The sequence below is a fragment of the Rhinolophus sinicus genome, chromosome 9 (genome assembly GCF_057876585.1).
Source record: "Rhinolophus sinicus isolate RSI-liver-muscle chromosome 9, RSI-T2T, whole genome shotgun sequence".
Classification (NCBI taxonomy): domain Eukaryota; kingdom Metazoa; phylum Chordata; class Mammalia; order Chiroptera; family Rhinolophidae; genus Rhinolophus; species Rhinolophus sinicus.
In genome coordinates, this window is record NC_142509.1 from 34204798 (window position 1) to 34493155 (window position 288358).

The following is a 288358-nucleotide window of genomic DNA, read 5'->3' on the forward strand; positions in this document are numbered from 1 at the left end:
AAGGTGGGCCCAGTGTGGCGGGATCTTATGGTTTTCCAGAGAGGCCGGTAATCGTGATTTTTATGTGCTGTGCCTCCATATTTTCATGGTGGCACACTGATTAAAATCCAGTTTCTAAAAATACCATTTTGTAAGACACCACTGAGGGTCAGATCTGACCCCAAGCTTGCACCCCAACTCCAGAACAAAGCAAGCAGGACACCCAGACATTATTATACAATTCTGTATTGAGCGACGCATTTACAGAACGTGTTCCTTTTTTCTTTTTAATTTTAAACAAAGTTCATCAATCTCTCATAGAAATGGTTTTTGTGGGTTTCTGTTTTGTTTTTACCGTTATAGGACGTGACCCTGATAGTTGTTCATGGGTCCGCTAGCTTTAAGTACAACAGGATTTCTGTTTTCAAAAGACTATACTAAGTGCTTAACCAAATCCCGTCACACAAAAGCCAGAGTTAGTTCTGTAAGGATCGTGTACGCCTGGATTTCAGTGGTGTGTAGGTTTCAACAGTAAAAAGTGGTGTGTTCCCCCACAGTTGTCTTAATTGCGACAGGGCGGTGGTGGCTATAAGCAGATGTTTCGTTTGTTCCAGATTTGATGACTCTGAAAATTGGTCACTGTTTCCTATTGTCAAAATATAAAAATACCTTCATCTGGATAAAAATGTATACAGTGGAAAACTCTTCAATGCATAGCCTGGGTGTATGGAAAAGTAAGTTTTCCTGCAGGGTTTGTGTTGTTCTTCATTGATTGGTGTGGAGGCGGCAGCCTGGGCTGGGTGCATGAGAGTTGAGATTTCTGGAACGGCCCTCAATTGTTCCCTTCTGGTCACTGGGTTTCAGTAGCCTGGTTTCAAAATGCTTGCTGCATCCTTGAAACCTCTATCAGCCATCTCTCCCCCTGGCATTGGATCGGCTCCGATGATGGCCACCTTTTCATTGTCATTCTGGATGCAGCTGGGGAGTCACCCAATTCAGCCTTCCCACAGAGAGTTTAAAAAACGAAAAGAACTAAAACCAGGAGAGATTCAACAACCAATATGGTGGCTGTTTCATCCAAATTGGGAATTCTCCCCCTAGAAACCATGATGACAAAGATGCTGGAGGAAGGCCTTCTCTGAATTGGGGGGTTGAGTCTTTGCTCCCTAAAAGGTCAGATGTTTGTAGGCAGGAGCATGGATTTGGAGACCGGGGTACAGTGGTCAAACTGCAGTGAATTCAACCTTCTCGCTTGTTCTGCATGGAATTAAGAGTTGCAGACACCTTCCAGAAGCAGCACCAGTGTCCACTTGAGAGAGAAGAGGGTGAGTAGAGGAGTTGGGTTCTCTAGTGTGATGAATCTAGTTTTTGGCTCTGGGTGCTTGTGGGATGACCAATGCTGTTATTTTCTTCAAACATAAGGAGAGGAAGATGGTGGCCACACTCTTGCTCTGGAAAACCAGAGGGGAAACTTTCTGCACTGTGGCCATGATTCAGGTTGGGGAATGGGCTCATTCGGGCTCAATGCCACTCTCCAATCCCCTGCCCCCATGCCTGGCTTTCCAAAGGATCTGGAAACACATCTTGCCTACAGATGGCCGAGATGGACGCCCAACTTGTGTGGCCCACAGGTTTCTGACTTGAGGGAGTGTAGGCAGTTTGTTTTGTACCATGTTACATCTCAGATAGGACCGCTGGCCACAACCCACATCTCTACAACATTTACAATGGCACAGGACATTCTGTGTTATCAAGGTTGCAAAACAGACCACCAGAATGAAACACATCCTCAACGGCATCGAGCTTTTTTTCATTTAGAGTCTTTTGGACTTTCTCTTTTCAGCACGGTTTCTGGAGGGGCAGTAGCAATGCGCTGTGTCTCATAGACAGACATGGAAAAACAAAACAAAACCGTGGTTCAAAGGTTATCTAAATTTTGGTCATGTCTTAGAGTGTTTTGTGATGGCTTTGAACAATTGTCTTCTTTTAATCTCATCTAGTGGCAAAAAACGACACAACTTCAGTGTACACTTCGCGACAGTTGTGACAGCATCCTGATTTTATAACTCTCTGTAATATCAAAACAGCATCGGCTGGGAATAAATTCCAAAGGATCCTTTATTAAAATATCTAAAAGAGGTCTATAAATATTTATTTATTTTTCTAAAAGAGTTTGGAGTTTCCACTTTGCTTATGCCCCTTCTAGACAGGCCAGGGTGGAGCAGAGGGTGCTCCCTGGAGCAGAGGGTGCCAAAAAGAGGAGGCAGTGGCATCTGCCCCACCTGCTCACTCACAACTTACAGAGCTAGGATTACAACAAAAAACGTAAACGGCATAACATCGCTGTCCACATTTTGATGGTTGAGTTCCTCCCTTCTGTACGACGCCCTGTCTGGGACAGTGAGTGAGAGGGAGGGTGGCCAATCAGGGATGCCCCTCGCCCGTGTCCTGCCTTCAGAACTCCCACTCCAGGGCCTCCTCCCGATTGGCAGCCCTCTCTAGCCGGTAGATGATGCTGTTCAGGTTGGCCATCTTCTCATGCCGCCGCTGCAAGTTGGGGTTCACCTTGGTGCTGGGGTGCAAGGCCCCAGCCGTGTCGGCAGTGGGGCTGGCACTCGGCACTTTGGCAGGGGGGGCACCAGGTGGGGATGGGGAGATGGGCGCTGAGGACGAGGGCACAGGTGACACAGACATCATGAGGCCTGGTGAGGAGGCGGCCGAGGGCGAGTTCAGTGACACCTCCAGGCTGCAGCGTGACGACTCCGAGGCCGACTTAAAACTCAGGGGGTCCGGGTGTAGCCGCTCTCCACCCCTGCTCTCCTGGGCGGGCTGCAGTGCAGGGCAGTCTGGGGTGGTCCTGCCTGGAAGAAGGGGCCCGGGGGCCGCTTTTGGGAGTCCATCGTTACGTGGAGGGCTGGGATGCATCTCCTCGGGGGAACCGTGGCCGTTTTCCAGCTCCCCTGAGTCCTGGAGCTGGCTGTCCGCCTTTTCCTCAGCATCCTCTTCAGTCTCTTCCTGCTTAATCCTCACCTGCGCTGCGTCCTGGGCAGTCAGGGACGTGACGCTCTCTGCTTGGCCCTCCCGAAGCTCCAGTTCCTTCACAGTAGGCTTCTGGTCTTCAGCCTCAGAGTCCGGGCTCTGCGGGGTGGGGTCTGGCTGGGAATGGCCTGGCGGGAGGACACCAGGACCCCCACTGGGGTCAAGGTCTGGTTCGTCTTGGGTCCCCTCCACCAACATCTCCCGGCGCATCCGGGACCTGGGGCAGAAATGGCGGTGAGCGAGGGGCTGGACAGGGATCCTGGCTAATCCTGGGCTCAATCCACGAGTGACCTTTTGACCCCACCCACTCCCCAGGGGCCTCACTCGGCATTGAGCTTCCTCACATGCAGTGTCTTAGCGAGTCCTCTTGACAACCCTTCCAGGTGGGTGCTATCATTACCCCCACTTCCTACAGGCGGGAACAAGTCTCCGAGGTGCTGAGTGTCTTGTCCCAGGTCACAGAGCCAGTGAAGTGGCAGAGCCAGGACTTAAACTCAGGACTGCTGGATTCCAAAGCTCATGATCTAGACCTGCACTGTCCAGTTCAGGAGCCACTGGCCACATATGGCTCTTGAGCATTTGAAATGTGGCTAGTTCGAATTGAGATGTGATGGAAGGGCAAAGTCCACACCAAATTTTGAAGGCTTAATACAGAAAATATGTAAAAGATCTCATCAATAAAGTTTTTATATTGATTACATGTTGAAATTGTTATGTTTGTATATACTGGACTACATAAAATATACGACTACAATTAATTTCATCTGTTTCTTTTATTATTATTTTTTAATGTGGCTACTAGGAAATTCTAAATCACATATGTGATTGCATTATATTTCTGTTGGACAGCGCCGTTCTAGAGCATTTCTCAAAGCCAAACTCAGATCTAGTTTGAGGCAACAACTCCCTGCTTCTTTCCTGGAGGGACTCGTACACATCAGCCCAGAGGGGAAACTGAGGCACAGAGCGTGACCTGTCCAGGTCATCCACCACAGCACACAGAGGCAAAGCTGGGACCAGAGCCGGATACCCCAAATTCTAGTCCAGAACCCATTCTCTCTTCACTTCAACAGCCTCCCCTCTTTGGGAGGGAAACTTAGTCCCATACACTATGTTTTAGAGCAGGAAGAGCCAGGAATGGGTCTCAGTCCATTAATTATCTTCCTGATAGCAAACAAGGTCCAGAGAGGTCAGATGACCCATCCAAAGTCAGAGTGACAGGGCTTCCTCAGCACCTCCAATGCTGTAGCCCTCTGCCCATTTATATTAATAATAAAGCATAATAAAGCACATGTTATTGATACATAATACTGACAATTGTAATTATAAACATTATAATGGATGCTTATCGTGTACCAGGCCAACAGCCAGTCATTCACACCATAGTACAAATTAGTCCTTGCAATGCCTGATTCCCAAACCTATAGCAAGGCAAACCTGGTAATTTTCCCCCCAAAACCTCCTGTTGTTTGCAGTTCCCAGAGCTCACTGCAGTTTGTAATGATACATTCATATGAGCACTTGTTTGATAGAGGCCTTCCCTGCTAGTCTGTGAGGGATGCTAAGGGCAAGAACTTTGCCGTGTTCTCTTCGGTGCCTGGCACAGAGTATGTGCTCAATAAACAATCACCAAATGACATAATGTATTCTTCTATAACTACGACTCTTTGAGAGTGATTTCTTTTGGGAGTGCAATTCTCTTTGCTCCTTGGTGCAAACTCCTATTCATCCTTCCAAACCCAGCTCAAATGCCACCTCTTCTGTTAGGTCTTCCCCAGGCAGAATTCCCTTTTCCCTCAGCCCCTATTCCTTCCTGCTTTACAGCATTTATTAGGTTGTAGGGAAATTATCTGGTTTGTAATTTTAAGCTCCCTAAGGACAGGGATGTCCTTTGAACTTTTGTATCCCAGACCCTGGCTCACTGTACACATGGCAAATATTTGTTGAATGAATATGCTGGATAATAATGGAATGCTCAGTTCCTGTGAGAAACAAGAGGGGAGAGGATGTCCTTATATCCCCCAGGGAGGGAAGGAGGACGTGAGGCTTTAAGGACCTATGTCATTTAACATTTGGCAGGCTCTGGGCCTGAGCCAGACAATAAACAATATTTAACACTGTGTTTCTGCTTCAAGTTTTTCATTTGATCCTCGAGTCAGCATTGTTGGCTAAGTATTAGGTTCCTTATCTGTAAAATAGGGATGAGACTCAGAGAGGTACAGTGACTCGCCCAAGAACACACAGCCAAGATGAACTCAGGTCTTTGTGATGCCCATGCCTGGCTGTGGAGACAGGAGATTTCACCCTTCTAGTCTCCTCTTGCTCTCTTCCCTTGGATCAAGAGACCTTTTCTTTGCCCCTGGAACACATGCATGGACTCTTGTCTCTGGCACCACGTGGACACCAGACATTTCTTGCTCAGGAATCTTGACAGGGGATGCCTCAGAGACAGCCCCTGAAATCCTACCAGTCTGCTCCCCAGGGTCTCGCTGGCCTCAGGAAGCCCCTCTGCAGTCTTCTGGGGTCCTGCCAGACCCAGTCAACAACAAACTCCCAGGAAGCCTAACCCACTGCAGGTCAGTGACTGAGACTGGTGCCTGGTGAGTGGGCGGAATCAGCCACTCCCCATAGGGCTGCCGGAGGGCTTTCCTCTGGCCTCGGGAATGGGGGAGGCCAAGAGACCGGAATCGGGGCTCCAACATGAGGCTCAGTGGGAAGTTAGGGTTCCTCAGGCCTGTGCCGCAAACACCATCACCTGTCCCTTACAGAGGCAGGCGCAGAGCAAGCTGGGGAAGTTGTAATAAAGATAGGGACAATAGAAACGTCAGCACCCGCCACATACTCTGTGCCAGGTATTTTACGTAAATATGTAAGCTCCTCGAATCTGCAGGACAACTCTGTGACGTAGATTTCATGGTTCCCACTTTATAGGTTAGAAGACTGAGGCTCAGGGAGGTGAAGTGACTTGCCCCGGGTCTCACAGCTGGAAATGGTGGAGCTGGGATTTACAGCACGGTTTGTCTGTGTTCTAAATCCAAACACCCATGCAATACGGTCTCCCCATCTCCCAGAGGCCATGCTGGGCTCCCTGCAGGCCCTGAGATGGGGAAGGGGGTCCAGCCGAGACCTTGCCCACCTCCCAGGGGCCCGCCCGCCCCAGTAGGCCCACCTGTAGTTGTGGAACCAGTTGACGACGGTGTTGGTCTTGAGGTTGAGCTGAAAGGAGAGGAGCTCAATGGTCTGCTGGGAGGGGTAGGGCTCCAGCTGGTAGGCCTTCCTCAGCGCCTCCTTCTCCTCGGGGGCCAGTACCACGCGAGGCTTCTTGATCTGCAGGAGGCTCAGGTCCTGGGGCTGCAGGCAGGGGCTGGGGCACTCGGAGCGAGTAGCTGGAGACTCACTGTCGGAGCCAGTGCTGATGAGTCCGTACCTGCGCTTCAGGTAGGCTGGGGCGGGCAGGGGAGGCGGGGCTGAGAGGGGCCGGCCCGGCCCACTGCTACGTGCACCCCACCCCCCAGCGGCAGCGGGAACCGCTGAAGGGGCTGAACCTCAGAGAACCTCTGTGCCCTAAAAGTGGGGGTCTGCTCCCTGTCTCATCCTTTTCTCTCTCCTGGCTCTCCTTCCACATCCTGCCAACGCCTCCGCTGAGACGCTTGCCTGCCCACACCTGCCTGAGAGTGAGGGTGCGTGCTTCCCCCTTAAGGCCGGTCGCTGGCTAGCACCCAAAGTGTTAACATGCCGATGCTTAGCGGGGTGCCTCACAGATAGCAGATTCTCAAAACAGGGTGCTATGAGGCATCTCTGCGTGGACAGAAGCGCCACTGAAATTCACCACAGTCGTGTAGGGAGCAGGGGCAGGACATTAATTTAAACAGTAATTGTATGATGTATCTCAACCTCAGTTTGTCAAAATGTGAAAAAAAAAAAATGCTTTTTCAGAATGGAGGAGGTCAGGTATTAGGGTCTCATTTAACCCTCACAGCAATGCTCTGAGGTAGATGCCACCACCTCTTAATTTCAGATGAAGAGAATGAGGCACAGAAAGGGGAAGAAACTTGCTAAAGGCCACACAGCCAGGAAGGGGCAGGCCGAGTTCTCGACTGCAAAGTCTCTGATGCCGACAGCCGAGCCTGGCCTTGGCTTTGGCCCACGTGCCCCTCACAGGCTGGCTCGATGCTGGGCTCTCCTCATGAGCTGCCTGGCTGCTCCGGATGACAACTTTTCAACTCCTCGTATCTCATCCCCCAACTGGACCCTGAGCTTTTTGAGGTCAAGGATTCCCTTATGCACAGCATGGGATTGGGAGGGCGCACAGTGGGGTGCTCAGCGCCAGCTCATTTCTTCAGGGATAAGAGATACTATTGGACGAGGTAGGAACCTGCAGTCTTCTTGTCCAACTCCCCCAGGACTCTTGCTTGCCGGGTCAATTCTGTGCTTTGCTGTGCAGGATCTGGGTAATGGGCAAAGGAGGATCTATCTATGTATTATCTACCTACCCATCTATGGATCATCTATTTATCTATCTATCTATCTATCTATCTATCTATCTATCTATCTATCTATCATCTATCATCTGCCTATCTACCATCTACCTACCTACCTACCTACCTACCTACCTACCTACCTACCTACCTACCTACCTATTTTATATAGTAGGGGCTTGATGCAGAGAATGGAGGGACCAGAGAGGGAGCGTTTTGGGGAACGTGCAGTGGGGTTGGTAAAGACTTTAATAAAGTAGTTATGGGTGTGAGGAGGGATGCTGAGAGAGATGAGGGATGGGCATTTTCATGGGAGAAACAGTAAATATTTGAATGGTTTCAATTCTATTCTGTGGGATTACTATTCCTTACACCCCACACCAGGCTGAGACGGGACCCCTGGGGCCCTGGGTTTATTGGGGTTACAACTAGATCTGGTTCCAATGGGAAAACCCGAGGGCAGACCCGGAGCACCCACGGCTCACCTTTCTTCTCCAGCTTCTTCATGTCCCGCAGCCTCTCCACATTATGGGGGTCACTGAGCCACAGCTGCATGCGCACAAAGGGCTCCCGCCCCTTTAGGCTCAGCTTGTGCCAGGGTTTTGGCCGGGACAGCAGGTCAGACACGGAGCCCTGAGTCAGGCCCAGGATACTCTCCCCGAACAGCCGCTGCCCTGGGGACAGGGGAGGAGTGCCACCGGTCACCCCGGGCAGGGCCGAGGTATTCTCAGGGGAGACGGGAAATGGGAGAGTCAGGGGAGAAGCCGGGATGTCTCCACGAACAGACATGGGGGAACCCACACCCACTGTGGATCTCGAGGGGACCTTTCTGCAAAATAGGAGACTGTGGGGGAGACCAGAAGCTGCCCACAACGCTTTTGTCATTTAGACGTTCGTCACTCCTAGGAGACCTCTGTAATTGTCTGCAAGCCGACCCCTGATCACCTTGTTAGGGAGTAATTTGACAGATTCTATCAAAATGTCAATGCTCCTATCCTCTGGTTCAGCAATTCCACTGGGATTTATCCTCCAGTTGTACTTGCCCAAGGGCACGAGGACGCATCCGGACGTAGTTTCAGAGGTGGCAAAAAACTGGAAATAACTGAAATGCCCATCAGTTGGGTGAAAAATGTAGGGCACCCACGGCCTGAAACACTTTGCAACAGTGAAAAAGAATGTAGGCGGTCAAATCATTCTAATGTGGAAGGGTGTCCACAAAACAGTGTTAATTTTTCAAAAGCAAGTTGTAGGACAGTGTGTGTATGTGTGTCATTTCATCCATATAGAAAAGAGAAAAGAAGAAACTAGTGTATTCTTGCATGTGTTCAGAAAGTGTCAAAGATACATAAAAACTGGACTGGAGGCTGGGGGTTAGTTTATTTACTTTGTAACTTATTATAACTCTCTAGAAACCCCGGTCAGAGTTAGATGCCTCCTAGAGGGTCCCAGGAGCCCCAGGGATGACTGACACCTTCAGGCTGGACCCTAGCGCCTCGGGGTCTCACTGTGGGCACTTTCCTAGGTGAGCAGGAGCCAGCCAGGGTGGAGGCAGTCCCCCCAGCTCCCACCACCCCGTACCTAGGTTATTGTCGGTGAGGACCTCTTTGACCCTCTTGGTGATGGAGTACGTGTCCAGCTCAGGGGACATGGCCACAATCTCCTGGATGCCGCCCGCGGCCTGGCTGCCTGAGTACATCTTCCCACTCAACGAGGAGCCGGAGCGGCCTTCCGGCTGCTGATTCTCCTTGCTGCTCTCCAACGCCAGGCTCAAGGGCTCCTGGGAGCTCTTCTCGGGCTCCGTGGGGCTAGGGGGTGGGGATGGCGAGGACCTTGGTTCGGTGGGACTGGCTGTGGGCCACAGAGAGACACAGAAGGCAGTTACTGCAACCTGGCATAGACACACACGGTTTGGACAGGCTTGTTTTGTTACATAGAGCCAAGAGTTGGCAACAACCCATTTTGCAACCACCATAGTAATATCTCAGGCAGGGACAGCCAGTCCTGCATGGGAAAACTAGCAGATGAAAGTTTACATAGTCGCAAAGTACATCCCCACAAGATACTTATTAGTTACAAAGGAAAAAATAGTAACTTTACAGTAGAGATAACTGGCAGCCACCACCTTAAGCAAGTGATCAAAGTTAATGTCACCAATCACGGGGCAAGTCAACAATTGGTGCCTCCTGATACGAGGTTCCCAGGACGCAGCATCACTTCTGTGATATGACTGCCAAAAGTGCATGGCCTGAATGATACCATGAGGAAGCATCAAAGCCGACCCGAGACCGTGTATAAAATAACTGGCTTCACTGTAATTTCTTGCTTGTGCCAGATCTCTCCCTTAGCAGATGATAATGATGACAATATTTAATAAAACTTACTTTGATTGAGCACTTACTACATGCCCAGGGTAGTGTTACATATTTTATGCCCATGATCTCAAGTCACTAAAAAAAACACATCTACGAGGAAGGTACTATTGTCATCCCATTTTATAGATGAGGAAACTGAGGCTCAGAAAGGTTCAAAAATGTGTGCCTAGGGTCACACAGTGACCCATGGCAAAATCAGGACAAGAGCTCAGGTCTGCTTACACCCCACCCTGTCCTTTCGTCCACCGATTACGAGCCCCAGGAAGGCACAGACCGCATGGGTGTCTTTGGAGCTTGGGGGGTTGGGGGAGGAGCAGGAGGCACTGGGCTGATATCTCTTGAGTGAAAATTTCAGCCAGGACCCGATTACCCTGAAAGTTGCAGAGTGAAGCCTCAAACTTCTGAGTCGTACATCAGAGCCCCGTGTGGCTGACAGCCCATATCTGGGGTCTCGAGGATCCTAAGGTCCCACCTGACCCCACATTGGCTGATCTTGGATATCTAGGTGGCATCCGTGTGATGCTGGAGCTAACATGGACACATCTCCGGTCACTGTCACCAGTAGAGACGCAAAGCTGGTGGGGAAGGGCCAGCCTGGGAAAACAAGTGGCTGTTTCAAGTGACCACAGGTTGCCGGCAGGCTCAGCTGGAGGAGAATGGGCAGGTCTCTGGAGACATCGGCCCTCGGAAAACCACCTCTCCACATCTCCACTGAAAGGGCCAGATTTCCAGCCAGAGAAGCAATGGGATGAGAGATGGAGATGTACCCAGATGTGGACCACCCCCACTCCTCCACCCCCACAGAAGGCGGGCCTCTTCTGACTCCTCTTCCAGGACTGCTTCTGACAAAATTACTGAAGGATTCAGAAACCAACTCTACCAGGAGGAACACGCTAACCACAAAGGGCCGGGAGGTCGAACATGAACAGTCAGGTGGGGGTTGGAGTGAGGGCTGCTGGACAGGGGTGTGGGCAGGAAGCAGAGGAGAGAGCAGGGTGAGCAACTGATGTCGGTTTGCCTGGGGCTTTCCTGGTTTCAGCACAGAAAGTCCCATGCCCTGGACAAACGGGTCAGTAGGTCATGATACAGACAGGAAAGGAGAGATGGAAGGAGAGATGGAGAGACAGAGCAAGCAGAGGTAGAAGACGATGGGAGGGAGGTGCAGAGTGAGAGAGACAGAGAGGGATGGAAAAGGGAAGCCAGAGAGAGAGAGAAATGGGACAAAGAAACACTAAGAAAGCCAAGGGCGGAGGAGACCCTGATGGGGGCAGAGACGGGTAGGAGACAGCAACTGTGTGGGGGGAGCGGGGCTTCCTCAACTGCTGGAGAATTCTGAGAAGTGCCTGGAATACTGATCAACCACTGTGGGCGTCACTGACAAGGCTGGTTAATTAACTGGGCTCCATGGCCGGCAGCTGGTGCGGATGGGAGGGCATGCTTTTAACCCTCCCCCAGCATCCAGCTCACCCCCAACGCCCTGGAGGTCAGGGGCTCCAGCGCTAGTGCCTGCCCGGTGGCCAGTGTGGAGGGGCCATGGACCAAAGGGGGGCTGGGACAGGTCCAGACTCACCCCAAAAGCCAGACAACATGGGATCTTGTGGGCAGTGGATCATTCTCCTGCCTTATGTTGTGGACGAGCAGTGGCTTTGGTTGAATCAGCCACCACCTGCCCCATGTGGGTAGCAGCTACCACTCACATCTCTGCTTCCATAAACCTGGGGCCCTGGCTTCCCGGCCTGCAGGTGAGCGGGGGACAAGGTGTTCACTCTCACCGGCATTCATCTTCCTTCCCAAACCGTACGATCCTGCCTCCCAACCTTGGTTGGTACTGTTTTTTCTACCATGAACATTCTTGACCTTTGCCTAACCCTATCCTAACTCAAATTCTCCCACAACAAAAAAATTAAACAAACACCCCCTTCCCCCAAACAATTAGACATCAGGGAAGTCACATCAGAACTACAGTGAGATACCATTTCATACCCACTAGGATGGCAGTCAGAAACAGAGACTAGCAAGTGTTGCCAAGGATATGGAGAAACAGGAACCCCCCATACATTGCTACTGGGAATGTAAAATGCTGCAATTGCTGAGCAAAACAGTTTGGAAGTTCCTCAATAAGTTAAATACAGAATTACTAAATGACCCAGCAATTCCACTGCACATGTAGATCCAAAGGAATCGAGAATAGGTGTTCAAAGACATGCACACGAACGTTCATAGAAGCATTTGTGACAATAGCCAAAAGGTAGTTTGTCTATACAATGGAATATTACTCAGCCATGAAAAAAATGGAATTCTCATACACGCTACAACACGGAAGAATCTTGAAAACATGATGCTGAGTGAAAGAAGTCAGACACAAAGGCCACCTAGTATGATTCCATTGACACGAAATGCCCAGAACAGGTAAATCCACAGAGACAGAAAGCAGACTGGTGGTTGCCAGGGGCTGGGAGGAGAGGGGAAAGTGGCAGTGACCGTTTAATGGGTATGCGGTTTCCCTTTGGGGAGATAAAAATGTGCTGGCACTGGACAGAGGTGCTGGCTGTATAACACTGTGACTGTGCTAAATGCCACTGACACCTTAAAATATGGCTAACGTGGTCAATTTTATGGTATGTGAATTGTACCACAGGAAAAAAAAGTCAACTAATTAAAATACAACGCAACAACAAAAAGGGTGGGCACCCTGGGAAAGCAGGGCAGCCCCATGGTTAAGTGCCCCTGCTTTCTGATCCTGGCTCGGCCACTAACTGGCCAGTGATGCCGGGCCAGTCACCACGCTGTTTATACCCCTGGCTTCTTCTCTGTACAACAGGGAACACATGGCGTGAGGATTGAGAAAGAAAGTGCTGCAAGCGCTCAGCAAGTGGGACAAATGGTCGCCGCCATTATCATGGGTGTATTTGTCCCCACAACAGCCTAATGGAGCTGAGCATTTCCATTAAAAATTTTAAATTATAAAATATTTCAAAGCTATAAAAATATACGGAAAATGTAAGTCCTCCCTCCCTTCCCCTGGCCCATTACCTTAATAGATGTTAACACTCTCTTATTTGCTTCAAATCTCATTCGTTTAAAAGAAAAAAAGAAACAGGGCGCCGGAGCCTCCCCTCCCCCCCCAGCGCTCCCTGGCCCCTCCCGCCCAGAGCAGCCCCTTTTCCCAGGCAGGCGAGCAGTGGCGCCTTTTTCTCATTTTAATGCATAAGCTTGTAGCCCTAATACCATAACAATGTGTATTGCTGTGTGTGGGTGTTAACTTCTAAAATAAATACCATCACTGGGACATGTGCTTTTGTTGTGTGTTTCAGGCCGCATTCCTGTTGACACCTGTCGATCTGGTTTATTTCTGTGACCCTGAGATGCGGTTTTGTCCTGTGGACCAATCCCCACTTTACAGATGGGCCAACTGACTGCGCTAAGGTTCTAGGATTCAGGGTCCGGCCTCAGTGTGTCTGCCTTTCTCTGGTCTCAGTGGGCAGGTCAGATGTCCTGTCCTCGCAGCCATGCCCACCTACAGCCCCAGTGGGCACTTCAGCAGGTCCCCAACAGGCCTGCCCACTGGTTGTCCCGGAGGAGGGACCCTGGGCTCCACTCTCCCGCTCTGTGGCTTTGGGCAACTCTCTGAACCTCAGTTTCCTGCCCCAGGCAAAGTCCAAACTCCATCCTGCCTGTGCATCACTAACGGATGGGTCCTGGCTGCCCAAGGCCCTGCGCTAGGATGCGTTCTGGCTGCGTGCTGGATTCTTGGGAAAAAGAGATCAAGCAGAGATTCCTGACGGGGATGAGGGTGGGGCTCCGCATGCAAATTATTTCCTCTACTTGCTCTGGCGCTACCTAGAGGTTTAACACCAGCGGCAGATGCATCTGCCTGGTTGAAGGAAGGATGAGAGGGAAGTAGGGACACCCCCTCGGAGCCCACTGCAGTCTTCCAGGGGAGCAATAATGGTGGCCGGGGCAATGGGGCCGGAGGGAGGGGCAGACATGGGCAGGAAAGCAGACGCACGTGCCATTGCACGGACCGGAATAGTGAGGGCTCACCACAGTTCTGGGGGGCTGGCAGCACCCCTCGAAAGAGCCCTGTGGATACTCACCCTGCGCGGCGCTGGGCTGCTGGCTGACCGCCTGGCCAAGCTGGTCCGAGAGCCACAGCTGCATGCGTATGAAGGGCTCCCGCCCCTTCTGTGTCAGCTTGCTCCACGGCTTTGGCCTGGACAGCATGTCACTCACACTGCCTTGTGACAGACCCAGCACCTGGGGACGGGTGGGGCAGGAAAGGTGGCTTAGCAGGACCCTGGGACACAGGCTGTCCCCTCCCCTCTCCTCCCAAGACCACTGTTCTGTCCCGACAGGACATTTGTTCTTCATTTCCCAGGTGCCTACTATGTGACTGCAATGTACCCCCACCTTCAGTGCCCTTCTGTATGTCCCTACATGTAACAATCCTACCTAGACTTTCAGACCCCTCAAGTGCTCCCTCCTCCAGGAAGTTTTCCTATGTCTCCCACTTAGGTCACTTCTCCCTCGTCTGGGTTTGTCTGATCCTTTGCCAGCTACTCTGCTATGGGCAGAGGTGATATTAAAAGCTGCTTAACCACTGGTACTGGGGGGGCACCAGCCAACCAGGAGACCCCTGGATGGACTGAGCCTGAACCCTTCAGTGGCTGGACCATGGGAGGGATGGACAGTCCTGAAGGAGGAGAGGCAAACGGTTATTCCTAACCAGGTGAAAATGTTTTACCGCTTCAACAACCATAGAACTGAACGCCAGCCTTGCCCATGGCCCCCCTGCCCACAGGGCCCAGGGACAGCCGGATAAAGGAAAAATGGCTCTGGGGGTCACGGGGACCTGGGTTCGAATCCTGTGTGCACCCTGTTCTTGCTCACACATGCTTCTTTCTGGACCACGGGCACTGGTGGCTGGGTCCTCAGGTGGCCCACCCTCCCCAGGGGCCCCATGGCCTCGAGCCTCCCGAAGCGGCTCCCCTACTGTCTTCACCTTCTCCCCAAAGATCCTCTGGCAGATTCCATTCTTGGCTAGCTTCTCCTTGACCTGGCGAGTCAGCTCCAGTGTGTCCACCTCACGGTACATGTAGAGCTCGTACTGCTCGGGGGTCAGGGGTGGCACGGTGGGCTTCAGCGTGCGTGGCACATACGCTGGGTAGTAGGCCAGCCGCCCGCCACTGCCCGCCTCGGGGACGCCCCCCTCAGCCTTGAGCTCGCCCACCCTGGGGGGCTCGTCCTCACCCCCGGCCGCTTCATCCTCGGGGGCCGAGGGCGCCTCGTCCCCACGGGGCCAGGCCCGTCCGTTGGGCTGGCCAGAGTAGCTGGAGGAGGACGAGGAGAGTGAGGGCGAGACGGAGGCATAGGGGCGGCTGAGCAGCCCGCGGTCCGAGGCCCAGTGCTGGTCGAAGTAGCCGGCGTCCCCGATCTCTGACTTGACCTTCCGGATGATGCTCTGCACGAAGGCGGCGGGGGACAGGACGGTGAGGGACGTCTGTGTGGCACTGCTGCTGATCCCCCCGCTGCCAGCGCCACTGCAGACACCGCTGTCCTCCTGCTTGACGTAGGTCGGGGCCCCGTTCTGGCTCACGGCTGCCAGGGAGGGCCGCTCTGGGGGCGAGGGGGGCACCGAGCGGCCCCGGGGGCCTGCCTCCATTTCCAGCAGGGCCTGCTGCTGTGCTTGCATCTCCCGGCGCGCCTGTTCCAGAATGTTCTTGATGGCATCTTCTGAGGTACTGGCAGAGGCTGTGCCATTGGTGATGCTCAAAGGAGCCGTTGAGTTCTTGGGCTCACCTGTGGGGAGGACGACAGGGTGGCCAGAGGCCCATCATCAGGGCACGGCCTGAGGGGCAGAGATGGTTACAGCTTCAGTATTTACAGCAGCAACTTGTAGGAGGCAATCTGTGTCCACAAATTAGGGACTGGTTAAGTAAACTATGGTCCATCTGTATGGGAGAATGTCAGGTAGCCTTTACAAATCAGGGGGACAGTGAGATTTAGCACGTATGGAGAAAGTGCTCAGGGGATAAGGTAATGTAATAAAAGACTTGTCTTTTACATACGCTATGACCCATCTATGCAAATGTTCAAAGACAAGGAAAATACTATAGCCCATAAAAGAGGCTGCTTCATTTACTCTAACAGCAAAATAGTGGCATGAACCCAAATGCCCACGGAGAAGAGAGTAGTAACATAATCTTGAGTGAAAACCGCAAGTCCCAGATGATACACAGCATAACCTTTCTATAGAGCTCCAAAACAAGCAAAAATAGCACAAAAAGTTAAGATGAAAATAAAAATCCCCTCCAATTTCTCTCCCAGAGGCAACTACAGGAAATATTCTCATGTATTTCCTTCCGGTCTGTTTTCAATTCCATGCGTGGTATGATCATACTCAATATGGGAGCATAGCCTGATTTGCCCCCATTTCATATCAACATGAGTAGTTTTTCCTATCATTAAAAGTTCTTCTATCTTTAATGGCTGCATATGCCACTGAGGGGGTAGTCTCTATTTACCCAATCCCCCACTGATGGACACTTAGGTTGTTTCCAGTTTGTCACTGTTGTGAATAATGATAAAGGAATAGCTTGTATATAAATCTCTGTCCCCATTTTCTTCGATTCCCTGAAGTAGAACTCCTGAGTTGGCAGTCAGCCACACTCATTTCCTCCCCGAGAACTGCTAGATGCTCTCTGCTTAGCATTCACTGTTGTCAGGGGCATGGGGTGATAACCTTGGCCTATTTCCTCTTGCTGAACTCTTCACAGACCCTGAATGGCCCACTTGTGCAAAAGTTTCCCTCTGCTGTGATGTTGTTGCCTTTTTAATTTTCCTGCTGCCTTGTTTCTGACCCCCCAGTTGGGAGAGCACTGCATAGGGAGTCAGAAGACCTGGGTTCTCCTTTGGTCTCTGTGTAACTGGGAGCACATATCCCCCCCTCTGACCTCAGTTGTCCTGTCTTTTTAGTGGGAGAGTTAGAATAGATTGCTTCTCACGGTTATTTTCACCCCAGTATCGTGTTTTATCCACATCTGTAACTGGTGTCTAGCACATAGTAAATGTTTACTGAATGATTGCCTCTCTCTTGCTACAGAAGTTGACCAAGAAGGAAGAAATTAGTGTATACACCATAGGGGCTCGGCAGATTATAGGGGTGGGGCAGTGTAGGTTCCTAGCAGGGTAAGCCTGCCTCCAGCCCTACCAGGAACCAGGCGGGAGGGAGGGCCCTTGGGAAACTAGGCTCCCAGCAGCAAGTCAAGGCTTGGGAATGGGACACTTGCTGAGTTGCCACGAGGGGGCAGCACACACCGCAAAACGGAGTGGGAGCTCTGCAACCTGTTCTAAAGTCAGCAACTGTCTACAACTGTTGAGTTACACTGTGCCGGGTGCAGGCAAGCAAATTGGTCCCTGGCCACCAGAAGCCCCCAGACCTGTGGGAGGGACAGCCACACCAGCAGAGTCATTTGCAACATGAACAAATGCAACAAGAGCGACACTATAATGACAACGTAAATTGTAACAATGGCTAACCTTTCAGGGGCACCTGCTACATGCCAGGCCCCAGGCTGAGTGCTTGCCAGTCCTGGTCTCATTTGAGCCTCCCACCGCCTTCAGAAAGGAGCATTAACACTGTCCTCATTTTAAAGATGAAAATGGAGGCACAGAGAGGCTAAGTAACTTAACATGTTGTGTACGGATCACGAGAATCTTCACGAGGGATTTAAACCCCGCCATACGCAATGTGTTAAACTCGCCCAAGGTCACACAGCTAATAAACAGCAGGGCCAGAATTTGCATCCAGGCCAGTCTGGCTCCATTGCACCAAACATATAGGTAATTTTGGATGATCCAAGGATGGGCATCATCCAAAACAGGGGTGGGGGGCTTCCTGGAGGAGGTGACTTTTGAGTTGAGTCACAAAGTATGAGCAGGAGTCGGCCAGGTGAAACGTGTCTGGGATGAGGATGGCATTAAGGGTGAGCATGACCATGGTCATCAGCAGGTCATGTGAGAGGCATGGAGGGGGTGGGAAGGGTCGGAAGATTGTAGGCCTGTGAAGAGCTGGGATTTTATCCCGAGGACAATGGGGAGCCACGGGAGGCTTCTGAATAGTGACGGACCACGTGTGTGTTCTAGAAAGATCCCTCTGGACTCTGCAGAGACAATGGGATAGAGTGGGGCCTACAATGTCATTGGCAAGATCAGTGAAGAGGCTGCCACAACGGTCCCAGCAAGTGATGACGGTGACTCACTAGGCCGGTGACAATTGGGGTGGGGGATGGACAAGCTTTAAAAAAACACTTAGAGGGTGAGTGGCCCCTGGGTGGGCTGGCTGCCAGGCTGCCAGGGCTAAGGGGTTTCTAGCACCACCCGTGACAGGTTCCCAGCCCTGAGTCGGGGGTTTGGGGAGGGAGTGAGGGGTAGAGGAAGACGATGAGCTCTGTCTCAGACAGGTTGAGTTTGAGATGCCAGTGGGGACCAATTGGGGTCTGGCCTAGAGACCAATTTGGGCGCTGTTGGTTGTTGAAATTTCCAGGAGTGGATGAACTCATCTACGAAGAGTAGGAAAGTCAGAGGGTCTGGGGTGGAGCCCCGGGGAAATCCCCAATTTGCAGGGCTGATGGAGAAAATACACTGTGGTGGACTAAATAATGCCCCCCCCCAAAAAAAAATAAATAAATATCCACATCCCCACAATGTCTGGGACTGGCGAGTATGTCACCTTACATGGCAAAGGGGACTTTGCAGATGTGATTAAGGCTACAGATCATGAAATGGGGAGATTGTCCTGGCTTATCTGGGTGGGCCCTGCGTAATCCCAAGGCTGCTTATAAGACGGGAGGCAGGGTGATCAGAGAGAGAAACTGAAGAGGCCATGATGCTGGACTGGACGATGGACGAAGGGGCCACAGGCAAAGAGTGCAGGCGGCCTCTAGGGGATTGAGACGGCGAGGAAACAGATTCTCCCCTGAGCCTCCAGAAGGACCTGGCCCTGCCAACTCCCTGACTAGCCCAGGGAGGCTGGTTTTGGACTTCAGACCTCCAGCATCATAAAACAAATCTGCATTGCTTTCAGCCCCAGTCTGTGGCTAACACCGGCGCCCCACGGGAAGGTGTGACCGCCAGGTCTGAGGCAGGAGGAGCCAGGACAAGTGTCTCCTTGGGAACCAGAAGGGTGAGACGAATGGTCAGAGGTGAGGCTCAGGCCTGCGTGTGTTTCACAAGCTCCTGTGTGATGATGATCACTGAGCCTCTTGAACCTGAGGACATCGTACAACCCAGACCAGTGCTGCCAACAGAACTGAGCGATGCGGGAGGTGTCCTGAGATGTGCTGTCCCGTACGGCCACCCGCTGTCGCCTGTGCCATGTGGCTCGTGCAGCTGAAGAACTGAAGTTGCACACGTTTAAAATCAGGTTGAATGGATACACTCACGGGCAGCGAGTGGCTCCATACCGGACAGCACAGGTCTGGCTGCAGACTGTGCGAGAGGCGAAGACGTTCTGACCTGCTTGCCATCCCCTCTGGAGTGGACGGAGGGGGGAGAGGGGCTTAGAGCAGGCCCTGAGGCTCTGGCCTCGCCGGCCACACTCACCGCCCTTCTGCGACTCAATCTCCTTCTTGGCCTGCTCCAGGATGCTCTTGATAGCGTCATCAGAGCCCGTCTCTGGTGTGCGGATCCTCGGGGTGATGCTGCCTAGGGCGGCAAGGAGGCATCTGTCGTGTGGGGGCCTGCGTGCTGGGGGCGGTCCCTGGAGCTGGGCCGGGTGAAGGCTGGTCTCCTCCTCCCGGGACCAGGGTCAGACCCTGAGTGTGTGTGGCAGGACAACCGCTGAGCTAGTCTGTGTGACAAACTGTGGACGTGCCAGTGGTTCTGGCTTGAAATAATAGCAAAACAGTGATGGCAGCTACCATAACAGCTAACAGTTCTAACGCAGTTACTACGTGCTTTATACTCATTTAAGGCCCCTGCCTTGGAGGCTGATGGATGGGGCAACAGAGGCACAGAGGGCTCATGAGCGGCCTGAGCTCTCGCTGTGGGTGAAGGGCAGAGCTGGTACTTAAACTCAGGTGCTTGTGAGGGCAGAGCTTGGGCCCTTCACATGGATTACCCTAAAACCCAGGTCTGACGAGGCTGGCGGTGACCCAGGCCACTTTATGGTTGGGTAAACTGAGGTGTGGAGGTGAGGAGGGGGGATCTGCCAGGACAGCCCCTGGGGCCCAGCCTTTTCCCACCTTTATCAGCCTGAGTGGCCCCATGAGGGCCAGGTGGCAAGGAAAGGGCAGCCCCAGACCCCAGGAAGAAGGGAGTTAGGACGTATTTCCTTATTTCAGAGGGGAAACTAAAGCTCAGAGAGGTGAAGTCACTTGCTGCAGGTCACACAGCTGGAGGCAGCAGAGCCCCGTGCGCTCAGCCCCAAGCCAGCCGTATCCCCAGGCTTGGCTGTGGGACAGGCCCGCGGCGAGCACTCACCTCGCTGCCGCACCTGGATGGTCCTCAGGGCCAGCACGTTCTGCTCGTCCGACAGGAACTGCTTCATCTTGAGGAAGGGCTCCTTACCCTTCACTGTGAGCTTGCGCCAGGGCTTGGGCCGGGCCAGGATCTCGCTGACCGAGCCTTGTGACAGCCCCAGCACGTAGTGGCCGAACACTCGCTGTCCAATGTTGTGCTTGAGCAGCTGCTCCTTCACCTGGAATGCGATCTCCGCCGTGTCCAGCTGCTCCTCCTCTGTCCCGGCCCCCACCCCGGCCAGGCCACTCCCGCCACCATCCGCTGGCTCGGGGCCCCCAGGCGGCTCAGGACCAGGAGCCGGGGTGGCAGGGGTTGTGGGGGGCTTGGCGCTGTAGAAGGCTGGGGGGAACACGAGCAGGCCACCTGCCTCTCCCTTAAACGCAGCCGGGGGCATCATGTGCTTGGACAGCAGCGTGTCCCCTGCCAGTCTTTCCCCTGAAGCCAGGCTAGGGAAGGGGGACAGTGAGAAAGTCCGTGGGCCGTCGGGGCCCAGGCCAGGGCCCAGCAGGGGCTGCCCGGGGCCTGGGGACAGGGGGTCTTCCGGCCCTGGTGGTGGTGGGAGCTGCGAAGGGGACGGGTAGGACGGCTCCGTGACCAGCGAGTCCTTGATGGAATCGTCCTCTGAAGGGTCCTCCTCTAGAGAGAGAGAGACAGACAGACGGAGGGAGAGAAGAGAGATGCGGAGAGAAAGACAGAGAAGCAGACAGTGATGGGGAGAGAGACAAGGAGAGAAATAACAAGAGAGATACACACAGAAAAAGACACAAGAGGGACAGAGATAGGGAAAGAAAGGAAGACAGAAATAAAGGGAGAGAGAAACCATGATGCATGAAATACAGCGACTCAGACAGAGGGAGACAGGCAGAGTGAGGGAGAGAGATAGAGGGATAGAAAGAGTGAGACAGAGAGACAGTGAAAGACAGAGAGAGACATACATAGAGACAGAAATTCAGAGAGAGCGGGAGAGAGGAGGGGGGAGAAGCGGGGTGGGGAGAGAAGTGCTATAGGCGTCCAGCAGTGCGAAGTGCGGACACTGCCTATAACTGACAGCCACCCCCTCCCAACACCAAGACCAGGAGCTGAGCACAGGGAGGCCCAGCACCGCGCCCCAAAGGGGGATTTTGGGTAAATCCCACCCAGCAGGAGGACCCGCTTCCTGGGTGCCCCCGCCCCCCGCCCTGGACCCGCCTTGTCCTACGCATCTGCATTTCCCACAAAGTAGGCCCCATCACTGTCCCCATTTTACAGATGAGGAAACGGAGGCAGCAGAGTCTTGGCTGGGGCCACACGGCCGAAAGGTCGTGGAGCCACTGTGTGGGTAGGGGCCAGCGGCCGAGAAGGCAATTTGAGAGGGCAATGTCTGGAGGCCACTCCAGCGGTCTGCTGTGGGGTGCCATGTGAATGCCCTCCTTGTCCCGTGACCTCATCCTACTGCTCATGAAGGCTCGGGGGTGAGTGGAGCTTTGGGGGCCTCAGGAGGGCCTGAGCAAGCTGTGTGTCCTTGAGTGTGGGTGTGGACGTGTGTGGACACCCTGTGGGACAGCTGCCAGCTGGCTTCGCCGTGGATGGTGCCAGCTCAGTGCCAAGCATACAGCAGGTGCTTAATCAACGTGCACCCTTTTCTCCACCTCTCTCCTGCCAGTGTGAAAGGCAGTGGTCCATGGGCCCATATGGAGACCCACAGCAGCCCGCACCCGGCCCCTGAGCCCCCAGGACACCCCCTCCCCTACCAGGGCTGGGCAAGAGACCAGGCTTTTCCAGCAGGAATTTCTGTGCGGGGAAGAAGGCCTCCTTTGCCATGAGCAGCGGGTCCTCGGGCTTGGCCACACTCTGAGGAGACAAGAAGCCGGGCTGAGAGGGCATGGCTGGCAGAAGGCTCTCAGGGGCAGCCTGCGCTGTGGGGAGCGTGGAGGGGACGCTCACCTGGGGGAGGCCGCAGGTGCTGGAGGCCAGCTTCATGGCTTTCAGGATGCTGCCGGAGAAAGCGGAGAGTGTGAGGCCAGCCACGGTTGGTTTGTGTAGACGCCTTGGGGAGGCACTTGCACGGGCTCATCTTCCCTGATCAAGAGCTGCCCTCACCCACTGAACACTGCACAGTGTTGGACTTGCTGTCATCACAGCTTTAAGGAGCAGGCTTAGGAACTGGTTCCCACGTTACCTGGAGGGGCGCCCGCCGTGCTAACTGACTCCCACGCATCTGATCAATGCATTGCTCCCCTCCCCCACTGCCCCAGTGCAGCTCAGACAACAAAGCTGCCTCGCATGTTTTCCTACAGGCAGCTCTTGATGGCAAAGGACTGAGCATGACACCCAAGGTGCCCGTGGAAGGGAGACGAGGGCACCCAAAAGTGGGGGCTGGTGGGCGGGAGGAAGATGATGAACTTTGGCAAGGGCGCTTGCTGTCCCAGCCAGGGGAGAGGGCTGGGGGTCAGTGGCGCCCCACTCTGCACAGTACCTCAGCTCTGTTTTAATTTCTTCATAGTCAGACTGCGCCTGGAGCTTCTCTTCCAGCTTCTAGAAGAGCAAACAAAGACGGTGAGGCTGGAGCTGTCCTTCTGCCCGGCACGCCCTGCCCCCCCATCTCCTGCTGCCCCCTGCCTCCCCCAGGGCCTACCTCGATGGCCTCAGACTTGGCCGTGAGCTGCCGCTCCAGGTCAGCAATCTGGTTGGCGGAAGTCTCCTCCAGCTCCTGCAGAGAGTTCTGGAGATGCTGCATGTCCTTCAGCAGCCGCAGGATCTCCCTGTCCTTGGAGGCCAGGGCAGCCTCAAGCCGTGGGCCCGAGCACAGTGCGAAGTTCACCTTATCCTGAGGACAAAGTGGGGCTTTGAGGGGCCGAGAGCCATGGGGCAGGGGGCTGCAGGGCTGGCCGCCCCCAGCCCTGAGTCCTAAAAGAAACAGGAGAGCCATTCGTGGTATGGCCCTGGTGCTGTACTCCCCAGAGTGCCTCAGCCCCTTCCGACAGGCCATGGCTTTCCTCTTCCCACCTCCGAGCCTTTGCTCAGGCTGGTCCGACCAACGCAGATGCCTTTCCCTGTATTTCAGAAAGTAGATCAGGAGGGAGGGGGAGTGAGCAGGGAAGGCTTGTTTGAGATGTGTCTAACCCATGATGAAGTTCAAGAACGTGTCCATGGTGTGGCAAATTGCTTGCCAGAGTCCTCTACAGGTAAGCATTTGTTTCCACGCATTGGTATATATGCAGGAGATACGCAGACCCCGTGCACCAAGACACATGGGCACCAAGATGAACGTTCCAGCAGCCCTATCTGTAATAGCCACAGGCTGGAAACCCTCCAGATGTTTACCAATAAGAGAATGTGGACAGACTGTGGTACATTCGCTCAATGGAATACTATACAACAATGAAAATGAATCATCTACAGCTACTCCAACACGGCACGGAACAAAAGAAGCTGGACACCAAAGTGTGTGTGTGTGTGTGTGTGTGTGTTATTCAATTAAGATCAGATACAATCACAGGCAAAACTCCTCTGTGCTGTGAGGGGTCAGGGGAGTGGCTCTCGTTGGGGAGTAGTACCCGGATGGGGGCACAAGGAGGCCTCTCGGGGGCTGGGAATATTCTACTTGATCGAGACACTGGTTATGGGATGTGTTCATTCTGGAAAATTCCATGTGCTGTACACTTACGATATGCACACTTTCCCTTCTGTTTAGTACTCTATACTTTGGCAGGAATGGCATAGACAACGGGTTGGGTTTCTAAAACAGGTGCACGTCCTACCCCAGCAGACTGTGCCCATTCCAGGCAACAAGAGGTACACAGGGTGAGACCCCAGACCTTGCAGTCACATTAGGGGTGGTTTCTTCCTCTTCCTCATTTGCTACCAGACTCAAGCCCCACAGCTTCTCTAGGTTTTAGGAAATGGTCCCTTTGTCCTGGGTGAAGATGAAGAGGTTGGTGATTGAGGGAACCTGAAGTCAGGCTGGCCTTGAACTCAGTTACAAACAAACCTAAGAAGCATTACAAGAAAACAAAACAAAAATCCCACTACCACCAACCCTGGCTATTCTTCCAAGGAGATAAATGCCAATTAAAACAGGAAGTGGATGCCATTAACACATTAAATTAATTAGCATTGAGTGCCACTGTTGTGAGCAGAAAAGCTCACCCCCCAAACCAGCCAAGTTCCCTGTGGCTGATTAGCACAGGCATTTGCTGGGTTCCACGGGAGTTAATTAAGAACCATCGGCAAATTCTCTCCGAGGCGTCCTCAGGAGCTCGCTCGTTCTCAGCCTCTTGTGTTCACTCTGCGTCATGCAGACATCCAGGCACATGGGCACATACACACTGCCTCCTGGGGCACACAGATGGACACACCTACAGAGACAGCACATACTGACACGCGTACCTGCCTGCATTGCATACTCATGCTGACACGCACACAGAGAGACAGACTCAGGCATCAAGGAGACACACTCACATGGACACATCGCCAGCCACGCAGACATGTATGTGCTCAGAAAGGCCATACGCTCTTGTGGGCCAAACCCCAGACACACCAAAACCACTCTAATGATAATAATAGTAGTAGCACTGAATATTTACTGAGGATAGACTGAGCCAAGAACCATTTTAGGTACTTCACACGTAACCCTCTCAATCACCCTATAATGTAGACCTCACTCAGGTAAGGAAACTGAGGCAGATTAAAGATGTAGTCATTCCCCAACGGTCACAAATAGATACACACATACACAGTAACATGTTCACTGAGACGCATTCCAATATTCAAACAGAAAGACAGACATAGACACGCGGGCTTGTGTATCGGGGTGTCAGGTGAGGTGAAAATTATGCCGGCCACTTCAGGTTCATGGGTGGAGACAGCAAATCACTCTAGAGCAGACCTGTTATTATGTAAGGAGTCGTGAATCTAATGCCTTGTATGCAGAGATCTGGAGGGCAGGTGGACCAATTTACATAAGGAACCCAAGGATTCTTGGCAGGAAATGACCCCCAGACCCCAAAGGGACACCAACCAGGAGGAAAGAAAAAGATGCACTGAGTAACCAGGCTTAACGGGAACCTCAGGGTTGATGACTGAAGCCTGGCTCTTTGCAGCACGCGGCTGGTTGGGAAACCGCATGGGAACCAATGGCTCAATATGAGTGTTACTCTCATCTTGGTATGTGGCCCCCATTTTGGTCTGGGTCTGGTAGGGAATTGAGAACCAGTAGGTGTCCCCATAGAGTTCCCTGCATTCACCGAGCAGTGCAAGACCAGCAGTCAACAGTGACACCTGGTGGCAGCCACCGAAACTGCACTGCTCTCTACTGATCAAACCTACCCTCCCACCACGTCTGGTGTGTGTGTGTGTTGGGGGGGGGGGGCGGAATCTGGCAATAGGAAGATCCCTTCGGCCTGAGCAGGTTACTAGCATTCTTGGACAATTGCGGGTAAAGGATCTTCCTTCTCCAAAGGAAGATCCTGGATTTCCAGTTAACCAGGATATATGGAAGCTGGAACTTGAAACGGTAAAGAGCTGTAGCTGTATTTTTACCCTTAGCTGGGGTAGTATGGGATGTGATAAAAAAATACGGTGAATGTTTAAATTAAAAAAAATTATTACAGTAAAAGACACATTGCCATTAATCCCCCTCAAAATACTCCCCCTCACTTCGAACACACTTAGCCCATCGTTTTTGCCACTTTCTGAAACAGTTCTGGAAATCCTCGTTCATGAGTGTCTTTAGTTGCACTGCCTCGATGTCCTGAATTGATTCAAAATATTTACATTTCATGGTCATTTTGACTTTGGGGAAGAGCAAAAAGTCACATGGTGCCAGATTCGGTGAATAAGGTGGATGAGGACACACCGTAATGCTTTTATTTGACAGAAATTCCGTACTAGAAGTGACATGTGACATGGAGCGTTGTCATGACGGAGGATGAAATCGTTTGACCTTTTCATGTTAATGCTTTGTTCGTGATCCATGATTCATGGCACACTTTAAGACACACCTTTTCTCAACCGTAGCTCACACCGGACTGCCTGCCCTGAACAAGTTGAAACCTGTCACACACTGTTACTAAGGTTCGATGCGCCGCTTCCTATATTGAAGATCCCTGCCTTTCCGTGGGATGGCACTTGGCAGCAGCATTCACTGTATTTTTTGATCACAGCTCGTAAGTTGTAGTAATTATGTTTAACTACACAATGACCTTGGCAGTTAAGATGCTATGCCCACTGAAGGCACACAGAGACCCACACATCCATGTGAACACTTTCACATACATGCACGTGATCAACCCACATATTCATAGCCACAAACATGGCCTTTCCCAACCTTTCCATCTGGCTCCCCCACCATCCTTACCCCACTAGGTCCCTGGGGGGAGCAGCAGGCCAGACGGATGGAGCTGTTGACAGAGGCCAGTTGTTCCCGAAGACTTTCCACCTCCCGCTGGGCAGCCTCGGCTCGCTGGGGAGGAGAACAGGGCGAGTGTGATTAAGAGGTGCTCTCACCCAGGCCCTGCACCATCTCCTGCACAGTCTCAGGCAAGGGCTGGGCTCTGAGAGCCTGGGGTCCTGCTTTTCGGGTCCCGGACCCTTGACTTGGCTCTGGGTTCCCCTGTCGTTCCCAATCCACTAGGGCAAGAAGGGAGATGCTGTCTTGTTGGGACTGGCACGTTTTCACACAGTCAGGCCACTTCTGTCTACCAAGTACACTTTAGGCCTGTCTGGTCAGAGGGCGAGTTTGTCCCCAGCTCCCATGCCACCTGATGTGGAGTGTATCCTGGATGGGGTCTCTGCTGAGGTGGCTTCCCAACCCACAGGCTGTTGCAAGCCCCTGGGCTAGTCACTTCCCCTCCCTGGGTCTCAGTTTTCCTTGTGTGAAATGGGGGAAATGAAACACATCAACTGCAGAGGTGGGTTGAAATACTTCTAAATCAGAATGAAGCAGTTTATTGAATTGGGTCTACAGGGGAATCTTAACTCTTTAAACGTTTCTGAGAAAAAAGCCTGGGAGGAAGCATCTAAATGTTAACAATGCAGCCTTGTGGGTTTGGAGAGAAATTGTAACTTCCTGGGTATGTGACCTTGGTTGGGTGAGAGATTTCATCTCCCCAGCTTCAGTTTCCCCATCTGTAAGATGGGGATTATAGAAGCAACTATCTCATAGTTTTTCAAGTAAGTGATTTGGTAAAGCACAACTCATTAGGTATCTTAGCTTGGTACCTGACACACAGAAATGTGCCAATAACATCAACAGGATATATAGGACCTTGAGATACTACTTAGAAAAGTAAAAGAGCTGCGGCTTTATTTTTACCCTCAACCAGTGACACGGGTCATAGAGATTATGTTTAACTTACACAATGACCTTGGCAATCAAGATGCTATGCCCCCTGTATACACAGAGACCTACACACCCACGGGCACATTTAGTGAATTTATTTTTAAATGGATGCTTATTTATTGGTATCCTGCCTTGTTCCAGAAATGGCTCAAGTCAGTTTGTTTTGGGAAAGGTTTGGGGTATGTGGGCTTGTAGAGAAAATATTTTTATGTTTCTGCAGTTAGGGCTTTCTGAGCAAATCTGACTACTGAAACTTGGGATTTGAGCTAAGAGACAAGCTTTGGAAGTCAATTTACGACGGATGAGCTGGTGAGAATTCCAGAGAGATCTACCTTCCTTGAAGTATGTGCTTACACGTCAAAGGTGGGGGTGGTGGTGCTGGTGGTGAGACCCAGACCATGGAGACAGATATCCCCTGGGTTGTAAAGCTGGGTTTACAGATACTAGTCTTATCTTCCCTGGAAAGAAGCACGTACATTTCAAACGCTAAAAACCCAGGATCCTTGCCCTTCTGTTCACCATGACTCTAGGTAGATAAATTTCTCTCCCTCTCTCACAAGGTCCTTCTCCTATAAAACTGCCTGGATTCCTATTTGGGGGGCTCCTCGCCTACAGTGCAAAGTCTAGTGCATATTGCATGACATGTGGTTCTCACCTCATCGCCCCAGGGTAAGAATTAGGGTAACCTGGTGTGGGTATTACTACGGAAGTAATACTATTGATCTGCTCTGCTCCAGGACATGCAGGGTACTAAAAACCTAACATGAGGACATTTATCTTCTTCTCCATACTTTCTATAATGAGCAGGTTTTTGTTTTATACTCAGAAAAACATAAACGTTTAAAAAATGCTTCCTATTTAAACTGAGATCTCTTTCCTTAAGCCTGTTTGACTGGCAGAGAGCCAAAAGTCTGACGCTATCCGGTACTGGCGAGGTTACAGGGAAACCTGTCCGTTCTGCCTTGCTGGAGGAAGTGTAAATTGGTACAAACCCATAGAGGGCAGCTTGGCCACATATGCCAAATTATAAACACACAGATTCTTTGCCCAGTAGTCCCACTTCTGGGAATTTATCGGATACAGTGGCTCAGGTATGTATGATATGATATCTGTATATGGTTTTCACTGTGGTATTGATGATGATGGTACGATAGGAAATACCATAAATGTTCATCAATAGGAGACTGGTTAGACTAGGGTGGGGGAGGGAAGGGGGGGTCGGCAAACTACAACCCCCTGCCTGTTTTTGTAAGTGAAGTTTTGCTGCACACAGCCATGCTCACGCATCTCCATATGGCCTACGCTTTCCCTGTACAGTAGCAAAACTCAACAGTTGTGACAGAGACCTGCAGAGCTAAAATTATCTACTCTCTGATCCTGTACAGAAAGTGTGCCATCCCCTGGGCTAGATGGTGCTTCCGTCATATGGTGCAAAACGACACAGCTGCAGAACAGAAGGAACTGCTCTGTATGTGAACACGGCATGAGCTCTTAAAATGCGGAGAAGGTAAGGTTCAGGAGGGTGTGTATAATATACTATTATCTTTGCTTTAAAAAGGGGTGAAATAGATATATTCACGGGTTTGTGAATGGAGCTCCGGAAGGAGACCCGGGGAGCTGGTAACTGTGAGGCTGAGGTGGGGGAGGGGTGGGGTGGGACGAAGAAGTTTCCCTGGGATGCCAGTATGTACTTTGAGTTTTGAACTAGTATGTAAGTGGATGACATATTCAAAATTTAACCTAAAAATGCTATTCTTTTCCAAGTTTCCTCTGCAGGAGGGACACCCTCCCGTTATGCCTGCGCAGCTACGCCCCTGGGCGTCTGCCTCTGCTGTGCTAGCTGCCTGGAATGCCGTCCTAAGAGAACAGCGCCTTCAGAACACAGCTGCAGTGCCTTCCTCCAGGAGGCCGTCCCCCACTACACCTCGGGAAATGACTACTTGCCCTGCCACATGCTGGCCCCTCCTGGCCTTGTCCCCGATTGCTGGCACTGCTGTGAGCCAGGACAGACGTCGTGGGCCCACGGGATCCCAGACTGACCTGCGCGGCTACACCTTACTTCGTTTCCAATTCCTGCCCAGCTCTGCTTTGCCCCCCAGATGGCAACACATGTGAAGTCGGAGGAAGGCAAGATAAAGGACCCCATTTATAAACGTGAAAACTGAGACTCAGAATGACTAAAGGGCTTGCAGGGACCCGGGCTGGAACTAGAAGATGGGGGCCCCAGGGAAGGTTGGGTCCACTCAGTGCTCGGCTGGTGTGGCTGGGATCAGACCCCAGGTGGGAGAGAAACAGCCCCGGGCTCTCCCTCATCACCACCCCTGGCTCCTCACTCAGTCTGGGTGGGAGCGACCCATGACCCAGCTTGGCCTGGGGACGGGTACTCCAGGGCTGGGATCACTGGGCACTGCTCTGCTTCCCTCCTCCCCCCAGCAGGCCTTCTGCCTGCTGTGCACACTGCCCTGTGGCCTTTGCCCAGGTCGCTCCCGTCCTGGAATGCCATCCCGCTACAGTCCTGATTTACTTGTCAGGTTTCAGCCCCACAGCCCTCCCTTCAGGAGGTCTTCCCTGACCCCTGATTGTGGGGCAGGTGCCCCTTCCCTGACCACTGCTGCTGGGTTGTCCTATTTCTCAGTGTTCCGTCTATACCCTCACACCCCTCCTCTGGGAGCTCACAGACAGGGTCCCACATATCCCCTGGTCCCAGCATTCTGCACGGCATGTAGTTCAATAAACACCGATTAAACTTAGCCCTGTCATCCTGGCCCAGCCCGAGACCCCCAACCCGGACAGAATGAGCCCCCAGCACACGTCTCCTCACCTGATTAGCTTTCTCCAGGTTGGTCATGATCAGGCCGACTTCATCTGCCCTGAGACAGAAAGACGAGGCCCTGAGGCAGGGTTTTGGCCACTCCCAGGGCCCTTGCCTGTCCTGACACCCCAGCTCCTGCCTGATCCCAGGGGTCTCCCCGTGGAGGGCTGAGGAGGCTGCCTTCCACCCTTCCTTCTAGAGATAAACCAGGCTGGGGTGAAAAGAACGCAGGCTGCGAGGAAATGGGAACATGGCCTGAGCACTGCAGCCTGGCCTCTCCTCTCTCCCAGGGGTCCGCTCTCTGAAGCTGCCCGCAGAGCTGAACCGCCCAGCCTTTGCCTCTGCTCTGCCTTCTGCCTGGAACGCCTTCCTCAAGAGAACAGGTCCCTGAGCTTTAAAACCCAGCTCCAAAGTGTCCTCCTAGGAGGCCTCTCGCAACTTCCCCCATGGTAGTCATTCGTTTATTTTGCTGCCCCTCTCCCTCCAGCACCTAGGGGGTCAGAACAGGCCTCCTCCAGCTCGGCTGCCCTCTGCCTGGTGTGCGGTGGGGACCACAGGAGGCCTGAGAATGAGCATTTGGTGACTAAAAGGCACACATATGCTTCAAGCATGTTCTGGGTCCTGTTTTGCACAAGCTCTTCCAACTGCCCAGAGCACCTTCATGTGGTCACCTCCTCAGGGAAGCCCTCCCTGACTACCTTGGATAAGAGGCCCCACCCCTCCCTGTTATTCTCTCTTGCTGCTCCCTGTTCTTCCCTTCAGAGCATTTACCATGTGCCCAGAAAAGTCCTGGGCTCAATAGTGTCTGTGAATGAATGAACTTATCACTGTACATCGCCAGTATCTGTAAGGACCATGTTCTAACATTTCCTCCAGGGACCCAGCACAACACAGTAAAATAGTAGGTGCTAAATAAATAAGTGTCTGTGGAGTAAGTGATGTCTTACATCCTGAGGAAACATTGAGCCCAGAGTAATTTAAGTGAATGACACTTGTCTCCGAGGGCTGCACTGGAGTTGGGAGGTAGGGACAGCTCTAGGAGGCTGGGGTGAGGCAGAGGTCCTTGCCCAGTAGACCCTGCTCAGCCTGCAACCAAGAATATCATTCATTGTCTATAGTACACGAATGGCATAGCAACTGACCAGTGAACCGCTGTGTGCCTCTGGGGGTGGTGAGCAGAGGGTGCTTAACGAAATGGGTGCTTTAAGCAGAGGGGTCAGAAAATGCAGGCATATCTGAGAAGGTCAGTTGGAGGAGGCATGTCTGAAGGGTCAGAGGGAGGAGGCATGTCTGGGAGGGTCAGAGGGAGGAGGCATGTCTGGGAGGGTCAGAGGGAGGAGGCATGTCTGGGAGGGTCAGAGGGAGGAGGCATGTCTGGAGGGTCAGAGGGAGGAGGCATGTCTGGGAGGGTCAGAGGGAGGAGGCATGTCTGGAGGGTCAGAGGGAGGAGGCATGTCTGGAGGGTCAGAGGGAGGAGGCATGTCTGGGAGGGTCAGAGGGAGGAGGCATGTCTGGGAGGGTCAGAGGGAGGAGGCATGTCTGGAGGGTCAGATGGAGGAGGCATGTCTGGGAGGGTCAGAGGGAGGAGGCATGTCTGGGAGGGTCAGAGGGAGGAGGCATGTCTGGAGGGTCAGAGGGAGGAGGCATGTCTGGGAGGGTCAGAGGGAGGAGACAGGCCTCAGCAAGGCATTCACTTACTTGGATGCTGCCTCCTGGTCGTATTTCCGACGCAGCTCCAGCAGCTCTGTCTGTGTGGCCTTTAACGCTGGGAAAGAGTAAAGAGCCAGGTGAGGACCCCCCACCCCATGGAGGTGGAACCCACTCCTGCAGGGCCTGGAAGGCAGGAGGAAGCCTAGGGTAGTGAGGGAAGAACTTTCTCTTCGTTAGAACTGGCAGCAGGTAGTGAGATTCTTGCCTCTAGAGGGCTTCAAGCTGGAGGGAGGCATGTGGAGAGGCTGGGGAGGGGAGGGCACATGAGAAGGCCCTCTATGAGTTTGAATCTCAGGGGACTCAGGCAAGTGGGGGGGGGCCTGTCTGTCCCATGATCTGGGGTATGAGGCTCCCAACATCCTTAGGTTACTCCAGGACCTGGGTGGGGCCATCTCTCCATGCGCTCACCCGCTCTGAGGTCTGGACCTAACAACGTTAAGATACATGCATGTTATAATAAATGAAGGATTTCTCATAAATTGCAGATTTCTGATTTCTCTAGGAAAAGCGAAGGGATTGGCCACACTGGGCAGTGCCTAGCTGGGGCTGAGCAGTGGCTCCCTATTTAGACAAGGGCCGGGTTCTCCATTTTGCTCTAGACCCCACCCCTCTCTACTGCCTTGCCTAAGCTGCCCGGCTTGGTTGTGTGCCCGGCCGTTGAAGTCCCTGCATTTGACACCCCCCCATTTAATTCTATCTCAGACCCTCTCTCCACAATAGTATGGTCTCCAGGGACTGGGGCTCAGACCCCTGCTGGGTAACATAGGCCTTTCCTCCCTCTTTTCAAACTGCCTTCTTGCTTTCCTGAGCCTGTGCTCATTGTGTCACTGACCAGAGTGGCCTTTCCCACTCCTCGTCTGACAGGGCCGGGGCCACGTGCCACATACATACCTGAATGGAGGACCTTGATCTTCTCCTCTGCCTCCCCCAGTCTGGCTGCCAATGTGATCTGGACTTCTTGAAGGCCCCTGAGGAGAGACGGGCCTGCTCATGCCAGCTCTGCTCATGTCTGCGTGGACGGGCCTTACCTGGGACCCATCCTGGTTTCCTAGCCTCTTGCCCACTCCCTCTAATCTGAACCTCTGTCTTACCCACAACACATGTCCTTAAACACGGACATTCAGGCATTTGGCTGCTTTGCTGACGTGTGACCCCCATTATGTCTGGCTCAGTTCAGTTTCTGGCAGCATTTTCAGGGGAGGCTTACAGCAGCCAGCGACCTTGCCTCTCTGGGCCTCAGTTTTCTCATCTGTAAAATGGGGTTTCTGATGGGGTCTGCCTCAGTGGTGTTGTGAAGCATGCCCAGGGTGTTACACAGCACCTAGTGCTCCTTCAGTATTGTTAGTTACTATTACTGTCCCCAGGAGGCATTTTTTCCCCTCCTGGGGGAAAGAGTTTGGGATGCCCAGCCAGCCCACTGGGGCCTAGATCAGGTGTAAAGCAAGCATCTCAGCAGAGAAAGAGCCCTAGCTGGACTGAGGGAGGGTTTAAGCGAAGCTTGGGCCTGACATTTTCTGGCTCAGAGACTCTAGGAAAGGAGCCCCACTTTACCTCTGAACCCACATCCTGCCCCCCCCTCACTCACTCCATTCTAGCCACACTCGCCTCCTTGCTGTTCCAGTACACCAGGCATGGTCCTACCTCAGGGCCTTTGCACCAGCCGTTCCCTCTACCTGTAACGCTCTTCCCCTATATACCTGCAAAGCTCACTCCCTCACTTCTCTAGGGCTTTGCTCACCTTCTCAGGGAGGCCTCTCCCTACATTCTATTTAAAACTTTAGCGCTTCACCTCATTCTGCCCCTCCCCTGCTACAGTTTTCCTCACAACCCTCACCTTCATCTAACATACCATCTATGTTATTTATCTCATTCATTCGTGTCTTCCTTAAACTCTGAAGTAAACTCTAGGAGGGCAGAGAGTTTTGTCCATTTGATTCACTGCTCTGTCCCTATAATCGTGCCTGGCATAGCAGGTGGCTCCATAATTATGTGGAATGAATAATAAATTAGTAAATGAAAGGATAAATCTAATAACCACCATAAAACTGTCCTAGAAATGCTCCAAGAATCCAGATACTATCATCACTGCACCAACTATAAGGGCAACCATTTACTGACCCACACTGCTCTGTGTGAGCGCTGAGCTCAGCACATATAGGTGCCATCTCGTTTCATTCTTATGGAAGAGTAGGAGTTCACACCACTTGTGATGGTCAGTGTTATGTCTACTTGGATAGGCTATAGTGCCCAGTTACCATCACACACTAATTTAGGTGTTGCTGTGAAGCATCCTATAGATGTGGCAACACCTACCATCAGCCGATGTTAAGGAGGATATTCTCAACCATGTGGGTGGGCCTCATCCAATCAGTTGAAGATCTTAAGAACAAAACTGAGGAAGAAGAAATTCTGCCTCGAGATTGCAGCATTGACTCCTCCTGACAGTTTCCAGCTTGCTGGCTGGATCTACCAATTCAGACCTGCAAGCTCCAATTGTGTAATTTAAATCCTTGAAATATGTCTCTTAATTAATTTTAGAAAATCCTACTGGTTCAATGTCTCTAGAGAAGCCTCACTAATAAACTGCACTAGCCCCATTTTCCAGATGGGGAAACAGGTCCAGAGAGATGACATAACCTTCCCAGCGCTGGCCCCTGAGCTGCTGAGGTGGGGCTTGAACCCAGGCCTGTGTCTTCATCGTCAACCTACATTTGGATTCCCCAGTTGTCCAGAGCAGGGGTGACTTTCCTGGTCTCACCGCCCAGCCAGGTGGGGCAGCAGGAGCGCCCCAACCCTTCCCCACTCACTTCTGTTTCTCTGCCTCATTTCTTTGCAGCAAAGTTTCTGTCAGGAGGGCTTTGCTGGGAATGCCTGGGAGGCGGCTCCCCTCGGTCAGCGTGAGCCCTGCTGGAGACGTCCCCTCTCTCTGCTCTGGAGGAAGAAAAAGAGGGAAAAACACCCATTGCTGAGAGCGGTGTGACAGCCAGAGCTGCTTTCTGCAACCCAGATCGATGGAAAGTGCTGTGAGAAGAATCATGCTGTGAGAAGAATCAATGGCCCAAACGCAGGGTTGGAGAGAGCACAGCTGTCAGGACCTACTGTCACCGAGGTCAGCTGGGCTGCAGCCATGGCGAGTGTGCGTGTGCGCAAGTCAAGTTCCCATTGCACCAGCCTCACACAGCACGCCCACGGGCTTCCTTTGCCCTCAGACGTGTTCCTGCCTCCTTATCTTTCTTTTTTAAAAGTTGTGGCAAACTATACATAACATAAAATTCACCATTTTAAAGTGTACAATTCAGTGACACAGTATAGTGCAACCATTATCACTAATTCCAGAACACTGTCACCACCCCAAAAGGAAACCTGTCCCCATTAAGCAGTCACTCCCATTCTCCCCTTCCCCAGCCCCTGGCAACCACCAGTCTGCATCCTGTCTCTGTGGATTTGCGTATTCTGGACATTTCACATAAATGCAATTGTAATACATGTCCTCGTGTGACTGGCTTCTCTCACTTATCATAATGTTTTCAAGGTCCATCCCGGATGCAGCACGTCGCAGACCTTCATTCTTTTTTACGGCTGAGTAATATTCCATTTTATGGCGAGGGCACATTGTGCTTTTCCATGCATCTGTTGACGGACATTTGGATTGTGCCCACCAGCTGGCCACTGTGACTAGTGCTGCTAATAAACTCTGGTGCACACGTTTTTGTCTGAGCACCTGTTTTCAGTTCTTTGGGGTATACACCTAGGAGCCGACGTGCTGGGTTACTTAACTTACTGAGGAACCACCCACAGTTGATGGCACACACTCAGAGGTTCAGTTGCCGATCGCCTCACTGCAGGTGCCCTGGCGCAAGGCCCACGTCAGGTCCACTTTTGCAGGCCTCATAGTAGCTCACCCCTAGGGATCTGTGTGTGTTTTTGGCACTAAATTTGTCATGGGGGGAGAGGGTGCTCAGGGGCCAGCCGTCAAGGATGGGTGGTTCAAGAATTCCAAAGTCCGGGCTCCTGACCTGAGGCCCTGGTGACTCAGTTGTTTTTCCCTGGTTGTTAAGCTCCTACTGTGAGCCTGGCATAGGAGGGGGGGTTGCAGAGTAAGCCCCTCGAGGGGCTGATAGAGTGGTCAGGGCCTGGCTCATTCACACACACATACACACACACACACACACACACACACACACACACGGAATTTTCTAGGTGCTGAGGCCATGGCAGTGAACAAAAAGACAAGGTTTGACCACCATGATGTAGAGTGACAAGTGTCCTCAAGGAGAGATGCAGCCTAGGGCTGAGGTCAAGAGCCCTTGGTCTGAATCTCCACTTGGCTACCTGCTGCCTCAGTTTCCCCATCTGTAAAATGGGGTCAATAACACCACAGGTTGATCCAGGAGACAGTGGGATGCTGTGTGAAAGGCACATGACCCAGAGCAAATGCTCTCAAGAGGCAGTTTCCACAACTGCTATTATTCTTACAGCGGGAAGTTCAAACTCCAGAGGAACCTCAAAGGAATGAATGACATTTGCTGGGGAACCTCAGAGGTGCTGACATACGCATATGAGCTAGGGCTGAAAGAACTGCCCAGTGCTGGCTTGTCAGGGAGGATGGCTGGAAGGGCATTCTGGGAACAGGAAGAGTTGGCAAAGTATTTTAATCACCATAAGTCTTCCCCAGAAGACCCTGCCCATGGTCAGGGACACAATAGGTATTCACTAGGAAAATGGAGGAACGTGCAGGGAAGCTGTGAAATGGGGACGGTGTGAGGGTGGACATTTCCTGAGAAGCAACTTTGTGTCAAGCTTTCATTTGACAGTCCTCAGCCCATTTTATCTTCCTGACAGGCCCAATCTGGCCCTCACCTGTTTTGTAAATAAAGTTTTATTGGAATACAGCCACACACATTCACATACATATTTTCTATAGCTGCTTTCACAGAGTTGAGTAGTTGCGACAGAAATTGCGTGGCCTGCAAATCCTGAAATATTTATTCTCTGGCCCTTTATAGGAAAACGGTAATCTTGCAGATCTCTGAGGTAAACCCTACTCATTCACCCCTTAGACAAGTGTCCCTATACCTGACTCTTCCCTTCTTCACAGCTTAATTTCTTCCCAAAGCCTTTCTCACCACCTGAAATCCTATATATTTTTACTAATTTATTGGTTGAAAACCAACCTCTCCCTCTAGAAGGTCAATGCCACGAGGGCAGGGATTTTTGTACCATTCCTGGCTGTGTCCCCAGTGCCTACGACAGTGCCTGAGTCACAGCTCAATGAATACAGAGGAATTAGATGGTCACCAATGGCTTTCGTGTGTATATTTTCTTCCCTGCTATGGCAACCTCCAACTTCACCTACCAGAGGTAACCACCATGCTGAATTTTGTTCATCATTCTCTTGCTTTTTAGCATTTTTAATCACAATATACGTATACCTAAACATTTTTAGCTCTGCTTGTTTCTTGACTTGTCTTTTTCTTTTTTTTTAACGTTTATTGGGGAATACTGGGGAACAGTGTGTTTCTCCAGGACCCATCAGCTCCAAGTCGTTGTCCTTCAATCTAGTTGTGGAGGGTGCAGCTCAATGGCCCATGTAGGAATCGAACCTGTGACCTTGGTGTTATGAGCACTGTGCTCTAACCAACTGAGCCAACCAACTGCCCCTTGACTTGTCTTACCTGGGGCTGAGACAGTGCTGTGTTCTCCATATCCTGCTTCCCCCTTCTCCTGGGCACACAATCAGACTACATTTCCCAGCTTCCTTTGCAGCATGGTGTGGCCACACGACTGAGTTTTGGACAATGGGATGTGGCTGGAAGTGACGTGTATGTCACTTCCAGGCCTCGACTGCATAAACTGTGGTGTCACCCTCCACATACTCGTACTTTCTCTGCCTAGTGGCAGGTTGTCAACATTCACTCTCATTCTGGATGTCATGTGTTGAAAATGGCAGGACCACCACAGCCTGGGTCCCTGAGTGACTGCGTGGAGCATCCCCTGCAATTCCCCTCCCTTCAAATATATTAAGCCTCTGGGATTTGGGATTGGTCTGTTTCAGCAGAAGTTACCTTAACTCATCCTACATCTAAAATGATAAAGTCAAGCTCCCCGTGTCCCAGCCCCCCACCTCCATCACCACCCAGGGTTTGGCTGCCAAAGAACCACAGATCACTGTTTATTATGTTCGTCCCACGAAGGCCTTATCAGTACCTTTGGGACCGAGGAGCTCGGGGTGCCTCTTCCACGAAGTGTGGAGGTCTCGCCGTGGCTGCCCGCTGGGGTCGAAGCTGGGGGGCTGCAGTCTGTCGTCTAGGCTGCGCGCCGCCTCAAACACAGGCACGGGGTCTGTACAGAGAGGAGGACAGGGGTGGGGGGCTATGAGGGCTGGGGGCACCCCGACTGAGGCCATGGGGCCTGCTGGCTCCCTCCACAGGGAGTAAGGGTGGGGGGACCATTCACAAGAGCTGCCTGGAGTTGCTATGATGGCTTAGGGGTACAGCATGGGCTGTTTCATGCAGGAGCAGCCTTCTCCAGGCACCTGCCCAAGGGAGTGTGTGCCCTTCCCATGGGCGTGGGTGTTCTGCCCAGCTGGGAATAGTAATAACAATAACTGTCACAATAATTGCATTTTCCAGATTCTATGATGCCATCTGTGGCGGCCATGAGATTGTGTCTTGCATGCCTTCAACTACAGGAAACGTCCCCGAGCAAGGCTCCTGCTCTGAAATCCATCAGTCTGAGGCCAGCCTTCTCACAGGCCTTTGCAGACAAGGCCAGCAGTCAACGAAGATGGAGACAGACTTGCTCCTGGGTACATGGGACCGCTCCGAGGGTGGAGGACTCCCCCACAGCCTTGCCCAGTGCTTCCTTGGGCTGTATGTGTTCTGGGTGCTTCCACCCAGTCCACTGTCTCTCCCAGCTCCCTCCTCATTTTCCTTTGCCTGCGTTTTCCCAATAGCATCCTTGCACATATAATCCTTGGGGTGTCTCTTAGTGGACCTGGATCAACATACTGTTATTTGTGACACATGGGGCTGATTAAATATTGGCTTTTATGGAAATGCTCGCCTGGAAATGCTCGCCTGGAAATGCTCGCCTCCCTATTTCCCAATAGCTAAAAAGTGAGGCACGTATAGGCCATTCAGCCTGGAATTCTGTTCCCTCTTCACCGTCATCTAGCGAACACTTCCTCTTTCTTTAGATCTAGAATCCAGCACCTCTTCTTGCAGGTGGCTTTGCCCAACTTCCTACATGGGCAGGTAATAAGAACACCTGGATAATGCCAGAGGTTGGTGTGGCATCTTTCAGGTTACAAAGCCCATCTATGGGAATGGGTTCCCAGGATGATCCCAGCATCCCCTGGAGGTTGGCTTGGGCCCAACTCATTTTCACAGAGGAAAGAAACTGAGGCTCAGAGAAGCCAGGTGACCTGCTGAAGAGTGGAGGTGAGATTTGAGTCTGGGTCTCTTTCTTTGATGCCACAAAGGCTTCCTGTCTCAGTGATGTGGACATTTCAACCTCAGTGGCCACGGGCCGGTGTTCATGGGGGCCCAGAAAAGCTCGGGCCTCCTCACTCCAGACCAAGGGGCCTTCCTGGGTCTGGTCCACAGTCCTTTTAAATGCACTGGAGCCCTGCCTCTTCCTGGTTCCTCCACCAGGGTCTGCCAGCATCCGTTTGGCCACTGCTGTCTGCTGGGGGGCAGAAAGATTAAGACCGGGGACACTGGAGTCCGATCCCTGGGTCTTGGCCTAATCTTTACTTGCTTCTCGGGATTGCTGTGTGACCTCGGCAAAAGACTCTCACTCTCTGTGCCTCACCATAAAAGTACCGGCCTCGTGGGGCTGTGATGAGGATTCAGGCAAAGTGCTCAACATGGCGCCTGGCAGTCGGAACAACTGGAAGCCCTTGTTATTCCTGCCTTTCTGAGCTCCAAGTCACACTGGTCTCCTCCTCTAAGTCCCTCAGATGCACATTCCCACCCCAGAGCCTTTGTGCAGGCAGGGGCCTCTGCCAGAACACCCTGCCCTCCCCTTCCACTTCCGGCTAGTTAGCGCTTACTCTAGTCTTTCAACTCAAATGCCACTTCTTCCCGGAAGCCTTCCCTGACCAGTCAGTCCTCCGATATGAGCTCTCCCAGCTGCCTGCACCAATCCTTCACAGCACTCACTGTATTCACAATTTTCACTGATTTGCAGGCCCATCTAATTAACACACACTGGACTGCAACTCCGCTGCACAGGGCTGGGACTGCCTATGTTTTGGCTCCCTCACTGGACCCCTTACGGATGAATGAAACTTGACACACAGTCCAACCCAATAAATATCTGCTGATGCTAGAAATGGGGTAGTGCCTGTACACGGCCTTCAGGTCTGGCTGGAACAAGGTTGCCTCTGCATTTTATCCCTCTCCTCCCGCCTGTTTTTTAGATGGGGGAGGCTCGGACAATGGGCGTTTGTGCTGAGGTAAGCAGGTGTGTGGGAAGGCCACCGTCTTTCCTCCATCAGCACTCCCCCCACGCCCCGTCATTAGGCAGGGCCTGCTCAGTGGGGCATGCCATTATGTCTCCCCGGGCTGATGTAATTATACATTGGCATAATTAACCCAGCAAGCGTATTAGGCAGGCCAGCTAAAAATTCATCTATAATTATTTGTTGTGTGCATGCTAATGAGTCCATCTGCACTGCCTTTGTACAACACGAACAAATTAATTTACAAGTCTGGATTTTTTAATAAGTTCAAGAAAACGCTTCCTATTGTGTCCTGGTTGTTGAGAAAGGGAGAAAGGGTGACGTGCATTGTCTGGGGTCAGGGAAGTTAGATAAACACGGGGGGTGGGGGAGCGCAGCTCCGAGCAGGCCACGCAGGGCCACACAGGGCTTCCTCTGGCTCCAGGGAGGTGGAGAAGGCCCAGCTGGCTGGCCGTCAGCCTGTCCAAGCCAAAAGATTACACTCGGGTGATAAAGGATGTCATTGACCCCATTCCTGGGCTCAGGGATTGACGTTTCGTTTTGCTCCAAGGCCCTGCGGGTCACTCCACGCTGCCTTCAAGGTGACCTCAGGTGGCCCCTGCAGAGGCTCGAGGAGCGGGGTTGGATAGGTACTCAGTACAGGTTCAGCGGGTTCCAAGGCTCTGTCTTTTCACCTTCATTTGCTGGTAGAGGTAGAATACGGTGGTTACATTCACAGAATCTGAAGTCCAGCTCTGGACTTCAAACACCTTGGGGACTTGAGCCTCAGTTTCCCCACTTAAAGTGAGAAAAACATAACAGTTCCTACTTCCCAGAAACTATTACTGGAAGATTAAAAAAGATCCTGAGTTAAAGAGACTATTTAAAAAAAAAAAAAAGATCCTGAGGGAGGCAGTATGATTTAAGGGCCTTTGGACAGTTGATTAACCTCTTGGAACCTCCATTTTCTCATCCATAAAATGGGCCACGTGTGTAGAGCGTAGTTGGGAGGACTGGGTAAGAGAATGTGCATAGAAATGTGCACAGTACTAGGTACACAGTAAGGCTTGCTGAGTGCTGACTGGTGAGACAAGGCAGGATTCCTGGTCTGTAGCATTCTGGGTACTGGCTGTCTGCACGGTGACATCCGTGGAGTCTCGGGACAGGTACGGCCTCATACATTCTCATCGGTCCCCAGGAGATGCAGCATCCAATAATTCTGCTTTGAGCGCCACTCTGGGACCCAAAGACTCCAGCTTATAAGGTCACACCGGGGAGGGTCCTATAAGGTTAATTTGTGCAACAGCCCCCACCCTAGTGCACAGATTGGGAAAAGTGGGGTCTGGTGACTTCCCTAAAGTCTGCCAGCGAGTTGGTGGCAGGGCTGAGATGGCCCTTGGGCCTCTTCTTCCCACACTCTACTACCTCCTGGCTCCCCAATTTGAGGGAGAAAGTGGAGGGGGGATTCAGGTGACTCAGCCAAAGTCAGGCTATGACGAATCCCCACTGCCGAGGTACTTTACAATGTTTTAGAATTCATTCAGTCTTCACCACGACACCACTGTGAGGCAGTGCTGTTGTGTCCCCAATTTAAAGATGGGGAAACTGAGTCACTTTCCCAAGGTGAGGCCCTGCAAGGTAGATGCTGCCATCTCCATTTTCCAGACAAGGAAATGAAGGCCCAGAGGACATGCCATGAGCCCAAGGTCACCTAGCTCAGAAGTGGCAGAGGTGGGAGTTGAAGCCAGGTGACTTCGCCATGCGCCATGCTGCCTTGAGGAAGGGCATGGGGGATTTCTTCCTATTAGGCCAGGAGCACGAGACTGAGGGCTCTGTTCGTGACCTTGCTGCCAGTTGCTGTGTAACCTTGGACAAAGCAATGGACCTCTCTGGGCTCCCCGTTTAAATTCCTATAACAAGCATATCCCAGTCACACAATCAACATTAGGCATCATCAGATAAGGATGGGGTCCTACTGACGCGAGTACTTTTGGCCCTGGGTCTATCCCTTAGAGCCAAGATGCTCAGGAGGTGTGATTATTAAACACCTTCACTGCAGAACTTGGCACAAGAGATGCAAACGTTGTGAATCCTCCAAATTCCCAAAGCCACCCTCAGATAAAGGGGGTGGAGCACTGGCTATGACATTTTCAGGGAAAGTCACTTAGGCTACCCGAGCCTCAGTTTCCCCATCAGTAAAATGGGCATAACAAGAGGCCTAGTGCACACAGTTGTGTAGGGGTTCCAGGAGCACGCTGAGTCCCCGGTGTACGGACTGAATTGTGTCCCTGCAAATCCGTATGTTTGACTCCCTTACCCCTGATGTGATTGCATTTGGAGATGAAACCTTAAGGAGGTAATTAGGGTTAAATGAGGTCCTAAGGATGGGGTCCTAATCTGATAGGACGGGTGTCCTTAGAAGAGCAAGACACACCAGAGCTCTCTCTGTCCTCGCACTGAGGAAAGGCTATGTGAGGACACAGCAAGAAGGCAGCCGCCTGCAAGCCAGGAAGAGAGCTCCCACCAGAAACAACCCTGCTGATACCTTGATCTTGGACGCCCAGTCTTCAGAACTGGGAGAAACACTCTGTTGTTTAAGCAGCCCCTCCTGCGTCTGCAGCTGGAACAGACCACTACACCCTGCTTTTTTCTCAGGGCTGCACTGCTGTCTGAGGCTCCTCCCACCAGCCCGCCCTCCCTCCCCCTCTCCCTTCCCAAGTGTGAGACCAGCATCGCCACCGGAAGGCTCTCCCTGCCTCCCGTCTCCCTCTCCTTTATCCTCCACAGGCACCCCTCCCTCCCAATAAATCTCTTGCACATCTCATGCTATCTTGGCGTCTATCTGCTTCCAGAGAACCCACATCAACACGTGACTACTCTTTCACCTCTCGGAGCATCAGATTGGAGCAGATTCTCCATCAGCACCTCCAGAAGGAACCAGCTCTGCCAACACCTTGATTTTGGGTTTCTGGCCTCTAGAACTGACAACATGAATTTCTGTTGTTTTAAACCCCCCCGTGTGCGGTAATTTGGTACGGCAGCTGCAGAAAACGAATGCACTATGCTCTGGAAGCTAGACGTCCAAAGTCAAGGTGTTGGCGGAGCCACGTTCTCTCCATCTGTTCCAGCCTCTCTCCTATCTTCTGGTGTTGCTGGCAATCCTTGGCAGTCATTGGCAATCTTTGGCAACCCTTGGCATTCCTTGGCTTGTAGTGGCATCACCTCAATCTGCCTGTCATCACATGGCCTTCTCTCTGTGTCTCTCTCCTCTTCGTACAAGGACACCCGTCATACTGGGCTGGATTAAGGCTGGTCTGGGTGCAGCTGCCAAAGGTGGTGGTTAGGTTCAGAGCAGGCCCTGGCGCTCCAAACACTAGTTTCTGGCTTTCATCCCCCAAACTCCAGCACCCATCCAACCTGGAGCAGAGGGGGCACCCACACCCACAAGCCTTGGGGCATGGGGCAGATGAGGGCTGAGGGCCTCCCACCCCATATCTTGAACCAAAAGCTCCAGGAACTTGATATTTCTTCACACCCACACCCCCCCGTCACATATGCCAGGTACTTTGCACATATTTATATCTCATTTAACCATCAAAACAATCACGTGAGAGATGGTTATCATCCAACCCCATCTTCCAGAGGCCCAGCAAAGGGAAGCCACTTGACTCAGGTCACCAAGCTAGAAAAGGGAAGAGCTGGACTGAAACCCAGTATGGTCCAAACGCGACACTGGTGTACTCGCATCACAACTTGTGCTGCATCCACCTGTCCCCAAAAGATCACCAATTTGACACTTGTTCTTATGTGGCTCAACGTCTTTTAACTTCATTATATTTAAAGGAGTATTTTGTTTCACTATTGTAAATAGATAATTGAGATCCCCTATCATAAACAGAAGGTGTTTTAACCATAAAAATAAACACAAAGAAAAATTCAAACAAGAAAACTGATGTTATTATCATTTAGTTAGACCCCACTGCCTGCCCAAGACCTGGAGCCTGAGGCCAGCTCTCCCTTGGTTAAAAGGCGCAATTCATAGGCGTTTACGACGCTCTCGAACCCGACTGAGACATCATCTAGAAGGAAGCAGAAAGGTGATACCTGGCACACAAGCTGTTCAAAGTTTCAGTGTTGTGCCAGGTACACCGAGGCTGCTCCCTGTGTCAGGTGACCCCACTTGGGGAAGTGCTGGGTCCCACTGAGTCCCCAGTCTCCAAAGCGACCCGTGTGCCCCTCTGGTGTCTGGCAAGCCTCATATCCCGGTGTCAGGACAAGTGACAGGACATGCCTACAACTCCACGTCTGGAGCCAGGGAGTCCAGGTTTCTGCCAGGCTCAGCACTTCCACCGGAAACCTTTTAGCTGAGACCCCCACTTCACTTCTGCAACATACAGACAGTTGATACACAGACGAGGGCAGTGGCAGCGGGAATCAAATGACCAGAGAGCCTGCCTGAACAAAAGCACCACAAACAGGGGACCCCAACTCAGAAGTGTTTGACTACAACACGTTCCTTGGATTAACTGAACACGCTGGCAGACATGGGAGACCAAATATGAATCACCGGAGGCGGCCCTGACAGGCGTGCAGGGAGGGCGAAGCCTGTGCCTTACCGGCATCGGCCTGCTCTTTATGCATTACCTGCTTAATAAAATGACGAATTCATTTCGGTTCCATTGGATCTAAGCCCTAGAGACTGCGGCCATTGGATTTATAACGTTTTCATACCACACCGGGCTTTCCCAGGGCACTGCCGGATGAGATCACCTATTCCATCTTCCACCACTAGCTGATGCTGTTGGTGTTTTTTCAAAAAGTGTCTAAGGGGGTTAGTGGGGGAGACTGGGAATCTAGGAGAAGCTGTCTCATTCCTCCCACTGTGTCCATCTGAAAGAAAGTGGCATTCAGAGCTTTTTTAGGAAAGCTGGAGCCACAAAGGCTGTCCGAGAGGCTGCTTAGAAACACATATATGCAGAAGTATGCATGCACCCCTCCAAAATACTTTGAGACAGAAGCCTTCTCCCATCTGGGCCCTGGCTCCGGGCGCCTGCGTGGGTGGGAGGCTCAGGCTACCCATGGCAGCAGTGAGAATTGCTTTGATCCTTTAATCTTAATTTTTCGACAGCAGATGGGGTGCAGGGTCTTTACACACAGCTGTGAGCGATATGTCCGTCCGCTCTTACTTCCCTCCATTGCCAGGGCCAGCTGCTTAGCAGGGGGCGGGGTTTTCCCGGCTTAAGCATGGACAGAAGGGCTGGAGAGGGTCCTCCTTCTTGGCACTGGGTGGTGACGGGAATAATTACACCAACAATAACAATGGCAGCCACTGTTTACTGAGCATTTACTATGTGCCAGACACTCAGCTAAGGACTTTACACTCTTCACCTCGTTTTATCCTCCCAGAGGTACCAGGAGGTAAGTGTGCTTTTCTGGAAGAGGAAGCAGAGGCTCACAGAGGGAGAGACAGTTACTCAAGGTCACTCAGCCAGGGAGAAGCAGAGCTAGGACTTGAACCCATGTTCACTCTAATAAAAATAAAGTTCCCATATACTGAGCTGCACAGAAAGTTCCGGGTGGGCAGGAACAGCATCTGTTTTACTCAGTATTATGCCGCTGGTGTTGAGTAGAGTGCCTGGTAAACAGTACCTCTCTGCTGTGTGACCTTGGGTAAGTGGCTTGACCTCTCTGAGCCTGCGTTTCCTTAGCTGTACAGTGGGGCAGGACAGCAGGACCTACCTCCTAGGGCGCTCTGCGTATCAGTGAACTTGTTTCTGGAAGGGATTGACCATGCTGCCCACCATAGGAAACAACGCAAAACAGTCCCACAAGGATGGCAGCTCACGCTTTAAAATCCAATTCAAAGGCTCCCCTTTCTGAGCCTCCTCCTCCAGCCATGCCTCCTTGGAGCCCTTTTTCTGCTGTGTGTTCTGGTTGTCCACAGGGCTCACAGCACATAGTAGGTGCTTTGAGATTGAGCTGACAAAAGCCATAGCTGAAATGCCTGTCCTCTCTTCTGAAAGGGAATGGCAGCTTAATGAGCGCCTACTGGATACCAGCATGCTGGATGCTTTGATTTAATCCTCCTCCAACCCTTATCTACCAGGAGCAGTACAATTCAGACAGGTAGACATGGGGAAAGGACATTCGTGGCAGAGGAAATGGCACGGGCAAGGGTGTGGCAGGAAATGGGGGGGACAATGCCTTCTAAAGTTCTCTACCATCTTTGGGAAAATCTGCCATCACTAAGTTTTTTCTTTTTTATGAGCTTTTTATTTCTTTTTTTTCTCTTTTATGTTACCCTTCGGTGTTCCCCGGACCCCTACAGGGCCAACTGAGCAGAGGCATATGAGGAGAGAAAGAAAGGGAGGTGAGGACAGGCAGAGACAACGATTTCTCATTATATTTATTACACTGACATCCTTATTTCCTGTCTGTGAAGGTGGCGTGTCCACTAGGTGGCGGTACAACTAGTCATTTGGGATCAACACAAAGCTCAATTCTTAACTTCGTCTCACTACTCTCACTAACGTGTATTTCAGATGGTTCACAGATTCCAATTTTTAAAAATTAAGATCACAAAAGTACTACAAACACTATAACCTTGAGGTGAGAAGAGGCTTGTGAAATATGACATGAAATCCAGAAGTCATAAAGCAAAGGTTTAATAAAATTCCCTACTTCCCGCAAACATATTTGAATGTCTGCTATATACCACATAGAAGACATTGTGAACAAAGTTAAGAAACAAAAGGCAAACCAGGGGGAAAGGTACGAAATGGTTTACCAGGACGAAGGTTAATCTCCCTAGTAGACAACACCTCCAAATCAGTAAGAAAGAGATCTCTCTGGTAGAAAAACGGCTAAGCGTACACAACTGGGTGATTCACAAAGGAATAAATGAGTGGTTCATAACATACAAAAAGACATTCGTTGTAAGTAATAAATGAAGGCGTGCAAAATAAATCAAAGAAAAATAAAATTTGCATTCTTTCTGACCCCTGATCCAAAGTTTATGGTCCATACATGGCTACAACACTTTTCTTTCTCTTCCTGAGAACTGCAGCACAAGACCAGTATGTTGTACATTTCTGAGCACCCTCAATGCCCCGTGTTGGAAACGGCGTTACAACACAGCCCCGCAAGAGTGTTACACACCACGAGCCAAAGTTACTCAGGATTTTAAATCACATGGGGAATTACAGATGCTCGCGTTGGGGTAAAGGAGGAAGGATGCAAAATGGTACACGTAGAATGAACGACTGTTTTGAAAAAGTACGTGGGGAAAAGATCAGAAAGAAAAAACCCCAAAATGGTCCCACTGCTTTTCTTGTAGGTAGTTTTCCCTCGTTCTTTCTATTTTTCTGAATTTGACAGTGTGCATACGCAACTTTTATAATTTGGGGAGACAAATTTTAAAACCCGAACTATCATAAAGCCCTCTCCTATTCCACAGACTGACTCAGGGACCCTGTTGCCTAAACTGCTCCCCTCACCCCCTAAACAACTGACAGAACCTTGTGAAACCCAACGCTTGCAGTGGGCTACTGACCATTAAACCCTCCAAAGCTTTCATGCGTAGTGTATTGAATTCTCATGTCAACGTATGAGTAGGTTCTATTATTATCCCTGAAGACACAGAAACCAGAGCTCAGAGAGGTTTGGGCCCCTTCCCAAGGTCACACAGCTCAAAAACACCAAGCTGACCGTTCCACCAGCTGGGGTCGGACAGTGTAGCTCAAGCACCTAAGCTGACCGGCCTTTTGCTTCCTGAAAGGAGCAGGGAGAGAAATGCCAGCAGGAATTGCCATCTCCTGCATCAGATTTTTAAAAACCAAAGTAAAGTGGAAAAAAACATTTTGGGGCACTCACCTCTCTCTTGTCTTTTCAGCAATGTTCCTTGGCCTGTCCTCTTACTCGCTCTTCTCTCATTTTGATTTTTTCTTAATTTTCTTTTTTTTAACTAATTACTCAGTTAAGAAGTTAGCTTGGGTCGGTACCTAGTGACTCTATGAGCACGATAAAGAAATCAGCCGCCACCGACACAGAAGTCAAAAAGGTTTAAATCAAATCATCCTCCACAACAATGACATTAATTATGCTTTTAACACGTTTTACTGCTTTTTTTTCTCACTTCACGCCACATCTGTGTGAACAATATCCAAAAGATTTACGGTTTTCTTCCGTAATTACAGACATACAGGCTGCACACTTATCAAAATACTTGCTGAGCAATCATGCTACACCACATTCGCTGCCAAAGATTTGTGTTGGCAGCAGTCATTCAAAACAAAAATGTTGAATCAGGACTTGTGTGGCTTTGGGTGGGGGGAGAAGTATTTCGACAAATAATTTGCCTGTCAAGAAATATAAAAACAGGAGAGTGTGCATTCTGGCAAATTTTCCAGGAGTGTCATTTTTCTGCAGGGGGTTGGGGCCGTGTGTGTTGAGGGGGGAGACAGTGAGTCGGGGAGCTCCGAGCACCGAAAACACATCTGACATTTAGTTCTTGTGTCTGAGAATAAAATTTAATGAGAACAAAAATATGTCTTCCTAATTCCCCTAAGAAATCATTAAAACATTTTGTTATTCTTAAATGTCTTGAAAATGAATTAGAGCCCCGAAAGGGGCTGTTCGTATGCTACGTCTCCATCAGTTAAGGCTCATTCTGTAACTCGGTGACAGCCGGGGCTGATGTTTCCCTGCCCCTCCATTTCTGGGGAGTGAAGTTGGGAAATCAGATGCGTGGAGTCAGCACCAGGCTTGGAACGACCCTTTGGGGAGAAGGGCAAGAGGGCATGAGGACCTTCTGGAAAGTTCCTGCCTATCTTGGAAGCTCTCGTGGACCCTGGTTGGCACTGGGGTCCTGGCCCTGTGATTGTGTTAATAGCCCTATCTCTGGAAAGATGAGGGTCTGACAGTGAACCCCAGTAATGATGCCTCTTTTCCCTCCTCACCCCCAAGTACTAGAATTGTTGGTGCTCCGCTGGGTTTGCGACGACACGTTGGTTATTCGAGCAATGATCCGGTCACCAGAATGCAAGCTCCCTGAGGGCTGAGCCCTTACCTGTATCAGTGTGCTCATGTTCCCAACGTCTAGTGAGGGCTGGACACACAGCAGGCGCTCAATAAATGCTATCTGAGTAAATAAACACGTGACAAGCAGAGGGCTCTAGCTCAAAAAGCACCTGTTCATTCAAATAACTCTTCATCCCCTTTCTACATCTGGATCTTACTTCTAATTCATCCAGTGAACACTTATTAGGTGCCTACTGTGTACTGGGTTCTAGGTATACAACTGTAGTAGGACTCAGTCCCAGGCTTGGAGAATTTCACTTCTAGGAAAGCCAGACGCATGCGTGTATGATGAGCAAGTGCGACTAAGCGTCACGCACACAAGCCTCCCACCACTGTATGAGGCAGGCTCTGATATTATCCCCAACTGATAGAAGGAGAGACTGGAGCTCAGGGAGGTGAATTAATTCATCCACAGTCATCCAGTGAGTAAGTGGTATGGGCGGGATTCCAACCCTGGTCTGGCCCTGAGCCTGGAAACACACGCTCATCTCAGTGCTGCCCCCTGGTGCTACAGGTGAGGTACTGCGGGGCCCGGTGGAGGAGCCTGGCTTGGGGACTCCTTCCTGGGAGTCTGTACTGGGTCACCCTCCGATGTCATTTGTTGCTGAGACTGTGGGCTGTGGGTCCTGAAGGACTGAAATGGGTGGGAAATGAGAAGGAATATTTTTCGGAGTAACTCTGACGAGGATGGAAACATAACAAAAAGGCTCAGCCTCTTAGCCACATGCCTGCTGTGGACTCAGGAAGATAATGACCCAGGCCCACGACACATGGGCATCTCAGTCTCACGCTGTGGGGCCACATCCTCCTGGAGGGGGGTTGTGCTGTCTAGCCCCAGCCACTGCCACTGCCAAGGCCTTCTTATCGGGAAAGTCCACATGGCGATACTGCCTTCCCTAGAGTGCAGACTTGGGGTGGAAGGCGGGACCAGGGCACAGGGCGTCGAGGCTGCAGGCCTCTGCGGTGGGCTGAATGGTGGTCCCCAAACATTCGTCCAGGTCTGAATCCCTGGAACCTGTGATATGACCTTACTTGGAAAAAGGACCTTTGTAGATGTCATTTAGTCAAAGATCTCGAGATGAGCTCATCCTGGACTACCTGGGTGGGCCCTAAATCCAATGACCGGTGTCTTGATAAGAAAAAGGAGAGGGGCATTTGGGACGGAGAGACACAGAGAGAAGGCCCTGAGAAGACTGCAGTGATGTGGCCACAAACCCACCCCCAATCCAGGATGAGCTCATCTGGAGATCCTTCACTTACTACATCTGCAAAGAACCTGTTTCCAAATAAGGTGACATTCTGAGAGGTAGGGAGGACGCGAACTTCGGGGGACACTCTTCAACCCTCTACAGCTGCCCCAGACGGAGGGAACAAGCGACTTTCCCATCCTACGTACCAACATCCCACAAATGACCTTTATTTCCGATATAAATGACTGCCTCCTCCATGGCTTGGCTTAGAGAGGGATTTCACGTTCCTCTTCATAAACCCCCAGCCCCAAGCACCCCCCCATGGCACTGATCCCTGCATGGAAGGGCACTGGGAAGGATTAGGTGCTGTCTGGGTAGAGGGAGTTAGCACAGGGGGGTCTCCTCCCAGCTCCACCATGTTAAACAAATCACTACGCTTTCCCGGGCTCCCTTTCCTCAGTCAATAAATGAAAAGGTGGCCAAGGATGGGCCATTTTAGAAAAAGGAAACTTGTTAAGGAAGTATATCTACATACTTTAGGTACAGTCGAACGTTCTCAGACTGGTCACACCTCTGTAATCCACACCCAGATTATGAAACGGCAAGTCCAGCCCCCAGAGGCCCTCCCAGGAGCTACCGCCACTCTCTTGAATTCTCACAGCACAAGTTCATGTTTTTGCACTTGAGGTGAAATTCCTAGAACATAAAACTTACCATTTGAAAGTGTACAATTCAGTGGCATTTAGTACATTTACAATGTTATGCAACCGCCACTTGTATCTAGTCCCAGAACATTTTTATCCCCCTAAAAGGAAACCTCCTACCCATGAAACACTCGCTCCCCATTGCCTCCTCCCCCAGCCCCCGGTAACCACCAACCTGAGTTCGGTCTCTATAGATGTGCCTATTTTGGACACTCCATATAAATGGAATCCTACACTGTGTGGCCTTTTGTGTCCGGCTTCTTTCATTTGGCAAATGTTTCTGAGGTTCATCCACATTGTCGCGTGTGTCAGTGCTTCATTTCTTTTCATGGCCGAATCATATTCCATTGTATGGATAGGCTACATTTTATTTATCTGTTCATCCACTGATGAACATTTGGCTGGTTTCCAACTTTTGGCCATTGTGAATAGTGCTGACAGGTTCATTTTTGCCAGTCTTCATATTTTATGTGAATAGAATCACGCACTATGTGTTCTTTTGGCTTTGGCTTCCGCTCAACATGAAGTTTTTGAGGTTGGTTGCACCACGTTGGAGGAAACTTTGGAGGCCGTTCCTCCAGCGCCCTCTGCTGGCAGGAAGCACTGGCTGCCACCTGTACTTTGTGGTAATGGGATGGGGGTTTTGGCGGGCAAGACAGACTTCTTGGCTCCCCAGAAAGGTCCAGGTGGGAGATCTCACCAGGAGCTCCCCCAAAGCTCTCTGGCTGCCATCAGAATGCGGTGGGGGAAGATGGAGGAACCATGTGGTATGTCACTTCACACTGGTATAGAACCCCTCACCCCCTCACAATCCCCACTGATGGAGGGTCTGGCCTCGCCCAGGAGTCTTGGCCTGTCCCCAGATCCCACTGTCAGGAGGCCCCCGTGCAACGGTCCTAACAGCTGTTTCTTGTCATTAATTGTTCAATTGTGGAGCCCAAGCATTTCTTACCTGGTGCTTCAATTAATTGCTTGTAAACACTCAAGAAAGCAGCCTCAGCCTCCTGACTTCTCTTACTAAGGGCCACCACCTTTGGAAACAAGAGAAAAAGTCACATGTAACCATGGTATCTGAGTCTACAAGCAAATTTGTTGTGCAAACCTGGGATGGGGAGGGGAAGGGGAAAAGAAGGTAAAAGTATGGAGTTAGAAAGTCCAGGTTCACACCCCAGCTCTACTGCATTCTGGCTGTGTGACCTTGAGCAAGTCACTGCCCCTCTCCGATGCTTAGTTTTCTCATCTGTAAAAGGGGACTAAATAATAGAACCTACCTTGCAGGTCTGTTGTGAGGATGAAATGAAGCCACATATAGCACTTAGCACAGAGCCTAGCACACAGTAGGGTGTTAACAGGTACTATTATTATTCTTGTTATTAAAGGGCAACGCTGGATGTTCAAACGTGGCACATGTTTTGGAGAAAAGAGGGACACATCTGGGGAATATTTCTTGCCACTGAACATTAAAAAGAAATTGTTAAATCTCTAGTAAGATATCAAACAACTTCAACAATTGTCAAGGATGACAGTATGGTAAACAGTTCCTGGCATACCAAAGGTGCTCAATAAATGCTTCTTGACTGATGAATACATAGGTGACTGAATAATCCAGTGGTGAAGAGCTATATTTACACGCTCGTTCTCTTGCTCACGGACATTTTTTGTTCTGCCACGGAGACGCCACAAGATGCATTCCGGCAAGACATTTCTGGGCTCAGACCATCACACCCTGGATGCTCACTCTTGGTGGCCTGTCCCCGTGGTTGGTCCTGAGCCTTCTGGCACATGGCTGGAGTGAGCTCCTGGCACCCATGGGCCGCCACCCCTACCTCCTCGAGGACGCGCCGGGCTGGGTGGAGTGGCTTTATTCTCTCTGGCACTGACATACCTCTGCCTCTGCTGCCAACTTCCTAAACAATGAATTTATCGGATCATCTACTTGTCAATCAGCCTCTTTCAGAATTGGGCTTTTCTTAGGAATACCAATGATGCCAACTGAGGGGGTGTCTCTTACGAATTCCTCTACTCAAAGTAAGTTCTGGGAGTGCACTGTCTGGTGCACAGAAGGTGCTCAACATAAATTGTTGAACGAACAAATCCAAGTGGGTTGCACCAACTCTAGGCCCTGTCTAACACCATCCTAGAGAAATAGCAGGGGCCAATTCTGACACAGTCTGCTCACAGAGGCGGCCAACCGAGGTACAGGCCCCGGAGACAGGCTGCCTCAGCTCCAATCCCGGCTCCATCACTTACTATCTGTGTGCCCTTGGGGCAGGTAGGTCACTTTAATCCCTGTGCCTCTACTTCCCCAGCTATAGAATGGGGACAATAATATGACAACTTCCCTCAAAGGGTTCTGAGAGGATCAAATGATTTAACACATGTAAAGTCCTGTGCAAAACTCCTGGCGTGTGTTAAGCCCCACAGATAGGTCATCTCTTGGTATGACCAACCCCTTCTTTCTTGCGTGTTACAGTGACAGGCTCTGCCCAGTGCTTGGAGATAAACCTCAGCTGTGCTCATCTCTGGTCTCCTAAAGAGACACCTGAGAAAGGCCATGCCTCCACATGCAGCAGAGCACTCTGGGAAGAAGAATTAGGAAACCATACTGGTTCCTCTAAGACTGCCAACATGGCAGCCATGAGCCTCATGTGGCTACTAAGCACTTGAAATGTGACAAGTCCAAACCAAGATGTGCTATGAATACAAAACACACACTGGATTTTAAAACTTAGTATGAAAAAAAGAATGTATATTTTTTAATATTGATTACATGTTGAAGTGATAACATTTTGGATATCGTGGGTTAAATAAAATCTATTATTATTATTCATTCCACCTGCTTTCTTCTACTTCAATGTAGGTGATATAAAATGTAAAAATGTATCCATGAATAACATTGCATTTCTATTGGACAGCACAGCTGGAAGGCTTTACAAGATCCAGACTGAGTTCATTATTTAAAAGGGATAGAGAGAAATGTATGGTGGGTGTTGAACAAGTGATTTTAGAAAGGTCAGTTACAGAAGCTCCTTAAGCTTTCTTGTTATTCTGAGAACAGCCTCTCTGATCTTTTACCTTCTCGCATGAATCAGTCTCTCATTCATTCAACAAACATTTCCTGAGCACCTGCTATGTGCCAAGCACGATGGGCTGAGAACTCAGCAATGAATAACAGCTTCAAGTCCTACCCTTACGGGACTCCTGCTGGGGAGACCGACATTAAAGTCCACCCCCCAGATAATTCATTAATCACAAGTGCTAAATGCTTCAAAGGGGCCTTGAGAGTGTGTCGGGGGGGAGGCTGACCCACTTTGGTAGGTGGAACACCAGGAACTGTCTCCCTAAGAAGGGGAAGATGGTGGCAGACAGAAAGAATGTTCTAGAATGTAGGCAAAATCACTAAGTGTGGGCAGATTTTTATGCTTGCTGAGATGGACAAGACACAGTTCTTGCTTTGGGGACTCACAGCTGAGTGGGAGATACAGCTACGCCCAAGAGGAACCATAATATGGGAGGAGGTGATGAAAACACTGGGGCCTCCAGAGTAATGCAAGGAGGAGGCAAGTAATTCAGAGTCTGGGGGGCCACCCCTGATGGGCTAATAATAATAACAAAAAATGTAATATTCAGAGTTTACCATGTGCCAGATGCTCTCACTATTCAAGATCATCTTTGCCCATAGACACACCCATCCCTGAAGGTAGCCGCTGTCATTATCCCCATTGTACAGATGAGGAAACTGAGGCTCAGTGAGGTTAAGTAAGTTGCCTGAGGTCACCCAGTTAGTACATGGTAGAGCAGGACTCACACCAGGTCTGGGGGTGAATTATTGTTCTGAATCCAGTTGCTGGCCCCTTTCTCTGAGATAGAAAAGCCTTCCCAGCCAGTGGGGAGTCACTCGAACCCCATGTGGATGCTGCTGTCTTGAGATGTCATCTACGGCTGTACCAGGTCAGGGGCTGCTGTGCTGCCCACCTGGAGCCCAAGAAAAGTCATGAGAAATGAAAGCAATTCATCTCCCTATCCCTGGATGGAGAATTATCAAAGATCAGCCAGCAGAAAGTCTGAAGGCTTCGTTTTACAGTCATTCTGGGCTCGTGTGGTGACCGGGGTTGGGAAAAGTCTTTAGCGTATTCCATGGACGTCTAAAAGGAACTCTTGGCAGAGGTGGGGGCAAATGCCAGAAGACTCCTTTCAGGTTTCCCTGTTCCTGCCTATAGCACCCTCTACTTTCCATGAATGGTGCTTATCAGTTTATAATGGTGTATTGTTTACGTCTGACTGTCTCCTTATAATATGGTTTCCCCACGAGAGCTGCCGTATCCAATATGGTAGCCACTGGCACATGTGGCCACTGAGCACAGCATATGTGACTAATTTAAATTCAGATGGGCTATTAGTACAAAATGTGGGACTTCAAAGTCTTAGGACAAAAAAAGGATTGCAAAATATCTCAATAATTTTTATATTGATTTTATGTTGAAATGATAATATTGTGGACATATTGGGTTAAATTAAGATATTATTACAATTAAATTCATCTGTTTCTCTTTACTTTTTAAAAATGTAGTCATTAGAAAAATTTTAATTACATATGTGGCTTGCATTATATTTCAACTGGACAGTGCTGGTCCAGGTTGAGGGTTGGCAAACTATGGCCCTTGGGCCAAATCTGGCCCTTCATCTGTTTGTATAAATAAAGTTTTATTGGAACACAGCTATGGCCATTCTTTTATGTTTTGTCTATGGCTGCTTTCATGTTACAATGGCTGAATTCAACAGTTGTGACAGAGCCCCTGGCTGCAAAGTCAAAAATTTTGACTGCCTGGCCCTGCTGATCCTTGCATGAGAGGATATCTAAATGGCTGGACACTATTTTCAAAAGCAAAGATCAAAAAACATCCTGGACTGATATTCAGTTTGAACTGGTTCAAGTTTGGGGCTTCCCATAGCAAATGCGACTCTTGAAGACAGTCGCCATTTGGATGTCCTGCCTCATTCAGCCTTGTTTTAGAGCAATGGCCCTGTCTGTTCCTAGAAGGCCAGCTCTGATGGCTCAGAGCCCAGTCCAGTGCTGGGCCTAAATATCATGAAGCATCTCTTGGCCTCAGTTTGTTATCCATCAAGTGGGAAGAAAAATTTCCATCTGCCTAAGAAGCTATTGGAGAGGAATGAGCTACCATGTGGCAAAGAGTCCCATGGAAGTTGGCAAAAAGCTTTCTAATAAATCAGATCATTCTTCTTCCAACTTTATAGGATGTCTTTTCCAAGGTCTGCAGCTCTAATGCATTTCATTCATGTGCCCAGAACAGGTGAGCTCGGCATAAAAGGCCACGTGTTTCTGCCTCATGGCTGGGTCCTACCACGCAGAAGGGCAGGAGACAAGTGTCCAGAATGACAGATTTGGCTTGTGACAGGCAGATCTTTGAAGGCCATCTGAGGGAGGAGCAGGAGGAGGAAGTGGGGGAGGAGTTGGAGGTGGCGGCCAGCTACAGACACCCAGAAGGTTACCATCAGAAATAGCTCAGCGTCTGACAGAGCGTGCGGCATTTACAGCACCTGCTATGATATAAAGGGGTGAAAATGTGTCTGGTCCCCCGAGTGTGAAAATAACAGGCGCAGAAGTGGTTAAGCCAGAGGAGAGGCAAAAGCCTGTTCTACTGCTTACCCCTCGTCTGTCAGGTGGTTAAACCCAGCAAATTTGGGGACCCCCCACCCCGAGGCTGAGCTTCCACGAGCTGTCTGATACAGTGACAACATCTACTGGCTATTGAGGACTGATCCAGGCTGAGCAATTTACAAGGACTGGTCAGAGCTTCTGAAACGGAATCCTTATTCTGTGTTCAGGGCTTTATCTTTGGAATCTCCCAATGACTCTAAGACATGAGCATGGTTAATGCCCCCATTCTACAGAGGAAGAAACTGAGGTTCAGGGAAGCCAAGTCACTTGGCCAAGATAAAAGAACCAGTTAGTGGCACAGGTGGTACCTGAGCCCAGAATCCTCTCATTCCAGGCCCCAGACTTGCAACTAGAAACCAGTGCTTCTCAAAGTGTGTTGCACCGACCCCCAGGTGTGAAGAGGGGGACCTGTGATCAAATCTGCACACGCTTTCTGAGTGGACATGTACAAAATATATCAACACACTGGATGCTCAGACAAGAGCTGCAGGAAAACATCTCCTTCACCTCGGCTCAGCCCAGTGTTTTCCCAAATGCATTTGGCCACAGAACTTTCTTCTTCAGAAAATAAACCTGGAACCTTGGGTCTCCTGGAACACACTTTGAGAACAGCTTTCCTTTACCACTGGGTCCGGGGGCAGGTGGTTCTGTGAGATGGGGAGATCTGATGCGGCAAGATTCTGGAAGAAACTGAAGACTGATGGTCAATCGAGAAGAGGCAGGTGCTCAGAGGGTCTCAGAATAAGCACCTCCGAGGAGGAGGCAGAAGGAATGAAATTTGGGGGACAGGAATTGGCCCAGGATGGTAGGGGATGGGGGAACCCTTTAACAAACCCACTGAGGCCTGGTTCTCCCTCTGGGGTGTACAGATATGGAGGGGCACATGGGGAGCAAAAAAGAGCAAGAAGAATGAGGGGAGACACAGAGAGGACGGAGCATGGGAAATGAGGGTTATGAGTGACAGCGCATGGAGAGCAAGCGTTGTTGAGAGCTGGGGTTCACAGACACTGCGGGGAGCATGGAGAAGAAGGGGGTTGTGGGGAATAAGGGAGGCATAGACATGGAGGGAAGCAGACTCGCGGGCACACACCCTCAGAGCAGTCTACAATAAGCTGAAGATCTTTCTGGCTATTGTGTTGACAGGAATAGATGTACGCTAGGCTGTAAATATTCCAGAGGTGGGGTGGACTAGGGATGGGGGTGTGTAGACATTTCAAAGAGGCTCAGTCTTAGAAAGTTCTAAGTTCTTAAAATAGACTACCTTATGCAGTACTGAGCTCCCCATCAGGAGAGGCATTCAAGGACATAACCACCCATGTGTGAGGCTGTAAAAGGATTCAGGAAGACCGGCACATGGGTGAGGGATTGGCTTGGCTATCCAGAAGGCTCACATCTTACTCTAAGAGTCTATGTGATAGCTCCCTTTTCCTTATAGTGATATTCTGATTTCCTCCCACATGGAAAATGAGATAACATTTACTTTGTTTGGCTGATATGAGATTTATTGTTATTAGGTTGGTGCAAAAGTAACTGCGGTTTTTGCAATTTTTAACCTTTTAAACCGCAATTACTTTTGCACCAACCTAACAGTAAGAGCCCTGCCTTCGTGTCAGGCACTGCGCTACGTGCTGGACACGTATTAACTCATTTAATGCTCACACCTCTCAGCGGGGTGGGGGTTGGGGGGTACTACCTATTTAACAGATGAAGACACGAGGCACAGAGGGCAAGGGTCATACCATGTGGGAGCCACGACTCACCCCCAGCTTCGCACCCCCACTGGGGATTGACTCTGGTGGGGGTTTGTGGAAGAAGCGGGAATATCTGAAATAGCTGGAGGAGCCAGGCGGGCCGGGACCAGGAGGCTAGGACGAGCCAAGCACCAGGGTCTTCAGCAGGAACCCCCCCACTCCGGCCTGCCTCACACAATGAGTTGGCTGAAGGTCCCATTCCCACATGAGTGTCACCGCTCTCTCTGCTTTAAATCACTGAGGTATCTGAGTAAATGCAAATTGCAATTTAAAGTCAGGGCTTAAATAAGAAGAGTTTGACTCTTGTTTTGGTAGCTGTTGTTGATTTGGGCTCTCTCGTCTCCTGCCTGGTGGCAGGAGAGGGGCTGAGGCTGTCTCTGGAAGAGGAGGAAACACCTGGAAGGGATGCAGGAGCAGAGGGACACAGTGAGAAAGTGGGCGTCGACAAGCCAAGGAGAGAGCTCTCACCGGAAACCAACTTGCCCGCACCTTCATCTTGGACTGCCTGCTTCCCGAACAGTGAGAAAATACAATTCTGTTGCTCATGCTACCCAATGTGGCTGCCTCCTGTTATGGCAGCCCATAAGACAGGTGGGATCTGTGGGTATTCCCATTTTATGGATGAGGAAACTGAGGCAGCAACTAAAGAGCAAACACCCAGTGAGGCACAGGGTTTGGGCAATTTGCCTTCTTGGGGACTAAAATATTGCTTTAATAGGATGCAGGCCGGGGACCCTTTTACTAAGAGGATTGACAAATGATTGCATGAATGGGGACCTTGTGACAGATGCCAAAGAGGGAAAGCAGCTATCTGATAGCAGAGGTTAGAGATTTTAGAAACCAGCTCCCTTCAGCAGGTTACGCTTTTACCCTCACAATTTCCACTGAATGCACTGGTGGGGTGAGCCATGCAGGCACCCCTTCCCGAGGCTTGTCCACCTTCTCATTCCAGGGTTCGTCAGCTCTGAGGTCTGAGACCCCCAGGGGAGAGTGCACCTGCCTCTCACACAGCAGGTGCTCAATAAGCGTCTGCTGAAGCATGGCATCACTGTCTGTGTCACCCTTGGGGGTGATTCTAAGGCTGGAGAGGAACTGGTGGAAGTGGGGGTCACTCCTTAGAGAGATCTGGAAGAGCATCAGGTGCTGAGTGGGTGCTGGGTTCTGTTTCAGGGAGAGTCTGTGCTCCACCCACACAGGGCCTCCTGACCCCGAGCCCCGGGCACTCGCCCACAAGTCAGCATCCGATCACAGCACCTGCGCTGAGGCTGACTTTCCATCTCCCCAACGAGACTGAGAGCATCCAGAGGGTGGGGACTGGCATTTAAAACAGTGAAATAAATACTGCATGTGAAATGTTGACAGAGCGCCTGAAACCTCACAATGTCCAACACATTCGTTTTATTGGCAGTTACCCACCAGCATCTCCTAAAGACGGGGGCTGCTCCAGGCACCTAGCAAGACTGACCCAAACCTGTACCCTCATGGAGCTGACACTCCAAAGGCGGAGGCAGGCAATAAAGTACATCATGGCTGAGAAGGTAAGAAAGCGACTAAGTGCGAGCGAGGAAAATAAAGCAGAGAGGGGGACAGGAGTCCGGGCCGGGAATATGCTGCCTCGAGAGGCCGGAGAAGGCCTTGGGCGGGCAGAGTGGAGCAGACGTGGGGAAGGAAGTCAGTCATGCGGAGATCTGGGGAAGAGCATTCCAGGCAGAGAGAACAGCCGGTGCCAAGGCCCTGAGGCAGAAGCGTGTTTGGCCTGTGTGAGTAACAGCCCAGGGCAGTGAAGTGGGAGGGTGGGAGAAGGCGAGTGAAGAAGAGGAGAGAGCGTCGGGGAGGAGAAGGGCAGGGGTGGAACCTTCCAGGCCCCTGTGAAGATGTGGACTCTTTTTCTCAGGGGAAGAGGAGCTACGGGAGGGTTCTGAGCAGGAGAGACATGATCTGACATTAGTTTTACCAGGAGCCCTCTGGTTGTTGTGGGGACAATGTAGTGAGGGGCTGGGGTGGAAGCAGGAACCCCAGAAAGGTGGCTTCTGCAGTGTCAGGTGAGCACGGACGGCAGCTCCGAGCAGGTGTTCAGGTCTGGACGGGTTCTGAAATCGAGCCACACGATGTGTTCCTCGGGAACACGGAGTGGGTGGACGTGGGGCGGCGAGAGGAAGAGGGAGGAGCGGCGTCAAGGAGACACCAAGGTTTGGGGCATGAAGGACAACTGGGTGATCCTGAACGGCCATTTCTATGGCTTCTCCGTCCGTCAGAGTCCAGGACAGGGCAGGTCAGAAACAGGTACTAAAGCAGCACTGACTGAATGAACAAAGGAATGAATGAGGCCAGGAAGGAATTTCAGAGGTCGTATGAGCTAAGCCTTCCAAACACAAACTTAACTAAAATCCCACGACAAGATGGATGACAGAGAGCGACACCCTCCAAGGAACCCAAGCTAAGCCGCAGGCTTGCAGGCTCCATGCAGCTCTCTAGCAAGCTCGCTGATAGAGTAACTGCGTAACCCCAGTGGGGAGGGGACGAAACCCCAGGATTCACCTGGAGGTTCCCAGCACTGGGGGGCCACCAATAGCAGGGTTGTAGGAAACAGGAAAAGCTGGACCTGGGCTCTGGTTTCAGCGGGGGCCTTGCATCCCTGTTTACCTTCGGGTAAGTTACCGCCCCCTTCTGAGCCTCAGTTTCCCCATCTATAAAGTGAAGGTGCTGGGCTTGAGTTCCTTTCCAATTTAGTTGTGCAATGGGTCTAATTTCCCCAAGCAGATACAGACAGACAGACAGACAGACACTCTTTTCCCCACACATCAATCACTATCCCACTGGCATTTTAAACAAAGACAGTGCAAGGAAACCTATCCAGGCTTGGACCGAGGGTGGGTCTGCTGGGAGAGCATGAGGCAGGAGAGAAAAACACTGTGTAATTTTATTCTAATATTTATAATTATTCCCAGGCCAAAAATAAGGCATGGAGCAAAGTGTTTTCAAATGTCGGCACTAATGAACACATTTTATCCAACGTAATACAGGCCCCCAAATGCATTTATGTCAGGCTCCCTGAGATCTTGTGAGCGGCGCCCCACACTGGGCTGGCTTTCACAGCTTGAAGTGGCGCAAAAATGAAATGTCCCACAAGCACGGGCGGGCAGGCCTGCTATTAGCAAGCGTATAATCATCAATTACATCCAATCACAAACTACAGATTTTATAATTACCAAATGAAGTTCTAACTTCTCACCTCCACTCAGTGGCAACTAATATCACCTCTCAGTTAGAAAAAGAAGCTTTCCCCCTTTTTTTCTTTATTTTCCTTTTCCTCTGGCTTGCTCTCTCTCTCTCTCTCTTCTGGGAAAAAGAATTTCCAGGCCTCCATGTAAGACTGCATTTAAATTGCTTGTCACTCAAAACACAGGCGAACCCCTCATTTGTAATTCACCAGCCACCTGAACAGACTGCCTGTTTTCCTTTAAGCATCCATGCACTGAAGCACAAAGATCATTTTTCTATTGTTAAAATTGTATAAGCCAGGGCTTTTTTTTTAGCAGCAAATACACAATTTCACTTCCCTTCTGAGGGCTCCCGGCATAAAAGGGACAGGAGGCTTTCTTTTTAGTGCCTTACAAATAAATTTTGCTTTGGGGTATTAAAAAAACACCACACACACTATATATGCTCATATAATGAGCTGAAAAAGCTATCAAGGCTGTATACAGATGAAGGCAGGAGAGAAGTTGTGTTTCCTGTCCTGCCCAGGGTGTGGCCAGTGTATGAAGCCGGATGATTGAGATTCACTCTCATGGGCGCTGGAAGCACCCGTGTCCAATTTCCTCTTTTTGGGGGCTGCTGATACCACACCAGTGGCTCTGCTCTGATTGGCATTTGGCCAGCAGGCTCTAGAGCAGAAACCACCCAGGAATGGGTGCTCCAGCTTGGACCTTGCCCTGCCAGGCAAAGGTGGGCTCCAGCTGTATGTCTGACTTCCTGGCTACCTCACCCCAGACGGACAAACCATGGATAACCGCCGAGCCTGCATGCAACCGACTTCCGTTGGCTCAGCCTCCAAAGGCCAGGCCCACTTTGACAACAGCTCAGTTTTTCTGCATAACTGATTATAATCATAATAGCTTCCCATTTTAATCTAGAGCTTATTATAATTTACAAAGACCTTTCACAGGGATTAGTGCATCTGAGCCTCCAGACACGCCTGGGGGAGGGGAGGAAGTGGCCCTGGGCAGGGAGGATGGCTGGCTGTTTGAGAGGCCCAGAGACATTGATACAGCACCTCCAAGTCACACAGGAGGGGCTGAGGTGGGGTGCCAATACGGTCTTTGGTCTCAGAGGCAGCTGTGTGGCAGGGAATTTGGGGCTGGAATTTGTGTGACTCCCCATTTTGGGTAAATATGAACAGACTCAGGCTCATCCTTAAAATGTCCCTTTCTCTTGCCTGAATATGCTGTGTTTTCCTGAGTGGGAGAGCAAGGAATGGGGCTCCCTCCAGCTCACCAGAAATTATGCATAAGCCACCGCTGGTCTTTTCTCTGTTGTAGCCGTGAGGACTCACAAAGATTCCTGATTTAAAACAACAGTGCGACTATTCTGCGTGATGCTGTGATGGTGGACACATGTTATACACACATTTGTCAAAACCCACAGAATGTGTAACACAACCAGTTACCCCTAATATAAACGATGCATCAGTACCGGTTCAGCAATTATAACAGATGTGCAACACTAACGCAAGATCTTAATAACAGGAAACTGGTCATGGGGGGAGAGAAGAGGGAATATATGGGGGCTCTATACTTTCTGCTCAAATTCTCTCTAAACCTAAAACCGTTCTAAAACATACTCTATTCATTAAAAAAACAAAAAATGAAAACAAAAAAGACAGTAGTGAACATGTACAAAGTAATTACTATGTGCATTTATCACATTAACTCATTTAATCCATACGACAGCCCTGCGAGGTCAGTTATCATTATCTTCTCCACTTTAGTATTTGGGAAAACAAGACATCAGAGAGGTGAAGTAATTTGCCCAGAGTCACACAGCAAGTGGCTGAGCTAGGATTCAACCCCTGGGCTCCAGAGCCTGTGCCCTTAGTGGTGAGAGTAATGGGATTATCACCAGGTTATCACCAAAAGCCTGTCCCCTTCGCCAGGGGTTACTGTCATGTGAGCACCCCACCTTACTCATGAGTGGAACACACAGCATTAGACTAGGGGTCATGAACGATGGGCCCAGGGCCAGCTGTACCCCATGGACGTATTTTCTGGGACTCTCCAGTGTTTTAAAAATATTTGAGCCATCAAAATTCATCAAGTTACATGCTTAAGATTTGTGCATTTTGCCGTATGTAAATTATACCTCCATAAAGCACTGTGAACATGAAAATATGTGCATATATATTGAGCCAATATTTAAAAACCAGAAGAGATCCAAATTGCTGGCTTCTTTTGGAAAATCAGAGGATCTGCCCACCCTGGGCCCATGTTTCCAGACGCCTGCCTGGAGCCCAGTAGCAGCCGGCTGTTGAGACAGGCCCGGGGTGGCAGTTCACCTCCCGCCTGCCGTGCGCCTGCAGGACAGGTGTGGGCCTGGCCAGGCCCCACCATAAGCATTAGTGTTTCTCTCCAGCCTAGACCGACACCTTGTCCCCTTGCTTTGCTTTCCTACACTCTTCTTGAGCACCATCAGCCCCCTACCATCTTCCTTCACACAGCAGGCCAGATGAGAAACAAGAGTGAAGAGAGGGTGTCCCTTCCTGCTCCTACTTCTGGCTTCCAGGTGTCCCAGAGTGGCTGGCTCACTGCCTTTCCAAATGGCAATAAGATCTCCGAGGGAGCCTCCAACCCAAACACAGAACCGTCAGGCTAGCCCAATTCAAGTCCACCAGGCTTGGAGAAAAGGGGGCCTTTAGAGTATCTGGATGAGTCTGTGCCTTCCCTGGGGACGAGAAACTTACAGGCCAAGTGGGGAGAGACCCAGCAGGGCTTGGCACTCTGTGTGCTCTGATGGGAGTGGTGAGCAAGGTGGGCCCTGGAAGGAAGTGGGAAGTGGGGAGGGCGAGAAGAGACCACAGGCACACATGCAGCTGGGGATTCAAGGGAGGGCTTCAGAGTCAGGTCTGAGTGACTGGGTCTGAAACCTGCATCCCTGGCTGTGACTTCGGGCAAATTGCTGAGACTTCAGGGCCTCAGCTTTCTCATCTGTAAAACAGGTTCAGTGATGGAACAGCTGCCAAGAGGATCAAATCAGGGAGACGAAGCAGCTGGTGCAGAGCCCACCCGGCTAGCACTTCATGGACGTGTGTGGGGCAGATGAAGGAACATCCTTCCTTGACTTCTCTGTGCCTCAGTTTCTCCACCTAGAGAATAGGGACACCAAGACCTCGCTTGGGTGTGAAACACTAGCACTTTTTTTCTGTTTTGTTTGTTCGTTTACTCTGTTCTTTAGATGCCACATGTAAGTGAGATCATATGGTATTTGTCTTTCTCAGTCTGACTATTCACTTAGCATGATACCCTCTAGGTCCATCCATGGTGTCACATGAGACACTAACATTTAAAATATACGGTTTGTTCACTGTTAAATATGGGGTGAGGTTGGGCATGCCATAAAAAGTTCTTGGGATTTCTGGGCAAGGGTTCTGGGGTGTCAGAAGTCAACGTTCTCCGAGGGGGATGGGAGACGAAGAAGCCACTTGACCACGAGGGCTGGAGTCAAATCACCAGAATCTGGAGTGTGGCCGAGTCAGTGAGGCTGAGTCACCCCATCCGGCCCCAGCAGCAAACGTCCTCTGAGATGCAGGGGAGTCCAGGGGTCTGTGTGCCAGGCCCAAATGACACCTGCTGTCCTTGAGCTGGCTCGGTGACCCTGACCTGGCCTCTGAGCTCTTGCTGCTCCATGTCCTATCGACCACGTGATGTGTCACGATGTCCTTGCCCCTGGAGGGAGGGCTACAGGGGTCCCAGGTGGCTGCAGCCTCCCCTCTTGAGGTGATTCCCTAAGTTCTCCAAAACGCTAGCCCAGAAGAGAGGAGTTAAAAAAGTACGCATGCCTTTTATGGAGAGGTGGTCACCAAATGCCATGCAAGCACTACGCTGCCCGGGCTTTTAAATAGAGCAACATTGTTTCCAGACGTCTCTGTGGGGTGTGGTTTGAGATAGCCCTGTGAGCCCCTCAGCTGGACACGTGGGGCACCCCTGGGCCTCCAACCTCCCAGCTGTGATTCTGGGCTGTGGGCTCAGCTTCCTGACGGGGGCTCCAGGGCTGAGGGGCCTGGGTTCCATTCCCCGGCCTCCCCACCTCCCCGTTCTTTGTGGCCTTGGGCAGCCACTGGCCTTCTCTGAACCTCTGTTTCCACATCTGAGGATTATGATGAAGATTAAGGGTGATACGCACAAAACTGCTGAGCTCACAGCCTGGCAAACAGACAACACTTAATAGATGTTGATTTTCCTATTATGAGTTATGCTCTTCAGTGTGCAAAGCACAATGTTCAGATGACTAAACCACGGCCCAGCTCACAAGTTCCAGGGTAAGGAGGAAACCAAGGAAAAGGGCAGAAGGCAAGCAGTGTTTTGGGGAGGAGAGCGAAGGGGGGCACAGGCTGGAGGAGAACTTGGGGAGGAGGCGGCATTGGCTGGACAAGGACAAGCAGGTTGTGGTCAGCAGAGGAGGTAGAGAGGGCGGCGTGTGCCACGGCGGAGGTGAGAAAAGGCCTGGTGTGATCAGACATCCATCATTGTCCCTCCAAGCCAAAGGGTGCAAACGTGGGCCTCTGGTCCAAGTCCTCACAAGCACTTGGTTTTTTTTCAGGTTTAAAAAAATGTTCATTTTGAGTCAACATTTAAAAACCAGATTTTATATAAAAATGGAGATTTCCAGCCCGTTCAGAAAAACTGGAACGTGTGGCCACAGTGGGCTCATATTCCTACATAACAGCATCAACAACAAGAACAGTGACAATAGAAATACTGAGTGCTTCAAGTATGCTGGGCTTTGTTCTAAAGCGCTTTACATGCGCTTGGTCTCCAAATCCTCATACAAGCTCTAGGAGGTGCGTGCAGTGATGTGCTGGTAAAGGTTTAACAACTGGTTATCTGGTGAAGAAAAGGCCCTGGTCTGTAGCGCTTGCCGATTTCCGTGGTGTAAATACTCCCACCGTGGTGGATTTTAAGCTACCAATTGCCACTGAGTGTGGAGTTCATTGTATGAGCCTCTTCACATCACAGTAGGTACAGTCATCATCTGTACTTCCCAGATGAGGATATGGAGGCACAGAGAGGTCAAGAGACTTGCCCAAGGTCACACAGCAGGAGAGTGGGCAGTGAAGGGATTTGGAGACAGGCAGCCTGACTTTGAAGTCGGTGCTCTCAGCCCCCATAATGTGCTGCGCGACCAGGCTGCTATCGTCTGCCCTCGCTGCACACAGGCCACTCCGTGGGTGGCACGCTGAGTCCCAGCTTGTCTCAGTCCCCACTCCTCCTTGTCACCCCACGTGTGCCTGTGCTGCTCATTCAGCTTACCTGCAGGGCCCCTGTGGGCAATGGGCTTGCATCCCTGCTTCGGAGTACAAAATGTCACCGTCCCCAACTTTCCCCTCTGCTTTTGGGAACCCTAGCAGGACCAGGACACAAACAGAAGGCACCCAGGGTGGCAGAGAACCAGCTTCTTTTCTTCCATCCTGAACCCATCCCTTAGCATCTGACACAAAATGTCAGAGCAAACCTTTTAGTTCAAATGCGCCCCACTTTTTTTCCTCATTCTGTCTTTGCCAGGAGCACTAAAAGCATCGATTTAATGAAAACAATTTTTCTGCTCCCCTCTTCCCTTCCTGCCACCCCATACAGCAAAACTTGGAAACATGATTTATAGGGGAGAAAAGATCAAAGCCAGTTTACCCTAAGTTGGAAATGGAAATGTTGCTACATCTCTTATGCTCTGTTCGGAGAATGTACTTCCGTTTATCAGGGGAGGGGTCTCGGGTGAGGAGCCCTATTTTCTTTGTTGTGTCTCAGAGACAGGCAGCTCTCGCGAAGCCGCCACAATCCTCATCCTGCCAGCTGAGAGCCCAGGATGGCAGCAAACGAGGGAGAGGCATATGTTTGGTGAGAAACGTGGAAATAATCAAGTGTGAGTAGATTCATGTAAGTAATTTAATTACCTCACACAGCTATGAAATCTCTTGGTTTCCGCTTCCATTATTAATGATGAATGTTAACTATCAGAGGACATTGGCTGAGGTTTCCTGACATGCTGGGGGAAGGGGCTTTAGGTGTCCCCAGAAGGCAAGACCCGCTTCTCACTGATCAGGCTGGTCCCTGCTTCCAGCTGACCCCCACTCCATCTTGGAACTGACTGAGACGTATGTTATGTCCCTCGTGATGGATGCACCCAGCACCACTTATGAGGAGACGTGCCAAAAACACTGAACCTGAATGCGATCAAGACTCTAGATCCAACTGCACAGCCAATACAAGCGACAGAGAAACAAGTTAAACCATGCCACAGGGATGCAATCTGCAAAATCTCAGCTAGAGGCGCAGTGACTTGCCCAAGGTCTCACAGCCAGTGATGCAGCTGGGAATTGAACCCAAGCTCACGAGCTCAGCACTCTCCTGAGGCCGCATGAGAGGTCTAAAAAAGTACAGCTGGGCTTCCCAGAGGGAGGGACAAGGAAGCAGAACAGCCCAGAAGCAAGGAGGGTGCTTCCGCCACAAGGGGAGAAGTCTCTCGTCCTGCCCTCTCTCTACTAGGCTGGCTTTCTCAGCATGTCCTCAACCAGTCCTAAATTCCAATTCCTGGGATAATGAATGTCATTGGCTTAGCCCCTGGTGCAACCAGCTGAGATCAGGGGAAAGTCTTCAGAAAAAATGGTCCAGCCATTTCCACATCACACAAACAAAGAAACAAACAGGTTTCGCCCCGGGCTTTAGCCCGCAGTTTTGCACCTTGGGACAGTCTCCATCCCAGGTACCCCTCAGCCCAAGGCCAAACCTGAACAGTTGGCTGCCATACTTCAGGGCATATCAACCAATCCCAATGTGTGGACCTTGTGTCCACAAATTGAACCAAAAAACGATTAAAAAAACTGAGGAGTCAATGAGGGACACTGAAGCATTGCCAGGATATTTGATGATATTAAGAAACCACTCTTACAAAAATAAAATGTAACTGTGTGGTGTGGAGGTTAACTAGACTTACTGTGGTGATCATTTTCGCAACATATACACAAATACTGAATCATTGTGTTTTACACCTGAAACTAATATAATGTTACATGTCAATTATATCTCAATTAGGAAAAGAAACTACTGTTAACATTTTTTTAGGTAAGATGACATTGTGGTTATGTTTAAAATGAGATTTCTTAGTTTTTAGAGCTATGAACTAAAATATTTACAGGGGAAAAGACACAGTGAGTTAGATTTGCTTCAAAAGAACCCAGGGGCGCGAGAGGGACGTGGCTACGAGTGAATAGTTGCTGAAACTGGGTCCATGTGGCTTATTATTTTCTTTTCTTTACTTTTGTGAGTTTGAGTTTTTCCATAATAAGGAGTAAAAAAAAGAAAGGAAGGGAAGAAAGGAAGGCAGGCTGGAAGGAAGGAAGGCAGGGAGAGAGAGAGAAAGGGAGGGAGGGGGGAAAGAAAGGAAGAAAAGATTGCAGAAAGATATATATTCTCTGAGTCAAATTTCACCACTCATAATTTATAAGTTTGATCTAAAAATGGGTCAGCAAACTTTTCTGTAAAGGGCCAGGGAGTAAATATTTTTTACTATGAGGGCCATATGGTCCCTGTCACCACTACTCAACTCTGCCCTCCTAATGTGAAAGCCGCCATATATGTAAATGAATGGGCGTGGCTGTGTGCCAATAAATCTTTATTTACAAAAACAGGCTTGTGAGCTGGGTTTGGCCCATGGGCTGTAATTTGCCAATCCCTGGTCTACAAGGACACCAACGGGATTCAGCTCTACCACTTACTTGCTGTTGTGACCTTAGAAAAGTCACCTAACCATTCCCAGTCAGTTTTCTCCTTTGTGAAATGGGGATAATAATAGTAACTACGTCAAACATTAAATGAGATAATGAATGAATGGAGCTGGGTCCATGTGAAGGTGAGCAGGTCCAACAAATATAAGTCTGTTACTGACGCGTCTACCTGCTGGAATGCTGGGTCTGGCATGCAGAAGCCCAACAAATATACATTGAAATGATGAATGATTATGTCTGCCCCCATCAAGCGAAGAAAGAATGGTCTTAACCACTTTTCAAAATGGCAGGGTCCCCTCGCCTTCTACCTTGAAAAAGGAACATTTAGAACGAAGACATCTAAGACCTACTTTATACGATAAGGAGTCAGCTCCTGAGAAGAAATTCCTAAGAGGTTGTGCAGCAGAGTTTGCTGAAACATGAGAAACTTTCGGGGTGATTGCTTAACTCTAAGGAGTGAGTGGTCCCGGGAAGTGGACTGTGCCAAACTCTAGAGACCAAAGTCACAGAAGCAGCTGACTGCTCCACTGCCCCCTCAAGGGCCTGGCCAAAGACGGGGTTGGAGGTGCCATGGAGGAGTCTCCATCCAATCTTGGCTGCCATCTTGTTTAGATTGGAAATAAACTGCCAAGCACTGGAGCAAGGCTCATTGGTTTTGAGTCTCCTTCCACAGAGAAAGTGGGGGGTATGGAAGGTCTTGGTGTACGTGAATCATGCGGAAGAACGAAACAAGATGGCGTCAGAGCCCGGCTCGAATGGGCAAGAACTGGAAGGAATCTATGTTCAGCAGCACGAACTTCTTTTTCTGGATTCCAGGCAAAATCCAGACGAGTGGGTTGGCTGAGGTCTGCGTGTCTTTAGGGCTTTTTAGACGCTGAGGCAGAGGGCTAGCTACCACCTCCGTTTGCTGAGAATCTCTCCCACTCCTCGAGGAGCAAAACCCCACTGTCTGCAGGAGCCCAGCAGTACTCCAGTATGTGACGTGGCCAACTGAGGGGCGAGATGAGAGGGAGAGGCGGACTGTGGGGAGAATGAATGGACAAAATGGTAAGAAACGGGGCGAGGCTGACGGCTGGTTTGCTCGCCTGTGATCTCCGTGACTGGCCATGGCAGCTGATGTCTACACTGAGCATCTTCCTGTCCGTGGCGGATGGCACTGTGAGCGAGGCCAGTGTTGTCGTTATTCCACGAGTCTGAATTTGAGACTGGCTGACTTTGATCTGCCCACGTTACCAGCTTCAGTGACTGTGGGGTGAACCTGGGGGCTGAGATGGCCGTGATGGGGGGACACCTTCCATCTACTATGTGTGAGAAAGCTGGTCTACAGAGCGGGCAGGATGAAGGACTTCTCCCTTTTGCAGCGGAAGTGACCTACTTGCTTCTGGGCTGTTCTGGTGCCTTGTCCCACCCTCGGGGAAGATCAGCTGCACTTTCTCTGGCCTCTTAGATAGTCTCAGGACAGTGCTGTGCTCATGAACGTGGGTTCAAATCCCAGCTCCGCCACTAGCTGTAGGATCTTGGGCAAGTCACCTCACCTTGACAGGCATCAGTTTCTTCATCCACAAAATGGGGAAAACACCAATACTGCCCTCCCAGGACTGCTATGAGGATTAAATGACACAATTGTGCATCTGGCACACAGAAAATGCCCCACAAATATCACCTTAGCTAATATTATAACAAATTCTCGTGTAGGCTAGCTTGGGTGGATTTTTGTTTCTTGCACCCAAGGTTTTCTCTTAAGATGGACCTCCAGCGGCATTTGGGACTGCTACCTCCCACTTGGAGGCTCAGAGTGGGGTGGGGGGGGTCTCCTCTCTTCCCCTAGAAGGCCGGAGACAGAACCTAGATGGAGAGAGAACACAGCCGGAGGTGCTGCACTGCCCCTGACAGCCCGGGCGGCCCCTGCAGTTGCCGTTCCACCACCCACTCACTGAAAAAAGCAACAGGCGAGGCAAACAGATGGCAGAGAGATGGATTTTTCCCTTTTCCCCTAAATAACAAATGGGGGGAAAAAAGGAAAGGAGATGAATAGATTTCTACCAGTTAGGAGATCAAAGAGAAATGGCCATTTTCGCTGGTAAACTTTGCTTAAATGCTGTCCTTGCTCCCGGGCACGTGCTCATTCTGGGGCGGGACCAGGAAGGGTCCGCCTTGCTATTGCCTATTGATGTAGCATTAATTTCTTTTTGTTTCCCACTACGGCGTACACCCGACTCAAGGTGAGAGAATGCAACTGGGCTGCGACTTCTCAGATTGATAGATTGTGCTCCTGTGCTGGGTCCGTTTCATGCTTGGTGACTTTGCAGCAAAGCAATTATCACTGTGGAATGCATAATGGCCTAATTAATAACTAATGTCAGGCTGGCCTCTGAGCCATGATTATACCTTAGCAAGCCAACTTTTTTTTTTCTTTTAAACATTCCGAGAGAAAAATATTATTATAATTGACTGGTTAAATTGTCAAAGTGTCCCTACCCCATGGACACAGGGTGTAGTAAGAAGCATGAAAGCCTGGAATGAAAAGAGGTGTTCCATTGCCAAGCGGCTGTGTGACCTGGCTCAGCGTCTGAGCATCTCTGCACTTGAGTGTCTGCACCTGTAAACAGAGCCACCTTCCTGGAACTGAGTGGGATTCCTGTCATGAAACCTAAGGCCCGTAATAAATAATGGTTAAGGGCAAGGACTCTGGAGCCAGACTGCCTGGGTTTAAATCTGGCCTCTGCCACTTACTAGCTCTGTGACCTTGGGCAAGTTACCTAACGTCTCTGTGCCCTTGCTCGTCTCATTTGTAGAATGTTGATAACAACAGTATCTAGCCCACAGGGTGGTCATGGGAAATGCTGCTGCCTGGAATACAGCGAGAGTCATAGCGACGTCCGCCAAGATGACTACGTCAACATTCATTTAATAAATACTTGTTCGGCACCTATTGTGTGTCAGGCACCACGTACGACCCGGGAACGTGTCTGCAAAGGGCTCCCGCTCTTGGCTGTTCCTCTGCCCCTGCCTTAAGCTAGGACACCATTAATGCTGCAAATCTCAAGTACTCCAAAGTCTGACTCCTGAGTCAACCCCTTTCCACCCCACATACCTCCAAGGGCATTTTCTAGAATAGCAAAAGAGTATGGTACCTCCTCTGCCCACAAGACAAAGTGCAGACTTAACTTGGTGTTCAGGACCCCTCTATCCTGCCCAAATGTATTTCCTGGCCTTGTCTTCTCCCCAACCCCCACATAGGTTTAGTGGCACCAATCACAAAATAACCACTGAAGAACAATTCTTCATTTTAAGCTTTCTGTGTGCTATGCATTGTGCTTAGCACTTCACACACATCACCACCTTATTTAATCCTCATGACAAACCTGTACACTGGGTACCATTCTACCGATGAGGAAACCGAGGCTCAGAAAGAGGGGAAGTGACTTACCCCAAATCACCCAGCCATTGATCAAACTGGGGCTTGAACCCAGGTCTGTCTAACACCAAAGACTATGCTCTTACCATCACACTTCATTCTCCATGTTCCATCCTGCCCAAGTCTTCCTAACCGGAGCTGGGACTTCACCTCCACCAGGAAGTCTTCCCCGATTGCCTGTCTACAAAGTAATCACTTTCTTCTTGGCACACCTGGGACATTTTGCTCCCACTTCACATTTGCTTTTTTTCTTAGTGTACAGTGGGTATGGATTCCCCAGGGGTGGCTTGGTCTCCTTGTTGGAAAGAGCTAATTTCTTCTCTTAGCCAGTCCAGCACGGAGCAGGGCACCCAGTAGGAGCTTTACAACACTGGCCAAATTGTTAAAAATCCTTTCTTGCTGTTGCTTTGCCACTCCCTGGACTTGGCAGGCCCCTTGAATTCCATCTCCTGTTCACCTGTCCAAAATGTACCAATCCTACTGTGTAAAAGGCTGTGTTCCAGCTCCGTCCTGTTCCCTAATAGCTAATGAGGTAGGTGCCTCATCCATCAGGTAGACCACAGTGCAGCTGACAGGGCTGTGTGCTCACATAACCCTGGTTATTACTCCCCTCTTGGGCACACAATGTTAGGCTATATTCCCAGCCTCCCTTGAAATTGGACATGGCCTTGTAACTGAGTTCTGGCCAAGGGAATATGGGCAGAAATTACGTGGCCATTTCCAGGTCTGGCTCTTGAGAACCTCCCCTGAGAGCCACCATGTTTGCCTTTTACCTCACGTACCCACTAAATGAAGGGGACTCTGGGACAAAGTGAACAGCAGAGCCAGAAGACAGGATGCCTGGATCCCTGAATGACTGCTTGGAGCACAGTCCCCCTTTCTCCATCAGCCAGAACTAGACTGTTGATGAGAGTGAGAAATAAACTCCACTTGTGTTCGGTGTTGTTACTACAAGAAACAGTTGCTATGACTAATGCACACACACACAGGTTCGAATCCCAGCTCTTCTACTTCTTAGCTATGTGACCTTGACATCTGAACTTGAGTCTCAGTTTCCTCCTTATAAAGGAAACACAATCATCCCTATCTTAAAATTCTCTAGAATATTCCACAATATCCCAGATGTCAGATAACCAGCCCTGAGTATGGCTCCCAGTAGGGGCTCAAGATATGGAAACCCACTCCTGTCCCCACCACCTGTTTCAGTCCCTGGATCTCAGGGCAGGGCCTCTGCTTGGTTCTGGGACATAGGATTTGGCTGACCTTAATCTTTACTGGTCCCCACTAACCTCTGGTTTTATGTCTGTTAATTGTTATTATTTTGTGCTTGTGCTGGGAATAATTTTATTATAGGGCTGGAGTTTATAAATCTCAGGAGGGAAATAAATAAGAGAACTTTGTTTGTTGCAGACCAGTGCCAGGAGGGAGGAAGGTGGAAGGAATTTAGGAGGTGGTCTTTAAGGGTGGGGAGGAAATGGGGGAGTTTGCCAGGGTGATCTTGGCTCAAGGCTACGCTGTGCTTCATAGGGTGGATCTGGGGGGTGGGGGTCTAGAGGCTGGGGCACGGATGAGGGCCTGGGGATTCCAGCTACCTCTCCTTGGTTTTTAGCCCCTGCAGTTCCCACCTTCCCTCCTGCCTCAGGAAACTTGCATATGCTGTTCCTTTTACCTGGCATGTCATTCTGCTCTTCCTGTGGCTAGAATGTTCCTACTTTTGCTTCAGTTCACATGTCACGTCCTCCTGGAAGCCCTCCCTGATATCCCAGGTTACTCTCATAGCCCCATGGCACAGCTCATGCTATAGATGGTAATTATACTAGTATATTTACTTGTGTGAGTGTCTGAATTACATCTGTCTTCCCACAGAAGGTCAGCTCAGGGGGGAAATGGACTTTGTCTTATTTGCTCCTGTGCCTAGAACAGTGCCTGGCACCCAGAAGGTGCTCTGTAAATATTTGTTGAGAAAATGAATGAATGAATAAATGAATGACTAAATCGACTCAATCTCTACTACTCCCTGTACGCCTAAAAGCAGGAGTCAGCAAACTTTTCCTGAAAAGGGCCAGATAATAAATATTTTTGGCTTCGCAGGCCGTACAGGTTGTGATGGGAAAGCAGCCATCAGCAACACATAAATGAATGGGCATGGCTGTGTTTCAATAGAACTTTATTTATAAAAACAGTCTTTGGCCCAAGGGTCATCGTTTGCTGACTGCTGTCCTAAAGCCTGCCATTTGTACCCTTGGTCTCACTTGGTACAAGGATTACTTCAGGTGGTATGCTTGGGGCTGGCCTGTAGCAGCTTGTAAAAGCTCATTGTTAGATTTTCAGAAATTCTGCAAGCTGGTTTTCAAACACAGCTGTTATTAAAAGTTAAGTCATATAAATAAATTATATTAAAAATAATGGTACTACAACATGGAAGAATCTTGAGGACATTATGGTGAGTGAAATTAGCCAGTCATAAAGACAACTACTGTCTGATTTCACTTTTATGAAGTACTTAGAGTAGTGAAAATCATAGAGACGGAAAGTAGAATGGTGGTTGCCAGGGGTGGGGAGTTAGTGTTTAATGGGCACAGAGTTTGAGTTTGGGAAGATGGACAAAGTTCTGAAGACAGATGGTGGTGATGATGGCACAGCAATGTGGATGTACTTAATGTCACTAATCTGTACACTTAAAAATGGTTAAGATGGTGACTTTTAGGTTATGCATCTTTTACCACAAAAAAACAACACCCTGAAATAAAAGGAAATACATACTCAATACTCACCACTTTCTAATCATGGGATTACATTTTACTAGTCTCTGTGGTTTGAGGATATCTACATCTATTGTATCTGTATGATGAAAATACTATATATGAGATGCTAATACTGCACATTTCCTCTTAACTCCATATTGGTAGCTTGAATTGGCCACGGTGGGAGTTTTTACACCACAGAAATTGGCAGATGCTACAAATCAGGGCGCCCGCAGCCAGCTGTTCAACATTTACCAGCACACCACTGGTTATTTCTATGTGTCTGTCTCCTCCACTAGATGGTGAGCTTCTAGGGCAGAGTCTCAAATGTTAGAATCACCAGTAGAAGCTTTCAAAATCCTGATGCCCAAGCCTCACACGGGACCAAAAAATGCCAGCCACTCTGGGGTGGGACCAGGTCTGTGGGTTTTTTGTTTTTATTTTAAAGCCGTCAGGAGATTCCACTGGGCAGCCAGGATTGTCTTAGGCAGAGTGTCTAAAACCTTAATGTGCACACAGTTGCCGGGGGAGCTTGTTAAACTACAGACTCTGATTCAGGAGATCTGGGGGGTGGGGGGCGGGCAAAACAGGACGTCTACTGAACTGTGGTGTAGATGCTCCTGGCCCCTGGACCACACTCTGGAACTCACCTTTAAGTCCTCCTTTAGTTTGCAAATTCCTTTCAGTCAGTGATCCTGTGGGCTCTCTACACCCACGCCCCTGGGATAAACAGGAGACTGAGGCTGGAGATGAAGTGACTTGCCTAAGGTCACACAACTAGGTTGCAGTGGTGGGGCTTGAACTAGGACCTGGTCTTCCAAGACTCCAAATCCGGCTCCTTTGTGCCATTCTGGGTCTAGGGAGTATATAGACCTGAAACAGCATCCAGACCTTCCTTTTCCTGGCTGTGTGACCCTAGGTGGGTTTCTCACCCTCTCTGGGCCTCGTTCCTGCCACTCAGGGCATGGGAGGGTTAGACTGTAATATTGGATGACCGAGGGCCTCTTGCAGGGGCTACCTCACAGAGGATACCCCCATCTGCGAAGGTTCCTTTTCTAGTACCTAAACTTGGGGATGGCACTTCAGGGCCCCCACCGTGACCTAAGGGGTCACGCAGTCCAGCCCTCTGTCTCTGAGTGAGGGCAAAGGGAAGGCAAGTGTGGGCTCTTTCTGGGTGCAATTGCGTTTCGCCTTGGCAGCATTCAGCACATCCATGATTAGTTAATATACGGTGGGATGACTTCATAATCATAATCATCGTAATAATCAGGGTAATCCTAGCCTCTGCCACTGATCTAAGTTTCCTTTTCATCAGACATTGCTTTAAGCCTTTACCTCTATTACCTCACTTCATCCTCACGTTCACTTTATAAGGTAGGGGCTATTAGGAGTCCAATTTTACAAATGAAGAAATCAAGGCACAGAGAGAAAAATCACTCTCCTTAGTAGCAGAGTCAGGATCTGAACTCAGGCAGTCTGGCTCCTGAACTGCTTCTAACCACCGCACTCACTACACTGCCTTTCAAATAGTTTATATACACAAAGCACATGTGCATGTCCCACACTGTATGCTGAGCTCCCCAGGGGCGGGGCACGTCTGATGTGTTCCCTGCTGTATCCCCAGGGCCCTGCACAGGGTCTATACATAGTAGGGGCTCAGTAAATAGTTTCTGAGTGAAGAAACGTGGGCTTGTTTAATCGCTCCCATCCACATCCTGGCCACATGAAACTCAGTCATAACCGTGACTGTTACTGTCACTGAGGGAGGGTGTCCACTAGGCTGGGAGTGCCAGGAGGACGGGAACAGTACCTGGGGTTGCTCACTGCCACGTCACCTTGCCATAAGCAGGTGCCAAATAAATGTCTGCTGCAGAGTGAAGTGGGGGTGTGCATGTGTGTTCCAGGGGGGCTGGTGGGCGGGCAAGGGGCAACCACGCTAAATAATCACGATCCTGCGGCCCCGTCTCTGGGAGGCTTATGCTGCATCCAGCGCTTTACCTGTCGGAATCCTCCCAGCCCCCTAGATGGTAGGAACTGTTACCATCCCCATTTTATAGCCAGGGAGACTGAGGTTCACTGAAAACCCTGGCAAAGGACAGAGCTGGGATGTGAACCATAGTCTGTGTGACTCAAGGCTTATGTCATTTCTACTCCACTGCAGGCGCCAGATGAATAACTGTGTTCACCTTCTGGACCTTCAACACTTAGCACAGTTCCTGGCACACAGTAGGTGCTCAGCTATTTCTCAAACATGTGAATCAATAATAGTATTCAGCACCCTAGCACCAGCACCTAGCGCCATGCCCAGCACACAGTAGGTGCTCAATAAATATCTATGCATGGACGCATGAGAGACTGTGTGAATGGCCACACATCCCACGACACCGGCACTGCTGCTGCACTAGCTTTTGCTTTGCTCCCCCCACCCCCAGGCAGACACGAGTGCTGAGATGCTCGGCCGACAGTGCCACGAGATGGATGTGCTCCCTGCGGCCTCATCTCCCCACTGACTGGCCCCACATGGCCTTCCATAATGCAGTCCATTAAAAGGCTTGTAAATTTTCATACACGAAAGCCGACCATGGCGTCAGCATAGACTAATTGTTGTTAAATGTGCGGGAATGTTCCTGCCACGCCGCTGGAGTGATCACTCTTTCCAGTTCGGCCCAGACGCCGGCCCATTCCTCTGCAGGCGGAAAGCTTACAACATCGCACAAGGCCAAAAAGCAATTCGTGTCAAAAAGATCAATAATATAAAAATAAAGCATGAGAATTCTAGTTAAAGGGAATGTCATATAAATATGTGGTGCACGTCCATGATTCCAAGATTAAAAAAAATCAATCAATATCGTTCTTTAGATGATGTTATTTCTAATGAGAAATACCCGGAACAACTGCAAATAACTGCTTAACTGGGGGAAAAAAGCATTAATAATTTACTTTATAAGGCATATGATACCGAATGAGAGAGGATTGCTGCTGGTTCCTAATTTGGTTGTAATACGGCGTGACAGGTTCAATGACGCTTTGGTGGGTTCTTAATATAAAATTCAGAAGGATGTTTAGCTCATTAGAAGTTTTACCCCAAGCTGGGCAAGGTAAAGCCAGAGGGGCAAGGCTCGGTTATGGGAGCCAAGGAGACTTGCTTCATCAACGTTATTAAGTCATCAAAGAGAAAGGCGCAGACAGTGTGTGTGCTCGCGTGCAAGCCGGAGGCAGCACGGTGGGCCCGAGTCCTCACTGCATCTGACTTAAGCTGCAAGCGACACCCTGGTCATTGAGGACTTCCTATGTGCCGAGTCCTGGGCTGGGGACGCAGACCTGAGTTTGAATCCTAGCTCCTGGATGGGTTGGGCTTCCCCGGCAGGTTCTGCTTGAAAAAGCTCCTCAAAGACACATCTGAAAGGCATGGGTCTGGTGAGCAACGAGGCCCTCCCCAGCCCTAACTATGTACAAGTGTCCAATGCAGGCCTTCAATCGAGAATGTACGTCCTCAGCTCCTCCTGTACCCCCAGGGCCCCTGCATGGGCTCTGTTCAGCCCTCCAAGCTGAGGTTTGCATCTCCCATCATCTCTGCTGGTGAAGAGCTGTGTGAGCTTGGGCAAGAGACTTGACCTCTCAGGGCCTGGTTTCTCACCTGTCACAGATGATACCGGCGGCACCTCCCTTGCCGTGTTTCTGGAAAGGAACACAAGAGGCACGAGAGGCATTGCTAAGTGCTCCGTAAAGGTTGCTGGCTGACGCCCCAGCCCGAGTCACCACTCCACCAGGTGTTGGGTGCTCAGCCGCATTTATCTCATCTGAGAAATGGGGGCGAGCAGACACCTCCTCGTGGGGCTCTTGGGAGGCGCGACGTGATGGGGCGCGTCTCAGCTCATCTGCTAGGAACGCCACTGAAAGGGCAAGGAGTGCTCACTACGTGCTGGGCTTTGTTCTTGGGCCTGTTCAAGTATCGACCCATTTCACTCTCACATGGATCCTAGCAGGTGGGTCCTATTAGCATCTCCATTTAGAAGCCAAGGAGGATGTTAACTAGACTTTCTGTGGTGATCACTTTGCAATATATACAAATATGAAATCACTACATGTACACCTGATACTAATATAATGCTGTATGTCAATGAAAGCTGAATTTAAAGAAAAGGAAACCGAGGCCTAGAGAGGTTAGATGGCTTGCCCAGGGTCACATAGCTGCAAACTGGATGAGCTAGGATGCAAGCCCGTGCCAATCGGTCCAGAGTCCCCTTGCCCCCACTGCTCATCTTGCCTGGTGGGTCCCGCTGGTCAGTGAGGCCACTTCTCCCCAGCCTTGCCAGCTGGTCAGGCCTTTACATGTCTAACGTCTATTGTGGCTCTGAGGGGGCCCCACTTACAAAGAAATGGCCATGCCAGTGTTGGGAGCGACAGAGAAAGGGTAATTTAGAAAGTGAGAGAATTATGACATCAAAGAGCAAATAATGTTAAAAGGCAAAAAGAAAAAAAAAAGCCCTGTAATTAAATTGCAGCTCAAAGGGCAGGGCAGGCGTCCTGCAGACAGAACAGGAAGGGAACACAGGGACCAATCAGGAAGTGGCATGCAGGGCTGGGTGGGGCCTCGGGGCCCAGGCACGAGGGACGTGCCCCCTCAGGTGATCTGGGCTTGAGGAACCCTCCGTGCCCTGCTCAGGCATCTCAGCTACAGGAACACAAATCGATTCCTTGGGGATCTTGTCCAGGGTGAGGACCCCCTTTCCCCCCCACACTGCCTGGGAGAGAAAAGCAGGGAGTCCTTAGTGTCTGGGTCTGGGCCAGATGTTGGCGGGCAGACAATGATGACCTCAGGCTCTGGGTACTGAATGTGGGCAGTGAGCAGGGGCTCGGGTGGGGTGTGGGGGGCTCAAGGAGGTACAAGCGGTACAGTCTCCTCCTCTGTCATCTTAGAAAAGGCCATGTCCCCCTGTCCCCACCATGCCATCTGATTAGCAGCCCGAGGGATCCTGTTAGAACCTGAGGCCGAGCTGGTCCCTCCTCTGCTCTAAAGTCTCTCATGGCTCCCACGTCATTCAGAGTCACAGCCAAAGTCCTTGAAATGGTCCCAAGGCCCTGAGAGGTCTGGTGCAAAACTATGACGAATGCTAACTAAGTGCCACACTAGAGAAGTGTAGGAGCCATGCTGAGCGAGACGAGGGGGCGCGCCAAGCCTAACCCAGGGGCTTGGTGGGTCAGGGAGGGCTTCCTCACACCCTGAGCATCCGATCTTTGAAAAGAGTTAATCAGGCAAAGAGATGGTGCTGGGAGAGCATTCCAGGCAGAGAGAACAGCAAGTGCAAACATGCTGAGGTGTGAATGAGCTGGGCTGTCCTGGCCAAGGGCAGAGGCAGAGGCAGGCAGGGCCCAGATGGCAGAGGGACCCACTGGCTTTGGATTTCTGCCCTAAGGGCTTTCTCCAACCCACACCACACTCCTGGGCCTGAATTCTCATGTGTCCTCAGTTCTCTCCTTGCCTCAGGTATAGACTTGGACAATGGGTAGATGTTAGACATCGTCTCTCTGAGCCTCAGTTTCCTCATCTGTAAAAAAGGGGATAATCATAGGACTTCTCTCTGATAGAAATATCGTGAGGAACATGAAATAATCATTAGAAAGTGCACAGATACAGAGAACATTTTGATGGGTGCCAGATGGGCCGGGGGTTGGGGGGTTGGGTGAAGGTATTAAGAGGTACAAATTGGGTAGTTACAATATAGGCAGGGGGATGCAAAGCACAGCCGAGGGAATGCAGCAATAAAGTATAACTATGTACGGTGTCAGGTGGGTACTAGATTTATAGGGGTGATCACTTCTACCACTTTCTATTGGTCAAAGTAGACACGAGCCCAGATTCAAAGGATGGAGACACAGGCTCTGTCTCTTGATGGGGGCGTGCCAGGACACAGTGCACACGTGCATGGGACAAGAGGCGTTGTGCAGCCACCATGGAGATGCGTACAGACGTAAAGTTCCGTGAACAGGTAGAACCTCTGGGAGAAAACCAACAGGCCTCCCACAGCTCTTGACATGATTACTGGAAATTATTTCAATCACAGGGACTAAACTCTAGGGACAGTCCTTGAGGGCAGGGATGGTGTCTCACTACCTTTGGACCTTCCACAGCCCTCACCGGGAGCCTGGCACACAGTAGGTACTCCACAAGTATTTGAATGGACCTGCAAGGTGCCCAGTAGAGGGTGGCCCTTGTGGATACGGCACAAATGCTTCCCCTCCCCCACACAAAGGAGGGTCAAGTTGACAACAGGTTGACCTTCCGTGGGCCCAGCACCTGGAACACCAGCCGTTACGCAGTAGGGTCTCCATGAATGTTTGTTGAGTGCATAAATGATTGCATGCACTCAACTGGCGAGGATTATATTTCTTGGGAAGTGGCGTCTCGGCCTCCTCTTTGAGCTTCTAGAAAGTGGTCATGCCACAGGAGCCCCCTGTGACCCCGAGAAGGCATGGAGAGAAGACGTCAGCTCCACGCAACCAAATACACCCGCCATGATAAGAACACACGACTTGCAGGCCACTCAAAAGAAAACTGAACCTCATGCAATCCCGCGAGCCGTCATCATTTCCAGATGAGGATACAGTGGCTCAGAGACATGAAGTCACTCGCGAAAGCCACACCAGCAGTGTTAGGATGGGACTCAGACCCTGCTGTCCCACTGCCACCACCTCCTGCCTCCCCTGGGGGTCAGAGCGCATGTCAGTCCCACTGGGTTCCCAAAGTGCTGTGTTTCGATCCGGCCCAGATAAATGTGTCTGTTCCACAGTTATTGGTTCGCCATCACGCAGTCCACACCCCTTTCATGATGGAAGACGAAGGAAACAGCAGGAGGGGAGGGAATCTAGCAGTGGCCCTGCCTTCTTCCTGCCTGGGCCAGTGCACACCCTCCGTAGAAAAGTTTCACCTCTGCTTTAGCATAACAAAACTTTTAATTTAGATGTTTTCATCTCTCTCTCCAAGTAAAAATAAGTTTAAAATAATGACTGTAATAAATGAAGGTAATTAATTGTAGTTTGTTCCTTTACTGTCTAGTCAGCTTAATTTTACCTTTTCAACTAATAATGAGAAAATAATTTTTGTGCTCGGAGGGTTAATGATATGTAACTGCGAGAACTGCTAATTGCATGTTGCAATCCATCCATCAACAACCCCATCTGTGCGACTTGATTATGTTTGCTAAATTATTGCTTTGAATTATCTTTCATAAAGCAACTTTTGTAATTAGCGGGGCTTTCGTCTTGCTCTTTTCTCTGCAAGCAAGGATATTCAAACTTTGGCCATTTCAAGCTGTCTCCATTAAGCCACCTTCTCTGGCTGTCTTTGTTTCCCTGAGCAGGGGGAATCAAGCCTGTCCTTTAAGCAATCAAGGCGGAGAGGGAAAGCTTCCTTGATTCACAGCAGGGCAAATTCACTTCCTCTCCCCTCCCGCCAGCACAAAAAAAAAAAAGAAAGAAAGAAAGAAAGAAAAGACCCACACTCATGTATGTAGTATGAAAATACAAAAAGGATGCCTAGATTCTGCATACACATGGCTGGTGGAGTAAAATTAAGGGATGAACTTGAACATGTTATATTTCAACAGGAGGCCCGTACTGGGGAAGAAGGCATGACGGTATGATTTTCAGCCCTGGCGTTTTATGGGCTAGTTTATAGGACTCAGGAAGGTGTTAGCCTCGGGAATATTCCTGGGAGGTGATTAATGCCCCCTTGGGAATCCTCAGCTCTGAGCCCAGAGCCTGGTGGATCGTGAGAGGGAAGCGGCATAAAGGATGAACCTTCATTAAAAAAATTAAAATGAAAATCAAATTTGGATTATGAACGGCCTATATGTGTGCAGTTTGTTCTGGATGAAGAAGATGCTTTTTATTAACACCCTTCTTTGGCGGCGTGTCTCCCCTGGGGCGTGGGGAGGGACATGGCTGCCGCAATGGATTAGTCAATAGATCATGAGGAAAGCAGGGGTTTCGGGAATAAAACTCCAGACAAATGCAGTCTTTTTGGTACATTAAAGGGACAATGGAAAGCCCTCTTAAGAAAATTAACGAAGTTCTTTGAAGATCTCCAGCTATTAAAACAGTGTCTATTCAACATGCCGCATGGGTTTGGAAATGAGAATTTGGCTTTGTCTCCCCTTTTGGTCCCACTCAGACCTTCTTTCCCCCAACACTCATTGAGCACCAACTGTGTGGCAGACATCCTGGCAACTGCCTCCACCCTGCTTGTTCTTTAAATCCTTACTATTAGTCACATTTGGCAGGGGAGGACAGCTGTAGCTCTGAGAGGTAGTGTAAGCAGCAGAGCTGGGACTCAAGCCCACGTCTGAGCCCCACTAGCCGTGCTTCCCCTGCACTTAGATCTTCTCTGGATCATCACCCAGACCGAATGTTTAACTCTTTCTCCCACTGAAATGATGATATAAGCCATGTCTGTTTCCTACATGGACAGAAAGGCTCCTTCTTTTGGATAAAAAGTCTTAAACACCTAAGAAGGAGGCGGATTGCGGCCCTGGCATGGTGACGGCCAAATAAATCTATATTGGAGGCCACTGATAATAGGAATAAAAAAATAACCAAGACTTCTAATACGCAAGGCAATGTTCTAAGAACTCTATGGTTATTAACTTTGTTCTTCCTCCATCACAACCCTAGGACGTAGGTGTAATTATTATCCAATTTTACAGATTTTGAAACAGGCACAGAGAGGTCAAGTAAGTTGCCTAAGGTCAAACAGCTAATAACTGGCAGAGGGAGAATTCAAACCCAGGTTGACTCCGGTGTCTGTGCTTTTCACTCCCTAGCAGCTTTCTGTGTGCCAGGCATTACATTAAACCCTTTCCCTGCATTTTATCTCAGTCCATCCTCAAAACAACACGGAAAGATCTGTAGTGTCTTTATTCCCGTTTAACAGATAGGGAAAATGAGGCTCTAAGTGACTAAGAGAAGCTCCTCCACACCAACCTGAGCAATGGAACACCCGAGAAAGTGACACTGTACCAACTCCTCGATGCCGGTCTTCGGGCTGGGCAGAGGAGTCAGCTGCCTGAGGGCTTGTATGCTGAGTGCCCCTCCCAGGACCAGGAGCTGGCAGATGGGGACCCTCTTTTTTAAAAATCACAAAGCCATGACAACATATTCCCAACATTATTGGTCTTTTTTTTTCCCTTCTCCCTTCCAGCTCAGGCAACTCACAAGCCAATGAATCAATACTGAATGGCCCTATAAATAAATAAGCACATCAGTCAACTCAGTAATAAAATGAAAGGATGAAAAATATGGAAATCAGCGACATTTGTGTAAGCCCAGTTATTGTTTACTTTAATATTGCCTTCTGTGCTTACGCGGTTCCAAAGAGACAGATTTAAAGTAATGTGGCGCGTGGCGGATGACAGACCGAAAACGCATCTCTGCCAGTGGGCTCCGAGAAAGGGCCAATCCTTCCAGGGTCCCACCTGAATCCAGGGGGAGACCGAGAAGAACCCCCTGAAGACAGAACATTTCAGAAATGGCCTCCCCTTCTGCTCTCCTGCCTCGGTGTAGTTCCACTCTTTTCCTAGCCGACCTCCTGCACCAGCTGGACAAGTGGACGGTTCAGAATCCTCATCACAAAGCAAGCCGAGAGGAAACATGGGGGAGGTCCTGCCCCATCCCAGGGCTCCAGGAAGGCAGGACAGCTCAGCTGCTGCCAAAGAGGGCCCCATGGGTGGGCAGGAAAGAATTCAAACAATGTGGATTTTACACTCAGAGTGGGGGCTGCTAGTGAGGATTTCAGGAGAGGCTGGTACCTGTTTGGACTTATCTGCAAGGCCGCCTTAGATAGTCACAGCAGAGCGGAATGCCAGGGAGAGAAAGGTTACTGAGCACAAACCTCCAACAATGAGAAACTGGCCTGGAAGGTGAGCTGGTTTGTTCAAGGTCACAGATATTATATGTAGAAGAGCCTGTGTAAGGCTGGGTGACATCTGGGGCGAGGGAAATTTCTTGGGATCAGACACTGGAACCCCATGAAACACAACACAGAAGCCAAGCTTCTCATGACACCATTGCCTGATCTGGAGGAAATGGGGCCCAGCAGTGTTTCCCAAACCTCCAGAGGCTGCTGGGCTCCTCGGGCCACTCCAGGTGGGACAGGAGAGGGAGCTGGGTTTGGGATATGCCACGGGCCTTGGGTCTTACCTCAGCTTGGAAGCTTTTTAATACAGGAGCCACCATCTCTCTGATTTCCTGAAAAAGAGATCAGCGAAGAGTTCACTACAATGCCAGCTGGGACACCCCATGGCCCCTGCTTGCAGCTCACTGCGGTCCCCCCAAGTAAGCCTTTCCCAAATGTTTCCCGTGTGACCTGTGCTCAATGGAATTTGTAAGGGTTCCTCATATCTACACCAACACACACACACACACACACACACACACACACACACACACACACGGGGACACAGCAAGTCCACAGTCTTTGGAGCCTTTAATATAATGCACAATGGGAATTTCTCAAAGAGGGACAGAGGAAGCAGCATTCCCCAAGTGGATGTGATTATGGAATGCTCTTTGATGCAAAGACCTGTGGGACTGGTGGTCCATCATGGGATGCTCTTCGGAGCAGGGCCTGGCGAGGTGACCCCAGTTCTCCACACTCAGGGTCCTGTCACCGAAGTCCCTTCGTGAAAACCTACTGACTCTTAGGCAGTGCACAGGGCCGTCTCCCTCAGACGGCCAGCTCTGCTTCCCCACCCAGAGTTTTAGCAACGTCACTCTGTACTCGTCTTTCCTTCCTCACGAGAACGTGCCGTTTCTGGGGACTTGGCTGGGTCACCCCTTGGGGTGCCCAGCTCAGAGGGGGCTCTATACATGTCTGATGAACTCGATGGCACGGGGCTGTCTTCAGAGGGAGCCTCCTATTTCTGGACCCTAATTTCCTGCCTTTCACAAGTGGCCTTGAGGTCACAGCACCAGAGCTCCCCTGGTGGACCAGGTGAGTTCTCCCCAGCACGCAAGAGAGGCTATTAGAACCAAGTATCCCGAGACCCCAACTCTAAATGCTCTAGCTTCCTCTGAGACCCACTGGTGACGCCCCCAACCACTGTCAGCCACGGCTCAATGGAAATCCCCGTGGGAGGAAGAGCTGTGGGGGGCTCAAGAGTGTGGCAGGGAGGGAGCAGCAGAGAGAAGCGGACAGGAAGATGGGGCAGAAGCATACATATGTTCAGGTAAAGAACAAGGTGGTGTTGCTTCTGCCATGAAAAGATCCCTCTTCTGGATCCTGGGGTCCTTTCCTCACTGACTGTGCCTCAGGGCTTCTCAGAGCCACTGATATATGATGCATGTTGGGGATCTTCAGGAGGGACAATGGGGAACCCAGTGGATCTGGTCCCAAGGAACCACAGACACATGCACGCAGCACTGGGAAAGGCAACACGAAAACCTAGGTTGTAGGTTGTGAACTCAAATATGGGCAGAGGCCAGGCAAAGTGGACATGAGGGTGGCAGGCTGGGAGGTCCTGTGGCAAATCTCTGGGGAAACACGAGTCTAATGGGGTGGCAGCTGCTCAGCTCTGTCTGGTGACTGTCACGTGGGCATGGAGCCTCTGTGTGGCCAGATTTAGCAAACAGACTCAAAGACACCGGACATCCAGATTTTTGGATGAAATCTTCTAAGATGATAAACATTGGCAACTTGCTGTAAAATTTACAAGACTTTACACACCAAATAAAACATTCGGGCCGGAAAGCTTTGGTTCAGGTTCAGGAAATGTCAGTGCCAGCCCCCTGAATACACAGGGACAGAGGCTGAGGCTCCGAGCAGGGCAGGCTTGCTTGAGGTCCTGCAGGATTGAGTGGCACAGCTGGCACTTGAGGCAGGTCACAGACTCCCCAAACCGACTCATCTCATAACCCCTCATTCAAGTGAGTTTAGGGGGTTCAAACTGAGGCTCCATGGGAGGGGGCAGCAGGATTTCGGGCCAATGCCCCTCTGCTTACCCCTTGGGGGAAGATGAGCAAAGGCACAGGCAGGAAGTGAGCTGGGCACCAGCCAGACGATGTTCTTAAATAAAGCCTTGGCATGGCTCTCCCCCCATCAGGAGAGACGAGTTCCAAAAATGAGAATTTTCAGAGGCACGACTATAATAGGAATGGAAACTTATTCCTCCTAATTACATAATTGCATAATTATGCAGTATTAGAATTATGTAAGCCCAACTCGAGGCTTAAAACCTGGCCTGGATTTCCCTCCTCACCTGGGGGTTCCCATGTGGCCTGGGGGAAGGACAAGATGAGGGGCTGTGAAGATCAGGGGCCCTTTCAGCTCTGCTTCCAAGACTGGAGAGTCAGAGGAAACGCTTCAGAGGTACTCATTCTGGGCAGAAAAATCAGTTTAAAGACCAAGCTGTTCTCTGTTCTGGGAGGGAAGGCAAGGTTACTTAGTGTCCCCATTCTTAGCTCCCGGAGTCAAACCAAGGACTTTCTGAAGCCACAACATATGCAACACGCTCAGATCTGAGATTCCTACCCCTCTCTGAGCACCACCGGCCCCGGCTCTCTAACCTAAGATCTCTCCCAGACTCACTCCATGGACAAGTTCTAGCTAGATCCTGCTTGTCTCGCTGGCCTTGAAGAACCAAAGATGTTTATGACTTGTGTGAGGAGGATTTCACATCTAGGAGACTGACCCCTCTGCTCATGTGGCCCAATTTTGGGGTAGGCCTGCCTCTTCTCCATCTTTTCATGGACCCCTCCTCCATCACCGAGATGGCATCAGGACCCCTGGATGATTCCAACAGGCAGAGTGGAATCAACATCTCCAGGCTGGATACCTCCAGAATGAGGGATCCCGCCCAGCCTCCTCCAAGATCCAGGCCACCTGGGCAGGTTTGGACAGAGAGCTTAACTAAACTCTGCTGACCACACAAGCACAGTTGGCTTTCGGGGTGGTCGGGGTCTGTGTCCCATAATAGCTCTGATATGCCACATCCCTGCCAATATTATAGGAAATCAGACGGCTTTATTTTTCCTATTTGTGTTTACTTTATCATTAAAAAATATTGAGAGGCAAAACAGCCAGCCTCTCAACAGATAGAGGAGGGAAAGGAATTCACACATTCGCCCCTGTAAAGAACAGAAACAAGTCCTTTCAAGTCTGTTCCCCTGGGGGGGCCCTTACACTGCTTAGGGCTGGTCATTATCTGGACCACCCTCATGGCAGCTGGGAAAAACAAAGCTGGTGGCTGGAGTTGTCCGGAAGGAGGTGGAGGGGGAGAACGAGGCACGTATATGGGGGTGGGTAGGAGGCAGTTTCAGAGAAGGAGGGAAGGACGGACAGGAGGGGGTGTCAGGAGGGGGTGGCGGGAGCTGTCATCTCCCAGACGCCAATGGAAAAGCAAAATAACATCAACAACTCTAGACAGATTACTTTTGCCATGAAGGCCAAGCATTTGACTTAGGTATGAATGTGGGGAGACAAGGGATGTTTTACAGAACCCTCAAAAACAATGCCTTCAGTGGCGAAGCGTCCTGCCCTCACTTCAGACAGCATGTCTGAGCACCACGGTACCAAGAGACCCCGAAAGGCTGGGGGCTGTAATTTTTCTTTGGGGCTAATTAGCTTCTTTCTTGTTAGTCACTTATGTCTACAGTTTTCAAAATATAGTTTGAACAGAGAAAAATCTGCATTCGTACTGAGTTAATTCTATCACAGCAAATATACTGTACCTCAGGTACATTTTTCTTAAATTCCCGACGGAGTTCAATTAAATGTTTATGAGAATGTTCACTCTCCTCCTGCCGCGCAGACAGCTCGGAAGCGACGGAATTAAGCTCCTTCTGGAACAATAAAAAAAAAAGAGAGAGAGAGAGAGAGAGAAGATTTTTCCCCCCTCCTTTTCCTTTTTAATCATCGCACAAAACAGCATTCCGAACAAGTTTTCTTAACTTACAAAGCTGAGAAAAGACAGGATATTGACTCCTAGCACGAATGAATAATTTACGAAACTGGGGATGCAACCCAAAAAAATCCAGGACAGCTCTTTTCTTGCTGGTCGGAAGTCAGGCCAGATCAATAGTCTCCCATAAAGTTGGGTGGAGTTGTTTTTTTCCTCTCTTCCCCACCTCCTGCCCCACCTCTTAAATTTCCAAAGGAGTGATGGCATAAGCTTGTCAGTAACTGTAGAAAACATCTCCAAACCGTGTCAAAATAGTAAAGTGTGGCATATTGTATGGGCATATTATAGTATAAGAAAGTGCTGTCGACAGCTTTCATATATCAGAGGTGGGAACTGTTCCAACTATGACTTACTTACATTTAAGGGTTCATAAATACGCCTTTTAAGATATAGATGGCTTTTTAATTTCACTAGATTTTGGAAAAATGAAGGTGCCAATAAGAAGCAAGCTGACCTTTTGTGTATCCTGCAGTAAATCATTTAAGGTTCACTTCAAGTATAAGAAATATTTCATTGAAGACTCCTGGATTCAGAAGAAATGGATTAGATGGTGCCTGGCCTGCGTATGTGCCACGAAGGCCTCAGAGCAGATTTGCACAGGACATACCATGGAGGGGAAAAAAAGAGAGTGAGGGATGGCGGGGGGCAATCCAACTCACACACGCCACAGACAATGTCTGCTGGTTGTACATGTATATTTGATCACCCCTCTTGTAGCTTTCTTCACTTTGACGGTGATAGTTTTACAAGAGGAGTACAATTCACCATGAATTGTCATGGATTTAATTTGCATAATTCAAGAAATGCTCTGTTTATGTGGTCTGCTGCTTTCTTGCACCATCCCGAGATGGGCTTTTTTTCTGGACCATAGCTCGAGGAGCATTTCTGTATTTATCACCCGATTATATCTGCAGCAATCAAGCCCTATAATTTCCTAAATCCGGTGATGCAATAAATTTCTGCAATCAGATTTATTAAAAACACACACGCAGATGCGAGAGTGTATTTCTAGGGTGAACTCTTTAATCTAACATATGTATGATGAGGCTCGGCCCCGTGTTGAAAGACCCCATTTGTCATCGCTAATACGCATTCATCTTGCACACACAATGAAACACTTTTACCGTTAGATAATGAAATAAAAGTACTATTAACCCGCTGCAAATCCTTTTCCCTCCAAGAGACGAAATGCATGGTAATTGTCTTATATCATGTCTGAGAGTCGGTAAATCTGCTCAATAGCAGTTCACCACAGCACCATAAACCTCATACCCATCGAAGGCTGGAGAGCCTACCCCAAACCCAGGGTAAGTGTGTCTGCCTATGGAGCCTTTGGGAGAAACTGGGGAGGGTATTTCTATTTTTGGAGCAATGTCTAACCTCTTTGCAGGATCATAAGACTAGAAGGGAGAAGGGAGAGGTATAAAGACAGTGATTAAAATCGAGGGGCATGGGATTCAGAGTGCATTGCTCTCCAAGGTGCTGAAATCAATTCCAGGCCACAGCAGCGGGTACGCGAACTTGAGGGCTTGGGGGCCTAGGGTCCAAATGCCCCATGGAATTTTGAGCCAGGGAGGAACCAGGTGTTGTGAGTGAGAGAGAGGGGGAGAGAGAGAGAGAGAGAGAGAGAGAGAGAGAGAGAGAGAGAGAGAGAGAGAGAGAGAGAGAGAGAGACAGAAACAGTTTCTAACAGTCTATCAAGATAACAGAAGAAAACAGGGTGACTTCTGGTTTTTCACCATTTAAAAATGTCATAGTTTCCAATAGAGAAACCACAACCAAAACCCCGCGTGACTGGGAGGAGATCTGTATTTGCAGCAATAGGACTAATCCAAGGTAGACGAACACCAAACAGGTGGTGCAGCCAGGTGGACAGAACCTCACCAGGCAGGAGAGAAGTAACTCTCCAGGGAGTGTCATGGTCAATTTAAGTTGTGGCTGAGAGCTCACAGTTGGTCTTAGTTTTTCTTGTCTATCTTGAAGACAAAAACGTGATTTTCACATTGCTGCAGGACAATCAGAACGGGACTTGAGATGACATAACTTGGTTTTGGATTGTCATGTATCTGACACTATGTTCTTATCTCTGGGACACTGCCCCTCCTTGCACCACAGCAACCAGTATACCTGGTGAGGGCTGGACGTGGACTCCTCATTGAAAACAGCCAACCCAGACTCTGAAATCTCAGAGCAGGATAAGTTCAACTGCCTGATGTGTTGTACCAGACAATTATGCCACACGACTACACTAGCTCCCTCCACCCAAACCTCCCAGGCTGCAGGCGGGAGCAAATCTGTCTTCCGCGTCCACACTGCAGACAGAACAGAGACAAGATCAGGCCGGGGAATCAGCAGGGCCCCAGCCCTGGCCCCACACAAGCCCAGCTCTCGGCGTCCTTCCTGTTCAGCCCTAGAGAAGCAGATGATGTGAATGGTGTCCATGTCCTTCTCGGCTTTGCCTAAATAAGCTCATCCTTCAACCTTCAATTCTCGCCACATTTCTGTGGTAAGCTTGCCAACAACAATAACGAGTCTAACTACCATTTATTGGGGACTCACATGGACCAGGCGAGCTAAGCTCCTCGCATACATCATCTCATATAACAAACATTAACACGTCTGTTAGGTGAGTCAAGCAGGGACTAGGAAAGAAATTAGTCAATTCTAATAATTCAGGTGTGGCTTATCTCCTTTTCGGATTATATAGGCAAAACTGTCATGCTTTTCATAGGGCTTCTGCTCTACTTCCCCACTAGCTGGGGACGTACAGGGAGCTTATTTTAAATGCTATAAATGTGAGAAGCATCAAGGACAGTACCAAGTGTTCAATAAATGGTGGCCGATATTAATCTTATATATTTAGACAAACAGAGCTCAGAAAACACCCCACTAGATCAGTGATTCTAAGAGTTTTAGATTTCACAGGTCAGTAAAATATCTCAAACAAATAAATAAATAAAAATAAAAATAGGAGGACTGACAGGTATTGCCAAGTTTCACTCCATCAAGCAAAGGCATTAAAAACCATTCTCTCCCACCTCAAAGATAGGATATTTGAACATCAACGAAGGCAAGTGGGCCAATGACAGAATCGACAAGCCTTTAAAAATAAACACATTTAAAATTAAAAAAGCTCATGGCACTATATTTATTTTGAAGGAATGGAAAAAACTCTCCTGGACATAAACCAGACTGATCTGGACTTTTAGAAATGAGTGTCTGAACCGGAGCACAGACACAGCTGGCAGGGCCTCTCCTTTGATGATCAAGCAGAACTCAGGATCCTCTCGCACCCCGGCCCCCAGCCCCCAGCCCGAGGGGGCCATGATCAACACGGCCCCAGACTTTGGGCCAGGCCTGTCGGGGTGGAGACTCATCTGATTAACTGGCCATCAGCAGCAGACAGACAGCCCGGAGCCCGGCGCAGACCATTCAAATAATGATCATCATAAACAGCCCATTTGCAACTAAAAAGAAATAATTTTAATGAGCTTGAAGCAGATGATAGATGCAGCTGAGGCTCGGGCCAGTGCTCAGAGAGAAAGGAAGCCGGGGTTGAGCTGCACCCAGGGCCGGGAGCAGCAGGAAGAAGCTGAGGCGGCGAGGAAGGGCCCTTCTGATGGGACAGACAGCTGTCTGCTCAGCCCTCAGAAGTGCCCACTGCCCAGACAATGCTCCCAGCTCTCTAGGGTCTGCCCTCATCAGCACGCTGGGCACCCTGGGAATCAAGATCTCCAAGCTCTCAGTCTCAGAACGTATGAGCTAGAAGGAACCTTTGGGTTGGCCAGTCCATCACCGACCAAACTTCAACTGCACACACAGCCCTCCGTGTACATGGTGCCATATGGATATTGCACATGAATTTCCAGTTACTTAACCTTTATCTTCAAATGGACTCCTAGTTCTTTCTTTTTGATTGAGACCTGCAGAGCTTTAAGTTCAAAATTCTGTTTTAAGATAGACTTTTTACACCGTTATAACCACTGCCTGGATTGAAATACGGAATGTTCATGTACCTGGCCCCCCGCTGGCTCCCTCGTGCCCCTTCTAGTGAGTAGCACCCAAAAGTAACCATTATTCTGACCCTATGCATCAAAGATAAATTTTGCCTGTTCTTGACCTTTATATAATGATCCCCTCTTTTTAAAACCTACATAAGTGCATTTGAAAAGGAAACCTTTTTATGACTAGAGAATCCTAAGCCATAAACAGCTGGTAGCTGTTAAAATAAAAGTACAATGAACACAAAGCATTGCTGTCTGTCTTTGTTATAAAAGGGGTTGGTTAGCAGGTGCTAGAGAGTTGTCGAAGGTGGTATAGTACCAAACAGACGTTCCTCTTGTTAGAAGAAGGAATGGGGGAGCACTAAGAAGGGTTACCCGCTCCTTCAGACATGAGTCAGTCCGTTCTGGAGCCAGGCCTACTTACTGCTAAAAGTCATCTCACGTCCCTTCAGTGGGTGCTGTATGCCTCACGCTTTAGCAAACACTCATTGAATCTGATTCTCCCATGTTAAAGATGAGGAAACAGGCACAGACAGTGTAGGCTACCTGTCCAAGCCACACAGCTGGTTAAGAGGTTGGATTTCCTCAGAGGGGAGGGTGGGCCTTGGCTGGGGAAGGAAAACTGTTGGTTATTTACGGGGAGGCAAATTAAACATTCTCATGGATCTCTAACCAGGAGGGATTGGGACTCTTACAAGAATACTTAGTTTTGCATGAAATTTAATACCTGATCCCCAAGTGTCAACTATGTGCCAAGCTTTGAGGCAGATGCTGTGTCCTTATAGGGGAGACACACATAAGACACAATCTGAATTGTGTCTCTGCAGGTCAGTTCCCTCAACATATGCTCACGCTCGTCTCAGCTCTGAAGGCACCTCCACACTCACACATGTCCCGCTAATACCAATTCTGAGAAGGGACATTCTAACAAGGGTGCAGCAACTGCTGGGGATGAGGGCTGTGGAAGCAAGGACCTCATGTTTCTTTGAAGGGATTTCATGAAGGAAAACAAACTTCCTCAGCACATCCTTCCCCCACTCAAAACCCACCTATTGCTTTTCACTACCCTACAACAACCTCCACATTTCTAACCTAAGTGTCACTGGTCCCTGCCGGCCTCTCCCATCCTCCCCTTTCCTTGTTTCCTCCCCAACCAAACAGAATTCCTTGTAGGAATCCAAATGGACTGGCATCTCCCAACTCCCTGGCTCCACAGACTTCATCCCTCAGCCCAGAGGATCTCATTCTGTATTTGCAGCTGATCTCAGTCATCCTATTGCCTTGGCTTAAATGTCCCCTCCTCCAGGGAGGCTTCCTGGACCCTCCCCTCCAAGTCTGGGCATCTCCTTTGTGTTCCTGTGAACCAGTTTTGATATTTGCCCTCAGACTTTATTTTTTAAATCCCTAGAAACTTTTCGTCAAATGAAATCTTACACAGAAGTTTCTTATAGAAAACAAGAGCTCACAGCTAACATTTTGAGTGCCTATTAGTATATATATGTATATGTTAATGTTTATAGAGTATACTAAGCACTTTATGAACATTATTTCCTGTAAGGCTATGTGGGCGAAGTGACAGCTGAAATTCCAGGCCAGGTCTGGAAAAGCAGGACAAACAGTGATTATGACCCCTAATGGTCACCAGCTCCCCCACACACAGAGAGCACTCTGCTTTCCCTTTACTGCGACCAGAGATGGTGGACCCTCACCCACCCACTCGTCCGTCCGTCCGTCCATCCATCCATCCATCCATCCACCCACGATCTCTGGTGTGCTAGACATTAAAGGGGATGGCCATTATAAATCTGATACAGCTGTATGCTCCAAAAGCTCAGAAACCAAAACACACAAGTTAGGGCATAAATAATTCTGGTAAAAGGGGACCACGGCCATCATGTTGAGACATCATCTCCAGTGCCTGGAGGGGTGTGAAACCCTAATATATCTCCTATATTGCCTTTAAGTGGGTATGAAAACTGATGGGGCAAGGGAGAGGGACAGAGGTTTACCTCCCTCTTCTAATTAAATCATTGTGTGGTTCCCAACTTGGGCAGAGCCTGCCAGTACCCAGTAAGGAGTTACCCAGGCTGGAAGTCCTTTATCCAACATCTACCCAATCACTTAATCAGCTATCCATTTATCTACTCATTCAATCATCCATCCACCCGTCCAACGAGCCACCCATTTACCTAACTGACCATTCATCTTCCAGCTAATCATCCATTCATCCACTGATCATCCGACAGCCACCTATCCAATCACTCATCCATCCATCCATCCATCCATCCATCCATCCATCCATCCCACTCAACCATCATCCATCCATCCACCCCCATCCACCCCCATCCAATCACCCATCCAACAAATTCCTGAGTCCCAATTCTGTGCCAGGACAGTGAGAGGTACTGGTTTATAGAAACCAACCAACACAGTCCCTGAACTTGAGGGATTCACGGTGCAGGGGAAAAGACAGACAGGTCCATTCTAACACTGTGTGCCTAAGCACAATATGAAAAATATAAATAAAATATGAAAGGAACACAGACAGCAAGGTGATTAGGGGAAAGGGCCACCAAGGTGGGAACATCTGATCTGCATCCCACAGGATGAGTGTGTCAGATAAAGAAGCCAGGCATTCCAAGCAGAGGGAATGGGATCACTGCCTCTAACTGGTCTTCCTGTTCGCATCTTTCCTTTCCTTCTCCTTAACATGTCTCTCAATCACACACACCATGTATTTCCCTTACTTATTTTATATACTAGAATGAGAACTCCATGACAGCAAGGCAGACATTTTGGTCTTTTCCTCCTTACTATATACTCAGTGCCGAGAACAGTTCCTGATACGTAGTAGGCCTGTAGAAATGTTTGTTGGTCGAATGAATGAATGAATGAATAAATGAATGCTATGTGTCAGAACCCTGAGAGAGCCTGGTGTGTCTGGGGAATAATGACATGGTTCAGGGACCTCAGACCTTGGTCTAAATTCTGGCTTCGATACCTCACTAGGAGCGTGACCTTGGACAAACAACTCAGCCTCAGTTTCTGTGTCTGTAACTGGGGATAAAAACTTGTGCCCATTGGGTAATGAAGTGGATTCCGTGAGAGCCAGATTGGAAAGCAGCTCAAGTACTTGGCACCGATCTAGGATCCTCAGTGTTCACTCTCCAATGGCATGTCAGTCCGTTGGGGCGGGGACTGTGCTTGCCCTGTTCACAGCTACAGCTGTTCTAACTCAATGCCAGGTACCTAGGAGGCACGCAATAAACATTTATGAATGACTGTTAATGGATATAAGCGTAAGTCCTTTGTGTCAGGAGCAAGCTGGGGCTCCCTTTGTAGGCGCCAAATCTCCCATTCTACACAACATCTCGGGTCCATGGAGCCACTCAGGGCTTTGTCATCAGCATCCCAGACAAACATGGAGGAGGAGGGTTTCAGGGGATGCTGTGGGGCATGGTGAGTGTTGCCGTCAGAGGCCAGCTCTGGGAGGGGGTCGGGGGTGACCTGGGATGGAGGGTACATGCTGGTCTGCCACGAGCAAGGAGACAACACAAGATGGATGGTTCCGCAGCTCACTGAGATGGATAACTGAGCCGCGCTGAGAGACAGCCTGGGTTACCAGAGCCATCCATCACTCCCTGCACCGTATGTAAATTTCAGATGCCAAGATGTACTGGGCCAATTATCAGAGGCTCAGGCAAGGGGCGGTGCCTATGAGAAACAGTCCCAGCCAAGCTGGTTTTACCGCATTCCATCAGCGGGGCCAGGGTGACAGACAGTTCACACTTGGGTCAAAGAGCTCAACCTTGAGGCCTGGCTGTGTGGGTAAGGCTGCCAATAACTTCTCACAAACTTTGTATAATAACTGTCCCGTCAAGGGCTTATCATATATACTTGGTTCATGCTAACTGGCACACGAAAGTTCATTTCATTCTCCCAACAACGCTTGGACTGCAGTGGATACTCTAGAAACACCCTAGGATGCAGGTCAGGTGCCATTTCACACTGGTGCCTATAGAGACAAAGCCACTCGCCAAGGTCACAGAGGAGAAGTGCCATCATGGGGGCTTGAACCTACATCGTTCTGGGTTCCTTCCTCCAGATATGGATGGGGCAGCCTTTCCCTGAACTGTCTGTCCTCAACAAGGGCGCATGCAGCCTGAAGACCAGGAGCATGGCTGGGCCTGGTTAGTCCATCTGTCTGTCTACCCATCCACCCACCCGCTTCCTCATTCACTCAGCTATTATCTCAGCGCCGACAACACCGCCAGCAGAAACCCGATTCAGGCCCTGCCCACACGGAGCAGCTAGTCGCACACTAAAGCTGCAGCCCATCAAGCCCTCCTTGCAGCGCCCACATCTCTGGCTTCCTGAAAACCCAGGCGGCAATGTGCTTTCAGTTGGCGGCAGGCCACAAGCCAGCACTGGGCAGGCAGAGCGGGTTGGAGTCTTGGTGCCCACGTTTCTTGGTTCTGTGAGCTTGGGCAGACCCTTGGCCTCTGCACTGAGCATTCACCGTTGTTAAATGGCATCATGGCGTCCCCTCCCTCTTGGCAGTGCCAGCAGTATGACAGACCTGTGGGGACAGGGGTCCAGGCTGCAGGAAGTGCCTGGCAGAGCTGGGAGCTCTGGGTCCAAGGCTGGCACTGGGGCTGCGGCTACTGCCAGCCCTGAGGTCCAGGGCTGCACTGGGTGCTGACAGGAGCCATCAGCACATCCTGTCAGCTCGATCCAACCATTTCTCATCCTGTCTACTGCTGCTGCCCTGGGCTGGACCACTGCCACCGCTAGCCTGAGTGACCACAGGAACTCCTCACTGGCTTCCCTGATGCCACCCTCACCTTCCTACAGTCCCTTCCCCACCCAACAGCCACAGGGATCTTGTTAAATCTAAGTCACAGCTTGTCCTTCTCTGCTCAAAACCCTTCAATGGTTCCCACGTGACTCAGTGTCAAGGCCAAGGGCTCCCATGGCATCAAGGCCCCATGTGATTGATCTCTGGCCTCACTTCCTTCTACTCCCCCCTCACTCACTCTCCTCCAGCCGCACAGGGTCCTTGCTGGCTCCTGAGCACAGCAAGCACTTCCATGCCGCAGGGCCTTTGCACCGGCCACTCCCTCTGCCCGAAATGCTGGGTTTTCCAGAATGCCATGTGGGTTTGCCCCTTGCTTCCTCTGGGTCTTGTCTCTTATATTACCTTCTCCCTGAGGCCTGTCCCACCATCCTGTGTAAAACAGCAAGCACCTCCTCCCCACTACACGTGACCCTCTCGCCGCTTACTTCTCTCCACGGTACTTGTCATCAACATGTTTACGTATAATAGTTACTCCTCTATTTGTTTATTGTATGTTCCGCTGCCCACCTCGCTCCCATGTCAGCTCCAGAAGGACACGGAGTTTGTCTCTGGGTCAAAGTCCCATCTCCGATGACCAGCACATATTTGCTGAATGAATGAACGTGTGAACAAATGAACAAATGAAAGATGGGCTGGACAACCTTGTGCCCCAAACCCCAACCCTGCAATTGCCCCCCACTGAGTGCCTTGCCCCACCTCCAGGGCCCTCCTCCACCCCCAAGCATCAGGCAGGACAACAGTCCTACTCCTGCTGCAGAGGGACCTGGAGGCGGCTGTCCTTGGGAGAGGACTCCAATCAAACACCTAATTATCTTGCCGTAACTGGGAGCAACATCCGATCACTTCCTCTTGCCCTTGATTAGTGCTTTATATTCCGGAGTTCTCAGAATTTAAAACCTCATGGCACCAAGAAAATAAAGTAGCCCCCACTATGGCAGGTGTCGGGTGAGGGGTAGGGGACCCTTCATGCCCCCACTTAGGGTGAACACATTTGGTCCAGCTGGGTGAGTGGGTGGCAACTACTCTCTGTGCTCCTCACTTCCTGGTAAAGTGGGAGGGAAAGGGAGGCATATCAAATACCCTTCCTTCCTTCCCCCTACCCCCTTCCCCTCTCCCTCTCCCTCTCCCTCCTCCTCCTCTCTCCCCCCCCAGTGTTTACTGAGCACCTCCTTTGTGCCAGGCAATTGCTAGGGGCCACAGCATGATGACTCATCACATCACAGCATCCGAGTCGCTTCATGCTTCGGCCCATCTCATTTCCTAACTTCTTCTGCATGTGGGCAAAGCGAGTCTCAGAGAGATGAAGTCACCCATCCAAGAGTACAGGCGGCAAAAGCAGAGCTAGGTCCATTCTTCTCCAAACCACTGTACCATCTCCAATTTGCCATTTTCAACATCTTTTCTTAAATTCATTTCTCTGAGCAACCTCTTTTTTGAGGTGGCGGGTATTGGGAGTGGGAAGAAGGTCTGGGGGAACCTCAGAAAGCTCTGGAAAAATTCACTGGGGTACAGAGCTCAGAGGGTGACCAATGCACAATCCAGACGGGGAAGGAAGCATTCATTGAGCACCTGCTATGTGCTAGGTGGGTTTCTAGGAGCCTCGAGCAGCTCAGCGGTGGGAGACGTGCAGGTGTTGCTCTGAGGGAAGCACGCTGGGAGCGAGCTGCAGCTCACAGGACGTGGGCGCAGGCTTCTGGGGAAGGCGTGGAGGGTGGGATCCCGGGCGGTGCTGGGCACCAGCTGACCACCTGGATGCATACCGGGGACTCCATGGGGACTGGGGTCCGAAAGCCGTGAGACCAAGCGACTGGGAGCCCAGCACGTCAGTAAACAGTCTCCTGGGCTGTCCAGGTGCAGATCATTTCCCACTAGGCCGCGCAGGATCCTAACATACCATCTTCCACTTCCAGAGAATAAAGAACAGGGCGGGGGGATGGGAGAGGAAGAGCAAAACCAACTTTTTGAACATCATTCTTTTTATCTACCCATCTTTCATTAAAATGCTTATCATCAACATTAAAGTGAAATTCCCACGGAGCTGGCTTTACTGAAACCGCACCTGGGGCTGCCTTCTCGGCGAGTAAATAAAGCGATGGACGCGGATGTTTGCACGGACCAGGCACTGACCCCACCCGGGCAGTTCAGCGACGAGACTTAGACCCTCGCTGTGCAGGGGTGACCTCTCCTTTCCCCAAACCACAGAAAAGCCCTTTCCACGACGACACAGACAAGACCTTTCTCTCCGAATGCCCTCTCCCCAGACCTGAGGAGACATTAATCTGCATTTTTGAGGCGTGACCGACTTTCCGCCCACCTACAGACACACAGACAGTCTGTACAGAACTGGGCTTTTCCTGTATTTATTGACTAAGAGAAAACTCAAGAACGCCAGAGGGACAGGGGACCCCTCGCCCTCCTCCTTTCTTTCTGCGGAGCCTAAAGGGGCCCAGGACAGAGGACGCTCATTTTCCCAGCCGCGGACCTCGGCGAAGGCTTGAGTAGGGGCTGGGTTTGAATCCTGCCTCTGCCACTCTCCAGCCAGGAGACCAATGCTAACATCCGGGCTTCCATGCCCTGATCAGCAAAACGCGGGTCATGCTTGGTGAGCAGCCTTTCAGCCGGAGCGATGGCGGCTGGACATCAAGCTGAGCTACCTGGAAACAGCACCGAGCAGCAGGACAGAAGGGCTGGGACTCCAGCCGCCATACAGCACTGGGTTTGACTCTGACCAGGCGAGTCACTGCCTAGTGTCACCTCTCTGAGCCTGGTGTCCCCACCTGTATGTAGCATGAGGATAATACTACTAAGTGAATCCCAGCCACATCTCACTCTTAACTATCTCTGACTGTCCAGAAATAATAACCGCCCCTGTCAGCGCCTTGTCCAAGCGACCGGCGTCCCTCGCCTGGGCTATTTCCAGAGCCGCCTCCTTGCTTTCCGGGCTCCCACCCTTACCTGCTATAGTTACATTTTCACACGGCAGCTGGAGTGAGCTGTTTAAAATGTGAATTAGCGCTCGTCTCTGCCTGGCCTGCAACTTTCCATAATGTATTTGCCATGGTCCTAGATTAAAGTCCAGACTACTCACTGTGGCCTACAGGGTCAGCACGGCTCGTCTTCAGTTTTTTGGGGGTGGGGGAATCTTTCCCCAACTCTGTGCACAAGGCTTCTAGTCTTTCAACGCACCAGACTCTTTCACATTTCGGGGTGAGAATCCCTTCTCTTCCCTGCAACTCTGGCACCTTCTTAGTGGGGTCCCCCTGCTCCCACTCCCCCTAAACTCTAAAGTAGATCCACCCCCTCCGTGCTCTGTTTTCGCAGAGCAGTCATCTGTCATTTGCAAAGCTAAACTTATTTGCATATGTACGTCAGCCTCCTCTCAGAGACTAAAAGCTCCAGGATGGCAGGACTCGGGTGTTTTGTTTTCTGCATTCCCAGCACCTAGGCCTGTGCGTGGTGTGGAGTCAAACCTTAGCAGACATGTTTTTTGAGTGAGTATCCACCTCACAGAGTTTCTTTGCATATCATATGAACATAATGAACATGAGAAGATTTTGATGACTATGAAATGCTTCCCACAAATAAAAATAATTCCCTAAGAATGGAAATAGCTTCCTTTGGGGCCGAGAGGTGGTGAAGAAAGAGTGAGAAGAACAAGGAAGAAAAGGGAGAGGAAAGCAAGGGGGGCAGAAAACCCGAAAACTCGGCGTTAATGATACGGAAGTAGTGTGTCCCCCAAACAAACAGGCCTGGTGGGCACGTCGCTGCCTAGCGCTTCCCGATGTCCTAAGGCCAGGAGGATCGCTTGGCTGTGAAGCCAGTCACATTTTCGGGCCATAGTTTTCACTGTGGAAACCTGCAGGGCCCCTCAGGAGGGTGTGGTTGGGGCTGGTGGTGGGAGGTGGGTCTGGCACGGCCGCCCAGCCAAAGCTCATCCATTCCTCACCACCTCGGGGACCTGCACTGCAGCCACGTTCACTCTGAGATGAGGCACTTGTTCAAGGAGCGGGAAGCCATCTCTGCTCTCGCACAAAGCAGGCCACTGCTGGCTCCGAACCTGGTGCTGCTTTCAAACCACACACACTTTCTGATTATTCTTTCAAAGAACCCGCATGCTGTTTACATCCTGCTAATCGACAAGCCAATGGCATCCATCCATCCATCCATCCATCCATCCATCCATCCATCCAACAAGCATCTGAGAGCCTACTCTGTGCCAGGTGTTATCCCAGGATGGATATCCGTCCGTCCGTCCGTCTGTCCGTCCGTCCATCCATATCCATCCAACAAGCATCTGAGAGTCTAGTCCGTGCCAGGTGTTATCCCAGGAGCTGGGCATCCAGCAGTGGAGCACAGACAAGGTTACTGCCTGTGAAGTGTTGACAGTCTAGCGCCTGAGCTTTCACAGACGAGGAGGTGGAGTCAAAGGTTACATGGCGTTTACACAGCCCTGGGGATTGGGCAGAATAGCAACAACAGTAAAGATAACAACAGAAGCTGATACTTTTCTGCATGCACTAAGTGACAGACACTGTGCTGCTACAGGATTTATAGTCATTTTTCTCTGAGCCTTACAACAGTCCGTTGAGAGTGATGTTATGACTCCATTTTTCAGATGAGGAAACTGAGGCTCAGAGAGGACAGGTCACCTGTTCCAGGTCACAGACTTGGTAATTGACAGGGCTGGGATTTCAACCTGGGTTTCCTGGCTCCAGAGCCCAGCCATGCTCTTTTCCTGGCCTTGCAGCCTACCTCGACCTAAATCCCCAGTGCAACTTCTGGCACTTTCCTCGCCATCCTGAGGCACTGTGTACTATCTAGACGTGATATTCCAGGGCACGTGCAGACTTGTAACCCCCAAGCCGCACGCTTACCCTAGCTATCGCTGATCAAAAGAGCTGAACTCTGATCAATCCTCAGAAAGGTTCACCAAGTACATACTGAGCATGTACCATCCAATATGGTAACCATTTGTCTCGTGAGGTATTTAAATTTAGTACATCTCAATTCATTTAAATGAAATACAATTACAAATCCAGTTCCTCAGTCTCACAAGCCATATTTCAAGTGCTTAATAAACTCAGGTGCTAGTGGCTACTGGATCGGACCGTTCATATATACATCATTTACATTACCACAGAAAGTTCTATCGGACAGCGCTGTTTTAGACCATCTAAGACGTGTGGCTTTGTCCCATGAGTCCCATGCCCCCCCACCTGCCATTCATCTCTTCAAGCTACAACAGCTCCCAGAATTTCCAGACCAATCCTTGACTGAAACCAGGGGACAAAAATGCATGCTGAAATCTCGAGAAGACACGATTAAGTGCTGGCGAGGCTGTGGAGAAACTAGAGCGCCCACATGCACACTGCTCATGGGGATGCAAAATGGCGCAGCCACTGCGGAAGACAGTGTGGCAGTTTCTTAAAAAGTTACATAAATTTGCCTTCCGACCCAGCAATTCCACTCCCCTACCCAAGAAAATGGAATATATAGGTTCACACAAAGATCTGTACGTGCAAGTTCATAGCAGCACTATTCACAACTGCCAAAAAAAGCGGAAACACTCCAAATGTCCATTAACTGATGAATGAACAAAATGTGATCTCTCTATATAACGTAATATTATTTAGCAATAAAAAAGAACCAAAATACTCAGACCTGTTACAACATGGATAAACTTTGGAAGCATAATACCAAATGAAAGACGCAGACACAAAAGACCACATACTGCATGATCCTATTTATATGAAATAACCAGAAAAGGCAAATCTGTAAACATAGAAAGTAGATTTGTGGTGTCTTGGGACTAGGAGTGGAATCAGGAAGTAACTGTAAATGGGCATAAAAGATCTTTTTGGGGGTGATCAAAATGTTCTAAAGCTGGATTGTGCTGACGGCTGTATTCATACAGCGCCGTAAATACTAAAAAACAGAGAACTGTACATGTACAGCAGGTGCATTTTCTCGTATGTAAATCATACCTCAATAAAGGTATTTTAAAAATCTCAAAAGAAATCAGGAGGCAGGGAAAGCTATGCTCAGCTGCCACTTGTACTCCATAAAGCTCGTGCTAGCTTTCACGTGCGTCCCCATTGTCTTTGTACTGGACCATCACGACACTAACAAGGGTTTATGGACAAATCACTGGGTGGCAGGCTCCATGGTCAGCTTTGTACCTGAAATGGTCACTAGTATCCCCATGTCACAGATGGCAAAACTGAGGGCTCAGAGAAGGTACTTCCCTGGCTTAAGGACACAGTGTGGTAGAACCAAGGTTCAAGCCCACGTCTCTCTGCCCCGCCGCTCACACAGCATGGGATTCTGCATCCAGCTCTTCCAGAGATGCTAGTGAACGCGTGGCAGAACAAATTTCATTCTGTGCCCTTGAAACCCTGAGCTGGTGGCTGTGCCCATCCCTTGTGTCACCTGACACCCTGCTGACCGGGACCCATGGGGTCAGTTTCAGATGATTTCTATTCTAAAGCAGTATTTTGTGTGCTTCTTTTCTCTCTTTCTTTTTTTTCCCCCTAGGGGTTTATAAACTCTGTCTTTTCTGTATCAGGTTGAAACTTAGAATACAGGTTGTCAGCCAACATGCCAGGCATTTTTCTAAAAATAACCCAAATTGGTTAAGCCATTTTTAAGCGATAGAACAGTCAAGGGAGAGAAAAAAGTTGTTGGGTGGGAGGAGGGAGGAATTTTAAAGGTGGTTTCAGACAGTTTTTTTTGAACGGCTTAAAACTAAATATAAAAATGGTCTTGTCTGGATGTGATGGAGAAAGACCAGTGGCTGCAGGTACTGGCCCTGGGGCGGTATGTGGCTTTCTCTGGTAAGCTGGGCCTCCGACTGGCTACTCTGGGCGGGCATTTCAACACCCGTGTGTGGGTCTCCAGACCATCTCATGGAGGGGTGGGCAGGAGAGGACAGAGTGGGAGAAGAGTAGGGGAGCAGGCAGAGAATGAGACTTTCTTTAGGAGTTGGGGGGACAGGGAAAGGGAGGACACAAACGGTAGACATAACCAAGTTTGGATTTGCTGCTCTCTCTCGGGGCAGAGGATGATCTGCCCCATTGAAGCCAAACTCTCATTTGAAGGTACATTCATTCAAATGTGCTTTAAGCATCTACCTCGGAGAACTACGCTGACCTGTTCCCAGCAGACCTCACGGGCTTATAGATAAGGGCCGGGGCCTGGCAGGTGACATCCAAGGGTGGGGCACGGAGAATGGAGACAAGTGTCCCCTTGAAAGGGGGCAGCAAACTCAATTCTGGCTGATCAGTGCCACAGAGGATGACGGGCCCAGGGGGTCGGAGGGTCTGATTCTACAGAAAAGTCCAAACCCAGATTTTTAATTTGAAAATCTCCCAATTTTTAATTGCTGGCAACAAATTCAGAAAAAATGTAATGATGCAGTCTGTGCCAAACAAAACAGATTTACTGGGGGATGTGGACCCTGGGCTGCCAGTTTGCAAACTCTAGTCTAGCCTGTTAATTATATTGGGATGGAGGGAACAGTAATTGTGGCTTTCATTTACAGTGCGCTCATGATGTACCTGGCCCTGGGCTAACACAACCCTCTGAGGTGGGCACTGTTATAATTCCCTTTTCATAGAGGAGGAGGACATCGAGGCACAGAGAGGGTAAGTCACTGGCCCAAGGTCACACAGCTGACAAGGCAGGGCTGGATTCAAGCCAGCAGTCTGGCTCCAGGGCCTTGCTTTAACCACGAGGTGATTGCAAGCAAGGTGGCCACTGGTGCCACATGTCTATGCTGTTCTGTGGGATCAGAGACCCCAGGAGATACGGGGCTCCCTAACATCCAGATTCACGACCCCCCCTTTTATAAACCTGGTACCCGGAGAGGTTGGAGAGGAGTCCAGGACGGAGAACAACATCCAGACGCCGGCTTGTCTCACTGTCCGCTCCATCCTGGCACTGCCCCAGGCCCAGCTGCCCAGAGGTTCTTCAGGAGGCTCTGTGCTGCTTCCCAGGTGGGCACCCCCCCCCCCGAATTGTGCTTGCTGCCCGCTGGAGCCAGCTTCCCCTATTGCCCCACCCGAAGACGGGGGCAGAGCTGACTGCCCTCCACCCAGATGAGGTCGCCAGGCGGCTGGCGTGCCACCCCCCACACCAGTTCCTTCCTCCCAGGATCCCAAACCAAGAGTCTGTCACAGCACAACGCTCATTACCATCCCTCCTTTTGCCAGCAGATGTGCGGCCAGTACAATAGCAGGGGAGAAAATAGAAAGAAATTTCAGAATTTATTCTCCAAAGATATTCAAATGAGTTAATCAAGGGGCTTATTATTGCTTCTCTATTCCCCCCAACAGCTATCCATGAGGATAATTGATCAGCTGCTAATAACTGATTACACTTCACAAGTGTTTTCTTATGCCCATTACCAGCATGTTTAAAGACATTTTGTAAAGTTCTAATTATTTCAGATTATTCTGCTGTAAAAAAAACAACACCTTGGAACAGTTAGTCTGTGGCTGTGTCGGGGGCTCCTGGCCTGGTCAAAGCTTATTGGGAGGCAAAAATCCCATACCCCCCCCAACTTTCGGCCCTCCTCCCTCTCTAACCCATTCTCCACACGGCCATCAAGACGCTGCCTCCCAACTGCCATCCCTTACAGACAGGCCAGATCCACACTCCTTAGCACACACTTCATTCATTCATTCACTCACTCACTCCCTCATTGACTCCTTCTTTCCTTCACTCACTCATTCACTTTTTCCATTTAACACAGCACAAACTTTTGCTGTCTCAGGACCCTTCGATATACTTCCAAATGTTTGAGGACCCCAAAGAGCTTTGTCTACATAGATTGTATCGATCGATAGTTACCATGTTCAGTATTAAAACTGAGAAAAACTTAAAGCACAAGAATACGCGACAGACGGAAGAGCTGGCTCTCTCTCCCCCAACTCCCCCACTCCCCACCCCCCAGAACAACCATTCAGAGAAGCACACAGTTCGTAAGGGTACGGCCTGCCGAATCGCCGCAGCAGAACACACCCATGAATCAGCACTGAGATCAAGAAACACACCATTCCCAGCCATCCAGAAGCAGCCCTTGTACCCCGTCCAGTGCCCCCCAAGATATAACCACTCTCCTGACTTCTAACTGCACAGGTGCGTTTCCTGTTCTCGTCCCTCATAGAAACAAAATTATCGAGTGTGTACTCTTTTGCATCTGGCTTCTTTTGCTCGACATCCCATTTGTAAGATTTATCAATACAGTTGTTGTAGTCCATTCATGCTCGTGGCTGTGCTGTAATATTCCACTGGGTGAATATATAGCACATTTATTTATCTCTTCTCCTGTTAATGGGCATTTGGGTTGTTTCCAGGTTGGGGCTATTATGAATAGTGCTCCAACGAGCATTCCAGACCAGTGTGTCTCAAAGTTTAATGTACTCATGAATCACTTGGAGATCTTGTTACGATACGGACCCCAATAGGGTAGGTCTGAGGTGGGTCCTGAGTTCTTGCATTTCTCACAGGGTCTCAGATGAAGCTGATGCTGCCAGCCCTTGACTATACTTTGAACAGCGAGGCTCTATTTTGGTGCACATGGTTCTCTGGAGTATGTACCCAGCAGTGGCTTTGCTGGGGTCATAGGGCCGTATGTGTGTTGCCTTCGGAGATACTGCCAAGTAGTTTCCCCTGATATCAGTTGATACCCCCACGGGTGGTGTGTGAGAGTGCCAGTTGCTCTGCATCCTCGCCAACACTTGGTATTATCTGTCTTTCATGTTAGCCATTCTGGTGGGTATGGGGTGGGGGAAGTCCCATTTTACCTGTCATAACCAACTCAGAGGCTGTCACTGGAAAGATCATCCTTCAGCTTCTTGCTCACTACACTCTCACACTCTTGTCACTGACCTTCCAAAGAGGGGCGTCTCCCCACATCCATGGTGGACATTCATCCACCTCCCCACCCCCTTCCCCACGATCCAAGCTACTCAAACTAGGGCATCCCCTTAAGCATGATATTCCTGACATCTTTCCACCTCCAGTGGTTTTTGACCGCTAGATTAGTTCATCTTTCCTGGACATCCAGAGTCTGTCTAATAATGCCTGGCAGTATTCACAGGTCCACAGATCCCTGTACCTCCCAAAGCCTCACGCTGAAGATAGTGGATGCCAGGCCTGCAGCCTGGAGGAATGAAGGCTAAAAAGAGGCAATTGGGCTGCTGTGCCCGTGTGCAACTGATTTAATTCTCCGTCTGCTTAAGAACCTTCACCCTTGCACTAACTGCGTCCCCATAGCCCAATGCTCCGGCTTTTAATCTGGTGTGTTGTGAGAGAATGTGAGCTGGAACTTTCCAGAAGCTACATGACGTGGGATAATGTCATTACTCTGACTACTAATGGAGTGTGTGCTTGTCCACAGTTCTCGGGACTCTGTCCACACCTTGCCACCGGCATTGCCACCAAGCCCCCACTGTCAGGCGCTGGGACTGGTGCAGTAACCAGTCATGCATCTTGCTGCTGCTCCTACCTCCCAACAATGAGTTCTGCCACAGCACCTAAGGGGCTTTCACTACATGAACCAGACACCGTCATGCCCAGGCCAGAACCTCTTCAGTGACTTCCCACTGCTCTTGAAGCTGTCGTCTCCGATTCTGCCCAGGGCTGCGAGCTGGGCGTGCCCTGGCCTTGCCTCCTCTCTGCTGGCGATCACGCTTCCTGCTGTCTGTGCTCCCACCACTCTGATTTTCATTGGTCAAGCATTTGACTACCTCAGGGCCTTTCCATCTGCTGTTGCCCTTGCCTGGGTCTCTCTTCCCCTAGATTTTCCTGTAATTGCTCCTTTAGCCCTTCTCTGACCCTCAGGCCTAAATGGGAGCCTGTGTGACTTCCTTCAGAGCGTCCCAACACCCCGCTGTTTGCTTGCTTATTGCTATCTCCCGTGCTCTAAGCTGACGGCAGGACCTGTGTCCGTCTTGTTCACTTTGTCGCTGGTCTGCAACAGCACCTGGCACACACAATGCCTGCCTCCTTGGGCAGAAAGAAGGGAAAGAGCCGGCCCTTCTTCCCACTGCTTTTCCTCCAATATGCCGTCATCCTCTTCCTCGTCTGCCATTCCTCACCTATTCTTTATTTCTGAGGTGGATACTTCGTGTTAGTAATGTATTTACTGAGGTAGAACATCCATTCAGAGAAGTACACACAGTAGGTGCTCTGCTCAATAAATACTTACTGAAGGAACAAGGCACGAGGTGGGCTAAAGCGCCCAGAGACATATTCGCAAAGCATTCCCAGGCCCTTTCTGGTGCTCAGTTGTCATTGATTTTAGTGGCTGTGCCACAGTCTGGCCAGGCCACTTAAGTTTTAGACAAATATGCCCTTGAGGGACGTAAGAAAATGAGACAGAAAGGCCAAGTTTAAAAACAGAGTGACTCAGTGAAAATATCTGATTGATGACTTTTAGGTTGTGGGGTGCCTGGCAGCCATGCCTGCCCAGTATTCGGTGGGACCTGAGCCAGGGGGCAGCTCAGCTGTGGGAGATGGGGGTGATGTGGCCAAGGGGGGGTTCGGTTAAGTGCCTGGGGTTCACCTGGGCCTCCCGAGAAGGACTGGAAATGGCTTTCAGAGGCCCAGCCTCCCCGGGGGGCTCAGCCCTGGAAGTGGTAGGCCGTCTTAGAGGGTGGGACAAAAACTTCTATACGTAATTTGTTATCTTTCTCTGGCTAGCGTTTTCTCTATGAAACGGTTCATTAGGAAGTGTGACATGGGTGAAATCTTTGAATATGTCCTTTGAGAAACTGTCCCAACTCTGGAGACCCCTTGACACTTTCCACCGAAAAGGGAAGGAACATGTGTTTGTTGAGCTCTCTACAAACTCGGCACTGTTCCCACAGGTCAGCTTACTTATTAACCGCTATTTGTGTGCCAAGTCCTGTGCTAAAGGCTTTACATATATTATGCATTTATCATTATTAACCGCAGGCTGTCACTGTTATTAACCCCATTTTACAAATGCATAAACTGAGGCATAGAGAGGCCTGGTATAGTGCCAGAAATGGGCAGAATTGGATAATGAATCTGGGCCTGCGTATACCTGACCCCACCTTGTCAATATCTATCTGTCCTGTCCACCTGCCTCAAGGAAACTGTGAAAATGGACTGATTCCCTCATGGCAGGTGAGGAAACTGTTAAGAGTCTGGGGGCTAATTTGAAGGGGCTCCCACGGGCAAGAGGTGGGATGGTTTGAGTATCAAAAAGGAAAAGGAATGGTAATGGATTAAAATCCATTAAAGAGGTTTAAATCCACGAGTTCATAATGATACCAAAAAAATTCCCAAACCCTTTCATTTGTCACTTGGGAGGACGCTGGGGAACCACCTCATTGCTTTGAAATCTGGTTTTTAAAAAAAAGGAAAGAATCAATCTGGGCACCCCATGTAGGGCTCTGGGCCCAGCAATGCCATAAACAGAACCTCCTCTCGGCCTCACAGCTGGTAACAATAACCATTAATAACCATGGGTAGCACACGGAACAGATTATTGGTTTACGTGCACAATTTCACTGACACCTGTCACCACCCCATAATGTCATCATTTTATAGACAAGAAAACTGAGGCATAGTTTTCTATGCTTAAGGTCAGTAGCCAGTAAGTAACAGAGCCAGTATTTGCTTCTAAATCTGATCCTGAGAATCCAGGCTCTTCCATTTATACCAGTTTTTTTTAAATAGCAGAATTTTTACACTGCTAAAGTAATATATGCATATGATAAAAACTGCAACAGCACAGAAAGCTTTAACATTAAAATGTCTTCTTTCTCCGGAGTTGCCCAATAATGTTTGAAAGGACATTATTCTGTGTCCTTTCAAAGATATTCCACTCATATTCAGGCAAATAAGTAAGCATAATCCTTCTCTCTTTGGTTTGTTTTTCTCAGATACAGCACGATCCATCCCATGTCCTGCAACGTGCCATTTTCACTGAATTTATCTTGTCTGCTCCTTTTATCAGTACATAAAGAGCATCTGTCTTCTTTTTATAGCTGCAGAGTATTCTTCTATGTGGAGGTACCTTATTTTATTTTATGTATCTGATCCCTTGCTCATGGACACTTAGGTTATTTCCAATCCCTAACTAATAGACACTTAGGCTATTCCCAGTCTTGGTATTACTATCAATGCTGCACATTCATTTTGGTGCCCCTGTATAAATGTATCTAAAAGATAAGTTCTTAGATGAAGAAAGGCCGAGTCCCAAGGCAGGCACATTAGTAAATGTGACAGATGCTGCTTGCTTGCCCTCCAAAGGGACTGCATTGATTGCCACTCCCACCAGCCACACGAGGGATTGCCTCTCCCCACATCCATGCCTCAACTACCAACCACACTTTCATGAGCGGGTCAAGAAAGCAGGGATGTGAAAGGGGAAAAGGAGGAAGGACACACACAACTGAAGTGTGTCCAGAAGAAGGTGACGGCGGTGACAAGGAAGATGTCAAAAGTGCCGGGGATCACGCTGTCAAACAGCACGCGCCAGGCACTGTGTACAGGCTGACGCGTATCACCTCACTTCATCCTCAGTCACCTCGAGACGGAGGTACTGTTATCAGCCCAATCTGCAGATGGGAGAAGTGAGGCCCAGAGAGGTTCAGTAGCTTGTCCAAGGTCACACAGAGCTAAGAATGGGATGACCCCGGGATTCGAACCACGGTCTGTCTGACTTCAGGGTTCTATCTCTTAACCACATGCTATCCCGGCCCAAGGCTGTCTGGCTCCCGGTGAGGTGACCATGAGCTCACCCTGTCTCCTGAGACCCCTAATTGTTCTCTATTGCCAGACCTCTCAACCCTGAGATTTCCTTGCATGGAAGATTCCTGGGGACCTCAAAGTGGTTCCTCTGACTGTGGGAACTGGCACGTGGGCGCACCTCTGTGCCCACGAGGATGAAGCAGGAGCTGCCTCAGCCGTCCTGGAGGCCCCAACACCAGGCCTGCCCCTGGGCGTCACGGCAATTTTTACATTTCTGGTTTCTTCTTTCTCCCCTGCAGGATGGCCTGGCCCTGTCATCCCTGGCTATCCAGGAGCCCAGCTGAGTCCTTAATGAAGGCACATGCACCATTCATTCATTCATTCATTCATTCACATTCATTCATTCATTTAGCAGATATTTATTAAGCGTTCTCCATTGAGGTTAAGAGTCCAGGCTCCAGGAACCAACCTGAACTTGACTTCTAGCCTCACCAGTTCTTGGCTGTGTGACTTGGGGTAAGCCACTCAATGCCTGTGAGCCATGGTATCTGCATCTATCAAACAGGTCTAATTACTACCAACTCCCCAGGTGAACGAGCAGCTTGAGGGAGCAAGGTGCATCTGGAAGTACCCGGCACAGGATCTGAGGCGCCAGATGGTGAGTAAGTGGCAAGTGTTATTCTGATTATTACTGAACAAGACTGACCCATTCCCTGCCCTCAGGGAGCTTGGAGTCACTCTCACCAGCTCCCCTGGGGCGTCCTTGTAGGGGCGTTTGACCGTCTCCTCCTGTGCAGAATCAGGGGCACATCCCTTGCCCACTCTTGCTGTGCAGACCCATGCCTGCCTTCGGATTCCCAAAGGGTCCCCTTGGCTGACCCCAAAGTTAAAGCTGCCACCTCCTCCTTCTCCACCCTCCACTATGAATGTTGTAAAGTGAGTTGGCCGTTACTGACTTCACGTGGAGCGGGCTTCTGCGAACCAGGAGGCCTGGGATCTGCTACCTGAGTCTCTGTCTCTGTTCCATCAAGTAACGAATGGTCGGTCTTGGCCACCCCACTAATAGTAGCAAGTTCACAGCTGTTCCCCCATCAAGGATGCGAGGGCTAGTGGCTCTGAGACGAGAGATGAACTGGAGGACGCCAGGATGATGGATGCATGTGCCCAGCGCCAGGACGCGGGCTGCCAGGCCATGTGGAAAAGGGAATGCCTCATTTGTTCAGAGCCACAATGACCTGGCACCTGCGCTGCAGGTGTGATCGAGTGCGGAAGGGGTCCCAAGTACGGTCTCTGTTTGGAGGAATTATTTCAAGTGTTGCCAACCTATAAGTTCCGCTGCTTGGATAACCTCCGTCGCCCATCGACGGGGGCACACCTCTGCTTAAGTCCTGTCCGATATGGCAGGAAACAAGGAGACTGAAAGCAGGCATTCCGGAGGGCTTTGGAGATTGGTTTTCACCCCCCCACCATGCCCTGAAACATTTTTGCATTAAGCTTTCACCCTGCACTCTTTTAAACAGACGCCCCCCCACCCCATTCAACTGCTCTCCCCACAAGATTCTACGTGCCCCATCAGAGATAATCCAGCGAGCCAGTGGGCCAGGGCACCCCCACTGAATTACAAGGATTTCTCCTGCCAACCAAATATTTCATCCAGCTGTAGATATCATGAGGAAACGGCAAACAAAGAGAGAGATTTAATAACTGGACTAAGGATACAGATAGTTTAATTTTTTTTTGTATTGCATCTAATTGCAATCAACAGTAGACATCTGACACAGTGACAGCCTCAGCAAAATTGCTGCTGAGAGAACAGAATCTTTGTCTAAAAATAATCAGACATTCTGTGCACCACTGTTTGTTATAACGGTAATCGATGCTGGAGGCTTTGAATTCCATCAATTTATAGATCTGCGCCGGCCTGCCTGGCGATGGGGCGCGGTGCACCGGGGCCCTGGCTGGCGCGGGCGGTGCTGGGGCCCGGTGTGTGATTAAGATAAGCCCCGATTCCTTTCATACATTCCTTATCAGGGTCTAATTCTCCAGCAGGTAGAGATGTTCACAACAGTTAAAGATTAGTGCAGCTTCTCAGACGCCAAATTTGAGGGTATCGATCAATAAATCAAATCAGGCCAATCAATCGCCCAATCAGGAGAGTCTAGCCAGTGCATTATTACCGGCGCCTCCAAGCCAAGGCTTTTCATGGGTTTCATCAAAACAGCCTCACCTTGGCTTCCCGCCAGCTGCTGGCTTGCCTAATAGACTCCACAGCCGAGAGGGGCTCCTGCCCAGCGGAAGAGCAATAAATTTCTCATCAAACAGCCGATGGAGAAACAAGATGAACATCTGTTTTGCTGCAATGAAACTCCTGTGTTCTTCAGAATGCGCAAACCGCCTCTGACAGACCACCCCAAAGGCGGCTTCCCTAGCACACGGCGGCCCCGTGGAATATTCCGCCGGTTATTTCAATCAGGTAATTTAAGGAGACTTTTGCATTCTTCTCTCTGCAGCTGCCGGAGCTCTGCAAAGACTATTCCGGCGCAGTCGATAATAAATGCCATCCTGGGACCCTGTAGTATGAAGGCAATTTTATGATACCCATTATGTGGCAATGTAACTTCATTAAAAGCTGTTTATTCCCTCTAAGCATTTTAAGCACTTTCCCTCACCCATAAAGGAGGAGCCAGGGAGGCTATTTTTACAGAAAGGGTTCTAGGCTGTATTTCTTCTCACAATAACATGCATGAGCCTCACCCACTGGCCTTCTCACTTCAAGGAGAGTGGGCAGCCCCGGGGTCCCGGCTGAGGACTCAGTTTCCCCTGGGACCCAGACATGGGGCCACCTCAGCTGTAGGGCTGAGAGGTCCAGGGGAGGAAAGGATCAAGTGGCCTCAATCCCTAACCCTCACAGGCCCTTTGTTCCAGAGCCTGTAAGATAGAGATGAAGAAAGTTCCAGAATATGCCAGTTGGGAACATGCCAGCAAAAGGCAGCATTTTCCAAACTGGGGGTGCCTTGGATCTTTCTTTTTGCATTTCTGGGTTGACACCAATCCAAAGAAATTATTCCTTGGCCTGTTGTGTGAAGACCCAAATTCTCTTTTGCAGGGATAGCTGGCGGCGGAAAGATCATTTCACAGCCCAGGATTTGAATGTCATATGTCAAGGCTTCTTTGGTGGAGGTCTGCGACTTGGGGCTGAGAGAAGCAATTCTCAAGGGTTCCCGACATTTGTTTTTCTCCCTTTAAAAGGGTCTGTTCACGGAGTAAGCTGGAATAGTAGTGGGGACAATGGAAGATGACATTTTGGCCTCCGTGAGAGCGGCGGAGGGGAAAGCAGCTGAGTGGCTGCTTCTGCAGTGAGGAGTTCCCTGCACATACCAGAAAGATCAAGGACACTGCCAGCCCCCTCTGTGCCTCAGTGTCCCCATCTGCCCAGTGGGGCTGATGCTTCCTTCTGGGGTCTGCTGTGAGAGGAGAGATGACGCCAGGCAGAAATGCCGATGATGAGGGCTCCCGAGGACCCTCCTCACTGGGATGAGCTCACTGCCCAAGGGAAGGAAAGGCCTGAACCAGAGGGTCATGGCACAGCTGGGCAAGCCACTGGCAGGCGCATCCCAGGGCCGGGAATGCCGTGGGGCCGCGAGAGGGTCTGGAAGGCAAGCAGGCACCAGGGGAGGGCGATGGTCAGTGAGGATCAACCACATCTAACATGGGGGGATTCAGACCAGGAGAAAAACCATGGGCTCCCTGACAACCACGCGATACGTGGAACCACAGGAAAAAGAGCAGTAACAACAGGAAACAACAACGACAGTAACAGTAGTAACAGCTAATGCCTATGGGCCCAAGTGCTGTGCCAGCCACTGCTCTAACCTGCTTAATTTGGTAGTATAATTATTATCATGATTTTGCAGATTAGGAAACTGAGGCCCACAGAAGTTAGTCTTTCCAGGCCACACAGCTGGTAAGCAGAATCAGTGATGAACATTTCTCGGGTGCCTACTGAGTGCCAGAAACTGTTCCCCGATCTGTGCACCTGACATGCATTCTCTTTATTTATTTTTCTAACACCCCTCCTAGGTAGGTATTGTTATTACCTTCATTTTCCAGGTGAGGAAACTGAGGCTCACAGAGAAGCGATATGAGCAGGTTCACAGCGGGGAGCTGGGACTAGACCTCGCTGCAAAGTCCTTGATCCTGCTGAGGGCTGTTTGCTGCCTCCTGGGGGCCTTGCTGGGCGCCCTGTGCAGCTGGATGAGGAGGGGAGTCCACGGCCCCCTGAGAGGCTCGTTGTCCTGCCCAGTCTGTCCTCTGCTTGGGGTTCGCTCAGTGCCCGCACTGACTACGGACCTCCCTGCCGTGCTTTCCTGCCTCAGAGACGAGGCTCTTCGCTGAGCCTTGTAAATGCTCACCACCCTCCAGGGAGCTCGAGGATGTCACTTCTTCAGGAACACCCTCTGGGTTCCCAAAGGCCCGCCAGCGCCCTCAGCACGGGCAAAAGTAGTCTGGCTTCATTTCAAGTGACCACCTCATAAATGTCCACCTCTCCCACTGAACCCTGATTCTATTCACCTCTGCATGCCGGGCCACATGGTAGGTGCTGAAGAAATATTTGTTAAACAATCCAAGTGGGGACCCCTGCCCTCCTGGTGTCCCCCAAAGCAACACAGTCCACGTGTGGCAGAACCAGAGGGCACCACAACTCCCTACGGAAAGAATCCAGGTACATGCTGAGTTTCCAGGGGCCTTTCCCCACTCCCCACTAGCTGTGGCCCCATGAACCGTCGGAGTTCTAAGCCGTGTTCCTGTTTCCAGTGTGGGGAGGGAGAAGCTATGGTTTTGTGAGGGAGAGAAAAAGAAAAGGTAAAGATTAAGGAGGGGGCCGAGGCATCTGTCCACCCTCGAGCCAAGCAAGTTGTGGAACAAAGGAGAGCCAGTCAGAGGACCGCACTTGTCAAACTGAGAGCAAATTATAATCCTGCCAGACCACGGGCCTGTCCACCAAGAATACAGATCTGTGCACAGGTCTCATACAGAGAGGCCACAGTATATTAGATTTATCATACACTCCAGCCAAGATGTGCTGCCGAGATCTCAGGGCAAGATTTATTACACTGGCTGGTTTTTAAAATGAAAGTGAAAAGAGGATATTCTGGCAAAACCACGGGCTGTTAATGGGGTGAGAATCACGTAAAATGGATCATCTTCGAATCTCTCCCTCTGTATGTACAGGAAGATCTTTGCAAAAGCCTGGGATTTCCGGAAAATAAGATGCTCAACGCAATGTTTTCACATGGACCTGCTGGCTGACCTTGGGTGATTTACTGCGTGTTCCTTATTTGCAAATAACAACAACAGTAACACAAAACAGCTGTCATTTATTGGTGGATTACTACATGCTGGACATTTCGCATGAGTCGATTCTTTGAATCGTGGCAACAAGCCTTTGAGACAGTTGCTATTTTTATCCCCAATATATAGATGAGAAAACTGAGGCTCAGAGAAGTAGAGGCACTTGGCCAGTCTGTGGCAAAGCCAGAATGCTAACCCACACCTGGAATCAGAAACCTTCACTGACTTACTGCTCTGAGAAGTTAGCTCTACCTGTTCAGACAAAAGCTATGGATAAACTTAGCTCATCACTCTTGTTTTCAAAATGGAGATTCCAACCAAGTAGCCTCTACCACCTCCCAGTCCTGCTGGCGCCTGCCTTTTGTGGAGACAGCTGCAGAAAGGAAAAAGGGCACTTTTACTCTGGTTTCTCATGATGATTGCTTTTGGGTTCTCAGGACCTTGGCAGGCTCAGCTTGTGCCAGGTAAACATGGGCCCGGCTCGCAGCAGGCATCAAAAACATTTTGGGGGCATAAGCCACAGAGGTGCTGGCATGCCAGAGGGGACAGAAACTAAAGGGTGTGAAGCCTCTCAAGTAAGGCATCCCTTGTGGCCGAAGGAGCCCAGGATGGTGAGGACCCCAAACTCCAGAACAGTGGTTCTCCACTGGGGGCGATTTTGCCCCCTGGGGGACATTTTGGCAATGTCTAGAGGTACTTTTAAATTGTCACAACTAGGGGCGTGCTACTGGCATCTAGTGAGTACAGGCCAAAAATGTGATGTTGCTCAACATCTTACAATGCAGCCCCTACAACAAAGAATTATCCAATCCATAATGTCACTTGGTGGCACAGCTGAGAAACCCAGATTTGCAAAGAGCTGGGGACATTTAGCCTGGAGTACAGAAGACCCAGGAGGGGGAACTCTTGACATACTTGAAGAAATTGGAGAGGAGCTCAGATCTGCGTGGGCAAAGGAAGTGACACATAAACAGGTTTCAGGTCAACAGGGAAGATAGGCTTGAGGGTCAGAGGTGAGTTCCCACTCCCCAAAGGTGTCCCGACATAAACTGGTAACTGATGGGTTCTATGGAAGGGAAATAGAGCCTGGAGCAAGTGGCTGGCTGCACTGACCTTTCTTTTCCAGTCCAAACCTGCTGCTGGATAAAGTCCCCAGGAGAAAAGCAATGAAGGTGGAGGTACCACAGAAGCTTCCATGGATTACCCATTTAACCCTGCCTGAGGCTCAGAGAGGTAAAATCACTTGTCTGAGGTCACAAAGCCGGTAAGGGGGGAAGTGAGGATTCGAACCGGAGTCTGTCTGATCACAAAGCTCATTAGGAAAATACCCCTCAGACTCAAAATTTCTCCTTAAGATGAAGCATGGCCCCCACCTCCATCCATCACTGCTTTGCTCTAGAATCGGTTAGGAAATCTGGACCCAACCAGTATTTGAGACCTAACTTCAACAGTTCAGTGCGCTCTCATGTTAAGGACACAAAAACATGTTCCATAAGTCGCCCAGTCCCCCACTTATTTTTTTAAACAAAATGCTGCAGCCGGCAGTGAAAAGACATTGTCCCCAGTGCACACTTTAATTGATGTCCCCGACCATTCAGGAATGTAGATGAAAGAAAACTTGCTTTATTAATAGGCCCTCATGCTAATTAGCACAACTTATTGTCGAAGAGGCCACCCCTGCCTTCTGCAAATGTTACAAGTGCGGACAAAAAACTTTTGTTGTGAACCCAACCCGATATCGCCATGTGACCAAGACAGCCAAGCCTGCCACAAAGAGATGGGAAAAGTAGTATGCGGGTTAGCGAGGCGGCTTGGAGGCACTGGATTTCGCTCTATAAATGTCTGACGAAACTCGACCACTTCCGAGTGATAAGCAAGACCTGAATTTAAATGTCGGCCGATTTCTGCACGAAAACACGAATTTCTTGCCACTTTGAGGAAGTCTCCCTAATGACTGCAAAACTCGGTGGAAAAGTGGGAAAAGGTGTGGGCGAGGGTGTGTGTGGGGGGAGCTGGGAAAAAAACCTTAAATGTTTAATATTCAATAAATGTGTCAATTTTACATACAGAGGCAAATGGGTCTTTATTGAGGAATTGGTAAATTTCCTCCGAGAAAAGTAAGTGCATTTTAGCCTTCAAGGAGTCCCAGCTGAATAGAAATGGAATGTGATTTGTGATAAAACTCAGCTGCTCTATAAAAGACGTTAAATAAATGTTGCTGTTTCACCAGGGGTATACAAAATTGATTGCATTATAGACTGATTCTAAGATGCCGCATCCCTGTACGGCCCCCTCATCAGCTTCCGTGTGTGTGGGAAGCTGCTTTCAGAGACAATTTAGACTACGTTGCAACTCCTCTTTCTCATGCGGCGGCAGAATTTTCTAGAAATTCAACATTTCCCCCCCCCCATACTTTGTTTTAGGTTGAACCATACAGAACTGCTGATATTTGACCATTTTTTGACTTCCAGAAAAAAAAAAAAAAGACCATTGCTTCTATATCTACTTAATATTTCTGGCAGATTGGCCCTGCCATCTTGGGGAAGGCCACTGATACCACCCAAAGGAAAATTTGTTTGCTGTCTAAGGTTCCAGGTGGAGGCATCACAGATTCTTTTGTCTGCTCACTAGAGGGTACTCTGGGCCTGGGTCAGAATCTTGCCTTTCCTTCAGCCCTGCTGGATGAGTTTGGGATTACCTCCTGCCCTTTATGAACCTCAGTTTTTCCCATCTGTAAAACGGGTACAAGATATGACCCTAGTTCATAAACTATCGACTATTCAGGACCAGGTGATATTATAAGGTATTCGTAGTGCATCCAACTGGAGTGCTGCAGGTGGGCTTTGGGAGGCGGGTAGGACACACATAACCCTGCCCTCAAGGAACTGATAGTGTCACTAACAACATATGACTTCTGCAGGTAAGAAATTGGGTTTCAGGGATTGAAGGGTGGACCCAAACTGATTAGGCAGGCTTTCCAGAAAGCGGGCGCCTGGACTCAAACACTCCCTCAGACATGTCCATGGCTCTCCATGCCCACTGCTACCAGCCCAGTCGAGTCGCCAATGACTCCTGCCAGGATGTCAGCAATAGCCTCCACATGAGGTCCCCTGGCTCCGTGCCTACCACTCCTCCATCCCACTTCCCCCGGTGCAGCCAGAGAGAATGTTTCAAGATACAAACTGGATGCTGACACTTTCCTGCTTCAAACCTCCCCAGACTCCCCATCCAATTTCAGATAAAATCTGAACTTTCCAGCTCAGCCTGCAAAGCCTGTGTGGTCAGGACCCTGCCTTCTACTCCAATAAATCTCCCCCCCCCCACCAGTCTCCTTTACTTTGCTCCTGCCATTCTGCCCCTTTATTCTGTGACGGGAAACTGCCAAGCTCATACTAGCCCCAGGGCCTTTGCACATGCACCCAGACGCCCTCTCCTTCCAGTCCTTTGCCCAGTTCGGTGGTTCCCAAAAAGGGGGCCTTGGACCAACAGCATCTGTGTCACCCGGGAACTTGCTAGAAATGTAAATTCTTGGACATGTTCCAGACTGCTGAATTAGAAACTCTGGGGTGGCACCCAGCAATATTTTTAATGAGTCTTTCAGGTAATTTTAAAGCACGCTCAAGTCTGAGAACCCTTGGCATAGCTCAGTCCCACCCCTCTGTCAAGTTTCAGCTTAGAAATTGCTTCTGCAAGACCAGTACCCCAAGACAAGGTCAGGTTTTTACCATCATGGGCCTCTACCTCCCCCTTCTCCTTTCTACGGAGCACTATTGAAATTGTGAGGTAATAATCAATTGTTTCACGTCTATGTCTGTTCTTGGCTAGACCGCAGCTCCAAGAGGGCAGGTACCAATATGCCTCCAACACCTAATCATGCCTGGCAGAGAGTAGGTGCCTCATAACTGTGTGTTGGATGAACAAAGGAATGAATGCAGGAAGGAAAAAAAAATGAACGAGTCTTGGGAGAATGGCAGATTTTCACAAAGAAAGTGCCCCTAGGAATCCTATTTTCCACTCACCAATTCATAGAGCATCCATGTCCCCACCCCGATCTCATTTTCTAAGTATCACTCCAGTTGAGTCAGGAGCCAATCACAGCAGTGCATGGACATGACCGTCCAATTAGAAAGAAAGAAAAAGGCAAACTAGCAGAGAGGTGATTTCCATCCATCCAGTGGATGAACGGCTCAGGGGCTACGCCTGAACATCCCCCAAGAAGAAAAGCAAACCTCTCTCCCTCCTTCCCCAAGAGTGACCGGCTGTGTAGAAAGCTTGCAAAGAAAGACCTGCGGCCCACCGTGCAGGTGGAAGATCTGTCGGTCAGCTCAGAAGCTCCTGGCCCCACCGTCGGCCAAATCTTCCAGCTGAGAGACAAAGTCTGTACTAAGCCCGACTTTATCGGAAGCTTCTTGATGTTCCATGGCAGTTTGCTCTGCTCTTAGAGCTAAAGCTGGAAGGAAATCATTTCCTTTCCTATAACTCAGAGCAATTATATTCTCTTAACGCGGACATCTGGCTCGCTGCTGCTCTCCTTACTTACGTTTTCCAAACAATATCAGTTCTGGGAAGATCAATTATTACTGAAAAGTCGAGAAACGCTCACCGGTTATTTGCATTGATTTGGTTGACAAGACACAGGTTCCTTATGAACAATGGACGTCCGTGGAGGGGACGGGGAGGAGAAAAATGCGAAACTCCAGGAAAGCTCAAGCCTCGACCAACTGCAGGGAGCAGAACAGGTGGAATGCTTTGCCCAGGATGGGGACACTGAGCTGTCCTCCGAGTCCCCCAAACAAAGCCATTTCCATAAAGACAAATGGGTAGCTGGTGTTGGCCAGCACCGCGAGCAGCCACGACGATATAATTGGCCTGTTACCGCATCATCTTTAATCAATAGGATCCGGAGTTTCCACCGTTTGTACGGCCCAAATCTCCCCGGCAGCCAAGAAACAGCGGGTTGTTAAAAGGCCCGATAGTTCTGCCTCGCTAATGGGTGGCTTGTTCTCTCAACCCTGCTGATTTTTTAAATAAACCTAAATTCAATAATTGTTTAATGTTTATTTTTATTTAGTTCTGGTTCAGATGCTCTGCGTCTCTCTGACAGAAATTGATATCTGGCTCATGGTGAGCTTTATTAAAACACAGACACACACACACACACCCTCACCCATATGCCGCACGCCCATTGGGGAGCGGTTTATTTATCTGGCCTGGCTGAGGTGTGGACCCATCTAGCCAGAGTGAGAGACAGACAGAAGGGCAAATATGCCAAGTCCTGCTTTCCCCACCGCTCTGTGCCAGGGCTGTGGAGTGGGACCTGCCAATCCTTCGCCAAGGAGCCCTGTTCCGCACTCGGGCCATAGACAAAGGTGACGTCTGGCCTCTAATTGCAGCCTGCGTCTCGGCAAACAGCTCTCGATTCTTCAGTGTCACGGTGGCCAGATGCTGGAACGACTCACCAGAGAGGGCACTCCAGGCCTTTCCTATACGTGTTCAAATAAGCAGGTGCCGGTGCTCTGGACACCCACAAAACCACTGGGCCACCTGTGCACCGCAGCAACAAGGGCCGAGGCTTCGCTGCACACCACGGAAAGCTGCTTGCACTGGGCGGGAGATAGACCCACCCCACCCCCATACAGGAAGCCCCGCTCGTCTTTCCTCCTGTTCTGTCTCAGAGAAGCCGAGGAGAGGCTGAGTATAAAGGTGACGTTTTTCTGGTGCTTGTCCTGTTTTAAGCTCACCAGTATTGCACACTTACCATGCGTCATTCATCATACTAAGAGGTTCATGCGTTTGTTTGCAAAATCACCGCAAACCAATGACCTGAAAATAGAGCTTACCAAGGTCAAGGCGCGTGCAAGGTTGAACTGGAGACTTTCTTCCCACACCCTGCACTGTGTCCGTCAACTGGGGGCTGCTCCCCCCACCCCCAAGCTGAATCAGCCATTGACACCGGTGAGGTTGATGTGGGGTATTGCCAGCATGCATTCCGTCCTGATGCCACAGCCGCCCGCTGGCTCAGACCCCGCTGGCCTCTCCCTGCCTCTGGCCCCTCCACTCTGATCCCCACTCCTCCACTGGAGTGGCCGGTCCCAGGCACAGGCCTGCTTTCATCACTCCTTGATCCTGCCCAGGCTCCCCCTGCTTCCTGGGAGATGCCCACACTACTCCCCTGGCATTTCCACGCCTTCCCACTCGTGTCCCCTCCACCTTGGCCTTCCTAGCACATGGGGCTGCAGGTCAAGGACTCAGACATGGATCCTGCTTTTCCATGTTTCCGACACACTAAATAAACACAAGAGGACATGAGGTTCAAGTGCATCTTTCTGTTGGAGAAAAACTGGAATCATCGAGCCGTTTCTGTAGTGGGTCCAGACCATTGACAAGCACGCAGGTCTCGTCATCAGAGAGCTGGGTTTGTGTCCGGCTTTGGCCACCTGCTAGCTGTATCCTGGGCAAGTCACCCCAGCCCTGTGGTCCTGCTGGTGGCTGCCACGTTCCTAATGAATCATCTCACTCTGGGGTGATGGTCAGGTGCAACCCCTTACCACTGTGGGGCTGGTATCCCCATTCTTGGAAGTGGTCCCCTCAATATCCTTCCCCTGGGGCATTCAAATGGCAGACCATTTCTAGCAGAACTCCTGCTTTCCTCCCAGGGCACATGGGTCATTTTATGCCCTATGCCTCCGGACCACGCTGTCCTGCCACCAGCCACACCAGTGGAATGGTGTTTCTGTGTGGAACTCACACTCTCATAATTGTCCCAATACATACGGCATGTACTCAGGGTCTATTATCAGCTAATGAGTAAATAATACTCTGTTCTAAATCCAAAAGCACCATTAGATGCCAGAGGGGGACTAATGGGTGTTTTAAGACCCCTTTAATCACATATTAACATGCTGCAAAGCAGGCTGCGGAGCCCATATGCCAACTGCCCCATGACTGACGGAGCTTCTCCTTTTTAACGGGCGGTAGGGAGAGAGCGAGTCTGCGTCCTCGGGTCGGGTCAGGCGGCCGGGCCGGCCCTGAGGCTGGAGGAATCCCCAAAGCTGATCTGCTGGGTTAGAGTCCTGGGGCTGGTGTAACAAAGTCCCACCAACTGGGGGGCTTAAAATAACAGAAATTCATTACCCAGTTCTGGAGGATGGAAATCCGAAATCAAGGTGTCGCAAGGGGCAGGGCTGTACTCCCTCCGCAGGCTCCAGGGGAGGCGGCCTCCGTGCCTCTGGCGGTGGCCGGCAATCCTTGTCTTGCTTGGACTAGTTTGTAGCTTGTAGCTACATCACTTCAATCTCTGCCTCCATGGTCCCAGGACATTCTTCCTACATATCTGTGTCTTCACACAGCCCTCTTAGAAGGACACGAGCCATTAGATTCAGGGCCCACGCTAATCCAGTATGACCTCATCTGAACTAATTACAACTGCAAAGACTCTGTTTCTAAATAAGGTCATATTTTGAGGTTCTGGGTGGATGTGAACTTTTGGGGGACATGATTCAACACAGATGTGGAGCTCTGAGGGACGGTAGCACGCCGCTCCTGCCACCTTGCCATCCCCCTCAACCACCCACCACCGAACATTCCAGAAAAGTTCAGGCACCCAACCCAAATTCCTCCCACCAATCCATCACGTCATATTAGCAACTTAGTTTCTTATTAGCCACTTCCCATCGAATCATATTAATATTTGTTTTCCCTAATACAATGCAAGAGTCTTCTCAGATTAGCAACTTTCTCATCACATTAGTGAAAACAACTGTTACTACATTACCGTTCAAATATGACACAGTCTGATGGAGAATCGCTAACACAATCCGACTCCCCTCTACCTCAGTACAGGAGAGCTGGTCTGTTGTTGAGTAAAGTGGGGACGCAGTGAGACAAGAGCCGCGTGAGCTGCTCTGGACAGACTGGATGAGGTCTGGGTATGGAAGGAGGTCCTTGCTGCAAGGAACCAACTTAGGCGTCTCCCCGTCTCCAAAGAGCCCCTGCTCTCATGGGGAACATTCCAACTCTTCTAAATATCTGAGCAACCTGGAATCTGAACCCAGTTCTCGGAAGCCCTAACTTTATTGGTGTGACGAGGCAAGACCGGCATTGCCAAGGTGAATTCATCAAGGATGTGCGGACACAGCAGAGCTCGGGTGAGCTGGAGAGCCAACAAAGTGGGTCGTTGTGCTGACAAGGCAGGGTGGGGGTGGGAGAGACGACACCGAGCTGGTGACAGGCTCTGACAAAGCGGTTTCAGGAAAACCCACCTCAAGCCAGCCTGGGCTTTGGACTGGCTTGGGTTCAAATCCATCACTGCCATGTCCTAGCGGGGTGATTGTGGACATGTAATTTAATGTCTCTGTGCCTCAGTTTCCTCCTCTGTTAAATGGGGGAAATAGGGCCTACCTACCTATGGAGTTGTTATGAGGGTTAATGAGCTAGGAATAGAAAAACTTGAGAAACTTGCACAGCACGTGGCATGTGGTAAATCAGCCTTAAGACACATTAACGGTGATGACTTCAAATCCAAAAGTGAGTCAAGTTCACCTACATGTTCTGAGTGAGCATGACGTTAGGCGTTGTAGAAAAACACCAAGTGGAGTATGATACAGGCCCTCCTGGGGAGACGTGATGCAGAGCCAGGAGGCAGGGGCCGTATCACTAGAGGTCTTCAAGCCACACTAAGAAGTTTGAACTTTATCTCAAGGGAAACTGGGAGCTATGAGAGCAAAAGCCCTCGAGTTTCAGCAGAGTTGACGGAATGGAGGCCACGAGGACAGGCGACGTCGCTTCTCTCACTGCCAAACCACCTGTCATCTTCCTGGCTCCTTAAGTCCTGGCAAAAAGAGAGGCTTGAGGGACAGCACGAGACGGATAGACAGAAGCAGGGAGAACAGTGAGGAAGCTGAGCACGGGCTTCTCAGTGACAGCGCTAGCTCTCCTGCTCTCGCTGCCAGCCTGTCTGAGAGACTGGCAGAGCCCCCGGCCCATATGAAGCCATCCTAGGCAAGGTTGCCGAATAATTCCCACTGCCTCCAAACGGCGCTCCACGTGGCGCCAAGAGACTGCTGCCAAGAGGCAAGGGGCCAACATTTCCTTCCAAGAGAGCCATCCCCTTGCCAATCAGAACGCGACCAGTGCAGGACCAGGAAAATTGGACTGTTTGCCATCTGCCGAGCAGATGACACCGTCAGGACACTGCCCACTGTCCACCCCCCTCCCCAAAGCCTTCCAGCAAGGAGGAGGGTCCACATCACAAGGCTCCAAATACCTGCCCCCTTCATGTTTAACTTGCACGGATCCACCTGACGAGAGCACAGCCTCTGGAGTCAGACGCACACGTTCCAAGCCCTGCCCCCTCCACTGAGCAGCTGCACAACCGGGGACAGGTCACTTAACCTGTCTCAGCCTCACCTGCATCCACACCTGCATCCACACAATGGGCTTCATAACAGCTTCTACCTCAGAGGCGTGAGGGGGATTAAATGAGATCACATATAAAAAGTACTTTCCCAGCACCTAGCATTTAGTCCATGCTCAATAAATGTTTGTTTCAGGATCTATAAGATGCTTCATCTATCCAGAATTCAACCAACTGACACCACCAGCTATCCAGAAAGGGGCTGGGGACCACAGGATTAACACAAAAAGGCCTACAAGCAGTTAAAATAAATGTCAGTCAACACACGGGAAGTCTAATCATGAAAACCATCCTCTAATTAATCTAATAGTAATGCAGGAATTCGTAACCGCCATCACCAAGCACTGGGCATGACAATTCAAATTCGGCTTGTCATTTAACCAGTGGCGTGCTGGTAACTGCTGAACAAACAGCTCTCTGGAGAAATGGGACGAGTTCTCGTGTGTACTAGTTTCATGGTGAAACTCCTCCCACCATGTCCATTTCAAGCTCCCACCAGGACGTCACTACACCTGGAGCTGAGAAGCGAGGCTGCCAGCTCTGGTCACTTCATCAATCTTCCCCACGTCCCTGTGACGTCAGTGCTATTTTAGCCCCATTTCTGAGACAAGGATGGAGAGGCTCAGAGGCACGGTTTCCTCGCCCAAGGTTATCAGGGAGCAAGCCGCAGCAGTCCCGTGAGGGGAATCCAGGTCTGCGGATTGCAGGGCTCACACTCTCTGCACTTGGACCAAACTCTCCCATCAGCACAGCGACACAGGCTTTCGTGTACAGATGGGTGCCGGTGAGCGTGTCCCCTCCCCGAACCTCTGCATCGCCTGTGCCCCCCTCTGTTCCATTACTGTCTGGGGGCCACTTTCCTGCCAAGGTCACCACGGTCTGGCTTTGCAGAGCCTCCTGCTGTCCCATCTGCTGTGACCTCTCTCTCCTCTTGGCCTCGGCGGTAAGAGACACACCTCCACCCCACCTCTGACAGCAGGACCACGTCTTCTTATAAAACAGCCAAGAGGCCCACACCCCCATGTCCTCTCCTCCACAAACACCCATCCCGACACGAGCCCGGTCGGCAGCGTCTACACATCCCCCTACTTCGCAAACTCTAACGTGTACAAGAATCAGCTGGGGTCTGGTCGCAGCTCAGGTTCCGCCTCCGGAGGCTCAGTGTGGGGCACATCCTGCATCCCAGTGGGCATTCAGGTGACAATGATGCCGGTGGTCCGAGCTTACCATGCTTTAAGTGGCGACGGTGTAAGTCCCAAGCTCTCAAATCCCCACCCTGAACGCTCTGTATCCCCAGGGCCTATACATCCCCGAAGCAATGACAGCCCAACTCCTAACCACAAACCCCTGGCATTTGCCCCGGGCCGGGTGGCTCCCCCCCCCACCGTTCCTTTCTGTGATTGTCGTTGGCTTATTCTAGCTCGTATATAACAAACACCAGTGTCCACTCAATACCAGGCGTGGGCTGGCGCTGGGAATAAGGAAAGACTCGGTCCCTCCTCAGGGAGCTGATGGGCTCCTTCAGCTGGCAGGAAAATGCCCGGGGAGTCTGTGAGCTTGACTTCCGGGGAGTCCTAACAGCAAGACACTTAGGTAGTACTTCCTATGTGCCAGGGATTTTCTAAGTGTGTTAGAAATAATAACTCTTTTCATCTGCCCTAGGCAGTAGGTCCGATGATGAACTCTACTTTATAGAAAAGAGGACTAAGGTGAAGTCACCTTTCTGCTCAACCTTGAACAGGAAAGAGAAACGATTTAAACTCCCACAGGGAAAGACGCTGTGGCGTGTGCTTATGTGCTGGGGACTAAGGGACGCTCTTGGGTGGTAACATGAACTTGACCCTTGGCAGGCAGGAGTGGGTGTGCATCAGCAGATGTAAGTGGGCAAGCGCTATGCCCGGCTGGAGCAGAGCGACACGAACAGGGAGAAGGATGATGTGTTATTTAGCTCTCTTGGTTGTAAGCAGCAGAATCCCACACCCAAGAGGCTTAAGCACGAAAGGAGAACCGTGGCTCATGTATCCTAACAACGCAGGGCAGCTTCAGACGTGGCTGGACCCAGCAGCGCAAACAATACTGGCAGAGCTTGATTTCTCTCTTGGCTCTTCTACCCTCTGAGCTGTCCTCTCCCTCTCACCACGGCCGGCTCCCCCAGTAATCGGGAAAACGGCTGCTGGCAGCTCCAGGGTCACACTCTCCCAGGGGACAAAGGACTAGTCTCCTCCCGTGTTCACATATAAGACATAGGGAAGTTTTATTGGAATACAACCACACGCATTCCTGTGCATGGTGGCTTTCCTGTTAAAACAGCAGGGGTTGAGCAGCTGCAACAGAGACTGGGTGGCCCATCAGGCATAAAATGTTTACTACCTGCCCATTTTCAGAAAAACCTACTTTAGACAGCAGTAAGAACAGTAATACTTAGCTAACACACTGAGTACATGCTGTATGCCAGATCTGGTTCTAGGTACGCGTTTGTGTCTTACCACAAGGCTATGAGGTGGGGAAACTGAGGAGTGAAGATGTTAAGAGCAGTCAAGCTCAAGATCAGGCAGCCAGCAGCAGACACGAGACTCAACTTCAGCAGCCTGACCCCACATTCCAGTCATCACAGCTCTGCCAAGCAAACAAGGGTCCTCAGGGACTTCAGCAGGTGGGTTTCTAACTCAGGGTCTGGCCAAGACACACACACACACACACACACACACACACACACGTGTGCACACACATGCACACACATGCACACACGTTTGCCGAAGCAAGTAGTGAATCCCACACAGCCTCCTTTGCTCTTGAGCTGTGCAGTGCTGTCCGTCAATGCTCTGACAGACAGCTGTCCCAACAGCCATCAGGCTCTCCCAGTGGACGGGGTGGCCCGAACCCCCACGAGCTAACCACGGCTGAACATCCCGGAAGTGGAGGCTTTAACACCACGTGAGTCCCACATGAACACCAGCCCCTGCCCACCGGGGGCTCCAGGCCCAGGCTCCAGGGATAAACCCACCTCTCTCAGAACAGATTCTCACTAGGTCTGGCCACAGAGCTGCACGAAGCCCACAAATTAATGATGTGTCTCATTAATTTGTAAAGCTTTGCCTAGGAAGTTGCTGGGACAGCCAAGAACGGAGTCCCATCTCTTGCCCTCAGCGAGTCACTGGGGAAACAGAGACTTTTACTGCCAGTAGAAGGAGGCAGGGGCCAGGAGCACACCCCATGTCAGAGAGAAAGTTCAGGGCTTCCCACATGCCTGGGTTCAAATCCTGGTGCTGCAACTTACCAGCTGTGTGACCCTGAGCAAGGCATTTCATCTCTGTGAGCCTTAATTTCCCTGTCTGTAAAACGGGTAATGGTAACACCCCTGTTGAAGGGTAGATGGACTTTAAGAGACAACATACAAGGTTTGACAAGTAAGCGAACTTGTTGCAACAATGTTGCTAACCTTTTTTGATATCAGAGGGATTATTCATTAAGAATTTGTATCAACTGGACAAACAACCGTTTACTATTTGGAAGTGCTGAAAAGGCTGCGTGAAAAAGTTAGAGGACCTGAACTTTTCACCAACAATTCATGGCTCTTGCATCACGACAATGCACCAGCTCACACGGCACTGTCTGTGAGGGAGTTTTTAGCCAGTGAACAAATAATTGTATCGGAACACACTCCCTACTCACCTGATCTGGCCCCTAATGACTTCTTCCTTTACCCGAAGATAAAGGAAATATTGAAAGGAAGACATTTTGATGACTTTCAGGACATCAAGGGTAATACGACAACAGCTCTGATGGCCATTCCAGAAAAAGAGCTCCAAAATCACTTTGATGGGACTAGGCGCTGGCGTCGGTGCATAGCTTCCCAAGAGGAGTACTCCGAAGGTGACCGTAGTGACATTCAGCAATGAGGTATGTAGCACTTTTTCTAGGACAAGTTCGCAAACTTAATTGTCTGACGTCGTATAGCATGTGTTTGGCATAGAATGTAAAAGCTAAGAGGATGGGCTTTACGGTCAGACTGGCCTGGCTTCTAATCCTGTCTACACTATAATACTGTGTAACTGCTACTTGACTGAGCCTCAATTTTCTCATCTGCACAATGGGAATCATTATAAAGCTTGCCTCTTCGGATTGTGGGGATTAACTGAGCCTATGGGTGGTCAGGGCCAACACAGTAAAATGCTTAACAATTTTAACTTTTCATATTAACATCAACCAAGGCATGCAAGAGAAGATTATCCCAGCAATGCAATGTACCCTTATTTTCTGAGCTAAAGGTGACATGAGCTGGCCTCTGGGAAACCTGTCCCAGCCCCTGGTGAAGTGACCCAATGTTCCTCGGTCCTGATGCTGAGAGAGCCAGCCCCGCAAATACCCCAACTCCATGCAGTTCCCTGCTGCTGTGGTTTGGGGCTGAGTCCCCTGTCCTCTCCTAGACTGTCCGTGCTGGGAGGTCCGGGACATTTTTCTTTTGTTCATCGCTGTACTCTCAGCACCCAGCATATAGTAGATGCTCAGTAAGTAGTGAAGGACGGGAGGAAGGAATAACTCCTAATCCCTTTTCTATTTTAAAAAGGGGGCTAAAAAGAAAAGCGGGGGGTGGTCGGTTAGCTCAGTTGGTTAGAGCATTGTGCTAGTAACACCAACGTTGTTGGTTCGATCCCTACATGGGCCACTGTGAGCTGCACCCTCCTTAAAAAAGAAAAGAAAAGGGGGAGCTGCACTTTGCATGCTTGTCGATGAGTTAAAATGTACTGCAAAAACAAAGAAATGGGGAGCAGCCAGAGGGGCCTGGAAGTTCAGGAGACTTACTGTTCAGCTACACTCAGCTTTACTGTTGCAGTGTTTTAAAACCACGTGTACATTGCTTATAGAATAACGCATCTTTGAAAATTAGTATCTTAAAACGGGCTACTATCCCCGCAGTTCCCCAAGCTGGCCCAGCAACCTGGCAGGAGAGACCATGTCGGGCTTCCAGGTGGGTGCCGCCAACACCTGGGTGTGGGGTGGAGGGTAAGGGTCCGAACGCGAGCTGGGTTGAGAGGTGGGGGTCTGTCCGGCCCTTGCCAAGCGTGAGGGGAAAGGGCCTCATTTCCTGTGCCCGCCAGCCTGTCAGTCAGTGAAGGAAATTACGTTTGTCCCCGCGGGGCTGGATGACCCCAACGCCACACAGCTGGCTGTGAGAACCACGGGTATCAGGGCGGAGCCTGCAGTTCAGAGTTTAACAGCTTTTTCTAGACTCTTCACAGGAATAGAAGCGGAACAGACTGGCCTGCAATCACAAAATCTGTCCTCATACCTTTTTTCTTTTTTAACAGAAAGTTACACATTACACATAGAGGTCTGTTCAATATCACACTCTCATAAAAATTCCCTATTTAAAACATCATTAGAACAAGATTCATGGGCCCCCAGTCTGCAGTCTTGCCACATCCTGTTGTAGGGACTCCAGGCCTTCAAAATGGCTCTTCCCTCCCGAAGTCCAGGCTGCCTTTCCACCCTGGCCAATCGCACGCCGATGTACTTTCCCTAAGTGTGTGAATGCAGGCAATCTTCTCAGAGAAGACAGGGGTTTACAGAAAAGCAAAACAAAACAAAAACCCCACAGGCGCATCCAGTTGGCCATTTATTATTAAACACCATCTTTCGCCCCCAACCTTGCCGGTCCTGCCTAGAAGTAGAGTGGGGAGAAGAGGGGATTTTCTCTGATCCTCTGTTTTACTTGACATAATGGAAAACTGGTTTCTATTAACCTGTTCCATCGATGGCTGCCTGCTTTGCCTCTTTTCTCTGAACCTTCCTGATTGTGTCTCCATGAAATCATGTTGGTCCTCTGCACGTCTCTATTGGGATTTGGTCTAATTTCTAAGTCGTCTGATGGTCCCACTGGCCTTACAGATCCCTAGACAATGTCACGTGGAGACAATGTGGCATCTTACACTACCCTCCCCATCACGTCTCCATGAACAGCCAGTGAATATTCCCCTTCAAACGCACTTCCTGGAATATCTGTAGCTGTTGCTAAAGCCACAAATTACTATCCCTGAACAACGCTTCATCGTCCCCGACTCCCTCCGTCAGCCTAAAAATGACTTACAGGGCAGAGATGGTAAATATATAGCAGGCATGTGGCCACTGCCACCTTCCACATCTGTGGCAGCCATTACTAGTGGATTACCCACTCCGACCCCACACTCCAACCCGATGACAAATTCAGTCAGTTAGAACTCTACAGTAGAGCTCAAAGCAAATCAATTCTTATTCTTCCTCCATCCTCCACCATTCTTTGCTCAGACACCTGCAATAACCTTGAACCGGATCTTCTAGCTTCTCCTCCTGTCTCCTTTCCCAGAGTGATTTCTTTTTTAAAGCTTCGATCTGTTAAACATAAACCAGATCCTAGCACTTTCCAATGGAAAATCCTCCAGGGGCTTTGTATTGCACTTAGAATAGGATGCCAACTCCATCCTGTGCCCGAGCCCTGCAGCAGCCGGCCTATGGGTATCCACTGTCTGCCTCTCCCGACCCGAGGGGAGGGATTCTGGCTGCCCCGTTCGAGTCAGCGGCCCGGAGCCTACAGCAGTGCCTGGCATGTCGGATGCTTATACACTGAATGTGACTCTTTGCGGATCCCAAGTGTGGCCTAAGAATCCTTCTCAGTGTGGGACTCCAGGAGGCGACCACGGAATTCTCAGGGGCGCATGCAAGATGCAACCTGCTTTCAAAGCCTCTCTGGGTGGGTCTACCCACCTAGTTATTTGGGAATGCGACAGTGTACAAATAAGTCATTTTAGCCCTCCTGACCAGCTGACGTTCTTTAACTACATGCAGAAAACGTTTTAGTCCTTTACTCCTTGGAGTGGAAAGTGGTTGGTGGGGCAGAGCTAAAAGCCCAGCTGGTGGCAGGGCCCTTGGGGAATCTGTGAGAAACTTCACCCGTGTTTGGACCAATGCATCAGTGAGCCTGCACTGCAGAGAAAGAGGCTCAGGAAAGTCAGGCCATGAGCTGCTGCTGCCTCAGGCCATCCTTCTTCACAACTGGCTGAGTCACCAAGATGGCTGGAAGCAGGTTCTAGAAACTCTAAATCTCTGGAAAGCCCAGAGAGTCCCAGAGCTGGAGGAACCATTGGGTGATAGAGGGAAAATGTTTCCAAACAGGGAGCCCAGAGCGGGGTGGGCTTTGGGCTCGCTGACTGGTTTCCCAGTCCAGGGACATCTTGAAGCAAAAGGTGAACGAACATTCCTGGTGCTTCTGCAAGGTTTCTTAGGGAACAGGGATGACGGTAGGAGGAAAAGGAGATGGAGGGAGAGAAGAGTAATTAGTGCTATTAATTACATCTCAACCACAGCCTACATTCCTGCCCCGGGATTAAAGAAACATTCATTTGGAACGACTATTAAGGTCTTAAATTCAATGCTTCACAAATCAGGTCGGTGGAATGAAAAGTCTTTCCCTGTAGGGACCAGGAGGCAAGAACGAAGAATTTTCTATCCAGGTTGCTGCAGCCCAGCTGGAAAAGGCAGGGCTTGTGAGCCAGGGTGGAAGACGGTTCACTTATTATTGTTACTGGCTGTTTTTTTTTTATTTTTTAAAGCTGCTTCAGGCGGGCATGTGTTCCAAATGTATAATCTAATGTGCTATAAAAGTCACTAATGTGATTATACTTTTATATCATATTAGAGAAAATGAATACTAATTCAATACCAAACACTAATTCGGCAGAACCCCAAATTGCTGAGAGGCTGCAAAACACTTCCTGTGCTGAACTTTCCGGCTGGTGCCTGAGAGTGCGGTGGTGTTTTCAGGGGGTGGAGCATCTGGTTTGGTGCATTGGGTGCTCAGGGATATCGGAGTCTGCCATTTCCCCTGTGGCAGACAGATACTAACCATGGTGGCCAGGGGACATACATCCTGTCCCCTTAGGAGGGACTTCTCAATGCTAAGAATTTTTCAAATCACAAGGAATGCAAATCCATCCAGATTTTTAAATTACGTGTGTTGTTTGACAGGACAGTGTTGGCAGGTGGGGCACAGGCTCCCTGTAAATCTGAGTCACGGCTGGGAACAGCTTCTCAGCAGGAAGGCTGCTAAGGACTATCCCAGGAAGTTCATATTAATGACCCACATTTACTGAGCATTTACTACAAGACAGGGACTGGTAAATGCTTTCCTTCCTTCCATTCATAAGTTTAACCTCAAGAGGACCCTATGAAGTAGGAACGTTCTTTATGCCCATATGACGGATGAGGAAAATGGAGGCTCAGAGACGTGAAGTGACTCATTCAAGGTCACACAGCCAGTGGGGAACAGAGCCAGGCCAAACTATCTGGATCCAGAGCTGCGTTCTTATCACTCACCTTCACTGCCACCTAGGTAAGGAGTTGAGCCTGTTGACCAGACAACTACACTTTACCTGCGTTATCTCATGTTAGTCTCAAGGCAGGTCTTGGGTAGATTTGTTATAATTCCCATTGTCCAGATGAATAAATTGAGGTTCAAAAAAGTGACTTAACTTGCTCAATGTCACATACTACATAGGAAGGAACAGAGTCAGAACTCAAATTCAAGGCTGGCCAGCTCCAAAGCCAGGGCTCATAACCACTGTATTATACAACCTTCCATATTCCCCAAACCAAGGCCGCAATCCTCAAAGAAAGATCCACGTACCTTTCTCTTCCCCAACCCGCTGTTCATACCAGCTTCTCTGTATTTTCCTGGAGACTTTTCTCCTACATGGACCAGGGAGTCCATGAAAGGCAGTGTGGGTCAGCTTCTGCAACAATTCTCATTCCCCAGAATCTCTCCTGTGGGACCCCTGACTCCCTGCTCCCCAATCCCTCCATCTCCCAGGTACAATGTCCCATTTTATCATCAAACATCACCTGCATCTCCCCATCCCACACAGCCGCATCCAGAAATGCAGGGCCAGAATTATGATGCGTCGGCTTGCCTTCATAAATAATATTTTGCAATTTCCTCATCTGGGGCCACGATAAATTATTCTTCTGCGTCAAGGTTACGATGATCAAAAAGGTGGCCCGGCTGGCCTTCCTCGAGAGTGGGGATAAAAAGGAGTGTCTGATTACATCGAGGCGCCAGGCAGAGGGGGGAGCCCCGGGTCTCGGGCTTCTGCTTTGTGGCTGCACGACAATCAGATATTGAAAATGCATGAACTCTGATTTTAAGGTCCTGCTGGAGAAGGGCTTGACGTGACAAGCAGGTCTGACTTTCACATCAGTTGTGGCGGTGACAGAACGAGCCCTCTGATTAGAGTACATTTAACACTGTTTTCTTGTTCCCTGCACTGAGAGCAGCGACCCACCCGCCACAATCACATGCCCATGCAGGCGCACACACGTTCTCTCTACACAGGCTGTTACGGGCTGAATTGTGTCCCCCAAATTCATATGCTGGACTTCTCACCCCCAGGACCTCAGAATGGGACCTGATTTGGAGAAAAGGTCTTTGCAGAGGTCATTAGTTAAAATGAGGTCATTACATGGGGCCCTACTCCAGTATGACTGGTGTCCTTATAGAAAGGAGAAATCTGGACACAGATACGCATAGAAGGAAAATGCCTGTGAACATCAAGACGGCCTTCTCCTGGCAAGGAGAGAAGTCTCAGAAGAAACCAATCCTGCTGACGCCTTGCTCTTGGACTTGCAGCCTCCAGAACTGGGAGAGAATAAACTTCTGCTGGTTAAGCTCTCAGTCCGCGGTACTTTGTTATGGCAGCATGAGCAAATGCACACACCGAGACACACTTCTTAAAAAGCCAGAAACAAGCTATCAAGTGGATCCTACCGGAATGAGGCAATCTGGTATCTGAAGCCAAATTTGTGTTCTTAACTATATCTGCGGTGGTGTGTCTGCCCCCGCTAGAATAGAAGCTCCCAGAGGGCAGGCATATCTGTCTACCACTATGTCCTCAGGACCTAGAACACTGCCTGACTCATACTACATTTGCTGAATGAGTAAGTAAGTGAATCAATGAATGAATGCCAGAAAGAATGAGTTTTGCATTCACACACTGCAATTTGGAAGGATGCATCCTTCTACCTGGAAGGATGGGAGCCGGAGCTGCCTTTAAAAACAGAATCCAAAGGCCCACCCCAGCAAGAATACCCCTGACCCTTGGGTTGCTTCATGAGACGCAGAGGAAAAAAAGCAAAAGAGGAACAGTTGCCCCTTTCACCACCATTTTCTTAGGTGCTCAAAAAATATCCATTGAGTGATCAAACAAATGGCAACAGAAAGCCCAATTCTCAGTAACCACTTGGAAACTGCCAATGAGATGGCCAGAACCAATCCATGAGCATTTGACGGCAGGAGCGGGCCTGGCCAGGCTTCTGCAACTTCCCGGCCAGCAAAGCGATCTCCCTGCCCTCCTAGGGAGACTCATCCAGCATTAGACCCTTCTCTGGCCGGCCGGCAGCATTCAGAGCTGAGGACAGAGTCCACTCCTCCCCACACGTGCTCATGACACCCCCCGATGCCCAGTCTCAGCAAAATGGCACCGAGCTGCTGCTTTACCCCGGCCACCTGCCCTCCGTGCATCCGGTAGGTGCCCAAATCTGGACGAAATGGAGAATTCTCCCTGTCAGTGCTGTATATCACTTTGAGATATATACCATATTAGCAGAAAGAACTGAATTATATTGCATTCATGATGCAATTAAACACTTCACTAGGAATCAATGTAAAACTGATGAGGCCTGAAAGTAGTGCATATGGCTTAGAACATTATAAAACATTACCTTCACTCAAATCCTTTTCAGTAGCAATTTAAATCTTCTTACAGTTACTGCTGCCAATGGTAAACCATCTACTGATTCATAACAGTGCATGGTAACGAATGAATTTTTTTAAAAATTTATTCAACTACTAAATTACCCATGAAACCGGAATAGCTGACAGGAGTAATCTGAATTATTATTAGCTCTGCAAGTATTCTGCATTAGCCAATTTAAAACCACGGTTCTCAGGCAGGAACCAGTTAGTACAGCCAGAGTGTTAAATGACTGCAATAGTTCTTCATTTTACTGCTGCTTACATTTAAAGGTCAAGAGATAAAAATTACATATGACTCCAAACATAGGAAGGGTGTTTATCTTTTTCTGTGAATCGGGTCAGTTGTAAACTTTAAAAAACATTTGAGATGCAACTGTACAAACTCAAAGGCCTTTGGAATATTGAGAAATCAGAAGGCTGGTGTGGGGGTGTTTCTTTTCCCTCCTCCATTGCTTATTCTTGTGCTTCTGAAACTTGCTACCCCCCCCCCCAATAATCTGGTCTATATTTTTGCTCTCTGATCTTCACATGCCCCCAATCTTTCCCCAGAGCTCAGGGGAAACACAGTAGGAGGAAGTCACAAGAGTGGGGGCTCCCTCCCTGCCAAGAGGTCATTTAGTCCAGCCTTCTGCCTCCTGTCTGGGCCAGCAGCAAGACGGAATCTTCTAGGCCCCTTCTCCCTTCCCTATCCTTTTCACTCCCACCGTCTGTTCGTGTTTTTTCCCTCCAAAAGCCCAAGGGAAAAACCAAAGCGAGAGAAATAAAGAAGCAGCTTTCTTTAAGGGTCCAATGTTATCAATGCATGACTGAGCAAGGGCCAGAAAACACCAGCCTCGTTTCTTTGCACGGCTCTGACAATATAGGAACACAGGTTCTGAGCTCTGTAGAAGGAAGAGCGAGGCAAGTTCAAGGCATAATTCTTTTTTTTTTAATTTCCTTTCTTTAGGGGAAGTGTTTTTCTTTAACCACAAAGTTAATATATGCTCATTTAGAAAAAATTCAACTGATGGAGAGGCACACAAAGAAAAAAGTTTGACAGCCATATCTTCCCACTTTGCGTTCAGCTATCAATAAATAATGATTAAGCACCTACTGTGTGCCAGGATACCAGGGCTACAGCTGTGAACAAAATCATTGGAACACTCTGGGGTCTGGGCTTTTCTCTATGGGTCAACTACCATGTACGTTCATAGGCAGATTTTTCTCAAAAATGGGATCCCATCCTACCACTTGCTTTATTCACCCAACAGAGTGTCCTGGACATCTTAACTGAAAAGCTACACGTCTACCTGAGTGTGGACCATGCGTCTACCAAGACCTACACGAACACTTTTCTGCTAATATCAATCAACCATCTTACAAAAGACCATTATCCAACCTACAGGTAAGGGTGTGCCCAGCCTTATGCCACAATGGAGGCTCAACCCGTCTGGGCATTTTGAGGGGGAGGGGTGTGTGTGGGGCGTGGGGGTACTCCTGTGAAAACTCCTCTCAACAGGCAAAGAAAGCACCTGCGCCCCCGACCCTTCCCTCAAAGGATCTGCTGCACACAAGCTGGTCTCCACGATGTGGCTGTAAACCGTGAGAACTCACAAGCTCATCTGCAGGCTGGTGAGTCCACCTTGGGGACAAGGACAGCAATAGCCTGATCTCCTCTGTGCTGCCAGGAGGCCCCCGGTTACACAGTGGGTCTAACCAGGGTGACTGTGCATCCTGGGGGACATCTGGTCACGTCTGGAGACATTTCTGCTCATCCTACTTTGGAGGGAGGGTGTGTACTACTGGCCTCTAATGGAGACCAGGGACGCTGCAAAGCGCTCTGTAACACAGGACGGACCCCCACAAGAAAGGACTATCCAGCCACAGTGGCAAGTCCAACATGCTTTAACCAAAGTCTAAGGCACTTTAGGGTTGTATGGCTGAGAGACGGGGTTTTGGACAGACGTATGTCCAACGCCCCGGTCAGTCACTTGCTGGCTTTGTGACCTTGGACAAATGATTTCATCTCTCTGGACCTTAGGACTGTTAGTGTCCTTACCTACTTAGCAATGGTACCAACTTCGGGATCGCAGGAGATACTCTGCACCAAGTACGCCACTTAGTATTACTAGATTACTATTAGTACCATCCAGACTTGTTCATTGCGTAAAACTGAAACTCTAGATGCACTGAACCCTAACTCCCCGGCCCCTGGGAACGGCGAGTCTACCTTCTGTCTATGAATTTAACTCCTCTACGTGTCAATCATACAGTGTGATAGTGGAATCATACAACATTTGGCCTTTTGTCTGGCTTCTTTCACTTAGTGCAGTGTCCTCAAGGTTCATCCATACTGCAGCAGGTGACAGGATTTCCTTCCTTTTGAAAGCTGAACAGTATTCCAGGGTAGGGACAGGAATTTTGGGGGGACATAATTCAGCCCATAACACCATCTTCTACCAGAGCCCAGAAAGCTACAGGGTCTAATTTCCCAGCCTCCCTTGCAGCTACAAGTGGCCAGTGAGAGTTGTGGATAATGAGATGAAGATTAGATATCCCTGAGGATGGCTTTGCTTTATGAATTAAAAGATAAAATCCTCACTGGAAGTAAACCTTTTGCCCTCTTCCCCTTTGACCTTCTCTTCTGATTCCTTCCTGGCCTGCACACATGAGAACTGGAGGAAGAACAGCCATCTTGCAGCTATGACGATGACAGCCAAGATGGCAGAATGGGAAGACAGAAGAGTCATCTACCTGTGAACTTTGTCATGTGAGAAAGACAAACCCCCAAGCTGCCCTTCAGTAAATGAGTGTTTAAATAAACTCTGGTACCTCCAGACAATGGAATATTATTCAGCACTAAAAAGAAATGAGATATCAAGCCATGAAAAGACATGGAGGAATCTTAAATGCACATGACTAAATGAAAGAAGCCAATCTGAAAAGGCTATATATTGTGACATTCTGGAAAAGGCAAAACTCTGGAGACAGTAAAAAGATCAGTGGTCGCCACGGATTGAGGGGAGGGAGGCATGAACAGACAGATCACAGAGGATTTTTAGGGCAGTGAAAGTACTCTGTGTGATACCATAATGGATACACATCATTGCACAATTGTCCAAACCCACAGAATGAACAATACCAAGCATGAACCTGAATGGAAACGATGGACGTTGGGTGATGACGTGTCAGTGTAACAAACGTCCCATGTGGTGGGGATGCTGATATGGGAGAGCACACATATGTGAGGTCAGAGCACGTGTAGGAACTCTGCACTTTCTGCTCAATTTTGCTGTGAATCTGAAAATGCTCTACAAATAGTCTATTTTTAAGAAATAGGTAAACTTGCTGAGTGTATGACTCCGTTTTCAGTTACTTGCAGCTGAATGCATGCCTTACAGGAACAGAAACTCAGAGGGCACTGGGGCCACTGGCTGGGCCCTACAATGGTAGAGGGGGCTTAGACGGACTAAAGGGAAGCCACGTGTGAAGACAGGAAAGCCAGCAACGCCTGGCCAAACCCTATGAGATCGCAGATCCTGTGGGCGTCCTTCTCTCCTCAGGCCCTGAAAACCTTGGGGACGGTGATTGGGGTGGTCAGAGAGATGAATGTTTATGGCTCAGAAGATCTCTTGGGAGAGCTGGAACTCAAACTTGGGGTCAGGAGGCACCATTAAAGAAGATGGAGGCAAAGCTCCCCCCAGAGCCTTCCCCCAACATCATCCTTCCCAAGATTCCAACAGAAGACTCTGACTCGCTTACCCCAGGAGCACAGAAACCTTCCACAGTGAAAAGGTGTGAGCAGACCGCCCAGGACTCAGCTTTTTCACTGCCTGACTCAGCGAAAGAGCTGTTTCCGTGGCCCACATTTCCCCCACACTCAGGGGGTCACGTAAAGATCCTTGAACAGGCCCAAGAATTTCACCCCCAACTGATGCCTTCAATAGCCCCCACCCCACACAAGGGGATTCAAGCACAGCTCAACCCAGGAGGGTGGGGTGGTAAGTTAGGGCATTCATTCATTTATTCATTCACTCATTCATCTTTAAGCATTTGGAGATTTTCAGCTGGATGCTGCACAGGATGGGGAGGTCGCCTGGAGGTGCTGACAGAGCAGCACAGGAGAGGGAGGTGCACGTGGTCTCCCCACTATGTGTGCTGTGCTTCTGCAGGGCCTTCCCCACGACGGGCTCAAGAAGAGGTGGGGTGAATGTCTGGGGTCCTGGAGTGCTGAGAGGGGTGAAAGAGGCTGCTGAGTTAAACCCCTCATGCCCAGTGGGGAGCTAGTAAGTCAGTCCTTCACTGAGTACTCACCACGCACCTGCTGTGTCCCAAATACCGGTCCAGGCATGAACAGGGGTGGGAGTGGGGAGACATTCAAGGCCAAGGCCTGGCCTTCGAGGACCTCATGATCTAACAGGGCAGCACAGGCACCAGGCCGTGGTGGATTCACTCTGAGTCACACAAGCCTAAGACATGAGCGTTCGGAGAATGCAGGGTTGGTCAGGGAAGCCTTCTCAGAGGTGGCGGCCGTGCTACAGCAGAGACTTGAATTCCAGCTCAATTCAGAGAAACAACTGCAAGTCAGTTCCAAGGAAATGCAAAGACATTTAGACTAATCGTTCCCAGTCCAACTGGATGAAACCCTCAAGAGGAATCATGGGAGATGCTGATGGAGAGGGAAACTGAGTCCCAAGAGCACCCGAGAACATGTCTGCACACACATCCCACGCCAGCCATGCTGGGAAGGCAGGCGCCGGACCGCTGCTTAGCCCTCACCTGCACATCGATGGAGGGGGCGCCAAGGCCTCAGGAAGAAGTGGCCTCCAACTTGGAAAGGAGGCATTGTCTCTTTAAGTGAGCATAACACTGTATCATCCTTTCTCTTCCTATTTTGGGTTTTATTAGCAAAGCAGTACAATGTTTATACTAGTGGGTATTACATTTGCCAGAACAATTACAGTATGACAAATGGTACATCAATGTAATCCATCAACCTCGCCAAGACAGGAATCCTTTACTCGGGACTACCATTAATTCTGCACTCCGTCTCTGGGGTCCTGGACCCACGTAGCCATGACAACACAGACGACGCCTGGTGAGAACACTAGGGCTCTGTGAAGGATGGGCCCCTCCTCAGTGTGCTGGAATTTAACCTCCGACACCCGCATATTAGTCTACTCGGAGCAGGAAATTAGATTTTGGAGCTGGAGAAACGTCTGGCACTTGGGAGGGGCGCTCTTTCTCCGTCAGGCACAGCGCCTCAGAAGTGGGAGGGATAGACACCTAAGGGTCATGTGGCCCGCCTGCCGCAGGTTGCTGGGGACCAGCTCCAAAGATAGGAGCAAATTCAGACAGGGATATATCAGGTCTCAGCAGCAATGGCAGCTTTTACGGAAACGGGGCAGGGACTCTGGGCGCAAGGTACAAAGGCATTGAGCATTTGGAGAGAGGGAAGGGGACAAGTCATTTTTTGATCTATACAGAAAGCTTCAGAGACGGCAACAAAGCAAACACCTACCTAGGCACCCGGAGGAAAGACGGTTTGATGCACAAGGGGCCCAGATCCCTTCAGATTGGTCAACTCCAGCCCCAAAGGATTGAAATATAATTTCGTGACCCTCCTTCCACCTCCCCCAGCTGCAGCTTCTCAGAGCACCTAAATCCCGGTGGTTAGACATGACCTCAAACAAGACTGCAGTCATTGGCTGCAAATTCACCAGGAGTTTCAGGGTTCCTTGATTCATCCCAACCGGCAAATTACCAGCCGGGAGCAGCTTTATAAAATATGAAACGGCTGCCGTCAGTTTTTCCATCAGTTCTACATATTTTGCTGTTAACAAAGGGAACCAATAACCACTTCTCATAAGGAAAAACAAGAATAAAATCAAAGGCCCCTAATGCAGACAATCTCCAAAGTGCAACAACACAAGCCCATTTCTTTCTCTTCTTTTTTTTTCCTTCCCTGACAAATCAATCTGGCCATGGTCCAAGGATACAGGCAGACAGACGGAGCTACCTCACCTGTTTTATTAAGCCATTACCAGAATCATTTTATTCCCATTTATAATGTTCAATACATGGTCTGAAGACTTTTCTAATATAGTAATTAGATGGAACACTAGATAGATGGATTAAATTGGGACGATATTTTATGCTATTGTACACTGCTTTACAATATTCTGCCTGGCTTCTGAGATACCAAAGTGTGAGCATATATATCCAGCTTTTATTTTGGATGGGAAGGCTGTACTTGGGGGTTCAAGAGCACAGGCTTTGAAATTGCTCAGAGTTTGGTTTAAGTCCCAGCTCTGCTACTTACTTGCTGTGTCCCCTTACCTCTCTGAGCCTCAGTTTTCCCCACCTGTAACATGGGGATAATATTGGTATCCATCTCACGGGGTTCTTCTTACTTAGATGACGCTTAGGGTGGGACTGGACAGAGAGTAAGTACTCAATAAATGCCAGTCATTTTTATTATTCCGTTTAGCCCAAGGAGATGGCATCATACCTAGTTTCCAGATGGGGAAACTGAGTCTCGGAGAAGGGAAACACTTTCCCCAGATTATTGAACAAGTGGCAGGCACAGGTATCAGTGTCCAGAGCCTGCTCATTGAACAACCACAAAAGACTGTCTCTTTTGAAAAGAGAAGGAGGGACACCTCTACCAAGAAGAGTGTGTCTGTGTGTGTGACAGGGATGTAGAGCTAAGAGCCTGAGCCCCAAGTTTGTACCTAAAATATAGATTTTAATTATAGTCTTAATGCTAAGGGTCTAAGAAATCAAGACTCAGTGGTCAACAAAGAACACCTCCCTCCATGTACCATCTCCTCTCACCCCTGGAGATGACACTTGAGAAACGAGTCCCATGGGTGTCACATGAGGCTCCCCACTCGCTTCTCAGGCAGTGTTCCCAGGTAGGAAAACTGAGCCATAAACAAGTCAAACCTGAAACATCAGAAAGAAATATGATGCTACTTTATAGAGGCAACTATGGAAGCTCAGAGAGGTGGTATAACCTGCTAAGGTCACACAGCTTTTGAGGTCACATCAGGGAATTCTGCAGCCCCGACCCAGCGGGGTGTGACAGGGCTGCAGACCCTGCCAATGCAAAAAGAACCCAGTCCTGGGGCAGCCGGTTAGCTCAGTGGGTTACAGCGCGATGCTCTTAACAAGGTTGCCGGTTCAATCCCTACACAGGCCACTGTGAGCTGCGCCCTCCACAACTAGATTGAAACAACTACTTGACTTGGAGCTGATGGGTCCTGGAAGAACACACTTAACATAAATTAAAAAAGAAAAAAAGAACCCAGTCCCACCCTCCCTGTTCCCCTAACTTCAGACCACCTCAGCCTTCCTGGGCAAGGGCTATATTTAGCTGCAGCAGTTTTTTTTCTTCTTCCCGGTTTTGTGTATAAATGGAGACCATCAACTGGATGAAACCTATTAATATAAAAGAGGGGGACACACCCAGCCACAAAGCTGACTGCTTTTGAAGACCTGCCTTCGCCATAGTCAGGAAAATAAAATTACCCTCCGTACACACTTTTTTCTATACCAAGAGGGGTTTTTGATTTGACAGGTAGTACTCTAACTCATAAACCAGAAACCTCAATAAAACTCTAAAATCTCTTTGCTGCTAGCTCAGTCTCCGGTACTGTTGGAGAAGTGAGACGGGAGACTTGCCTCACCAGCAGACTCCTGGACCTGCTGTTCTCACTCCCCTGCCCAGGAACTCAGGCCCCTGTAATAACCTACATGGGTGCTTGGGAAGCTGTGAAATGGGTTTCCAGCTCACACCAACAATTCTGACGTCTTTGCAAGCACAGTTGACATGGAAGGTCTCAACACTGGAAACATTTCTGTAAGGAGCAAGGTGAGGGATGCGGAGCTGAACCTGAACAGGGATGGAAAGGAACAGAGAAGTTACTGGAAATGCCAAATACTGACATTGCCTCTGGGCCAGGCTTCATGACCACCTCACTGCTTCTTCCAACACTGTTTAGATCCCCATTTTACATACAAGAAAATGGAGGCTCAGAGAGGTTAAGTGACTTACCCAAGGTCACACAGCTAGTTCAGGGCAGAGTCAGCATTTGAACCAGGTCTGTCTGATTTTAACATCTAGAACGTGTAGGTATGAACAACCCTTCAGTAGAGTGAAGGGGGGCTCACACGTTTGACACAATAGGCAGTTTCTTGGGGGAAAATGCTCTTTTGAAATCTTATCTTATTCTAAACGACCTTGGGAAGCTCAGCCCCGTGGAAGGAATGGAAGAGCCTGTGCAATGTATATAACCATCCCTTTGTTCATCCCTTTGTATAATAGATTTTTTTATATCAGGGTGTTTTTTTTTTTGCCGCAATACAAAAAGCCTCTCAAGGAAGTGGAAGCAATTGGCTGGGTCTAAGATGAGGTGGGGAAATGGATCAGATAGAGCCGGGAGCTTCCAGTGCCTTCAAAAAGCACCCTCTGAGGATCCAGGAAGCTTCACCCCAACGCAGAGTTAGAATAACCAATCTCAGTAAGCACGACCTCAAACACCAGTGCTTCTGAACATAAAAGCCCATTTCTTGAACCAGCTGTTCATGGGCTTCTTTCCTGGGTCACTAGGTCTCCCAGGGAGGGAAATTTCACAACTGCCCAGAGACCCACTACACAGACTGTTCCTTCTAGAGTCTGACTTTGGTGTTCCTTGCTGCAGCCGGACCTCAATTCCTGAGAGAAATATCTGTGGTAATGACAATACTACTTAAGCTAGCCCACCCTTTGACTGTCTGGCAGGAGGGACCCTTGTGATTTTTGAGATGAGCAAACCAAGGACCAGATATGGGGAGTAAGTGCCCAGAGTCACACAGCAAGTGAGGGTTAAACTTTTTCCCAACATGAGCGCTCACCTTTTCACCTGGAGGCCTCCCCGGGGTGGGAGGAGATTCTCCACCCCCCACCTAGACCCTCCTCCCTAGGAGTCGGCCTCGACCTCCCTCTCTCCTCCACATAATGTATCGTAAGTCCCCAATGTTGTTTCCTACACGTCTCTGGAATCCTGCCCTTCTGCCCATTAGCCCCACAGCCGTGCACAGTGTGGCTTGGATCCCAGCCCCAGCTTCTGCTTGAGCCCCTCCTTCCATGCCAGGCCCCTCTAAACTCTTCTCCAGGCAGCAGCTCAACAAATGTTGGTCATTTGTATTATCATCTCATTTGCCCCAAAAAGATGGCTTCACGTCCATCTTATAGATGTGGAAACTGAGGCTTGGAGAAGGGAAATACTTTACCTGGGTTATCGAACAAGCAAGTGTCCATGTCCAGAGCCTGCTCACTTAATCACGTCTCCAAGAGTGGAAGGAGGGATGCCTCTACGGAGAAGGTGTCTAAATCTAAATCTAAACTCTAAAATTCACTGCAGTTTCGCTTTCCATAGTTTCAGTTACCCACAGTCAACCGTGCTCTGAAAATATTAAATGGAAAATTCCAGAAATAAACAATTCCCAAGTTTTAAATTGCGCGCCGTTCTGAAGAGCGTAATGAAATACCGCGTTGTTTCACTCCGTCCTGCCAGGACCGTGAAATCGTACCCAGGCTTGTCCACACTCCCCGCCATTAGTCACTTAGCCTCTCAGTTGTCAGATCCACTGCTGCGGTATCGCGGTGCTTGCGTCCACGTCACCCTCATTTTACTTAATCATGTCTCATTCACCTCACTTCATCTCATCATGTAGACTATTTATTATCCCACATCATCACAGGAAAAAGGGTGAGTATAGTACAATAAGATATTTTGAGAGTGAGACCTCACTACTCCCATATGATTCTATTTTATTATTAATTATTGTTGTTAATCTCTTACTGTGCCTAATTTATAAATTAAACTTTATCCTAGGTATGTATGTATAGAAAAAAACAGTATATAGAGAGTCTGGTACTACCTGTGGTTTCAGGCATCCACGGCGGTCTCGGATCATATCCCCCACGGATAAGGGGGGACCGCTGTAGCTTTCTAAAATCTAAACTACAGTACTCCCTGCTCAAATCCCATCTGCGGCCCTGCTGCACTCGACATAAAGTCAGGCCGCTGCCCACTCCCTCTCCCACAGGCCCCCTATCCTGACTCAATGCTCCAGCCCCACAAATCTTTGGCTGTTGTACCCCCAGGCTGTGCCATGCAGTTCTCTTGGCCACAGATGCCACTGGCTATTCTTCCCTCACGGGCCCTGGATGTCCACTCTCTGCAGCCTATCCCAGGCTGGGGAAGCAGAAAAGGTCCCTAGCACACACCCCTCTCCTTTCTGCCCCCCAAACCCTCTCCATTCCCCCCCCCCAGCACACTTGTACCACGCAGCTCAGCAGGACCCCCTGGTCTCTGAGGAGGGCTTCCAAGAAGAAGCACCACACCCTCTACCTTCCCTGACCTTTGCGAACAACCCAGAAGAGTGGGGCCTAACTTCTCCCCACGTGCCCCCTAAGGACCTTGCGGTTCAGGGAGGGTGACAACCTGCTGGACGTCACACAGCATTGAGGATGGGACTTGAGTCCAGACTGGGCTGGGTGATCAATAAGCAGAACCTGAGATGGGGGTTCTCGTGCAGGTGACTCATGGAGGGAAGGAGGGCAGGAGGCGGGCGGGGGCAGGAGCTGGGCAGAGAGGTGGGCTCAGCAGGCGTCTGGTCTCTGCCTGATCCCAGGGGCAGCTCTGGAGGTGAATGACACCACAGGTGGTCCTGCACTAAGGGAAAGGGGTTAGGCTACTGGGTCCCTAAATTGGTCAGTCAATGGCTGGGGGTTACCCCGAGAGTGGGGTGCAATGGAGTATCTCTGGGCAGGTAGCTCCTGAAGACTGAAAATTCCCTGGACAGGGGGACAGTGGGGAGCTACTATCAGCCAACTCACAGCATCTGGCAGTGCTGGCAGGTAAGGGGAGCTGGGGGCCACCACCACCATCTCCCACAGATCTGGGCCCTCCCTCTTTCTAGAATTCAGCTGAGAAGGGTGGCAGGGTTGGGGACTCCTTGCCTAACCCAAAGTCAAACAGTAGCAGTCCATCTCCTCGGAGGGAGACCCTGGGGGCTGCTGTGGGGAAACTGAGGTTCAGAAAGGTTACGCAGTCTGACCGAGGCCACGCAGCACTTCCTCCCACTTACCACTGAGCCATGACCCTCCGTATTAATGAAGGGCTGACAGGCAGCCTCTCTGCTCTTCCCACCCGTGCCCTCTCCCCACCCCACGGAGCTGCACCTCCCCTGGCTGGCTCTCCAGTGCCCGGGTGCTGGATGGGAACAGTGACACCTTGTCAAACAGGCTTTTGATAAATGCAAATCTCTCTTAATTTGAATTTAATTATCAATGAAGTGAGCGACTCCCAGATCACTTCTCCCCGTCAGAAACTGGCAGATACATCTGTGCGCAGAGCGCCACTGGCATCTGCTGGTCCTCATGCCAAACCCCTCCCGCCAGCCTGCCTGGCAGTGGCTGCTGCTCTGGGGGAAGGGTGGAAGGAGGGGTGCAGGAGTCCTGACAGCTGGAGTCCCAACCTCTGCAGATTTGTACAGCGCAGACTAGAGCCTTTCACACGGCACACAGAGAGGGTGAGACGCTTGTCCCAAGCCCCACCGCAGGGCACATGACCTGACTATACTGTGGCCAGAGCTTGTTCCGCTGGCCGGTGGCCACTGCCAGGGGCAAGGGGGTGATGGCCTCATCACTGCCCTGGCCGCATACTCAACCCTAAGCAAATTCTGGAGAGAGGACGCCAATGAACAACTAGGGACACTGACTAGACGTCTGCCAAGCCTGTGCTGCACTGTAGCTTTATTCACGGCACTCCATTCCACTCGTGCAAAACAGCCCTGTGGGGTGGGTGCCATGACAGACGTGTACCCCGAGAAGCCAGGTGCCGGCCCAGGGTCTCCAAGCCCGCAGCGCAGGGCCGGGGTTTTCATCGTGAACTGTGTATGGATCTGCCACACAGTGTGGGGTGGGCCCAGAGGGCGGGGAACGGCAGGTCTGAGCAGAGCAGCTGAAACTGTGGGCAAGAGCCTGGAAGCAGAATCTACACCTTAAAAACAGTAACACAAACAGCAGCTCCTGCACGGTGGCAGCCTGACATCAGCATGTTGCAGATAGGTGGTCGCTGACTCCTGCTCGCAGCCCCACTTGATGGATCAGAAAACAGAGGTGCCCAGAGCTTGGGTACCTTGAAAGTGCAACAATTTTTAAAGTCAGGCAAAAATTACAAATCTCTGTACATAAACTAGGAAATCTAGATGAGTCAAATAATGATCACTCAAAATCCCACCACCACTGGCGCGTGCACCAGCCTCTCTGAGGTTTTCACATCTCACATCTCACGTGCAATCCATCAGCAAGTCCCACTGGCTCGACCTTTACATTACAGGCAGAATCACGTCCCTTCCTGGTCCGTCCGCGGCCTTCTCGGTCCCCACACTGCATGGCTGGACGGCTGCAGTAGCCTCCCCCTGGGTATCCTGGCTCCTGCCTCCAAACCCTTGAGTCTGTTCCCAATATGGCAGCCAGAGTGGCCCCCAACTCCCTGACCTCACTCCTCTGCTCCAAACCTTCTATGGCTCCCAACTTACTCAGAGTAAAGGCCCACGTCTTCACCTGGGCCCTTTACCCAGCAGCCTCCTCACTCCTCCTTCAATCCATAGGTACTAATTATACGCATAACATAAAAGTTAACATTTTAATCATTTTAAAGCATTTGATTCAGTGTTATTTAGTACTTCCATAGTGCTGTACAACCATCACCTCTATCCAGTTCCAGACCACTTGCATCACGCCCATTCCCTCTGCCCCAGCCCCTGGCAACCAGCAGTCTGTATTCCGAAAGGGGCCTCCTCGCCCCCAATGGGCATGGCTTCTCCACCCGGTCTACGGGGATGACCCTACATTGTCTGAGGAGACTGTAATGGTCTCCCCTGAGGCAGCTGCCACTCCAGGGAAAACTGATTTTCCTCAGGACCCACTTCACCACCCCTTTTCGCTTCTAGACCTACAACTAGACTCAAGTGGCAGCAGGCCCCGAAAGATGAGGCACCAAGTATGACCCATGATGTGTGCTGCACTCCAAGGGAACTACTCGATTTTTCTGACTGATGCAGACAGAAGCCTTGGGAATATATGTGGGAATGGATATTCAGGATGTGGGATAATGGTGGCAAGAACATAAATTGGATCAGGCCGCACTGTGGATACGGGCTCACTAAGCCGATTCTGCAGTTAACGTGGGAGCCTGGCGAGTGAGAAAGGACTCGAATGGTTCAGCGGGTTGGTTGGCTGAAACAGGGACCAAAACGCGGCCCTCAGTGAGCGAGCTGGCAATGTGGATTTGCCTTAGTTTAATGCAGAAGAAGGGATTCAAAGGTAGGGAGATCGGAATGTTGCATTTGTCATTTAAGACCTACACACCCACCTGGGAGGGCCCAGAAGACACACCTTTCACCACAACTATGAGAAACAAATCTGCCAGGGGAGCCCTGGCAGTGTTGATGTAGCTCTGTCATCACTGCTCTGTAGGCCAGACTCACAGTGGGAACTGCAGTCACTGCACTGGGAATCCTAAAAGCAAGGGCAGCAACTGGATCCCGGGTGACAAAGGCCAAGTGGTGGCGGCACCCAACTGCCCAAGGCAAGGTGGGCTTGGTTACCATGATGGACAGCAGTCAAAGTAGCGAACAAAATAGCCTGACTCACCCAAACCTGAAGTGTTGGCACGTTGATCGCGGTATTTCTACAAGTGAAACAGATGGAGAGCCTCCTGATTTCTTACTTGGCCTAGATAAACAGAAAGTTCTAGGTCAAGTGAACAAAAGTCTAACCTGAATCATAAAAATGGATGGATGGCCCCTCAATCAATTCCCAGACTTGAGCCAGTTTACAGACCTGGAACCCCTTGAATGAAGGGGAGGCCGGGTCCCCCTGAGGAAGGACTCTGGTCCACCACTGCAACCTTACACTGTGACATCCTTCTCTCCCAGCAGTCCCCAAAGGGACCTGTGGCCTTTCACCAGGGTGGCCAGGAAATAACCAGCCTTTTTGGGGACTGCTGGACATGCCTCTGAATCGATACTAATTCCAGGAGACCCAAATGTCACTATGGTCCACCAGTCAGAGCAGGGGCTTATGGAGGTCTGGTGACCGATGGAGTTTTAGCTTAGGCCTATCTCACAGTGACCCCAGTGGGTGCTGGGACCCATCTTGTGGTTCTTTCCCCAGTTCCAGAATACACAATTGGAAGACACAGACTCAGCAACTGGCAGAATCCCCACATTGGTTCCCTGAGCTGTGGAGTGAGGGCCATTATTGTGGCAGAGGCAAAGTGGAGGCCACTAGAATGGCTTCCACCTAGGACAACCGTAAACCACAAGCAATACTGCTTCTGGAGGGATGGCAGAGATTAGTGTCATTGTCAGGACTGAAAGCTGTGGGGGACGAGTCCCACCACATTCCACTCAGTGTGCCTAACTGGCCTGGGCAGAATGCACACAGGCCTTGGAGAACTGCAATGGATGACGGTGAGCTTAACCTTTTCACTGCGTTAATTGATTTCAAGTTTTTTTTCCAAAATGTCAAAAATCCACACACACAAAAAGTTGATAGTTTGACTATTTTATGCATATATACTTGAACTCTGCAGGAGAGGGAAAAGTTATTTTGAGCTCATGGGGTAAACTTGAATGCCGCAGTCAGTGGATATAAATATTCATTCGGATGTATCCCAATGTTACAGCAAAGGAGTTAATCAGGCGGTGACTCCAATTGTAGCTGCTGTACCAGATGTGGCTTCACTATTTGAGCAAATTAACACCCCCCCTGGTACCTGGCATGCAGCCACTATCTGGCAAATGCTTTTTTTCTCCGTACCCATCAGTAAGGTCCAGCAGAAGCAGTTTGCTTTCAGCTGGAAAGGGCAGCAATACACCTTCACTGTCCTACCTCAGAGGTTTATCAACCCTCCAGACCCGCGTCATCATAATTTAGTTCGCAGGGCTCTTGAGCTCCTTTCCTTCCCACAAGATAGCACACTGGTCCATTACAGTGATGACGTTACGCTGACGGGACCTAGTGAGCAAAAAGTGGCCACTGCTCTGTACTTATTGGTCAGACTTGTGTGTCAGACGGTGGGGAATGGATCTGACAAAAATTTCAGGGCTTTCTTCCTCAGTGACATTTCAGGCGTCCAGTGGTGTGGGCATGTCGAGATATCCCTTCCAAGGTGAAGTTGTTGCTTTTAGCATCTCCTACAACCGAAATATAAAACAGGCACAATGCCTAGTGGACCTCTTTAGATTTTGTAGGCAACACATTCCTTGTGTGGGCATGTTACTCGGCCCATTTACAAGTCACCCTGAAAAACTGCTGGTTTTGAGTGGGACCCAGAAGAACAGAAGAGCAAACATCGTTCAAAGACTTGCCGTCCTCTTGGGGAAGGAGTTAGTGTGTTTTGGGTTGTTTGCTGGATGGTTGTATGGTGTCAGGTGGACTTATAACCTTGTTATTGTCTTTACTGGGAAATTAAGTATGGTTTAAGGAGATGCATATGGGTACCAAGTTGACATGGGCTGGACGTGTAATGGTTAATGTTATGTGTCAACTTGACGGGGCCACAGGGTGCCCAGATATGTGGTCAAACGTTGTTCTGGGTGTGTCTGTGTGGGTGTTTTTGGGTGATTAACACTTGAATTGGGGGACTGAGTGAAGCAGACTGCCCTCTCCATGGTGGGTGGGCCTCATCCAAGCAGTTGAAGGCTTGGACAGAGCAAGAGGCTGACTTTCCCACTAGTGGGAAAGAACTCCTCCTGCCTGACTGTGAGCTGGGACACTGGTCTTTTTCCTGCCTTTGGGTTTAAACGGAAACACTGGCTGTCCTTGGGTCTTGAGCCTGCCAGCTTTCACACTGGCACTTAAACCACTGGCTTTCCTGGCTGTCATGCCTTTAGAGTTGGACTGGACTCACACCAATAGCTTTCCCAGGCCTCCTGCTTCTCTGGAGAACACTGACTAATACAATTCATTACCTGGTGGCTCATTTGCCCTTTGGGGGTGTTTTGTTTAGTTTCTGCTGTAGCTTAAGTATCAGAGATTGTATACAAATCTCCAAGATTCCAGCTTCTTTTTTAAAACAGGAATACTACACCGTGCTTGCACTCCTGCCTGGCAATCACCATTCAGAGCCGTCAGCCTGGGCATCCACTCTCGCTTAGCCGCAGTTCCCACCACTCCCTATAGCCTGGCACCTGTTCTGCCTCCCTCATTCATCCCACCCCCGGGGAACCTGTAGGAATTCGAGTTTGCAGTTCCTGCTTCACATGTCCCCTTCTCGCTAACTGGGAGGCCTAAATGCAGGGACCAGGAGTATGTTCACCAATGACCCCAACATCTGGTACAGAGTGTGCCACGAACCTAGTGCACAAAATATGTTTGTTTGGGCCGGCCCAGTTGCTCAGGCGGTTGGAGCTCCGTGTTCCTAACTCCGAAGGCTGCCAGTTTGATTCCCACATGGGCTAGTGGGCTCTCAAACACAAGGTTGCCAGTTCGATTCCTCGAGTCCCGCAAGGGATGGTGGGCTCTGCCTCCTGCAACTAAGATTGAACACGGCACCTTGAGCTGAGCTGCCGCTGAGCTCCCAGATGGCTCAGTTGGTTGGAGCGCGTCCTCTCAACCACAAGGTTGCCGGTTCGACTCCCTCAAGGGATGGTGGGCTGTGCCCCCTGCAACTAGAAAACGGCAACTGGACCTGGAGCTAAGCTGCACTCTCCACAACTAAGACTGAAAGGACAACAACTTGAAGCTGAACGGCACCCTCCACAACTAAGACTGAAAGGACAACAACTTGACTTGGGAAAAAAGTCCTGGAAGTACACACTGTTCCCCAATAAAGTCCTGTTGCTCTTCCCCAATAAAATCTTAAAATATATATATATATATGTTTGTTTGTTTGCTGGATGGATGGACGGATGTTCCCTGCATCCAGGACTAAAAGCTGTAAGTGCCCCAAGACACAGCAACAATATCTCCATTTCAAAACACTCAGCACTACTTGAGGGACGTCGGGGAATCCAGCTGTGCTGGAGTGTGCGGTTAACAGCGTCAGCTCTGGCCAGTCGGGTGGTTCGTGAGAACGTCAACCATGGAATTCCCATACGGCGCAGCAATTCCCCTCCTAGGTACAGACTGCGAAGAACTGAAAACAGACCAATACATGCGCGTGGAGGTGGACAGCAGCACTATTCACAATAGCCACGAGGAGAGGACACAACTTACGTACCCATCGGCAGGTGAACGGATAAACAGAATGTGGTACGTCCTTATACGGAATACAACTCATCCATAAAAAGGAATGAAGCACTGACACATGTACAGGTAACAATACAGCCGAACCTTGAAAGCATGACGCCAAATGAGAGGCCAGACACAGAAGGCCACACAGGACATGATTCGATGTCTAGGAAATGTCCAGAATAAGCAAATCCAGAGACAGAAGGTAGATGAGTGGTTGCCAGGGGCTCGGCGAAGGGGGAACGGCAAGTGACTGCTAATGAGTGTGGGGTTTCCTTTTGGGGTGATAAAAATGTTTTGGAACCAGATAGAGATGAACCAGATAGCACAACACTGTGAAAGTACTAAATGCCACCAAATTGTTCATTTTAAAATGGTTAATTTTATGTTATGTGAATTTCACCTTGATTTTAAAAAAGTGTCAATTGGAGCCAGACCGCCCAGGTTCAAATTTCAGTTCTGACATTTGCTAGCTGTGTAAGCCTCACCTCCCAGAGCCTCAGTTTCCTTATCTGTACGACAGGACTCAAAATAGCACTCCCTCTGTGGGTTTTATGAGGATTAAGTGAGCTAATGCATAGAGAGTACACGAGTTTGGCACATTCTAACTGGTAAACATTCACTATTCCTGTTATCACTCTGGGGTTGCTGAGTTTCCTCAGTTCCTTCGGGAATGGGTCAGCCAGAGGCCCAGAAGGCTCCCGGGCGCCCAGCAGGGCTGGCCAGGACTCCCAGACCCCGTGGCTACGTCTGACATCCAAGGAAGAGATCAAACATTTCCTGCCCATTAAATTAAAGCAGAGGCCGTTTGTCTAGGAAGAAATAAAAACGGTAAATATCAAAGCTGATGCATAACCTTCCTGGGCTTCTGTTGCAACTTCCTTTCTTTAATAATTATTGTTTAAAGACGTCTGGGACAGCGGGGTGGGTGGGGGCAGGTAGATGGGTCTCCCACTCCATTTAAAGTTCACTGCACGCACTGACTTGTGTCCCCATATCAAATAACCGCAGCCCCGAGGAACTAGCCAGTGGCTGTTTGCTCCACGTTATTTATCGCTGGTGTAAATTGGCAGGATCTCCCCCGGTGCATAACTTTTTCCCTGACTTGTTTCTTTCCAGAAGATCCCAGACTGGGGGGCCAGTCTCACAGACGCCAACAGAACAATCTTCTTTCAACAGCATTAATTATCTGTATGGCTTTCCACAACAACAAAAGAAAAAATCTTGACCCCACTGCCTGCCAATATTTAAGGCACTCAGAGAGGGAAATCCTTTTATCTTTGCATCTCCCATAGCAGCTCAGTTTGATGAAACATCCTTCCCAGCCCCTCCCCCCTCCCTTTTTATATTCCGAACTTTCTGGCCTGATTAATTCTCCCCTTCTCTGTAAAGGGCTATGTATACTCTTGAGTGTTGACTTGATTTTCTGCTATAAAAACATCCTCACAAGAAATTAAAACAGCTTAGCCCATACTTGCTCCAGAAGCCAACTTGTAAAGAGTCTTATTCCTCAATAATAGACAGGAGGGGGGGAAATTAAAAGATTTGTAGGGAAAGACAAGGGTGGGGGGAAAGAATGTGGAAAATGGAATATGAGTTGAGAAGATTTCTTTACTTTAAATTAAAGTTAAGGATTAAAGGCATCAAGCTTTCAAGAGTTATCGTGAAAGGCTTTTTAGCAGTCCCAAGTGGACGGGCCGTAATCTTCTTTCAAATGGCTATATTTAGACCACAGAGCACTCAGGCAGCCGAACCAGAAACTTCCAACAGGGGACTGCATGCAGCATGGAGGATGGTGTTTTGATATTAGCTGCAGAAAACGGATTTAACCACCTAGGCACGACTTGTTTTTCAAGAATGCAGCACCACAAAACAGCACATACTCGTATATTTTAATTATCAGTGGAAGGGGTTCACGGCCAGAGACATGCCAAGAGTAAACCGAAGAATTTGGGACGGCAAGACCTCACCCCAAATGGCCCTCCACTCAAGGGGTGTCAGAATCACACCTGTAATGACACCTCTGATGCAAGCATCCGTGGGGTATGACTTATACAGATGTTTTTCAACTGGAAACATTATCTTAACACCCTGCCTCTCTTAACAGATCAATTAGTGGATAAAGTAAAGCAAGAAGGAATTATTTATAGGAAATACATTTATTTCACTCTCTGCCTCCCAGTTGAAGCACCATGATCGTGTTCACTGAATCTGAACTAGACTGAGTTCCCTGCTACCCTGGCTCAGGACCCCTGGGTGATTTATAAAGGTTATTTGAGCACGGGCTACATTACGTGTTAAATCAATGTGGTAAAGAGTGCTTCACCCCACAATATAAGACAGCAAGGTGGTGTTTGTTTTAAACAACCATAACAAGATTATTAATTTATTTATTTACTTTTATGTCTGCATTAAGACACCAGTGTTGATGCAGCCTGAGAGCAAAACTCTTTAAAAGTCTGGCGGGTGACAGGCGGGAATCCAGACAGAGGAGGTCGGTGGAACAAGAACTCAATGTTTCTGAGACAGCAGGACCTCCTGGGCTGGTTTCTGTGCGGTTGGGTTGCTGTTCATTACTGGAAGCAAGAGTAAATGTTCTAAAATCAAAAGTGACAAAGACCCAACTTGCAAAGCAACATAATCTTCTCCTAGGAAGCAAAAACACGTTTCCCACATTCATCTCAAATTGCAAATCAAAACAGACCCTGACATATTTTCTCTAAGCTAATCTCCAGCAGCCTGGTTACTTTAAAGGGGTTTAAATTAGACCAGATTTCTTTTGTGTGGTCACTTCCCTTCCTTCGCAGGATGCTGGAGAGACGGTGTCAAAGGATTTTAGGACACGGGGTGTCCTTTATAACCCCAGGCAGTGCTGGGATGGCTGGGAGCTAGATTTTCCTTCACCGGCAAGATTCTACCAGGCTTCCTCACACACCAGTCTTTCCAACAGCCCAAGTCCTAGAAGTGAGGCGTGGGAACCAACAGGGGTAAAAAAGGTCTCCAGGGGTTTTGATGTCCCCTGCCAAACCATAGCTATTTGTGCTCTTAAGTGGAAGGAGTCATAATGTAACCCACAATATTGCCACGTCTAGGTAATAGCTGGTGTTCATCCTGCTAGAAGTTTTATAAAGCACATGTAGATGCAAGAGCTTGTCATTCATTCACTCAACATGTTCACTGAGCACCTACTATGTTCTAAGTGCCTGACTGTTCGCAGCACCAGAGCAAACGCAACATACAGCTTAACAGTCCTTGCGGAACTGAGAGAAGCACAACCAAGCAACTTCAACACAGTGCTGGTGCTGGGGGATGGCTACGTGGGGCTTCTCTGCGCTCGTCTCTCTTTTGGTGGCATTTGAAATCCTCCATAGTGCAGTTTTTAGTGTTGTTGTTTTTTTAAACTAGTAAGTGCTATTTATCAATTTCTTTTTTATTTTATTTTATTTATTTATTTATTTATTTATTTATTTTTAAAATTTATTTTATTTTATTAAATTTATTGGGGTGACTTCTTCATCCAACAAATATTTGTTAAATGAGGCCCAAGACTCAGGCACTGTGATGAGAGCTCCTCACCTTCCAAGAACTCTGGCAACGGTAGATTTTTTGCCAAACAGATGAGTGAGCAGAGTTCAAAACTGTTCAAAGAATTTGGGCAGATTGGAGGGGCACTCAACAGACCCAAATAACCTGTGAGCTCAGGGAATGTTTAAGGCGCTTGTATGTACAGATTTTAAGAATGATCTCTGGACAGGCGTGGCCACCATTCAAAGGAACACCATAGAGGGGGCTTGGCAAACTATGGCCCACGGGCCAAATCTGGCTCACCTCGTTTTGTAAATAAAATTTTATTGGAGCACAGGCATGCTCACTCTGTAACGTCTTGTCTGCACCTGCTTCCACGCTCCCACAGAGAGCTGAGTACTGGGACACAGGCCGTAAGGTCTCCGAAGTGAAAAAGATTTACTATCGGGCCCTCTAAAGACCAAGTTTGCCATCCCCTGCCCTACAGTGTTCTTTATAGATTGTTACTGAGAACACTGAGAACGTTTGCTGTGAATGAACTCACCAATCCCCAATCTGCCTTCTTTGGTGGCCCGTTTTTCACACACCGAGTTTGCTTAGAGCTGTCGCTCTCTACTTTGGCTACAGCTGGAAAGCTTTTAAAAATCCTCATGCCCAGGCCACACACCAGACCAATTAAGTCAGACCCTCTGGTGGTGGATCCTACAAAAAAAAAAAAAGAAATCTGTAGTTTTTAAAGCTCTCAGGTGACTGCAATGGGCAGCCAATGCTGAGAACTAGTGGCTCAAAGGGAGGCTATCAGCCTGGTGTTATTAAGGATGAATGCAGCGTGGGTCCAACGCAGCAGCCTCATGAAAGCTGGCCCATCCCTAGAACCAGCCGGGGCCATGGGGAGGGCCAGTTGGTCCTGGATGGATACTGAAGGTGCTGTCCAGTGGGGAAAGCAGGTGGGCTGCAGCCAATGATGCGTGGGTAAATGCTTAACAACTGGCCCTCCAGGGACAAACGCCCTGATTGGTGATGCTTGCACATTTCTGTGGTGTAAATACTCCCACCACAGCCAACTGCAATCTACCAACAGGACATCACCGAGTGCAGAACTAGGAAGACATGTACAGTACGTAGCACATCATTACATAGTATTTCCATCAGACTCATATGATAGAGGCAAATAAAACCACAAGAGCATCTAATAGGAAAATATAGTAAAGCAATTAGAAAGTGATGAGCTTTGAATATTTATCACCTTGGTTTGAAATAAATGTCATTTATTTGACTGTAGGAAGCTTATATCATTTAATTTTTAACTTCTCATGAAAGTCCTGGAAATGTAACACTCGGTTCACATGAGCTGGTACAAGTTGCTTGAGCACAGTCATCACCTCAGGGCTCAAAGGCCAAGAGTTTGGAGTTGCCGACCCAGGAAAACAGAGCGGGGAGCAATGGGTGATAGTTACTAACAGAATTTACTCGGAAAATGTAATCAGGTGTGGGAACTGGGGCTTGATGTTTTCTGGCAGAAGGAGCTTAGGCAGGTTGGTTCACTCCCTGAGCCTCATATTTGTTATGTATTAAATGAGGTTATTACACTATGGGCTCGGCAGCCAAGATGGCCTGGATTCAAATACTGGCTCAACGACTTCCTAGCCTTGCTCAAAGTCACCTTGAGCAAGTGACTTTACCTCTCTGAACTTCAATCTCCTCATCTGCAAAATGGAGATAATTCTACTATCTCCCTGATGGGGCGGTGAAACGTGCTCTTCCAAGTAAGCAGCACATGGCTTGAAGTAATAATCAATAAACATCAGCTCTCATTATTATTCTACAGGCTTGTTGTAGGATTCTATGAACTAGTTGTTGTTTATTGGGTGCCAATGGCAATCATAAATTCTGTTTGCCAAATATTTCTGACTCTCCCTTCCACGTACAAGGTAGGACTGTATTGCTTGGCTACTAGTGGTTGGGTGAGGGCACATGACTAGATTTGGCCAATAAGCTGAACGCAGAAGTGCTGTGTCACTCCCAGGATGAAGCGTTTTATTATTGGCATGAGACCCTCTGTAGCAGTCCATCCTTCCAGCATAGCGAATAGCAACATGAGAGCTGGCAGCTGCTCCATTTGCCTGGGCTCCTGAATAACTGTGATGAGCAGAGCCCACCCACAATGGACATGTAACGAACGGACGTGTCATGGGAGCAAGAAATAAGACTTTGTTGGGTTAAGCCATTGAAATTTGGGGGGTCTTTTGTTACTGCGATATAACAATAGCCTATACTGACTGATACATCCCTAAACAAATGGCATTTACTACTACGGTTAAGAATATCTCCATAGTCTTTAAAACCACAAATGTCACACTTTCACCCTATCTTTAACCTAAACCATATGTCTCCAACAGGAAAACATGAACTAGTACTGACTCACTGGCAAGGTATAGGGAACAAAGACGGACATTTGAATCTGCCACTTGCTAACTCTGCAATCTCAGGCTCCTTCTCTGAAAGTTCTTTCTAAAGTCTTCCTTAGAAGTGCTTACCTTGGGGAGTTAATTAACAGTGGGCCCTATATATTGACTTATGATCAAAATGCAGAATGAAATCTATATATCCAAGTAATGTCCACAAACCAATTAGTTAACAACATAATGTCCCTCAACAACCAACTTCTTAAACCTTAAAAAAAAAAAAGGCCCTTAATTTCATCACTTTGTCCTCACTACTTCTCGATGTTTTTCAGGCCTTGGCATTTCCTAATTATGAGCATAGACTAATTCAACCAAGATCCTGCCACTGGTTTTTTCCAAATGCTCCAAGTGATGCCACGAAAGCAAATCTCCCCCCCAAATAAATTAAACCTCTGCATTATAAGCATTACCTAAAATGCTCTGCAGATGTATTTCATTTTTAAAAAAATCATAATTACACACAACTACCTGTCAAGGAACGGGAATTCTCAACATATACTTCATGTTAGTAGGAACTAAAAGTTAGGCAGAATGCCAAGAACGGGGTGGGAGCCTGAGGCCTTGGTTTCTCCCTTAGCAAGCAGAGATCAAGGTGTGCATCAAATTGTAAATCCCAAAAGCCAGTGACCTACAGATCTATGCCAAAAGTACAGGAGGGCATTCATTCATTTATAAATCTTTATTGAAAACGTACTGTGTGCCAGTCTGTGAATAAGGCAGACCTGAGCCCTGCCCTATGAACCTCACAGTCCAGTGGGGGAGAAGACATAACACAGACAATTAAACAAATAATTATTACCAGTGTGATAAGTGTCAAGAAGGAAGAGAATGGGCACCAGAGGCTATCATAGGAGCTATGTAATCTAATCAGGAGGCAACAAAGACCTCTTTGAGCAGATGGCACTTACGTTGGCACCTGAAGGAGGAATAAGAGTGAGCTAGAGAAAGAGGAGGGGCAAGACAATGGAGAGATACCATGTTCATGGACTGGAGGACTCAATAACGTTAAGAAATTTGATTCTCTCCAAACTGATCCATAGATTCAGTGCAGTCCCAACAAAAATCCCAGGAGGTTATTGTTTTTGTAGAAATTGACAAGCCAATTCTAAAATTCATATAGAAATTCAAAGGATACAGAATATCCGAAGAAATCTTAAAACAGAAAAACATGGTTGAAGGATAATCTATTTGATTTCAAAACTCACTGTGAAGAAATCAATAAAGTGTGGTATTGATGTAAGGATAGACATATTGATCAATGAAATACAATACAGAGCCCAGAAACAGACCCACCCTAGACACTCATTCAATTTTTGAAAAAAGACACCAAAATAATCTAAAGGGAAAAGGGAAATCTCTTTAACAAACGGTGCTGGAACAACGATCTCCATATGGGGGGGAAATGACCCTCAAAACCCTACCTCACACCACACAAAAAAATTAATTTGAGACAGATGAGAGACCTAAACATAAATGCTAAAAGGGCAAAACTTCCAAAAGAAAACGTGAAAATAGATTCATGATTTGATGTGGGGATAGATAAAGACTTTTCAGATAGGACACAGGGGAAGAGTGTTCCAGAATAGGGAATGGCATGTGCAAAGATCCTGGAGAAGGAAAGAGTTTGATTTTTTTTTTTTTTTGGAACTCCAGCATGGAAGGAGTGTGTCAAGTGAGCAAAAGAGTGGCTAAAGATTAGAAACACCAACTTTGTGGTGACCTTTATAAAAAACCTGCACTTTAATAAGATGAAAAGACAAGACGCAGACTGGGAGAAAACATTGCAAATCACTTATCTGACAAATGACTTATCTCCAGAAAATATAAAGAATTTGCAAAACTCAACAATAAGAAACCAAACAACCCAATTTAAAAAATGGGCAAACTATTTGAACAGATACACGACCAAAGCAGATATGCAGTTAGCAAGTAAGCATGTGAAAACACACTCAACATTATTAGTCATTAGGGAAATGCAAATTAAAACCACAATGAGATACCACTACACATTTATTAGAATGGTGTGTGGTGGCTAATACTGCAAAAGAAAAAAAAGATAATATGAAGTGTTGGCAAATATATGAATCAACTGCACTCACATATTACTTACCGGTAGAAACATGAAATGGTTTGCAAGTTTAGGAAAAAGTTGGCAGTTTCTTAAACAGTTAAACATACACTTATCAAAATGACCCAGCAACCCCACTCCGAGGTATTTACCCTAGAGAGGTAAAGGTTACGGTCACACAAAAACCTATATGCAAATGTTCATAGCAGCTTTATTCATAACTGCCAGAAACCGCAAACAGTTCAAACATTTTTCAACAGGTGAACGAATAAGCAAATTGTGATAACCACACGATGGAATACTACTCAGCAAAGAAAAGGAACAAGGTACTGATGCACACCGCAGCATGGGGCAATCTCAAATGCACTGTGGTATGTGAAAGAACTGAGATTTTAAAAGCTATATATAAATACACAGACTGCATCATTCTATTTATATGACATTCTGGAAAAGATAAAGCTATAGAGACAGAGAGCAGAACACTGATTGCCAAGTGTAAGGGGTGGGGGAAAGGTTTGAATGCAAGGGAGCCCCATAAGAAAATTTTAGGGGGTGACAGAATTGTTTCCTATTCTGACTGTGGTCAAAGCTCACAGAACTATGCACTAAACCAACCAACCAACCAACCAAACAAACAAACAAACAAACAAACAAAACAGTATGTAAATTAAAAATAAATTTCACCAGGTTCCCCACCACCTACCAGAGAGAATCAAAAGTTCTCAGCCACAGGTCCGGGGCCTCCGAACGCCTTCCCAGCCTCGTCTCCAGCCAGTACTCTCTACCCATCCACACTCCCCGCTCCCTCCGCACTCCAGTTAGCAGAAGTGTCAGGGCTCCAGGCCTGGACCGGAGGCTTGGTTAATGCTGCTCCCTCTGCTCTTTCTTCTCTCCCTTCCTGGCAAGCTTCTATGTATTCCTCCGAACACGGTTCAAATGTTACGTCCTTGGTAGTCCGTCCAAAGCACGTGGCCCTGAGGCGTGGTCTGCAGAAATGCTAAACCCAGCCAGGGCAGGTGGGCTGACGCTGTCCAGTGCCCCGGTACTTAAGGAGACCGTGGCCCAGCTACATCTTGGGTCAAGGTGTCTACATTCCAAAAGGGTTATCACGTGGGAAAAGCAAGAGGCAACGGACATCTGTCCGGCTGAAAAACACAGACTTTATTAATAAGGCTTCTTTTAACCTGAAGAAGCACAAAGCAAACTCTTAGGGGATGGACGTCCAGATGGTGTCCAGCTACTCAGGCAGGATGGGTCCGAGTTCTGCTATGGGCCTCCCAGGACCTGCCCCTCTGCGGCCACCAAAGTACACAGCTTCTCCTAAGGTTCCCCCTGTCCCCATGTTCCCTTGTGTCACAAGTCCCTGGTGAGGAAGCAGTTCCTTCCCCACACCCAGATGTGTGAAGGCGACAGTGAAGCCCCACAATGCAGCTTCAGAGAGATTTCTTAGGCCGAGGCTCTGCGAGTCAGAAATAAAAAGTGGGGTTTCAGCATCATGCAATTAATGCAGCAAACATTGATTTCTGCACTGTAAGAGGCTGGTTCATTAATTCCAGATGCTCCCACCAGTCAAACCCAGGCTCGGCTTCTTTGCAAGATGAGGCAAATGAGAATACTGACTTTTAAAATTCCTTTCTGCGGCAACCTTTATTAACAAACAGAGCATAGAACCCACCCACCCAGACCGCTTAATTCTTCCTCAATAATTAGCAGCACCTGCTCCCCTCCCCATTTACATGGGTAAAACTCACGTGCCTCTCAGGCCCAAGTGGACGCTCCTTCTTATGAGAGGAGAGAGCAACTGGCATTGACTTCGGCCACCCCCACGCAGCCCTGAACAAACGCATTTGCTCAGTGCGATATTCCGCCACACCGCCCGCACCAGGACCTCTTTACCGAATTAGGTTTTTCTCCGAATCACCTTTGGAAGGTAAAGACCCAACAGGGACTTCCTGAGAAAGATGTCTGGGGGTTTTTCCGAGGAGAAAAAGAGAAAGGGAGGCCCCTTGGGAGAGCATTTTCCTTTGGAGGCGGCTTGTGCAAGCTGAAACCTTTCTTTTTTTCTTTTCTTTTCTTTTTTTAAAGGTAAATTTCCCTTTAGGGCAGTTGTTGGGGTTCGCAAGGCTCAAACTCTGTAATTCAAGTCCAGGGAGGCGCAGGAAGTGACCGACTGTCCTGCGGGGTTCCCCATCCTTTGACAGCGCGTTACCACTGAGTGGTCCACTAAGGGAGCTGCACATCACCTGGCGTCAGTCAGAAATGCGGAATCTTGGCCCCCACCTGAGAGCTAGTGAGTCAGCATCTGCACTTAAACACGATCCCGAGGGGATCCACGCTCGAGCGGCCTGTGTCAGAGGCGTGACAGTGAGGAGGGCTGTTGACCCATCTGTCGGGAGGACAAGCAGCCTTGTGCTTGCCTGGCCCAAGCTACGATGCCCAGCCCACCTTCCCAAGCACCACCATGGCTCTCAGACTAAACCTTCCAACGGGGCTGCCAGCCAAGATCGTCAGGCCACTGACCCGTGACGCCGTCCGCCCCAAACCACGAAGCCCTCAGTGCTGCAACTCAAAGGGTGGTCTGTGGACCAAGCGCATCGGCAGCACCTGAGAACTTGCTAGAAATGCACAATTTTAGGACATCCCAGGCCTACCAAGTCCCCAGGAATCGGGACGCTCTCCGACAGTCTTCTGCTTGCTTACGTGTAAAGACCACAGACTGATCTCTTGCCAAAAGGATTCCAGAGCAGTGAAATCTGAAGCTCATGCTGACATCTGACGGCCGGCTGACATCTTGATGGGGGAGACCCACCCTTGTTCTCTAAATGAAGAAGTTGGGCGAAAGGAGTGAAACTGAATAAATGGTTCCCACTGGATCAATAACCTGGGACCGAATTGGGAAATTGATGAGGCGCCTGGGATCCAAGTTCAAAGTCACTGCCTGGAACTAACGAAGAGTTTCTTCGGAGAGAATCATCAACTGGCCTGACCCCTCCCCTCACCTGTACCCCATCCGCTGCCCCTCTCTCCCAATTCACATCAACCGTTTCTTTACCCACGAGGAACTCAGGGGTGAAACACTCGGTCTTTGGAATGCGTGGTTCCCCTCTCTGTGCTCCCCGCCTCCCCCTCCCCAGCCTTCTCATCCTGGTGAACACAACGAAGATTTCATGCACCAAATACCATCCGGCTCCAATTGTCATCTCAGGATTCACACCGTTTTAATGAATGCCAAAACTGTTTTTTCACTTGATAGAGCTTGACAAGACCAACAATCACAGATTAGAGAGAAACTTCTTGCTTTTCAACAAAGGTTAATAAATAGTGACAGCATTAAGTCTATTCTGATTAACTATGCTGAAAGATATTATTGCTGTTTGTAACATGAAATCATTATTGGATTAAGCACAGCATATAAAAATGAAATGTGAGTTTTAATCTCAAACACAGACATTGCAGGCTGCTCGGATAAAGGGGGGGTAATACTAGAAGGCCCGTATTAATTTTTAAGTTGCTCTGGTGAAGGGATATTATTATCTGTTGTTTGTCTGGTCTGGATTTGACGGTCCCACAGTGAACTTTCCGATTGTCCCCCCCCATCCCAAAGACGCTAAGAGGCAAACAGCAGTGACAACCCCCTCTGCTAAGTCACATCACATTGAGTCGCCAAACAAAGCATGGCAGGGCCCAAACGGGGATCGATGGACCACAAGTGGTCTCCCTCTTCCAGGGGTTCTCTGACTTCCAAGACCTTTCCCAAGAAAATGTCAAACCCAAGTAAAGAAATGGGGCTGGAGATGGGGGAGTTGCACCCTTGTTTTCTAAATGAAGAAGTTGGGGGAAAGGAGCACAAGTGAATAAGCGGCTCCTAGTGAAGTAGCTCCTAGTGAACGGGGATAGGGCGGCAAGAGATGAGATACAAGCTCAAAGCTCCAGCCCTGCCCTCTCCCCACCATCCCCTCCACTGTGGACACTGAAAAGGCCCCCAGCACGGCCATGCCGTTCAGGATGTTTTGTACATTCATTCATTCAGCACCCACGCTGTGGTCTCTGGATACCATTTCCCAGTGAGAGGATCCAAGGTTCCCCGGGGCAACAGTTGAATCCAAAGCCAGGGCGGGAAATGTGCGCAGTGAGCCTGGAACATCTTGCCTCCCTGGAAAGCAAAGAAGCTTGTCCAAGACCATTGGAGGCGTACAAAGGATTCAGAAGCTGCCTTGCAGAAGCCCTCCCCCAATCAGAGACGGGACAATCTAAGCATGAATAAGGATAATGACTGAAATGGATGAAGATACTTCCATTACACTATATCCATGGGTTTCTAATGATATTTAAAAAACTATCACTGGCCACTTTTAGAGGATGCCAGGGAACCAACTCTTTATTTTGAAAACTGGCAAATAAAGGGAAAGAATTAAGTATTTATCCTCCCTTCCCTGGACACAGTTTCCTTCAGGGTAAGCAAATAATTGATGTGGGGTGGTTTCTCTGTAAAGAAATCTAGCTAAGAAAGAGAGAAGGAAGGACAGAATCAATGTATCAACATTTTGCAACCTCTGATGAATTAATGGACCCAGGCAATGATTGTCAGTGGGCATGAAACCCAGCAGATGACGAGCTGATGGGGAACTTGACAATGGATGGATCAGGCTGACAGCTCCTGCCCACCAATCAATCTCAGTGTCACAGAAAGGGAGAGAGCCAGACCGTGTGCATCTCCTAACAGAAGGGCACGCCGCCACCTACGATGTGATGTTGCCAAAAATATCAAGCCGGCACCTGATCAAACCTCTGGGGCTACCACCAGCTCATAGGAGACTCGGGATGGTGGAGACTATTAAATGACACCATGGGGACACTCCATGGGACAAATAGCCTGGCTTCTTCAGCAAGAAAAAAAGATGGTAAGAAAAAAAGAGAGGAAGAGAAAGAAGGTGAAGCAGAAAGAGGGGAGGGGGTGGGGAAGGGAGGGCGGGAGGGAGAGAGAGCGAGAGAGACTGGGGGGAAAGAGAGGATACAGAATAAAATATGAACCCGTGAGTCCATATTAACATAAATAAATAATTGAATAGGTAAATAAACGGGGAGAAGGACAAGCTCTTCAACTAATAACTGCAGAAGGAAGATGCAAAGAGAAAATCACCGTTTGGCAAACACCGTGGCAGTGACTGTTTCAGGCAAAAAGCATCAATAGATGCTAAAGTCAGTGGTCAAAAGAATGGCGAATAACCGTGTGCTGGCATTACCTCAAAGTGTTTCCCCACAAGATACTTATCAATGACAAAGGGGAAAGATAATAATTTCACAATGGAGAATATCAGCAGACATCCCCGGAAGTGACCAAGTTCACACCAACAATGGGACAGACGGACATCGTGTGCTTCCTGACATGAGGCACTGAGAAGGACACAGCATCACGCCAGCAGCATTTCTGCCCAAGACGCATAACCTCACGCTGAACATCCTACGTTCCCAAACCAAGGGGCATTCTGCAAAATAATCGGCCAGTTCTCATCGCAAGTGTCAAAGTCATGCAACCACAAGCCCATCACAGTAGACAGGGGCTCCTGATTCTCCCTCACTGAGAAGGAGTCTCCATCCCTGAAAAGTATATCTGAGATTCATTCACATGTCAAACAATTGTTCTCCTTCACTTGGTCCCAGAGGGGTCTCCCTACATCCTGGCATTGAGCACAGGAATATTCATTGAATGAATAATTCAATAAATAATAACCAGCTTAAACCAAAAAAAGGGATTTCTAGTGACTCCTGTGACAGCAAAGTTCCAGATCACCTGGCTTCAGACATGGCGGTATCCAGCCACTCAGATGATGCTCCTTCAGCCTGATGACCTCTGAGCTCAGCTTTCTCTGTGTTGGCTTTGCTCTCAGCCAGGGCTCTCCCCTGGCAGCTCTCGATCACCAGCGTGGCAACTCCCAGGAAAAGAAAGCACCTCTTTCCCAACAGCTCTTGCAAAAGTCCCAGGATTCATTCTGCTTGGACCAACTTGGGTCCATGCACTTTAATCTGTTCTTGAATAAAGGAGACTAAAGGGACATGACAACTGCACGCAATGCATCCTCCACGATTGGACGTGGACCAGAAAAGGACATTAGTGGGCAAGTGGCAAAATTTGAGTAGGATCGGTACACTAGATTACAGTGTTGTACCAACGGTAACTTCCTAGTTGTTCTGTGGTGATGGTGGATGTTAACATTAAGGGAATCTGGGTGACGGGAATATGAGAAATTCTTTATACCATTTTTGCAAGTTTTTGTAAATCTTTTTAAAACTATTGCAAAACAAAAAGTTACTAAAAATTTTAAATAAATTAAATGTGAAACCTTCCCTACTTGCCCTACCTCCAGACGTTCCTTCCAGACAACACTTTATATTTCTGGTTTCACAGCGCTCAGAATTATAAGTTCACTTGGGGCTTCTTTGCTGACTGCAGTCTCTGGCCTGTGACACCTGCGCACGGGGCACTTTCCTATCCATGAGAACTGCTGTTCTCTCCTCACCTGCCTTTCTTGTCCGATGCAGCTTTTATAGCTCTTCGTAATCACGCATTCGTCTGCATTTGGCTCACTCATCCACCTTTCCAGTCAATAAATATCTGAGGGCACAGGTGCCCCAGGTAAATGTTAGACGTTGAGAACTCAGCAGTGATCCAAACACACAGTTTCTACCCTCACACAGCTTTACTGTCTCCACCACTGGACCCAAATCTCCAGGGGGCAGAGCCCACACTTGCTTTGTTTCCTGCTGGGTCTCCAGTGCCTGTGACATAGGTGGCATTCCAAAAGTGCTCAATGAATGAGAAAATGGATGAATGGCAAACACCGCCCCACTTCCTCCTCCAGCACCTACGGCAGACGTTGCTAACTGATCACAGAACCTCTCTCATTGAGCTTGGCCAAACAGGTACGCAATGCCTGTGCCTAAATGTATGGAAGAAGCCTTGGTCAGCTGTTTGAGAAATGCAGAAATGAGGGGCAAAGGCAGGAGGTCGTTGGCCTAAGAGCATGGAGCACCCGGTCCTCTGCCATCCAGGCCTGTGCAGGCCCCACTGCCCCCCTGGGAGGAGGCATTTTCCCAACAGCTGCTGGGCCTCATTAAACCTCACTCTGACCTCCTTCCTGGACCCTGCAGAACACGCCCTCTCCTGGTTCACTCCAACACAGGGGGGCACGCGTAGAAACATCCCCCTAAAACAGAGTGACTGTGTCCGTGTTTTGAAGAGCAAAGAAACTTGCCTGAAAGTGGCCTCGTAAGCTGAGGAATCCTGCATGAAGCTGAAATCTGCATCTGATGCCCAGGCACCTCTTGAAACACAGAGCAGGAGAGCTCGCCCACCGGCTATGCCATGGTGTCTGGCACTTACTTATACTTTATCTTCCATTTTCCTCTATTTGTTTCATGGGTTTACAGTCAACTTAAGCCTCTTCCCCACCAAGCCAATACTTACAAGTATGGGGAAGTTCCACTTCTGAAAGACAAGGAAATCCCGACCCCTCTCTGGGCCTCAGTTTCCCCATTTGTAAATGAAGGAGGATGATTTGAATTTAGAGAGCCCTGGGTTCAGATCCCAGCTTAGCCACTTCTTCAGAGACCATGGGCAAGTACCTAACCACTCCCTGCCTCAGTTTCCCCATATGTGAGACGGGTCAATGCTGTGTGGCTCACTAGGGAGTGTGGCTGGAAAGCATCCGGCTCACAAAGCAAATGTCTGATAGTGGATGCTACTCGCGCCTATATTCCCCCTCATTTCTCACCTTCTGGGACCTTCAAGAATCACCGGCTTCTCCATTACCCTGCACGCACCTGGAGGAGGCTTGACGATTCCTGGAGTTGAATTTAGCTTTGAGGTGGGCGGACTCTGTGCAGGCTGCCGGCCCAGGTGAGCCCCCACAGGGCAGGCATCCCTGCATTGTCCCTGCCTTGGAAGTGCCTCGCCCAAAGGGATTTTGTATATAATAGGATTTATTTGCTTTTTGTCCTTATGTGTTTTTAATTTCAGGCATGTGTTTTCTAGTGGCAGCTTACAGGTCGTCCCCCCCAGCACTCTCTGGGGGCACCCTCTGGCCCCCGCCCAGAGAATGGGCATTCTGCCTGTCTGGGAAGGCGCCCCAATCCTCCAGACTCCCCCGAGCTAGGGAGGAAGCAGGAAACTGGGTGCCAGGTGAAACACCAGGCCCTGCCCAGGTGAAGCCTGCGGCTCCAAGGAGCCCCCTGAGGCAACAGAAGAACTTAGCTGGGAACATGGAAAAAGAATTGGAAGTGACGTCTCCCCGACACCTTCACCTGGTGGATTAGGCAACGAAGCTTGAGGACGGATGCATGAGCCCCAGTCAAGTATCAAAAAGTTTCCACAGCAGAGAAACTTCAGTGGCCCAAGGGCCCGTCCAACTCGCTTCATGTGGGTGGGCTGTGGCAGGGGTCCGTGGGCTTGGCCGCAGAGCAGGAAGATAGCTGGTCTCACCAGGCCTTGATTTAGGGATGGGCAACTGCCACAGGAAACTAGACATCGGGGTGCACCAACGTATGTTACAAAGAGCCTCAGTTTCCTCACTTGTAAAATGGGGGTAAGATGCAGAGCCAATGAGATGGGTTAAGTCAACACTAAGCCCATGGCTGACACGTAACTAGTGCTCAACCAACGGTCATGCTGCTGTGCTGCCATTACATCTGCATTTCAGACGGAACAAATGGCCCTGACGCACAGAGCTTGTCCATCACCCATGCATTTCACCTGAGTTGCCAGAACAACCCCTCTCCCGGCCATACCCCACCCCACCTGTCCCTTCCCCAGCCATACTGGACAGCAGCTGCTCCCTCATCTCACCAGAAGCTTCCACACCTCACTGCCTTTCAGTCTAGGAATTCCTGAAACAGAAAAGTGTTTCCCATGCCATCCCCTTGCTGTCACACGTCAGAAGTGTTGTCATTCAAGGCCCGCCTCTTGGAAGGTTTCCAGGATTAACTATGTCAAAATCCATCACCCCCTCCCTGGCACGCCCATGGCACTTCGTTCCTATGTCTACCATCAAGTAATACAAATTATTAGCTATTAACACCATCACTGCAATCAGAGCTGCCACTAATTACCACCAAGAGAAATTCTCAATTAATCCTCTGAAGAACCCCACGCAGCACATAGTAGTTTCCCCCACTTTACAGACAAGGAAACTGAGTCACAGAGAGGTGAAGCCACTTGAGCAAGTCCACCTAGCCAGGAGGTAACAGAGGAAGGCTTTGCACTCGGGTCTGTACGGCTTTAAAATCCTTACTCTTCTGAGGAGCGCCGAGAAAGGCAGCTGAAGAGGTGAAATGCACACCCCCAATTCCTGGGGGTTGTCAGTTAAAGGCCCTGAAGGGAGAGGCAGAGCAGTCCCCGTTCGGTGCACACACACACACACACACACACACACACACACCCCACCCACCCCCCTTTCCGGCTTCCCACAGTAGCCCTCTCCTGAATGTCCAAACATTTCCCCTTTGCTGAGTCACCTTCGGGGGGGGGGGGAATCAATATTTGTTGCCTATCAACTCAGTTATCAAATCAACCGGTATCAGCCCCCAAGGCCACGGCTGATCATTCCAAACGCCCCAAACCCATTTCATTGCAGTTAATAGAACACTGCCTTTTAATCAGTCCCGAATATTTCCGAGAAGGCGGAAGAAATGAGAGCGCCGGGGGAGAAGGGCAGACAGCGCATCCTTGCGTGGAAGGGCCCGGCGCAGTGGGCAGGGGCAGCAGGCCTTCCAGCACAGGGCCTGAGCCCCGCGGGGAGCTCAGCGTGGCTCCCAGGTCTATCTGGGGGGCAGTGATGAACCTCACTCACCAGGCAGATCAGCCAAGGGCAGCTACTTAGAGGAGACAGATCACAAGACACAGCAGCGGAAACCCAACCAGAGAGACACAGCGTTTGGGGCAAAGTCACCAAAGCTGAGGTCCCGTTGATCCTGTGAGAGCCACACGGCATCACCCTGTCACACCCCTTCCTTCTAAAGAAGCGTCAACACTCGCTGCGGGCCACAGCAGGCAGCTCATCGCAAAAAGGACAGCCCAAGTGAAGAGCAAGGGCTGAAGTGGGGTCGAGGTGAGCCCAGCGGGGGCACCCTGACACTAGTCTCTGTGATCTTGGGGTGTCTCTGAAGCTCACTGGCCTGCTAGTTCCTCTACTGAACAGGAATGGAGTTGCTAATCCCGTCTCTACGTGGAACTCTGAGAACAGCACGGCAATAGCAATAGGGCTGAACCCTCAGTGAGCGTTCTCCGTGTGCCAGGCCCGTTCCTTCAATGCATTGTGTGAATCATCTCGTTTCCCAGGCGAGGAACCGAGGCACAGAGAGGTGAAGCTACGGTCCCACGCCACACACCTGCAAGGGCACAGAACTGAGATTTGAACCTGGCAAGGCCTGGCTACCAACTTGGGCTCCCTTTCCGCCTTCCCACCTTCCCTCCAGCCTGTGTGAGACTGTCCAAGCTTTTGGGACCCAACTATAAACAACCGAGTTCAGCAAGACTATTCTTGGGGTTCCCTTTGAACCCTGTTGATCCACGACTACCCATGAGCCATCCTGGGATTTGGCTTCTAAATTAAATCTTTCTTAACACCCCAAATCCATCGACAAGCACTTATTAGGCACCTATCGTGTTTTTTATATTATATATGGAGAAGGGGGAGAGAAAGGCAAGAAATGAAATTCTGGCCTGCCAGGGGCTCTGGCCTGCCTGATGTGAACGCAGTGCAGCCAGGACACAGGTCAATTCGAGACAAAGCCAAAAAAAAAAGATGATTGGCGCCCCAACAGAGAAAAAAGGCATAAGACAAAAAGAGGAGGCTGCTGGTGGCAGCTATGGAGCTCAAGCAGGACTTGAAAGGCACGTAGGTTTGGGGTCGGTACAGGAGAGAAGGTGGACACTCCAGGTGGTCAGAACAGCTCGGGCCAACTGCATGGACCCAAGTTGGTCCACACAGAGTGAATCCTGGGATTTTGCGTGAGCTTTTGGGAAAGAGGTGCTTTCTTTCCCCAGGATTGTCAAGCTGGTGAAAGAGAGCTGCCAGGGAAGAGTCCTGGCTGAGAATGAAGCCCACCCACACAAAGAAAAGAGCAGGATGAGATAACATCTTTTGAGCGGCTGGATACAGCCATGCCTGAAGCCAATGACCTGGAACTTTCAGGTCATGTGAACCAAGAAAAATCTTTTCTTATTTAAACTGGTTCCAGGTGAGTTTTTCTCACACACAACATCCTGATCATTAGAGAGTGGTCCCACATTCTCCCTCGCTGTGACACAGTCCCTGAAAAGTCTATTTGAGATTCACACATCAGACAGTTCTTCTGCTTCACGTGGTCCCACTAAGTGTTTCCCTGCATCCTGGCACTAAGCACAGAAATATTCATTGAATGAATGAATGAATGAATGAATGAATGAATGAATGAATGAAGCTCCCTTCATGTCAGTGCACACCTGTCTGGGGAGGTCATATTCACTGCCTCAAACCCATTCCGTGGTCTTTGAGTTGTGAGATAACCTCTCCACTTTTTGCCAGCTCCTCCTCCTCTGGCCATGAAAATCACAGTTAAGTGATTAACTCCTGGCCCCCCACAGCGCTTCAAAGAGTTCAGTGCTGGAGCGAGGATGGCCAGATAAGGCTCCCTGTTCTGCGGGAAGCTGCCAGGTTGCTCCAGAATCCAATCACCTCCTTAGCTGCAGTAAGCTTGGGGGCACGCTCCATCACCCACCCAACAAGCATTTGCTGGGCAACTACTACATAGCAGACCTTTTGCTCAAAGCATCTAAATGAGTCTAGTTATACAGGACTGAGCACAGGGGCAAAAACCCAGGGGAGTTTCTTTTCCATGAAAGAGAAGAGACTCTGCCCCCACAAGCTGATAAGACCCTCAAAATAAGAGTAGTGTCCGGGCTAGGCGGGAAACTTGCAAACTTACCTGTTGCCAATAATAATAAAATGTTTTTTTCTCCTAAAAAAACCCCTCCCTGTAGACATCAAGGCATCAAATTTGAATCTTGTCAATATCTCCGTTAAACAGGCAAGGAATGGTCCCTTGCAAAAAAATAAAATAGCAGTAACAACAAAGTTTTAAAAAATCATTTACCATGCCAGATGCCAGGCTAAATGTTTTAGCTACACTGTCCCACTGAATCCTTGCTACAACTCTAAGTGGGGAATTGGAGGCTCAGAGAGGTTAAGTTATTGGTCCAAAGTCACCCAGAACTGGAGGAACCAGGATTTCGACCCTGCAAGATTTCAAAACTTCTCCAAGCTTCAGCTTTCTCCTTTGTAAAATGGAAATAAGTAGACTAGATGAGATAATGTATGCAAAGTGTTACTGCACAAGGCCTTGCCTACGGGAAGGGCTTCACCCAGCTAGACTGAGGGTTTCATCAACGTGCCCCTGACAGGGTTTAAGGCGGGTGGACTCAGGCTCGGGGGAAATACCCCTCTGGACGCAGCCTTGCTGTCTGCCGCCAGTGCCCTACTGACAAGTGCACGAAACAGTTTTGCGTGCCCACAGCCGCCACAAGCCCAAGCTTGCTGGACCCGCCCCAGAGGGGAGAACTGCCAGGTGGCTCTCTTGTCGGTTGGCTCCCGCCCCTGGCTGCTGCCCAGGGTGACTTAACCCATGTCTGTAGCTGCCTTGCCAAATTGTTGGTGGAAAGACAAGCACAGCATTTGGCCCAGCCCACCCATGCAGAACTCTCAGCCCATCACCTGTGCCACAACGCCCGGGCACTCTAGGCCGAATGCCCGGCAGCTGTCTGACAGCACAGAGGGAGCAAGGTTGCAGAGAGTGGGCTACAAGTTGGGTTTTGTTTGTTTTTTAAAAGATGATAGTATGTGCTGATGGGATGTTTTAATCTGGGTTCAGGAATATTCCAGAAATAACAATAATGGCTCACACTCTATAACATACTCCATCTAACCTTTTATGTAAAGTAAGAACTGTAACCCTCACAATATCCCTGCAGTAGGTACTATGAATAGCCCAGCTTTACAGACAAGAAAACTGAACCAGACAAAATGATTTGCCCAAGATCACACACAGGCAGGACACCCTGAACACAGGCTCTCCAGCCCACGCAAATCTGCTGTGATCAAGAAAGGCCCCGAGGTAACAAGTGAGGGGCAGCCCTGAGGCTGGCAGCGTCACAATTCCCATTTTACAGATGAGAAGACTGAGGCTCAGAGAATCTGAGCAGCGTCCAGAAAAGCTGAGATCTGCAATCAGCACTGGTTCCTGATCATACTGAATTTTGCACAGCACCTGGTTTCTACTCTGTAAATTTTGACTTCCCCACTGCAGCTACCCCTTCCTGCAGAAGGTAATTTAAAAAAAAAAAAAAGACAAATCCTGGTGACAGGGAGGTGATCTGGTTGGGGACAAGAATTAAAACCAGGTGCCTCTGGCTCAGTGGAGAAGCCCAGCGGCCACCAGGTTCCCTACAGGGTGTGGGTTTATGGCCCAAGAGAAGCAAGTGTGGCAGCTCATGCCCTGTGGGTGGCAGGGTTCAGGGTCGCTGTGGCATGTCCATCTGGGGTATCCCTAACTATCTCTGGTGCTGTGGCCACAGCCCCTACCACCCAGCTGGGGGACCTAAGCCTGGTCTCCCGGTGGGCCAGATCAGAAACTGTCAACGAGAGGCCCCCATCACCAGGGGCAGGCTCGCCTTGAAAAAGCACATTCTGTATCATAAAATAACTTCATATTTATTTGGAAAGCAGCACCCCCTCCAGAAACAAAACACCCACTGCTTATATGGCGCAAGCTACAGACATAAAGCTCAACAGAACCTCCTCAGCTGGAACAGGGTGGATTAACAAGGGCACCACCCTCAGAAGCATCTGGAGGTTTCCTGAATCTCTGACTAGAGCTGGGGCCGATGGGACCCTGGATGCCATCTAACATTGCCTGCCATGCTGTGTTCTCAAACCCAGAGTCACCCAAGGACGACTCCTCTGGGGTTTCCAAATGTGAGAGGACGAGGGAGTGCCACACACACTCTCACATGCAACGTGCTCATGTCACAATCTCACACTCAACATGTGCTCTCACAGATTCTCTCACACGCAGTATGGCTCCCACGCTCACGTGCAGTGCATGCTCACACAACATGCCTCCTCACGTGACAGACTCCCCCACATGCGCTCACATGTTCCAATGCACATACACTCGCATGTGTACATACTCTCACATACACACAAAAGTCGGTGTACAGACCCACAGACACACACTCATATACTCAGGTGCCTCCCCAAAATGCGCACACACCCAGGCACAGATAGAAAAAGACACGCAGGGCCCCTGAGAAACAGCCAGCCACACCCATGGCCACCTCGCGATGACACACACGGACAGACACAGAAAGACACACACAACTCAAGAAGACACATATACAGAAAAAGACCCACACCCCGTCTCGAATGTGGACAATTCCCAAAACCACGTCGCACACAAAGACACACAGAGAGCCCCACACACTGGGCTGGACGCACACACAGACAGGGGGACACGCGCGCACACACAGTCACAGCCCGCTGCTCCCACGCCCCCAGGCCTCCCAGCGGAAGGTAGGTCCTGGCACTCACCCTGGGCAGGCTGTCCAAAGCCCGGCGGCACCGTCCTTCCGGCCCCAGCCCAGCAGCCTCAGCCCGCTCCGAAGGCCCGTCAGCAGCACCACCAGCAAATAAAAAGCCAATGTGCAAAAATAAAACCGAAAGGCTGCGATAAAGCAGCCCCCTTCCCACAGGACTCTGCACTGACGCAGGTTCTGCTCTCTGCAATAAACATTTTCATTCTAATTTTAAAAGACATTAGCATTGCCTCTTTGGCTCTCAATTCAGCCAGACGGTGCCTCGCCTGCTGGGCTGCCCACCGGTTACACTGGGCAGCAAGGGGACACAGGGTCTCGGGCCTCGCGCCCCAAACCTGCAGGTCACCCTTCACAATGCTTACAGACCTAGGCACCTGCTGGCCACCTGGGTCTGATTTTCCATTATCCTCGCAGACCCCAGTTTTAACACCCGATAAAGCAGAGATAGCTCCAAGCTTCCCCGGGAGAATCCTGTCTCACCCCAGCCAGGATCCCTGCGAATCCAATCCTCCCCTCCAATATGAGCACCATAGACAAGGAAGGCGGCTTTCAAATGCTGAGTCAGCCCCCCCCCCAACAAACGGGGGGCTCCGTGTGAACTGGGGCACTGTTCTCCACCCCCAGCTCGACACTCACCCTGCCTGAAACTTGCTTTATCTCATGCCTCTCAGCAGTGACCCTTCAGGCAAGGACTTAGGGGAGAAGGGAAACCACACATCAGTCTTGGAAAGCAAAGGGACCTATTTTTATGAGCTCAGAAGCCTAGACCCCAAAAAGGTGGTCTCGCTCTACCCTGCTCACACCTGAGGTCACAGACACTCTGATCAGGTGACGTCTGCAAAGCCAACCTCTAAGGCTTTGCCCACGCTGTTCTCTCCTCCTAAAACCTACTTTCCTGTCTCTTTGCCAGAGCTGTACCTGGTCATCTTCTGAGGCACTTTATCCCATATTGTTGGGCGTCTAGGGATCCCACGTTGAGTGGGGCAGCCCAGTTCCTGCCTTCATTGAGCCATAATGTAGGCAGCCTCCTTCTGGAAGCTTCCTCAGCCTCCCAGACTGTGGAGCACCTCTTCCCAGCTCCACGGCCTCCTGGGCTCCCCACTTAGGGGACAGCTCTTCCCAGGCTGCTTGTCCCTGCCTGTCCCTGGTCTGTCTCCAGGGGCTATGATGAGGGGCTCCCTGAGGGCAGGGGGCCGTCTGCCACGGTCTCCCTGCACCCGAGACCCCCTGGCACAGTGTGAACCCAACAGGTGGCTGCTGAGTGGATAAATGAACAAACAGCTCACGTGGGAGAGGCGCAGCTCACGGTCTTCCCTCCTCAGGATTTTCAGAGACACCAGGAAAGGGAGACCCAAGTAAGTGCTCGCTAGAGAGAAGACCTGTCAGCTCCTATCTGCTCTGCCCTGGGGCTGAGGCTGCGTCCCCTCTGGGCCTTCCCAACTGTTTACACATCACTGGGTCCAGCTGAAGCTCCGTAGGCCCCAAGTGTAAAAATGTTGGGTGGAAAAGAAATGTCAACAGATGGCTCACAGCAGCTCAGCAGCCTATCGGGGCCTCTTGAATCTCCCTTTGAAACATTCCTACATGAGTCCTCTCCTGGGCAGCCCCAGGCCACCACGGCACGGCCCGTGCCCCCCCCGGCACAGGCCTGGGCGACGGCAGTATGTCCTCCCCGTCTCCCAACTCTGATCTTATCCTCACAAACCCTCCTCTCCATGGCGGCCCCGTGGGCTCCTTGCAAAAGGTAAGTGGTAACAAGTCACTGCCACGCTAAGCTCAAACCCCTCCATGGCTACCTGCCGCTCCTCGACTTAAACCCCCAAATCCTCACCCTGAGCTGCCAGGGAAAGTCCAATCTCTACACGTGGCCCAGGAGGCCCTGCCTGATGTGACACCCACCACCTGCTCCAAGCTTCCCTCAATCTCCAGTGAAATGATTTGTCAGTTCCCAATACCCTTGGTTCTCATCCTCTGTGCCAGCACCCATGCTGTTCCCTGGGTCCAATGCTGTTCCTTGGTGTAGAATGACCACCTTTAACTCCTGCCTGGCAAATTCATCCTTCCAGACCTGCTGCAAACAGACCCTTTGCGGCGCCTCACCAGCTCCTGGCTCTGAGCGCCTGCACAGCGTGGACCCAGTGCCGTAGGAAACAGCCATCTTGTGCTGTCATGGGTGGCCTTCTCTCCCCAGGACCCCCGGGAGAGCAGGAGTCCCACCTTACCTATCGAGGGCTCCCCGGTCTGGCCCAGAGTAGACACATTAATGCGTATTAGTGATCACTGCTGGGATGAATGTCATGTTCAAGCTCCCTCTGCTCCTGGTGCCTTGTTCTAAATTCTCGTAGTAGTTTGTTTCTAATAAATCAAGACAAAATGAAAGATCCAGATGCTTCTGCTTCTTCCCCAACTCCCCATGCTCCAGTCCGGAGGTAGAGGGCTTGGGGATCAGTGTGTGAGCCGTGGGGGGGGTGGGGTGTCCTCAGAAGTGACACAGAAAGGACGGGGGAGATGACAGGCTCACCACCCCAAGACAGGCAGCTGAGTACGTGAGACCCTCGGGCTTAGACCAGAACAACACAGGTCTCCATTCCAAGGCCACCCTGTGGGTCTCAGGGGACGCACACTGATCTGAGGCCCCCAACCCCCTTCCTGGAGCTCCCGCCAGCAGTCAGGATGGGGTTAACACGAGGCAGGCTGTGGGAAAGGGACGGGAAAGACCCCCAGTGTCGGGTCTCAGGGGTGCTGCGCTCTGCCCGATGGGCTGGCAAGACCTTGCTTTTAGGATTTAACACTTATCTTGAGGAAAGAGACTCACTCTCTGAGGCCAAGATCTTTGCTGCCCAACTTCCTCTGGCGAGGTCTCCTGGCCAATTCCATCTCCACGCGCAAACCCGCCCCGTGGCTGAGTGTTCGGGAGGAACACTCAGTGTTCGTGGCCTGGTGTTCGGGAGGAAAAGAGGAGACTGGAGACTCAGCTGGGCTGGGAGGCGGGGGACTTAAAACATCAGAGAAGCGCGGCAGGCAAAAGGAATGCTGTGTGGCCTCTGGCAAGTGCCTTCACCTCTCTGAGCCTCAAATGCCTCATCTAGGAAATGGGTATAGTAATAAAAGTTCCTGAGATCCCACAGAGGGAGCAGGCAGCCTGGAGCCTGGCCTCCCACTCTTCTCCACTCATGGGGGACAGTATGACAATGATTTGGGCAAACTCAGCTGGCTTCTGGAGAAGATGAAAGAACGGAGGGGAAGAGAGTAACCCAGAGCGGACAAGGAGCCTTGGCCTGAACAGTAGGGAACTTGAGCCCGTGGTTCCAGCCCCGCCACCCCCGCTCCACACCCACTCAGAGAGGCTCCACTGGAGACCCTCCAGGCAACTGCAGAAACGTCCCCGGGCTCCGGTGAGGAAAACGCGCTGAGAGCTGGGCAGCTCTCGGCTCTCCTCACTGACAGGCACTGTCACTCATCCATGAGCCGCTCTCGTCAGGTGGGCCCCGGCTCTCATATTGCCTCCTGCTCTATTTGGTTCTGGGGGACATGAAACTTCCTGGGCCTGAGCCCTTGCTGGAGTCAAGGGTGGGAGTGGGGGCTCAGGGTCTAAGCTGTGGGGGCAGCTCACAGCTCCGGCCCTGAGCAGATCCCGAGAGCTGCCAAGCCTGTGGGGAGCGAGCTCTGGGCAGCTCCAGAGCTAAGCGTTAGGCCAGCCTTGCCTGCCTGCACAGGTCGGTGTGTCCCCATTGTGGCTTAGAGACCTTGAACAGGAGCACGAGTGTTCAAAGCAGACAAAACAGACAGAGGTTATGAGTTCTCTTGGGCCATGAAGAGCAAAAGTAGGGATGATGATAATAATAATTGTAACATCAGGAAAACCTTAATAATAATAACTGCGATGACGTACTGAACAGCGGCTTTACGCCGGACCTCATGCAGGGTCCTCCCCCAGCGTTCTCTCATTCACTCCTCAGCACTGCCCGTCGGGAAGGTTGGTAGCATGGTCACTTCTTTTACAAATGAGGAAGCTGTGATTTAAAATAGTGAAGTCACGTCCCCCACTATCCCATTTTACAGATCAGGAAACAAAGGCCCAGAGAGGGCACACAAGCAGGTAAGAGAGCAGAATCTGGTCCCCAGGTTACCTGACCTTCATGCTCTTAACCACAACTGTTTCCTCCCCAGCCAAACCCATGCCAGTCATTCAACAACCAGTGGCCAAGCCCATAAGAAACTCCAGGGAGCGTTCGGGGCTGGGGAGACTGGTGAACGTGACCACACGCCTGCCTGCTCTTGTGGCTGAGCAGCTAACGGGGGAAAGACCGATACTGAAGGCTCCATCGCTCCCAAGGGCGAGGGGCGCCAGGGAGGAGACGAGGGGAGGACGTTATAACAGAGTCTGTCTTCTCCCAGAAATCAAGAGAGCTCCACTGGTTAAACAAGATGCTTTCCAGGCTGCACAACAGGGCAAGACAGACACTCATTAAACAATAGTTTAAATCCTTTCTGTTGCTTCAAATCATGGGTGCTACCAAAGGGCCAGGTACTGTTGTAACCCAGGCCCAACAGAAAGACCCATTTCCTTGTTATAATACCCTCCCCACAGACCCTCCAAGCTGAAGGCAACAGCAGAAGTTACATAACGGGCAGGAAAGCCAGGCCTGGCATGACCCTCCCCGCTCCCTGCCAGCTCCAGGCCCCTGTAAAACTTCTCCTGACCTTCTGGCCACAAGGAGGTGGCAGGGGCTGCTCATAAGGGACCCGGGAGCGGCCCCTGCCTCCCCTCCTTTGCGCAGCTCTCAGAATTATCGATTCTGCCACTGGAACGGCCAGGATAATTTTGCTTAGCTTCAAATACCTGGTTCTCATGAATTCTCCGGCCAGGAGGTTATAAAGCGTCTTCTAAAACATGGGGGAAAGATTAAGCCTGCTTATGGTTAATAATACACTGCACCCTGTCCGTCAAGCTGCCTGTCTGCTATTGAAAGTTCACTATTAGATACTTATTTAAACAGCCTCGCAAGGCTTCCAAGGAAAGTGCAGTTATGCATCCCCCTCCTTGCCGGCTCCAACGACTACAGATAAACATCAATTCGCTGCTGCAGATCACAGTCACAGTAAATAAATTTTTCAGGAAGCTCGAGACCCGCACAAAGGCTCCGCCAAGCTCCCATTTCACATAACATCAATGTTTGGCCTCCAAGAAATAAAAGCTCTAAGGTGCCCGTCGCTAGGGCAAAATTATCAATTGTCAAGTCACTTTTAAAAGAGAGGGAAGAGCATTTCTGGGAGACATTTCCTCCTGCAGCAAAAAAAGAAAGAAAGAAAAAGAAAGAAAGAAAGAAAGAAAGAAAGAAAGAAAGAAAGAAAGAAAGAAAGAAAGAAAGAAAGAAAGAAAGGATGGACAGTCATACAGTCATTTCACCTGCAAACCAACCACTGGGACTGTCCCCCTAAAAGCCCAGGTGCCCACCCCCGGGATCCTGGCCCTGACCCACCACCTCTGGGCGAGCTGCAGCAGCCACAGCTCAGAGCAGAGGGTGCTGGCGGAGTTCAGTGACTCAGGCTTTGGGTTATTTTTACTTTCTCAAAGTGGGTTTTTTCCCCTACTGCTTTTAGAAGTGGCAGACGAGGTTTGTCTATTATAAAATATTTGCTGCAAACACACACATACACTTGCTCACTCACCACCCCCCACACAGTTCCCGTCTGTGTAAAAATCTCAAGTCTCTGGTGTGAGAGATAGGAGATGGGGAAGCTGAGACACCCTCCTGGACAAACCAGGGTTTACGTAACACTCTAGGCCTCGGACTCAGCACGATTGCCCTGGAGCTGGGAACCCGGAGGAGACGCTATTTTGCAGATGGGGAAACTGAAGCATCGAGGAGCCTAAGGAGGGAAGACGGCACCAGAGAAGTGAACTTGGATGCACCTGCATTCACATCTCAGCTCCACTACCTTCCAGCTGAGTGGCCTTGGGCAGGTAACTAAACCTGCGGGAGCCTCCGTTTCCTTATCTGTAAAACAGGGATTGTGGCAGTCTCTGTGTCACAGGGTCACTGTGAAGATTAGCTCCTAAATTCATACTCGTTAGTTTTACTATTCAAGGGCTCAGACCCTCCTGGCCAATCATGGCAGGTACAGGGCTCAATGTGAAAGCAGGGAGCCCTGTCCTTAGAGCAGCACATCCAGCCCTCATTCTGGGCCTGTCACTTCCAGTCACAGTCACTCTCTCTGTCCCAGCTTGTCTGTTCAAACAATGAGACCTTGGACTCATCAGTCTCTAGCATTAAAATCCACATGTGATGTCTTCGCAACTACCTCATAGGGAAGGTACTGCTATTACCCCCAATTTACAGAAAGGAAAACTGAGGCTCAAGGAAAAGCGAGTTGTCGAAGGCCAAGGAAACAGAAACGGCCCCCGACCTCAGCTCAGCCCTGCTCGGAAGTCTCTGCTCCTCCTCCTGACCGCAGTCAAGACTCCAAGTCTCAGTTTTTCCGTCAGTGTCACATTCAGGACTAACACGTGGAGCCCTTCTTCCTGCCTATGGTGAGGGAGTCAGCCCCATACCCTTCCCTACTTCCCCACAGAACTCCAAACAAAGCTTGGTGTGAAAAGGACACTCTCGCTCTCAACATTTTCTAAAGAGGTTTTGTATGGGGTTGAACAGCGCTTCACGCCAATAGCACATCCACCTGGAACCTCAGACTACGACCTTAAATGTAAAACGGTGACATCACATCTATCTACTTCATGCGACTGCTTTGAAGACCTGAGTCAATATATTGCAAAGGAGGAATTCAGGCGATCGGCTCTAATATTTAACGAAGTGCTTTCAGTCCTTCACTCTTTTGACATCGAACTTTTCATTGTGGGATAATTGTAATTCCCATGCAGTGGTAACAAAGAATGCAGAGAAGTCTCTTGTACCTTTCACCCACTTTCCCCTGGTAGTAACTAACCACTTCCAAAACCGAGGCATGAAATCACGACCAGGATGCTGACACTGGTGCAGCCATCTCCATCCCCACACGGCTCTGGACGTTGTCCTTCCGAACCACACCTACGTCCGTCCCTGGCTCCATGTCTGTTCTCCATTTCTCTCTGTCTTTTCAAGAATGCTATATAAATGGAATCATACAACGTGTCATCCTTTTCGGGACTGGCCTTTTTTACTCAGCATAATTCCTTCCAGATGTATGCAAGTTGTTCACGTATCAACAGTTCATTCCTTTTTATTGCTGAGTAGTGTCCCATGGATGTGCCACAGCTGTCTGACCACGGACCTGCTGAAACACATCTGCGTCGTTTCCACTTTGGGGCTATCATGAATAACGCTGCTGTGAACATTTATGTTTCGGTTTTTGTGTGAACTTAAGTTTCCATTTCTCTGGGATACAGGCACACAATATCAACAAATAGTTACTGAGCACCTACTATGTGCAGGCGCTGTTCTAGGCACCAAGGATAAAGCAGCAAAAGAGGGAGACAAAGACCTCTGCCCTCCTGGGTAATACAAAACTGAATCATTGAGCAGATAATTACAGCGAAGTCCACTCTACAGCAATACATGCAGAAATGGATAGAGTCCGCGGATTAATGATAAAATTAGTAGCTGCTCCCACAAGCTAGGTCAAGTGCTAAGCACTTGAGTGCATTTTCGCAGGGGAAAAGCATCACCTTCTGGTTAGACCTGCATCGCTTCAAGATAAAGCAACATTTCGAAGGGCCAGAACACTCTGGGGCGACGTTTCACGCAGGGCGGTTTCCTTGGGAAGCTCCTTGTTACATGGGAATGAGACGACAATATTCCCATTTCACAGGTGTTAGGAAGCACCAACACCATCACCTGACAGCTCAGATAACAGTAACATTTCTTGAATGTTTACTCTCTTTGGCATCACATCACCACTTTTAATCCCCATAAACCATAAACTACTCCTGGAGGTAACTGCACTATTAGCCCATTTTACAGAAGAGGAGACTAAGGTTACAAGAGGTTAAGCAAGTTGCCAAAGGGTATAGGGCTGGGAAGGTCAGAGGCAGGATTTGAACCCTCAAGGACAGAGACAGGTGATCTGATGGCCTAAGAAAGGCCCCCACTTCCGCGATGTTAACTGTCTTCCTCTCCTGGGCGCCAGGCAGCTCATTAAAGGCTGCGGGCAGCGACCTTTTCCAGTATAAATTGGACAGCTCCTCATTAACTATGAAAGACCTAAAAGCTGATCACCTCAATCAATACGTCCTAAGCTGTCATCATTATGAAAAGAAATAATCAGGTCAGCCAAACCTGTTCCCTGTGATCAAAACGCTTCCCTCCTCAGTGCCCTCCTTTGGCCACACGGTCCCAGATGCCAGTGGGCTAAGCACTCTCTCCATCACGAAATACACTTCATTGTAAGTCCTGAACTCCTGACATCCATTGCTCTCATGACAATTAAAATGCCAGCCATGATATAATAGTAATATTTAACCTCCAGTGTCACCAACATCTTCGGCAGGAGCAGAGAGCTTGTTCCTTCTCACCAACAGGGGTTGGCAGCCAGTGGATAATTACTGTGCCCAGGATCACAGGGGTCTCAACGTGCCGCTATGCTGCAGCCAGGTTGAGTAGAAGCACACCCAGAAATTATGCTGGGCATAAGGCGGGAACCTCCGGATGCTGTTGGCTGCTTCTATTCCTGATTTCTCATTTCACGCCACTAAGACATCTCCCAAACAATGCCGGGCACAGAGAGGGCTTTCCATCTACATTCACTCATTTCACGGTAATGCACTGCGCATCTGTTCTGTGCAGACCCCTTGCTGGAAGGTGCAGAGACAACAGGGAGCAGGAAGGCGTCTCAGAGCCTACACTTCAATGGGGCAGACAGACCCCAATGCAATAAACAACCCAATGCCCCATTATAGATTAAGACAAACGCTAGAAAAAGAACCAAAGGGTGCTGACATAAGAATAAAGGGAAAATGTGCTTTAGTAAAAATGGCCAGTGAAGGCCTCTCTGGGGGGACATGGGAACTAAAGAAACCAGCCAGAAAAAAGAACATCCTGGGCAGAGGAAATAGCATATGCAAAGGTCCTGGGGCACAAATAAGCATTTAAGGAATTCCATCCACACTGTCTTCAATGATGTTTCTCAAACCTTCCAAACACATTCCCCCTTCAGGGAATGCCTGGAACACCCTCCCACAGTTTTCTGCATGACCTGCTCCAGATGTGTGCTGATAAATGCTTAACAACCAGCTCTCTGGGAAGAAAGCCCTAATTTGTGGCATTTGCCAATTTCCATGCTGTAAATACTCCCACCATGGCTGATGTCAAGCTACCAGCCAGACGTCACTGAAGAAGGAGCTGGGAAGAGATGGGCACAATTGGCTGTCATGAGCCTACACAAGCCAACTCCAGCACCACTGGCTTGCTCCTTCATTTCATTAATTCAGGCATCTATGTGTCACCTAATCGGAGAAACCTGTCCTAATCGCCCCCCAATAAAAACAGCACCCCATCCCCTCCTCTGCCCTGTTTTACTTTTCTTCCCCTCCTCTCACACCTGGTTTTCATTTGTTTCTTTACCACCTGTCTCGCCGGACTAGCAGGACAGCTCCATGAAGACAGGAAATTGTGCTGGCCAGTTCACTGCTAAATCACTAGTGTCCAGAACAACACTTGGCACATAGCAGATGCTCAATAAACAGTAAGAGAATGCAAGGATGATGAGAAGGCCCGCCTCACTGGGCTGTGGCGGCAGGAGGCAGAGCAGGTGAAGGTGGGCGGGTCAGCAGGGCCGATGACCCATGGCCTGGAGACTCTGACGTGTGCCTTCGCTTTCTTCTAGAAAGCTCTACACAATTGAGCTACAAGACGGATTTGTGTGTTAAGACACCCGCTCTGGATGCTGGCGGGGAGCAGCCGGAGGAAGCAAAAGCTGAAGTGACGAGCCCCCTGAAAATGCTTCTACGGTTGGCCCAAGTGGTAGAGACAAAGAGACCGAGAGATACCCCGGAGCGGAATTTCAGGGAAAGAATCCTCAGGCTTTGCGGGGGATCGTGGGGGGTATGGGGACCCCCACTGGTCCCACTGCCTCTCTCGGTTTGTCGAGTCCTCTCCAGAAGAGGGTCATCGGGGAGCCAGGGTGACAGAGGGCCCAGCGGGCTGTGTGCCGACCCCCCCCACCCTCATTATACAGTGTAGTCGCTCTGCCAGGTCTTCACAGCCACTCTCATACCGTTTGGCTTTTAAAATAGAAGTTTCCTGTGAAACTGCAAATAATTCACCGTTGAGAGTCCTTAAAACGTTCACAGGTATTTAAAATGCTATATAATCGAGTTCGCAAAAATGTAAAGTGTAAGCGTTAAAGTACTTTAATGTTCTAATTAAAACCAACCACTTATGCCCTGACGCTGACTCCTGTTTACTATTTCTGTAATAGCCAGTGGCCTGTTCTGTGGGGAAAACAAATTTTTTAAAAATTGGCCTTAAGTAAAAAAAAGGGAAAAAGTTACGTTTGCTCCTCCAGCAGTGCACTGAAGGAACTAAAAATCATCCTTTCAGAATATCCACAGGTTGCCAACTGCTAAGGCGTGGGGGTGGGGTGGGCAGGGGGCATCTGTGGGCCCCTCCATCTGCTCCCCTGGAAACAGACTGGGCAGGAAAGGAACGAAAGAAAACCTTTATGCCTCAGGGTTCTGAGAACGACCACAACAGATGCCACTAACCACCCACCACACCAGTCAAGGTTTTCAGTGTTGGAGGCCAGGACAAAAATCGTATTTATTTAAAAGGAGATGAGTCCGGGCTCTCTCTGCCCCACAAACCCTGGTCTCTGTCAAGCACGGCCACGATGCCTTTGTATATGCTGTTCCCTCGCACTCCCCCCTGCGAACTTCTACTAAGCCTTCCACTCTCAGCGCAAACGTCCACTCCTCAAAGAAGCCTTCCCTGATTACCTCCACCAAAGTACTCGTGGAAATCCCCGTTGTCTCGTACACTCTCACTGCTCTCCTGTGCCAACGGGTGGCTTGTCACCCTGCCATCACCCAACAACCTTGAACAAGCAGGTTCTCTGGGTCAAACACGGGCTGCCCTGCCAATAGCAGCCGGTGACCAGGGCCCAGGACTCTCCTCCCTACACATGACCTCCCCTGTCTCCCCTTCCCAAAATGTTAACAGTGTGGAGGCTGAGACACCTTGTGATAAAAGCATTTTGTAAGCATCGTTCCAAACATCTCACTCCTGCTCAAATGCCTTCTGTGCCCCGCTATGGACACCAAGCCATTCGGCAACGCTTCTTCCCGACATTCAGGATCCCACAAGGTCCCAGCCTAACTCCCACATCACGTAACACGAGCCACCTGCTCGGTGCTTCCCAGGCGTGGCTTTGGCCTTCCCACCTCTGGCCCTGCCCAGGATACTCTCTTCTGTCTGTCGGCCTGTCAAGTCTTCCAGCTTTCAAGGCTTGTTTCAAACGCCTGTCCTCTCTCCCAGGCTCCACAGTTGATCTACCGCTGATCTCATCTAATCACTGTCTCTCTTCTGCTCCCACATCTGGGGGTGCACCTTCCCCCAGGCCACTTGCCTCCCGTCCACTCTGGTCACTGCTGTCTGTGCATCTCTCAAGGTTCTTTGGGAAACTTGCTCTCGTTCCTCTCCCCCTTAAAGTGTCCCGCACAGTACCTGGCACACAGTAGGTGTTCAAGAGACATCAAATTAATTTCAACACCTCTTCCCAAACTCCTCAAAATGCAAAGCAATGTAGGCTGTCTGTCTTCTATTTGGACTGATTCCGACCGATCCTCTTAGTTTCGCCTACGATGCATTGTGATGTCTACCTTTCCCTTCATCTCAACTCAACACAAAAGTCCGAACTGCTCTGTCTGCAATGTGAACAGAGACACAGATGCCACTAAGCTACCTGCTGTCCCCACACAGACACCCCCAACCTTCCTGGGGACATTCCTGCTCTCTTCCAGCAGGTTCATTTCAAATGACAAAATAAAATATTCTCAATGCTGAAAACCTACACCCTCCTTAAGAAAGCCAAACACAGAAATCGCCTACAATCTCTACCACCCAAGGAAAATGCAAAAGAGACCTCAGAATCATTCCACTCCAGGTGGGGGAGCTCGGGCATGTATTTACCCACCAACTTCCGAGAGAGAGGCCTGCTCCGAAGATTCCATCCCAGCACATCTGCCCTGCCCCCCAGTCAGGGAAAGCGGGCTTGCAGTTTTGGACAAAAGCCCCCCGGACACAGACACGTCATCAGCAGGTAGAAGCCCGCCCAACACCACTGAAAGTCCTAAGGGAATGGTGACAGAATCTGCTAATCTGCTTTCGCCTCTGCCTCAGGCTACACAGTGGATGACTGCTGTCCCAGCACCAACTCCCACTGCATCTAGCAACCTCCCCTTACTTTTATTTGGGGGTCCCTGTCCCATCCCATCCCACTCCCTCCCAACTGTCGGGACCATCTGCCATGCTGTGTTGGCCAGCCAGCATGAGCATCTCCTTGTTGGTGGAGAAGCCTCACCTTCTGTGAGTCTGGGTGAAGGCTGAGTGGTTTCTGTTGCTTGCCATTAAGAGTCCGGGGCGGGGTTCCTCCACCTCACGGAGGTGGAGCTCAGGACACCGGCCTGGGCCGGTGAACGAAATCTCCTTCTCCTGGCTGGGAGGAGCTCTGCTTTTGTGATTTACAGAAATCACACACTATGTGCTGCTCAGCACTGTTTTATACACACAGCAATGTGCTGAGAATGCTTTCCTGAGGCAATAAATATCAGTTAATTTTCCCTTCTGAAAAATGAAAAACTTCCCATACTTAAGAAAAAAGAAAACAAAACCAAATGAACTTTGTTTGGAGGAACTGGAGACATGCCTTGAGAAAGCTGGAATGCCCGAATTTGCAAACCTTGGCTGGACACTGGGCAGAGATGAAAGTTGAAGGCAAACCACAGGACACGCCCCCACCTCTACAACAGCTAATCAGGACCAGTGATGGGGTGGTGAGGGCTGGTCCCCAGGTCCCAGACACTAAGTCTGCTTCCCCGAAATGCCCCCATAACGGGGGGGGGAGGGGGCTTTATTATTAATTTTGTACTTATGACATAAGAGCTGCTATGTACTGAAGAATTCTGTGGCAGGAGCTGTACCAAGAACTCAACATTGTATCTTCACGATGATTCTATGATGGTTATTACCAACAGCATCTCCATTTATAGGTGAGCAAATCGAGGCTCAGAAAAGCTTAGTAGCAGTACCAGTAGTAGTAAAAATAACTCGTTTGTTGAGAGTGTGCTATGTACCAGGGAGTGCTCTAAATGCCTTACGTTGATTTATTTCATTCATTTCTTCAACAGATATTTACTGAGCACCTTCTCGGTGCCAAGCCCCATTGTAGGTGCTAGGAAGACAGCAGTAAGCAAAACAGACAAAAATCTCTGCCCTGCTGCGGCCGACGTTTTAATGGGAGAAATCAGTAAACAAGATCAATAGTTAAAAGATATACTATGATCAATCATGTTAAGCACCAACGAAGAAAAGATATACAGCTGGTATATGCCCATGCTGTGAAATTTTAGGCAAGGTGGCCAGAGAAGGCTTCCCTGCGAAGGTAACTGTTGAGTAACAACCAGACAAAGTAAAAGCTATGCCAACATGTGAGAAAAAAGGGAACAGCAAGTGCAAAGGCCCTGAGGTGGGAATGAGTCCTCCCCCCCGCCCCCCCCCACCCCGTGCAAAGCAGCAAGGAGAAGGCCAGATATCATCATTCCCACTTTACAGACGAGGAACTGAGGACCAGAGCACAGAAGTGTCTTGGTCAAGGTCGCAAAGCAAGCAAGGCCCCAGGACCAGAAGCCAGGACTTCGGACACTAGGTCAGGTGGTCCCACTGAGCTCTCTCAGTGAGCCGTGACTGCACGCCATCCTGGATTAAGGTGACTGCGACAGCCTGCTTGTCACCAAGGAGAGCTGAGAAGTGAGGCGTCCTCCTACACAGCCCCAAAGCCACATGGACACTCCCAAGCTTGTGGACACGCACACAGGTGAGCGTGCAAGCCCTCTGCCCCCGGCAAAGCAGGTGGCAGAACAGCATCGCTGAGGGACGAGCAAAGATTAAGCTAATAAATAAAGCTGCCCAATCAATGGTTCTTGGAGCAGCGCACTGGGGAACAAGAAATCACTACTCGTGCCGGGAAAGCCCAGTTCCTCCAAGTCCCACCAAATCCATTACTCCAAGCAACAGCACCAAGGAAGACGAGCTGAGCAGGGAGGAGAGAGGTGTCAGGGCCCGAGAAGGGGCTGCAGCCCACCAGGTAGAGCCAGTGCCCCTGTGGGGACAGAGCCAGGAGTGCAGTGTCCAGGCCCTCGGCCTCACGTGGAAAGGTGCTGGCTCAGGTAGTAAATGGCCATCAACTGGGATTGGATGGCCATGAGCTAGTTGGCTGTCAGCTGTAACCAGTGAGCCACTGGCCACTAATATAACTGCCATGGCTACGCTAGCAGCAAATGGGGGCTAGCAAGAAGATGGTGGCTGAGCTAGCAAGCGCGGATTGCAGTTGACACGGTGGATTGCAGCTAGCAAGTGAGGTTGGTTGGCAGAGAGAAGTGGACGGCAGGTTGCGGATAGTTTGGCTCCTGCTTCCTGTGTCTCCAACCCAGCCGCCAGCGAGAATATAGTGGTATGACTCCCTTACCTATGGCTCCAGGGGTGTTCCTTTCTGGCCTCACCATGTCCTGCATTCTTATGTGGGGAGTGGGACCACAGACCCTGCATGACAGCCCCTCTCTGAGCCTTACTTATAACAGGGCTGCTGACCAGCCCCTGCTCTGAACGCCCCTGCAGGTGAATGTCACAGCACCTCACAAATGGGGCGGTCAATTTTGACTAACACATGCCTGGGGCATAAATTCAGAGGCTATAATTGTGAGAGAAGGTCCATCTCCTACCCACCCCATGTCCTCCTTGCCAGGGGCAACCACTGTTGGCAGTTTCTTATGAGTCCTGGGAAGTTCTATACCAAGACTTACTCTCCCTTGTTTGTACATGCAAAGAGCAATTTGCCTGAGGTCACCGGCTTGTAAAAGGCAGTGCTGAGAAGCGCCATGTCTGTCTGACTTCAGAGCCCAAGTCCCCAGCCGCTGTGCCACTGTGTTCCCAGCTTTTCCAATGTGAGGAAAAGTCTGGAGGCCCAGTCCAGACAGATGTTCTGCACAAAGAATCCTCCCACTCCCACGGACTGGCCACTGCAGGCGTGGGGCTACAGGCCCCAGCTGGCCCCAGCACCTGACCTCCACCCGGAACTGCCGAATCCGTTCCCTTCTTCCCACTCCATGCTGTGGCCCCGGTCCATACCTCCATCACGGGGCCCCAGGATGGCTCTCAGCCCTACAACCCCCTTTTCTCAGAACGACCTTCTCTCAGGCAAAACTTGAACAAGCCACACCCTTGCTCAAAGCCTTTCCAGGGCTCTCCATGGCACTGCGGGAAAAACCCAGTCCTTCCTCTGCCTACCTCAGCCCCTCTCTACCTTCCAGCCTCGCCTCCCGTCTCCCCCGGGTCATCGCCTCCCCGGGCTCCTTCAGCACGCCCGCCTCCAGCCCTTCCTGCTTAGTGCTCTCTGTCCATTTCTCTTCACTCACAGATCTTCCCTGACCACAACCGAAATCAGGTGTTCTGGTTATTTTCAGAGCTTCCTCAACAACACTTCACATGTTTTGTAATCACGCAGCTTGTTTTTTCTTTACTGCCTCCCCGCCACACACACCGGAATGTACACTCTATGAGGGCAGGAACCTGTCTCTCCTAACAACGGCTTCATGTCTGAAGCCCACCGCAGTGCCTGGCACACAGTGTGGGCTCAACTGTTTGTTGAATTGATAAATAAAATGACCAGAAGCAACACCCCTCCACAATGAACCTTCTATGAATTCAATTTGCTCGTTGGCCCACTTCCACACCACTGTTTTGAAAATCTCAGGGGACAAGGTGGGAAACCCCAGCTACCCCCAGAGCTAAACTGCCTTTGCCACCCCAGGCTACCACCGGGACCCCCTTTGTTTCCTCCCCCTTTTCCTTGCTGTTCCATTAAGCAAAATTTCTCCATTGGCAAATAAATGCTTCTTCCATCAATAACCACAGATGACTAAATCAAACCCTTAGCTGCTGTTCTTATCTCTTAAACAGACCCATGGATTTCCCAACTCATCAGAAGGCGAATCAAACGCTGGCATTTGAGATGGCAGATAATCCAGTCAATTCCTTCCAGGAGGAGGGATCTGGCTGGGAATTTGCGTATGGCCCCCCAAAAACAAACACTCTTGTAAATAAAGCCGGCCTCCATCCTGTCTCCACAATGCAACTCTTATTGAGTGAGTCAGGTGTTTGGCTGATTAAAAATTGATCCATTTCAAAATCTAATCAACAGAATAGGATTCTTTCATACGTTATCAAGAGAGCTGCTGACATCGAAAACCAAACCTGTTATTAACCCATGAACTCCAGTGACCGCTGCTTGCCGCTCCGTGGGACCGTAAATTATTCAGGGGTCCAAGACCAGGGCTGGCAAGCCTGATGGATTTAGATGGGGGCACAGTCCAGGGGTTTCAGGTCGATGGCATGGCCCCGCAGGTCCCCTGAGGCTGGGGCTCCAGACACTTGGGGTCTTCGTAACATGACTGCGAATACATTAGCCCCGTCCACCTGGGCCTTGCCAGGCTGTGCCTTTGATGGAAAAACCTCTCCCAACTCCCCGAGCAAGGCAGGCAGGCTGGCCCAGGCCTCAGGGGGCTGCGGGGCTGGGGAACCATATTATCTCTAATTCCCAAATTAATAAATTATTTTCCTTGAACTACAGAAAAGGAAAAAACAAACGAAGATGAGTAGGGGACCTGGCTGCATTTTGCAAACAGTTAGGGACAGGTAATATAGTCAGTTCAAATATTTTACCTCCTCCTGCAAGGAAGAGCTCTGTTGTAATGGGACTATTTAAAAGAGATGAAAAAAGCCAGCCATTGGCTGTTTACATGCCTGGCAGGACCCAGAGGAGCGATGGGCTTTTTCACCAACTTCTAGACTCTTTGACCTTGAATTAAAGCCTCGTATCTTATAAAAACAAGAGCAGAGTAAATACAGTGTTTTTAAAAAGGACACACATATACCCATGCCAAAGTTTCCATCCTGCTAAGCAAGCAGGAAATCCACTGGCAGCAAAGGTTGCATTCACTTGGCATTATTATTTTGGGGCCCATATTCCAGGGCTGACCTGATTAGAAAGAAGAATTTAGAAGGGAAAAGTGTAAGAGTCTCAGGCAGAGTGACAAAAGGGACGAGGCGAGCCACTTCCTTTTTCTGAGCTTCTGGGAGACTCCACAGAAATTTAGTTGTCACCATGGGCTCCTCGGAGCAGCTGATGGGACAAGACTCTGTGAGCTGTGCAGGCAAACAGAGTTCCAATCCCAACTCTGCCACTTCCTGGCTGTGTGAGCTTAGACACGTGATTCAACCTCTCTCTACCTTGGTTTTCGCATCTGTCAAATGGGAATAATAAAGCAGCTGTGTATTTTAAGGTAATCTCTCTGTGGGAGGCACATGGGAATCATTCACGTGCTGAACAAATGGCATCTCTTGTTAATATTATTGCGGTTATTATGCCAGGTGTTTTGCACTCCTTAGAGGAGTGTTTGATAAAGTCGGCAGGGAATCAGCATCCTCAAGAGCACACCCCCAGCCTGAAGGCTTGACCCTCATAAATATGATGATTCCAACCTTCCTCTCCAGCGCACGAGGCTTTAGTGAGAACCCCAGAAAGTACCAACACAATGTGTGTTCGAGCTTGAAAGCCAAAGTCCTGAGTTCAAATTCCAGCTCTGCCACTTGCTAGCCGTGTGATCAGGGGAAAGTGCATTCAGTTCTCTGAGCCTCAGTTTTCACAACTTAAAAAAAAGGAAACGATAATAATACGGACCTCATGGAACCCACTAAGCGTGGTGCCTGGCACGTCATAAGCCCTCAATTAATGCAGGCGATCAGCCGCGTATCATTCTTCAGTTTCCCACTTGAATGAGTGGAGCTTATTTTGTTCATTTACTATGAGAGTTGAACCTGGCAGGGGCCTCCTGCTGAGTGACACTGGGCAAGTCACTCCTCTCGGATTCCTGGGTTCCTCTCCAATAAGGGTAGATGATAAGAACTTATTAGCAACCCCGAAGGCCAGGGCCCCGATTTGGCTTAGTCACACACCGTTCCCTCAGACTAGAACAACGCCTGGCTTACAAGAGCATTTAAATAAAGTACAGAGAAAGGAAGCACTACAACTCCACATATTTGATGAGTTCTTCCCTCAGAAAACGTCTGTGCCGAGCACAAGCTGTCAGCAGCAGCATGTGGACGCAGAAGGAAGGTGAACGTCTCCCTCCCGGACGCAAACCCCAAGGGTCCCCTCACTGCTGGGGGAAGTGTCCCACTGGCCTAAAGCACCCGGTCATGTTGGCTCCGCCCCAGAGAGCATTCAGGGGAGGCTAACACAAACTCCTGCAGACCAGCAGGAACCCTCTCTTAAATAATCACTTATTGTAAGTCTCAGGACCCTCTGACCTCTCCTCAAAGCAGTGTCATCCTCTGAAGGCCCGTGGACCTGATCATATGATCCCATCTAAGCTGTCATTTCGTGGTTTTGAGTTGAGCAGACGGGACGGCCTGCGCAGCTGGCTGCAGCCTGACGCTTCCAGGGGTACCTGGCAGGGGCTGCGACGAAAAAGAAATCCAGTCTGTCCTCCACAGTTGGGGACAGCAGCTACTCCTGTGGGCCGGGCTCAGGGCGGGGACAGGGGCGGGCAGTGGGCATCTCCTCTGTCCACTGCTGCCCTCAGGCCTGGCCTGTGAGGACTGAATGCGTGGACCGTGAGTCCCTGAGGCTTTGGCAAGGCAGGGATGGGGGTGAAAGGGGCAGTTCTGGGAGACCAGGCCTCACTCCTTGGCCAAGCTGGACCTTACCTGGCCCGATGATGGAGTCTCAGGAGGCCTCAGGCCTGGGCCCAAGGGGCACCGTGGCCCCCACAGCAATGGTCAGAACCTAGTGGACACCCTGAGCTGACACAGGCTTCCAGGTCAGCCAGGCCCTGCCCGCTGCTGGGGCCGCCACCTACTGTTTACCCGCTGCCTGTTTTCCTCATGACAGGCCTTCCAAGAAACTGCAGACAGAAATCAATGCAGCTGGCTCTGGTGCCCACACCAGCCACCTTCCCTCCTGCTGCCAAAGTTCAGCACTGTTTCCTGTAAAGCTGGTGCAGACGCTGAGCTGAGGGGCAGCCCAAGGTGGGGGTACCCCCTCAGCCCCCTGCCCAGGCTGGAGGCCCTGGGCAAAGGGGTCCCGGGAAAGCCAGGCAAGACTAGGCCCTTTATTTTCACCCACTGGGGAGAGAGCTGACCGGGCAGGGAGCAGCGAGAGTCTTTTTTGCCTCACCTTCCACTTAGCACATCACAAACATGGGCAGGTAGGAGTTTACCCTAAACTCCTAAAGTCTTGGCTCCGAGTTACCTGGGGCCTTGGTTAAAAATTCAGACTCTCAACTCAGGCTTGGGGACTCGGTTTCAAGAGGTCTGAGGTGGGGCCAGGATTCTGTACCTTAACAAGCGCCCTTGTGACTCAACTGAGAAGTCAAGTTCGGGAAACAGTTTGTGGGCAAAGATGCCCCTTCCAGGATGCTAATCACTCAGAAAAAAACTGGAATTAAGCCAGATAAAATTGTACTCGGATAAATTTGAATTCAGATAAACAATACATAGTTTTTAGTATAAGCATGTCCCAAATATTGCACAGGATATAGTGATATGAAAAAGTATTTGTGGTTTAGCTGTAATTCACACTTAACCAGGCATCCTGTATTATTTTTTGCAAAATCCGGCAGCCCAAACTGAAAACCATTTACCACCCCACACCAAAGAATTACTGACCTAACCCGTAGCTTGTCTACATGAGGGAATGGCTGCAGCCACTGAAATGGACACTAACAGTCAACACAGCACCTGCCACGTGCCAGGGCCTGTCTCACAGGCCTCGTGTCTATCAACGAACCCATGTAAACCTCCAAGTAACAGAGGCAGCCATTACTGTCCCTATTTGACAGAAGAAGAAACTGAGGCACAGAGAGGTAAAGTCATTTGGCCAAAGCCACATAGCTAGAAAGTGGCAGAGCCAGATATTAAACTAAAGGAAGTCAGATTCCAGAGTTAAGTACAGACTTAATCACTTTACTGCTCTCTAATGGAAGAATAAATAATAAAAAACATAAAAGACTAGACCATATGATCCAGCATGAGGTGGAATAATACAGCATGATTTCATTTCATAAAATGCACATATAAATTACATATGAAGGCATGAGAAATGATTAGAAGGTCACACACAGTTGGCAAAAGTGTAAACTGGTACAACCACTTTGGAAAACCAAAGTGGCATATACTGTACTAAATGCAGCACATGCCATCCTGTAAGCCAGCAATTCCACACCCTAATACACCTGGCAGTCTCAACCAGAGGTGGTTTTGCCCACCCCATAGGGGATACTGGGCAATCCCTGGACACTGGACACTCTTGATTGTCATAACTTGGGGGGAGGCCAGCAGTATCTAGCGGGTAGAGGCCAGGGATGCTGCTAAACATCCTACAACGCACAGGACAGACCCCACCGCACAGAACCATACGGCCCCAAAGGCCAACAGTGTCAGATCAAGAAACCTGACTCATATCCAAGAAAAATGTGTGCACCTGAGACAAGCACCAACATTCCTAACAGCGCTATTCGCAGGAGCCCCCGCCTGGAAGCCCCTCAAATGCCCCTAACAGGAGACGGGATGAATAAACTGCAAGCTACTCACACAACAGAACGCTAAACGGCACCGCAAATGAATGAACTGCAACTGCGCACAACATGGATGGATCTCCAGAACGGAAGAAGCCAGACGCACAGGAGCACACGCTGGGAGATTCCCTTTACATAAAGTCCAGAAACAGGCAAAACTAATCCCTGCAGTTAGAAGTGAGAGTGGGTCACACGGGGCGGGGCGGGGGTGGCGGTGACTGGAGGGGGCGTGATGGGGATTCAGCGTCGGGAGAAGGGATGTTCTGTTTCTTAGCCTGAGTGACGATTCCATGGCGTGTTCCGTGCGTGACAATTCGTCGAGATGAGCCCATATGATCTTTGTCCTTTTCTGTATATTTTTGTTACACTTGGACAAAATGTCTAAAGAAACCATGATAAAGGTTTATCTCAGAAGCGGCTAGTTTTTATTTTCTTCTTTTTGCTTATTTGTTCTTTCTGTAATTGCCACACTGAACATGTCTAACGTTTTTAATGAATGAGTAGGCAACAGCAAAAATCTGCTGACCCCTGTGATGTATCGTGCCCAGCATGCCAGCATGGGGCACTGGGGGGGCAGGGTGTGGGCACCCCAGTTCTCAAGGAGCTCACAGTCTGGGTGGGGGTGGGAGGAGGACATAACTACAACCTGAGTGTGGGCCACAGCCAGTCAGCAGTCGGGTATTTTATCTGTGCATCCCAGCGTTTTAATCAGTTTGATTTCCCTGGGGCAGAGCCAGGTCTCCCCAGCTGCCCGGCACCCTCGTTCTCCCACCAAACTTCCTTCTCCCTCCCCAGGGCTGAATCCATCATTAATGTTCCCGGCCTGCCCCTGTGCTCATGGGAGTTGGCCACTCCCTGAATTAGATACTGCAAGCAGCCCTGTACTCCGAGAGAGAGATGGACAAAGGGTTATCAAAACAGGAAGCAAAACTGTATGGGGAGGAGGCGGCCCGGGGGCTGGGGGCATAGCTCTTGACAGGAACACGAACACACATGGACAAAATACCGCCATGCAAGCGGAGCGGGGCCTGACTTGAGGTCGGCCTTGGGGTGGAGGGGTTGCTGACCATGAACACTTAAAGAGGGGTGATGCCCACGCTGGGTGCTAACAGATGAATAGGAGTCCCCTGGACAGACGAGGTATGGAAAACTACTGTGGACAGGGGACCGGCATGTAGGGGCAATAATACTGTCCCTGGAAGCTTCACTAACTTCAATACAGCTGGTGCATGGGCCACGACAGAGGGTCAGCCAGGGTGTGTGCGGAGAGGTGAGCAGCAGCTAAAATGTACTGAGCACTTAGTATATGCCAGGTACCAGGCTAAGGAAGTGCTTTACCTGTATTGTCTTCACTGAAACCAATGACCCCATTCCTCAGATGGGAAAACTGAGGTTCACAGAAGTGACAGGATTGGCTCAGTGAGAATGGTGGAGCTGGGATTTGAACCTAGACCAAGCCTGACTCCAAAGCCACATTCTTAACCATGAGATTTCTCTCCCACAGGAGAGTCATGGTGGCACTGCCAGCCCCCTTCTTCCTCTCTTTTCCTCTCTTCTCAGGGGTCTGCCTGGAGCTACCAGACCCCAGGAGGCACACAAGTCAGCAAAGAAGGGAACAGAGTTGAGCTGGGAACGGCAGACAGGTGAGCTACAAAGCACCTCCGCACGCCCTGTGGGAGCACAGAAGAAAATGCCAGCTGTTCCGACCAGCATTGCCTTTAATCTCCTCAGAAAATGGATGCTGCTCCTGGGTCCCTGGAGAGCCCAAAGTTTGGGCTGAAGGCTTTCTGGAAAAAAGCTCACTGTTGCCTGCGTCTCAGCAGTCACCCCAGGTGACGTCTGACACTCCGCCCGGCACTGGCTGACAAGCGTCTTCAAAGGACAGAAATCTCGGCTTTTCATACAGATGTCACTCACCCACAGGAAACGCTTTCCTCGTGCATTGTGAGAGTTATTTTGGTTCAAGGAAGCCAACCCCAGAGTGAACCCAAGAAAGAAATAAAAGGAAGGGGGGGAAAGAGCAACTCTAGCAAAATGAGAAAAAATGGTGTTTGGGTAAACTGCATACAAAACAATTTTTCAAGATGGTCTTTTCTGAGATCAAAGGTGAGGGGGAAGAATTGTGCTGAATATCAGCAGGTGCTGTGGGCTCCTGGCTCAGGGAGACGCGTGGGACTTTGCGGGGGTCTGTGGGCCACATTGAAAAAGTGGGCAAAACCCATTCCCAAGGAGCCAGACTGGCTGGGCTTGAGGGTGACTCAGGAGAAGGGTAGGTGAACCCTGTTTGGGGGTCCCCACAGGCTTCTCTGAAGAGATTCTGAGACCCAGAGGATGGGAACGTCCCACATCTACTGATATTGCATTTGGGACCTTATTTCTCTGGGTGGTTTACTGACATGACTGAGGCTGAGTCACTGCCCAGACCCTCCCCAGGTTCCTTCCTTCCTTCCTTCCTTCCTTCCTTCCTTCCTTCCTTCCTTCCTTCCTTCCAGAGAGAGAGAGAGAGAGAGAGAGAGAGAGAGAGAGAGAGAGAGAGACTCCTCTCTCTGCCCAAACTGAAAAACCCCAAGGAAGCTCTCTGATTGGCCCAGCTGGGGACATGTGACTTTCCCTTGTACCAATCATTGTAATCAGAGGGATAGAGTACTATGATTGGCAGCTCTTCTTCCTCCCTTGGTTGAGTCATATGATTCAGGGGAGCAGGTAGGAAGCAAGAAGGCCCCTACAGGAACGGTGCAGAGCTGCGCAGACATCCTAAGGTGTACCTGCTACATGCTGTGAACGGTGTCTGGCCTGCTGCTTGATTTTGCCATTCTGTGAGCCCGAGGGCCTTGCCACCTCCATAGCCTGATTTCCCCAAGTCTACTGTCATGAGAGGCACACTCACAATGGCCATTTCGGTCACCAACAGATATCCACTGAGCACTCACCAGGTACCCGGCACTCTGCCAAGAGCCTTCCATAAGTGATCTTATTGGCTCCTTACAGCAACCCTCTGCCGTCCCGTCTTACAGTCAGAGAAGCTGCTGCTCAGAGAAGTGCAGAGACTCACCCAAGATCACACAGCTTGTAAGAGGCAGAGCTGAGAGTTGAACCTGCTCCTACTGGACTTCACAGCCAGTGCTCTTCATCTTGACCTCATTCTGACCCTAGAGAAAAACACTTAAACGAATCAAATCCCCCTAGAGTGGCAGGGGATTTACATGCTGGGCTAGAGGAATGTCTCCGGATGCAACGAGCATGATGTGGCAGCCTCTAGCACAGATACTTGTCACTGGTACAGAGCTGAACCCGTTCATCCCATGCCCAGGGCCTGGCACCAGTGGCTGTTAAGTAAATGTTGGCTGAACTGGATTCAAGCCCTGGGCAAAAGTAAGACGGAGAGACCCTCAGGAGATGTTTGGCCTCTGGTTCCTATGAGTGACAAAATGGGCCTGGACCCCTGGGCAAGTGACAAGTGTCAGACCACCTGAGAAGCAGGGGACTGCCTGACATTCTAGAGAAGAATTCTAAAGGAGAAGCTCAATCTCTCATTACATTGAAAGGACTTCTGTGTCTAGTAACATGGGACACAAGATAACCTGAAAACATTCCCACTACAAAACACCCACAGATGCTGGGTAAAATACACCAACATCCCTTTAAATTTATAGGTCAGTTTGGTAAGAAATAAAGAGAAATTCCCAAGGGCCAAAACGGAAGAGGAAACTCAAAATCCAACTGCTCAAAACATGTGAACTGGTACTTCAGTGCTCTTGGCCCTGAAGGGGTGAGACAGTACCCATCTTGGCGGCCCTTCACCCTCAATGAGTGTACGTCAGACACATCTACCCACTAACACAGGAAGAAGAGGACGTATTTGATCTGTCTCCACCTACCCTCTAGATGCGAAACCCAAAATGTAGCTTCCCCTGAGAATTTGTAACCATGGGTCTGCCCTCACTTGGGTCTGGAGTTGAATTTTATACTTGGAGTTTGCAGACTTGTGTATGTACATCAGAATCACCTGGATGGCTTGTTAACACACAGATTGCTGGGCTCCACCCCCAGAATTCCTGATTCAGAAGATATGGAATGGGGTCCAAGAATCTGCATGTCTAACAAGTTCCCAGATGCTATTGGTCCAGGGACCACCCTTCGAGAACTACTGCTCTCAGCCAAAAAATTAACATGGAAATATCATTCTCCTCTCATAATACCCATGGACATCAAGCAAATGAAAATACAAAAATCTCTCTAGAGCAAAGGTGAGCAAACTATGACCTGCAGGTCAAATCCAGCCACATCCGTTAGTTTATGTATTTATGGCGGCTTTTGTTGCACAACAGCAGAGTTGAGTAGTTGCATCAGAGGCTGCAGCCTGCAAAGCCAAGAATATTATCTGGCCTTTCACAGAAAAAGTTTGCCGACTTCTACTCTAAGCGTAACTCAGGCCACACAAACTTCCAAGGGATACAATCTGACCAAAGATAAGCTCTCAATCCAAAATCACAAAACACATGCGGAAACAGTACAATGTACAAGAATCAACAGACAAAACAACTAGTAGGATCAGACCCAGGAACTTCAGATAATGGAATTATTATATATATAGACTATAAAGGTGACAGAGGGCAGATTTCACACTTAGCAACTCTTAGTACTTCAATCAAGGGGAATGATGGTGATGAAGATATTTACTGGGGGCCAACTACTATATGCCAGGTATTGGGCCAAATGCTTTATATGGCCCAAATCCTTTTTATGTGAAGAACTCCACATCAGGTATGATTCAGAGATGTCTCTCCACTTATCTAACTTTACACAGCAAATATGAAGCTGAGCCAGCCCTTGGCTGAAACCCAGTTCTAGAAGGTTCCAGAGCCTATGACTCACTTCTACTCCACAACAAGGTGATCCACAATAGAGACCAGGAGCTCTAACCTGAGAGTACATGACTAGATTTGGAGGACCCAACAACCTCCTGAAACTATACACAAAATGTTAGGTGTCTTTGCCATGTTTCTGAAGAGAGGATCCATAGTTTCATCAGACTCTCAAAGTCAGAGAAACCCTGAGATAGATCCAAATGCAAACCTTTTCTCCATGCCACACCAGAATCATGTTAATGATTTACATTTCTTAGGCACGATGCCAGGCACCTTTGGACTTTGTAAGTATACGAGGTCAGACAATTAAGTGTGTGAACTCATCCTAGAAAAAGTGCTACATACCTCACTACTGAATATCACTACGGTCACCTTCCAAGCACTCCCCTTGGGAAGCTATGCACCGACGCCAGTGCCTAGTCCACACTTCAAAGCAATTTTGGAACTCTTTTTCTGGAATGGCCATCAGAGCTCTTGCCATATTACCTTTGATGTCCTGAATCTCATCGAAATGTCTTTCTTTCAATATTTCCTTTATCTTCAGGTAAAGAAAGAAGCCATTGGGGGCCAGATCAGGTGAGTAGGGAGGATGCTCCAATACAGTTATTTGTTTACTGGCTGAAAACTCCCTCACAGACAATGCCGTGTGAGCTGGTGCATTGTCGTGATGCAAGAGCCATGAATTGTTGGCGAAAAGTTCAGGTCGTCTAACTTTTTCACGCAGCCTTTTCAGCACCAAATAGTGTAAACTTGGTTAACTGTTTGTCCAGTTGGTACAAATTCATACTGAATAATCCCTCTGATACCAAAAAAGGTTAGCAACATCATTGCAACGAGTTCATGAACTTGTCCAACCTCATATGCTTGCTTAAATCCCACAACAACCCTGTGACAAAGTACCTTTATCATGCCTGTTTTAGAAAACAGGTGGTAGGAGAGTCAAGTAACTTGCCTGGGGTCCCACAAGTATCAAGTGGCACAACAGGGACCCGAGAGTGGAACCCACTCACCTACACACGTAAGTCCTGCTGCCTCCTGCTGCCTGTGGGAACCAGCCCTCCAGTTCTGAACCTAATCCCTGGTCTATACAAGCTTCGAGAGCCTGGGTCTTTCCTGCCCACCCCAAAGCCATTTCCACATGCACAAGAAACATGAGGGTCCTTTTACCCTCACTTCAGGGCCAAACCCCTTTCCTAATTCCAGCCTCCACAACCAGAAGAATATTTCCAAGGCCAGCCAGACACAAATTGGACATTTCTTAGTGCGAGCATCCCCCTGTCCCCAAGGATGTCCCCAACCAACGTGCCTGTTGGTGGCCCAGACACCAACTACCGGCTTGGCTGGTGCCTTGTTCATTGCCAGCGTAAAACACATTTACCCAATTTTTCAGAATGAGCAATATTTACTCAACAGCCCAGAATGGCTCATATGGAACTATTAAACCCCATTGCCTCAGTCTGCAGCTCGGAGCACGATAATGCATCAGTATTTTGGAGCGATTACGATGCTAATAAGAATGTGCGAGGCGCAGAACATCACCATGCAGGGGCAGCCGCCAAGTACCCTGGACTCCCTGTGCCTCCCAACCTCCCATTTGGGAATTCCGCTATTCCAGAAACCAGCCCCGAAGGCAAGCCACACTGGAGTTATTGGAACTTCATATGGAATATAATGCAGAGAAGAAACAGCAGCCCACCGCTCTGCAGAGGGCAGGCCCTGTGATGCCAGCCCTCACTGGGATGTGGAGGGCGACGGTGCCCCTCTCCTGACAGCTCCGAAGGTCCCAGAGCCCCCTATGCTGGCAGAGCCTAGAGTTTTAGCACAGCATTTCACACACTCAAATACACATAAATATTGTATTATAGAAAAAATACTTGTTTCCTCAGGCTGCATGCCTGGAGCAATGTTGGATTTGGTGGGGTTCTCCCCCTTTTAGGGGTATCTTTCCCTTTTCACAAGCCCCTAGATATACAATAACAAATCTGAATGTGGTGAGGCCCCTCCCACCCCTGCCAGGGAAATAGCTCTATTCGGGGTCCGACCTTGGCCTGTCCGATCCCGTAGACTGGTGCCTTTTCTGGATGAGGCCAGGCATGCAGCCTCCGGCCAGGGCACTGCGGTGGGAGTAGGTGAGCCTCCTTGTCTAGACACTTCTTCCATCACAGGCTCTAGGCCCGCCAACCCCTCCAGTTCTCCTCCGCTTTGACCCCTCCAGAGCTCCCCCAGCAGTCACGGTTCCCTCTGTTCAGGATACAGACCTCAGGGCTTATAGCCGCCCCCTTTTGAGCCAGCCCTGTCTACCCTACCCAGCCACACCCACTTCTCTGCCCCTCTCCCTGTGCTCTAGCAACACTGGCTCTTTAACTTCCTGGAACCAGAGGTGTGTCCTCCTACCCCAGGACCTCTGCACGTGCTGCTCCCTCACTCTGCCTGGACTACCACAGCCCCACTTCGCTTTGCTAACTCAGGAGTCCTTCCTTGACTTCCAGATTAAGTCTGTTACACAACCTCATCAATCCGAGCTCATTTCCTCTGCAGCCTTTAGCAGGGCTTGCAATTTCAAATATGTGTGATTATTTGATTAATGTCGTGCTCTTAAGGGATTTTATTTCTAAATGCCATGGAGACCAACAGTGCCAGGAGGGCAGAGGGCATGTCCGTGTTGATCACCCAGGCATCCCCAGCACATGGTCTGGTCTGGCACCTGGTACATAGTAGTTGCTGGATAAATACTCCTTGAACAGATGACTGACTGACTGAATGAATGAATCCCCTTGCCCCAGCCCCACTTTGCTTCCTCAACCAGATGCCTCTTTGCTGAGTTGGACCATGTAGCTTTTTAGGCCTTTGCTACATGGTCCTGTTTTATCTACTGCAAAGTGCCATGTTCACATTACACGCACCAGTTAAATATTTAATCACCATGAAATGCTCAAAGACCCTCAACCAGAATGGCCTGGTGCCCTCGCTTGGTTTAGCTGAGTGTGTAAGTGTGTGTATGTGCACACATCTGTATTTCCACACCAGAGTCCCAACAGAAACATACATAGCCGCACAGGCAGAAAAGCACCCACTCGTATATGTGAACGTGCCCAGAACTTTCATTCAGCAAGATGAAGTGAGAACCCACTACAGTCACAAGTGCTTGGGGAAGAACAATGAATAAGACAGACCCATTGGCGGCTCCATAAGAGGTGCTAACACTTAACTGGATACTTACTATGTGGTAGACCCGTTAAATGCTTCACGTAAATTCACTCATCTAATCCCCACAATATTCCTTGTGAGAGTCTGTGAGGACACCCATTTCACAGATGAGGAAGCTGAGGCATAGAGGGGAAAGCACTGGCCTGAAGTCTTATTGGCAGGGGCAGACATTTGAACCCCGGTCTCCCTGACTTTGCAGCCATATTCTTGGCCATGAGGCACTCCATCCTTCACTGCCAAGAATAGGGCCAATACATAAAACCAGAAGTACACTTTTCTTTTTCATCACTTCAGTATTTTTTTTTTTTTTTTTAATTAAATTTATTGCGGTGACAATTGTCAGTAAAATTACATAGATTTCAGGTGTACAATTCTGCATCACATCATCTATAAATCCCATTGTGTGTTCTTCACCCAGATTCAGTTCTCCTTCCATCACCATATATTCGATCCCCCCCATCCTCATATCCCACCCCCCCACCCCCCACCCCCGTTACCCTCTGGCAACCACCAAACTATTGTCCGTGTCCACGAGTTTCTCTTTCCCATTTGTTTGTCCTGTGTTTTAAAAGCAAAAAATCCTGAAGATGCCCAGGGACAAGGTCTAGCTGAGGGGGGAGTGATTCACTTGCTTCATGGAATATTAGGTTGGTAAAATGCTTGTTGTGACGCCAGCAAAATGATGTGGAAAAGGCTAACGCTGGTGTTAAGTGAAAAGACCATGAAACAGACCCGGATGTACTTCTGATGGCAAACCGGGGAAAAAGGAGATTGAAGCACACTGGAGCGATGACAGGGGTAGTGTTAGTGGCATCTTCTTGCCCCCTCGTTTCTCTCTTTTCAAAACCCTCCAATAACGTGGCAATATGGCTTTCATAAGACAAAATTAATTTTTAAATCCCTTCGTTTCCTTTCAGTTATAGGATTCTCTGATAATCCTTCTGTGGCCGGTGCTTCCCTCCCCACCCACAACCCAAAAAGCTTTCCTTGGCAACTCTTGGTCCCCTAACAACTTCAACAGAAATGAAAACAGACAGGAAGAGAAGGCGGAGCAGAGGAAGCGGTGGAGCCCTTGTGTGCAGGGATGCAGGGCTGGGAAGACAGATGTGCTGCTCTTCCTCGGGTGTATGTGTGTGTGTGTGTGCACGCACGGGAACGTGTGAGTGTACAGCTGAGGACACAGCAGGCCTGCAGCCCACCAAATACAGCCTGGCCTCCAGTCGGCTGCCAGGGAACTTCCTGAAACCACCCCGGGAAGAGGGCAGCAGAGCAGGCCAGAGGCCGGAGGCCCAGCAGTGGCAGGTGTGACAGCTCGCTTTCTTTCTAAGGCCTCCAGCTCTCCTTGGAGGAAAGATAACAGTGTCATTTGCCTTCATCTTTATCACTGGCACCTGGCCATCCAGAGGGTTAAACTGATAATAGGGAGGAAGGGGGAGGAGGTGTCGAGTCTTCCCTCTTCTGAAATCAGCGTGGCAGCCTCTTTCCCTGGCCCTTGGAGAAGCGGCCTTGTCCTGTCTGCATTTCATGGGGGCCATTGGCTGCGACAGAACCTTCCAGAGCTGTGGGCTGGGCTGTGTCTGGGGGAAGAATAATTTGCTCCTCTCAGCATCTTCAACCCATATTTAACCCTTGCTTCCTGCCAGGGTCCAGGCAGTTTAGGAGTGAGACTCCATACTTCCTGGGAGCAGCAGATGTGTGGTGCCATCAGCAGATATTTACTGAGCACCTAATATGTGCCAAGCTCTGTGCTTGTGACAGTCAACAAGGCAAATACAAACGCTGCCCTCATAGGTCTTAAAATAAAAAAGACAAGGAATCTCAATGAAATGTGATTTATTATGTATGGGGAGGAGCCCCCTAATCCAGCGAGGGTGTAAAGGGACGCCTCCCAGATTAGAAATGTGACAGATGAGAGAGTTTGTCAGGGAAGGTGATGCAAAGAGAGTTCCAGGCAGGGGGGAACAGCATATGCAAAGGTCTGGAGGTGAGCAAGCGTAGGACATTTGCGGACCAGATGACAGTTTGAGCCTGGCGGGGGGAGCTGGGGACAAGGAAGTCTAGTAATAGGTAAGACTGTAGAGGCAGATGGGGGTGGAGGGTGTGATCACTACAGGCCTTGTAGAGCCAAGGTCAGGTTGGACTTCATCCCATAAGCAATAGGGAGAGATTGAAAGTTTTTAAATGGAGGAAAGGGTATGATGACCTGATTTCATTTTTTAAATAAAGAGCACTCAAGGCGGAGCCCAGGGCCCTCGAGTCTTGGTGTTAACCTCAAAATCAAGCAAGGGCATTGCCAGGTGATCTAACGTAAGTTACTGCCACCTCCCTACCCTGATTCCCCAAGGATGTCTTCCACACGGAGTCCTGTGACCAGCCAAAAAGACCACGTGAGTCGGGATCAAGGCCAGGGGTTCATATCCCAGGTGTCACCTCCCCGACCCTCAATCTTGCCCATCTGAGAAATGGGGATAAGACTCCACACGCCTCCTAAACTTGTGAGGATTAAATGAGATCATCCCTGTCAATGGCTCAGCACGGTGCTTGGTGCTGGGAAAGCACTCAGTAAATAATCGTTCCTGAGATGATTCTTTTGACCAGTTCAGAGCCCCCTTACGCACCGGGATACACATGGAGATCCAAGGGTCCACCTTGGCATTTATGCACAGGTTTGATCCGTGTGCTCAGCATTTCATTCTTTTCCATTTCTTCCCTGCATTCTCAGCTTTGAAGACTGTTCATAAACCCTGGTCTATGGCTTCTCTTGAAAACCTGAACCACCTGCTTAAACGCACTGTTATGCTGCCCCCCGGCACCCTGAAGGAGTGAGCTACGTCTCCTGCCCCCAGCTCTGTCAGATCAGCTGAGGGTGACCCCAAGATGGTGAGTTTCCCAGAGCTCAGGGTTGAAAATGCTAAATCTGGGTAAGGAGCAGGTGGGGGAGACAGGGGCTACATGGCAGAGCCCTCACTCTGGCACAAAGACCCCCGACTGCTTGTCCCCAAACAGATCCAGGCCCCCCCATAACCACCTTCTCTTTGGTAATATCTCTCCCTTCCTCCAGTATCTAAGGGGCTCCTAACTCCCACTTCCTACCTCTAGGATACAGAAAACTAAGGCTGGGGGTACCCAGGAAAGTAAGAAGTGAGAAGCACCTTGCCCCATTTTGCAGGTGGGGAAAACTGAGACATAACTGGGTCCTCACTGGAAACGAAAAGGTCCAGGAATTAGCCAATGGCCCTGCTCTCCTCACTAGGAAGGCTCGGCTATCTCTGCCTAGCACCCCTTAACAGGGTGTCCCTGGTCTTATAAGGACATCTGGGGCACATGGTCCTCTCCACCCACCACCCACCAAGTTCAGTGGGGCTCTGCACATTTTTTCAGAGACCAGGCTCAATTCCAGAAATGGAAAAGTAACCCTCCTGCCCCAGAAGCCTTGCAAAGAGGGACCTCCTCCGCTTATAAGCGGCCTCTTCATCTGGCCAGTGTAGCAGGTGCCATTATCTGCAAGGATGCAGTAGCCCCGTCCTCTCAGTGGCCCCCATCTTCTCTTGTAGCAGAGATTTGCGAATGGCTTTGTCTCTGTCTCTCACTCTCTGTTTCTCTCCTGTATTCTCCCTTCCGCCCCAGCCAGGGAAATGGGGCGCGGGGTGGGGGGGAATCTCCCAAGACCCCCAATTTAAAATAAAGTCAGATTTTTTTCTCTCCCCTTCCTCACTACCTAATAACTACACTTGTGTGAAGTTGATGCTCTACATAACGAAAAGAGAGGCCTCCTTGGAGAGGGTACAATCAGACAATTTTTAAGATCATGGAGCATTAGACCATTCCCAAATGGGTTTACTAATCAAACAGCCAAATCCTTCATAACCAGCCAATCCCTACAGGGCAATTAAATCCTTCCCCTTTAAAACACTTGCCACACTGTCTGGGGACAGAAAGAAAAATTTGCAAAATTCATTTGATAAATTAGCCAGGGAAAAGAAAGGAGTGAATCAAGCTTTGTTCTTTTCATTTTTTTTAATTATGGAATTCACAATGCCTGAATAATGTTTAATAAGAACTATGAAAATTCCTAACAGTATTACAACACAACACAAAAGAATTAACCTGGTTACCGTGAAAAATTGCATATTTAATTAAGAACAGAGAGTTCAAAACTATCCAGAGATTTCAAAAGTGCTGTTGCCTGAGGGGCCAAATTACATGCTTCCAGGGCTGCTAACGGAGTTAGCGCGTTCAGTCATTACCCAGGCGTTCCCATTAAGTGACTCTGGGCAGATGACATCAAATTCATTTCAAAAGCACCAGGAACTGAAGCATTCACTTGGGTAGTTTAAGGGAAAGCAACTATCCTGCTGGTACAAATCAGACCCCTTGTTGATAAAGGCAATAATTAAAGAATAATGTTAATTAGCTGCTTTTATTCGAAGAAAAGTATGGTACTTGGAGTGCGTCCAGGTTGTTGTGGTGAGAGCCGCCTCTTTCTGGAAGAAGGGAAAGCTGCTGGTGGGAGTGGGGAGCCTGGGGGCCCCCAGGAAACGAGAAAGATGGCGGAGGTTGCAGCAGGGAGCAAGGCGGGGCCGGTTAAGCAGGGAGATGGCCAGTCCTGGGTCCCCATGTTGGAACTAGCCAGGTACCCTGGAGGCCTTCAAGAGGGCAGCTTGGAAAGTGAGGAAAGATGGTGCTGCCAACCATCCCTGCCAGGCTTACTTCCATCATGGCGGACGCTGGCAAACCCAGATCTGTTTGGCCACTTCCTGTCACACCCACATCCCTCACACCATTTCTGCCACACCTACTCTCCTCACACAATCTCCTGTCACATCTATTCCCCTTCTCAGCTCAGCTACTTCCTGTCATGCCCACTCTCTGCACGGCTTGCACATTGGGTCCTGAATCACCACCACCACCACCACCACCACCACCACCACCACCGTCACCGTTACTATAGCAGACTGTTTTTTCCAAAGATGGCCACCACCACATCTCTCATCACGCATGCTCTCCTTGCGATGTGACCCCGACACTCCTCCCATGGAGTGGACCCTCCTGGGGCCCCTCCCTTTGGACTTGGGTAGTCCTTTGTACCTGCCTTGATGGGAGGAGTAGACGGAAGCGCCTCAGCTACTTCCAAGGCGAGATCATGAAAACGCCCTCCCTTCCACTGTGCTCTCTTGGGATGCTCACCCCTGGAACGCAGCCGCCATGCTGCAGAAGCCCAAAACAGCCCACACAGACAGACCACATGGAGAGGTCACATGTTGGGGTTCTGGCTGGTAGCCAAGGTCCCAGGCAACAGCCAGCATCAACCGCTAGAGGTGTGAGTTGTTGAGTTACCCGAAACTTTGGTCTTCCCAGCTGAAGCCCCAGATATCACAGAGTAGAGACAAACTTATTCAGCTGGGTTCTGTCCTAATTCTTGTCTCACAGATTCTGAGTATAAACAGTTGTACCTCATTAAGTTTTGGGGTGGTTTATTACACAGCAATAAATGACTGCTACATTAACAGACATACACAGTCGCACATTTTAAGGAATGTCCTATCCCCAATACCTCCCCCCCTTACAGACCCATCAAAGAGGCCCAGCATGAGAAAGGTCAACGGATCTGACCACCAGTGACAAGAACCCCCAAAGAAAACCATCAGCAGCTTCCGTCTTAGGCATCTTTTGTCAGCTCTCAACGGCCCTGAGTTTTCCAAGTGCTGCTGTGTGCAGTGGCAGGAAGGGCACAGCAAATCACCCTGGGGCCTAGAATGGAGGGGAGCGAACACAGGAAGCCCCACAGCATAGAAGACAAAACTGGGGCCCCCACGCAGCTGAGTGGTCTGCCCAGGACCCACGGCTGGTTCTTGGCAGAGCCAGGCTCAGATCCCCCCAACTACCAGTGAAGTGGTTTGATTCTCATTAGCAAGGTGCTTAATTAGGGCAGCTCATCGATGCATCTCCGAGAAACAAATTACGCTCTGACCCAAGCCCACTCACCTGCTGGCGACCAGGCCAGCCCCAACCCACTGGAGGGGCATCCCGTGCAAGGTGCACCTGAGCAGGCGCTGATGGGGCAGCTGAGGCAGCTGGGCCAGCTCTGGGGGCCAAGGGGCCAGGGGGCCGGGGGCATGGGCTGGGGAGCTGCCTTCCCTGGAGTGCCCCAACCTTGGTAGCCACGTGGGAGCAGGAGCTGGGCTGGGGTTTTTCTCCTCCCCACTCCGGGGAGGCAGAAGGTCTCAGACGGCCTCACCTACCCCGAGATGGCAAGACGCTCTGCTCTGCTCAGAGAGTAATTTTTTTTTCCAGAGATGAATTTCACAAAGTAGGCCACGGGCCATGGGACCAACCCCCTTGCTTGCAGAGGCTGAAGAGGATGCCCTCCAAGGAATGGCGCTGGCTCAGAGAAGCTTCTAGACTGCTGGCCCAAGGGCCCAGGGTTCAGCTACACCAGGATATGAAGGGCAGGAAATAGGCCTGGCTCCTCCCAGAGTCTCTGTCTGGTCACCAGCTCCAACCTTGGCCCCTGGGACTCTGACGTCCCAGCTGCTCGTCAGTGCCCACTAAAGGAATCCTGGCCCAGGCACCACCTCCTGCCAGCCAGCACTGACCACTGAGGGCCAAACACTATTGCATAAGACCTTAATAAGGCAAACTTGCACATACAGTAACCCCCTCCCAACGATACACAGTCTATGCTTTGGGTATTCACAGAAATAACAAAAGGCAGGAGTCCTACAAACGCTCTGGAATCAGACTGCCTGGCTCTGCTGAGTGACCTTGGGCAAGTCACTTAACCTCTCTGTGCTTCAGCTTCCTCCTCTGCAAAGTGGGGAAGTCAATAGTGCCTGCATCATAGAGTTGTTATGGTAATTAAATCATTTAAATGATGGTATCTAGGAAGCACTTAGAGTTGTGTCTGGAACATAGCCACCCTTGATAAGTGTTTTGTTACCTGAAAAACAAATAAAATAAAAATTCAAAAACAAAACAAAACTTGAGAGCTCCTCTCATCCTTGAAGGGTCATGTCAATTATGCCCATTTTCTGAGATGGCTACACTGAGGCCAGAGAAGGCACCATCACCTCCACACCAGTCAAAGTCGGCACAGCTGGTCCCTAGAGCGAGGTTGCTAAGTCACATGGCTACGGGGGCCGCACAGGGAGCATCAATGAGATAACTGGTCTCAGGGGGGGACTGTACAAAATGGGAAACCCACCCCCATTACCCAGCTCAGCTGACTGCTGCCTTGCACGAAATGCAGGCCCAGGGATGCCAGCTCTTCTGCTGAACAGAAGCCAGGAATCTGAGATTTTTAAATGCGACCTCTGATCAGGCCACCAGGCCTTCAGCATTCACCACACTAGTTACTATAGCTGTGATGTAGAGTAATGAGCTCACCATCTGATGGGGGAGATCAACAAAGAACCAGGGAATCACCCGGTGGCCTGGAAAGCAGCCCAGGTCAGGGGCATGCAAGAGGGAGTTAGAGGATGGTACCCAACCTGTGAGGATGGCACAGTGAGGGAAGGATGGCTGGGGCCAGTAAAGAACACGGGGAACAGTGTTCCAGACAGAGGGAACAGCAAATGCAAAGGCTGGAAAGTGTGAGGAGTATGGCATTTTGGGGATAGGGAGAATGTAGTGGTTTGGGGAATAAGACACAGGCCTGAGGATGGAGACTATGGAAGCAGCTGCTAGACTTTTACAAGCTACAAACTCCTGGGGCAAAATCCCAACTCTACTGGGAAAATGCTATGTGTCTATGGGAAGCCTCTGAACTTCTCTGGGCACCTGTGGGTTACCATGTTGCTCTCACTGGAGCAGGTGTGCATCCCTTGGATGGCCCCAGAGAAGCCATTTGTAGAGAGCCCCCATGAAGGAAGAGAGTTCCTTAGTAATTTGCTTCCATGCCATGGCCTGAAATCATCTCTCCCACTGCCGAGGCAAGAGGTAACAGGGAGCAAGCATGAGGGCAGGTGACACAGTAACATTTATGGAGCACCTGGTGTGTGCCAGGCTCTGTGCTGGGCCCTTCACACAGATTACCTCATTCCTTCCGCACTATGACCCCATGAGTTAACTATAGTTGGTACCCCATTTCACAGATGAGGAAACTGAGACACCCACAGGGGCAGTCCCCGGCTACATCACACAGAGGTGAGAGGGGAGCCAGGAGCCCCATTCTGTCCCTGCACCAAGCTAACAACTTGGGGTTTTCCCTCTAAAAGATCAAGTTGGGGCTGGGAGAGAGAGGCAGCTGCAGCGGCCAATTCTTAGGAGGCAGTGCCTGCCAGCAGTCCCCGCATTACCCCATGTCACCTCCACTGCAGTGAGATCAATACGTGGGGGGCTGTGTGTAGCTTTGGGGAAATCATTAAATGCTACGCCAAACTAGTCAAAAGTAACTATATGGCAAGGAGACGTTAGAAGGAGCTGTCTGGGAACATCGGCACACAAACGTCCACACATACACTAAGGGGCACGCATGCACACACACTGACACAGGCATGACACACTCACGCACATTCACATGAGGATGCAGACACACAGGCACACATTCGAAGACACTCAGGACACAAAGACACACTCAGACAATCATACACACAGAAATACACTCAGATTCAAACACAAGGACAAACACACACAAAAATGTGCAAAGACCCACAAACATACCCAAAGCTACGCACACACTAAGTAAGATGCAGTTATAAACACATAAATACAGCCACACGACATTCACATCTACCCATCTGTTCATTTGACTGAGGCTTTCTGTGGGCCTACTATGTACCCAGCTCTCTGCTGCTAGGCCCTCAGAGTTCACAGAAGGAGGCATGCATTAATCAGTAATTTACAGAATTATGTCTGATACCTGCCATGGTGAGTGCAACACAAACGGGGTTCAACACCTTAGGGAGAAGCAGGGAAATTGCCCCAAGGAAATGACACTGAAAAACTCCCAGGGTTCAGGAAGAGTTGACAGGGGAACACGTGGGAACAGTGTTCCCAGCAAGGGGAACAGGTCATACACAGAGGGGTATGGTGCAGAGGAAAATGAAGACGTGTGTCTGGAACATGAAGGGCATGAGGGAAGGTGGCTCAAGATCAAGGTCAAGAACAGAGGACATACTAGATTTAAGCTAGTATAAATCTGAAGCTGATTCTGCTAAGTTAAGATGTATGCATATATGGTAAACCCTGAGTAACTACTAAAAAAAAAAAAAAGAAAACCTCAAAAATGTAGTTTAAAAAAAATCAATGAAATTAAAGGGCTATATATTAGAAAATATTCACCCAATACAAAGCATTAAAGGAGAAATAGGGGAGCAAAAAAATAAAAATAAATAAAAATAACATGACATATACAGAAAGCAAAATGGCAAATGTAAATCCAACTATATCAATAATAACATTAAATGTGAACGGGTTAAAATATCTAATCAAGAGGCAGAGACTTCCAGACTGGATTGAAAAAAACAAAATCCAATTATACCCTGTCTATAGGAGATGCTTTAAATTCAAAGACACAAACAAATTGAAAGTAAAAGGAAGGAAAAAGATATATCATACAAACAGTAACCATAAGAAAGTGGAAGTGGCTATATAGATAGCAGACATAACAGACTTTAAAAGAAAAAAAATGTTACTAGAAATAAAGAGGGACATTTTATAATAATAAAAGGGTCAATCCATCAGGAAGCTATAACAATTAAAAACACATATGCACCTAATAACAGAGCACCAAAACACATGAATCAAAACTAACAGAAATTAAGGAAGAAATAGCTAATTCGACAATAATAGTTGGAGACTTCAGTATCCTACTTTCAGTAGTGGGTAGAACTAGACAGAAGGTCAACAGTAGAAGACTTGCAACACTGCATATAAACCAAGAGCGGAGGGCAGGGGCCAGCCCACTCCGAGCCTGGAAGGTCACCCTGGGGCCTGTGCCCCAAAGGCAATGGGGAGCCATAAGAAATGGTTCTTAACAGGTTTTTAATAATCTCACTAGCTGCCACGTGTCAAAAAGAGAGGTGGGGGGTGGCACAGTCAGTACAGGGAAGCACATTGGGAGACCAAATTCCTGGGAAAAGTGCTAGGGGCATGGGCCCAAGAGCCAATGGTAGAGATGGAGGTGGGGGAGGGGCTGTGAGGACTCTAGGAGGTAAAATCCCCATCGGCACGCGGGAGAGGGAGGTGGGCAGGGCAGCTCCCAGGTTACCGTCCTGTACACCTGGGTGGCGCCATCCCTGAGATGAAGACCAGGTGTGAGGAGAGTTAGGTTTTGGACATTGTGAATAGGACACATCTTTGAGACAAACATTCAAGAAATGTCACGAAGGCTGCTGCTTTGATAGGTCTGGAGCCCTGAGGTGGAGACTGGAGAGCTGGGAGGCAGTGGTGCTGTAGACACAGAGGAGGTCACACAGGGTAGGGTAGAAAGAAGACATGAACTTTAGAGGGGCCGGCATATTGAGAGACCAGCAGAGGAGCCTGGAAAACAGGAGAGAAATGGTGGCCAGAAGTAGGAGGAAAATGACAAGAATATAGCATCAGGGGAGCCCAGGGGAGGCCAATAGGGGAAGCTCCTTTGGGGGTGGGGGTGGAGTTGGCTAAAGTGTGGGCAGGAGATGTAGAAATGGAGACCGAATGTGAGCCAGACGTTCTAGAAATATCGCTGTGCAGGGGAGGAGGGTGTGGAGTACAGGGTTCCTCTGTCCAGCTTTCTAAGGAGGGGAATGCAACGCAGGGCTCACCTATTTCCTGCACCCTGTACCTCAGCTTCCTCCTCTGTAGAATCGGAGGTGAGACCACCTTGGACAGGCTCCGAGCACCAAGGAGCCCTGGCCCAGTCCCAGGACTGGAGACCAGCCCTGTCCATCCCCTCGGTCACACGCCAGCTCCCCCGACCCAAACGGCTCTCACAAAGACCCTGCTGGGCTTCAATCTGCTACAGGACACAGCTTGGTCCTTCCCTGGCCTGTCAAGGTGCTTGGTGACCATAATTCCTGTGCAGTCTTATTGGCAGGCTACACTCTGAGACCCCCCTCCCACTAAAGAATATCACTGAGACCCTCCTCCCACTGCCTAGGCTAGAGAATATCACTGAGACCCCCCTCCCACTAAAGAATATCACTGAGACCTCCCCTCCCCCCCCACTGCCTAGGCTAGAGAATATCACTGAGACCCCTTCCCCCCCACTGCCTAGGTTAGAGAATATCACTGAGACCCCTTCCCCACCACTGCCTAGGCTAGAGAATACCACTGAATCCACAGGCCGGGGGAGGGACTCATGCCCCCCGTGCATGGCTCTGTCCAGCAGCCTTCCGCCAACCTCACCACTGTGCGGCCAGTGGTGGTCTCTCACTCGGCCCCCACAGTCGTACACAGCCTTCAGTGACTGCTGGGGTTGGATGGAGACATGCATGGAGGGAGGGATTGCCGCTGGGTACGTGGATATGTGGATGGGCAGATGAGAAGGTTGCTGGGTGGCTAAGTGGATGAATGGATAGGTGGGTGGGTGGGTGCGTGGATGGATGGATGAAATCAGTAGGAATGGGAGTGTAGACAGTTGGATGAAGAGTTGACTGCACAGACGCAGACGGATGAGCGAGCAGACTGATGAACGAACAGACGAAAGTGTGCTGATGGATGGCACATGGGCAATCACCTAGACCTTCCACTGCTACTCCCCACTGTGGTTTACACGAGCCTGTGTGACTGGCCCTACCGCCTGCTCCCACCTCACCCCCTTCCCTGCCTCCCGTCCCCTCCTTGCCCACCGTGTCCTAGCCACACTGGCATTATTACTTCACTTCCTGGACGTGCCAAGCTGATTTCCACCTTAGGGCCTTTGCATGGGCTGTTTCTGTGGCTATGAAGTCTCTTCTGCCTGAACATTGCCTGACTGGCTCCTTGCTGTTCAGGGTCACCCTAAATGTCACCTAGTCAGTGTGGCCCTCTGTAACCAGCCTGAATAAACAGTACCTGCTTCATCTCCATGTTAGCATCTGGTCATTTCTTTCCTCCATTCTTTCTATTTCTGTAGTGACTCTTTTGTTTGTTTCGCTTGCTCCTCAGACCCAGCAGCTGGCACTGTGCTCAGCCCATAGCACATGCTCAATAAATATCTGCTGAATCCATGTCAGGTTCAGAGCAAAGACTCTCGCCAGACTGGGTTGGACAAGCCTGGGAGTAGCCTTCCAGCCCCACACTGAGGGGGAGGACAGAAAAGTGAGGAGACACCCAAATCCCAGGGTCCATTCCACACCCAGCTTTGGCCCCAAGTCTTTGCTTCTAGAAACCAGAACAATAAGGGAAAGTTCCTCCGTGAAAGGAAAGAGCTTACGGAGTCAAATGTGAAACGTAGAGTGGGGTTGATAAGGCCAGGGAAAGGGGGGCTGGACTCAGCTGTTTAAAAAAAATCTGAAAAACTTTTTTAATAAACCCTACAAGTCTATCCCCTTCCTTCTTTATCAACGACACGATTTATTGACCGGGGAGGCCATATTGACTAAATAAATCTTGATAATGACCAAGGCAGCAATCAATACCTGCTTATTATCAGCCCAGACCGAGAATTCCATCTTGTGGAACGAAGGCCCGACGACAGGGAGCGCCACGTGGCTCCAGACTCCAGCGGGTGGGCTGGGATGGATGGATGGCTGGGTGGCGCTCGTTTCCCAGACCAGGAGATGGGAACCTTTCTGTGTTATTAATTAACATGCTCTCCATGCCTCTCAGGCTTGTGGGCCTGGACTCATTTCCATGAGTTGACAGTGGCAAGGTGTTTTAAGAGGTTTAAAAAACATATTAAAGGGGAAAAAACACATGCAGAGTGACTACTTACTGAAGAACCCTTGTGAGGTAGGAACTGGAGGGAGAGGCACCTTTGGCCACTAGTGGGTCAAGAGCAGGGACGTGGGTGGCCAAGAGACCTGGGTCCTGGGTTTTAGTCCGGGCTCTGCTGCTTGGCGGCAGTGTGGCCTTAGACTTAACTTTCTGTGCCTCACTCTGCTCAGCAGTAAAATGGGATAGTAGTGGTGTTCCCTGCCTGTGGGTTGTGAAAATTCAACAAGACAGTATTTGTTAAGGGCTCTGAAAACTCTCTGGCGTGCAATAAAGGTTCTATAGCTATTTGTTAAAGAGCTGCCAGGCCTCACTATGCCAAGAGCTTCCCTCCTACCCTCCAAAGCCTGCAAAGGCCAGGACTGGCCTTGCTAAGGCCAGCCAAGTGGCATCCGGAGAGGTCTGGCCTCCTGTTCCGTGATTCTCAGCAAAGAGCTGGTCCACCTGGCCGCTGGCCCCTGGCTCTGGGTGGGACTCTGGCACCTGCTAAGGAAGACCCATGTTTAGATTCCTGTGTTTGTGGGGTGCAACAGAGGTCCCCGCACCTGGCTGGAGTTCAGCGGAGCTTCTCTTATCTGGTACTTGAGCAGCCAGTGCTACTAACAAATCTCCAAGCTCCACCCAGATTTGAGCATTTCTGAGACGACAGGTGAAGCCCAGGAGGTGGATGACAAACAACAATGCTGATGATGACAATGATAATAAAAGTAGTAACGGCCGCTCCTGTTTACTGGGAACGACTGGTTCTAGGCCCTGTGCTAAGGGCTTTCCATGCTTCACCTCAGCAAACCCTTACAATCTCCCTGAGGTAAAGGCTACATTTAATACCCATTTTACAGATGAGCAAACTGAGACTGAAAAGTCTAGTGAGTTGCCCAAGGCCTCCCAGTTAGGCAGCAGCACGACCACAGTCCAAAGTAAGGTCTAACTGCCCCAAGTCCATGCTCAAAATCATTTCAGGTGCTGCTCCCAGGGCAACTAAAATTCAACAGGAAATACCTTCACGTGTTAATAATAATAATAATAAAGTTATTATTGACATATAAAGATGTTATTACTGTTGATAATAACAGTCGCCATTTAAGAGAAGGAGTACCATGTGCTCAGCCGTAGGCTGTGTCTGCATTGGGCTGTCACTCTTTACTTCTCATACCCTTGAAGAGCAGTCCTTTGATCTCCAAACGATTATAAAATAGAGGCTTTATAAGGGCAGGGACTTGTCTGTTTTGCTCACTGCTGCACCTGGCACATAGCAGGTGCTGAATAATGGACATTTAATGAATGAATGAGTGACCTGTTCCAATAACCTGGGAAACCCCATTTGAGACAGAAAAACTGAGGCCTGGACAGGGTCCTTCTACCACGAAGAAAGGGGAGACTGCAATTCTGCTGTTCCGCCCTACTACAAACTAGTGTTCCCAGGGGACGCTGAGAAGGAAAGCCTCTCAACTCTGGGGTCACTGTCCAGAGACTTTCATCCCTTTATAGCCTTGCTCGGCTGACCCAGGGGGCCCATGAACCAGGCATCAGGAGAAAAATGTCATCTGAGTCCAAAACCCTTAACTGGCTGTCTTGTGTTCCCCACAACAGCAGTCCCACAGGCTGCAGGGACCTGCTTTGAGTCTCTGTAACTGAGGCCACTAAACCATCGCTAATGGCCCACAGCCTGCCGGCAATTAATTAATGGATTTATTAATTAGGATGGGAGCCACCTCCCAGGCTGGAATTGGGGTCACCAATTTCTAAAGCGAGACTGACAGAGCTAAAGATAAACCCTCATCTGCCATGGGCCTGAAGCTGGAACCCAATTCCCAGGTGTGGACTAAGGGGCTTTCAAGAGCCAGTGATGATTGGAGCGGCTGGGGTGTGGGCGGAGCTCAGTCCCCCAGGGCCACTCCCACAAGGTGGAGTAAAGGCAGCTGCCCCCACCTCACCCTTCCTGCAGCATTCATCTACTCCATCATTCAAATGCTTTTTTCGAGAACTTACTAAGTCCTTGCCTTCCCCAAAGAGAGAGGTAGATAGTAAACAAATGAACAAGTAAATATGCATTATCCCATCAGGTAAAGCAGGGTAAGGAGATACGGGCAGACTATTTTGGAAAGAGAGGTTAAGGAGGACCTCTCTGAAGAGATGATATTTAAGCAAAGGACTGAATAAGAAAACTATGGAGATATCTGGGAAAGAGTTTCCCAGGTAGAGAAACAGCAAGTGCAAAGGCCCTGAGGTTCAAGCATGCTTAGCGTGTTCAAGGAACAGTGAAGAGGCCAGACTGGCTTGAACAAAGAAGGGGAGAGTGACAGGAGATAAAAGCAAGAAATCATGGGGAGAATGATAAAGGGAAGGAGGGACCTCATCACTCCGGCTTATGGGCCAAGTAAGAACAGGCAACCAGGAAGAGGCAATGCTGAGAATGACAGCTCCTCAGCCTCCCGATAAGACAGCAGGAACCTACACTGAGCGCTTCCTATGCACCGGGTGCCTTCGGGAGACGTCCAAGTCTCAATTCATCTTTCCTACAGGAGTGTGGTCCTCTGAGAAGCAGACACAAAAGTGGGATTAAAAGGCAAAAAGACATTGGAGTTAATACGTACGCCTGCGGGAGGGAGCCACAGTGAGCAGAGAGGGAAGGAAGAAAGGAAGGGAGGTAGGTAGGTTGGTGGAAGCGTCCTAGGTTGCTGAGGAGTCCAGAGCCAGCAGGGAAGTCCCGTGTATCCCAGGAACAACAGGTCTGCTTTAGACCTACACTCAGTCACTTGCTGGGACTGGATCTCCGAGAGCAGCATCTGGGACCACTGGCCAATCATACTCCCTGTAGTCAGAGATCTGCAAGGCACGTTCTAATGGCCACCTTACAGATGAGAAAACCAAGTCTCAGAAAGGGGAAATTACTTGCCCAAGGACATGCAGCCAGGAAGGAGCAGAACTGGGATTTGAACCCTGCTGTCCTGTGCATGATCGTGAGATAGAAACAGGAAATGGGCAGAAGGCAACAGATCAAGAGTAGGGCTGAATATCCTGTTGAAAAATAAAAGTGATACCAAAGGCTTTTACTGTGTTTGACGGTTTACAAAGTGTCCACTGAGAGAGAATTCACTCCAAACCACACACATGCTAAACAACCTTATTTTATGCTCCATCCTTACTCCAAGTTGACAGATGGTAAGAGGGAAGATGGGGCGGGTCCAACAGCCCGCTTAGAATCTGCCTTCCCTCAGTTCCTTGCATGTATTGTTCTTTCACCCACCTCAGGGCCTTAGCACATGCTGTTCCCTCCGCTGGGATGCTTTTTCCTGACCTTGTTCTTCAAATCTCAGCTGAAGGGTCACTTCTTCCAGGCAGAATCACAGAATCTAATTCCAGCTTATGACTACACACCTGTCTCTCCCATTGTCTGTGGGCATCCACTTCCCTCATCGTCTGTGAGCTCCGTGAGGACTGGCACTTTGCTTCCTCATTCTCCATAGCTCTCAAATATAATTATTAGTTATAATACTTATGCTATGTGTTATTCATTATTATTTATATAATCATTAGTTATAAATATTCTTTTTTAAATAATTCAAAATTATGTTATAAATATTATACTGTGAATGGTGAATATACATTTCCAGAGTGAAGGGCAATAGCAATTATTATTATTTACATTATACAGCATTTCTATGTCCTGGGCGCAGACCTCAGCCTTTCACATGCATTAACTCACTTCATCCTCACAACAATCCTTAAGGAGGTGATACTACTATTATCCTCGTTTTACATATGAGAAAACCAAGGCTCAGAGAGGTTAAGTGACTTGCCCAAAGTCACACAGCTGGTAAGTAGCAGAGCTGGGACTTGAACCCAGGCCACCTTGCTCCAGAGTCTACACTAAATTTCCTTGTGAGTAGGAGGGTGCAGGGCTTGATTCTGTGGCCCACACCACACCCCATCAGATACCTGTACTCACCAGCACACATAATGGACAGGCACCCCAAATAGGTATCCCCAGCAGAGTGGCCTCTGAATGACTGCTCTGGTCAGGGAAAGCTGCCCCCAACCGGCTGCCCTCATGACCCCTGTGGTCTCCCAGTCTGCAGCACCCACGCTCCAAACAGCCGGCTGCACAAGTCAATCGACCGTAATGGTTCCCGGGGAGCCATTTACCCCGTCCAGTTTGAGCGACGGCGGTTCGGAGAGTCTTAAGCACTGCTCGGCTCCGGGCGTCTCGGGCAGACGACCAGCTCGGGCCAAAGAGGCCAAAGGATTGATTTTTTTCTTTCCTTCTTTCTTTCTTTTTAATGACAAATGCGCATCCTGGAATTGCTGTTTCATTTGGCTGAACTGAAGGATGGCAGAGGCTGGCAGTAGAAAGGGGCAGTGAAGAGACTGGGAAAAAAAGGGGGCAGTCACAGGCCCCCTCTGGGGGTGACTGAGCCACTGAGGAGAGGCAGAGACAACGGGCTTTTGACGTCTAACTCACGTCTTCATGGAGCTGGCCAAAGGCCTTTTTCTCTGGCAATGCAGCCTCTTCTGACCCTCGGCACTTGGAGGAAGGCAGCCAGTGGTCTTGACAGCTACCCTCCTCGTGACCTGGCTCGTGACCCCCTATAGCTGGCCTGGCCCACTGTGGACCCTCAACTAATCCAGACTGACACATCTGTGGGCCAGACATAGCTTCCAGTCTGTAACCTATGTGATCAGAGTTCCCAAAATATAAGGCGTTACATATACTATTAGTAATGTATTACAATAGGAAGCCCTCAATGGAGTAAGAGAGGAGGGGTTGCTGTTTACTTGGTGTTCTCTCTCTCTAAAAATACCAACCACAACAATAAGAAGTAAGGAACTTACAGAACAGTAACTGTGTGCCTGGCACTGTGCTAAGTACGCACTTTTATGTTCAGAGTGCTTTAATCTTCAAGAACCTAAAAGGTGGAGACTATTATTAGTCCATTTAAAGACAAGAAAAAAAGCGAGGCTCAGAGAGGTTAAGTGACCCATCCAAAGTCACACAGCTAATAGGTGACAGCCAGGATTGGAAGCGGGCTCCTGGTACTTCCCTCTTAAGGGAAGAGTAAAGAACAAGTTTCTGGAATTAAGTTTGATCCACCTTAACACTTGTAACTGAAAAGTGAAAAACCAGCCATGCCACAGCCTATATGACAGCCATCACATAGACCAGTAGACCAGGGTCAACAAAACATGGCCCTCAGGCCGAATCTGGCCTTCTGTCTATTTTCAAAATCAAGTTTTACTGGAATACAGCCATACCTGCTCATTCTTACTGTCCACGGCTATTTTCATGCTATAGTGGCAGAATGGGCTACTTCCAACAGAGACCAGATAGCCCCCAAACCCTAAAGTATTAAGTTGGCGCAAAAGTAATTGCTGTTTAAAAGGTTAAAAATAACTGCAAAAACCGCAATTACTTTTGCACCAACCTATTATGACTCTTCATAGAAACAGTTTGCCACCCGTGCTGGTAGATGGAGACGGTTTCCTAGAGTGTCTAGAAAGATGCCACACGCTGAGGTTATGAGGTCAACACCCTGTGGAAAACACTGTCCTTAGTGATAACGAAGCATATTTGCATATTACAGGGGCAAAGGGGTTGTGGACGCTTCTTTAGCCTTCTTTAAGCTGAGTAGTCTTGATATTTATGCTGAGATTGAATGAAACGAAGGAGCCAGGATGGGAAGTTCTGGAGGAAAAGAGTCCCAAAGAGAGAGGGAACTGCAAGTGCAAAGGCCCTGGGGTAGGAATGTGCTCGCTGTTTGCGAGACAAAAAGGCCACTGTGACCAGACCAGAGGGAGTAGAGGAGAGGCTGGAGATGAAGCCAGAGAGATGACGGGGGCAGGTCACGTGGACCCTTGCAATCAGGGGAAAGGACTTCAGATTTTAATCTCAGCATGACAGGAATATACTGTCTATATCTTATAAAACACTAAAACCATTTTGGGCAACGGCTTATCAAGGCTTAGAAACCAAATAACTCCATCCTAGACATAATTTCTTGTCTCAAAAATTTGCTTAAAGGTCAACAGCACCCCACCACCACCATCACCACGGGCCCCAAGGTCATTAGAAGGCCATACATGTACCTAGCACACAAACTATGTCAGCACCTTTACAACAACCTGGTTTGGCAGACGAGATGGGTACAGCTGGCCTGTGTGATGAATTAAGAAACTGGAGACTTAGGATGTTGGGTGATTCCCCCAGGAGTGCTAGAGACACCCAGACTAGAAGTCTTGGGGCCCTGGCCCTCTCCCAACTACCTCCACCTTCCCTGACACCTGTGATATGAGCCACTGTCATAAATAAAGAGCACCCCCCTGGAGAGAAAAACCAAACAGAAATTGGACCCTGAATTCCAAAGCTAGGGACAAAGGCAGGCCACCACCCCAGTTACCGTCCCAACCTCTGCCAGGCTCGGCCTCTGAATTAGATAACCAGGAAGCTGCCGGAAATTCAGCCCTTTCAGAAAGCAGCAGAGAAAACCACTTTCTGGACAGCCACGTCTACCAAATTTAGCACCAGCCAAGGTGCTCACATTTGAAATCCCATCTGCTGGAAGAAAGGTTACCACAACAGAATGTCAAGTTCGAAGATAGAATCCTTTTGTAACAGAGAGTTTAAAAGAAGACGAGGAGAAAGAAAGGAAGAAAGAAAAGGAAGAAAAGAAAGAAAAATCACCACCACCATCAGAAAAGCTGTTCCCTCTGGTCAAAATAGCATCTGAAATAGCCCACCAAGACGCTCATCTGCTTCTTTTGTCTCGTCCATGGTTCCTCGATTTTCAACAGTGAATTCAGGTATTAATAAAAGAAACTTCAAGACCAACAGCAAAGGCGGTCAGGGAGGAGACACTGCTCACTTTTCTTTTAGCACTCAAAGAGAGAGCCCATCTTTGGGAAGCAATATCAGCTAAGTTGAGAAACCAGAGTTGTGGGATGCCCAGAAAAGACTGCTAGGTTCTTTAAATAAATTCTCAACACCTGTTTCTATCTCCTTCTGCAGAAAAGGCCCACAGGGCATGGGTTCTGATGGAGAGGCAGATGGAATGGGGTCACCTACCGGTTGGACATGTAAGAGTCTAAAGGACTGGCCAATGCTTAGCTGCTGCTAGAAATGCTCCCTCATGCGGTGTCCCCCACATCTCTTTGTCCTCCCCCTCTGACCCTCCCAGAGCCCCCGCCTAATGCCAACCCGTCTCGTGGGCCTGGGCTATGCCAAACCCGGTCTGCTCATGCTCCCCAGCCCAGCAGTGCTTCTATTATGGCGAAGTTTTCAAAGTTAGGATTCCGCCAACAGGGCTGATAGCTTATTTACTGCTGTCATCTATAGAAAGAGGAATTTTGACACATTGTTAAATGATAGCACATTTAGATAAGTCAAGCTGTCAGAGGCTCTAATGGATGTCTAAACTCTCTGTGGCTGATATGTAAAATTTATGCACTTCAGAATATCATAAGGTTATAATATTTTAATCACATCCACGCTCTTTTCTAAACTTTGAGCAGGGAAAAACATTCCATCAAGCCCTATCTCCCGTGCGCCAAGAAACCGAGCCTTCCCAGAAGTTTCTCCAAACTTCTTACAAAAGTCCAGCCTCTCCAGCTCACACTGTCAATCTCCCTCCCTACATGGTCACACCTCAAGCAGAATTTGTCTCTTCCTCCAAAACTGACACTATGTGGTCCGGCCAGCCAACCTCTTTCCTCCCAAGAAGCACATACATGCATTTGGACTGGGCGCCCTCATTTCGACTGGGCGCCCTCAACCCTTGTTAGCTTGATTAACCCTCTTCGAGGGAAAGGAAAAAGACTGGACTCGGAGCATCATAAAAAAGGTGGCAAAGTAAAGCAGAAAAAGAAAATCATAAAGGTATGAATCCAGTTACGATGATTATACTCAGAAAAGCCATAAAAAAATACTGCATTAGTAATGTTCACCATAAAGCAATCTTATAACCAAATGAAATATGTTCAGCATTATCTTTGGGATGGAATTTTATTTCTTCTCGTTTCCTGGACTGCTAGCAGCAGAGTAAAAAAAAGTAAAGGGGGGAGCCATTTCAGGGGTCCTGGAATAGGATACCACATGTCAGAGTATCTTTACCATCAGCCCACAAGCCATTGAGACTGTTGACTGATTTCCACCCTAGGAAAACAGCCCTGTGTGTTCGGAGACGGCCCTGGAAGGAATAATAACTGGACTGCTTCCATATTTGAAAAATATATACTTCCGGAGAGCTGTACGCTGGGCTGGTACAAGGTCACCTTTCTTGCCAGGATCCGGTGGCGTCAGCAGCATGGTCTGGCCCGGGGACACGGGCTGCCTTCGCTGCCTTGGCCACTTTAACACTCAGCAACCAGGCTGCGTGAAACCACTCAACCTGAACAATCAAGAACTGAAGCCACACACCTCCTCACACTCACAGGCAGATGGGCCGCGTGACAAGTGGGCCCAAAGCTTTCGGCCTGTGCCGGGCGTGGGGTGGGAGCCCGTTTTCTCCTACCCAGATCTCAGAATGAGCCGGCAGAAGTATTCTTTGCTGGTTATCTCTCCTATAAGAGGAAAGTGGGAAGGGAAACAAATGGAAATAAAAGAGTGGCATAGTCGTCATTAGCATTATGCACAAGAGATGATCCTGGGCGAAAGCGCTTAGGCGCATAATCCGTTTCCCAGAGAAATGCCATCAGTGAGAACATGAGGAGAAGCTGCAGCAGGCCTGTTGGGCAGGGGAACAACTGAACGTTACAGGCTGAGGGTGGGGACCATGGCAGATGTGAGGGCCTAAATGTTTGCACGCGGCCACGGCTGCCACGTTTCTTTCTCTGCTGTCTAGAAGTGTACAGCCATTCAAACTCCCACAGGGCCCCCTCCCCACTTAATAGCCATGTAAATGAGCTTACCCCCTTTCCCTGGAGCCTTCTCCTTTTGTCAGACACACCAGCCATTGTCTTAATGAACACACAGCCCCCCCCCATGTATATACCCTGTGGGGGAAGGAGTCTTGGCCCCAGGTCCCCCCATCACCTGAGCAAGACTCAACCCAGCCACCTTCATCCTTTCCGGTTCAAATTTGCTTTTCCACCTCAGAATCTTCTAAAACCCTAACAAAGGTTCCCAGATCAATGGGAGTCCAACTGGAATCAAGATTTGGGTGGCCTCAACAGCCCTACAAAAGACCCCTGAGCTGGAGAAGGAAGAGAGTGAGGTTCAACACCCCTCCCCCCCAGCTCAGAAATCAGGCCCTGGGAGCCGCTCCCACCCCTCAGCACCCAGCCCCAGCCCACCCCACCCTCCCTGCTTCAGGCCAAGCTCCCCGGATTGAAAACGAGTTATCTAATGAAAATTGTGTTAACTGACATTCCGGCCAACCGGGAGCAAATACCAGCGCTGTAAATCTCGCCGCAGAAATTTTCTCCAGCCCAGAATAACAATAGGACCTTGCAAAGGGCTTTCACCAGCCCTTCTGGTTCCTCTCCTCTCGTCTGCCACGTTCCTGTCATTCCTTATGTTACAGAACATCAATCATAAATAAAGACGCTGTCCCCCAGCCATGCCCGGGTCTCATTTACAAACATTAGCAGGGAATACGATTACCATTGGCCTTCGTGCCAAGCTCAATGTGGCTGCCCAACTCTCTCTCTCTCTCTCTCTCTCTCTCTCTCTCTCTCTCTCTCTCTCTCTCTCACACACACACACACACACACCACTCTTTCAGAAAGGCCACTTTAGCATCATTTAAACCAGCAAGTACAGCTCACAGCCCTGTCCAGCTCAGCTGACCACCAAACTGTAGCCCCAAGTCGAGTGAGGACCTGGAATTGCAAGGCACTCAGTTATTAACTGCATGCCTGAGTGCCCCGATTTTCTCTCCAGCTCAATGGCTTTGGGGGAGGGGGGAGTGGGGGGGTTAGGAAGGAGGGGGGCTGGGAAGTGGCCAGGAGGAGGGGAGTACTGGAAGCACTTATCAGAAGAAACTTAACGAGATTTGCATGCGGATTTTTTAAAGTGGGTCCCCTTTTATCTCCAGGCTGATGCTCTGGCTTCTTCCAAGAATGTCAAGGCCAGGGCAGGATGCTCTAACAGCCCGGTTACCAGCGCCACTTCCCTGCCTTGTTCCCACTGTGCCTGTCCAGACTTTGCAAGACTCCAGGGTTTAGGAGGCTTGTCAGGAGCCTTCTGGGGCACCCGGGAAGGAACAGAGGCTAGAGCTGTGCTTCCAGCGAGCAGTTCTCTGAGATTCCATCCCCACTTCCTATGGGGTCAACAGAGAACACCCCCAAATCTGGGGGAGACTCCTAGAGAAAGGTGGAATGGGGATTAAGTGCTGGGCTTTGGAAGGGAGTCGCCCTAGAGAGAGAAGGAAAAAGGAAAAAGAGAAAGGGAGAGTGGAGAGAGGAGAAAAGCGGGGAGTGGCGGGGAGGAAAAACAGGAGGCAGAAGACAGCGACGGACTCTCCCATTTAAAAGTTCCCTAGGGCCCGAGAGCCAGGAGTCACCTGCTCCGCAGCGCTCCCTGCTCTTCACGGCCCCCAAGGCAGGAGCGCAAACTTGCGCGCGCCCCGGGCCCATCTCCACCGCCCGTCCCCATTTAGACTTAGAAAGGGGGAAAGACAAGAATCAAAGACGAACCCCGAGAACCCGGCCCGAGGAGAGATCTGCCGGCGCAGGCAGCCAGTCCGGCGACGGTGGCTACGGCGGCTGGGACAGCAGCAGCCCCCCGGAGGCGGCGCGTCCGGGCTGCGCAGCTAGGCTGGTGGCCGCGGCGGAGGTGCCGGCGGGCGGCGGGGCGCGGAGCCGCCTCCTCCCCAACCCTGGCTGCCTCCTCCTCTCTCCTCCTCCCCCCTCCCTCCCTCGCCCCAGCCCCAGCCGGGCGCGGACAGGCACGCGGCGCGCTCCGCGGCCTCCTCCAGCGCCGCGAAGTTGGGAGGAACGCAAAGTGCGTCGCGAGGGGGGCTGCTGGGGGTCCCACCGGCAGCCCCCTGCCCAGGACCGCAGCCTCTGCCTTCCCCACGCCTCGCTCGGCCGCTAGCCAGCCGGCTCGCTCTCCGGGCCGAGGGCTCACTAGCGCTTCTCCATGGTCGCGGCAGCTAATCGATGATTGAACCGAACAAAGAGCAGCGGCGAGATCAATTCCTAATACCTATCGATGGGCAGCAGGCAGTCGAGCCCAGGCGAGCCCCAGCCGCCGCCGCCCGCCGCCCCAGGGCGCCCGCCGGCCCTCCCGGGGACCTCCCCAATGCGCCCAGGGCGCGCCCGAGTGCTCCCCACGGCCGCGCGGCCGGCGCTACCCGGACTAACCTGGAGTCGCCGTAGATCAAATCGCTTCCAATATTGAAACATCGATCCCACATTGGCGGCCATCTTGGGGGCTATTCGAGACGCACACACACAAGAGTTTGGCTTTTCTCAATGGCTGCACTCAATATCCGGGCTGGACTCCCCCCAGCCCCCGGGCCGCCGCCGGCCGCCCGGGCTCTGCGTGCCACCGCCCGGGGCCCCTCGGGCGCCCCCCGGCCTCCTGCCACCCGCTGCCCCTCGGCGCCGCCGCGCCGCCGCCACCGCCGCCGGGCCCGGGAGCCGTGCGCCCCCCCGACCCCCGGAGGGCGCGGGCGGAGCGCGCCGGGCGGGGAGCTCGGCGCCCGCCCGGGGGAGGCGGACGGGGATGGGGTGGGAGGGGAGGGGTGGGGGGGAGGCAGCCTCTCCGAGAGGCGCCGGCGCCGCAGCTGCCCTGCTTGCAGCCGGCTCCCGGGCCCGCGGAGCGCTCGCTGCATCTCCCCCCCAAGTCCGGGGTCGGTGTGCCGCGCGATTGCACTTGACTTTGGCTTTTTGCAAACTTATCAATACTGACGTAACGTGCTGATCAATGCAGAGGGAAGTTTGGGGGGGGCGCTGCGGGAGGCCAGCGCGCGGGGCGCCTACCCTCCTCCCCGCACCTGTCTGTCCCCCACCCCCTGCATTGCATACTCAAAAAAAAAAAAAGTTAATAGTTTGCAATGCATTTTTTTCTTTTGCAATCGGAGCACACACAACACGTGCCTCGGGCTGCCGCCGCTCCTCTGCCAGCTGAGCTACGGATCTGAGGGTAGCAACCCGAAGCTTGGACTGCGTAGACTCTCCAGCCGGCGGGCCTGTGGGAGCGGACCAGCGGGCGGGTGTGAGCCGCCCGGGGGCGCCACTGAGTCATGGGAAATGTCACCACGGCCGCTTGTAGTTTCCGTGCAATTATATTATTATTGGGGGGGCGGCGCCTTAGCCAGAGCTCAGGGTTCTTTGCGGGGCGGTGAGGGGACCGCTCAGGTCCTTTGCAATGGGGATTCCTGTTATCGTTATTATTTGGGGGAGTATTTAGCCTACTTATAAGGGCTCCTCACAACTTTAGAAAGGGAGGCCCTTTTACTCTTATGATAACTAATGGAGAAGGTTCTTAGACAAACCTCTGGAGAGCTTTTTCCCCAAGTGGATTGGCTTTTACTGTTATGATTTTATTGTTATGGAGGGGGCCCTAACCCTGCTGGGGGGCTCTGGGTCCTTAACAATTATTGAGGTTTCTGCTACTGTTATCATTATTATTCCCGGGCCCTTAGCCTAGCCGAGGACCTCAGGTCCTTTGCAGTATGGAGAACCTTATTACGATCGCCTTTTGGAAGAGGGTTTTTAGCCCAGATGGAGGGAGGTTCCTATCTTTTGCAGTTTCTCAGACGCTGGGCAATAGAGGTGACACAATTTCTTCTTTTACAGTTTCCCTCTCTTTTTGCCCCTGTATGCAAGCCAGAGGTCCCCTGTCCCCTCCCAGCACCCCCACCGCCCCAGAAGGAACCCAGACTCTCAACCTCCTCCAACACCCACCCACTTATCCCTCTTCCCCCCCACACACTCTCTCTCTGGCAGGTTCCCCTGCCAAATCCCACCTCCCTCACCTCCTCACCCCCGCAAAAGGGGGCATTTTTCCTTCTTTTTCTCTAGTCAAAGGATTTGCTTTTATAGACAGCAAATGGAAATTATATTCTCTTTTTATGACCCAGCTTGGACTTCTGACATCACTCTTGGTCTGGGACAATAGATCAATACAGAGGGTTATAAAAAAGATAAAGTTTAGAAGAGTTGTAAAGGAGAGAGAATCGTGATGGATATTTTTGATGATTTTCCAATACCGGATCTTGGAGCACGTGCTTCAAGGCAATTAAAGTTTTTAATGTAATGTAAATAATTGTTTCATAAATACTTCAGAAGAAGGTGTGATCTTTCTGAGCAATCACTGGAGCTGTTTTTTAAAAAATGTAATGTGATTTAAACAAGGATACAGTATTTCTGTTACCATCCCCATACATTTTCCATGAAGCGTGGGTAAATATATTAATGCACAAAGCTGAAAAACTCATAAGACCAAAAGTACAGCGTGCTCCAACATGTCATGAATTAGGCCTAGTTAGCAATTCCGAGTGGCCTGTTTCCTTGCCAGATTAAATTGTACATGATGTGTGGTTTATCTCAGTTCTCGATAACTTCACGTTTAAATTACAGCTCTCATTCTGCAAAATGAATTTAGGGAAATTTCATAACTATCGCATGGCAATTTTTTTAATGGCTACATTTTCTCCTGAGCATCTGTAAAGCTGGCAGCTTCCTTGTCATTGAGTCTGTTTTTTAAAGACCTGTAATAGGAAATCTGGAGTGAGTGTGAAACCCTTCAAAGCAATTTTTAACAAACCAAGGTTCTGATGAAAGATTAAATTTATGTCTGACTTTGAATCATGGAACAAATTGACATCGTGTACCTCCTGATACGATGCGCCGAGAAGGACATAACATCACTTCTGTGGTATTCCTGCCAAAAGTGCATAATCTGAATCTAATTGTGAAGAAACGCCAGACAAACCCAAATGGAAAGGAAATTCTATAAAATAAACAGCCTGCTCTCTAAAAATGTCAATGTTACATGAAACACAGAGAAAGACTGAGGAACTATCCCAGATTAAAGGAAGCAAAAGAGACTAGACAAGTGATTAAAATATGAGTTTCTTTTCCTTATAAAGTGATTTTCTTTTACTATAAAGTGCATTAATTGGAGCCAACAGCACACTTAGAATAAAGTCAATAGATTTGATAATGGTACTGTATCAATGTTAATTTCCTGGTTTTGATTATTGTGTTGTGGTTATATAACAAAATATCCTTGTTCTTAGAGAACACACTCAAGTATTGAGGGGCAGAGGAATAGGCATCCTGTCTACAACTAACTCTCAAACAGTTCAGACAAAAATAATATACATTTTATCTTTATATAGGGAGAATGACAGAGCAAATGTTGCAAAATGTTAACATTTAAGGACTCTAGATGAAGCTTACATAGAAATTCTTCGTACTTTCCTTGCAATAGTTCTGGGAATATCAAATTATGTCAAAAGAAAAAGTTAAAAGAAAAAAAAATAAATGAAATTTATGGCCGACTTTCTTTCAGCTGTTAGGGACTATTGGGCTTCTGAATAAAAATTCCGCATGGAACTTTTCTACTTTCCTGACTGACATAGGCTGCACCTTTGACCGACCAGGAAATTGCCACAGCAAACATGCTTACCGAGGAGCAGTGAGAAAATCCAATAATTCAGATTGTTTTAAGTCTGCGATATTTTTAAATGACTTAATGCAGTGGGTCTCTGAAGAATTCTGACAATTTTAATGGTAGAACTTGCAGTCCCACTGAGGAATGGGTTGCTACATAAATACGGAATGATCGTGTCTTTCTGTCTAAGCTGAAACATATTAGCTTTGCTTAGTGGCTTATTGCTTTATTCACAAAATAAATTTCAGCCGTCTCTCCCTACCATATTCCAAGAGCGACGTGAGCCTGTGCCTTATTAGATGTGGGGGCTTATATTCCAAAGGCATCTGTTACCGTCTCAGTCTCAGCAATAATGAATTAAGCAGTTAAGTGTTTACCCCCTAAACAGAGTTAGCTGGGGAAATGATATTATTATGGGTGGTCCTTAATGAAAGATGGTAAGCCAGGAAATTCAGACTTTTTCAGCAAACAAGCAGCCTTGGATGTGGGAACTAAAGTACTAAAATATTAAAAGATTTTTGTGAAAAGCTGTTTTTCATGTTCTTAGCATTCTCTCCCTCCCACAAAATACACACATGTACGTAGATATGCAAAAACTTAAGCAGGTTTCTGGTTGATGCTAGAATCTTAAAGACCCATGTATCAAGATGAGTATTAAAAAATTACAGTGAAAAGGAATACAGCGTCCCCACCGCCCTAGGAGGAAGCAAAGCATGGCTTGGGGCAGCTTATCCTGACAGCAGAAGCAGACAGAGAGCCAGACCCTTTAGGAAATTCATAAACTGTACAAGAATCCCAGGGTAGATAATGGCAGGTCCTTAGCCACGAACATAATGATATGCGAAATCCCCAGCATCAAAGCTGAAACAAAAGAAAATGTCCTTCGGTAGCTGTGCATTGCCCACTGCAGCTGCCAGACAGGGAGAGAGGCAACTAGGGACTCCAAATTCATCAGGAAGTATTACACAGCCCTCCGAGGGGAGGAAGGGATACGGGGGCGTCTGGCTGACACCTGCGGGGGTGTGCTCCCAGAGGCTGGCCCATGGTTAGGTCCCGGAGCCACAGGCTGGAGTGACTGGCTACAAGCACCAAGCCAGCAGTTGCTTCTGTGCAAAACACCTGACACAATCCTCTCAACCACTCCCAGTATGAAGCACCTACTGGTTGTTGGATGCTTTATAAATAAATCGTTAGCTTAACTGGTTAGTTAGGAGCATGGCTTTGGAGTCAGACAGTTTAGAAGTGAATGCTGGCTGCGCGACTTGAAAGCGCTGTGACCTTGCACAAGTTAGTTTACTTCTCTATGCCTCATTTTCCTCGCATGTACAATGGTGATACTTGCACAAAGTAACAATTTAGATAAGTTAATCTAAGTACAGCACTACGTAAATGTGCTGCATCTAGTAGCTGTCATCATTACCATGTTTCCCCGAACATAAGACCTAGTCAGACCATCAGCTCTGATGCGACTTTTGGAGCAAAAATTAATATAAGACCCAGTCTTATTTTAATATAAGACCGGGTATAATATAATATAATATAATATAATATAATATAATATAATATAATATAAGACTGGGTCTTATATTAATTTTTGCTCCAAAAGTCGCATTAGAGCTGATGGTCCGTCTCGGTCTTCTTTTTGAGGAAACACAGTATTGGCCTCACAATGGACAGGACAGGGATCTGCATTCCCGTATTACAGATGGAAAGACTGAGGCCCTAAGGGAGGAAGTAGCAGATTCACGGTCACATGGTTGTGAAGGAGCAGAACCGGGACTAATACCTGGGTTCGCTCACATCAAGCGTGCGGCTCTCCACACTCGAGCCTGCCCTCCCTCTAATGGGAAAGAAAAATGGGTGGGAAACAGATGCCCAGAAAGCGAGGGCTGCAGCCTTACCCATAAGCCCACACTGCAGCCAATCTCACCGAAGAGGAACAACACAGGAGGACAGGCTCCCTTGGCCTGATTCCCTTCCAACGTCAGAGACTAATTAAACGAACAATGGTGTATTCATACTGTGTAGACTATTCTCCTTTTGCTCCCCTTCTCCATTCACTGCCCGCCCTGGTCAGTGCCCCCCGGAATACATTTCCCAGGATCCCTTGCTCTCTGGCCTGCTGCTGGGTTTGGCCAATGGGTAGGAGATAAGAAGGCAGGAGGACAGAAAGGTTGGAGCATTTATTCCCCAGCTCCCTCTCTACTTCACTGCAGTTCTGGTTACGGTTGGGTCCGTCTCCAGCCACAGCCCCCATGACGCTGTCCCTCTCCTGCTCTCACTGGGCCCCAGTAACTGCTCCACCCACCCCCCTTCCCACGTAAGATGAAAACAGTTTCCTCCTCTTGCCAGCATCTGGGTGCCTCAACATTTTCTTGCACACACCTCTGTAAATAGTATCATTTAAAAATCCCACCTGAGTGTACCTGCTGGGTCCCTGACCAACACCCCCACCACAGAATACTATTCCATTATTAAGAAAGATGAGGGCTATTTCTACGTGGTGAAGAGAGGCCCAGGATATATGGCAAATTAAACACAAGTAGGTTCTAGAACAGCATTACGAAATAATCCCATCTTTGCTTTAAAATGGTGCTTAGGGAAAAAGTTAAGGAAAACTAGATATCAAATGGTTAATGGGCTTAGAGGCCTCTTAGAATTTCCCCATCATCATCTTAATTTCTTTTATGAGCACAAATTACTTTTATCACCAGGAATCTTCATTTCTCCTGGGCTCCTGACTGATACACATACCACAGAACAGCACGTACATTGAAGATGTCAATAGAAGATCTACCTAAATAGCGAGATAGTCCATGTTCACAGGCTAATGGAGATAGTATAGTGAGTACGTCCCTTCTTTCCAAATTAACCTATACATTTAAGACCATTCCAATCAAAATCCCAGTCAGGGTTTTCACAGAACTTGAAAGCCCATCTCAAAATTCTTATGATGACAAAAGGGCTCAGAATAGCCAGGACAAGTTTGAAGAATTATAAAATTATATAAAGTTATAAATACTAATAAAGACAGTGAGACCGAATGACAGACAAATAGAGCCAGGGGACAAAATTAAAAGCCTAGAAACAGATTCACACAAATAGAGAATGGACTCACACAAATAGATGGCACAGATGGCATTACAAACGAAGGGAGAAAGGATAGACTTCCTTTTCAGTCTGGTGCCGGGCCAACTAGCTACCCATATGGGAAAAAACACCGTTAGATCCCTACCCTCACACCATACACAGTGATCAACTCCAGGTGAAGGGGCCTGCGGAACACGGAGTTAAAGAAAGAAACTCAGCACGTTCCTTTCTATCCCAACAGCACAAAACATCTGAGCTGAAAATTATGTCCTCATTAAGCAGACTTCATGTGTCTGTTTATTAAAAAAGCATCCTTAGAGCTCCGGTGATGTAATAGCCCAGGGTCCCTCTCAGAGCTGGATCGATAACCAGAACTGAAGTTTCTTTTGAGTATCCGCGGAATGAAACAGCACTTGGCACTTGACAGCTTCCAGGAGATGCAGAAATATGAGCTGATTAGAGTTTCTGGGCCTCTTCTCTGCACTGGCAGACTCTTCTTCGGGCGCACAGCTTTGCGGAGCCCCTGAGCAACTGGCCCACGACAAGGCCCTGCATTTTAGTTCTGCATCCCTATTTTCGCAGCTGTGTGTGCCAACCAGACAATGACCTAAATCCCCCAAAATCACGACCATGGAATTCAGAGCACCCAGAGCTCTCTGTCTCTCCCAGATCCCACATATCTGGCCCGACTGGCCCCATCTGGCTTCATGCCCGATGGCACCCATTCCTCCATCGGCTCCCAGGACTGTGAGTCCCGAGGACTGTGAGTGCCGAGGACAGCCACAGGTCACCCCCTGTGCTCTAAGAACACCCGAGCCCTCCAGCACCCCACCCACCCCACACTACCCCACAAACTGGACTCCCTAAAGCCTCAATGATGAGCGCAGACTCTTACTGCAGGTTTTCTTAAGGGGCAGGGCTTGGAGAGCTTAACGCCTTAAAATCCTTTCTAAAAAACTTCTTTCTCCGAAGTTCCCTTCATGAAATCAACCGCAGTCTCCATTTTTAATTTCTATCAAACTGCTCATCCATCTTCTCTCACTCATTGCTCATTCTCAGTTTCTCTGTCTTTCCCCAGTGTTTTCTCCCTTTGCCTCCTTTTCTGTGTCCCTCCCCCCATTTCTTCCCTTTCAAATCTGAGGTTCTCACATTTCATCTAGTCAGCAAAATAACACTCAAACCAAAAAAAAAAAAAAAAAAGATTGTTTTCCTCTTTTAGTAAGACGGGGAGATGTGACTGCTTGCCCTTTTCTTTTTGTTCCTATCCCGTCAGCACGTTACCATTGTCATTGTCAGAATGATGCCTACTACGTACCAGGGACCTCACCAACATTCTTCTCAAATCTCACATCTGTCATGGTTGTGTCCACTTCACAGACAAGAAAACTGAGGCTCAGAGAGATGGAATAACTCACCCAAGTTCACGCAACAGGACAATGGCTGAGCATGGGGAAAAACATGTGCACTGTTTGATGGTCCTATTGCAAAAGGAGGGAGGGAAATGCAGACAAATCGGAGCCATGGGGGGCTGTGTCTGCCGCCCTGGCAGCCAGTCCTGGGTTACCACTCTCTCAGCGTTCTTGGAGCTTCTGATTCCGCAGCTCTTTGTTTTCAAGAACCAAAAGATGATCCAGTTGGCCCCACAGGATAGAAAAATAATGATAATGCTGCCGTTTATGGCCTGCTTTCCACAAGCTGGGCTCCCTCTGCCCATTATCTAATTTCCTCCTCCTCACAGCACTTGGAGGTAAGCACTGCCATTTCCTCCCTTTAATAGCTGAGGAAATGGGGGCTCGGAGAGGGTAAGTGACTTGCCCAAGGTCACCTCGCCTGTATGCAACAGAGCTGGAGGTCAAGTCCTGCTGTTTGATGCCTGGGCTCATGTTCTTAACCCTGAACACCACTCCCTTCCCTTTCTCAGCTGCCTCTAACTCCCCCATGGGGCTTTGAATTCACTTCCCAGCTGCTGAGGGGCTGAGTCAGAGTGGAACCTGGAGCCAACACTCCCTATGCCTACAGTCTCCAGCCACACTCTCCAGAGCTCGGGGGTCCCAGATGAAGGTTCTAGATGCTGTCCTTTGACAGTTGGGGCCCTATTCCTCCAACCACAGAAATCTCTAAAGAACTCAGTGTCTGGGGAGCAAAGACCCCCCCCACCTCCATTCAAGCACCCCGTAACCCAGGAAGGAAATCTAGCCCTTCTGCCATGTCCCTTCTTGCTCGAAATCCTTGGCATCCATCAGGGTCTTTGGCAAATGTGCCGGCATGGGGGACCTTGAGAGGTCAACTGTCCCAGTCCCCTGCCTCCAAACAGCCTAAGAAAGAGGCTAAAATGATCCTCAGGACCTCAGGGCAGGCCTAACCTACCACCCATGTGCCACACTCACACACACATACATGTTTGCACATATGTGCACACACATGCATACACACCTGCACTCACATTGGGTGTTTATATCCCTCTGCACACACTCACGTGTACACATTTGCACATGTACACCTGCCTGCATGCCAGTGCAGACATCTACTCATGCACATTTGCACACAAACTAGAAACAGATTCTCTGGGACACAGCCGTGTACTCACACACAGGTTTGCACAGCCTATGTGTGCACATGGGTGAGCATACTGTGCACACAATTTTACCGTCCCAGGGTGGGGCAGCGAGGCCTCTCCTGGGCTCTCCAGGAGCCTGGCCTTTGGCGAAAGCCCCACCTGGTGGACACTTGCTGTATATGCCAACCCTACCTCCAAGTCTGAGCATCCCTGGGACTAGAGGGCGGGCGCTGGGCAGCCCTCAGGCTGGCTGGTGCCCAAAACTGGACTCTGGGGCACCACATGCCCCTCTCTCCTCCTATTCTCTTCCCCGGGCAGCAATTTCCTTGGCCAAAGGTGGGCAAAAGAGCACTGACTCTGCCACCTGCTGGCTTCTCTTCCAAGCCTCAGAATGCTCAGCTACAAAAAGGGGGTAAAATTGTCAAACAGCTATTTGGAAGAAACACAAAATTAATTGCCATGTATCTCAGGAGCCTGGGCTTGGGGGTTCCGCAGCTATTGGGTCTGAATCCTGAATCTGCGGCTGCCTGGCTGTGTGGCGTAGACCCAGGCACTTATCCCCTCTGGACACCAGCACCCTCCTCTGGAAAATGGAAAGAATAGTATCTACCTGTGGTCAGTGGCGTCATTGGGCCTAATTCTTCACCCTTCCCTCTATCACGCCCAGTGCCATGTCACTTTGCAGTGACCTTCCCACCGTGGGCAGGGTACACGTTCCTGACATTGGACCTCGGGTTTGGCTGCATGACCTGCTTTGGCCAACAGAATGAGGTGGAAGTGTTGGCGGCCAGTTCTGAGCCTACATCTCAAGATACGTTGTGTGTTTCCACTTGCCTCTTGCACTATGGCCTTCGCCACGGGGAGAACACGCCCGGGCTAGCCCACTGGTCCCAGGAGGATGCAAGATGCGAGGCTGGGGAGGAGCCTGGCTTCGTGGATCACACATGGAGGACAGCCAGGAACCCTTGCCGAGGATTGTCCCATGGCTACGAAACACACATCTCTCACATGGAGTCACTGTGCACTAAGGGCCGATTTGTTACCACAAGTGGATCTAGTGCTGTCTCACTGGCAGGCTGGACCCTGCACCCCTCCCTGAGCCTGTCCTGTGGTTTCACCAGCCCTGATTCCACCTGGACGCCAGGGGGCTTTTGGCTCTCAGCCCGTGTGACCCCTGACCTAAGACTGTGAGTTCCCTGAAATCGGACCTTGGTTCCCTCTGAGATACCCTAAAGCCATCCAACTGCCCTGATGGGACCCACGTTGGCTCCTGAGCGAGGTTCTCTGGTCTCCCAACAGTTTTCCCTGTGGCCTGCACCACTGGGTCTGGGGTCTCGGCAGGGCTTACACCCCCACCAGGCAGTCAGGACACCGTGACACAGGGAGCCACCTAGCACCCTCAAGGCCTTACTTTTCATATCTGATAGCATGAAGATCCTAACTCTGAAAATTATCAGTCCTCCAGAAATAGGAGCTGCCCTGAGGTCCATCATTCAGTGCTTGCTTTAAGGGGCATCACTGAGCGAAGCAGAGACGACTCCACTTCCTTTGTCTTAACCGCCCTCTAACCCTCACCCTGTTTCTCCTCCTTGTTAAGCCTTGAATATCAACTTCTTGGACACGCTGGTGCTTCAAAAGAAACACAGACTTAAATATCTCAAGAGTGGCCCTGACAGAAAGGTCCTTTTCTAGAGCTCCATGTGACAGGCCTGGACAGGCATTTCACAGAAGAGGACACTCAAATGCCAGCCAACAAATACCTGAAAAGCTGATCAGTCTCACTAGTAGTTAGGAAAAATTCAAATTAAAACCAAAATGTGATACTATTTCACAGTCATCAGATGGACCAAAATTTTAAAGCCTGATAATACCAAGTGCTGACAAGAATGTGGCGCACCTGGAACCCTGAAACACGACTGGTAGGAGTGCAACTGGTGCCAGTTTTCCATTTGGAGTGGTGATAGGACGTTTCCTTTTACAAAGACACTTATTTAAGTAAAATGTGAGCCAGGTTAGAGAAAAATATTAAGTAAATAATAATACATGGTACATAGCTGTAGCAAAAATTGTGCGTGTGGATGGGGAGGATTAAAGGGATATGTTGGGGGACAGCCTTGGCTTTGATATTAGATGTCCCAAGTTTAAATCCAGGCCACACTTGCTATGTAAACTTGGGCAAAGTACTGAATTCACCTGAGTCTCAGTTTCCCCATCTGTGAAATAGAGATGATAATTATGACCATCAAACTTCAAAACCCACTTTATTCAAACCCCTTGACCACGTGTATTTGGGAATTCAGAATTTCTCGGATTTTTAAAATACCATATACCTGACATTATGTATACGGTCTGGGCAGCACCACGTGACCAGCATGCTGATTGTTTCTGCAGCAAAATGTATTACTGTTCACATTAAGTGTTTTTTGTTTTGTTTTGTTTTTTTAAGTCTATACATTGCACCAGTCCTGGGCAGATTTTGCAGCCAAATGAGTTTGCCACAAACTTTAAAATAAAAACTTTCGTATTCCATAGTTTTTGGAACAAGACTAGTGTTCTAGATTTGAAGCACCTTAGTCAAGCCCATGCAGCACCATGGAGGGAGGGTTTAGCGAGAGCAAGAACGAAACATGCATCAAACCCAAGAGAAATTATAAAGAGGATGTTATAAAAGTTCCCCAAGGCTTCTCAGAATCTTCTCCCTGTGACGCTGCCCCCTCCTTTCTATCTCCTTCTCTTCTTCCTCCTTTTCCTCCTTTTTCTTCCTACTCTTCTTGGTGTTCTCCTCCCATTACCCTGGCTGGTGTTTGGCCTAAGAATGGACATGTGACTATGTTCTAGCCAATGAGATGTGAGGGAAGTTCTGCTGAAATGCTCCTGTGGACTTTTCAGTGCCTAGATGTGATACCTGGTGCGAGGGCAACCAGTTGGGGCCATTAGAGGATGCAGGCTGAGGGTAAAGGCCACACGGAGAGTTGGGTAGAGAGTGGGTGTCACATTGCCACCAATCACACCAAACTCTGGCTCGCCTACCTCTGCACTTCTTGTATAAGATAAAGAAAATCTACTAGAATTTTAGCCACTTTGAGTTGGAATTATCTGTTACTCATAGCAGAAGGGTATTATTTTGAATATTAAAGGAACATATAAATCTAGGAGGTGAGAAAAAGTGGGGTGCCTCAAGTTATAAGATCACATATAAGCAAGGATAGATTTTAAAGACTTGAATACCAGATCGATGACACGCCGGGCAGGCAGATGGGGGGCAGTGGGAGAGCTGGCATGGGCTGGATTGGTAAGAATAATATCATGAAGGAGATTGGAAAATATCCTCAGACTTCACTAAAAACTTCTTCGTTTCAATTTTGTATTCTCAGCAGAGGACAAATGATTGAACTCAAGCCCAGGAGCCCTTACATTCCTCACCAGGATCACAGAACAGAAAGCTGGGCTGTGTGGGTCGAGAAGATTTTGGGTAGACGCACACAGCCTTAGCAGTGTTCTGGGCTTGTCTGGCCTTCAACGTGTGATTCTGAGAATTGGAAGCGAGAAGATTATAACTCAGAATGGCACGCGGGTGTGAAGCTGGCTGCCTTGCCAGCTATTTGCCTGTATTTAAAACACATATGGGTGATATTTTTAAATATCTTTGCTGTGTGATTGAAAAACATTGCAGTTGCTACTTCGTGGACGTGGGTTTTTATGCAAACCCAGGGATAGAATGATGAGTGTGTGTTGTACCTATGTGGGCTTTGCTGGAGAAAATCTAAGGACAAAACGGCACAGCCTGCATAAATGTCAGGCAGGGAACTGGGGCCGGGCCATTCAACATTTAACTTGGTTGTAGTTGCTGCTGACAAAGCTCCTTGGTTTTCTCTGAGATGCATCCTCCCTAGTCCCCTCCATGGAGATTGGCTGAGGGTAAAGGCCACACAGAGAGTTGGGTAGAGAGTCATTTGCCAGCTCTGGGAGGGGGCAAGTGAGCCAGGCCAGGTCAGTCAGATCACTCCAATCCCTTGATTCCAGTGACTGATTGAGGGACAGGCTCACGTCCCAAGGCAAGCCAATGAGACTCAACCATGGGACTTTAGGCACGACTGGGAAAGAAGCACTTCCCTCCTGTTCATGTTGCTAAGCTGGGAGGTGGTATAGCTGGAACTGTCCAAGGCCATCTTTGTCACCACTTGGGGAGAGCCTGCTGGGAATAAATCCAAGGTGGAGGGAAAGAAAGCCTGAGAGATGGAGAGAATCTTGAATCCAGCCATGCCTGAAATCAACTCCTAGACACTTTTTTTTCCACTTAAAAAAAAATTACAGTAAAGTAGACTTAACATAAAATACCATTTTGGCCATTTCTAAACGTACAATTCAGTGGCATTAGTTACATTCACAATGCTTTGCAACCACGATCACTACTTCCAAAAATTTTCATCAACCTAAATGGAAACGGTACCCATTAATTTTATTAAGTATAATACACATACAGTAAAATTCACCCTTTTTACTATGTGGTTCTGTGAGTTGTAACACACACACAGTCACATAACCAGCACCACAACCAAGGACCAGAACAGTTCTATCCCCAGCCCCCAAACCCCTCATTCTCCTTTGTAGTCTGCTCCCTTGCTCACCCAACCCCCGACCCCCATCCCTCAACCCGTGGCAACCACAGATCTGTTTTCTGTTTGTAAAATTTTGTTTTTTCCAGATGTTACAGAAATGAAAGCACACAGGACGTGAACTTTGAGTCTGACTTCTTTCACTTAGCATAATGCATTTGAGGTTCACCCACATTGTTGGTATATCAGTAATTTGTTCCTTTTTATTGCTAATAATAATACGTTGTACCAAATGTACCTCAGTTTATCCATTCACCAGTTGAGGGATATTTGTCTACTCCCATACTCTGAATTTACCTGAGTCTATAAATTCTGTTTTTCTCTTAAGCTGTTTAAGTTTCTATCATTGCAACCAAAATTATCCTAACAACATAACAGAGAAAGTCCTACTCTGAAATTATTTCTTCCATCTATAAAATGGGAGTGTATTGCTCAAGATGGTTTTGAGTGTGAATCTTGACTCAAAATTGGTTGAAATAAAGAGACAATATTATCTCACATACCGGGGAGTCCTGAGGTGGAGTAGATCTCAAGATGGGTGACCGGCGCGTCAAATCCGGTGCAGGCACTTGCCATCTCCATCAAGGCTTGGGCCTCAGGGCTTCCTCCTTTGGGCAAAGCAAGATGGCGACGCATTTCCACCAGCACAAAGTTCACCGGAAGTGTTCTCCCAGGGCTCCGATTTCTCCCAGAAGCCCCACCCAGCAGATTGCTCCTCACAGCTCATTGGCCAGAATTGGGTCACATGCCCATTCGGGACTCAGTAGCTGAGAGGGGAGGAGGGTCACCTTGACTGGGGAGTGGGCTCAGCTTCCCCCGAGGCAACTGGCTTGCTGGGGATGGTACTGGAACCTGAGGAAAACAGGAGCAGGAAAAGGATGCGAGGCCAGGGCCATAGTGTAGCCTCCAGACGATAATGAGAGAGGCTTGGCCACCTCACGGGGTTGTGGCGAGGGTCAAGAGAGGTATGAGTCCTTAATTAGTCATTTGTGGAGATTCAGACGTATCCTAATGCTCTTCAACACGACAGAAGTGTGGTGCAGCTCTTCCCAAACCCGAGCTGGCATCCGCGCCGGTGAGTTCTGAGGTAGTTCTGAGCAAATCAATGAGCAGAAACCTCCAAAATGGAATCGGGAAGCTAGAGCGAACTCTCACGCAGGGGTCACTCAGGGCACATTATTGACCCCAACAGGAAGAGAGGACTTTGCATCTCCCATAGGAAGTGACACTACTACCTCAGTGAAAGGAAGGAAAGATTTCTTCCGGCCCAGTAACAGCTCAGCCAATGGGAGACCGCCATAACTCAGCCAATGAAAAGTCACTATACTTCCAACGCTCAGTTTCCTCCAGTAAACTCTTCGCTTACAAAAGCTCCTCCCAAGTCCACAAAAGAGTGGTCCTCTCCTTTCTCTGGACTTGCTCACCTGCTTTGCCACTAGCTCGCATGTTTAATGCAATGTTTTCTTGTTCCCAAATAAACCTGTTTTGCTGGAGAAATATCTGGTTATCTATTTGTTCAATGTCAACAGTTCTCTACAACACGTTTGAATTAGTCACATGCTTCTGATTGCAACGATTAGAAATATTCAAATTGGCTTACATCAAAAATAGTTTATTAGCTTTATTTAACTGGAACGTTTAATGCTGTTATGGGCTTCAGGCACAGCTGGAGCCTCTGAGGTTGAGTTTTAGTCTTTCATTCTCCTCTGGATTCTGATTTCTTGTGTTGGCTTCATTCTCAGCCAGGCTTCTCTCCCCTAGGGGACAAACACTGCTGCCAAGCAGGCCAGACTTCCATCCTCCCAGCTTAACATCCTCAGCAAAAAGAGAGTGCCTCCTCCCCAAGGTTCCATCAGAAATCCTGAGAAAGACTTTCACTGGTCCAGGTCAGATCATATGCCAATGCCTGAGCCAATCCCCCTGACTCTGCTAGACCAGGCCCAGCTCACATGCCCAATTCTATAGCTGGGGCAGCGTGGTGATGAGGGGGTAACGCCACGAGGACATAAGCTAGTCAAAGGGAAGTCAACAGGCTTCTTTCACAAGAAAGGGGAATGGTATGCAGGCAAACGCAGCACTGCTTCCTACAGTCTTAATTTTACTGATAGAGAAATTTATACCCCGAGAAGGTAAGACACTTGCCCAAGGTGTCACAGCAGTGGATCCAAGTCAGGAACTCCAGCTTCTGAAGTCTTCCCCGTACACCACTCGATAATGCGAGCCAACAGGGTGGGCGGGCCTGTGGTTCCCTATGTAATGCCCACCCTGGACTCCTTTTCACTCCCCATTCTCCTCCAAGGATGCTCATGCACTCTTCTCATCTTGAGGTTTGGTCTATTTTGCAGCTGAAGCACAAAATTTTAGGGGATTGCTATGGACTGAATGGCATCCCCCACCCCCAATTTATATGTTGAAGCCCTAATTCCTAATGCGATGGCATTTGGAATGGTGCCTTTGGGAGATAATTAGGTTTAGATGAGGTCCAAGGATGGGACCCCAGGATGGGATTAATGCTTTTATAAGAAGAGACACCAGATCTCCCTATCTTCTCTCTCTTTCTCCCCTCCCTCCTCTCTCTGTCTCCCCAAACTAGAAAGAAAGCCCCCAACAGATCCTGACTATGATAGCACCTGATCTTGGACTTCCAGCCTCCAGAACTGTGAACAAAGGAAATGTCTGTTGTTTAAGCCACCAGGTCTATGGCATTTTTTTATGGCAGCTTGAGCATAATAATACAAGGACAAATTTAGAGCAATAAGCACTGACTGGGCACTTGCTGTGTGCCAGGCCCTGTGCAGGACAGTAAGGTTCATTAGCTGGGTCTCGGCCCAAAAAGAGTCTGGAATCTAGAAGCAATAGCAAAATATTAATGATGAAACTCTTATATCTTTTCTGTAAACTGTGAGATCACTTTTATTTAGGAAAAGAAAATTCCAACTCAACCAATAACCTCCTTGCACTTTCCTCCTCTCTCCATCTGTTTCTGGAGACAGAATAGAACGTAGACCACAGCACTTTACATCCATCTCTCCATACTTATTTCCGTGCACACCAAGAAAAAAAGAAATGACAGCTATAAAGAGAGACGGCAGATGCTCTTAAGTGCCCTGTGTTCAGAGCTTTCCATGTATAACCTCATTAATTCCTCAAGCCAGTCTGTGAAGCAGCCCTTATTAGTCCCATTTTCCAAATGAGGAAGCTGAGAGGCTCTGAGAGGCAAAGTGACTTGCCCAAGATCACACAGCTGGGAAGTGGAAGTGGGATTTGAACCCAGGTTTCTCTTGATTTTAATGTCCAAGCTCTTAACTCCCATCGACTCTTCTTGGCTAATCAGTGCTATGGATGAATTAATAAAATACATACTCATCCAAAAGTGAGACATTATGCTGACCTATATTTCTCTATCAGGACAGCCACTACTTTGGAAGCTGGCTGTGGGGTGGATGGACGCATAAGAACCTTTACAGACTCTCAAAGAGATAATAATGACATTACTTTTACTATTCATAAGAGCCTAGAGTTATTGAGCCTCTACTCTGTCCAGTTAGTCCCTCCACGTATTTTAACTCTTTTCCCCGCATAGCCCTATGAGGTTAAGTCCAAGCATCACTCCCATTTTCCAGGTAAGAAAACAGGCTCAGCAGAGTAAAGGCAATGGCTGTGTGAGTGAAATCAAAGAATCTCTATAAACCTTTGAGAAAGGAAATTTCCCCAATTTTTGAGGTCCCAGAATCATCTGAGTCTACATTCAAAGAGAAAGGAGCAAGATGAAAATTTAGAACCAAATTCTCCTCTCATAAAAGAAAGGCTGGTTGTCAACTGAGAGTACCCAGGAAAAGCCATGAGCTACCCCCAGGCTTCTGGAGTTTTGTGGCGGATCTGGGAACCCTGGAAGTTTCCCTGAGCACACTCAGAGCTGATAGAGGTGGGAGAGAGCAGGCTTTTAAGGGATTCTCACAGGAAATGCAACAATAGCGGCATTGTGCCCCGTGAGAGCTGCAAATGGGGTTCTCAGCACGAGGGAATACAGAGATGCACACGCTCGAGCTGTTCTGCCATCTAAATGTGCATGATGAAAAAAACTTGTATAAAAATGTAATAAAACAGGTCGGTGAATTCAGCCTTAAAAAATCATGTGCCTCTGGGTTTTGTCCTGAGGGGAAAAAAAATAAAAAATCCCATTGACCAGTTTAGTGGCGTTGGATAAGGGGAGTAGTTAAACATTTATTATTTGCTTTTGTGTTTTTCACAAAGATAATACAGATTCATTATTAAAATGAAAGCAATGTATATATAATGGTTATCAGTTAGGAATACTTTAGCTACAAGTAACAGTAAACTCAGCCAATATGGGTTTAAAAGACAAGAGTGCTTACTGTTAATTATCAGGAAGCCTAATTATCAGGGGGAGGTTCTGGGCTTGGTTTAGGGATCCATAATATCAACAAGAACCCAGGCTCCTTTGCTCGTTCTGCCCTGCTCTACTCGGTGTTGTCTCCGTCATGGACACAAGAAGGCTGCCCCAGGTCCAGACACCAGGTCCTCATGTCACAGTGTCAAGCAGCAAGGAAGGGGGTATGATGGGGCTAAAGAGAAGCTTGTCTTCTTTTATTAAAGAGAAACATCTTTCCCAGAAACTCTCCCTTTCCTCCACAAAGTTGGATGGCTCTCGGTTCAAGCCCCAGCACTCCCACTTAATCTGAGCCTCAACATCCCCATGCTGAAAATGGGAATGATCGTAGTACCTTTCTCATAGGGGATTGTGAGAATTAAATGAGAAAGCACCCAGTGTAGAATAAGCAGCCAGCAGGTGTGCTGGTATCTTCCGTTTGTCCAGATTCACCCTTCTTCACCTTTCTCCAGCTTGTCCTGTGCTGCCCCAGGGCTACAACAATGGTCTCCCTGTCCTCTGGCTTCTGGGAGATTTGGCCTCTGGACAATACCGACAGGAGATCAGGAGGGAGGAGAAAAGTCAGGTATTCATTCCTCTAGCTCCTTCTCTGTGGACTTGCCAAGGGGGACTGACTTTCTCTACAGACTGCTACAGCTTCTCTCTCCGCCAGCTGCTAACCTCCAGTTCCCAGTATGCCCACGTGGTAACAGCTCCCCGGTTACTAGCTCCAATGGCCGCTCCATTGCTTTCTCTACACCTGCCCTCACCTTAATAAATACTTTCTTTATTAAACTCTTCTCAAAATACCCGTTTGAGTGTATCACCTTTTCCTGCTAGGACCGTGACTAATTCAAACCATTGGCTTTTATTTCAAAGTAACTTATTTGCAAACTTAAGCATTTTATTAGTGGTGACAAGTGACTTGTGTCACACCACCTCATGATTAAGAATCACCAGGTCCACTTGGTCAAAAAGTCAGTCAAGTAGGATGTTTGATTAAGTTGGTTGTTACAACAGTGAATTAATTCTAAATCCTCAGGCCTCTGGCCATAACCTGAGGCACAATATCTTTTACGGGATAATGATTTTGGAGGGGAAAAAATGAAAAAAGGAAAGACACAATTTCACATTCTCAATGCCCTGAACTCACGGCTGCGTATTCTTGACATCCTTCAGTTAAATGGAAAACACCCGGTTTTAAAACTGTATTGATTTCAGCAGGCATATATTATTTTACTGTAAGTACCAATGTCTGTTGTACTTAATATACAATGGATTAATTTAAAATGCATTAGTTTAATAAAAATGCATAAAATAGAATAGAATTGCATTAGCTTCAATAAAAAATTCAATTTCATAAATATTATCTCATGTTAAAATGCATTGATTTCCAGGAAAATATATTGGTCAAAGGTAATTTACATTGGTTTGAATGGAAATGCACCATTCTCCATACATATGTATTAGTTTAGTCAAACGTATCCAATTGTGTAAAATATCGGTTAGGCTGAAATGGATTCCGACCCTGTTATTGTCGTTGTTGTTGTTGTTGTTTTATTTTCTTTGCTGAATAACTCTCTCTCGTGCTGGCTTTAGTGTGGCCCAGTTTACGTGGCAGGTGGGTGAGTCTAAGGAACATTCTGATAACCCAGGGGTTTGAGAGTGGACGAGCTGACTTCAGCAGCACTTAAGACTGTTGGTGGCAGGTAAGGTGCTCTCCTCAACTTCCCCCCAGAGGCTGGGTGTGGGATATGAGCTGGAAATCCAAGCAAAGAGCCCAGAAGCAGTATCTCCTGTCCTCATGAGGACTGATTGGAGCCACCCCAGAATAGGAAAATGGTGGTAGGACTTGACTAGGGCAGGGGAGCTGGAGGGAGCTGGGATATGGGGGCAACTGGGGAGCAGAACCAGAAGGGGATCTAGACGCAGTGCTCAGGCTCAGCAAAACACAGTCATAGCTGGGTCTCTGAGGTCTACCAGGTCTGAGTTCAAACCCCGAACCTGCTACTTACTATGTGTCCTTGGCCAAGTCGCTTAACCTCTCTGAGTCCTGGTTTCTCCCAGGCATTATGTCAGACACTGCTCTAAATGCTTTCCATGTACTGATTCGTTTCAGCCTTCCCACAACCCCATGGTACAGGTAAGTGATGCATTCCAGATCACACAGCTAGCTAGTGGCAGAGCTGGGATTTGAACCCAGAATCTCTGCTCTCAGCCACTAGATTGTCTCCAGTAATTAACTGTGTTGCAGCTCCTCAAGCAGGCATATCATGGTAATTAACAGAGGTCTAATCCCTGTTCTTTGGCTTCCTAGGAAGTTTTGGATAAGTGATGTGGCCTCTTTGAGCCGCAGTTCCTTCACCTGTGAAATGGGTATAATAACAGCATCCATCTCCTAGGGCTCTCAGCACACCAGGGCTCAATAAACAGTAGCCTCTCACCCCAACAAAAAGCATTCAACTCATTTTGTGGCTGCAGGACATTTCAGAGCCTTTAATATGCTAATGTGAGTCCCTGAATCTCCAAGAGGGGAATGAGAAGGCAGAGCCTCCTGAGGAGGAGGCTGAGCTGTGAGGGTAAGAACTAGGAAAAAGAAAAACTTAAGAGATGGAGAAATTGCATCAACCCAGTAGTGTTTCCCAAAGTGTGGACCCCTCCCTTGATGGCACGTGAGCTGCATTTACTCTCCACAGATGGACATTTTTCAAAACTTTCTTCTTGGAAAAAATATATATAACAGAAGAGTTGCAAGGAGAGTGCAACGAACTCCCTGAACTTCTCCTGATTTGCCAAATGTTGACATTTTGCTACATTTGCTTTATTTCTCTCTCTGTTCTAGTTCTACATGTACTTATGTATGTGTATGATTTTATATATATATATATATATATATATATATATATATATATATATATATATATATATATATATATATATATATATATAAATAAAATCGGGGGTGCCAAAAAAATGTACTCAAGTGGACACTTCGGTCAACGTTGCTTAAGCAGTAGTTCACCGTCATCAGAAGTGTCTGGACGCTGATGGTAACCACGTTGCGCACCTCTTGTAATTGCAGAAGTCAAACGTGACTTGTATTCATCTTTTGTTATCAGTATATATTGACTATTACAATTTTAATAGTTTTTTCCTTTCTTAAAATGTGTATACATTTTTTTGGCACCGTGTGTGTGTGTGTGTGTGTGTGTGTGTGTGTGTGTGTATTTCCCCCCTCGAAAACATTTGTGGGTGAATGCAGTCACTTCCACGATCCTTTACACACAAAGTTCAGTGTGTATTTTCTAAGAACAATTACATTCTCTCATGTAATTACTGTGCAATGATCACATTCAGGAAATTTAACATTAATACGGTTCTGGAATCTGAATTTTAGATTCCATGTTTAAAATTCACCAATTGTCCTAAAATTGAACTATACTTTATAGCAATTATTTTTCCAGTCCAGGATCTAATCCAGGATCTAAACTAAAATTAGGTGTCATGTCTCTTTAGTCCGGGTAGTGCCTCAGCCTTTCTTTGACTTTCCCAATCTTGACATTTTTGAAGAGTCCGTTTTGGAGGACACCCCTCAGTTTGGATTTGTCTGATGTTTCCTTGTGATTAGATTCACGTTACACACTTTTGATAAGAACAGCACTGAAGTGATGCTGTGTCCTGGGTGCATCGTATCAGGAGGCGTGTGATGTCAGTTTGTCCCATTTTTGGTGCTGCAAACCCTGACCTCTTAGACAGGTGGTGTCTGCCAGGTTTCCCCGTTATAATTTTTTCCCTTTGTAATTAGTAAGAAATCTGTGGGGGAGCTACTCTAGATAAGACTGTGCCAAGTTGAACATTAAAACATTTTAAAAGTTAATATTTATTTTTATGCTATTTTCTGTTTCTGTAAAGGAAACTTGGTGTTTCATTTACATTAGCAACATAAAGTTTCCTTCTCTAAAACACATATTTAAAGTAAAAAAAAAAGAGTCAATTTGAAGAAAAGAATAAAATAGGTCACAGGACAGGAGTGGTGGTTTATGGATATGGCAAAATACTATGAAGTGTGGTACTCAAATAGCTGTTTTAGGGACACAGGAAAAAGTAAGTTCTACCAAGTGTGGAAACAGCTATTGTAAGAAGATGGAGCTAAGCTGCAGGGGTGGGGAGGGGGCATTCCTGGGGTCTTCTGTATCTTCTATGGTGGCCAGCATTCCCTAGGCCTATACAGCCTGCATCTAGCCTCTGTCTGTCTGGCCCTGCAGGCATGGGGAGCTGGCCTTGAGGATGGTCACTTCAGACCCCAAATGGCACTGCCAGGGGAGCCAGCAGCTAGTGTGGGAGGCCCTGGGGATTCGGCATGAATCCTGGTTCATGGAAACCCACCCAGCACTCCATGCAGACTGGGGCCCCGCAGAAGGAGCCCCTACAATCCCTCCCAGAATGGGAGCCATGGGCACCATGGAAGGTAGACTGAGCGTTGCTCTTCTGGACACCAGTCAGATGGTGGAGTCCTGCAAAGAAGGATGAATGCACAAAGACACATCCACCAAGGAGGAGGCCCAGATGCTTCCTGAATCAGGCCCCGAAAGTGGCCCCTTGAACCCAACCAACAGGCCCCTTTCAGGGCCTGGCCTGGACTACAGCTTGAAACCTGTATCCAGAAATTCCCACTGGACACCCCCCCCCCATCACACTGGAATCCGTAGGTGGAATCCAGGTGGGTCTGTACAAAGCCCCAAACTGGGTTAATTCCAGGATTTAGGCAAAATCAAGAGTAAAGCGATCCATGCTTTGATTCCAGAGAGGGCAGTGGGTAAGGCACACTTTGCCTTCAAACTCCAGCTCGATGCCAGCCACGAGGCTCAGGCACACTCACCCCCTCAGGGGCTTAGTCTTCTCATCTGTAGAATGGGAGAATAAGATTGTCTACTCCCGGGGTTGTTGTGAGGACCACATGAAGGAAATGAATGAAGAACATGGCACAATGCCAGGCATGTTATAAGCAGTCATTATATTTGTAGCTATTATTGTTGTTGCTGTTAATCAAACCAGTTACTCGGAACAGCCTGAAGAGAAGTCATTCCGGGGAACAGGAGCTCCTTGAAAGTAGGAATAATTTTGCATTCGTCTTTGTACCCCCAGCGCCTACAGCAAGCCCTGGCCTACATGAGGTACATAGTAATGACTGTAATTGCTCATATTTCGGGGGTAGTTACTATGTTTCAAGCCCTGACTAAACCCTCCACATGTATTATTTCATCTAAACCTCAGAACCAGCCAAGGCCCTGGTGGGCATAAAAAGGGGATAGCCACTGTGGAAGAGTTTGGCAGTTTCTCCAAAAGTTAAACATAAAGTTACCATATGACCCAGCAGCGCCATTCTCAAGTTATCTACCCAAAAGAACTAGAAAACAGATATTCAAACAAATACATGTATACGCACACGTTTATAGCAGCACTGGTCACAATATCCAAAAGGTGGGAACCCCCCTGAGGTCCATCAGTGGATGGCTGGAAAAGCAGAATGTGGTGCATCCATACGATGGAATGTCACTGAGCCGTAAAGAAGTACTGACACCAGCTGCAACATGGGTCTACCTTGAAAATACTGTGCTAATAAAAGAAGTCAGACAGAAACGGTCACACAGAGTCATTCTATTTATAGGTAATGTCCAAAATAGGCAAATCTATAGAGACAGAAAGTAAATTAGTGGTTGTCAGAGCCTGCTGGGAAGGGGAAATATGACTGACTGCTTAATGGGTACGGGGTTTCTTTTGGGGGTGAAGAAAATGGTTAAAAATTGTTAAATTTTATGTTACGTATTACCACAGTAAAAATTTTAAAGCAATTGAGAGTTTTGCATGCACACACGCATGTGCGCACGCACACACATACGCACACATAATTAACCATTTACAAGTGAACACCAGTGTCATTCAGTACACTTACAATTTTGTGACTTACTTCTGTCTAGTTCCAGAACATTTTCATTACCTCAAATGAAAGCCTATACCCATTAGCAGTCACTCCTCATTTCTTCTTCACCACAGCCCCTGGCAACCACCAATCTGTCTTCTGGCTCTATGGATTTACTATTCTGGATATCTCACATTCATGGAATCATATAATATGTGGCCTTTTGTGTCCAGCTTCAATCACTCAACGTAACGTTTTCAAGGTTCATCCACGGCGTAGCACCTGTCAGTCCTTCTTATGGCTGAATAATAGTCCACTGTACAGACAGACTATAGCTGGTTCATCCACTTATCTGTTGATGGACATTTGGGTTGTTCCCACCTTTTGGCTATCGTGCAGTGCTGCTATGAACATGTGCGTGCAAGTACCTGAGCCCCTGTTTTTCAAGTCTCTTGTGTCTGTGTGGCACTGTGGTGGGTGTTAAGCAGGGTTCCCAGGGGCTGCGGGGGAGAGGGAGGGAGAATGGACTCTGCGTATGGGGTGAGGGGGGTGTCACAGCAGGACCCCTGCGAGGTGGCTGCTGCAGCCATCCAGGTGAGAGGGACCACGCTGGCCTGGACTATGACAGTGTCAGCAAGACGGAAAGCAGGGCATGGACAGGGACATGTTTTGGAAGAGGAGGGGGGACAACTCGAGGATCTTCCCAAGTCTCGCCGGCTGTGCCGGCCAGATGTGGAGCCCTGAAACCCAGAGGCTGTGACAGCTGCAGCAGCTCCGCATTCTGTGTGGAGCTCTGCTCACTGGGGACCACGCACCTGGCAATCAGCCTCGAATTGACTGACAATTGGACACAGACAAGGTGGGCACCAATAAACTGATTTATGGTGGCTGCAGGGACAAAGCTGCATTCAGGGACAGAGAACAGACAGCAGATGGGTGCTGGGGTCCCCAGTACCAGACAGGCGACAGGAAGGGAGGGACAGAGCCTATAGACTTAGCTGGGTCCAGCAAGGCTATTTGTCAAAATGGAGACCAGGGCCCGTGGCTTCTTCAGCTCAGGGGGCTGCTTGTCTGACGAACTACAACACTCTTCTACCACCCAGAGGCTTACTGGACTGAGGGCACCGCTGCCAACCGGCTTGGCCTTAGGCAAGTTAACTGTCTTCTCTGAGCCTCAGTTTCCTCATCTTTAAAATGAGACCGACAACCCACCTCTTACGTCATAAGGCTGTGGTGAGAACGGAATGAGGAGTGCCTGTGAGTCCTCCATACACTCTAGTACGATCATCTATCGATTTCTTTATGGCTTGTGTGTAACTGGATCACAAATGGGTCATACAGAGCTGGGTTCAAATCCCAGTTTGGCCACTCTGACCCTCAGTTTCTTCACCTGTAAAATAAGAAAAGTATTAGGGTCTACCTCATGGGGTGGTTGTGAGGGCTGAGTGAGGAGATGATGCGCGGGAAAGTGCTCAGTCCCGTTCTCAGGATGTGATAATCACACCACCCAGCCGTGTGCGCCTCAGGGATTGTGACTTTCCTCACTGCGTGATTTTACTAAACCCTGAGTTGGCAAAAAGGAACACAGGCTGAGAATCCAGAGTCAGACCTGGGTCCAAATTCTCACCTTGACCTTACCTTCTGTGTGGCCTTAGAAAATTGTTATACTTCTTCAAGCCCTAATTTCATTCATTCATTCATTCATTCAGTCAGTCAGTCAGTGAACAATTCTTGAACGACGACAAGATGCCAAGCAGTGTTTTCAGCACTTCGCTTGTAGCAATTCAGGTGACTTCCACAACAACCTGAAATGAGGTAGGTGCTGTTATTATCTCCATTTCACAAATGTCCCCATTTTACAAATGGGGGACCTGAGGCCCAGGGAGAGGAAGTTGCTGCCCAAGTAACACAGTTGGTAAGTTTAAAAGTCGGGATTCGAATCTGGGCCACATGGCTCCCGAGTCCATGCTGTTAACATCTGGGGCCCGGTTTCCTCTTCGTAAATTGGAGGTGATAATAGCACTTTCCTCCTATGGTTGTTGTGAGGATTAAATGAGCTCTGGCCTTTGCACACTTAGCACAATACCTGGCCCTCAGGGAAGGTTCAATAAAAGGGAGCTGTTGTTTTCACTTGTTACTTAGACTTATTTTTCTTCTTAATACACCTCTATGTCTTTGCACTTGACTGTCTTCTTTGCCTGGCTTGCTTCAGATTCTCTTTCAAACCTTCAATTCAAGAGTCACCTCCTCCAGGAAGCCTTCCCTGACCTTACAAGATGGGCTAAGTGGCCCTCTGCTGAGTTTCCACAGCCTCAAGGGCTACCAAACTGCCCTAGTCCTGACCACACCATTCTACAGTTTCCCACTTCCATCTAAATAAGGGGAAGGGCTGTGCTTTCTTCTTTACATTCCTGGTTCCTGGTATGGTACTGAACCAGTGTGGATGCTTGCTCAGAGAATGGGTACTCATTTGTTCAATAAAATGTTTTGAGCCCTGATGGTGTATCAGGCTCCAGGGCAATAGCCTGTGGGTTTGTTGAATGACTAAAGGACCCTGCCCTATATCCTGTGCTCACTTGGTCATCTCACTGTGAGTGCTACTCCCCTGTACAACTGCTAAGGACCATCATACCCTCCTATGAGTGGACCAGGGAAGGTTCCAGGCCCAGGCCTTCTGAGTGTGACCCCCCTTCCCCAGTTCCAGATGCCTAGCAGCCGGCTTCTCTCCTTATGTTGCCCTGAAGCCCCCAGGCCTGCCCTGAGCCCAGCCCCTCTCCTGAAATAGACTTTCTTGTGGCTTCACATTTCATCTCCACAGAGCACAGACTCACTTCTCTAGTCTGCCACCCAATGCACCAATTCTCTGGGCTAAAAATATCCCTGACATTTTTGAAGGCCTGTTAGGGCGGGAGTTCTCTCCTGAAGGGAAAGAGTTTCTCTGCAAATCGAAGCAGGTGGTACACGGCAGTCAGAGGCTGAGGGCGGCTCTCACATTCACACTGATCACTCCCGACAGGCCAAGGGGCCTGCTTTCCTGACGCCCCTCCGGGACCCTGAGCTCCTGAGACCAGGGGTCATGGCTGGATCATCTCCATATCCCCACACAATCTGGCACACAGTAGATGCTCAATAAATGCTGAGTGACACACAGTAGTTATGAACAGGGACTCTAGAGCCAGATTACTGGGGTTCAAATTATGGCTCTATTACTGAATGACCTCTCTGCCTCCATTTCCTCACCTGTGAAATGGAAGTAATAAAAGTATCAAGCTCCTAGGGTTGTTAGGAGGGCTGCGGCTTCTAGAGTAGTTTGAAACTGGTGAGCACAATGTAAGAGTTAGCTATTATTAGTATTAGAATTATTGTCATCATCTTTATTATTATCAGGAATCTAGCTTTCCTAGCTCTCCACTCTATTCTCAGGCAGGTTCTTCCTCGTGGTGGCAAAATGGCTGCCAAGCACTCAAGCTTACATCCCGTCCCTCAAAAGTCTCAGTCTAAAGAGAGCTTAGCCTTTTCCTTCCCCAAAGTTCCAGCAGAAATCCTGGAGTGACTTTTGTCAGGCCAAGGCCTGACACCAATCACTGTAGGCAAACAGAATGCTATGATTGGCCAGGGCTGAGTCACATGGCTATCGGGAACCAATCATTGCGTCTAGGGGAATAAAATGCTCTGCTTGGCCAGGTCTAAGTCAGGTGCCCATCCTCGGATCCAAGGGTTGACGTAGACTTCACCCAAGTGCTTGGACTGTGGTGAGGGATGGGTGAGGGCTGCTGTTTGAAGATGCAGGAATGAATGGAGGGCAGGCGGAAGCAGCTGCCTCAGACTACAACAACCCAAAGTGGAACAAAGCCCTTTTTACTTTTCCCGCATAACATCTCTCACGCAAAGTTGTCCTAGATGGTGGCCTTTACTGGACATGACAGCTGCAATGGTGTGTATGTGGGGTGGGGGGGCTACGTCACACTGCACACACAATTAAATATTAGATAGCTCTATTCTGATAAACCCTCAAGCCGTTCCCTCCCAGCATCAGAGAATGGCCCTTGTTCATCTCTCTTCCTTTGACTTGTCCAAAGTAGTAGTACCCTGAGGGCAGGCATTTTGCATTTTCTCTATCTGGGGTTATAGCCATGCTTGCTGCATCAGGCCGCACAAAATGTATTCACCGAGCAAACTTGCCTCCATCTTATCCTTCCCCTGGTCTCCTCTCTCCCTTTAGTTTCTCCTTCTGTACATTGAGCAACTATTCACCTGGCAGGACTTGTCAGTCAAGGTTCTTTTAGTCTGAGGGTCTCCCCAGCATGAAAAAGTCACATCACATCTTAAGAGTGGGGGGCTGGGTTTAGAATGGAAATTTCCAAGAGAACTACTCCCACAGACTTTGAGCAAAACCTCTCGGCTTCCCAAATCAGGCGAGCGGTTGTCTTCTTTGATTAGGATGAACAGATTCTCCAAAGATAACCTATTTTAGTTTTATGATTCTATCTCTCCAGGCAGTGTTTACAATATGTATTTGCAGAAACAGAGAATGTATGCCAGGAACGAGGCGCGGGCCCTTGCCAGTGCTCACGCAGTCTGTCATAAATATAATATTAGGAATTAATGTGAATCATTTCCCAATAAATATAGTCAGTTAGTGAGGTGTTCCATGACCACTGATGGGAGATATATTTTGGTAAAATATGTTTTTTTTATTGGTTGAGAACTGGGGGTGGGGGTGCATGGAGGGCATAAATCTCCATGAAAGAAGTATCTTTTATGATTATTCAATTCCACAGTAGCTCTAAAAGTCTAAAGCAGATTCATATTTACAGTTCCTGGAAGCACCTGGTTTTTATATATTGGGGGAAGAATTAGCATTAGGGCCTCCTTGTGGAAATCACTGACTTGCGTCTTGGAGGTGAGAGGACCTCATGCTGGGGTGCTCCATGGGAATGAATTAATTTCCTCTGCATTCAGGCTGGAGCAAAGGAAACCTGCACACCAGAAGTCAGAGAGAAGGAGCGGCTGGGAGGGTGGTCCTGGCTGGGCTGGGCACAGGAGGCGGACTTTGGAATATGGGGAAGGTAGTGGGGTTAGGCCTGCTGGGCTGGAAAAGGAAAAGTGTGCAAGGGAGAGAGCTGAAAGGATCTCGCTAAAGTTGACAGTAACGGCGGGGGCGGGGGTGGGGGTGGCGGTGGCGGGAGCGGGGAGTAAGTATAAACGTCTGCCCCTCATCCTGCCCATGTCCTCTCAAAGCCTGGAGAGGGAGCAAGGAATCCTGGTCTTGTCACTTAACCACTAATTTCCCTGCATGAGCCTTATGTATTAAATTTTAAAGTTATCTTTAAAATTGTGAACAAAAGTCATACAGGTCCACAATTCATCAGCCAAAAATTCTAAAGTCCAAAAAGCTCTGAAAACCGGAGTTTTTAACTGCTAACACATTTCATGGCAAAACCTGATTTGAACGGATATCAGGCTATTTCTATTCCTTACTCACCCCACTTTGTGGGAATGTTTATACCTTTCACTGCAGAGATATTAATGTGTTTGATTATAGGGGGCTACCCCAGACCTCACTGGGAGTGTTAGATAAGGCACACGGGCATCGATGCCTTTCCAAGAACTAAACAGATTCTGAATTCTGAAACACATCTTCCCCGAGACTTTTAGATAAGGGATTGCAGACTTGAACTTGCTAGTTGTAATAAAAGAGTCAAATGACATAATACAGAAAGTGAAAGCCTTAAAGAAACAGAAAGGCTCTCACTGACGCAGAAAGTGGGAAAAGCACGTAAATATCCACAGAAGAAAAACAACTGGCCACTAAACGTGGAAAGAATTCAACTGCACTTGGAACTGAAGGTGGCAGGTTGAAGCCATAATAAGCTTCACCTTTATCACCTTTAAAAAAGTGGGAGATTATCTGGTGTTGGTTGAGAACGTATGAAAAGATATTCCTATGCACACTGACAATGGGGTAAATCAGAACAACTTTTTTGGAAGGCAACTTGTCAATACCCATCCACGTTTTAAACCTGTATTCACTTAGGGGCAGCAATTCCACTTCCGGGAATTCATCTTACAACTAGTTACACTCACCTATGCAAAGATAACTGTTCAAGGAGATTCACCACAATAGTTCATAACAGCAAAAAACTACAAACAACTTAAGCACTAAGTGTCCACAATGGAGGACTGGCTGATCCTCTTGGCAGTGGAATATTAGGAAACAAAGAATGGAGTAGATGCACATGAACTGATGTGAAAAGAGGCCTATGACACAGCACTCCGTGGTCAGAGCACCATGTGGAATTCTACAATGCAGTTTTCGCTTTCAAAAAGGATTTGTGGGGCCAGCCCAGTGGCACAGGCGGTTGGAGCTCCGTGCTCCTAACTCCGAAGGCTGCTGGTTCGATTCCCACATGGGCCAGTGGGCTCTCAACCACAAGGTTGCCGGTTCAACTCCTCGAGTCCCGCAAGGGATGGTGGGCTTCGCCCCCTGCAACTAGCAACGGCAACTGGACCTGGAGCTGAACTGCACCCTCCACAACTAAGATTGAAAGGACAACAACTCGACTTAGAAAAAAAAAAAAAAAAGGCCTGGAAGTACACACTGTTCCCCAATAAAGTCCTGTTCCCCTTCCCCGATAAAATCTTTTTAAAAAAAAAAGGATTTGTGAGCATTATTGTATGTTCACATGTGCAAAGAAAAACTGTGAAAGAATATACCTCAAACTGTAGTTACACCGCTGTAAGATATATACACTGCTGTAAGATACCAGGGGTCAGGGCTTGCGCTAGATTTAATACATTTTTGTACATTTTATAATTAAAATAACGGTCTGCAGTGAGGGAAAGGTAGTAAAATTTCCCCATAATTCCACCCTTTTACCCAGAGATTGGTTTTGCTAAAAATTTTACGTTCTTCCCCTGTTCCTAGCAGCATTATGTACAATAGCTGCCACAAACATGGGCGCTACCCAGGTATCCCCAGCAATGGGTGAGTGGATAAACAAAATGTGGCGCATACATACAGCGGTATATGATTCAGCCTTAAAAAGGAAGGAAAACCTGACACATGCCACAACATGACTAAAACTTGAGGACATTATGTTAAGTCAAATAAGCCAGTCACAAATACTTCAGAGTAGTTAAACAGAGACAGCAAATCGAATGGCGGTTGTCAGGGGCTGGGGGAGGGGGAGAATGGGGAGTTAGTGTTTCATGGGTATGGAGTTTTAGTTTTACAAGATGGAAGAGCTCTGGAGATGGGTGGTGGTGATGGTAGCACTACATTATGAATATATTTAATACCACTGAACTGTAGACTTAAAGTGGTTAAGATGGCAAATTTCATGGAATATGTATTTTACTACAATTCAATAAATTGGAAAAATATTGGTGTTCTTTTAGACTGTTCTGTGTGAATATGGCTATATTTACATGCACGCACAGGTGTATTTCTTTTCTATTCACAAGAATAAGTTTGTGCCATCCAAATTCTTGTGCCATTTTCTTTTCCCTCTAACACCACGCCCTGGCCATCTCTCTGTGTCCCCACGGCAGGTCTCCCTCCCTGTCACGCCACCACATGAAGACATCACCCTCTGTCTCACCAGCCACCCGCTGATGGTTTACACAGCTCTACCATCATATACCACTCTTGCACATCATATACCATATAACACTATAGTTATGAATCTGCTTCCTCCAAAAGATAGTCCCTTCCGTGAGCAGGGTGAGACTTCAATTCACCTTTTTATTCTTGGTCCATTGTACATAGTACCCAGCACATTTCAGATGCTCTGTAAATGTTTGTTGATTGAATTCATGAATGAGTGAAAAAGTAGGTGAAACTGTACAAGGAAGAAGTTGGATGTGGTTGATTTAAATTGGCACTGGAGTAGCAGCCCCTGAGATATATTTTCCCAGCTTTCCACTAAAATACCGAGGAAGGCAGCGAGAATTGAAAGCTCGTGGTGCTGACATCCAAGACTGACAGGCACCTCTTGCCAGAATCTGGGAGGAATTTCCATAAATACAAGGCAGATGGAGCTGGGTTGAGATAAACAATTAGGAACCTATTCAAATTTTATCTCCTGAAACAGGGCACCCCTCCAGGGCAAAAGGAGGTAGAAGAATACTCAACTCCTTACCCATTTGCGAACCAAGACAGTACTGAGACCCAGAATCTGTGCCAACCAGAAAATTGGGGTGGCAGGAAGGGAGAAAGTATTCTCCACTGTACCCGGGGCAATTCTGTAGGCAAAGCATTTTTCGTCCTTGCTGGCCCATACTTCAGTTTCCAGAAAGGAATAGGTCAGAGGGGATGAAGGAGAGGGAAGAATATCAAAAGCATTTTGCATCCTTCCATACAGGAGTACTACAGGTGAGGGAGGAATAGAGACAGGGTGCCTGCTGGGGACTGTAGTTTTTAATTCTCTCCCATAGCTCCCCTTTCAATTCAACAGTGTAACAGACAAACACCTGGTTGATACCGTGTTTCCCCGAAAATAAGACCTAGCTGGACCATCAGCTCTAATGCGTCTTTTGGAGCAAAAATTAACCTAAGACACAGTATTATATTATATTTTATATTTTATTATATTATTTATATTATTTATATTACTTATATTATTTATATTATGTTATGTTATGTTATATTATATTAAAGACCCAGTCTTATATTACAGGAAAATAAGACCAGCTCTTATACTAATGTTTGCTCCAAAAGACGCATTAGAGCTGTTTGTCCAGCTAGGTCTTAGTTTCGGGGAAACATGGCACTCGCTCTAGTTGCTATACAAAGCAGCCCTCCCTCTCCAGGTGTAGCTTATACATTGGGGTGCAGCTGGCCAGTGCTGCAATGCACAATGAGAGGTACCAAAGACCCTTCACAGACACGTCTACTGCCTGTACCACTCTTGTGTGTCCCAAGATACCGTGTGTACTGTCAGGAATCAGGTGCACATTTCTGTGGAACTCAGAAATGACACCTTGACAATCAGTAGAGAACAGGGGTCCCAGACCCCAATGCCTTCAGGGGCCAGCAGGAGTTGTCAGTGGATAAAGTGGGTCAAGTGTAAGATAGGGAGTTGAAGAGAACCGGGGAACTTGACCCCTTGATGTCCACTTCACAGACGAGGAAACAAAAGCTCAGAGAAGGGAGTGACCTGGCCCAAGTCTCCAAGTAATTTGGATCAGGACAGCTTCTTCATTTTGGACGCTTCCGCAGAGGAAACTGGCAGGATTGCCAGCCCTCTCAGGAAGCAGGAGAGGGGTGGAGATGGGAGCCTGGGCCTCTTCGGTCTGCAGCCACTCCCCAGGGCCAGGAGGGACCCCGTCCCACCCACCTCTTCTCTGCCTCACTCCTTCCTTGTGTCTGTTCCTCCATTTTCTCTCTTCCCACCTGCGTCCCTCCTTCCACTGTCCATTTCTCCCTCTCCTCCTCTCGACAAGATCTTAGTGAGCGCCTACTATGTGCACATCATCAGGCCAGGCCCTGGGTGACACCATTCACTGATCTGAATGCCGAATGACCTGTCTTCACTTGGAGCCTCCAGATCTGCAGAAATGTGGTTTTACAGTAAGGAAATAGAACAAGTTTCTACAAAGCTAATAATTACCCTCCAGACACAATCACACAAAATTAGCTGGAAAACTAATCTGGTCTTTGAACTGTGTCTCTCCTCAGCAATTTTAACTCTGAAATACTGTCATTTACACTTAGGAAAGAGCTGGTAAGCAGGAGCGGTGACATGGCCTTTTGATGGGCCTGCAACAAGTAAGCAACCTCGGGAGAGGCAGGGGTCAGCAACAGCTTTGCAAGCCTGCTCATCTTTGCCCAGAGCTCATCCCTGATCGTAGTTCCAGGCTAAGGTTTCCTTCCTCCATCAACGCCATGTGAGCTGCCGGGGGCTCGGGTGAAGGAAACACCCCATTCCAGGACCCTGGACCACGCTTGCATTTACACCTTCATCTTTGAATTGGTGATGAGAAGAATGTTCACCTATTGCGTAGGATTAAGTGAGATGAGGCCCAGAAGACATTATCATAATGTCTGGGACTCAGCAGGTCTTCAATAAATGAGACTTAGGATAATTATTGTTATCGTAATTATTCAGGATAAGATTTGAAATGCCTAAAAGACAGCCAACAGAGGGAGAGTGAAGGGATGGGAAGATGATGAGTTCAGTTTTCTGTTCAGCAGAAGCTAAGAGCTAACACGTGCTTTACCATGTTTTCTTTTCCTTCTATCACGAGACCAGTGATGTCCCAGATAGAAGCCACTCCACTGGGCTGGATCCCCACAAGAGGGTGACACAGGGCAGGGCCATCACCTGCCCATGACTGACATGTAACACAAGTGAGAAATAAACCTGTGTTGTAAGCCATGGGGGTTTAGGAGATGTTTATTACTGCAGCATAATCCAGTGTCTCCTGACTGTTACAGAGGGCAAATGAGTTGTCCTATGATCCTACTCTGTGATATCAACAAGGTTAAAGGAAAAAACTCCCACAGGTTCCTCCAGAAAGGCTTACAAATAAGACATGGCAGCAGTCTTTCCATTCTAACAACAACCATAGCGTCAGACTGTTAGCACACGCCACGGGGGATAATTTGGGTGGAGTGGGAAGATACTGTGTACCCAGTATTTTACTGTTAAGGGCAAATTTGCAAAGATTTGGAAAATTGGGTGCTGTGTAGAGTAAACATACTGAGTAAGTTTTCAGCTACAACACAGCTGAGCTCAAGGGAATGGGGTTTGATAGTGTCAGCACAATGAATTAAAAAAAAAAAAAAGCTCCAGAATCTCTGCGAAACACTGTCAAGTTAAAAATTATGCCTGCGGGGTGTTGTTGTTGTTTTTTTTTTTACAAGCAATTTCCCTAGCCACTATGGCTAATAATATCTCATTTTGTTAACTCTAGAAGAAGGTCTTTTTAAAAATACCATATAATGTCATTTCCCAGCTTAAACTCTTTTGATGACTTCCCATGGCCTTGAAGATCAAGTTGAAACTCTTTAACTGACCTACAAGGCCCTTCATAATCGGGCCCTGCTTACCTATCTAGCTTCATACCTGGCCACTCTCCCCTCCCAAGCTGTGATCCCACCGCTCAAGAACTGAAAATTCCTATTAGAAGCCACGCCCACTCTCTGCCTCTGAGCCTTTGTATTTGCTGTTCCATGTGTGGAACATTCTTCTGACCATTGTGAAAAGATTCAGTTCATGTGTAGGGCACTTTTCTTTATTCTTCAGGTTTTAGAGTAAATGAAACCCCCAGAAAACCTCCTGTGACTACACCTTCCCTCAGCAAGGTTAGCAGCTTGCCTGTAGGTTACCAGATCCCCTGATATTTTCTCTGGGGCCATGGTGATCGTTCAGGAATTTTCACCTAGAACACAAGTTCTGGGAGGGCAGAGATGGTATGTGTTACTGCATTTCCAACAACTAGCTCAGTACATACCATGTTTCCCCGAAAATAAGACCGGGTCTTATATTAATTTTTGCTCCAAAAGACGCGTATTAGGGCTTATATTCAGGGTATGTCATCCTGAAAAATCATGCTAGGACTTATTTTCTGGTTAGGTCTTATTTTCGGGGAAACATGGTAGTAAACATTTCACTGACTGGTAAAACTGAAACACACGTTTCTACCCCATTCTAACCCTGTGCCGGGTCCCAGTGCCTGATTTGGGGGTAAATTGATGTGGCTGATTGCACTTAGCACTCAGTGTCGATATGGTCGCCAAAGGGCTGTTAAGTTCAAAGAGAAGGTGTGAGTTGCTTAAAGTGGGCATTCAGCTCTCAGAACCCATACCCCTATTTAAAAAATGTTTTATTGCGATAGAATATATATAACATAAAAACTGCCATTTTAATCATTTTTAAGTATACACATCAGTGGCATTAAGTGCATTCACAGTGTTATAAAATCATCACCACTTTCTATTTCTAAAACTTTTTCATCACCCTAAATAGAAACTCTGTATCCATGAAGCAATAATTCTCCCCACTCCTTCTCCCAAGCCGCTGTTTACACCTAATCTACTTTTTATCTCTGAATTTGCCTATTCTGTATATTTCATATACATGAAATCAAACAATATGTGGCCTTTAGTGTCTGGCTTCTTTTTTTTTACAAAAAAACCCCAGATTTGTTTATTTATAAAGATTAAATAACCTCATGCATGGCCCTGATTTCAATTGTCATCTATACTCTCATAAATTCAATTTGTTTTCCTTTTTTTCTCGACTACAGATCACTCTTCTGGTCAATATATCTGATTTGCCTATTTGACAACTCTACCCCTACATTCTCATAAGGCAACTCTGATTCAATCTGGCAAAACCTAATCCACAGTTTCATGGCGCTTTCTGGTCCTTATCTAATTCTAATAACTATTCTTTCAAGCCAAGAATATAGTAGCACTCCTACCCTTCTCGCTCTCACTCTTACTCAATCCCCCATTTAATTGTCTCACTCTGTTCCTCTGACCTCTTACACGTCTCTAGAATCTGTTCATTTATCTCAATGTACATCACACTCTCATCCTAGTCTGTGAAACCAAAAACTTTCTCCTGGATTTTTTTAAAAATAATTTTTACTTCTCAATTCCAGTTGCCATACCATATGTCAGTTTCAGGTGGACAACATTGTGGTTAGATGTTCATATAAGTTACAAAGTGATTCTCCCCAATAAGTCTAATGACCATCTGTTGTGCCTGGCTTCTTTCACTTAAGCATGTTTTCAAGATTCATCCACATGATAGCATGAATCAGTACTCATTCCTTTTCAGGGCTGAATAATATTTCACTGTACGGATGGCCTACATTTTGTTTATCCAGCATCAGTTGATGAACATTTGGGTTGTTTCCACCTTTTGGCTATTGTGAATAACGTCACAATGAACACCATCACACAAGTATCTGAGTCCCTGTTTTTAATTATTTGGGGGTATATATATAGGAGAATTGCTGGATCATGTGGGAATTCTGTTTCCTTTTCCATCCCTCTATTTTCAAGTGACAATAGTACTGTTTGTGAAGCCCGGCTATGTGTCAGCACTGTGCTGACACCTTTACCTGCATCAATTCACCAGAGCCTCCGGCAGCTTCCGGTTGGACATGCATTTATTGCCCCATTTTCTAGGCGGGGAAACTGATGCCTCAGTAGGTCCCGCAACTTGCTCCAAATTAAACACCTAGTAAGTGTGGAGGAGGGATGTGAACTCCAGAGTCTCTGCTACAAGCAGCCTTCCTCCCAAATCACGTGGTGTGGTAGTTAGGGTGTGTGGGGGGGTGGTATTGAAGGGAGGTGGATAAGATCCTCTTTCCAAGAGTGCTGTTATCAAGAGTAAGGGAAATCCTTGCCTGGTAGCTCCAGAACTTAAATTTATTTGAAGGTTTAATACTGTCTTGATATAAACATCACTATCTAACTATTTTATATGAGAGAGGAGAAGGCTGCTCCTGTCTTATGGTAAGAACAATGTTCATTACCAAAAACCAAAATGAAAATGAAGCAAACAAGCAAAAAAAAAAAAAATCTTGTAAATTTTTACTTATATTCTTTGATTATTTTCTAGAAATAAATTTCTAGAAATAGAATTGCTTGGTCCAAATGTAACACCTTGCAGGTTTTTGGTATTCTCTTAACCAGGCATGTTTGGTTGTCCAGAACAGATACCTACTTGAATTAGTTCAAGTTCAAGGTGGTTTATTAAAAGGACACAGGCTTCAGGCAGGATGTGATCAGAGCAATTTCAGAGTTCCCAGTAGCCGAAGTGGCTACTACATGGCTTTTCATTCTAGTGCTCCCACTGACATGATTCCATCAGCAACTCAATCAGTCTTTGTTTCAACTTTATCCAAATTCTCAAGAAACAGGGAATCTAGTTGGTGGAGACTTAACATATGGAACTGTCTCCCCCTGGGTTGGGGAGTTTCATGAGCCAGGTAGGGCCTACCTGGAGCCAGGTAGGAGCAGGGAGGACCATCCGGAACTGATAACCTCCTATCACATGAAGTGAATCTTAACAACAGTTTGAGAATAGAAATGTGTGGGTAGAGAAATAATAGCATCTTTTTCCTTTGTAAATGGATTGCCATTCTCAGAAAATAAATTAATCAGAATTCTTGTGATTTTAAGTGACAGAAACCCAGTTCAAACAGGCCTAAAACTAAGCAGAGTGTTTGAAAGAACATTAGCACCAACGTGTTAATAGTAATAGCTTCGTGTGACTGGAATGTTCAGGGGTTGATCTGTCATCAAACACAGATGGATCCAAGGTGTCTACAGTGTCACCAGGACTCTCTCTCTCTCTCTCTCTCTCTCTCTCTCTCTCTCTCTCTCTCGGCTCACTTCTGCAATGAAAGTCATTTGCCGGCTGACTCTCTCCTGGGTAAGGAATGATGGCCTACAGCAGCTCCTGACCTATACCCTCCCACCTTCGCAACTCCAACAGGAATAAGGCACCAATTCCCACCAATTCCAGCCAAAGTCCAAGAGTTTACTCCTATTGGGCCGACAGGACTGAACCGATCACATGGCTAAGGAAAAGGAATATTCTGATTGGTCAGGCTTAGGTCCTGGGCCTGAGGCTGGGCAGTGGGGTCAGCCCCACCTGAACCACATGGCAGCAGATGAGTAGTGTGTAGGAGAGGGGTGACCCCCAGAAGGAAAATTATGATGCTTTTGCCAAAAGAAGGGGAATGGGTGCAGGAAACACAAAGTGTCACTACAGAAACATAGTAGGGTTTTATTGAGGCGATAGATCATATTAAGCCATCCTGACTTTCTTTCCTTATTTCTCCAAATGACAAATAGGAAGGTTTGTGAGCTTATTGAAAGCGGCAGTGCTGTCCAATTAGAACTTTCTGGAATGATGGGAGTATTTGCTCTCTGTGCTGTCTAGTATGGGGGCCTTTAGCCACAATGTTGACACTGAACATTTGAAATGTGTCTAGTGGGACTGAAAAACCAAATTTTAAATTTTAACTAATTTTAATTGAAGTGGCCACATGAGGCTAACGGCTAGTGTAATTGGACAGCACACTGCTCAATTCCTCTGCTATCACTGTATAGAAACATGAGGTCTTCACTGCATCCTGACTGCAGGAAAAGAAACTCTCTTGCCCTGTCTGCTGGCAGAGGGGGACTTTCTGTCTCAGGGAGCTTTGCCATGAGAGCAATGGGAGGTCTACATTGTGTCCGTGGGGCCAGTGGTGAACGTGGCGCTTTGTAATGAGATAAGTGAAACATACTTGTGATTGGTGAATCAAGGGTCTTCCCTCCTTATCTCCAAAGCGCCCATGTTTTACATGAAAAAGCATTTCTAATTAATAGGCCAGCCCCTCTTGAGTTTGATAAAAACAGAGGAGAAAAGGATTTGATTAACCCACGATCTTTTCAATTTGGCGTGTTCTGCATGAGTGAAGTGCGTTTTCTGCAATGGAGCCAAGCCCGGCCCGGCCTGGTTTCCCGTGATAACGTTCTTCCCTCTGTGCCTATCTACCCCAGCCTGCCTGCCAGGAGAGGTTGCTGTACGGAGACTCTCAGAGGCAATCACCAGCGCAGCCTGCAAGGGTAATCTGGATTCTCACGCAGACAGTGGCCACCCCAAGGAAGGGAAAGAAGATAAAGGCTTCCATTGTCCCTGAGTGAGAGCGTTTGTTCAGTCCAGAGACTGAGGGTGGGAGGTTTGGGCTGAGCAGGGTGGGAAGACGTGTGGAAGGGAGGGTGACTCCGAGTCAGAAGGTCAGGGACTGAGATGGGTCAGGACAGGGAGAGTCGGTTGCACCCATGTCCAGTGCAAAGACCTGGTGTCTGTGGGCTGTCCCGGCTCCGCTGTGCCAAACAAAGCCCTCACTGCCTGGGGTGAGAGCAGGTCACAGAGCAATGTGTTCTCTGAGTAAGGACCCAACTCCCAAATGCACTCCCAACTAGTACATCTGAGTTTGATGGACTGCTTTTTTTTTCTTCTAGTTTCATTCAAGTAAATATACAGTTATTCAAATAAAATTGCTTCTGGATACCATCTGAAATTGACCCATATAAACCAGGAGAATCTGACACTTCTAGGAATTCTGACCTACAGTAGTAGGTCCTTACCTTGGTTGAGCATTTCAGAATTTAATCAGATTTTCCTCCACTGTCTTTTTGTTTTAATCTTCACTACAATTCCATGCAGTAGATGAGACCGATGTTATTGTCCACTTGTGACAACTGAGGGACTGGATGGGGCTGAGAGGTATTGGGTGACTTGCTAAAGATCTTATAGCTGGTGAGTGGGGATAAACTCCACAAATGTTTAATAGGCACCTACTAGGCGCCAGGCGCTATGCATACAGCGGAGAATAAGATAGATAAACAGAGTCCCTGCTCTACAAGTAATAGAGAGAAGAGATAATTAAACAAGTGACAGCAACCACATATGAACAATGCTATGAGAGGGGAAATGTAGGGGCCTGAGGAATCATGAAAGAGGGTCTGTCTTAATTTTGGTTACCCCGAAAGCAGACCCTGGGGCAAGGACTTGAGAGCAAATAGATCTGGGGGAGGTGATCCCAGGAAGTACAAGCAGAGGAGTGAGGAAATTAGAGAAGAGAATATGCGCTAATAAAGGGCGCGGTAATAAGCACCTGGGTCCCCTGGAGAACCACAGAACACAGCTCAGAGTTGCTTTCCTGGGTAAGAAGCTGGGGGATTTATTCACTCCCTCTCCTCCCTAGTTGGTTGAGAGTAGCTCTGGGGGAATCGACTCTCGGGCACTCTAGCCTATCCCACTTAAGGGCGTCTAAAGCAAAGCCCCCAGGCAGGCAGATGGAAGAAAGCCATGGCTTGTACCAAAACTATGTGTAGGCGATCCCAGCCTGGGCCGGGGAGATACGCACACCAGCCATGATTGGGACAGTTACCTACCCAATCTAGTGAAGAGGGGCTCGGGAAAGGCTTCCGGAGGACGTGACGCAAAATCCCATCTCTTTTGCCACATAACGCAGCAGTGTGGCAACAGGAGACAGTCTGTGAGAAAGGCTGACTTCATGTAATAAAATGCCTCAGTGTGTTGACATTTGACCTGCTGGCTCATCCACAAGGCTGATCCAGGTTGAACCAGAATCCCATGGTGAGGCCCAGGGTGGAGGTAAAATCAAAACACACCCCCTTCCAGCGTCTCCTCAGGAACCTGGCCTCGCATGAGGGACCAGGAACCAGCAGCCGGTTTCCAACTTCGCCTGGGCTTCCTGCGGTGCGCGCTTCTGTCCTCGCTGACACTCCGAATGTTCTCCCCAAATTATTTCTGAGTTCTCCTGGCAGCGGCTCGGCCTCCCCCGCCTCCCCTCCCCACTCCCGTTGGCAGATCCATGTTATAAAATAAGAGGCTCGGGATTATGTCTGTCTGACAACTGAAGAATGAGCAACGGAGCAGATGCAGAGTCTTACAAATCCCGTGAATTATACATGGCCATCTGCAGCCTCGAGCCGTCCAGGATTTCCACCCCACACCACGGCGATCCATATGGAGTCATATGTTTTTAGTATCGGAGCCATGCTGTCAACGTCCAGCAATCCGTCATGTAGCACATGTGTGATGCAAGTGTCCAAATAAATGTTATCTCAGGCCCAGGCGTGCTGAGCAGGGGAGCGCGGCGCCCCCCTCAAGGCCTTGCTTTCCCAGAAGGGCAGTTGCCTGCACTGGATAGTGTTTGGAAATTTTAACAGTTATTAAATCTCTTCTCTATCACTAGTCTGGCAAATCTCACACGCTCCACCTCATGAATGCCCTAAGAGAGGCTGATTTTAAAACCAAAAATTTGAAAGTCACACGGTTTAAGTTGTATGCTGGTGGATGTTAATGGATTCTGTTGGGAATAGGGCCCTGGTTCCCACCTTCTCCTTCAGGACACAGGGGCTCATCCCCATGGGAGGGGCCTGAGATCATGTGACACACACCCCCCACACCCCCCCACACCCCCCGCTAGAGCTGATTGGCTCAGGATGGGGCTCCCCTGGCTGCAGCTGGGCCGATCAGATTCTCTTGTCCATGAATGGGATTCAGGGGCACTACTCAGGCTGTGCTGGCACCTTAAAGACAGGAAATTAAGGGGCAGTGGGGAAGCCTTGTTGGGTCGTGTGCATGGGGAAGGAGAGAATCTTGGCTGCAGAGACGGAGAGTGGGAGAAAGAGGCGGGAGGAGGGAGGGAGGGGGGCAGGGAGGAAGGGGATGAGGGAGAGGGAGAGAGAAAGGGAGAGGGAGAGGGAGAGAGGGAGCGTGAGAGAGAGGGAAGGAGAGAGAGGGAGGGGAGGGAGGGTGGGAGGGAGAGAGAGAGAGACAGAGAGAGAGAGAGAGAAAGAATGGCTGAATGAATATATCACCATCTCTGCCAATCCCTTGTTCTTAGTCTCTCTCCTCCTGAGCTACCTTCTCACCCTGTGTCTAAATTCTTCTTGCCTGAGAGCTGTTTCTTGGCTGAAGGTTTGTGATGAGACAGAAGGAACCTATTCACAGAGATCTCTCGGTCAATCCGCCAAAAGCCAGTGTGCCTGGACAGAACCTTGTCTCCCAGTTGGGATGGAGAGCGTAGAGGCCAACATTTCCAGGGCACCAGGGAGGCTGGCTAAAGAAAACACACCTTCGTGGGCTCTGCTAACCTTCCCTCTTAAACACCACGGTGTCCAGGGAGTTGAGAGGGCGGTCCAGTAACCGGAACATCCGGGCCTTGCACTGTTTTGCGAATACCAACTTTATGTCCATAAAGGGATGTCTGTTGTTTAACCTTCAGGACATCTCTTTTCCCTCCTCAGGTAACAGCACCCTGATTTTCCTTTGGGAGATCACTCCTCTCCTATTCTTGGTCCATGTAGTTTAGTTGGTTTAGTAATGGTTTCAAAGAGGGAGCTCTGATCTACTCTGGACCAGTGAGCGTCAGCCTGGGACTTTTGCTGGAACTCTTAGGAAAGAAGTGCTCTCTTTCAACAGGAGCTGGTAAATTGTTAGCCTGGAGCTGCCGATAGGCACTTTTGCCACTGTAAGAGGAGAATCAACCAACACAAAGGGCAAGATGGGAAGCAGGAGAGAGATGGATTCAGTCCAGATGACACAGTGCAAAGCCTGAATCCAGCCATGCCTGAAGTCCTTCCCGTTGGGACTTCTCGGTTACGCGAGTCAAAAATCCCCTTATTTATGTAAGCCACTGCGTGTTAGGGTTCTGTCACTTGCAACCGAAGGAGTCACGAGTGATGTAACATCCTGTACACAATGAACCATCACCACCTCCTTGAAGCTAATGAAGAAGGCGAGGCTTTTGGAATAAATACCCAGAGGACAGAGGGTTCTCTGGAGAGACTCGTGAAGATGGTGGTTGGGGCGATGGGCAGAGAACCAGGCTGGGTCACGTGATGTGAGACTGAACCTGGAAGGCTCTCCCACATCATCGGGAAGCTTTCTCAGGGTACCCCAGCCTCTTACATGTGTAGATAAATGCCCTAAGGGTATACAAGCAGGTCCTCGTGGCCCTGAGGACTCTCAGTTCCCATGATAGCAAACAACCAAGAAGACAGAAAAAGACCCATGTAGACACCTCAAGACCCAGGCCTGGGCCTCAGAGGCCTCAAGCCTTGCAGTTGAGACAGACCAGGATTTGAATCTCAGTCCCACCACGTCCCAGCCCTGTTTCCTGGGCACGTGCCTTCACCCCTCCGAGCCTCAGTTCTCACACCTGCAGAATAGGGACGGTGATGGTGGAGCTCACCTTCCGGGGGCATGGTGAGGCATGAAGGAGACAAAACCATCATCCTGGCTAAATACCTCACTGCTGGGTACTAAAGCTGATTATAGGTTGGACAGCGATTAACAGTGTTTATTTTAATAGTATGTCTTTATTTTTAAGCTTACTGTCTGTGATACTTGTTTTCTATCGATGGCAGTTCCTTTTCAAACAACATTTATTGAAATAAAGAAGGGGGCCAATTTAAAGAAAACACTAAGTGAAAAAAGAGTACAGGCGGAGCTTCCAAAAACTGTGAAGGGAAACTCAAATGATTGTAGTTTGCTGAGATAATGCCTGATGCCTGAGATAATGCCCAATGGCTGGCCCATAGTAGGTGCTCACTAAAAGTATATAGCTTGAAATGGAATGGCGTTTGACCCTGGCTGCAGGCAGCTGGGCCATGACTGGATGGAAACACATGAGAGGTAACAGGCCAGAGGTATGTAACCTTGTGGGGTAGATGCTCTGATGCCTGATAAAGGGCCAGACACACACCGTCCTTAAGGGGAAGCATGAATCTCAGAGCAAATGATTCTGAGAGAAGTCAAGCCTGGCACCTGCAGCAGCGAATTCTAACTCCCTCTTTGGGTCTGGAAAGCTTCCCACCTCGACTACCTGACCCCCCTTGATAGCTGTCATCACACCCAACCTGCAGGAGGAAGGGAGCTCAGGACAGAGCCGTGCAGGATGAGTGCGTTTAGCTGCTGCAGGAGGCCACAGGGACTGAGTGTGGCCAGGTCATCGTCCCTCCGGAACTTGCAGACATCGTCTTCCCTAGAGAGGGGAGTCGAAGGGGTCCCAAACTTATATGGCTTTTATGGAGCCAGAGAGGGAAGTAAATGTATAAAGTTGGCAGATGTGAAACAGGTATCCTGGGACCGACTAGTGTCTCACTGGAGTGGACATGTGCCCCATGCAAGGCGATAAATTCACTGAGCTGCTGTATGTAAGTGATTGGCAAGTGACTGGCACACAGACGGTGCTCAAGAAATGGTAGCTGTGATTCCTGTTGTTTCCTAGAATCCTGAACAAAAGACTGCCAAGTCCCCAAAAAACTGAATGCCCTGTCGATTTCCTGACTCCTGCCCAGAAAAGAACCCAGGGAGAAGAGCCGGGTGTTGGAAAGAAAGAACTGTGCAATGGTTAGAGGTGAGTCTGGTTTCTTTCCCTTCGCTAATGAATTCTATGAGTCATTCTCCAGCAGCAACACAGAGGTTAAAAAATAAAAATCCCTGCTACCTTTTGACCGAGGGAGGAGTAAGAAGACAATGGAGTAGTGTGTGGAGCTGAAAAAGAAATTAAACTGATGAATTACTCAAAGTGCTCAATTATACTGAGAGATTTATGTGAATAAAAGAAAGTCTGGGATAAGTTATTAAGAACACAAGGAAAGACTGAAAAAAAAGAAAAAGAGAGGCAATTGCTAACTCTGGGAAAAACAAAATGTTGTAGTCTTAGTACACAAGGCCTAATTTCTGAACAATAATCATTATAACATAAACATTGAATATTAATTCAATATTTTAATGGACTGCTTTTTAGAAAACTCTTTGATTTACAGGAAAACTGAGCGTATAGTTTAGAGAGTTTCCATATACCCTATACCCAGTTTCCCCATCACTAACATCTTACGTTAATATGGTAAATTTATTACAATTAATAGACCAATATTGATACATGATCATGAACTAAAGTCTATAGTTTATTCAGATTTCCTTAGTTTTATCTAATGTCTTTTTCTGGTCTAGGAAGTCCACATATTCGGTTGTCATGTCTCCTTAGGCTCCTCTAGACTATGAGAATTTTTCAAACTCTCCTTGTTTTTTGATGAACAGTTTTGAGTGGTACTGGTCAAGTATTTTGTAGAATATCCCTCAGTTGGGGTTTGCCTGATGTTTCCCTCATGATTAGATGGAATTATAGGTGTTTGGGAGGAAGACCACAGAGGTAAAGTGCCATTTTCATCACATTGTATCAACGGTATGTATTATCAAGATGATTTATCACTGTTGACATTGACATTGCTCACCTAAGGTAATTTTGTTGGTTCAATATTTAAAAAATATTAAATATAAAGTAAAAATAAAATATGGTTCAAAAATTAAGTAGTTCCAAAACTATTCTTCCTCCCACCTCTTTCTTCGGCCATTGTTTCTCAGTCTAGTTGTGTAGGACACAGCTCTCTGGCCAACGCTGCTATTATGAGCCTTGCGCTCCCCCGGCTGAGGCGGTCGTTCGCCGGTTGTCGGTTGGCCACTCACAGCAGCTCACAGCAGCTCTTGCCGGCTGCCAGCCACTCACACTGGCTGCCAGCCACTCATGCTGGCCACCGGCCGCTCATGGCAGCACACAGTAGCCCATGGCAGCACACAGCAGCTCACCCCGGCCTCTGGCTCCTCTCGGCCGCCCATCTCCAGGGAGAGCCGTTGTTGACAGTCTTAGCTGTAGAGGGCGCAGCTCACTGGCCCATGTGAGAATCCAACCAGCGACCTCGGCACAGTTAGGAGCACGGGGCTCCAACCACCTGAGCCACCGGGCTGGCCCCCAAAACTATTCTTAGAAGATGAAGTGAGGAAGTCTGTTTGTGTGTGTGGTATGTGGAGTAGGTGAGGGTAGGGCTGAGAAAAGATAAATCTTTACCTTCCTTAGTTGAGAGACAATAGATATCTGCATGGGGGTAAAAATCACAAAATAACGGAATATTTTATTTAGGAAAATAGAGATAATACATAGGGGAAAGAGAGACCATTAAAAGAGTTGAAAGTGATTGCTTCAGGAAAGTGAGAGTCAGGGTAAGAAGTGTTGGGACAAAGACCATAGATAGTACTGTGGGTTGATCCACTCAACACCCACCTCAACCTCCTTTTCCTTGTCTTTCTATTACAGAGGCTGAAAAACTTTAAAAAACAAACAAAAAAACACACAAAAAGCCACAAAAACCTCTCACCTTCCCAGACTCCTTTGCAGCTAGGACCGGTCACAAGACACAGTTCTGGCCAATGACATACTCAGAAACCTGATGGGGATTTCTGGGAGAGACTTTGCTACCTTCCTCCTGCCTAGAACACAGATGTTATCGACGACTTGAAGAGCTGCAGCAGCCATTTTGTGGTCATGAGGGAAAGGCCAATAAATGAAAGAAACATCTGACCTAATGCTTTTGAGGCACTTAACCAATTGCTCACCTCTGGACCTCTGGTTGTAAACAACAACTAAAAAGTTAAAATCAACTTTTATAGTTTATGTTACCAGCATTTGGGTTTTCTGTTACTTACAATCATGTGCAAGCCAGGGCAGATATCTGTGTCCTTTTTTCTTTGACTTTTTCTTCAATATTTTCAAAATATTCTGTAATACTTTGATAAACATTAAATTTTAAAATAGTAAACAGAGTGTTTGGAACTGGCCACAGGGATTGCCTGGCACACACAGGGCTCCCGTCATTTTTGGTCAAAGCCCTAGTTTCCCCCATAACCCCCTGGGCCAAGTCCTCCCAGAGTCTTCAGCCAAACACCTCTTTGGCAGTTAGGGGACAATACTGCAGATACAGCAGCCTCTTTGACAATCCCCATTACATTCCTGTACTTCACACCTTGACATTTATAGATTTTGCCTAATGCTGTAAATTAAGATAATTGTGCTGAGGTCCAATTGATTCTGTTAACTTTCCAGGACAAACACAAGCCAAAGCTTGACAATGGGGCAGAAGGCTGAGCTCCTCTTTAAGTAGCTTGCTTCTTTCCTTCTGATAAAGCTTCTGCATAAAAGTCTCAAAAATATTTTTCCGAATTCCTCTCTGCCCTATCTCTGTTTCTTTAAATAGAGGTGAAACCAAATAGTCAAGAACCAGAACCCCGCATGTCATCTTGGACCCCTCCCACTTCCACTCTGTCCTCTAGTTCCATCTAGCTTACCTCCTCAAAATCTCTCAAGACCATCTCCTTTCCCTGCTGCCGGCCTGGTCCAGGCTGCCATCAGGAAGTTGATAACTTGCGCTGTTCAAAACCCTCCAGTAGCTCCACCTCCTTCAGCGTGAAAGCTAGTGGCCTACCAAGCCCCCTGTGATCTGGTCCCACATGATCTCTCTAGCCTTACTCTCGTCTACTCTTTCTCTCACTCTCCCCTTTCCAGCCACGTATGTGCCAGGTCCCCTCCTACCCTAAGTCTTTTGCCTGGAATGTTCTCCTACCTACCTATCTCCATATGCTTTGCCCTTCACCCTCCCAACTCCTACTCACCCTTTGGAGTTAACTTAGCACCTATTCCAGGAAGCCTTCCCGGATTCACATTGTTATATAATGAGCACTCCCTAAGGGCAGGATCCAACATTCCTTATTGTACCCCAGCATTTGAATAGTTCCTGACACATAGCCGGTGCTCAGTTGATGTTTGCTGAATGAATGAATGAATGAATGAATGAGTATTGGTAGACAGAAGAAAATAAACTGATGCTGCCAGCCAGTGGCATGAGGGCTTCTGAGCATAGCTGTGTTTGGGTGCGAGACTACCCTCCGAGACAGTCCGTACATGCTCTATTAGAAATGCTTTGGGTTCAAGTAACAGTAAATTCAGCTAACATGGCCAAAAATAAGAGTTGGCAAACTAGAGCCCACAGGGCCAATTTGGACCTCTGTGAATTTTTTTTTTTAAACTTACAAACCACATCTATTTTTTTTTTAAATTGGGGAAGGGGAACAGGACTTTATTGGGGAACAGTGTGTACTTCCAGGACTTTTTTCCAAGTCAAGTTGTTGTCCTTTCAATCTTAGTTGTGGAGGGTGCTGTTCAGCTTCAAGTTGTTGTCCTTTCAGTCTTAGTTGTGGAGGGCACAGCTCAGCTCCAGGTCCAGTTGATGTTGCTAGTTGCAGGGGGCGCAGCCCACCACCCCTTGCGGGAGTCAAACTGGCAACCTTGTGATTGAGAGGACGCACTCCAACTAACTGAGCCATCCAGGAGCTCAGTGGCAGCTCAGCTCAAGGTGCCGTGTTCAATCTTAGTTGCAGGGGGTGCTGCCCACCATCCCTTGTGGGACTCGAGGAGTTGAACTGGCAACCTTGTGGTTGAGAGCCCACTGGCCCATGTGGGAATTGAACCGGTAGCCTTCGGAGTTAGGAGCACGGAGCTCCAACCGCCTGAGCCACCGGGCCAGCCCCTCTATGAATTTTTGAAAATAAAATTTTATTGGAACAATTACACCTACTTGTTAACATATTGTCTATGACTGATTTCCTGATAAAACAGCAGAGCTGAGTCATCACGACAGAGACCATATGGCCTGCAAAGTTAAAATATGGTCCTTTATAGAAAACATTTGCCAAATCCTGGCCTAAACAACAGGGGTTGATTTTTCTCATATAACAAGAAATGTGAAGGAGGTGGCTCCAGCATTGGTGTGATTACTGAGAAATACTTAGGGCACTGGGCTAGTGTCTCTTATTCGCTTGGCCTTCCTCTCATGGTCACAAAATGGCTGCCACAGCTCCAGGCATTACATCCTCACACAACTGCATTTAGAGGAGGAAATAACCAAAGCCTTGGAGCAGAGAGATTCTCCTATAACGTGTTTTCCTTTTATTAGGAAAGAAAAACTTTCCCCGACTCCCCCAGATGTTGCCCCTTGCAGGGAAGAGAGGGATGTGTTATCAGTGGACAACTGCAGTATCTGCCATAACTTTCCCTCCCACTACATTTCTCTTATCAGGGACACCTGACCACCAACCACCTCCCCTCACTGCTCCACTCCCTGCGGGTATTTGGGTCAAATGTGGAATCCTTTGATAAACTGAAGCACCTTTCTTCTTCCCAGGACTAAGGACTCCACCCTTGACGAGTATATAATAGAGAAAAGGGATTTATTCCAGGACCCCTACGGATACCAAAACCCATGGATGCTTAAGTCTCTTATATAAAATGGCATACCAGTATTAATATATAACCTAGGCAATCCTCTCGTATGCTTTAAATCATCTCTAGATTACTTATAATACTTTATGTAATATAAATGCTACATAAATCGTTATTATACTGTATCGTTGACGGAATAAGGACAAGAAAGAGTCTGTATCATACATATTCAATAAATACTCAATAATCATAGGCCTAACTACATAGTACACATCATCAACAACATAACATTTTTTTTAGAACATTTCCCATCAGCGGTTGGTTGAATCCACTGGTGTGGAACCCGTAGATACAGAGGGACAACAACTATATCAGTCGTTGAATGCTTACTATGTGTCTGGCATCGTTTCAAACATTTAATCCTTATTCCAACCCTAAGAGGAAGGTATATTATTGCCATTTCACAGGGGAGGTTACTGAGGCACAGAAAGGTCAACTCACTCACTCAAAGTCACACAGCTGGTAGACAGTGGAGTCAAGATTCGAACCAGCAACGTGGCTCCAGAGGAGCCCACCATGACCACTCTACAGGGCCAATGCCAGTCCCTGGAATCTAGGGAGGGAGTTCTTTGTATTATAAGCCAGGAAGGGGCACATCCCAGTTTGCCCTGGGGGCTGCCTTTGCTTGTCAGGAGGTAATGGACCAAGGTACTATCCTCTTTGGGGCAACTGAACCGCCACCAGAAAAATGACCCGTAAACTTGAGACGGAGTGCTGGCTTCCTCTGTGGATTCCGCCCTATTTTACATCCCTCCCTAAATTAATTAATAGAGCCCCGTGCCTCTCTCTGCCTCGCTGCTTCCTACCTCCCCATCCCCACTGAGATCCGGTCTTTACTCCCTGCGGCCTAGCCCTCCTGCATTCTCTCTGCCTCTGCAGTCATTCCGCCTCACGTGGAGGAATCTGGAGAGAGAGAGACAGAAGACAGGCGGCCTGGCTGGATTTGTGCAGCCTTTAAAATGAGGGCTCAGTCTCACTAATTCCCAGGTTTGTGAAGTCCTCATGCCAAGCCTGGCCTCTCCTCCACATAAACCCAACAGGCACAAGTTCCAAAGAGACTTGCAGTCCCAGAACCAGGTCAAGGTCAAAGGTGGGGTTCTGAGCTCTACTAAGGTCACATTCTCTCCAGCTTCCTTTTTCAGAGCATGTCATTGATGAACAGCCTGATTCTGGGCTAAAGGTGTGTGGGAAAGGGCTGAGGCCCTAAATTCAGACAGACCTGGGTTCCAGTATCAGCCCACCAACTTCTGTCCAAGTGACTTTAATCTCTGTGTCTCAGATACCGTTCCTACAAAATGGGGACAATAGCAGAAACTGAATGTTTGGGACTTACATGACAAGGCCTAGACATCACTTAGCACAGAGCCTGGTAAAAAGTATTATTGTTATTGTCATTGAAATCATTCCAATTATTTTATGACTTTCCAGGGCATGTAGAGACTTCTCCCACTGCCCTTGGAGAAGCTGTGAAGAGTAGGAGCTATCATAAGAACGCAGGCTCTGGATCTGTGGCTTTAAATCCTGGCTCTGTCATTTTTAAGCTGTGTGACCTTGGGCAAGTCACTCTACCTCTCTGTGCCTTAGTTTTTTTATCTTGAAAATAATAGTACCCACCTCACAGGGCTGTTGTAGGGATTAAATAAGGTAAGACATGTAAAGGATTTAGAACAGCACCTTGCACAGAGCTAGCACTCAAGGAATGATAGCTATTATTTTCTGACATTCACTAAGTCCTCAGTAAATGAAAACTATCGCTCTTTCAATGGTGGGATTTGATCAGTGGTGAATGGCAAACAATCAGCTCTCTGCCCAAAAATGTATGTACGTACGTAAGCTTTTTAATGATTAATTTTACTAACATAAAGGATGCATATAGCACAAAGTTTACAATAATATTTGCTATAAATATTAAATTTTACAATAAATAATAAATTTTCTTGATATTTGCCAAACTCTGTATCCATCATCCAACTGTGATTGCAAGTCAACCATGATCTGACATATGGCGTTGCACCACAAGTGACCGTGAGTGTAGCTCTGAGATGAATGTTGGATGGTTTTTCATTTACATTAATGTGTAAAATGAAAGTGAAACAATGAAGACGTATGTGAGAACTTCACTCGTCAATCAGTGATATGAGCAACTTCTTTGCTAAACTGAATAATAGTTCTCGAATACTGGGGAGAATATATCCCCCGATTTTTAGGGCTATTTACAATGAAATGGGTACAACTCAACACACTTCAAAGTTTAATCTGCCTTATCAACATTTCCTCCATCTCTGTTTTAGGGCTAAACAATCCACCACACAAAGCCCTGATTTGTAGCAACTGCCAATTTCCTGGGTGTAAATGGCCAAATTCAAGCTACCAATGCAAAGTCACTGAACGTGGAGTTGGGAAGAGAGGCAGAGTCACACCATTTATATAGCAGTTCCACCATGCAGATACAATAGGCCGTTGAACCACAAAAGAGCACAGATAATAGCAAAATGTGTAAAGCAATTAGGAATTGATGAGTATTGTGTATTTATGGCCTGATTTTAATTTAATCGATTCAAGTGTGAGATTATATACTATAATTTTTAAAAATTGCTATGTTTACCAACTAATATGCAGAATTCCTGAAAATTTTACGATCAGTTTTGGTTTTTCATAACCAACGTGAGCTACTGCCAGAATCCCACTGATTTTAACACCTAAATTCCCAGAGGAAGTTTCTACAAGGACAAAATGAGGAAATGCATTAAACAGTTATTGGACATGGGAGTTTTTTAAGTTAGCACAAAGAAGAATTTTTTCATAAATGGTTTCCTTACTATGTTAAACTGTATTTTTTCAAAGATGGCCATAAAATATCTCCTGTTGCCAAATGGTCTTCTAGAACCTTGCCACGCCCCTATCAAGAGGTAGTCAACGTCCCCTCCACCTGAAATTGGGTGAGCTTGTGACTGCCTGGATCAATACAGTGTGGTGAAGTGACTTCCATCATATGTCACTTGCAAGACTAGGTCATAAAAGATGATGCGGCTTCTTCCTTGTAAGCTGGGACACACCCTGATGCCTCAGCGTCCATGGAAGCAGCGTGGCTTCCCTGAGACCACCATGCTATGAAGAAGCCCCAAGGAGCCCATGCAGAGAGGAGAGACCCTGAGGGAACTCCAGGATGACAGAGAGAAGCAGTGTCAGCACCCAACTGCCCCCTGCTGGTCTAGCTCCAGCTCCGCTTGAGTGCAACTGCACAAGAGACTCTGAGAGCAAACCACACATCTGAGACCTTCCCAGGGCCGTGGAGTCATTAAAAGCCTATGGAGCTTTGAGGAGGATGTCATTTAAGAAAAATGTTGTTGGAAACTGGAAGAAAGGGAAATCTTGTTATGTGCTAGTGGAAAGTTTGTCACCTACGTTAACGTGGAAAAGAAGAAATGTATGTAATGAACTCAATGACAAAGCACAACATTGAAGAGTGTCATCTGGCTTTTTCTTGCTGCCTATGATAAAATGCAAAAGGAGAAAGATGACTAAAGAACAAACTATTAAATATAAAGGAGTCAGGACCTGCCTGGCTCACAAACAAAACTGTATCTCATTCCCAGCCTCTCCAGATGGCAAAAAATTTTCCAACTGAGAAAAGACCTCAGGCTTTTATTACCTGATTTTAAGACTCACTATAAAGCTACAGTAATCAAGACAGCGTGGTGTTGGTGGAAAGATAGACACATAGATCAATGGAACGGAATAGAGACCCACTCATATATGGTCAATTGATTTTCAACCAAGGTACAAAGGCAATTCAACAGAGAAAGAATAGTCTTTTTCAACAAATAGTGCTAGAACAATTGGACATCTGTACGCAAAACAAATAAACCAAAAAAAAACAAAACAAAAAACAACAACAAAACAAACACACCTCAACCCATACCAAACTCTCTATACAAAAATTAACTGGAAATGAACCAGAGACCTAAATGTAAAACCTAAAACTATAAAACTTCTAGATGACTTTGGAGAACATCTTTGCCACTGGAGTTAAGCAAAGATTTCTTATTCAGGACATAAAAACACAAATTGTAAAGAAAAAACCTGAGAAGGTAGACTTCATCAAAATTTAAAACTTCTGCTCTTTCAAAGACACTGTTAGGAAAATGAAAAGCCAAGACGCTATGTACTAGGAGAAAAATATTTGCAAAACACGTATCTTATGAAGGATTTGTATCTAGGATAAGTAGATAAAAACTCTCAAAACTCAATTTTAAAAAGAAATTCAATTTTATCATAAAACAAACAACCCAATTTAGAATGGGCAAAGACTATCTGTTCTCCACTGAAGTGCTTTCGCGCCTTTGTTGAATATCAGTTGTCCATTTATGTTTGGATCTATTTCTGGGCTCTGTTCTGTTTCATTGATCTATCTTTACACCAACACCACACTGTCTTAAATACTGTAGTTTTATAATAAGTCTTGAAATCAGGTGGCGTTAGTTCTCCAACTTTATTGTTATTTTTCAACATTGTTTTCACTATTCTAGGTCCTTTGCATTTCCGTATGAATTTCAGAATCAGCTTTTCAATTTCTAGAAAAAAACCCTGCTGGGAGTTTCACCAGGATTGCATTGAATCTATAGTTCAGTTTGAGAAGAACTGACATCTCAATAATACTGAGTCTTCCAACTCATGAACAAGGTACCTCTCCACTTATTTAAATCTTTTTTTTAAAATTAAATTTATCGAGGTGACGTTGGGTAGTAAAATCACAAGTATACGGTTTCAAGTATATGATTCTAATAATATATCATTGTATTTAGGTCTTCTTTAATTTCCCTCAGCAGTATATTGTCGTTTCCAGTCTATACATCTTGTACGTCTTTTGTCAGATTTATCCCTAAATGAATCTTATTTTTGTAAATGGTATTGTTTTTGTAAATAGCATTGCTTTTTTAATTCCAATGTCCAGTTGTTCATTGCCTGTATATAGAAGCAACTGATTTTTGTATAATCATCTTGTATTCCGCAACCTTGCGAAACTCACTAATTCTAGTAGCATTGTCTCGATGCCATCAGATTTTTCTATATAGATGACCATGTCATCTGCAAATTTTGCTTCTTGTCCAATCTTAATGTCTTTTATTTATTTTCCTTGCCTCATCAAAGTGGTCATAATCTCCAGTACAATGTTGAACAGACACTGATGAGAACAGACATCTTATACTTTGTCCCATATTCTAGAAGTAACTCAAAATGGTTTATAGACCTACGTGCAAAGATATAAAACTATAACACTTCCAGAAGAAAGAGAAAATTTTGTTTTAAGCCAAGATTACTTCATCAAAAGCATGAGTCATAAAACAATTGGTAAATTGGACTTCGTCAAAATTGAAAACATCTATCTTTGAATAACGCTGTTAAGAGAATAAAAACACAAGCCACAGACTGGCAAAAAAGTATTTGCGAGTCACATATCTGATAAAGAACTTGTATCCACAATATACAAAGAACTCTCAAAATTCTATAATAAAAAAATAATAACCAACTCAATTTGTAAAATGGGCGAGAGATTTGAACAGGCATTTCACCAAAGAAGATACACAGATGGAAAATAAACACGTGAACAGATGTTCCGCCTCACTAGTTTCTAGGGAAATGCAGATTAAAACCACAGTGAGACACCACCACATAACTATTAAAACAACTAAATTAAAAAGACTAACTGTACTGGGCCGAATGGGGTCCCTCAAACATTCTTGAAACCTCAGGATGTGACCTTATTTGGAAATAAGGCTGTGGATGTTAATTAGTTAAAGCAAGCTCATACTGGATTAGGGTAGACCCTAGATCGAATGACTGGTGTCCGGCAGAAGGCCGTGTGAGGACACAGAGTCACACAGAGGCAAATACCATGGGAAGACAGACAGAGCTTGGAATGATGCCTCCACAAGCCAAGGAATGTCTGAGGCCACCGCAAACTGGAAAAGGCAAGGAAGCATCCTCCCTGGGAGCCTCCAGGAGGAACCAACCCTGCGGACACCTTGATTTGGGAATTCTGCCCTCCAGAATGGTGAGAGTCTACATTTTTCTGTTTTAAGCCACCCATTTTGTGGCAGTTTGTTACTGCAGCCCTTGAAATCTAACATATGGACCATTCCAAATGTTGGCGAGGATGGGAGGAACTGGAACTCTCATAGGTGCTGCTGGTAACGCAAAATAGTCTAACTGCATTGGAAGACAGTTGACAGTTTCTTAAAAACTTAAACATACAACGGCCATGTAATTCAGCCATTCTACTCCTAGGTATTTAGCCAAGAGAAAGCTGTGGGAAAGGCAGGATCATGGCCCCCCACCAAAAGATGTCCATGCCCTGATTCCCAGAACCTATAAACATGTTACAGGACATGACAAAAGGGACTCTGCAGATGTGATGAAGTTAAGGATCCTGAGATGGGGAGATTGCCCGGGATTATCTGGGGGGCCCAATGTAATCATAAGGGTCACTGTAAGTGAAAGAGAGAAGCAAAAGAGTGTCAGCGTGATACCATGTGAGAAGACTTGACTGGCCATTGCTGCCTAGAAAGATGGAGGAAGGAACCAAGAAACTTCAGGTGGCTTCTAGAAACTGGAACAGGCACGGGAACAGATTCTCCCCCTGAGCTTCCAAAAGGAACCTTGATTTTAGCCCAGGGAGACCCATTTTGGGCTTCTGATCCCCAGAACTATAACATTATAAATCTGTGTTGCTTTAAGTCACTACATTGGTGGTAATTTGTTATAGCAACTATAGGAAACTAATATGAACTACACATCTCTTCAAAGACTGGTACACCAATGCCCATAGCACCTTTATTTGTCATATAGCCAACTATCTATCAACAGGTGGACAAATAAACAGATTATGGACTATCCATGCAGTGGAATCCTCCTCACCACACATGCTGTTTGATTCCCCTTATATGGCATTTTGGAAAAGGCAGAACCAGAGGGTCAGAAAACAAAAGAAGGATTTCAGGGGCTGGGGCGGGTAACGGAAATGACTACAAACGGGTATAAGAGAACTTTTGGGGCGTGATAGAAATGTTCTACACGTCAACAGTAGTGGTAGTTACACCATTGTATGCGTTTGCTAGAACTTACAGAACTGTTCCCCTAAAAAGGGTGAATTTTACTACATTTAAATTGTATCTCAATAAATTTGACATAGTAAAAGAAGAAGTGAGAGACGTAGCATAAAGGAAGGAAGGGTGGAAAGAAGGAGGCAGGGAGGAAGGGATGATGGAGAAGAACAGAAAGAAAGAAAGAATTAAGGAAAGAAGAACCTCAGATCAAATATCAAATCCAGGTGGGAATATAAGTTCCTTTGTTGAGACACCAAAAGGATCTAAGACACTACCTTATAGAACCTTCCAATGAGACAAAAGCCCCTCAAGGATCGAATGGCCACGCCTCACAGATGCTTTCCATTATACAGTAAGCCTTCCAACAATCTTAAAGGCATCGTTCACTGTGGCCTAAATAG

The 288358-nt window shown here is 48.8% G+C and overlaps 1 protein-coding gene across 7 annotated transcripts; it reads right to left on the bottom strand.

Annotated features, from left to right (window-relative positions):
- Positions 1-207: 207 nt before the first annotated feature.
- Positions 208-231682, bottom strand: CUX2 (cut like homeobox 2). 7 transcript variants are annotated; one of them, XM_074321129.2, is made up of 22 exons: positions 231346-231682; positions 89962-90069; positions 86434-86481; positions 52603-52681; positions 38440-38574; positions 35040-35163; positions 33124-33200; positions 32221-32287; positions 30532-30580; positions 26727-26831; positions 23004-23195; positions 22845-22903; positions 22313-22361; positions 22120-22240; positions 20351-21025; positions 19472-19573; positions 14871-15667; positions 13966-14125; positions 9075-9344; positions 7982-8170; positions 6188-6461; positions 208-3235 (listed from the first exon to the last, which is right to left on the bottom strand). In XM_074321129.2, the coding sequence occupies exons 1-22, from the start codon at positions 231406-231408 to the stop codon at positions 2434-2436; spliced, it is 4545 nt and encodes a 1514-aa protein (XP_074177230.2). In that variant the 5' UTR covers positions 231409-231682; the 3' UTR covers positions 208-2433. The 7 variants fall into 7 exon arrangements, with proteins under 7 accessions (XP_074177230.2, XP_074177231.2, XP_074177229.2 ...); XM_074321130.2 differs by having other exon boundaries at positions 22120-22219; positions 89962-90072; XM_074321128.2 differs by having other exon boundaries at positions 89962-90072.
- Positions 231683-288358: the final 56676 nt, after the last annotated feature.

Bases quoted from the DNA above. Each gene is read 5' to 3' on its own strand.
- CUX2 (XM_074321128.2), bottom strand. From the start codon at position 231,408: ATGGCCGCCAATGTGGGATCGATGTTTCAATATTGGAAGCGATTTGAT. The intron at 22,362-22,844 runs GTACTGTGCAGA...TTTCTCCGGCAG, and splicing joins GAAATTAAAACAGAGCTGAG to CATCCTGAAAGCCATGAAGC. The intron at 22,241-22,312 runs GTGAGCGTCCCC...ATGCCCTCTCAG, and splicing joins GCACCTGCGGCCTCCCCCAG to CCCGGCTTCTTGTCTCCTCA.